Below are 280,345 nucleotides of genomic sequence, written 5' to 3'. Positions count from 1 at the left end.
CTTCTGGAGTATCCCCAGGGGAGTCAGTCCTCGTCTCGAATGCGGGCATGCACTTGCGCTTTCCTCCAGAGCGGTAGCAGCAGTGTCACGCAATCCGCCGCGTGGATCAAAGGATCTATGGTTTTCCCTCGAGTCTTTCCCACGAGGCTTTCCCACGAGGCTTTCCCACGAGGATTTCCCACAGGGCTGTCCCACGTGCACACGTGGTGGGAGTCGATCCTCGGCTTGAACGTCAAGGCAGTGCAGGGAAAACAGGTTCCTCTGGAATGGACTGACTCATCTGGGGGACTCTTGGAATGGTGGCACGACCCTGGAGTTCCTCTCGCCTTTCCTGTGGAGAGCGCCTCCTCTTGAGATGCGACGGGAACGCCGGGAATTCTTTCCCTACGAAACAGGGAAAGGATCCCTCATCTCGAGCTAGGAGGCGGAAACGGGGCTCCCCTGGATGTGTGCGGGACCCCACGTGCTTCCTTTCGAGTGGAGACGGGTATGTCGGGGAACTTCTTGAGTTGCAGCAAGGGTGTGAAGGACCCTTTGGAAGTTCCAGTGGTTAGACGTGATTAGCCTCGAGAAACCTCTGCGGAAATGTGCCTCATCTCGCCTGGAGGGCAAAACCTCCTGGATTTTCTCGAGATGCGGCAGGTGCTCTCGACTTACGACGGGGACCTCAGGGACCCGCTCTGGTGGCCTCAGGAAAGGCCAGTCCCCATGCGAGTTCCTCGGGGGCCTCTCGGGATTCCTCTCCCGTCGATGCCGGGGCCTAAGACCTTGTGTGGAGTCGGGGCCGGAACCTGAGGATTGCTCTCCAGTGCTGACATGGACCTTGGGGTACTTCTGGAGTCTCCCCAGGGGAGTCAGTCCTCGTCTCGAATGCGGGCATGCACTTGCGCTTTCCTCCAGAGCGGTAGCAGCAGTGTCACGCAGTCCGCCGCGTGGATCAAAGGATCTATGGTTTTCCCTCGAGTCTTTCCCACGAGGTTTTCCCACCAGGCTTTCCCACAGGGCTGTCCCACGTGCACACGTGGTGGGAGTCGATCCTCAGCTTGAACGTCAAGGCAGTGCAGGGAAAAGAGGTTCCTCTGGAATGGACTGACTCATCTCGGGGACTCTTGGAATGGTGGCACGACCCTGGAGTTCCTCTCGCCTTTCCTGTGGAGAGCGCCTCCTCTTGAGATGCGACGGGAACGCCAGGAATTCTTTCCCTAGGAAACAGGGAAAGGATCCCTCATCTCGAGCTAGGAGGCGGAAACGGGGCTCCCCTGGATGTGTGCGGGACCCTCGTGCTTCCTCTCGAGTGGAGACGGGTATGTCGGGGAACTTCTTGAGTTGCAGCAAGGGTGAGAAGGACCCTTTGGATGTTCCAGTGGTTAGACGTGATTAGCCTCGAGAAGCCTCAGCGGAAATGGGCCTCATTTCGCCTGGAGGGCAAAACCTCCTGGATTTTCTCGAGTTGCGGCAGGTGCTCTCGACTTACGACGGGGACCTCAGGGACCCGCTCTGGTGGCCTCAGGAAAGGCCAGTCCCCATGCGAGTTCCACAGGGGCCTCTCGGGATTCCTCTCCCGTCGATGCCGGGGCCTAAGACCTTGTGTGGAGTCGGGGCCTGAACCTGAGGATTCCTCTCCAGTGCTGACATGGATCTTGGGGTACTTCTGGAGTCTCCCCAGGGGAGTCAGTCCTCGTCTCGAATGCGGGCATGCACTTGTGCTTTCCTACAGGGCGGTAGCAGCAGTGTCACGCAGTCCGCCGCGTGGATCAAAGGATCTATGGTTTTCCCTCGAGTCTTTCCCACGAGGCTTTCCCACGAGGCTTTCCCACAGGGCTGTCCCACGTGCCCACGTGGTGGGTGTCGATCCTCGGCTTGAACGTCAAGGCAGTGCAGGGAAAACAGGTTCCTCTGGAATGGACTGACACATCTGGGGGACACTTGGAATGGTGGCACGACCCTGGAGTTCCTCTCGCCTTTCCTGTGGAGAGCGCCTCTTCTTGAGATGCAACGGGAACGCCGGGAATTCTTTCCCTACGAAACAGGGAAAGGATCCCTCATCTCGAGCTAGCAGGCGGAAACGGGGCTCCCCTGGATGTGTGCGGGACCCCACGTGCTTCCTCTCGTGTGGAGACGGGTATGTCGGGGAACTTCTTGAGTTGCAGCAAGGGTGTGAAGGACCCTTTGGAAGTTCCAGTGGTTAGAAGTGATTAGCCTCGAGAAGCCTCAGCGGAAATGGGACTCAACTCGCCTGGAGGGCAAAACCTCGTGGAATTTCTCGAGTTGCGGCAGGTGCTCTCGACTTACGACGGGGACCTCAGGGACCTGCTTTGGTGGCCTCAGGAAAGGCCAGTCCCCATGGGAGTTCCTCGGGGGCCTCTCGGGATTCCTCTCCCGTCGATGCCGGGGCCTAAGACCTTGTGTGGAGTCGGGGCCGGAACCTGAGGATTCCTCTCCAGTGCTGACATGGATCTTGGGGTACTTCTGGAGTCTCCCCAGGGGAGTAAGTCCTCGTGTCGAATGCGGGCATGCACTTGCGCTTTCCTCCAGAGCGGTAGCAGCAGTGTCACGCAGTCCGCCGCGTGGATCAAAGGATCTATGGTTTTCCCTCGAGTCTTTCCCACGAGGCTTTCCCACGAGGCTTTTCCCACAGGGCTGTCCCACGTGCACACGTGGTGGGAGTCGATCCTCGGCTTGAACTCAAGGCAGTGCAGGGAAAACAGGTTCCTCTGGAATGGACTGACACATCTGGGGGTCTCTTGGAATGGTGGCACGACCCTGGAGTTCCTCTCGCCTTTCCTGTGGAGAGCGCCTCCTCTTGAGATGCGACGGGAACGCCAGGAATTCTTTCCCTACGAAACAGGGAAAGGATCCCTCATCTCGAGCTAGGAGGCGGAAACGGGGCTCCCCTGGATGTGTGCGGGACCCCACGTGCTTCCTCTCGAGTGGAGACGGGTATGTCGGGGAACTTCTTGAGTTGCAGCAAGGGTGTGAAGGACCCTTTGGAAGTTCCAGTGGTTAGAAGTGATTAGCCTCGAGAAGCCTCAGCGGAAATGGGCCTCATCTCGCCTGGAGGGCAAAACCTCCTGGATTTTCTCGAGTTTCGGCAGGTGCTCTCGACTTACGACGGGGACCTCAGGGACCCGCTCTGGTGGCCTCAGGAAAGGCCAGTCCCCATGCGAGTTCCTCGGGGGCCTCTCGGGATTCCTCTCCCGTCGATGCCGGGGCCTAAGACCTTGTGTGGAGTCGGGGCCGGAACCTGAGGATTCCTCTCCAGTGCTGACATGAATCTTGGGGTACTTCTGGAGTCTCCCCAGGGGAGTCAGTCCTCGTCTCGAATGCGGGCATGCACTTGCGCTTTCCTCCAGAGCGGTAGCAGCAGTGTCACGCAGTCCGCCGCGTGGATCAAAGGATCTATGTTTTTCCCTCGAGTCTTTCCCACGAGGCTTTCCCACGAGGCTTTCCCACAGGGCTGTCCCACGTGCACACGTGGTGGGAGTCGATCCTCGGCTTGAACGTCAAGGCAGTGCAGGGAAAACAGGTTCCTCTGGAATGGACTGACACATCTGGGGGACTCTTGGAATGGTGGCACGACCCTTGAGTTCCTCTCGCCTTTCCTGTGGAGAGCGCCTCCTCTTGAGATGCGACGGGAACGCCGGGAATTCTTTCCCTACGAAACAGGGAAAGGATCCCTCATCTCGAGCTAGGAGGCGGAAACGGGGCTCCCCTGGATGTGTGCGGGACCCCACGTGATTCCTCTCGAGTGGAGACGGGTATGTTGGGGAACTTCTTGAGTTGCAGCAAGGGTGTGAAGGACCCTTTGGAAGTTCCAGTGGTTAGACGTGATTAGCCTCGAGAAGCCTCAGCGGAAATGTTCCTCATCTCGCCTGGAGGGCAAAACCTCCTGGATTTTCTCGAGTTGCGGCAGGTGCTCTCGACTTACGACGGGGACCTCAGGGACCCGCTCTGGTGGCCTCAGGAAAGGCCAGTCCCCATGCGACTTCCTCGGGGGCCTCTCGGGATACCTCTCCCGTCGATGCCGGGGCCTAAGACCTTGTGTGGAGTCGGGGCCGGAACCTGAGGATTCCTCTCCAGTGCTGACATGGATCTTGAGGTACTTCTGGAGTTTCCCCAGGGGAGTCAGTCCTCGTCTCGAATGCCGGCATGCACTTGCGCTTTCCTCCAGAGCGGTAGCAGCAGTGTCACGCTATCCGCCGCGTGGATCAAAGGATCTATGGTTTTCCCTCGAGTCTTTCCCACGAGGCTTTCCCACGAGGCTTTCCCACAGGGCTGTCCCACGTGCACACGTGGTGGGAGTCGATCCTCGGCTTGAACGTCAAGCAGTGCAGGGAAAACAGCTTCCTCTGTAATGGACTGACACATCTGGGGGTCTCTTGGAATGGTGGCACGACCCTTGAGTTCCTCTCGCCTTTCTTGTGGAGAGCGCCTCCTCTTGAGATGCGACGGGAACGCCGGGAATTCTTTCCCTACGAAACAGGGAAAGGATCCCTCATCTTGAGCTAGGAGGCGGAAACGGGGCTCCCCTGGATGTGTGCGGGACCCCACGTGCTTCCTCTCGAGTGGAGACGGGTATGTCGGGGAACTTCTTGAGTTGCAGCAAGGGTGTGAAGGACCCTTTGGATGTTCCAGTGGTTAGACGTGATTAGCCTCGAGAAGCCTCAGCGGAAATGGGCCTCATCTCGCCTGGAGGGCAAAACCTCCTGTATTTTCTCGAGTTGCGGAAGGTGCTCTCGACTTACGACGGGGACCTCAGGGACCCGCTCTGGTGGCCTCAGTAAAGGCCAGTCCCCATGCGAGTTCCTGAGGCCTCTCGGGATTCCTCTCCCGTCGATGCCGGGGCCTAAGACCTTGTGTGGAGTCGGGGCCGGAACCTGAGGATTCCGCTCCAGTGCTGACATGGATCTTGGGGTACTTCTGGAGTATCCCCAGGGGAGTCAGTCCTCGTCTCGAATGCGGGCATGCACTTGCGCTTTCCTCCAGAGCGGTAGCAGCAGTGTCACGCAATCCGCCGCGTGGATCAAAGGATCTATGGTTTTCCCTCGAGTCTTTCCCACGAGGCTTTCCCACGAGGCTTTCCCACGAGGATTTCCCACAGGGCTGTCCCACGTGCACACGTGGTGGGAGTCGATCCTCGGCTTGAACGTCAAGGCAGTGCAGGGAAAACAGGTTCCTCTGGAATGGACTGACTCATCTGGGGGACTCTTGGAATGGTGGCACGACCCTGGAGTTCCTCTCGCCTTCCCTGTGGAGAGCGCCTCCTCTTGAGATGCGACGGGAACGCCGGGAATTCTTTCCCTACGAAACAGGGAAAGGATCCCTCATCTCGAGCTAGGAGGCGGAAACGGGGCTCCCCTGGATGTGTGCGGGACCCCACGTGCTTCCTTTCGAGTGGAGACGGGTATGTCGGGGAACTTCTTGAGTTGCAGCAAGGGTGTGAAGGACCCTTTGGAAGTTCCAGTGGTTAGACGTGATTAGCCTCGAGAAACCTCTGCGGAAATGTGCCTCATCTCGCCTGGAGGGCAAAACCTCCTGGATTTTCTCGAGATGCGGCAGGTGCTCTCGACTTACGACGGGGACCTCAGGGACCCGCTCTGGTGGCCTCAGGAAAGGCCAGTCCCCATGCGAGTTCCTCGGGGGCCTCTCGGGATTCCTCTCCCGTCGATGCCGGGGCCTAAGACCTTGTGTGGAGTCGGGGCCGGAACCTGAGGATTCCTCTCCAGTGCTGACATGGATCTTGGGGTACTTCTGGAGTCTCCCCAGGGGAGTCAGTCCTCGTGTCGAATGCGGGCATGCACTTGCGCTTTCCTCCAGAGCGGTAGCAGCAGTGTCACGCAGTCCGCCGCGTGGATCAAAGGATCTATTGTTTTCCCTCGAGTCTTTCCCACGAGGCTTTCCCACGAGGCTTTTCCCACAGGGCTGTCCCACGTGCACACGTGGTGGGAGTCGATCCTCGGCTTGAACTCAAGGCAGTGCAGGGAAAACAGGTTCCTCTGGAATGGACTGACACATCTGGGGGTCTCTTGGAATGGTGGCACGACCCTGGAGTTCCTCTCGCCTTTCCTGTGGAGAGCACCTCCTCTTGAGATGCGACGGGAACGCCAGGAATTCTTTCCCTAAGAAACAGGGAAAGGATCCCTCATCTCGACCTAGGAGGCGGAAACGGGGCTCCCCTGGATGTGTGCCGGTCCCTCGTGCTTCCTCTCGAGTGGAGACGGGTATGTCGCGGAACTGCTTGAGTTGCAGCAAGGGTGTGAAGGACCCTTTGGAAGTTCCAGTGGTTAGACGTGATTAGCCTCGAGAAGCCTCAGCGAAAATGGGCCTCATCTCGCCTGGAGGGCAAAACCTCCTGGATTTTCTCGAGTTGCGGCAGGTGCTCTCGACTTACGACGGGGACCTCAGGGACCCGCTCTGGTGGCGTCAGGAAAGGCCAGTCCCCATGCGAGTTCCTCGGGGGCCTCTCGGGATTCCTCTCCCATCGATGCCGGGGCCTAAGACCTTGTGTGGAGTCGGGGCCGGAACCTGAGGATTCCTCTCCAGTGCTGACATGGATCTTGGGGTACTTCTGGAGTCTCCCGAGGGGACTCAGACCTCGTCTCGAATGCGGGCATGCACTTTCGCTTTCCTCCAGAGTGGTAGCAGCAGTGTCACGCAGTCCTCCGCGTGGATCAAAGGATCTAGGTTTTCCCTCGAGTCTTTCCCACGAGGCTTTCCCACAGGGCTGTCCCACGTGCACACGTGGTGGGAGTCAATCCTCGGCTTGAACGTCAAGGCAGTGCAGGGAAAACAGGTTCCTCTGGAATGGACTGACACATCTGGGGGACTCTTGGAATGGTGGCACGACCCTTGAGTTCCTCTCGCCTTTCCTGTGGAGAGCGCCTCCTCTTGAGATGCGACGGGAACGCCGGGAATTCTTTCCCTACGAAACAGGGAAAGGATCCCTCATCTCGAGCTAGGAGGCGGAAACGGGGCTCCCCTGGATGTGTGCGGGACCCCACGTGCTTCCTCTCGAGTGGAGACGGGTATGTCGGGGAACTTCTTGAGTTGCAGCAAGGGTGTGAAGGACCCTTTGGAAGTTCCAGTGGTTAGACGTGATTAGCCTCGAGAAGCCTCAGCGGAAATGGGCCTCATCTCGCCTGGAGGGCAAAACCTCCTGGATTTTCTCGAGTTGCGGCAGGTGCTCTCGACTTACGACGGGGACCTCAGGGACCCGCTCTGGTGGCCTCAGGAAAGGCCAGTCCCCATGCGAGTTCCTCGGGGGCCTCTCGGGATTCCTCTCCCGTCGATGCCGGGGCCTAAGACCTTGTGTGGAGTCGGGGCCGGAACCTGAGGATTCCTCTCCAGTGCTGACATGGATCTTGGGGTACTTCTGGAGTCTCCCTAGGGGAGTCAGTCCTCGTCTCGAATGCGGGCATGCACTTGCGCTTTCCCCCAGGGCGGTAGCAGCAGTGTCACGCAATCCGCCGCGTGGATCAAAGGATCTATGGTTTTCCCTCGAGTCTTTCCCACGAGGCTTTCCCACGAGGCTTTCCCACTGGGCTGTCCCACGTGCACACGTGGTGGGAGTCGATCCTCGGCTTGAACTCAAGGCAGTGCAGGGAAAACATGTTCCTCTGGAATGGACAGACACATCTGGGGGACTCTTGGAATGGAGGCACGACCCTGGAGTTCCTCTCGCCTTTCCTGTGGAGAGCGCCTCCTCTTGAGATGCGACGGGAACGCCGGGAATTCTTTCCCTACGAAGCAGGGAAAGGATCCCTCATCTCGAGCTAGGAGGCGGAAACGGGGCTCCCCTGGATGTGTGCGGGACCCCACGTGCTTCCTCTCGAGTGGAGACGGGTATGTCGGGGAACTTCTTGAGTTGCAGCAAGGGTGTGAAGGACCCTTTGGAAGTTCCAGTGGTTAGAAGTGATTAGCCTCGAGAAGCCTCAGCGGAAATGGGCCTCATCTCGCCTGGAGGGCAAAACCTCCTGGATTTTCTCGAGTTTCGGCAGGTGCTCTCGACTTACGACGGGGACCTCAGGGACCCGCTCTGGTGGCCTCAGGAAAGGCCAGTCCCCATGCGAGTTCCTCGGGGGCCTCTCGGGATTCCTCTCCCGTCGATGCCGGGGCCTAAGACCTTGTGTGGAGTCGGGGCCGGAACCTGAGGATTCCTCTCCAGTGCTGACATGAATCTTGGGGTACTTCTGGAGTCTCCCCAGGGGAGTCAGTCCTCGTCTCGAATGCGGGCATGCACTTGCGCTTTCCTCCAGAGCGGTAGCAGCAGTGTCACGCAGTCCGCCGCGTGGATCAAAGGATCTATGTTTTTCCCTCGAGTCTTTCCCACGAGGCTTTCCCACGAGGCTTTCCCACAGGGCTGTCCCACGTGCACACGTGGTGGGAGTCGATCCTCGGCTTGAACGTCAAGGCAGTGCAGGGAAAACAGGTTCCTCTGGAATGGACTGACACATCTGGGGGACTCTTGGAATGGTGGCACGACCCTTGAGTTCCTCTCGCCTTTCCTGTGGAGAGCGCCTCCTCTTGAGATGCGACGGGAACGCCGGGAATTCTTTCCCTACGAAACAGGGAAAGGATCCCTCATCTCGAGCTAGGAGGCGGAAACGGGGCTCCCCTGGATGTGTGCGGGACCCCACGTGATTCCTCTCGAGTGGAGACGGGTATGTTGGGGAACTTCTTGAGTTGCAGCAAGGGTGTGAAGGACCCTTTGGAAGTTCCAGTGGTTAGACGTGATTAGCCTCGAGAAGCCTCAGCGGAAATGTTCCTCATCTCGCCTGGAGGGCAAAACCTCCTGGATTTTCTCGAGTTGCGGCAGGTGCTCTCGACTTACGACGGGGACCTCAGGGACCCGCTCTGGTGGCCTCAGGAAAGGCCAGTCCCCATGCGACTTCCTCGGGGGCCTCTCGGGATTCCTCTCCCGTCGATGCCGGGGCCTAAGACCTTGTGTGGAGTCGGGGCCGGAACCTGAGGATTCCTCTCCAGTGCTGACATGGATCTTGAGGTACTTCTGGAGTTTCCCCAGGGGAGTCAGTCCTCGTCTCGAATGCCGGCATGCACTTGCGCTTTCCTCCAGAGCGGTAGCAGCAGTGTCACGCTATCCGCCGCGTGGATCAAAGGATCTATGGTTTTCCCTCGAGTCTTTCCCACGAGGCTTTCCCACGAGGCTTTCCCACAGGGCTGTCCCACGTGCACACGTGGTGGGAGTCGATCCTCGGCTTGAACGTCAAGCAGTGCAGGGAAAACAGCTTCCTCTGTAATGGACTGACACATCTGGGGGTCTCTTGGAATGGTGGCACGACCCTTGAGTTCCTCTCGCCTTTCTTGTGGAGAGCGCCTCCTCTTGAGATGCGACGGGAACGCCGGGAATTCTTTCCCTACGAAACAGGGAAAGGATCCCTCATCTTGAGCTCGGAGGCGGAAACGGGGCTCCCCTGGATGTGTGCGGGACCCCACGTGCTTCCTCTCGAGTGGAGACGGGTATGTCGGGGAACTTCTTGAGTTGCAGCAAGGGTGTGAAGGACCCTTTGGATGTTCCAGTGGTTAGACGTGATTAGCCTCGAGAAGCCTCAGCGGAAATGGGCCTCATCTCGCCTGGAGGGCAAAACCTCCTGTATTTTCTCGAGTTGCGGAAGGTGCTCTCGACTTACGACGGGGACCTCAGGGACCCGCTCTGGTGGCCTCAGTAAAGGCCAGTCCCCATGCGAGTTCCTGAGGCCTCTCGGGATTCCTCTCCCGTCGATGCCGGGGCCTAAGACCTTGTGTGGAGTCGGGGCCGGAACCTGAGGATTCCGCTCCAGTGCTGACATGGATCTTGGGGTACTTCTGGAGTATCCCCAGGGGAGTCAGTCCTCGTCTCGAATGCGGGCATGCACTTGCGCTTTCCTCCAGAGCGGTAGCAGCAGTGTCACGCAATCCGCCGCGTGGATCAAAGGATCTATGGTTTTCCCTCGAGTCTTTCCCACGAGGCTTTCCCACGAGGCTTTCCCACGAGGATTTCCCACAGGGCTGTCCCACGTGCACACGTGGTGGGAGTCGATCCTCGGCTTGAACGTCAAGGCAGTGCAGGGAAAACAGGTTCCTCTGGAATGGACTGACTCATCTGGGGGACTCTTGGAATGGTGGCACGACCCTGGAGTTCCTCTCGCCTTTCCTGTGGAGAGCGCCTCCTCTTGAGATGCGACGGGAACGCCGGGAATTCTTTCCCTACGAAACAGGGAAAGGATCCCTCATCTCGAGCTAGGAGGCGGAAACGGGGCTCCCCTGGATGTGTGCGGGACCCCACGTGCTTCCTTTCGAGTGGAGACGGGTATGTCGGGGAACTTCTTGAGTTGCAGCAAGGGTGTGAAGGACCCTTTGGAAGTTCCAGTGGTTAGACGTGATTAGCCTCGAGAAACCTCTGCGGAAATGTGCCTCATCTCGCCTGGAGGGCAAAACCTCCTGGATTTTCTCGAGATGCGGCAGGTGCTCTCGACTTACGACGGGGACCTCAGGGACCCGCTCTGGTGGCCTCAGGAAAGGCCAGTCCCCATGCGAGTTCCTCGGGGGCCTCTCGGGATTCCTCTCCCGTCGATGCCGGGGCCTAAGACCTTGTGTGGAGTCGGGGCCGGAACCTGAGGATTGCTCTCCAGTGCTGACATGGACCTTGGGGTACTTCTGGAGTCTCCCCAGGGGAGTCAGTCCTCGTCTCGAATGCGGGCATGCACTTGCGCTTTCCTCCAGAGCGGTAGCAGCAGTGTCACGCAGTCCGCCGCGTGGATCAAAGGATCTATGGTTTTCCCTCGAGTCTTTCCCACGAGGTTTTCCCACCAGGCTTTCCCACAGGGCTGTCCCACGTGCACACGTGGTGGGAGTCGATCCTCAGCTTGAACGTCAAGGCAGTGCAGGGAAAAGAGGTTCCTCTGGAATGGACTGACTCATCTCGGGGACTCTTGGAATGGTGGCACGACCCTGGAGTTCCTCTCGCCTTTCCTGTGGAGAGCGCCTCCTCTTGAGATGCGACGGGAACGCCAGGAATTCTTTCCCTAGGAAACAGGGAAAGGATCCCTCATCTCGAGCTAGGAGGCGGAAACGGGGCTCCCCTGGATGTGTGCGGGACCCTCGTGCTTCCTCTCGAGTGGAGACGGGTATGTCGGGGAACTTCTTGAGTTGCAGCAAGGGTGAGAAGGACCCTTTGGATGTTCCAGTGGTTAGACGTGATTAGCCTCGAGAAGCCTCAGCGGAAATGGGCCTCATTTCGCCTGGAGGGCAAAACCTCCTGGATTTTCTCGAGTTGCGGCAGGTGCTCTCGACTTACGACGGGGACCTCAGGGACCCGCTCTGGTGGCCTCAGGAAAGGCCAGTCCCCATGCGAGTTCCACAGGGGCCTCTCGGGATTCCTCTCCCGTCGATGCCGGGGCCTAAGACCTTGTGTGGAGTCGGGGCCTGAACCTGAGGATTCCTCTCCAGTGCTGACATGGATCTTGGGGTACTTCTGGAGTCTCCCCAGGGGAGTCAGTCCTCGTCTCGAATGCGGGCATGCACTTGTGCTTTCCTACAGGGCGGTAGCAGCAGTGTCACGCAGTCCGCCGCGTGGATCAAAGGATCTATGGTTTTCCCTCGAGTCTTTCCCACGAGGCTTTCCCACGAGGCTTTCCCACAGGGCTGTCCCACGTGCCCACGTGGTGGGTGTCGATCCTCGGCTTGAACGTCAAGGCAGTGCAGGGAAAACAGGTTCCTCTGGAATGGACTGACACATCTGGGGGACACTTGGAATGGTGGCACGACCCTGGAGTTCCTCTCGCCTTTCCTGTGGAGAGCGCCTCTTCTTGAGATGCAACGGGAACGCCGGGAATTCTTTCCCTACGAAACAGGGAAAGGATCCCTCATCTCGAGCTAGCAGGCGGAAACGGGGCTCCCCTGGATGTGTGCGGGACCCCACGTGCTTCCTCTCGTGTGGAGACGGGTATGTCGGGGAACTTCTTGAGTTGCAGCAAGGGTGTGAAGGACCCTTTGGAAGTTCCAGTGGTTAGAAGTGATTAGCCTCGAGAAGCCTCAGCGGAAATGGGACTCAACTCGCCTGGAGGGCAAAACCTCGTGGAATTTCTCGAGTTGCGGCAGGTGCTCTCGACTTACGACGGGGACCTCAGGGACCTGCTTTGGTGGCCTCAGGAAAGGCCAGTCCCCATGGGAGTTCCTCGGGGGCCTCTCGGGATTCCTCTCCCGTCGATGCCGGGGCCTAAGACCTTGTGTGGAGTCGGGGCCGGAACCTGAGGATTCCTCTCCAGTGCTGACATGGATCTTGGGGTACTTCTGGAGTCTCCCCAGGGGAGTAAGTCCTCGTGTCGAATGCGGGCATGCACTTGCGCTTTCCTCCAGAGCGGTAGCAGCAGTGTCACGCAGTCCGCCGCGTGGATCAAAGGATCTATGGTTTTCCCTCGAGTCTTTCCCACGAGGCTTTCCCACGAGGCTTTTCCCACAGGGCTGTCCCACGTGCACACGTGGTGGGAGTCGATCCTCGGCTTGAACTCAAGGCAGTGCAGGGAAAACAGGTTCCTCTGGAATGGACTGACACATCTGGGGGTCTCTTGGAATGGTGGCACGACCCTGGAGTTCCTCTCGCCTTTCCTGTGGAGAGCGCCTCCTCTTGAGATGCGACGGGAACGCCAGGAATTCTTTCCCTACGAAACAGGGAAAGGATCCCTCATCTCGAGCTAGGAGGCGGAAACGGGGCTCCCCTGGATGTGTGCGGGACCCCACGTGCTTCCTCTCGAGTGGAGACGGGTATGTCGGGGAACTTCTTGAGTTGCAGCAAGGGTGTGAAGGACCCTTTGGAAGTTCCAGTGGTTAGAAGTGATTAGCCTCGAGAAGCCTCAGCGGAAATGGGCCTCATCTCGCCTGGAGGGCAAAACCTCCTGGATTTTCTCGAGTTTCGGCAGGTGCTCTCGACTTACGACGGGGACCTCAGGGACCCGCTCTGGTGGCCTCAGGAAAGGCCAGTCCCCATGCGAGTTCCTCGGGGGCCTCTCGGGATTCCTCTCCCGTCGATGCCGGGGCCTAAGACCTTGTGTGGAGTCGGGGCCGGAACCTGAGGATTCCTCTCCAGTGCTGACATGAATCTTGGGGTACTTCTGGAGTCTCCCCAGGGGAGTCAGTCCTCGTCTCGAATGCGGGCATGCACTTGCGCTTTCCTCCAGAGCGGTAGCAGCAGTGTCACGCAGTCCGCCGCGTGGATCAAAGGATCTATGTTTTTCCCTCGAGTCTTTCCCACGAGGCTTTCCCACGAGGCTTTCCCACAGGGCTGTCCCACGTGCACACGTGGTGGGAGTCGATCCTCGGCTTGAACGTCAAGGCAGTGCAGGGAAAACAGGTTCCTCTGGAATGGACTGACACATCTGGGGGACTCTTGGAATGGTGGCACGACCCTTGAGTTCCTCTCGCCTTTCCTGTGGAGAGCGCCTCCTCTTGAGATGCGACGGGAACGCCGGGAATTCTTTCCCTACGAAACAGGGAAAGGATCCCTCATCTCGAGCTAGGAGGCGGAAACGGGGCTCCCCTGGATGTGTGCGGGACCCCACGTGATTCCTCTCGAGTGGAGACGGGTATGTTGGGGAACTTCTTGAGTTGCAGCAAGGGTGTGAAGGACCCTTTGGAAGTTCCAGTGGTTAGACGTGATTAGCCTCGAGAAGCCTCAGCGGAAATGTTCCTCATCTCGCCTGGAGGGCAAAACCTCCTGGATTTTCTCGAGTTGCGGCAGGTGCTCTCGACTTACGACGGGGACCTCAGGGACCCGCTCTGGTGGCCTCAGGAAAGGCCAGTCCCCATGCGACTTCCTCGGGGGCCTCTCGGGATACCTCTCCCGTCGATGCCGGGGCCTAAGACCTTGTGTGGAGTCGGGGCCGGAACCTGAGGATTCCTCTCCAGTGCTGACATGGATCTTGAGGTACTTCTGGAGTTTCCCCAGGGGAGTCAGTCCTCGTCTCGAATGCCGGCATGCACTTGCGCTTTCCTCCAGAGCGGTAGCAGCAGTGTCACGCTATCCGCCGCGTGGATCAAAGGATCTATGGTTTTCCCTCGAGTCTTTCCCACGAGGCTTTCCCACGAGGCTTTCCCACAGGGCTGTCCCACGTGCACACGTGGTGGGAGTCGATCCTCGGCTTGAACGTCAAGCAGTGCAGGGAAAACAGCTTCCTCTGTAATGGACTGACACATCTGGGGGTCTCTTGGAATGGTGGCACGACCCTTGAGTTCCTCTCGCCTTTCTTGTGGAGAGCGCCTCCTCTTGAGATGCGACGGGAACGCCGGGAATTCTTTCCCTACGAAACAGGGAAAGGATCCCTCATCTTGAGCTAGGAGGCGGAAACGGGGCTCCCCTGGATGTGTGCGGGACCCCACGTGCTTCCTCTCGAGTGGAGACGGGTATGTCGGGGAACTTCTTGAGTTGCAGCAAGGGTGTGAAGGACCCTTTGGATGTTCCAGTGGTTAGACGTGATTAGCCTCGAGAAGCCTCAGCGGAAATGGGCCTCATCTCGCCTGGAGGGCAAAACCTCCTGTATTTTCTCGAGTTGCGGAAGGTGCTCTCGACTTACGACGGGGACCTCAGGGACCCGCTCTGGTGGCCTCAGTAAAGGCCAGTCCCCATGCGAGTTCCTGAGGCCTCTCGGGATTCCTCTCCCGTCGATGCCGGGGCCTAAGACCTTGTGTGGAGTCGGGGCCGGAACCTGAGGATTCCGCTCCAGTGCTGACATGGATCTTGGGGTACTTCTGGAGTATCCCCAGGGGAGTCAGTCCTCGTCTCGAATGCGGGCATGCACTTGCGCTTTCCTCCAGAGCGGTAGCAGCAGTGTCACGCAATCCGCCGCGTGGATCAAAGGATCTATGGTTTTCCCTCGAGTCTTTCCCACGAGGCTTTCCCACGAGGCTTTCCCACGAGGATTTCCCACAGGGCTGTCCCACGTGCACACGTGGTGGGAGTCGATCCTCGGCTTGAACGTCAAGGCAGTGCAGGGAAAACAGGTTCCTCTGGAATGGACTGACTCATCTGGGGGACTCTTGGAATGGTGGCACGACCCTGGAGTTCCTCTCGCCTTTCCTGTGGAGAGCGCCTCCTCTTGAGATGCGACGGGAACGCCGGGAATTCTTTCCCTACGAAACAGGGAAAGGATCCCTCATCTCGAGCTAGGAGGCGGAAACGGGGCTCCCCTGGATGTGTGCGGGACCCCACGTGCTTCCTTTCGAGTGGAGACGGGTATGTCGGGGAACTTCTTGAGTTGCAGCAAGGGTGTGAAGGACCCTTTGGAAGTTCCAGTGGTTAGACGTGATTAGCCTCGAGAAACCTCTGCGGAAATGTGCCTCATCTCGCCTGGAGGGCAAAACCTCCTGGATTTTCTCGAGATGCGGCAGGTGCTCTCGACTTACGACGGGGACCTCAGGGACCCGCTCTGGTGGCCTCAGGAAAGGCCAGTCCCCATGCGAGTTCCTCGGGGGCCTCTCGGGATTCCTCTCCCGTCGATGCCGGGGCCTAAGACCTTGTGTGGAGTCGGGGCCGGAACCTGAGGATTGCTCTCCAGTGCTGACATGGACCTTGGGGTACTTCTGGAGTCTCCCCAGGGGAGTCAGTCCTCGTCTCGAATGCGGGCATGCACTTGCGCTTTCCTCCAGAGCGGTAGCAGCAGTGTCACGCAGTCCGCCGCGTGGATCAAAGGATCTATGGTTTTCCCTCGAGTCTTTCCCACGAGGTTTTCCCACCAGGCTTTCCCACAGGGCTGTCCCACGTGCACACGTGGTGGGAGTCGATCCTCAGCTTGAACGTCAAGGCAGTGCAGGGAAAAGAGGTTCCTCTGGAATGGACTGACTCATCTCGGGGACTCTTGGAATGGTGGCACGACCCTGGAGTTCCTCTCGCCTTTCCTGTGGAGAGCGCCTCCTCTTGAGATGCGACGGGAACGCCAGGAATTCTTTCCCTAGGAAACAGGGAAAGGATCCCTCATCTCGAGCTAGGAGGCGGAAACGGGGCTCCCCTGGATGTGTGCGGGACCCTCGTGCTTCCTCTCGAGTGGAGACGGGTATGTCGGGGAACTTCTTGAGTTGCAGCAAGGGTGAGAAGGACCCTTTGGATGTTCCAGTGGTTAGACGTGATTAGCCTCGAGAAGCCTCAGCGGAAATGGGCCTCATTTCGCCTGGAGGGCAAAACCTCCTGGATTTTCTCGAGTTGCGGCAGGTGCTCTCGACTTACGACGGGGACCTCAGGGACCCGCTCTGGTGGCCTCAGGAAAGGCCAGTCCCCATGCGAGTTCCACAGGGGCCTCTCGGGATTCCTCTCCCGTCGATGCCGGGGCCTAAGACCTTGTGTGGAGTCGGGGCCTGAACCTGAGGATTCCTCTCCAGTGCTGACATGGATCTTGGGGTACTTCTGGAGTCTCCCCAGGGGAGTCAGTCCTCGTCTCGAATGCGGGCATGCACTTGTGCTTTCCTACAGGGCGGTAGCAGCAGTGTCACGCAGTCCGCCGCGTGGATCAAAGGATCTATGGTTTTCCCTCGAGTCTTTCCCACGAGGCTTTCCCACGAGGCTTTCCCACAGGGCTGTCCCACGTGCCCACGTGGTGGGTGTCGATCCTCGGCTTGAACGTCAAGGCAGTGCAGGGAAAACAGGTTCCTCTGGAATGGACTGACACATCTGGGGGACACTTGGAATGGTGGCACGACCCTGGAGTTCCTCTCGCCTTTCCTGTGGAGAGCGCCTCTTCTTGAGATGCAACGGGAACGCCGGGAATTCTTTCCCTACGAAACAGGGAAAGGATCCCTCATCTCGAGCTAGCAGGCGGAAACGGGGCTCCCCTGGATGTGTGCGGGACCCCACGTGCTTCCTCTCGTGTGGAGACGGGTATGTCGGGGAACTTCTTGAGTTGCAGCAAGGGTGTGAAGGACCCTTTGGAAGTTCCAGTGGTTAGAAGTGATTAGCCTCGAGAAGCCTCAGCGGAAATGGGACTCAACTCGCCTGGAGGGCAAAACCTCGTGGAATTTCTCGAGTTGCGGCAGGTGCTCTCGACTTACGACGGGGACCTCAGGGACCTGCTTTGGTGGCCTCAGGAAAGGCCAGTCCCCATGGGAGTTCCTCGGGGGCCTCTCGGGATTCCTCTCCCGTCGATGCCGGGGCCTAAGACCTTGTGTGGAGTCGGGGCCGGAACCTGAGGATTCCTCTCCAGTGCTGACATGGATCTTGGGGTACTTCTGGAGTCTCCCCAGGGGAGTAAGTCCTCGTGTCGAATGCGGGCATGCACTTGCGCTTTCCTCCAGAGCGGTAGCAGCAGTGTCACGCAGTCCGCCGCGTGGATCAAAGGATCTATGGTTTTCCCTCGAGTCTTTCCCACGAGGCTTTCCCACGAGGCTTTTCCCACAGGGCTGTCCCACGTGCACACGTGGTGGGAGTCGATCCTCGGCTTGAACTCAAGGCAGTGCAGGGAAAACAGGTTCCTCTGGAATGGACTGACACATCTGGGGGTCTCTTGGAATGGTGGCACGACCCTGGAGTTCCTCTCGCCTTTCCTGTGGAGAGCGCCTCCTCTTGAGATGCGACGGGAACGCCAGGAATTCTTTCCCTACGAAACAGGGAAAGGATCCCTCATCTCGACCTAGGAGGCGGAAACGGGGCTCCCCTGGATGTGTGCGGGTCCCTCGTGCTTCCTCTCGAGTGGAGACGGGTATGTCGCGGAACTGCTTGAGTTGCAGCAAGGGTGTGAAGGACCCTTTGGAAATTCCAGTGGTTAGACGTGATTAGCCTCGAGAAGCCTCAGCGGAAATGGGCCTCATCTCGCCTGGAGGGCAAAACCTCCTGGATTTTCTCGAGTTGCGGCAGGTGCTCTCGACTTACGACGGGGACCTCAGGGACCCGCTCTGGTGGCGTCAGGAAAGGCCAGTCCCCATGCGAGTTCCTCGGGGGCCTCTCGGGATTCCTCTCCCATCGATGCCGGGGCCTAAGACCTTGTGTGGAGTCGGGGCCGGAACCTGAGGATTCCTCTCCAGTGCTGACATGGATCTTGGGGTACTTCTGGAGTCTCCCCAGGGGAGTCAGTCCTCGTCTCGAATGCGGGCATGCACTTGCGCTTTCCTCCAGATCGGTAGCAGCAGTGTCACGCAGTCCGCCGCGAGGATCAAAGGATTTATGGTTTTCCCTCGAGTCTTTCCCACGAGGCTTTCCAACGAGGCTTTCCCACAGGGCTGTCCCACGTGCACACGTGGTGGGAGTCGATCCTCGGCTTGAACGTCAAGGCAGTGCAGGGAAAACAGGTTCCACTGGAATGGACTGACACATCTGGGGGACTCTTGGAATGGTGGCACGACCCTTGAGTTCCTCTCGCCTTTCCTGTGGAGAGCGCCACCTCTTGAGATGCGACGGGAACGCCGGGAATTCTTTTCCTAGGAAACAGGGAAAGGATCCCTCATCTCGAGCTAGGAGGCGGAAACGGGGCTCCCCTGGATGTGTGCGGGACCCCACGTGCTTCCTCTCGAGTGGAGACGGGTATGTCGGGGAACTTCTTGAGTTGCAGCAAGGGTGTGAAGGACCCTTTGGAAGTTCCAGTGGTTAGACGTGATTAGCCTCGAGAAGCCTCAGCGGCAATGGGCCTCATCTCGCCTGGAGGGCAAAACCTCCTGGATTTTCTCGAGTTGCGGCAGGTGCTCTCGACTTACGACGGGGACCTCAGGGACCCGCTCTGGTGGCCTCAGGAAAGGCCAGTCCCCATGCGAGTTCCTCGGGGGCCTCTCGGGATTCCTCTCCTGTCGATGCCGGGGCCTAAGACCTTCTGTGGAGTCGGAGCCGGAATCTGAGGATTCCTCTCCAGTGCTGACATGGATCTTGGGGTACTTCTGGAGTATCCCCAGGGGAGTCAGTCCTCGTCTCGAATGCGGGCATGCACTTGCGCTTTCCTCCAGAGCGGTAGCAGCAGTGTCACGCAGTCCGCCGCGTGGATAAAAGGATCTATGGTTTTCCCTCGAGTCTTTCCCACGTGGCTTTCCCACGAGGCTTTCCCACAGGGCTGTCCCACGTGCACACGTGGTGGGAGTCGATCCTCGGCTTGAACGTCAAGGCAGTGCAGGGAAAACAGGTTCCTCTGGAATGGACAGACACATCTGGGGGACTCTTGGAATGGTGGCACGACCCTGCAGTTCCTCTCGCCTTTCCTGTGGAGAGCGCCTCCTCTTGAGATGCCACGGGAACGCCGGGAATTCTTTCCCTACAAAACAGGGAAAGGATCCCTCATCTCGAGCTAGGAGGCGGAAACGGGGCTCCCCTGGATGTGTGCGGGACCCTCGTGCTTCCTCTCGAGTGGAGACGGGTATGTCGCGGAACTGCTTCAGTTGCAGCAAGGGTGTGAAGGACCCTTTGGAAGTTCCAGTGGTTAGACGTGATTAGCCTCGAGAAGCCTCAGCGGAAATGGGCCTCATCTCGCCTGGAGGGCAAAACCTCCTGGATTTTCTCGAGTTGCGGCAGGTGCTCTCGACTTACAACGGGGACCTCAGGGACCCGCTCTGGTGGCCTCAGGAAAGGCCAGTCCCCATGCGAGTTCCTCGGGGGCCTCTCGGGATTCCTCTCCCGTCGATGCCGGGGCCTAAGACCTTGTGTGGAGTCGGGGCCGGAACCTGAGGATTCCTCTCCAGTGCTGACATGTATCTTGGGGTACTTCTGGAGTCTCCCCAGGGGAGTCAGTCCTCGTCTCGAATGCGGGCATGCACTTGCGCTTTCCTCCAGAGCGGTAGCAGCAGTGTCACGCAGTCCGGCGCGTGGATCAAAGGATCTATGGTTTTCCCTCGAGTCTTTCCCACGAGGCTTTCCCACGAGGCTTTCCCACAGGGCTGTCCCACGTGCACACGTGGTGGGAGTCGATCCTCGGCTTGAACGTCAAGGCAGTGCAGGGAAAACAGGTTCCTCTGGAATGGACTGACACATCTGGGGGACTCTTGGAATGGTGGCACGACCCTGGAGTTCCTCTCGCCTTTCCTGTGGAGAGCGCCTCCTCTTGAGATGCGACGGGAACGCCGCGAATTCTTTCCCTACGAAACAGGGAAAGGATCCCTCATCTCGAACTAGGAGGCGGAAACGGGGCTCCCCTGGATGTGTGCGGGACCCCACGTGCTTCCTCTCGAGTGGAGACGGGTATGTCGGGGAACGTCTTGAGTTGCAGCAAGGGTGTGAAGGACCCTGTGGAAGTTCCAGTGGTTAGACGTGATTAGCCTCGAGAAGCCTCAGCGGAAATGGGCCTCATCTCGCCTGGAGGGCAAAACCTCCTGGATTTTCTCGAGATGCGGCAGGTGCTCTCGACTTACGACGGGGACCTCAGGGACCCGCTCTGGTGGCCTCAGGAAAGGCCAGTCCCCATGCGAGTTCCTCGGGGCCCTCTCGGGATTCCTCTCCCGTCGATGCCGGGGCCTAAGACCTTGTGTGGAGTCGGGGCCGGAACCTGAGGATTCCTCTCCAGTGCTGACATGGATCTTGGGGTACTTCTGGAGTCTCCCCAGGGGAGTCAGTCCTCGTCTCGAATGCGGGCATGCACTTGCGCTTTCCTCCAGAGCGGTAGCAGCAGTGTCACGCAGTCCGCCGCGTGGATCAAAGGATCTATGGTTTTCCCTCGAGTCTTTTCCACGAGGCTTTCCCACGAGGCTTTCCCACAGGGCTGTCCCACGTGCACACGTGGTGGGAGTCGATTCTCGGCTTGAACGTCAAGGCAGTGCAGGGAAAACAGGTTCCTCTGGAATGGACTGACACATCTGGGGGACTCTTGGAATGGTGGCACGACCCTGGAGTTCCTCTCGCCTTTCCTGTGGAGAGCGCCTCCTCTTGAGATGCGACGGGAACGCCGGGAATTCTTTCCCTACGAAACAGGGAAAGGATCCCTCATCTCGAGCTAGGAGGCGGAAACGGGGCTCCCCTGGATGTGTGCGGGACCCACGTGCTTCCTCTCGAGTGGAGACGGGTATGTCGGGGAACTTCTTGAGTTGCAGCAAGGGTGTGAAGGACCCTTTGGAAGTTCCAGTGGTTAGATGTGATTGGCCTCGAGAAGCCTCAGCGGAAATGGGCCTCATCTCGCCTGGAGGGCAAAACCTCCTGGATTTTCTCGAGTTGCGGCAGGTGCTCTCGACTTACGACGGGGACCTCAGGGACCCGCTCTGGTGGCCTCAGAAAAGGCCAGTCCCCATGCGAGTTCCTCGGGGGCCTCTCGGGATTCCTCTCCCGTCGATGCCGGGGCCTAAGACCTTGTGTGGAGTCGGGGCCGGAACCTGAGGATTCCTCTCCAGTGCTGACATGGATCTTGCGGTACTTCTGGAGTCTCCCCAGGGGAGTCAGTCCTCGTCTCGAAGGCGGGCATGCACTTGCGCTTTCCTCCAGAGCGGTAGCAGCAGTGTCACGCAGTCTGCCGCGTGGATCAAAGGATCTATGGTTTTCCCTCGAGTCTTTCCCACGAGGCTTTCCCACGAGGCTTTCCCACAGGGCTGTCCCACGTGCACACGTGGTGGGAGTCGATCCTCGGCTTGAACGTCAAGGCAGTGCAGGGAAAACAGGTTCCTCTGGAATGGACTGACACATCTGGGGGACTCTTGGAATGGTGGCACGACCCTGGAGTTCCTCTCGCCTTTCCTGTGGAGAGCGCCTCCTCTTGAGATGCGACGGGAACGCCGGGAATTCTTTCCCTACGAAACAGGGAAAGGATCCCTCATCTCAAGCTAGGAGGCGGAAACGGGGCTCCCCTGGATGTGTGCGGGACCCCACGTGCTTCCTTTCGAGTGGAGACGGGTATGTCGGGGACCTTCTTGAGTTGCAGCAAGGGTGTGAAGGACCCTTTGGAAGTTCCAGTGGTTAGATGTGATTAGCCTCGAGAAGCCTCAGCGGAAATGGGCCTCATCTCGCCTGGAGGGCAAAACCGGATGGATTTTCTCGAGTTGCGGCAGGTGCTCTCGACTTACGACGAGGACCTCAGGGACCCGCTCTGGTGGCCTCAGGAAAGGCCAGTCCCCATGCGAGTTCCTCGGGGGCCTCTCGGGATTCCTCTCCCGTCGATGCCGGGGCCTAAGACCTTGTGTGGAGTCGGGGCCGGAACCTGAGGATTCCTCTCCAGTGCTGACATGGATCTTGGGGTACTTCTGGAGTCTCCCCAGGGGAGTCAGTCCTCGTCTCGAATGCAGGCATGCACTTGCGCTTTCCTCCAGAGCGGTAGCAGCAGTGTCACGCAGTCCGCCGCGTGGATCAAAGGATCTATGGTTTTCCCTCGAGTCTTTCCCACGAGGCTATCCCACGAGGCTTTCCCACAGGGCTGTCCCACGTGCACACGTGGTGGGAGTCGATCCTCGGCTTGAACGTCAAGGCAGTGCAGGGAAAACAGGTTCCTCTGGAATGGACTGACACATCTGGGGGACTCTTGGAATGGTGTCACGACCCTGGAGTTCCTCTCGCCTTTCCTGTGGAGAGCGCCTCCCCTTGAGATGCGACGGGAACGCCGGGAATTCTTTCCCTACGAAACAGGGAAAGGATCTCTCATCTCGAGCTAGGAGGCGGAAACGGGGCTCCCCTGGATGTGGGCGGGACCCCACGTGCTTCCTCTCGAGTGTAGACGGGTATGTCGGGGAACATCTTGAGTTGCAGCAAGGGTGTGAAGGACCCTTTGGAAGTTCCAGTGGTTAGATGTGATTGGCCTCGAGAAGCCTCAGCGGAAATGGGCCTCATCTCGCCTGGAGGGCAAAACCGCCTGGATTTTCTCGAGTTGCGGCAGGTGCTCTCGACTTACGACGAGGACCTCAGGGACCCGCTCTGGTGGCCTCAGGAAAGGCCAGTCCCCATGCGAGTTCCTCTGTGGATTCCTCTCCCGTCGATGCCGGGGCCTAAGACCTTGTGTGGAGTCGGGGCCGGAACCTGAGGATTCCTCTCCAGTGCTGACATGGATCTTGGGGTACTTCTGGAGTCTCCCCAGGGGAGTCAGTCCTCGTCTCGAATGCGGGCATGCACTTGCGCTTTCCTCCAGAGCGGTAGCAGCAGTGTCACGCAGTCCGCCGCGTGGATCAAAGGATCTATGGTTTTCCCTCGAGTCTTTCCCACGAGGCTTTCCCACGAGGCTTTCCCACAGGGCTGTCCCACGTGCACACGTGGTGGGAGTCGATCCTCGGCTTGAACGTCAAGGCAGTGCAGGGAAAACAGGTTCCTCTGCAATGGACTGACACATCTGGGGGACTCTTGGAATGGTGTCACGACCCTGGAGTTCCTCTCGCCTTTCCTGTGGAGAGCGCCTCCTCTTGAGATGCGACGGGAACGCCGGGAATTCTTTCCCTACGAAACAGGGAAAGGATCCCTCATCTCGAGCTAGGAGGCGGAAACGGGGCTCCCCTGGATGTGTGCGGGACACCACGTGCTTCCTCTCGAGTGCAGACGGGTATGTCCGGGAACTTCTTGAGTTGCAGCAAGGGTGTGAAGGACCCTTTGGAAGTTCCAGTGGTTAGATGTGATTGGCCTCGAGAAGCCTCAGCGGAAATGGGCCTCATCTCGCCTGGAGGGCAAAACCTCCTGGATTTTCTCGAGTTGCGGCAGGTGCTCTCGACTTACGACGGGGACCTCAGGGACCCGCTCTGGTGGCCTCAGGAAAGGCCAGTCCCCATGCGAGTTCCTCGGGGGCCTCTCGGGATTCCTCTCCCGTCGATGCCGGGGCCTAAGACCTTGTGTGGAGTCGGGGCCGGAACCTGAGGATTCCTCTCCAGTGCTGACATGGATCTTGGGGTACTTCTGGAGTCTCCCCAGGGGAGTCAGTCCTCGTCTCGAATGCGGGCATGCACTTGCGCTTTCCTCCAGAGCGGTAGCAGCAGTGTCACGCATTCCGCCGCGTGGATCAAAGGATCTATGGTTTTCCCTCAACTCTTTCCCACGAGGCTTTCCCACGAGGCTTTCCCACAGGGCTGTCCCACGTGCACACGTGGTGGGAGTCGATCCTCGGCTTGAACGTCAAGGCAGTGCAGGGAAAACAGGTTCCTCTGCAATGCACTGACACATCTGGGGGACTCTTGGAATGGTGTCACGACCCTGGAGTTCCTCTCACCTTTCCTGTGGAGAGCGCCTCCCCTTGAGATGCGACGGGAACGCCGGGAATTCTTTCCCTACGAAACAGGGAAAGGATCCCTCATCTCGAGCTAGGAGGCGGAAACGGGGCTCCCCTCGATGTGTGCGGGACCCCACGTGCTTCCTCTCGAGTGGAGACGGGTATGTCGGGGAACTTCTTGAGTTGCAGCAAGGGTGTGAAGGACCCTTTGGAAGTTCCAGTGGTTAGATGTGATTGGCCTCGAGAAGCCTCAGCGGAAATGGACCTCATCTCGCCTGGAGGGCAAAACCGCCTGGATTTTCTCGAGTTGCGGCACTTGCTCTCGACTTACGACGAGGACCTCAGGGACCCGCTCTGGTGGCCTCAGGAAAGGCCAGTCCCCATGCGAGTTCCTCTGTGGATTCCTCTCCCGTCGATGCCGGGGCCTAAGACCTTGTGTGGAGTCGGGGCCGGAACCTGAGGATTCCTCTCCAGTGCTGACATGGATCTTGGGGTACTTCTGGAGTCTCCCCAGGGGAGTCAGTCCTCGTCTCGAATGCGGGCATGCACTTGCGCTTTCCTCCAGAGCGGTAGCAGCAGTGTCACGCAGTCCGCCGCGTGGATCAAAGGATCTATGGTTTTCCCTCGAGTCTTTCCCACGAGGCTTTCCCACGAGGCTTTCCCACAGGGCTGTCCCACGTGCACACGTGGTGGGAGTCGACCCTCGGCTTGAACGTCAAGGCAGTGCAGGGAAAACAGGTTCCTCTGGAATGGACTGACACATCTGGGGGACTCTTGGAATGGTGTCACGACCCTGGAGTTCCTCTCGCCTTTCCTGTGGAGAGCGCCTCCCCTTGAGATGCGACGGGAACGCCGGGAATTCTTTCCCTACGAAACAGGGAAAGGATCCCTCATCTCGAGCTAGGAGGCGGAAACGGGGCTCCCCTGGATGTGGGCGGGACCCCACGTGCTTCCTCTCGAGTGGAGACGGGTATGTCGGGGAACTTCTTGAGTTGCAGCAAGGGTGTGAAGGACCCTTTGGAAGTTCCAGTGGTTAGATGTGATTGGCCTCGAGAAGCCTCAGCGGAAATGGGCCTCATCTCGCCTGGAGGGCAAAACCGCCTGGATTTTCTCGAGTTGCGGCAGGTGCTCTCGACTTACGACGAGGACCTCAGGGACCCGCTCTGGTGGCCTCAGGAAAGGCCAGTCCCCATGCGAGTTCCTCTGTGGATTCCTCTCCCGTCGATGCCGGGGCCTAAGACCTTGTGTGGAGTCGGGGCCGGAACCTGAGGATTCCTCTCCAGTGCTGACATGGATCTTGGGGTACTTCTGGAGTCTCCCCAGGGGAGTCAGTCCTCGTCTCGAATGCGGGCATGCACTTGCGCTTTCCTCCAGAGCGGTAGCAGCAGTGTCACGCAGTCCGCCGCGTGGATCAAAGGATCTATGGTTTTCCCTCGAGTCTTTTCCACGAGGCTTTCCCACGAGGCTTTCCCACAGGGCTGTCCCACGTGCACACGTGGTGGGAGTCGATCCTCGGCTTGAACGTCAAGGCAGTGCAGGGAAAACAGGTTCCTCTGGAATGGACTGACACATCTGGGGGACTCTTGGAATGGTGTCACGACCCTGGAGTTCCTCTCGCCTTTCCTGTGGAGAGCGCCTCCTCTTGAGATGCGACGGGAACGCCGGGAATTCTTTCCCTACGAAACAGGGAAAGGATCCCTCATCTCGAGCTAGGAGGCGGAAACGGGGCTCCCCTGGATGTGTGCGGGACACCACGTGCTTCCTCTCGAGTGCAGACGGGTATGTCCGGGAACTTCTTGAGTTGCAACAAGGGTGTGAAGGACCCTTTGGAAGTTCCAGTGGTTAGATGTGATTGGCCTCGAGAAGCCTCAGCGGAAATGGGCCTCATCTCGCCTGGAGGGCAAAACCTCCTGGATTTTCTCGAGTTGCGGCAGGTGCTCTCGACTTACGACGGGGACCTCAGGGACCCGCTCTGGTGGCCTCAGGAAAGGCCAGTCCCCATGCGAGTTCCTCGGGGGCCTCTCGGGATTCCTCTCCCGTCGATGCCGGGGCCTAAGACCTTGTGTGGAGTCGGGGCCGGAACCTGAGGATTCCTCTCCAGTGCTGACATGGATCTTGGGGTACTTCTGGAGTCTCCCCAGGGGAGTCAGTCCTCGTCTCGAATGCGGGCATGCACTTGCGCTTTCCTCCAGAGCGGTAGCAGCAGTGTCACGCAGTCCGCCGCGAGGATCAAAGGATCTATGGTTTTCCCTCGAGTCTTTCCCACGAGGCTTTCCCACGAGGCTTTCCCACAGGGCTGTCCCACGTGCACACGTGGTGGGAGTCGATCCTCGGCTTGATCGTCAAGGCAGTGCAGGGAAAACAGGTTCCTCTGCAATGGACTGACACATCTGGGGGACTCTTGGAATGGTGTCACGACCCTGGAGTTCCTCTCGCCTTTCCTGTGGAGAGCGCCTCCCCTTGAGATGCGACGGGAACGCCGGGAATTCTTTCCCTACGAAACAGGGAAAGGATACCTCATCTCGAGCTAGGAGGCGGAAACGGGGCTCCCCTGGATGTGTGCGGGACCCCACGTGCTTCCTCTCGAGTGTAGACGGGTATGTCGGGGAACTTCTTGAGTTGCAGCAAGGGTGTGAAGGACCCTTTGGAAGTTCCAGTGGTTAGATGTGATTGGCCTCGAGAAGCCTCAGCGGAAATGGACCTCATCTCGCCTGGAGGGCAAAACCGCCTGGATTTTCTCGAGTTGCGGCAGGTGCTCTCGACTTACGACGGGGACCTCAGGGACCCGCTCTGGTGGCCTCAGGAAAGGCCAGTCCCCATGCGAGTTCCTCGGGGGCCTCTCGGGATTCCTCTCCCGTCGATGCCGGGACCTAAGACCTTGTGTGGAGTCGGGGCCGGAACCTGAGGATTCCTCTCCAGTGCTGACATGGATCTTGGGGTACTTCTGGAGTCTCCCCAGGGGAGTCAGTCCTCGTCTCGAATGCGGGCATGCACTTGCGCTTTCCTCCAGAGCGGTAGCAGCAGTGTCACGCAGTCCGCCGCGTGGATCAAAGGATCTATGGTTTTCCCTCGAGTCTTTCCCACGAGGCTTTCCCACGAGGCTTTCCCACAGGGCTGTCCCACGTGCACACGTGGTGGGAGTCGATCCTCGGCTTGAACGTCAAGGCAGTGCAGGGAAAACAGGTTCCTCTGCAATGGACTGACACATCTGGGGGACTCTTGGAATGGTGTCACGACCCTGGAGTTCCTCTCGCCTTTCCTGTGGAGAGCGCCTCCCCTTGAGATGCGACGGGAACGCCGGGAATTCTTTCCCTACGAAACAGGGAAAGGATCCCTCATCTCGAGCTAGGAGGCGGAAACGGGGCTCCCCTGGATGTGTGCGGGACCCCACGTGCTTCCTCTTGAGTGGAGACGGGTATGTCGGGGAACTTCTTGAGTTGCAGCAAGGGTGTGAAGGACCCTTTGGAAGTTCCAGTGGTTAGATGTGATTGGCCTCGAGAAGCCTCAGCGGAAATGGACCTCATCTCTCCTGGAGGGCAAAACCTCCTGGATTTTCTCGAGTTGCGGCAGGTGCTCTCGACTTACGACGGGGACCTCAGGGACCCGCTCTGGTGGCCTCAGGAAAGGCCAGTCCCCATGCGAGTTCCTCGGGGGCCTCTCGGGATTCCTCTCCCGTCGATGCCGGGGCCTAAGACCTTGTGTGGAGTCGGGGCCGGAACCTGAGGATTCCTCTCCAGTGCTGACATGGATCTTGCGGTACTTCTGGAGTCTCCCCAGGGGAGTCAGTCCTCGTCTCGAAGGCGGGCATGCACTTGCGCTTTCCTCCAGAGCGGTAGCAGCAGTGTCACGCAGTCTGCCGCGTGGATCAAAGGATCTATGGTTTTCCCTCGAGTCTTTCCCACGAGGCTTTCCCACGAGGCTTTCCCACAGGGCTGTCCCACGTGCACACGTGGTGGGAGTCGATCCTCGGCTTGAACGTCAAGGCAGTGCAGGGAAAACAGGTTCCTCTGGAATGGACTGACACATCTGGGGGACTCTTGGAATGGTGGCACGACCCTGGAGTTCCTCTCGCCTTTCCTGTGGAGAGCGCCTCCTCTTGAGATGCGACGGGAACGCCGGGAATTCTTTCCCTACGAAACAGGGAAAGGATCCCTCATCTCAAGCTAGGAGGCGGAAACGGGGCTCCCCTGGATGTGTGCGGGACCCCACGTGCTTCCTTTCGAGTGGAGACGGGTATGTCGGGGACCTTCTTGAGTTGCAGCAAGGGTGTGAAGGACCCTTTGGAAGTTCCAGTGGTTAGATGTGATTAGCCTCGAGAAGCCTCAGCGGAAATGGGCCTCATCTCGCCTGGAGGGCAAAACCTCCTGGATTTTCTCGAGTTGCGGCAGGTGCTCTCGACTTACGACGAGGACCTCAGGGACCCGCTCTGGTGGCCTCAGGAAAGGCCAGTCCCCATGCGAGTTCCTCTGTGGATTCCTCTCCCGTCGATGCCGGGGCCTAAGACCTTGTGTGGAGTCGGGGCCGGAACCTGAGGATTCCTCTCCAGTGCTGACATGGATCTTGGGGTACTTCTGGAGTCTCCCCAGGGGAGTCAGTCCTCGTCTCGAATGCGGGCATGCACTTGCGCTTTCCTCCAGAGCGGTAGCAGCAGTGTCACGCAGTCCGCCGCGTGGATCAAAGGATCTATGGTTTTCCCTCGAGTCTTTCCCACGAGGCTTTCCCACGAGGCTTTCCCACAGGGCTGTCCCACGTGCACACGTGGTGGGAGTCGATCCTCGGCTTGAACGTCAAGGCAGTGCAGGGAAAACAGGTTCCTCTGCAATGGACTGACACATCTGGGGGACTCTTGGAATGGTGTCAAGACCCTGGAGTTCCTCTCGCCTTTCCTGTGGAGAGCGCCTCCTCTTTAGATGCGACGGGAACGCCGGGAATTCTTTCCCTACGAAACAGGGAAAGGATCCCTCATCTCGAGCTAGGAGGCGGAAACGGGGCTCCCCTGGATGTGTGCGGGACACCACGTGCTTCCTCTCGAGTGCAGACGGGTATTTCCGGGAACTTCTTGAGTTGCAGCAAGGGTGTGAAGGACCCTTTGGAAGTTCCAGTGGTTAGATGTGATTGGCCTCGAGAAGCCTCAGCGGAAATGGGCCTCATCTCGCCTGGAGGGCAAAACCTCCTGGATTTTCTCGAGTTGCGGCAGGTGCTCTCGACTTACGACGGGGACCTCAGGGACCCGCTCTGGTGGCCTCAGGAAAGGCCAGTCCCCATGCGAGTTCCTCTGTGGATTCCTCTCCCGTCGATGCCGGGGCCTAAGACCTTGTGTGGAGTCGGGGCCGGAACCTGAGGATTCCTCTCCAGTGCTGACATGGATCTTGGGGTACTTCTGGAGTCTCCCCAGGGGAGTCAGTCCTCGTCTCGAATGCGGGCATGCACTTGCGCTTTCCTCCAGAGCGGTAGCAGCAGTGTCACGCAGTCCGCCGCGTGGATCAAAGGATCTATGGTTTTCCCTCGAGTCTTTTCCACGAGGCTTTCCCACGAGGCTTTCCCACAGGGCTGTCCCACGTGCACACGTGGTGGGAGTCGATCCTCGGCTTGAACGTCAAGGCAGTGCAGGGAAAACAGGTTCCTCTGGAATGGACTGACACATCTGGGGGACTCTTGGAATGGTGTCACGACCCTGGAGTTCCTCTCGCCTTTCCTGTGGAGAGCGCCTCCTCTTGAGATGCGACGGGAACGCCGGGAATTCTTTCCCTACGAAACAGGGAAAGGATCCCTCATCTCGAGCTAGGAGGCGGAAACGGGGCTCCCCTGGATGTGTGCGGGACACCACGTGCTTCCTCTCGAGTGCAGACGGGTATGTCCGGGAACTTCTTGAGTTGCAACAAGGGTGTGAAGGACCCTTTGGAAGTTCCAGTGGTTAGATGTGATTGGCCTCGAGAAGCCTCAGCGGAAATGGGCCTCATCTCGCCTGGAGGGCAAAACCTCCTGGATTTTCTCGAGTTGCGGCAGGTGCTCTCGACTTACGACGGGGACCTCAGGGACCCGCTCTGGTGGCCTCAGGAAAGGCCAGTCCCCATGCGAGTTCCTCGGGGGCCTCTCGGGATTCCTCTCCCGTCGATGCCGGGACCTAAGACCTTGTGTGGAGTCGGGGCCGGAACCTGAGGATTCCTCTCCAGTGCTGACATGGATCTTGGGGTACTTCTGGAGTCTCCCCAGGGGAGTCAGTCCTCGTCTCGAATGCGGGCATGCACTTGCGCTTTCCTCCAGAGCGGTAGCAGCAGTGTCACGCAGTCCGCCGCGTGGATCAAAGGATCTATGGTTTTCCCTCGAGGCTTTCCCACGAGGCTTTCCCACGAGGCTTTCCCACAGGGCTGTCCCACGTGCACACGTGGTGGGAGTCGATCCTCGGCTTGAACGTCAAGGCAGTGCAGGGAAAACAGGTTCCTCTGCAATGGACTGACACATCTGGGGGACTCTTGGAATGGTGTCACGACCCTGGAGTTCCTCTCGCCTTTCCTGTGGAGAGCGCCTCCCCTTGAGATGCGACGGGAACGCCGGGAATTCTTTCCCTACGAAACAGGGAAAGGATCCCTCATCTCGAGCTAGGAGGCGGAAACGGGGCTCCCCTGGATGTGTGCGGGACCCCACGTGCTTCCTCTTGAGTGGAGACGGGTATGTCGGGGAACTTCTTGAGTTGCAGCAAGGGTGTGAAGGACCCTTTGGAAGTTCCAGTGGTTAGATGTGATTGGCCTCGAGAAGCCTCAGCGGAAATGGACCTCATCTCTCCTGGAGGGCAAAACCTCCTGGATTTTCTCGAGTTGCGGCAGGTGCTCTCGACTTACGACGAGGACCTCAGGGACCCTCTCTGGTGGCCTCAGGAAAGGCCAGTCCCCATGCGAGTTCCTCTGTGGATTCCTCTCCCGTCGATGCCGGGGCCTAAGACCTTGTGTGGAGTCGGGGCCGGAACCTGAGGATTCCTCTCCAGTGCTGACATGGATCTTGGGGTACTTCTGGAGTCTCCCCAGGGGAGTCAGTCCTCGTCTCGAATGCGGGCATGCACTTGCGCTTTCCTCCAGAGCGGTAGCAGCAGTGTCACGCAGTCCGCCGCGTGGATCAAAGGATCTATGGTTTTCCCTCGAGTCTTTCCCACGAGGCTTTCCCACGAGGCTTTCCCACAGGGCTGTCCCACGTGCACACGTGGTGGGAGTCGATCCTCGGCTTGAACGTCAAGGCAGTGCAGGGAAAACAGGTTCCTCTGGAATGGACTGACACATCTGGGGGACTCTTGGAATGGTGTCACGACCCTGGAGTTCCTCTCGCCTTTCCTGTGGAGAGCGCCTCCCCTTGAGATGCGACGGGAACGCCGGGAATTCTTTCCCTACGAAACAGGGAAAGGATCCCTCATCTCGAGCTAGGAGGCGGAAACGGGGCTCCCCTGGATGTGGGCGGGACCCCACGTGCTTCCTCTCGAGTGTAGACGGGTATGTCGGGGAACTTCTTGAGTTGCAGCAAGGGTGTGAAGGACCCTTTGGAAGTTCCAGTGGTTAGATGTGATTGGCCTCGAGAAGCCTCAGCGGAAATGGGCCTCATCTCGCCTGGAGGGCAAAACCGCCTGGATTTTCTCGAGTTGCGGCAGGTGCTCTCGACTTACGACGAGGACCTCAGGGACCCGCTCTGGTGGCCTCAGGAAAGGCCAGTCCCCATGCGAGTTCCTCTGTGGATTCCTCTCCCGTCGATGCCGGGGCCTAAGACCTTGTGTGGAGTCGGGGCCGGAACCTGAGGATTCCTCTCCAGTGCTGACATGGATCTTGGGGTACTTCTGGAGTCTCCCCAGGGGAGTCAGTCCTCGTCTCGAACGCGGGCATGCACTTGCGCTTTCCTCCAGAGCGGTAGCAGCAGTGTCACGCAGTCCGCCGCGTGGATCAAAGGATCTATGGTTTTCCCTCGAGTCTTTTCCACGAGGCTTTCCCACGAGGCTTCCCACAGGGCTGTCCCACGTGCACACGTGGTGGGAGTCGATCCTCGGCTTGAACGTCAAGGCAGTGCAGGGAAAACAGATTCCTCTGGAATGGACTGACACATCTGGGGGACTCTTGGAATGGTGGCACGACCCTGGAGTTCCTCTCGCCTTTCCTTTGGAGAGCGCCTCCTCTTGAGATGCGACGGGAACGCGGGGAATTCTTTCCCTACGAAACAGGGAAAGGATCCCTCATCTCGAGCTAGGAGTCGGAAACGGAGCTCCCCTGGATGTGGGCGGGACACCACGTGCTTCCTCTCGAGTGGAGACGGGTATGTCGGGGAACTTCTTGAGTTGCAGCAAGGGTGTGAATGACCCTTTGGAAGTTCCAGTGGTTAGACGTGATTAGCCTCTAGAAGCCTCAGCGGAAATGGGCCTCATCTCGCCTGGAGGGCAAAACCTCCTGGATTTTCTCGAGTTGCGGCAGGTGCTCTCGACTTACGACGGGGACCTCAGGGACCCGCTCTGGTGGCCTCAGGAAAGGCCAGTCCCCATGCGAGTTCCTCGGGGGCCTCTCAGGATTCCTCTCCCGTCGATGCCGGGGCCTAAGACCTTGTGTGGAGTCGGGGCCGGAACCTGAGGATTCCTCTCCAGTGCTGACATGGATCTTGGGGTACTTCTGGAGTCTCCCCAGGGGAGTCAGTCCTCGTCTCGAATGCGGGCATGCACTTGCGCTTTCCTCCAGAGCGGTAGCAGCAGTGTCACGCAGTCCGCCGCGTGGATCAAAGGATCTATGGTTTTCCCTCGAGTCTTTCCCACGAGGCTTTCCCACGAGGCTTTCCCACAGGGCTGTCCCACGTGCACACGTGGTGGGAGTCGATCCTCGGCTTGAACGTCAAGGCAGTGCAGGGAAAACAGGTTCCTCTGGAATGGACTGACACATCTGGGGGACTCTTGGAATGGTGGCACGACCCTGGAGTTCCTCTCGCCTTTCCTGTGGAGAGCGCCTCCTCTTGAGATGCGACGGGAACGCCGGGAATTCTTTCCCTACGAAACAGGGAAAGGATCCCTCATCTCGAGCTAGGAGGCGAAACGGGGCTCCCCTGGATGTGTGCGGGACCCCACGTGCTTCCTCTCGAGTGGAGACGGGTATGTCGGGGAACTTCTTGAGTTGCAGCAAGGGTGTGAAGGACCCTTTGGAAGTTCCAGTGGTTAGATGTGATTGGCCTCGAGAAGCCTCAGCGGAAATGGGCCACATCTCGCCTGGAGGGCAAAACCTCCTGGATTTTCTCGAGTTGCGGCAGGTGCTCTCGACTTACGACGGGGACCTCAGGGACACGCTCTGGTGGCCTCAGGAAAGGCCAGTCCCCATGCGAGTTCCACAGGGTCCTCTCGGGATTCCTCTCCCGTCGATGCCGGGGCCTAAGACCTTGTGTGGATTCGGGGCCGGAACCTGAGGATTCCTCTCCAGTGCTGACATGGATCTTGGGGTACTTCTGGAGTCTCCCCAGGGGAGTCAGTCCTCGTCTCGAATGCGGGCATGCACTTGCGCTTTCCTCCAGAGCGGTAGCAGCAGTGTCACGCAGTCCGCCGCGTGGATCAAAGGATCTATGGTTTTCCCTCGAGTCTTTCCCACGAGGCTTTCCCACGAGGCTTTCCCACAGGGCTGTCCCACGTGCACACGTGGTGGGAGTCGATCCTCGGCTTGAACGTCAAGGCAGTGCAGGGAAAACAGGTTCCTCTGGAATGGACTGACACATCTGGGGGACTCTTGGAATGGTGTCACGACCCTGGAGTTCCTCTCGCCTTTCCTGTGGAGAGCGCCTCCTCTTGAGATGCGACGGGAACGCCGGGAATTCTTTCCCTATGAAACAGGGAAAGGATCCCTCATCTCGAGCTAGGAGGCGGAAACGGGGCTCCCCTGGATGTGTGCGGGACACCACGTGCTTCCTCTCGAGTGCAGACGGGTATGTCCGGGAACTTCTTGAGTTGCAGCAAGGGTGTGAAGGACCCTTTGGAAGTTCCAGTGGTTAGATGTGATTGGCCTCGAGAAGCCTCAGCGGAAATGGGCCTCATCTCGCCTGGAGGGCAAAACCTCCTGGATTTTCTCGAGTTGCGGCAGGTGCTCTCGACTTACGACGGGGACCTCAGGGACCCGCTCTGGTGGCCTCAGGAAAGGCCAGTCCCCATGCGAGTTCCTCGGGGGCCTCTCGGGATTCCTCTCCCGTCGATGCCGGGGCCTAAGACCTTGTGTGGAGTCGGGGCCGGAACCTGAGGATTCCTCTCCAGTGCTGACATGGATCTTGGGGGTACTTCTGGAGTCTCCCCAGGGGAGTCAGTCCTCGTCTCGAATGCGGGCATGCACTTGCGCTTTCCTCCAGAGCGGTAGCAGCAGTGTCACGCAGTCCGCCGCGTGGATCAAAGGATCTATGGTTTTCCCTCGAGTCTTTCCCACGAGGCTTTCCCACGAGGCTTTCCCACAGGGCTGTCCCACGTGCACACGTGGTGGGAGTCGATCCTCGGCTTGAACGTCAAGGCAGTGCAGGGAAAACAGGTTCCTCTGCAATGGACTGACACATCTGGGGGACTCTTGGAATGGTGTCACGACCCTGGAGTTCCTCTCGCCTTTCCTGTGGAGAGCGCCTCCCCTTGAGATGCGACGGGAACGCCGGGAATTCTTTCCCTACGAAACAGGGAAAGGATCCCTCATCTCGAGTTAGGAGGCGGAAACGGGGCTCCCCTGGATGTGTGCGGGACCCCACGTGCTTCCTCTCGAGTGTAGACGGGTATGTCGGGGAACTTCTTGAGTTGCAGCAAGGGTGTGAAGGACCCTTTGGAAGTTCCAGTGGTTAGATGTGATTGGCCTCGAGAAGCCTCAGCGGAAATGGACCTCATCTCGCCTGGAGGGCAAAACCGCCTGGATTTTCTCGAGTTGCGGCAGGTGCTCTCGACTTACGACGGGGACCTCAGGGACCCGCTCTGGTGGCCTCAGGAAAGGCCAGTCCCCATGCGAGTTCCTCGGGGGCCTCTCGGGATTCCTCTCCCATCGATGCCGGGGCCTAAGACCTTGTGTGGAGTCGGGGCCGGAACCTGAGGATTCCTCTCCAGTGCTGACATGGATCTTGGGGTACTTCTGGAGTCTCCCCAGGGGAGTCAGTCCTCGTCTCGAATGCGGGCATGCACTTGCGCTTTCCTCCAGAGCGGTAGCAGCAGTGTCACGCAGTCCGCCGCGTGGATCAAAGGATCTATGGTTTTCCCTCGAGTCTTTCCCACGAGGCTTTCCCACGAGGCTTTCCCACAGGGCTGTCCCACGTGCACACGTGGTGGGAGTCGATCCTCGGCTTGAACGTCAAGGCAGTGCAGGGAAAACAGGTTCCTCTGCAATGCACTGACACATCTGGGGGACTCTTGGACTGGTGGCACGACCCTGGAGTTCCTCTCGCCTTTCCTGTGGAGAGCGCCTCCCCTTGAGATGCGACGGGAACGCCGGGAATTCTTTCCCTACGAAACAGGGAAAGGATCCCTCATCTCGAGCTAGGAGGCGGAAACGGGGCTCCCCTCGATGTGTGCGGGACCCCACGTGCTTCCTCTCGAGTGGAGACGGGTATGTCGGGGAACTTCTTGAGTTGCAGCAAGGGTGTGAAGGACCCTTTGGAAGTTCCAGTGGTTAGATGTGATTGGCCTCGAGAAGCCTCAGCGGAAATGGGCCTCATCTCGCCTGGAGGGCAAAACCTCCTGGATTTTCTCGAGTTGCGGCAGGTGCTCTCGACTTACGACGGGGACCTCAGGGACCCGCTCTGGTGGCCTCAGGAAAGGCCAGTCCCCATGCGAGTTCCTCAGGGGCCTCTCGGGATTCCTCTCCCGTCGATGCCGGGGCCTAAGACCTTGTGTGGAGTCGGGGCCGGAACCTGAGGATTCCTCTCCAGTGCTGAGATGGATCTTGGGGTACTTCTGGAGTCTCCCCAGGGGAGTCAGTCCTCGTCTCGAATGCGGGCATGCACTTGCGCTTTCCTCCAGAGCGGTAGCAGCAGTGTCACGCAGTCCGCCGCGTGGATCAAAGGATCTATGGTTTTCCCTCGAGTCTTTCCCACGAGGCTTTCCCACGAGGCTTTCCCACAGGGCTGTCCCACGTGCACACGTGGTGGGAGTCGATCCTCGGCTTGAACGTCAAGGCAGTGCAGGGAAAACAGGTTCCTCTGGAATGGACTGACACATCTGGGGGACTCTTGGAATGGTGTCACGACCCTGGAGTTCCTCTCGCCTTTCCTGTGGAGAGCGCCTCCCCTTGAGATGCGACGGGAACGCCGGGAATTCTTTCCCTACGAAACAGGGAAAGGATCCCTCATCTCGAGCTAGGAGGCGGAAACGGGGCTCCCCTGGATGTGGGCGGGACCCCACGTGCTTCCTCTCGAGTGTAGACGGGTATGTCGGGGAACTTCTTGAGTTGCAGCAAGGGTGTGAAGGACCCTTTGGAAGTTCCAGTGGTTAGATGTGATTGGCCTCGAGAAGCCTCAGCGGAAATGGGCCTCATCTCGCCTGGAGGGCAAAACCGCCTGGATTTTCTCGAGTTGCGGCAGGTGCTCTCGACTTACGACGAGGACCTCAGGGACCCGCTCTGGTGGCCTCAGGAAAGGCCAGTCCCCATGCGAGTTCCTCTGTGGATTCCTCTCCCGTCGATGCCGGGGCCTAAGACCTTGTGTGGAGTCGGGGCCGGAACCTGAGGATTCCTCTCCAGTGCTGACATGGATCTTGGGGTACTTCTGGAGTCTCCCCAGGGGAGTCAGTCCTCGTCTCGAACGCGGGCATGCACTTGCGCTTTCCTCCAGAGCGGTAGCAGCAGTGTCACGCAGTCCGCCGCGTGGATCAAAGGATCTATGGTTTTCCCTCGAGTCTTTTCCACGAGGCTTTCCCACGAGGCTTCCCACAGGGCTGTCCCAAGTGCACACGTGGTGGGAGTCGATCCTCGGCTTGAACGTCAAAGCAGTGCAGGGAAAACAGATTCCTCTGGAATGGACTGACACATCTGGGGGACTCTTGGAATGGTGGCACGACCCTGGAGTTCCTCTCGCCTTTCCTTTGGAGAGCGCCTCGTCTTGAGATGCGACGGGAACGCGGGGAATTCTTTTCCTACGAAACAGGGAAAGGATCCCTCATCTCGAGCTAGGAGTCGGAAACGGAGCTCCCCTGGATGTGGGCAGGACACCACGTGCTTCCTCTCGAGTGGAGACGGGTATGTCGGGGAACTTCTTGAGTTGCAGCAAGGGTGTGAATGACCCTTTGGAAGTTCCAGTGGTTAGACGTGATTAGCCTCTAGAAGCCTCAGCGGAAATGGGCCCCATCTCGCCTGGAGGGCAAAACCTCCTGGATTTTCTCGAGTTGCGGCAGGTGCTCTCGACTTACGACGGGGACCTCAGGGACCCGCTCTGGTGGCCTCAGGAAAGGCCAGTCCCCATGCGAGTTCCTCGGGGGCCTCTCGGGATTCCTCTCCCGTCGATGCCGGGGCCTAAGACCTTGTGTGGAGTCGGGGCCGGAACCTGAGGATTCCTCTCCAGTGCTGACATGGATCTTGGGGTACTTCTGGAGTCTCCCCAGGGGAGTCAGTCCTCGTCTCGAATGCGGGCATGCACTTGCGCTTTCCTCCAGAGCGGTAGCAGCAGTGTCACGCAGTCCGCCGCGTGGATCAAAGGATCTATGGTTTTCCCTCGAGGCTTTCCCACGAGGCTTTCCCACGAGGCTTTCCCACAGGGCTGTCCCACGTGCACACGTGGTGGGAGTCGATCCTCGGCTTGATCGTCAAGGCAGTGCAGGGAAAACAGGTTCCTCTGCAATGGACTGACACATCTGGGGGACTCTTGGAATGGTGTCACGACCCTGGAGTTCCTCTCGCCTTTCCTGTGGAGAGCGCCTCCCCTTGAGATGCGACGGGAACGCCGGGAATTCTTTCCCTACGAAACAGGGAAAGGATCCCTCATCTCGAGTTAGGAGGCGGAAACGGGGCTCCCCTGGATGTGTGCGGGACCCCACGTGCTTCCTCTCGAGTGTAGACGGGTATGTCGGGGAACTTCTTGAGTTGCAGCAAGGGTGTGAAGGACCCTTTGGAAGTTCCAGTGGTTAGATGTGATTGGCCTCGAGAAGCCTCAGCGGAAATGGGCCTCATCTCGCCTGGAGGGCAAAACCGCCTGGATTTTCTCGAGTTGCGGCAGGTGCTCTCGACTTACGACGAGGACCTCAGGGACCCGCTCTGGTGGCCTCAGGAAAGGCCAGTCCCCATGCGAGTTCCTCTGTGGATTCCTCTCCCGTCGATGCCGGGGCCTAAGACCTTGTGTGGAGTCGGGGCCGGAACCTGAGGATTCCTCTCCAGTGCTGACATGGATCTTGGGGTACTTCTGGAGTCTCCCCAGGGGAGTCAGTCCTCGTCTCGAATGCGGGCATGCACTTGCGCTTTCCTCCAGAGCGGTAGCAGCAGTGTCACACAGTCCGCCGCGTGGATCAAAGGATCTATGGTTTTCCCTCGAGGCTTTCCCACGAGGCTTTCCCACGAGGCTTTCCCACAGGGCTGTCCCACGTGCACACGTGGTGGGAGTCGATCCTCGGCTTGAACGTCAAGGCAGTGCAGGGAAAACAGGTTCCTCTGGAATGGACTGACACATCTGGGGGACTCTTGGAATGGTGTCACGACCCTGGAGTTCCTCTCGCCTTTCCTGTGGAGAGCGCCTCCTCTTGAGATGCGACGGGAACGCCGGGAATTCTTTCCCTACGAAACAGGGAAAGGATCCCTCATCTCGAGCTAGGAGGCGGAAACGGGGCTCCCCTGGATGTGTGCGGGACCCCACGTGCTTCCTCTCGAGTGGAGACGGGTATGTCGGGGAACTTCTTGAGTTGCAGCAAGGGTGTGAAGGACCCTTTGGAAGTTCCAGTGGTTAGATGTGATTGGCCTCGAGAAGCCTCAGCGGAAATGGGCCTCATCTCGCCTGGAGGGCAAAACCTCCTGGATTTTCTCGAGTTGCGGCAGGTGCTCTCGACTTACGACGGGGACCTCAGGGACCCGCTCTGGTGGCCTCAGGAAAGGCCAGTCCCCATGCGAGTTCCTCGGGGGCCTCTCGGGATTCCTCTCCCGTCGATGCCGGGGCCTAAGACCTTGTGTGGAGTCGGGGCCGGAACCTGAGGATTCCTCTCCAGTGCTGACATGGATCTTGGGGGTACTTCTGGAGTCTCCCCAGGGGAGTCAGTCCTCGTCTCGAATGCGGGCATGCACTTGCGCTTTCCTCCAGAGCGGTAGCAGCAGTGTCACGCAGTCCGCCGCGTGGATCAAAGGATCTATGGTTTTCCCTCGAGTCTTTCCCACGAGGCTTTCCCACGAGGCTTTCCCACAGGGCTGTCCCACGTGCACACGTGGTGGGAGTCGATCCTCGGCTTGAACGTCAAGGCAGTGCAGGGAAAACAGGTTCCTCTGCAATGGACTGACACATCTGGGGGACTCTTGGAATGGTGTCACGACCCTGGAGTTCCTCTCGCCTTTCCTGTGGAGAGCGCCTCCCCTTGAGATGCGACGGGAACGCCGGGAATTCTTTCCCTACGAAACAGGGAAAGGATCCCTCATCTCGAGTTAGGAGGCGGAAACGGGGCTCCCCTGGATGTGTGCGGGACCCCACGTGCTTCCTCTCGAGTGTAGACGGGTATGTCGGGGAACTTCTTGAGTTGCAGCAAGGGTGTGAAGGACCCTTTGGAAGTTCCAGTGGTTAGATGTGATTGGCCTCGAGAAGCCTCAGCGGAAATGGACCTCATCTCGCCTGGAGGGCAAAACCGCCTGGATTTTCTCGAGTTGCGGCAGGTGCTCTCGACTTACGACGGGGACCTCAGGGACCCGCTCTGGTGGCCTCAGGAAAGGCCAGTCCCCATGCGAGTTCCTCGGGGGCCTCTCGGGATTCCTCTCCCATCGATGCCGGGGCCTAAGACCTTGTGTGGAGTCGGGGCCGGAACCTGAGGATTCCTCTCCAGTGCTGACATGGATCTTGGGGTACTTCTGGAGTCTCCCCAGGGGAGTCAGTCCTCGTCTCGAATGCGGGCATGAACTTGCGCTTTCCTCCAGAGCGGTAGCAGCAGTGTCACGCAGTCCGCCGCGTGGATCAAAGGATCTATGGTTTTCCCTCGAGTCTTTCCCACGAGGCTTTCCCACGAGGCTTTCCCACAGGGCTGTCCCACGTGCACACGTGGTGGGAGTCGATCCTCGGCTTGAACGTCAAGGCAGTGCAGGGAAAACAGGTTCCTCTGCAATGCACTGACACATCTGGGGGACTCTTGGAATGGTGTCACGACCCTGGAGTTCCTCTCGCCTTTCCTGTGGAGAGCGCCTCCCCTTGAGATGCGACGGGAACGCCGGGAATTCTTTCCCTACGAAACAGGGAAAGGATCCCTCATCTCGAGCTAGGAGGCGGAAACGGGGCTCCCCTCGATGTGTGCGGGACCCCACGTGCTTCCTCTCGAGTGGAGACGGGTATGTCGGGGAACTTCTTGAGTTGCAGCAAGGGTGTGAAGGACCCTTTGGAAGTTCCAGTGGTTAGATGTGATTGGCCTCGAGAAGCCTCAGCGGAAATGGGCCTCATCTCGCCTGGAGGGCAAAACCTCCTGGATTTTCTCGAGTTGCGGCAGGTGCTCTCGACTTACGACGGGGACCTCAGGGACCCGCTCTGGTGGCCTCAGGAAAGGCCAGTCCCCATGCGAGTTCCTCAGGGGCCTCTCGGGATTCCTCTCCCGTCGATGCTGGGGCCTAAGACCTTGTGTGGAGTCGGGGCCGGAACCTGAGGATTCCTCTCCAGTGCTGACATGGATCTTGGGGTACTTCTGGAGTCTCCCCAGGGGAGTCAGTCCTCGTCTCGAATGCGGGCATGCACTTGCGCTTTCCTCCAGAGCGGTAGCAGCAGTGTCACGCAGTCCGCCGCGTGGATCAAAGGATCTATGGTTTTCCCTCGAGTCTTTCCCACGAGGCTTTCCCACGAGGCTTTCCCACAGGGCTGTCCCACGTGCACACGTGGTGGGAGTCGATCCTCGGCTTGAACGTCAAGGCAGTGCAGGGAAAACAGGTTCCTCTGGAATGGACTGACACATCTGGGGGACTCTTGGAATGGTGTCACGACCCTGGAGTTCCTCTCGCCTTTCCTGTGGAGAGCGCCTCCCCTTGAGATGCGACGGGAACGCCGGGAATTCTTTCCCTACGAAACAGGGAAAGGATCCCTCATCTCGAGCTAGGAGGCGGAAACGGGGCTCCCCTGGATGTGTGCGGGACCCCACGTGCTTCCTCTTGAGTGGAGACGGGTATGTCGGGGAACTTCTTGAGTTGCAGCAAGGGTGTGAAGGACCCTTTGGAAGTTCCAGTGGTTAGATGTGATTGGCCTCGAGAAGCCTCAGCGGAAATGGACCTCATCTCTCCTGGAGGGCAAAACCTCCTGGATTTTCTCGAGTTGCGGCAGGTGCTCTCGACTTACGACGAGGACCTCAGGGACCCTCTCTGGTGGCCTCAGGAAAGGCCAGTCCCCATGCGAGTTCCTCTGTGGATTCCTCTCCCGTCGATGCCGGGGCCTAAGACCTTGTGTGGAGTCGGGGCCGGAACCTGAGGATTCCTCTCCAGTGCTGACATGGATCTTGGGGTACTTCTGGAGTCTCCCCAGGGGAGTCAGTCCTCGTCTCGAATGCGGGCATGCACTTGCGCTTTCCTCCAGAGCGGTAGCAGCAGTGTCACGCAGTCCGCCGCGTGGATCAAAGGATCTATGGTTTTCCCTCGAGTCTTTCCCACGAGGCTTTCCCACGAGGCTTTCCCACAGGGCTGTCCCACGTGCACACGTGGTGGGAGTCGATCCTCGGCTTGAACGTCAAGGCAGTGCAGGGAAAACAGGTTCCTCTGGAATGGACTGACACATCTGGGGGACTCTTGGAATGGTGTCACGACCCTGGAGTTCCTCTCGCCTTTCCTGTGGAGAGCGCCTCCCCTTGAGATGCGACGGGAACGCCGGGAATTCTTTCCCTACGAAACAGGGAAAGGATCCCTCATCTCGAGCTAGGAGGCGGAAACGGGGCTCCCCTGGATGTGGGCGGGACCCCACGTGCTTCCTCTCGAGTGTAGACGGGTATGTCGGGGAACTTCTTGAGTTGCAGCAAGGGTGTGAAGGACCCTTTGGAAGTTCCAGTGGTTAGATGTGATTGGCCTCGAGAAGCCTCAGCGGAAATGGGCCTCATCTCGCCTGGAGGGCAAAACCGCCTGGATTTTCTCGAGTTGCGGCAGGTGCTCTCGACTTACGACGAGGACCTCAGGGACCCGCTCTGGTGGCCTCAGGAAAGGCCAGTCCCCATGCGAGTTCCTCTGTGGATTCCTCTCCCGTCGATGCCGGGGCCTAAGACCTTGTGTGGAGTCGGGGCCGGAACCTGAGGATTCCTCTCCAGTGCTGACATGGATCTTGGGGTACTTCTGGAGTCTCCCCAGGGGAGTCAGTCCTCGTCTCGAACGCGGGCATGCACTTGCGCTTTCCTCCAGAGCGGTAGCAGCAGTGTCACGCAGTCCGCCGCGTGGATCAAAGGATCTATGGTTTTCCCTCGAGTCTTTTCCACGAGGCTTTCCCACGAGGCTTCCCACAGGGCTGTCCCACGTGCACACGTGGTGGGAGTCGATCCTCGGCTTGAACGTCAAGGCAGTGCAGGGAAAACAGATTCCTCTGGAATGGACTGACACATCTGGGGGACTCTTGGAATGGTGGCACGACCCTGGAGTTCCTCTCGCCTTTCCTTTGGAGAGCGCCTCCTCTTGAGATGCGACGGGAACGCGGGGAATTCTTTCCCTACGAAACAGGGAAAGGATCCCTCATCTCGAGCTAGGAGTCGGAAACGGAGCTCCCCTGGATGTGGGCGGGACACCACGTGCTTCCTCTCGAGTGGAGACGGGTATGTCGGGGAACTTCTTGAGTTGCAGCAAGGGTGTGAATGACCCTTTGGAAGTTCCAGTGGTTAGACGTGATTAGCCTCTAGAAGCCTCAGCGGAAATGGGCCTCATCTCGCCTGGAGGGCAAAACCTCCTGGATTTTCTCGAGTTGCGGCAGGTGCTCTCGACTTACGACGGGGACCTCAGGGACCCGCTCTGGTGGCCTCAGGAAAGGCCAGTCCCCATGCGAGTTCCTCGGGGGCCTCTCAGGATTCCTCTCCCGTCGATGCCGGGGCCTAAGACCTTGTGTGGAGTCGGGGCCGGAACCTGAGGATTCCTCTCCAGTGCTGACATGGATCTTGGGGTACTTCTGGAGTCTCCCCAGGGGAGTCAGTCCTCGTCTCGAATGCGGGCATGCACTTGCGCTTTCCTCCAGAGCGGTAGCAGCAGTGTCACGCAGTCCGCCGCGTGGATCAAAGGATCTATGGTTTTCCCTCGAGTCTTTCCCACGAGGCTTTCCCACGAGGCTTTCCCACAGGGCTGTCCCACGTGCACACGTGGTGGGAGTCGATCCTCGGCTTGAACGTCAAGGCAGTGCAGGGAAAACAGGTTCCTCTGGAATGGACTGACACATCTGGGGGACTCTTGGAATGGTGGCACGACCCTGGAGTTCCTCTCGCCTTTCCTGTGGAGAGCGCCTCCTCTTGAGATGCGACGGGAACGCCGGGAATTCTTTCCCTACGAAACAGGGAAAGGATCCCTCATCTCGAGCTAGGAGGCGAAACGGGGCTCCCCTGGATGTGTGCGGGACCCCACGTGCTTCCTCTCGAGTGGAGACGGGTATGTCGGGGAACTTCTTGAGTTGCAGCAAGGGTGTGAAGGACCCTTTGGAAGTTCCAGTGGTTAGATGTGATTGGCCTCGAGAAGCCTCAGCGGAAATGGGCCACATCTCGCCTGGAGGGCAAAACCTCCTGGATTTTCTCGAGTTGCGGCAGGTGCTCTCGACTTACGACGGGGACCTCAGGGACACGCTCTGGTGGCCTCAGGAAAGGCCAGTCCCCATGCGAGTTCCACAGGGTCCTCTCGGGATTCCTCTCCCGTCGATGCCGGGGCCTAAGACCTTGTGTGGATTCGGGGCCGGAACCTGAGGATTCCTCTCCAGTGCTGACATGGATCTTGGGGTACTTCTGGAGTCTCCCCAGGGGAGTCAGTCCTCGTCTCGAATGCGGGCATGCACTTGCGCTTTCCTCCAGAGCGGTAGCAGCAGTGTCACGCAGTCCGCCGCGTGGATCAAAGGATCTATGGTTTTCCCTCGAGTCTTTCCCACGAGGCTTTCCCACGAGGCTTTCCCACAGGGCTGTCCCACGTGCACACGTGGTGGGAGTCGATCCTCGGCTTGAACGTCAAGGCAGTGCAGGGAAAACAGGTTCCTCTGGAATGGACTGACACATCTGGGGGACTCTTGGAATGGTGTCACGACCCTGGAGTTCCTCTCGCCTTTCCTGTGGAGAGCGCCTCCTCTTGAGATGCGACGGGAACGCCGGGAATTCTTTCCCTATGAAACAGGGAAAGGATCCCTCATCTCGAGCTAGGAGGCGGAAACGGGGCTCCCCTGGATGTGTGCGGGACACCACGTGCTTCCTCTCGAGTGCAGACGGGTATGTCCGGGAACTTCTTGAGTTGCAGCAAGGGTGTGAAGGACCCTTTGGAAGTTCCAGTGGTTAGATGTGATTGGCCTCGAGAAGCCTCAGCGGAAATGGGCCTCATCTCGCCTGGAGGGCAAAACCTCCTGGATTTTCTCGAGTTGCGGCAGGTGCTCTCGACTTACGACGGGGACCTCAGGGACCCGCTCTGGTGGCCTCAGGAAAGGCCAGTCCCCATGCGAGTTCCTCGGGGGCCTCTCGGGATTCCTCTCCCGTCGATGCCGGGGCCTAAGACCTTGTGTGGAGTCGGGGCCGGAACCTGAGGATTCCTCTCCAGTGCTGACATGGATCTTGGGGGTACTTCTGGAGTCTCCCCAGGGGAGTCAGTCCTCGTCTCGAATGCGGGCATGCACTTGCGCTTTCCTCCAGAGCGGTAGCAGCAGTGTCACGCAGTCCGCCGCGTGGATCAAAGGATCTATGGTTTTCCCTCGAGTCTTTCCCACGAGGCTTTCCCACGAGGCTTTCCCACAGGGCTGTCCCACGTGCACACGTGGTGGGAGTCGATCCTCGGCTTGAACGTCAAGGCAGTGCAGGGAAAACAGGTTCCTCTGCAATGGACTGACACATCTGGGGGACTCTTGGAATGGTGTCACGACCCTGGAGTTCCTCTCGCCTTTCCTGTGGAGAGCGCCTCCCCTTGAGATGCGACGGGAACGCCGGGAATTCTTTCCCTACGAAACAGGGAAAGGATCCCTCATCTCGAGTTAGGAGGCGGAAACGGGGCTCCCCTGGATGTGTGCGGGACCCCACGTGCTTCCTCTCGAGTGTAGACGGGTATGTCGGGGAACTTCTTGAGTTGCAGCAAGGGTGTGAAGGACCCTTTGGAAGTTCCAGTGGTTAGATGTGATTGGCCTCGAGAAGCCTCAGCGGAAATGGACCTCATCTCGCCTGGAGGGCAAAACCGCCTGGATTTTCTCGAGTTGCGGCAGGTGCTCTCGACTTACGACGGGGACCTCAGGGACCCGCTCTGGTGGCCTCAGGAAAGGCCAGTCCCCATGCGAGTTCCTCGGGGGCCTCTCGGGATTCCTCTCCCATCGATGCCGGGGCCTAAGACCTTGTGTGGAGTCGGGGCCGGAACCTGAGGATTCCTCTCCAGTGCTGACATGGATCTTGGGGTACTTCTGGAGTCTCCCCAGGGGAGTCAGTCCTCGTCTCGAATGCGGGCATGCACTTGCGCTTTCCTCCAGAGCGGTAGCAGCAGTGTCACGCAGTCCGCCGCGTGGATCAAAGGATCTATGGTTTTCCCTCGAGTCTTTCCCACGAGGCTTTCCCACGAGGCTTTCCCACAGGGCTGTCCCACGTGCACACGTGGTGGGAGTCGATCCTCGGCTTGAACGTCAAGGCAGTGCAGGGAAAACAGGTTCCTCTGCAATGCACTGACACATCTGGGGGACTCTTGGAATGGTGTCACGACCCTGGAGTTCCTCTCGCCTTTCCTGTGGAGAGCGCCTCCCCTTGAGATGCGACGGGAACGCCGGGAATTCTTTCCCTACGAAACAGGGAAAGGATCCCTCATCTCGAGCTAGGAGGCGGAAACGGGGCTCCCCTCGATGTGTGCGGGACCCCACGTGCTTCCTCTCGAGTGGAGACGGGTATGTCGGGGAACTTCTTGAGTTGCAGCAAGGGTGTGAAGGACCCTTTGGAAGTTCCAGTGGTTAGATGTGATTGGCCTCGAGAAGCCTCAGCGGAAATGGGCCTCATCTCGCCTGGAGGGCAAAACCTCCTGGATTTTCTCGAGTTGCGGCAGGTGCTCTCGACTTACGACGGGGACCTCAGGGACCCGCTCTGGTGGCCTCAGGAAAGGCCAGTCCCCATGCGAGTTCCTCAGGGGCCTCTCGGGATTCCTCTCCCGTCGATGCCGGGGCCTAAGACCTTGTGTGGAGTCGGGGCCGGAACCTGAGGATTCCTCTCCAGTGCTGAGATGGATCTTGGGGTACTTCTGGAGTCTCCCCAGGGGAGTCAGTCCTCGTCTCGAATGCGGGCATGCACTTGCGCTTTCCTCCAGAGCGGTAGCAGCAGTGTCACGCAGTCCGCCGCGTGGATCAAAGGATCTATGGTTTTCCCTCGAGTCTTTCCCACGAGGCTTTCCCACGAGGCTTTCCCACAGGGCTGTCCCACGTGCACACGTGGTGGGAGTCGATCCTCGGCTTGAACGTCAAGGCAGTGCAGGGAAAACAGGTTCCTCTGGAATGGACTGACACATCTGGGGGACTCTTGGAATGGTGTCACGACCCTGGAGTTCCTCTCGCCTTTCCTGTGGAGAGCGCCTCCCCTTGAGATGCGACGGGAACGCCGGGAATTCTTTCCCTACGAAACAGGGAAAGGATCCCTCATCTCGAGCTAGGAGGCGGAAACGGGGCTCCCCTGGATGTGGGCGGGACCCCACGTGCTTCCTCTCGAGTGTAGACGGGTATGTCGGGGAACTTCTTGAGTTGCAGCAAGGGTGTGAAGGACCCTTTGGAAGTTCCAGTGGTTAGATGTGATTGGCCTCGAGAAGCCTCAGCGGAAATGGGCCTCATCTCGCCTGGAGGGCAAAACCGCCTGGATTTTCTCGAGTTGCGGCAGGTGCTCTCGACTTACGACGAGGACCTCAGGGACCCGCTCTGGTGGCCTCAGGAAAGGCCAGTCCCCATGCGAGTTCCTCTGTGGATTCCTCTCCCGTCGATGCCGGGGCCTAAGACCTTGTGTGGAGTCGGGGCCGGAACCTGAGGATTCCTCTCCAGTGCTGACATGGATCTTGGGGTACTTCTGGAGTCTCCCCAGGGGAGTCAGTCCTCGTCTCGAACGCGGGCATGCACTTGCGCTTTCCTCCAGAGCGGTAGCAGCAGTGTCACGCAGTCCGCCGCGTGGATCAAAGGATCTATGGTTTTCCCTCGAGTCTTTTCCACGAGGCTTTCCCACGAGGCTTCCCACAGGGCTGTCCCAAGTGCACACGTGGTGGGAGTCGATCCTCGGCTTGAACGTCAAAGCAGTGCAGGGAAAACAGATTCCTCTGGAATGGACTGACACATCTGGGGGACTCTTGGAATGGTGGCACGACCCTGGAGTTCCTCTCGCCTTTCCTTTGGAGAGCGCCTCGTCTTGAGATGCGACGGGAACGCGGGGAATTCTTTCCCTACGAAACAGGGAAAGGATCCCTCATCTCGAGCTAGGAGTCGGAAACGGAGCTCCCCTGGATGTGGGCGGGACACCACGTGCTTCCTCTCGAGTGGAGACGGGTATGTCGGGGAACTTCTTGAGTTGCAGCAAGGGTGTGAATGACCCTTTGGAAGTTCCAGTGGTTAGACGTGATTAGCCTCTAGAAGCCTCAGCGGAAATGGGCCCCATCTCGCCTGGAGGGCAAAACCTCCTGGATTTTCTCGAGTTGCGGCAGGTGCTCTCGACTTACGACGGGGACCTCAGGGACCCGCTCTGGTGGCCTCAGGAAAGGCCAGTCCCCATGCGAGTTCCTCGGGGGCCTCTCGGGATTCCTCTCCCGTCGATGCCGGGGCCTAAGACCTTGTGTGGAGTCGGGGCCGGAACCTGAGGATTCCTCTCCAGTGCTGACATGGATCTTGGGGTACTTCTGGAGTCTCCCCAGGGGAGTCAGTCCTCGTCTCGAATGCGGGCATGCACTTGCGCTTTCCTCCAGAGCGGTAGCAGCAGTGTCACGCAGTCCGCCGCGTGGATCAAAGGATCTATGGTTTTCCCTCGAGGCTTTCCCACGAGGCTTTCCCACGAGGCTTTCCCACAGGGCTGTCCCACGTGCACACGTGGTGGGAGTCGATCCTCGGCTTGATCGTCAAGGCAGTGCAGGGAAAACAGGTTCCTCTGCAATGGACTGACACATCTGGGGGACTCTTGGAATGGTGTCACGACCCTGGAGTTCCTCTCGCCTTTCCTGTGGAGAGCGCCTCCCCTTGAGATGCGACGGGAACGCCGGGAATTCTTTCCCTACGAAACAGGGAAAGGATCCCTCATCTCGAGTTAGGAGGCGGAAACGGGGCTCCCCTGGATGTGTGCGGGACCCCACGTGCTTCCTCTCGAGTGTAGACGGGTATGTCGGGGAACTTCTTGAGTTGCAGCAAGGGTGTGAAGGACCCTTTGGAAGTTCCAGTGGTTAGATGTGATTGGCCTCGAGAAGCCTCAGCGGAAATGGGCCTCATCTCGCCTGGAGGGCAAAACCGCCTGGATTTTCTCGAGTTGCGGCAGGTGCTCTCGACTTACGACGAGGACCTCAGGGACCCGCTCTGGTGGCCTCAGGAAAGGCCAGTCCCCATGCGAGTTCCTCTGTGGATTCCTCTCCCGTCGATGCCGGGGCCTAAGACCTTGTGTGGAGTCGGGGCCGGAACCTGAGGATTCCTCTCCAGTGCTGACATGGATCTTGGGGTACTTCTGGAGTCTCCCCAGGGGAGTCAGTCCTCGTCTCGAATGCGGGCATGCACTTGCGCTTTCCTCCAGAGCGGTAGCAGCAGTGTCACACAGTCCGCCGCGTGGATCAAAGGATCTATGGTTTTCCCTCGAGGCTTTCCCACGAGGCTTTCCCACGAGGCTTTCCCACAGGGCTGTCCCACGTGCACACGTGGTGGGAGTCGATCCTCGGCTTGAACGTCAAGGCAGTGCAGGGAAAACAGGTTCCTCTGGAATGGACTGACACATCTGGGGGACTCTTGGAATGGTGTCACGAACCTGGAGTTCCTCTCGCCTTTCCTGTGGAGAGCGCCTCCTCTTGAGATGCGACGGGAACGCCGGGAATTCTTTCCCTACGAAACAGGGAAAGGATCCCTCATCTCGAGCTAGGAGGCGGAAACGGGGCTCCCCTGGATGTGTGCGGGACCCCACGTGCTTCCTCTCGAGTGGAGACGGGTATGTCGGGGAACTTCTTGAGTTGCAGCAAGGGTGTGAAGGACCCTTTGGAAGTTCCAGTGGTTAGATGTGATTGGCCTCGAGAAGCCTCAGCGGAAATGGGCCTCATCTCGCCTGGAGGGCAAAACCTCCTGGATTTTCTCGAGTTGCGGCAGGTGCTCTCGACTTACGACGGGGACCTCAGGGACCCGCTCTGGTGGCCTCAGGAAAGGCCAGTCCCCATGCGAGTTCCTCGGGGGCCTCTCGGGATTCCTCTCCCGTCGATGCCGGGGCCTAAGACCTTGTGTGGAGTCGGGGCCGGAACCTGAGGATTCCTCTCCAGTGCTGACATGGATCTTGGGGGTACTTCTGGAGTCTCCCCAGGGGAGTCAGTCCTCGTCTCGAATGCGGGCATGCACTTGCGCTTTCCTCCAGAGCGGTAGCAGCAGTGTCACGCAGTCCGCCGCGTGGATCAAAGGATCTATGGTTTTCCCTCGAGTCTTTCCCACGAGGCTTTCCCACGAGGCTTTCCCACAGGGCTGTCCCACGTGCACACGTGGTGGGAGTCGATCCTCGGCTTGATCGTCAAGGCAGTGCAGGGAAAACAGGTTCCTCTGCAATGGACTGACACATCTGGGGGACTCTTGGAATGGTGTCACGACCCTGGAGTTCCTCTCGCCTTTCCTGTGGAGAGCGCCTCCCCTTGAGATGCGACGGGAACGCCGGGAATTCTTTCCCTACGAAACAGGGAAAGGATCCCTCATCTCGAGTTAGGAGGCGGAAACGGGGCTCCCCTGGATGTGTGCGGGACCCCACGTGCTTCCTCTCGAGTGTAGACGGGTATGTCGGGGAACTTCTTGAGTTGCAGCAAGGGTGTGAAGGACCCTTTGGAAGTTCCAGTGGTTAGATGTGATTGGCCTCGAGAAGCCTCAGCGGAAATGGACCTCATCTCGCCTGGAGGGCAAAACCGCCTGGATTTTCTCGAGTTGCGGCAGGTGCTCTCGACTTACGACGGGGACCTCAGGGACCCGCTCTGGTGGCCTCAGGAAAGGCCAGTCCCCATGCGAGTTCCTCGGGGGCCTCTCGGGATTCCTCTCCCATCGATGCCGGGGCCTAAGACCTTGTGTGGAGTCGGGGCCGGAACCTGAGGATTCCTCTCCAGTGCTGACATGGATCTTGGGGTAATTCTGGAGTCTCCCCAGGGGAGTCAGTCCTCGTCTCGAATGCGGGCATGAACTTGCGCTTTCCTCCAGAGCGGTAGCAGCAGTGTCACGCAGTCCGCCGCGTGGATCAAAGGATCTATGGTTTTCCCTCGAGTCTTTCCCACGAGGCTTTCCCACGAGGCTTTCCCACAGGGCTGTCCCACGTGCACACGTGGTGGGAGTCGATCCTCGGCTTGAACGTCAAGGCAGTGCAGGGAAAACAGGTTCCTCTGCAATGCACTGACACATCTGGGGGACTCTTGGAATGGTGTCACGACCCTGGAGTTCCTCTCGCCTTTCCTGTGGAGAGCGCCTCCCCTTGAGATGCGACGGGAACGCCGGGAATTCTTTCCCTACGAAACAGGGAAAGGATCCCTCATCTCGAGCTAGGAGGCGGAAACGGGGCTCCCCTCGATGTGTGCGGGACCCCACGTGCTTCCTCTCGAGTGGAGACGGGTATGTCGGGGAACTTCTTGAGTTGCAGCAAGGGTGTGAAGGACCCTTTGGAAGTTCCAGTGGTTAGATGTGATTGGCCTCGAGAAGCCTCAGCGGAAATGGGCCTCATCTCGCCTGGAGGGCAAAACCTCCTGGATTTTCTCGAGTTGCGGCAGGTGCTCTCGACTTACGACGGGGACCTCAGGGACCCGCTCTGGTGGCCTCAGGAAAGGCCAGTCCCCATGCGAGTTCCTCAGGGGCCTCTCGGGATTCCTCTCCCGTCGATGCCGGGGCCTAAGACCTTGTGTGGAGTCGGGGCCGGAACCTGAGGATTCCTCTCCAGTGCTGACATGGATCTTGGGGTACTTCTGGAGTCTCCCCAGGGGAGTCAGTCCTCGTCTCGAATGCGGGCATGCACTTGCGCTTTCCTCCAGAGCGGTAGCAGCAGTGTCACGCAGTCCGCCGCGTGGATCAAAGGATCTATGGTTTTCCCTCGAGTCTTTCCCACGAGGCTTTCCCACGAGGCTTTCCCACAGGGCTGTCCCACGTGCACACGTGGTGGGAGTCGATCCTCGGCTTGAACGTCAAGGCAGTGCAGGGAAAACAGGTTCCTCTGGAATGGACTGACACATCTGGGGGACTCTTGGAATGGTGTCACGACCCTGGAGTTCCTCTCGCCTTTCCTGTGGAGAGCGCCTCCCCTTGAGATGCGACGGGAACGCCGGGAATTCTTTCCCTACGAAACAGGGAAAGGATCCCTCATCTCGAGCTAGGAGGCGGAAACGGGGCTCCCCTGGATGTGGGCGGGACCCCACGTGCTTCCTCTCGAGTGTAGACGGGTATGTCGGGGAACTTCTTGAGTTGCAGCAAGGGTGTGAAGGACCCTTTGGAAGTTCCAGTGGTTAGATGTGATTGGCCTCGAGAAGCCTCAGCGGAAATGGGCCTCATCTCGCCTGGAGGGCAAAACCGCCTGGATTTTCTCGAGTTGCGGCAGGTGCTCTCGACTTACGACGAGGACCTCAGGGACCCGCTCTGGTGGCCTCAGGAAAGGCCAGTCCCCATGCGAGTTCCTCTGTGGATTCCTCTCCCGTCGATGCCGGGGCCTAAGACCTTGTGTGGAGTCGGGGCCGGAACCTGAGGATTCCTCTCCAGTGCTGACATGGATCTTGGGGTACTTCTGGAGTCTCCCCAGGGGAGTCAGTCCTCGTCTCGAACGCGGGCATGCACTTGCGCTTTCCTCCAGAGCGGTAGCAGCAGTGTCACGCAGTCCGCCGCGTGGATCAAAGGATCTATGGTTTTCCCTCGAGTCTTTTCCACGAGGCTTTCCCACGAGGCTTCCCACAGGGCTGTCCCAAGTGCACACGTGGTGGGAGTCGATCCTCGGCTTGAACGTCAAAGCAGTGCAGGGAAAAAAGTTTCCTCTGGAATGGACTGACACATCTGGGGGACTCTTGGAATGGTGGCACGACCCTGGAGTTCCTCTCGCCTTTCCTTTGGAGAGCGCCTCGTCTTGAGATGCGACGGGAACGCGGGGAATTCTTTCCCTACGAAACAGGGAAAGGATCCCTCATCTCGAGCTAGGAGTCGGAAACGGAGCTCCCCTGGATGTGGGCGGGACACCACGTGCTTCCTCTCGAGTGGAGACGGGTATGTCGGGGAACTTCTTGAGTTGCAGCAAGGGTGTGAATGACCCTTTGGAAGTTCCAGTGGTTAGACGTGATTAGCCTCTAGAAGCCTCAGCGGAAATGGGCCCCATCTCGCCTGGAGGGCAAAACCTCCTGGATTTTCTCGAGTTGCGGCAGGTGCTCTCGACTTACGACGGGGACCTCAGGGACCCGCTCTGGTGGCCTCAGGAAAGGCCAGTCCCCATGCGAGTTCCTCGGGGGCCTCTCGGGATTCCTCTCCCGTCGATGCCGGGGCCTAAGACCTTGTGTGGAGTCGGGGCCGGAACCTGAGGATTCCTCTCCAGTGCTGACATGGATCTTGGGGTACTTCTGGAGTCTCCCCAGGGGAGTCAGTCCTCGTCTCGAATGCGGGCATGCACTTGCGCTTTCCTCCAGAGCGGTAGCAGCAGTGTCACGCAGTCCGCCGCGTGGATCAAAGGATCTATGGTTTTCCCTCGAGTCTTTCCCACGAGGCTTTCCCACGAGGCTTTCCCACAGGGCTGTCCCACGTGCACACGTGGTGGGAGTCGATCCTCGGCTTGAACGTCAAGGCAGTGCAGGGAAAACAGGTTCCTCTGCAATGGACTGACACATCTGGGGGACTCTTGGAATGGTGTCACGACCCTGGAGTTCCTCTCGCCTTTCCTGTGGAGAGCGCCTCCCCTTGAGATGCGACGGGAACGCCGGGAATTCTTTCCCTACGAAACAGGGAAAGGATCCCTCATCTCGAGTTAGGAGGCGGAAACGGGGCTCCCCTGGATGTGTGCGGGACCCCACGTGCTTCCTCTCGAGTGTAGACGGGTATGTCGGGGAACTTCTTGAGTTGCAGCAAGGGTGTGAAGGACCCTTTGGAAGTTCCAGTGGTTAGATGTGATTGGCCTCGAGAAGCCTCAGCGGAAATGGGCCTCATCTCGCCTGGAGGGCAAAACCGCCTGGATTTTCTCGAGTTGCGGCAGGTGCTCTCGACTTACGACGAGGACCTCAGGGACCCGCTCTGGTGGCCTCAGGAAAGGCCAGTCCCCATGCGAGTTCCTCTGTGGATTCCTCTCCCGTCGATGCCGGGGCCTAAGACCTTGTGTGGAGTCGGGGCCGGAACCTGAGGATTCCTCTCCAGTGCTAACATGGATCTTGGGGTACTTCTGGAGTCTCCCCAGGGGAGTCAGTCCTCGTCTCGAATGCGGGCATGCACTTGCGCTTTCCTCCAGAGCGGTAGCAGCAGTGTCACGCAGTCCGCCGCGTGGATCAAAGGATCTATGGTTTTCCCTCGAGTCTTTTCCACGAGGCTTTCCCACTAGGCTTTCCCACAGGGCTGTCCCACGTGCACACGTGGTGGGAGTCGATCCTCGGCTTGAACGTCAAGGCAGTGCAGGGAAAACAGATTCCTCTGGAATGGACTGACACATCTGGGGGACTCTTGGAATGGTGGCACGACCCTGGAGTTCCTCTCGCCTTTCCTGTGGAGAGCGCCTCCTCTTGAGATGCGACGGGAACGCGGGGAATTCTTTCCCTACGAAACAGGGAAAGGATCCCTCATCTCGAGCTAGGAGTCGGAAACGGAGCTCCCTTGGATGTGGGCGGGACACCACGTGCTTCCTCTCGAGTGGAGACGGGTATGTCGGGGAGCTTCTTGAGTTGCAGCAAGGGTGTGAATGACCCTTTGGAAGTTCCAGTGGTTAGACGTGATTAGCCTCTAGAAGCCTCAGCGGAAATGGGCCTCATCTCGCCTGGAGGGCAAAACCTCCTGGATTTTCTCGAGTTGCGGCAGGTGCTCTCGACTTACGACGGGGACCTCAGGGACCCGCTCTGGTGGCCTCAGGAAAGGCCAGTCCCCATGCGAGTTCCTCGGGGGCCTCTCGGGATTCCTCTCCCGTCGATGCCGGGGCCTAAGACCTTGCGTGGATTCGGGGCCGGAACCTGAGGATTCCTCTCCAGTGCTGACATGGATCTTGGGGTACTTCTGGAGTCTCCCCAGGGGAGTCAGTCCTCGTCTCGAATGCGGGCATGCACTTGCGCTTTCCTCCAGAGCGGTAACAGCAGTGTCACGCAGTCCGCCGCGTGGATCAAAGGATCTATGGTTTTCCCTCGAGTCTTTCCCACGAGGCTTTCCCACGAGGCTTTCCCACAGGGCTGTCCCACGTGCACACGTGGTGGGAGTCGATCCTCGGCTTGAACGTCAAGGCAGTGCAGGGAAAAAAGGTTCCTCTGGAATGGACTGACACATCTGGGGGACTCTTGGAATGGTGGCACGACCCTGGAGTTCCTCTCGCCTTTCCTGTGGAGAGCGCCTCCTCTTGAGATGCGACGGGAACGCCGGGAATTCTTTCCCTACGAAACAGGGAAAGGATCCCTCATCTCGAGCTAGGAGGCGAAACGGGGCTCCCCTGGATGTGTGCGGGACCCCACGTGCTTCCTCTCGAGTGGAGACGGGTATGTCGGGGAACTTCTTGAGTTGCAGCAATGGTGTGAAGGACCCTTTGGAAGTTCCAGTGGTTAGATGTGATTGGCCTCGAGAAGCCTCAGCGGAAATGGGCCTCATCTCGCCTGGAGGGCAAAACCTCCTGGATTTTCTCGAGTTGCGGCAGGTGCTCTCGACTTACGACGGGGACCTCAGGGAACCGCTCTGGTGGCCTCAGGAAAGGCCAGTCCCCATGCGAGTTCCTCAGGGGCCTCTCGGGATTCCTCTCCCGTCGATGCCGGGGCCTAAGACCTTGTGTGGAGTCGGGGCCGGAACCTGAGGATTCCTCTCCAGTGCTGACATGGAACTTGGGGTACTTCTGGAGTCTCCCCAGGGGAGTCAGTCCTCGTCTCGAATGCGGGCATGCACTTGCGCTTTCCTCCAGAGCGGTAGCAGCAGTGTCACGCAGTCCCCCGCGTGGATTAAAGGATCTATGGTTTTCCCTCGAGTCTTTCCCACGAGGCTTTCCCACGAGGCTTTCCCACAGGGCTGTCCCACGTGCACACGTGGTGGGAGTCGATCCTCGGCTTGAACGTCAAGGCAGTGCAGGGAAAACAGGTTCCTCTGGAATGGACTGACACATCTGGGGGACTCTTGGAATGGTGTCACGACCCTGGAGTTCCTCTCGCCTTTCCTGTGGAGAGCGCCTCCTCTTGAGATGCGACGGGAACGCCGGGAATTCTTTCCCTACGAAACAGGGAAAGGATCCCTCATCTCGAGCTAGGAGGCGGAAACGGGGCTCCCCTGGATGTGTGCGGGACCCCACGTGCTTCCTCTCGAGTGGAGACGGGTATGTCGGGGAACTTCTTGAGTTGCAGCAATGGTGTGAAGGACCCTTTGGAAGTTCCAGTGGTTAGATGTGATTGGCCTCGAGAAGCCTCAGCGGAAATGGGCCTCATCTCGCCTGGAGGGCAAAACCTCCTGGATTTTCTCGAGTTGCGGCAGGTGCTCTCGACTTACGACGGGGACCTCAGGGAACCGCTCTGGTGGCCTCAGGAAAGGCCAGTCCCCATGCGAGTTCCTCGGGGGCCTCTCGGGATTCCTCTCCCGTCGATTCCGGGGCTTAAGTCCTTGTGTGGAGTCGGGGCCGGAACCTGAGGATTCCTCTCCAGTGCTGACATGGATCTTGGGGTACTTCTGGAGTCTCCCCAGGGAAGTCAGTCCTCGTCTCGAATGCGGGCATGCACTTGCGCTTTCCTCCAGAGCGGTAGCAGCAGTGTCACACAGTCCGCCACGTGGATCAAAGGATCTATGGTTTTCCCTCGAGGCTTTCCCACGAGGCTTTCCCACGAGGCTTTCCCACAGGGCTGTCCCACGTGCACACGTGGTGGGAGTCGATCCTCGGCTTGAACGTCAAGGCAGTGCAGGGAAAACAGGTTCCTCTGGAATGGACTGACACATCTGGGGGACTCTTGGAATGGTGTCACGACCCTGGAGTTCCTCTCGCCTTTCCTGTGGAGAGCGCCTCCTCTTGAGATGCGACGGGAACGCCGGGAATTCTTTCCCTACGAAACAGGGAAAGGATCCCTCATCTCGAGCTAGGAGGCGGAAACGGGGCTCCCCTGGATGTGTGCGGGACCCCACGTGCTTCCTCTCGAGTGGAGACGGGTATGTCGGGGAACTTCTTGAGTTGCAGCAATGGTGTGAAGGACCCTTTGGAAGTTCCAGTGGTTAGATGTGATTGGCCTCGAGAAGCCTCAGCGGAAATGGGCCTCATCTCGCCTGGAGGGCAAAACCTCCTGGATTTTCTCGAGTTGCGGCAGGTGCTCTCGACTTACGACGGGGACCTCAGGGACCCGCTCTGGTGGCCTCAGGAAAGGCCAGTCCCCATGCGAGTTCCTCAGGGGCCTCTCGGGATTCCTCTCCCGTCGATGCCGGGGCCTAAGACCTTGTGTGGAGTCGGGGCCGGAACCTGAGGATTCCTCTCCAGTGCTGACATGGATCTTGGGGTACTTCTGGAGTCTCCCCAGGGGAGTCAGTCCTCGTCTCGAATGCGGGCATGCACTTGCGCTTTCCTCCAGAGCGGTAGCAGCAGTGTCACACAGTCCGCCGCGTGGATCAAAGGATCTATGGTTTTCCCTCGAGTCTTTCCCACGAGGCTTTCCCACGAGGCTTTCCCACAGGGCTGTCCCACGTGCACACGTGGTGGGAGTCGATCCTCGGCTTGAACGTCAAGGCAGTGCAGGGAAAACAGGTTCCTCTGGAATGGACTGACACATCTGGGGGACTCTTGGAATGGTGTCACGACCCTGGAGTTCCTCTCGCCTTTCCTGTGGAGAGCGCCTCCTCTTGAGATGCGACGGGAACGCCGGGAATTCTTTCCCTACGAAACAGGGAAAGGATCCCTCATCTCGAGCTAGGAGGCGGAAACGGGGCTCCCCTGGATGTGTGCGGGACCCCACGTGCTTCCTCTCGAGTGGAGACGGGTATGTCGGGGAACTTCTTGAGTTGCAGCAAGGGTGTGAAGGACCCTTTGGAAGTTCCAGTGGTTAGATGTCTTTGGCCTCAAGAAGCCTCAGCGGAAATGGGCCTCATCTCGCCTGGAGGGCAAAACCTCCTGGATTTTCTCGAGTTACGGCAGGTGCTCTCGACTTACGACAGGGACCTCAGGGACCCGCTCTGGTGGCCTCAGGAAAGGCCAGTCCCCATGCGAGTTCCTCGGGGGCCTCTCGGGATTCCTCTCCCGTCGATGCCGGGGCCTAAGACCTTGTGTGGAGTCGGGGCCGGAACCTGAGGATTCCTCTCCAGTGCTGACATGGATCTTGGGGTACTTCTGGAGTCTCCCCAGGGGAGTCAGTCCTCGTCTCGAATGCGGGCATGCACTTGCGCTTTCCTCCAGAGCGGTAGCAGCAGTGTCACGCAGTCCGCCGCGTGGATCAAAGGATCTATGGTTTTCCCTCGAGTCTTTCCCACGAGGCTTTCCCGCGAGGCTTTCCCACAGGGCTGTCCCACGTGCACACGTGGTGGGAGTCGATCCTCGGCTTGAACGTCAAGGCAGTGCAGGGAAAACAGGTTCCTCTGGAATGGACTGACACATCTGGGGGACTCTTGGAATGGTGGCACGACCCTGGAGTTCCTCTCGCCTTTCCTGTGGAGAGCGCCTCCTCTTGAGATGCGACGGGAACGCCGGGAATTCTTTCCCTACGAAACAGGGAAAGGATCCCTCATCTCGAGCTAGGAGGCGGAAACGGGGCTCCCCTGGATGTGTGCGGGACCCACGTGCTTCCTCTCGAGTGGAGACGGGTATGTCGGGGAACTTCTTGAGTTGCAGCAAGGGTGTGAAGGACCCTTTGGAAGTTCCAGTGGTTAGATGTGATTGGCCTCGAGAAGCCTCAGCGGAAATGGGCCTCATCTCGCCTGGAGGGCAAAACCTCCTGGATTTTCTCGAGTTGCGGCAGATGCTCTCGACTTACGACGGGGACCTCAGGGACCCGCTCTGGTGGCCTCAGGAAAGGCCAGTCCCCATGCGAATTCCTCAGGGGCCTCTCGGGATTCCTCTCCCGTCGATGCCGGGGCCTAAGACCTTGTGTGGAGTCGGGGCCGGAACCTGAGGATTCCTCTCCAGTGCTGACATGGATCTTGGGGTACTTCTGGAGTCTCCCTAGGGGAGTCAGTCCTCGTCTCTAATGCGGGCATGCACTTGCGCTTTCCTCCAGAGCGGTAGCAGCAGTGTCACGCAGTCCGCCGCGTGGATCAAAGGATCTATGGTTTTCCCTCGAGTCTTTCCCACGAGGCTTTCCCACGAGGCTTTCCCACAGGGCTGTCCCACGTGCACACGTGGTGGGAGTCGATCCTCGGCTTGAACGTCAAGGCAGTGCAGGGAAAACAGGTTCCTCTGGAATGGACTGACACATCTGGGGGACTCTTGGAATGGTGTCACGACCCTGGAGTTCCTCTCGCCTTTCCTGTGGAGAGCGCCTCCTCTTGAGATGCGACGGGAACGCCGGGAATTCTTTCCCTACGAAACAGGGAAAGGATCCCTCATCTCGAGCTAGGAGGCGGAAACGGGGCTCCCCTGGATGTGTGCGGGACCCACGTGCTTCCTCTCGAGTGGAGACGGGTATGTCGGGGAACTTCTTGAGTTGCAGCAAGGGTGTGAAGGACCCTTTGGAAGTTCCAGTGGTTAGACGTGATTAGCCTCGAGAAGCCTCAGCGGAAATGGGCCTCATCTCGCCTGGAAGGCAAAACCTCCTGGATTTTCTCGAGTTGCGGCAGGTGCTCTCGACGTACGACGGGGACCTCAGGGACCCGCTCTAGTGGCCTCAGGAAAGGCCAGTCCCCATGCGAGTTCCTCGGGGGCCTCTCGGGATTCCTCTCCCGTCGATGCCGGGGCCTAAGACCTTGTGTGGAGTCGGGGCCGGAACCTGAGGATTCCTCTCCAGTGCTGACATGGATCTTGGGGTACTTCTGGAGTCTCCCCAGGGGAGTCAGTCCTCGTCTCGAATGCGGGCATGCACTTGCGCTTTCCTCCAGAGCGGTAGCAGCAGTGTCACGCAGTCCGCCGCGTGGATCAAAGGATCTATGGTTTTCCCTCGAGTCTTTACCACGAGGCTTTCCCACGAGGCTTTCCCACAGGGCTGTCCCACGTGCACACGTGGTGGGAGTCGATCCTCGGCTTGAACGTCAAGGCAGTGCAGGGAAAACAGGTTCCTCTGGAATGGACTGACACATCTGGGGGACTCTTGGAATGGTGTCAAGACACTGGAGTTCCTCTCGCCTTTCCTGTGGAGAGCGCCTCCTCTTGAGATGCGACGGGAACGCCGGGAATTCTTTCCCTACGAAACAGGGAAAGGATTCCTCATCTCGAGCTAGGAGGCGGAAACGGGGCTCCCCTGGATGTGTGCGGGACCCCACGTGCTTCCTCTCGAGTGGAGACGGGTATGTCGGGGAACTTCTTGAGTTGCAGCAATGGTGTGAAGGACCCTTTGGAAGTTCCAGTGGTTAGATGTGATTGGCCTCGAAAAGCCTCAGCGGAAATGGGCCTCATCTCGCCTGGAAGGCAAAACCTCCTGGATTTTCTCGAGTTGCAGCAGGTGCTCTCCACTTACGACGGGGACCTCAGGGACCCGCTCTGGTGGCCTCAGGAAAGGCCAGTCCCCATGCGAGTTCCTCGGGGGCCTCTCGGGATTCCTCTCCCGTCGATGCCGGGGCCTAAGACCTTGTGTGGAGTCGGGGCCGAAACCTGAGGATTCCTCTCCAGTGCTGACATGGATCTTGGAGTACTTCTGGAGTCTCCCCAGGGGAGTCAGTCCTCGTCTCGAATGCGGGCATGCACTTGCGCTTTCCTCCAGAGCGGTAGCAGCAGTGTCACGCAGTCCGCCGCGTGGATCAAAGGATCTATGGTTTTCCCTCGAGTCTTTCCCACGAGGCTTTCCCACGAGGCTTTCCCACAGGGCTGTCCCACGTGCACACGTGGTGGGAGTCGATCCTCGGCTTGAACGTCAAGGAAGTGGAGGGAAAACAGGTTCCTCTGGAATGGACTGACACATCTGGGGGACTCTTGGAATGGTGGCACGACCCTGGAGTTCCTCTCGCCTTTCCTGTGGAGAGCGCCTCCTCTTGAGATGCGACGGGAACGCCGGGAATTCTTTCCCTACGAAACAGGGAAAGGATCCCTCATCTCGAGCTAGGAGGCGGAAACGGGGCTCCCCTGGATGTGTGGGACCCCACGTGCTTCCTCTCGAGTGGAGACGGGTATGTCGGGGAACTTCTTGAGTTGCAGCAATGGTGTGAAGGACCCTTTGGAAGTTCCAGTGGTTAGATGTGATTGGCCTCGAGAAGCCTCAGCGGAAATGGGCCTCATCTCGCCTGGAGGGCAAAACCTCCTGGATTTTCTCGAGTTGCGGCAGGTGCTCTCGACTTACGACGGGGACCTCAGGGACCCGCTCTGGTGGCCTCAGGAAAGGCCAGTCCCCATGCGAGTTCCTCGGGGGCCTCTCGGGATTCCTCTCCCGTCGATGCCGGGGCCTAAGATCTTGTGTGGAGTCGGGGCCGGAACCTGAGGATTCCTCTCCAGTGCTGACATGGATCTTGGGGTACTTCTGGAGTCTCGCCAGGGGAGTCAGTCCTCGTCTCGAATGCGGGCATGCACTTGCGCTTTCCTCCAGAGCGGTAGCAGCAGTGTCACGCAGTCCGCCGCGTGGATCAAAGGATCTATGGTTTTCCCTCGAGTCTTTCCCACGAGGCTTTCCCACGAGGCTTTCCCACAGGGCTGTCCCACGTGCACACGTGGTGGGAGTCGATCCTCGGCTTGAACGTCAAGGCAGTGCAGGGAAAACAGGTTCCTCTGGAATGGACTGACACATCTGGGGGACTCTTGGAATGGTGGCACGACCCTGGAGTTCCTCTCGCCTTTCCTGTGGAGAGCGCCTCCTCTTGAGATGCGACGGGAACGCCGGGAATTCTTTCCCTACGAAACAGGGAAAGGATCCCTCATCTCGAGCTAGGAGGCGAAACGGGGCTCCCCTGGATGTGTGCGGGACACCACGTGCTTCCTCTCGAGTGGAGACGGGTATGTCGGGGAACTTCTTGAGTTGCAGCAAGGGTGTGAAGGACCCTTTGGAAGTTCCAGTGGTTAGTTGTGATTGGCCTCGAGAAGCCTCAGCGGAAATGGGCCTCATCTCGCCTGGAAGGCAAAACCTCCTGGATTTTCTCGAGTTGCGGCAGGTGCTCTCGACGTACGACGGGGACCTCAGGGACCCGCTCTAGTGGCCTCAGGAAAGGCCAGTCCCCATGCGAGTTCCTCGGGGGCCTCTCGGGATTCCTCTCCCGTCGATGCCGGGGCCTAAGACCTTGTGTGGAGTCGGGGCCGGAACCTGAGGATTCCTCTCCAGTGCTGACATGGATCTTGGGGTACTTCTGGAGTCTCCCCAGGGGAGTCAGTCCTCGTCTCGAATGCGGGCATGCACTTGCGCTTTCCTCCAGAGCGGTAGCAGCAGTGTCACGCAGTCCGCCGCGTGGATCAAAGGATCTATGGTTTTCCCTCGAGTCTTTCCCACGAGGCTTTCCCACGAGGCTTTCCCACAGGGCTGTCCCACGTGCACACGTGGTGGGAGTCGATCCTCGGCTTGAACGTCAAGGCAGTGCAGGGAAAACAGGTTCCTCTGGAATGGACTGACACATCTGGGGGACTCTTGGAATGGTGTCAAGACACTGGAGTTCCTCTCGCCTTTCCTGTGGAGAGCGCCTCCTCTTGAGATGCGACGGGAACGCCGGGAATTCTTTCCCTACGAAACAGGGAAAGGATTCCTCATCTCGAGCTAGGAGGCGGAAACGGGGCTCCCCTGGATGTGTGCGGGACCCCACGTGCTTCCTCTCGAGTGGAGACGGGTATGTCGGGGAACTTCTTGAGTTGCAGCAATGGTGTGAAGGACTCTTTGGAAGTTCCAGTGGTTAGATGTGATTGGCCTCGAAAAGCCTCAGCGGAAATGGGCCTCATCTCGCCTGGAAGGCAAAACCTCCTGGATTTTCTCGAGTTGCAGCAGGTGCTCTCCACTTACGACGGGGACCTCAGGGACCCGCTCTGGTGGCCTCAGGAAAGGCCAGTCCCCATGCGAGTTCCTCGGGGGCCTCTCGGGATTCCTCTCCCGTCGATGCCGGGGCCTAAGACCTTGTGTGGAGTCGGGGCCGAAACCTGAGGATTCCTCTCCAGTGCTGACATGGATCTTGGAGTACTTCTGGAGTCTCCCCAGGGGAGTCAGTCCTCGTCTCGAATGCGGGCATGCACTTGCGCTTTCCTCCAGAGCGGTAGCAGCAGTGTCACGCAGTCCGCCGCGTGGATCAAAGGATCTATGGTTTTCCCTCGAGTCTTTCCCACGAGGCTTTCCCACGAGGCTTTCCCACAGGGCTGTCCCACGTGCACACGTGGTGGGAGTCGATCCTCGGCTTGAACGTCAAGGAAGTGCAGGGAAAACAGGTTCCTCTGGAATGGACTGACACATCTGGGGGACTCTTGGAATGGTGGCACGACCCTGGAGTTCCTCTCGCCTTTCCTGTGGAGAGCGCCTCCTCTTGAGATGCGACGGGAACGCCGGGAATTCTTTCCCTACGAAACAGGGAAAGGATCCCTCATCTCGAGCTAGGAGGCGGAAACGGGGCTCCCCTGGATGTGTGGGACCCCACGTGCTTCCTCTCGAGTGGAGACGGGTATGTCGGGGAACTTCTTGAGTTGCAGCAATGGTGTGAAGGACCCTTTGGAAGTTCCAGTGGTTAGATGTGATTGGCCTCGAGAAGCCTCAGCGGAAATGGGCCTCATCTCGCCTGGAGGGCAAAACCTCCTGGATTTTCTCGAGTTGCGGCAGGTGCTCTCGACTTACGACGGGGACCTCAGGGACCCGCTCTGGTGGCCTCAGGAAAGGCCAGTCCCCATGCGAGTTCCTCGGGGGCCTCTCGGGATTCCTCTCCCGTCGATGCCGGGGCCTAAGATCTTGTGTGGAGTCGGGGCCGGAACCTGAGGATTCCTCTCCAGTGCTGACATGGATCTTGGGGTACTTCTGGAGTCTCGCCAGGGGAGTCAGTCCTCGTCTCGAATGCGGGCATGCACTTGCGCTTTCCTCCAGAGCGGTAGCAGCAGTGTCACGCAGTCCGCCGCGTGGATCAAAGGATCTATGGTTTTCCCTCGAGTCTTTCCCACGAGGCTTTCCCACGAGGCTTTCCCACAGGGCTGTCCCACGTGCACACGTGGTGGGAGTCGATCCTCGGCTTGAACGTCAAGGCAGTGCAGGGAAAACAGGTTCCTCTGGAATGGACTGACACATCTGGGGGACTCTTGGAATGGTGGCACGACCCTGGAGTTCCTCTCGCCTTTCCTGTGGAGAGCGCCTCCTCTTGAGATGCGACGGGAACGCCGGGAATTCTTTCCCTACGAAACAGGGAAAGGATCCCTCATCTCGAGCTAGGAGGCGAAACGGGGCTCCCCTGGATGTGTGCGGGACACCACGTGCTTCCTCTCGAGTGGAGACGGGTATGTCGGGGAACTTCTTGAGTTGCAGCAAGGGTGTGAAGGACCCTTTGGAAGTTCCAGTGGTTAGTTGTGATTGGCCTCGAGAAGCCTCAGCGGAAATGGGCCTCATCTCGCCTGGAAGGCAAAACCTCCTGGATTTTCTCGAGTTGCGGCAGGTGCTCTCGACGTACGACGGGGACCTCAGGGACCCGCTCTAGTGGCCTCAGGAAAGGCCAGTCCCCATGCGAGTTCCTCGGGGGCCTCTCGGGATTCCTCTCCCGTCGATGCCGGGGCCTAAGACCTTGTGTGGAGTCGGGGCCGGAACCTGAGGATTCCTCTCCAGTGCTGACATGGATCTTGGGGTACTTCTGGAGTCTCCCCAGGGGAGTCAGTCCTCGTCTCGAATGCGGGCATGCACTTGCGCTTTCCTCCAGAGCGGTAGCAGCAGTGTCACGCAGTCCGCCGCGTGGATCAAAGGATCTATGGTTTTCCCTCGAGTCTTTCCCACGAGGCTTTCCCACGAGGCTTTCCCACAGGGCTGTCCCACGTGCACACGTGGTGGGAGTCGATCCTCGGCTTGAACGTCAAGGCAGTGCAGGGAAAACAGGTTCCTCTGGAATGGACTGACACATCTGGGGGACTCTTGGAATGGTGTCAAGACACTGGAGTTCCTCTCGCCTTTCCTGTGGAGAGCGCCTCCTCTTGAGATGCGACGGGAACGCCGGGAATTCTTTCCCTACGAAACAGGGAAAGGATTCCTCATCTCGAGCTAGGAGGCGGAAACGGGGCTCCCCTGGATGTGTGCGGGACCCCACGTGCTTCCTCTCGAGTGGAGACGGGTATGTCGGGGAACTTCTTGAGTTGCAGCAATGGTGTGAAGGACCCTTTGGAAGTTCCAGTGGTTAGATGTGATTGGCCTCGAAAAGCCTCAGCGGAAATGGGCCTCATCTCGCCTGGAAGGCAAAACCTCCTGGATTTTCTCGAGTTGCAGCAGGTGCTCTCCACTTACGACGGGGACCTCAGGGACCCGCTCTGGAGGCCTCAGGAAAGGCCAGTCCCCATGCGAGTTCCTCGGGGGCCTCTCGGGATTCCTCTCCCGTCGATGCCGGGGCCTAAGACCTTGTGTGGAGTCGGGGCCGAAACCTGAGGATTCCTCTCCAGTACTGACATGGATCTTGGAGTACTTCTGGAGTCTCCCCAGGGGAGTCAGTCCTCGTCTCGAATGCGGGCATGCACTTGCGCTTTCCTCCAGAGCGGTAGCAGCAGTGTCACGCAGTCCGCCGCGTGGATCAAAGGATCTATGGTTTTCCCTCGAGTCTTTCCCACGAGGCTTTCCCACGAGGCTTTCCCACAGGGCTGTCCCACGTGCACAAGTGGTGGGAGTCGATCCTCGGCTTGAACGTCAAGGAAGTGCAGGGAAAACAGGTTCCTCTGGAATGGACTGACACATCTGGGGGACTCTTGGAATGGTGGCACGACCCTGGAGTTCCTCTCGCCTTTCCTGTGGAGAGCGCCTCCTCTTGAGATGCGACGGGAACGCCGGGAATTCTTTCCCTACGAAACAGGGAAAGGATCCCTCATCTCGAGCTAGGAGGCGGAAACGGGGCTCCCCTGGATGTGTGGGACCCCACGTGCTTCCTCTCGAGTGGAGACGGGTATGTCGGGGAACTTCTTGAGTTGCAGCAATGGTGTGAAGGACCCTTTGGAAGTTCCAGTGGTTAGATGTGATTGGCCTCGAGAAGCCTCAGCGGAAATGGGCCTCATCTCGCCTGGAGGGCAAAACCTCCTGGATTTTCTCGAGTTGCGGCAGGTGCTCTCGACTTACGACGGGGACCTCAGGGACCCGCTCTGGTGGCCTCAGGAAAGGCCAGTCCCCATGCGAGTTCCTCGGGGGCCTCTCGGGATTCCTCTCCCGTCGATGCCGGGGCCTAAGATCTTGTGTGGAGTCGGGGCCGGAACCTGAGGATTCCTCTCCAGTGCTGACATGGATCTTGGGGTACTTCTGGAGTCTCGCCAGGGGAGTCAGTCCTCGTCTCGAATGCGGGCATGCACTTGCGCTTTCCTCCAGAGCGGTAGCAGCAGTGTCACGCAGTCCGCCGCGTGGATCAAAGGATCTATGGTTTTCCCTCGAGTCTTTCCCACGAGGCTTTCCCACGAGGCTTTCCCACAGGGCTGTCCCACGTGCACACGTGGTGGGAGTCGATCCTCGGCTTGAACGTCAAGGCAGTGCAGGGAAAACAGGTTCCTCTGGAATGGACTGACACATCTGGGGGACTCTTGGAATGGTGGCACGACCCTGGAGTTCCTCTCGCCTTTCCTGTGGAGAGCGCCTCCTCTTGAGATGCGACGGGAACGCCGGGAATTCTTTCCCTACGAAACAGGGAAAGGATCCCTCATCTCGAGCTAGGAGGCGAAACGGGGCTCCCCTGGATGTGTGCGGGACACCACGTGCTTCCTCTCGAGTGGAGACGGGTATGTCGGGGAACTTCTTGAGTTGCAGCAAGGGTGTGAAGGACCCTTTGGAAGTTCCAGTGGTTAGTTGTGATTGGCCTCGAGAAGCCTCAGCGGAAATGGGCCTCATCTCGCCTGGAGGGCAAAACCTCCTGGATTTTCTCGAGTTGTGGCAGGTGCTCTCGACTTACGACGGGGACCTCAGGGAACCGCTCTTGTGGCCTCAGGAAAGGCCAGTCCCCATGCGAGTTCCTCGGGGGCCTCTCGGGATTCCTCTCCCGTCGATGCCAGGGCCTAAGTCCTTGTGTGGAGTCGGGGCCGGAACCTGAGGATTCCTCTCCAGTGCTGACATGGATCTTGGGGTACTTCTGGAGTCTCCCCAGGGGAGTCAGTCCTCGTCTCGAATGCGGGCATGCACTTGCGCTTTCCTCCAGAGCGATAGCAGCAGTGTCACGCAGTCTGCCGCGTGGATCAAAGGATCTATGGTTTTCCCTCGAGTCTTTCCCACGAGGCTTTCCCACGAGGCTTTCCCACAGGGCTGTCCCACGTGCACACGTGGTGGGAGTCGATCCTCGGCTTGAACGTCAAGGCAGTGCAGGGAAAACAGGTTCCTCTGGAATGGACTGACACATCTGGGGGACTCTTGGAATGGTGGCACGACCCTGGAGTTCCTCTCGCCTTTCGTGTGGAGAGCGCCTCCTCTTGAGATGCGACGGGAACGCCGGGAATTCTTTCCCTACGAAACAGGGAAAGGATCCCTCATCTCGAGCTAGGAGGCGGAAACGGGGCTCCCCTGGATGTGTGCGGGACCCCACGTGCTTCCTCTCGAGTGGAGACGGGTATGTCGGGGAACTTCTTGAGTTGCAGCAATGGTGTGAAAGACCCTTTGGAAGTTCCAGTGGTTAGATGTGATTGGCCTCGAGAAGCCTCACCGGAAATGGGCCTCATCTCGCCTGGAGGGCAAAACCTCCTGGATTTTCTCGAGTTGCGGCAGGTGCTCTCGACTTACGACGGGGACCTCAGGGACCCGCTCTGGTGGCCTCAGGAAAGGCCAGTCCCCATGCGAGTTCCTCGGGGGGCTCTCGGGATTCCTCTCCCGTCGATGCCGGGGCCTAAGACCTTGTGTGGAGTCGGGGCCGGAACCTGAGGATTACTCTCCAGTGCTGACATGGATCTTGGGGTACTTCTGGAGTCTCCCCAGGGGAGTCAGTCCTCATCTCGAATGCGGGCATGCACTTGCGCTTTCCTCCAGAGCGGTAGCAGCAGTGTCACGCAGTCCGCCGCGTGGATCAAAGGATCTATGGTTTTCCCTCGAGTCTTTTCCACGAGGCTTTCCCACGAGGCTTTCCCACAGGGCTGTCCCACGTGCACACGTGGTGGGAGTCGATCCTCGGCTTGAACGTCAAGGCAGTACAGGGAAAACAGGTTCCTCTGGAATGGACTGACACATCTGGGGGACTCTTGGAATGGTGTCACGACCCTGGAGTTCCTCTCGCCTTTCCTGTGGAGAGCGCCTCCTCTTGAGATGCGACGGGAACGCCGGGAATTCTTTCCCTACGAAACAGGGAAAGGATCCCTCATCTCGAGCTAGGAGGCGGAAACGGGGCTCCCCTGGATGTGTGCGGGACCCACGTGCTTCCTCTCGAGTGGAGACGGGTATGTCGGGGAACTTCTTGAGTTGCAGCAATGGTGTGAAGGACCCTTTGGAAGTTCCAGTGGTTAGATGTGATTGGACTCGTGAAGCCTCAGCGGAAATGGGCCTCATCTCGCCTGGAGGGCAAAACCTCATGGATTTTCTCGAGTTGTGGCAGGTGCTCTCGACTTACGACGGGGACCTCAGGGACCCGCTCTGGTGGCCTCAGGAAAGGCCTGTCCCCATGCGAGTTCCTCGGGGGCCTCTCGGGATTCCTCTCCCGTCGATGCCAGGGCCTAAGACCTTGTGTGGAGTCGGGGCCGGAACCTGAGGATTCCTCTCCAGTGCTGACATGGATCTTGAGGTACTTCTGGAGTCTCCCCAGGGGAGTCAGTCCTCGTCTCGAATGCGGGCATGCACTTGCGCTTTCCTCCAGAGCGGTAGCAGCAGTGTCACGCAGTCCGCCGCGTGGATCAAAGGATCTATGGTTTTCCCTCGAGTCTTTCCCACGAGGCTTTCCCACGAGGCTTTCCCACAGGGCTGTCCCACGTGCACACGTGGTGGGAGTCGATCCTCGGCTTGAACGTCAAGGCAGTGCAGGGAAAACAGGTTCCTCTGGAATGGACTGACACATCTGGGGGACTCTTGGAATGGTGGCACGACCCTGGAGTTCCTCTCGCCTTTCCTGTGGAGAGCGCCTCCTCTTGAGATGCGACGGGAACGCCGGGAATTCTTTCCCTACGAAACAGGGAAAGGATCCCTCATCTCGAGCTAGGAGTCGGAAACGGGGCTCCCCTGGATGTGTGCGGGACCCCACGTGCTTCCTCTCGAGTGGAGACGGGTATGTCGGGGAACTTCTTGAGTTGCAGCAAGGGTGTGAAGGACCCTTTGGAAGTTCCAGTGGTTAGATGTGATTGGCCTCGAGAAGCCTCAGCGGAAATGGGCCTCATCTCACCTGGAGGGAAAAACCTCCTGGATTTTCTCGAGTTGCGGCAGGTGCTCTCGACTTACGACGGGGACCTCAGGGAACCGCTCTGGTGGCCTCAGGAAAGGCCAGTCCCCATGCGAGTTCCTCGGGGGCCTCTCGGGATTCCTCTCCCGTCGATGCCGGGGCCTAAGACCTTGTGTGGAGTCGGGGCCGGAACCTGAGGATTCCTCTCCAGTGCTGACATGGATCTTGGGGTACTTCTGGAGTCTCCCCAGGGGAGTCAGTCCTCGTCTCGAATGCGGGCATGCACTTGCGCTTTCCTCCAGAGCGGTAGCAGCAGTGTCACGCAGTCCGCCGCGTGGATCAAAGGATCTATGGTTTTCCCTCGAGTCTTTCCCACGAGGCTTTCCCACGAGGCTTTCCCACAGGGCTGTTCCACGTGCACACGTGGTGGGAGTCGATCCTCGGCTTGAACGTCAAGGCAGTGCAGGGAAAACAGCTTCCTCTGGAATGGGCTGATACATCTGGGGGTCTCTTGGAATGGTGGCACGACCCTGGAGTTCCTCTCGCCTTTCCTGTGGAGAGCGCCTCCTCTTGAGATGCGACGGGAACGCCGGGAATACTTTCCCTACGAAACATGGAAAGGATCCCTCATCTCGAGCTAGGAGGCGAAACGGGGCTCCCCTGGTTGTGTGCGGGACACCACGTGCTTCCTCTCGAGTGGAGACGGGTATGTCGGGGAACTTCTTGAGTTGCAGCAATGGTGTGAAGGACCCTTTGGAAGTTCCAGTGGTTAGATGTGATTGGCCTCGAGAAGCCTCAGCGGAAATGGGCCTCATCTCGCCTGGAGGGCAAAACCTCCTGGATTTTCTCGAGTTGCGGCAGGTGCTCTTGACTTACGACGGGGACCTCAGGGACCCGCTCTGGTGGCCTCAGGAAAGGCCAGTCCCCATGCGAGTTCCTCGGGGGCCTCTCGGGATTCCTCTCCCGTCGATGCCGGGGCTAAGACCTTGTGTGGAGTTGGGGCCGGAACCTGAGGATTCCTCTTCAGTGCTGACGTGGATCTTGGGGTACTTCTGGAGTCTCCCCAGGGGAGTCAGTCCTCGTCTCGAATGCGGGCATGCACTTGCGCTTTCCTCCAGAGCGGTAGCAGCAGTGTCACGCAGTCCGCCGCGTGGATCAAAGGATCTATGGTTTTCCCTCGAGTCTTTCCCACGAGGCTTTCCCACGAGGCTTTCCACAGGGCTGTCCCACGTGCACACGTGGTGGGAGTCGATCCTCGGCTTGAACGTCAAGGCAGTGCAGGGAAAACAGGTCCCTCTGGAATGGACTGACACATCTGGGGAACTCTTGGAATGGTGTCACGACCCTGGAGTTCCTCTCGCCTTTCCTGTGGAGAGCGCCTCCTCTTGAGATGCGACTAGAACGCCGGGAATTAATTCCCTACGAAGCAGGGAAGGATCCCTCATCTCGAGCTAGGAGGCGGAAACGGGGCTCCCCTGGATGTGTGAGGGACCCCACGTGCTTCCTCTCGAGTGGAGACGGGTATGTCGGGGAACTTCTTGAGTTGCAGCAATGGTGTGAAGGACCCTTTGGAAGTTCCAGTGGTTAGATATGATTGGCCTCGAGAAGCCTCAGCGGAAATGGGCCTCATCTGGCCTGGAGGGCAAAACCTCCTGGATTTTCTCGAGTTGCCGCAGGTGCTCTCGACTTACGATGGGGACCTCAGGGAACCGCTCTGGTGGCCTCAGGAAAGGCCAGTCCCCATGCGAGTTCCTCGGGGGCCTCTCGGGATTCCTCTCCCGTCGATGCCGGGGCCTAAGACCCTGTGTGGAGTCGGGGCCGGAACCTGAGGCTTCCTCTCCAGTGCTGACATTGATCTTGGGGTACTTCTGGAGTCTCCCCAGGGGAGTCAGTCCTCGTCTCGAATGCGGGCATGCACTTCGCTTTCCTCCAGAGCGGTAGCAGCAGTGTCACGCAGTCCGCCGCGTGGATCAAAGGATCTATGGTTTTCCCTCGAGTCTTTCCCATGAGGCTTTCCCACGAGGCTTTCCCACAGGGCTGTCCCACGTGCACACGTGGTGGGAGTCGATCCTCGGCTTGAACGTCAAGGCAGTGCAGGGAAAACAGGTTCCTCTGGAATGGGCTGACACATCTGGGGGTCTCCTGGAATGGTGGCACGACCCTGGAGTTCCTCTCGCCTTTCCTGTGGAGAGCGCCTCCTCTTGAGATGCGACGGGAACGCCGGGAATTCTTTCCCTACGAAACAGGGAAAGGATCCCTCATCTCGAGCTAGGAGGCGGAAACGGGGCCCCCCTGGATGTGTGCGGGACACCACGTGCTTCCTCTCGAGTGGAGACGGGTATGTCGGGAAACTTCTTGAGTTGCAGCAAGGATGTGAAGGACCCTTTGGAAGTTCCAGTGGTTAGATGTGATTGGCCTCGAGAAGCCTCAGCGGAAATGGGCCTCATCTCGCCTGGAGGGCAAAAACTCCTGGATTTTCTCGAGTTGCGGCAGGTGCTCTCGACTTACGATGGGGACCTCAGGGACCCGCTCTGGTGGCCTCAGGAAAGGCCAGTCCCCATGTGAGTTCCTCGGGGCCCTCTCGGGATTCCTCTCCCGTCGATGCCGGGGCCTAAGACCTTGTGTGGAGTCGGGGCCGGAACCTGAGGATTCCTCTCCAGTGCTGACATGGATCTTGGGGTACTTCTGGAGTCTCCCCAGGGGAGTCAGTCCTCGTCTCGAATGCGGGCATGCACTTGCGCTTTCCTCCAGAGCGGTAGCAGCAGTGTCACGCAGTCCGCCGCGTGGATCAAAGGATCTATGGTTTTCCCTCGAGTCTTTCCCACGAGGCTTTCCCACGAGGCTTTCCCACAGGGCTGTCCCACGTGCACAAGTGGTGGGAGTCGATCCTCGGCTTGAACGTCAAGGAAGTGCAGGGAAAACAGGTTCCTCTGGAATGGACTGACACATCTGGGGGACTCTTGGAATGGTGGCACGACCCTGGAGTTCCTCTCGCCTTTCCTGTGGAGAGCGCCTCCTCTTGAGATGCGACGGGAACGCCGGGAATTCTTTCCCTACGAAACAGGGAAAGGATCCCTCATCTCGAGCTAGGAGGCGGAAACGGGGCTCCCCTGGATGTGTGGGACCCCACGTGCTTCCTCTCGAGTGGAGACGGGTATGTCGGGGAACTTCTTGAGTTGCAGCAATGGTGTGAAGGACCCTTTGGAAGTTCCAGTGGTTAGATGTGATTGGCCTCGAGAAGCCTCAGCGGAAATGGGCCTCATCTCGCCTGGAGGGCAAAACCTCCTGGATTTTCTCGAGTTGCGGCAGGTGCTCTCGACTTACGACGGGGACCTCAGGGACCCGCTCTGGTGGCCTCAGGAAAGGCCAGTCCCCATGCGAGTTCCTCGGGGGCCTCTCGGGATTCCTCTCCCGTCGATGCCGGGGCCTAAGATCTTGTGTGGAGTCGGGGCCGGAACCTGAGGATTCCTCTCCAGTGCTGACATGGATCTTGGGGTACTTCTGGAGTCTCGCCAGGGGAGTCAGTCCTCGTCTCGAATGCGGGCATGCACTTGCGCTTTCCTCCAGAGCGGTAGCAGCAGTGTCACGCAGTCCGCCGCGTGGATCAAAGGATCTATGGTTTTCCCTCGAGTCTTTCCCACGAGGCTTTCCCACGAGGCTTTCCCACAGGGCTGTCCCACGTGCACACGTGGTGGGAGTCGATCCTCGGCTTGAACGTCAAGGCAGTGCAGGGAAAACAGGTTCCTCTGGAATGGACTGACACATCTGGGGGACTCTTGGAATGGTGGCACGACCCTGGAGTTCCTCTCGCCTTTCCTGTGGAGAGCGCCTCCTCTTGAGATGCGACGGGAACGCCGGGAATTCTTTCCCTACGAAACAGGGAAAGGATCCCTCATCTCGAGCTAGGAGGCGAAACGGGGCTCCCCTGGATGTGTGCGGGACACCACGTGCTTCCTCTCGAGTGGAGACGGGTATGTCGGGGAACTTCTTGAGTTGCAGCAAGGGTGTGAAGGACCCTTTGGAAGTTCCAGTGGTTAGTTGTGATTGGCCTCGAGAAGCCTCAGCGGAAATGGGCCTCATCTCGCCTGGAGGGCAAAACCTCCTGGATTTTCTCGAGTTGTGGCAGGTGCTCTCGACTTACGACGGGGACCTCAGGGAACCGCTCTTGTGGCCTCAGGAAAGGCCAGTCCCCATGCGAGTTCCTCGGGGGCCTCTCGGGATTCCTCTCCCGTCGATGCCAGGGCCTAAGTCCTTGTGTGGAGTCGGGGCCGGAACCTGAGGATTCCTCTCCAGTGCTGACATGGATCTTGGGGTACTTCTGGAGTCTCCCCAGGGGAGTCAGTCCTCGTCTCGAATGCGGGCATGCACTTGCGCTTTCCTCCAGAGCGATAGCAGCAGTGTCACGCAGTCTGCCGCGTGGATCAAAGGATCTATGGTTTTCCCTCGAGTCTTTCCCACGAGGCTTTCCCACGAGGCTTTCCCACAGGGCTGTCCCACGTGCACACGTGGTGGGAGTCGATCCTCGGCTTGAACGTCAAGGCAGTGCAGGGAAAACAGGTTCCTCTGGAATGGACTGACACATCTGGGGGACTCTTGGAATGGTGGCACGACCCTGGAGTTCCTCTCGCCTTTCGTGTGGAGAGCGCCTCCTCTTGAGATGCGACGGGAACGCCGGGAATTCTTTCCCTACGAAACAGGGAAAGGATCCCTCATCTCGAGCTAGGAGGCGGAAACGGGGCTCCCCTGGATGTGTGCGGGACCCCACGTGCTTCCTCTCGAGTGGAGACGGGTATGTCGGGGAACTTCTTGAGTTGCAGCAATGGTGTGAAAGACCCTTTGGAAGTTCCAGTGGTTAGATGTGATTGGCCTCGAGAAGCCTCACCGGAAATGGGCCTCATCTCGCCTGGAGGGCAAAACCTCCTGGATTTTCTCGAGTTGCGGCAGGTGCTCTCGACTTACGACGGGGACCTCAGGGACCCGCTCTGGTGGCCTCAGGAAAGGCCAGTCCCCATGCGAGTTCCTCGGGGGCCTCTCGGGATTCCTCTCCCGTCGATGCCGGGGCCTAAGACCTTGTGTGGAGTCGGGGCCGGAACCTGAGGATTACTCTCCAGTGCTGACATGGATCTTGGTGTACTTCTGGAGTCTCCCCAGGGGAGTCAGTCCTCGTCTCGAATGCGGGCATGCACTTGCGCTTTCCTCCAGAGCGGTAGCAGCAGTGTCACGCAGTCCGCCGCGTGGATCAAAGGATCTATGGTTTTCCCTCGAGTCTTTTCCACGAGGCTTTCCCACGAGGCTTTCCCACAGGGCTGTCCCACGTGCACACGTGGTGGGAGTCGATCCTCGGCTTGAACGTCAAGGCAGTACAGGGAAAACAGGTTCCTCTGGAATGGACTGACACATCTGGGGGACTCTTGGAATGGTGTCACGACCCTGGAGTTCCTCTCGCCTTTCCTGTGGAGAGCGCCTCCTCTTGAGATGCGACGGGAACGCCGGGAATTCTTTCCCTACGAAACAGGGAAAGGATCCCTCATCTCGAGCTAGGAGGCGGAAACGGGGCTCCCCTGGATGTGTGCGGGACCCACGTGCTTCCTCTCGAGTGGAGACGGGTATGTCGGGGAACTTCTTGAGTTGCAGCAATGGTGTGAAGGACCCTTTGGAAGTTCCAGTGGTTAGATGTGATTGGACTCGTGAAGCCTCAGCGGAAATGGGCCTCATCTCGCCTGGAGGGCAAAACCTCATGGATTTTCTCGAGTTGTGGCAGGTGCTCTCGACTTACGACGGGGACCTCAGGGACCCGCTCTGGTGGCCTCAGGAAAGGCCTGTCCCCATGCAAGTTCCTCGGGGGCCTCTCGGGATTCCTCTCCCGTCGATGCCAGGGCCTAAGACCTTGTGTGGAGTCGGGGCCGGAACCTGAGGATTCCTCTCCAGTGCTGACATGGATCTTGAGGTACTTCTGGAGTCTCCCCAGGGGAGTCAGTCCTCGTCTCGAATGCGGGCATGCACTTGCGCTTTCCTCCAGAGCGGTAGCAGCAGTGTCACGCAGTCCGCCGCGTGGATCAAAGGATCTATGGTTTTCCCTCGAGTCTTTCCCACGAGGCTTTCCCACGAGGCTTTCCCACAGGGCTGTCCCACGTGCACACGTGGTGGGAGTCGATCCTCGGCTTGAACGTCAAGGCAGTGCAGGGAAAACAGGTTCCTCTGGAATGGACTGACACATCTGGGGGACTCTTGGAATGGTGGCACGACCCTGGAGTTCCTCTCGCCTTTCCTGTGGAGAGCGCCTCCTCTTGAGATGCGACGGGAACGCCGGGAATTCTTTCCCTACGAAACAGGGAAAGGATCCCTCATCTCGAGCTAGGAGTCGGAAACGGGGCTCCCCTGGATGTGTGCGGGACCCCACGTGCTTCCTCTCGAGTGGAGACGGGTATGTCGGGGAACTTCTTGAGTTGCAGCAAGGGTGTGAAGGACCCTTTGGAAGTTCCAGTGGTTAGATGTGATTGGCCTCGAGAAGCCTCAGCGGAAATGGGCCTCATCTCACCTGGAGGGAAAAACCTCCTGGATTTTCTCGAGTTGCGGCAGGTGCTCTCGACTTACGACGGGGACCTCAGGGAACCGCTCTGGTGGCCTCAGGAAAGGCCAGTCCCCATGCGAGTTCCTCGGGGGCCTCTCGGGATTCCTCTCCCGTCGATGCCGGGGCCTAAGACCTTGTGTGGAGTCGGGGCCGGAACCTGAGGATTCCTCTCCAGTGCTGACATGGATCTTGGGGTACTTCTGGAGTCTCCCCAGGGGAGTCAGTCCTCGTCTCGAATGCGGGCATGCACTTGCGCTTTCCTCCAGAGCGGTAGCAGCAGTGTCACGCAGTCCGCCGCGTGGATCAAAGGATCTATGGTTTTCCCTCGAGTCTTTCCCACGAGGCTTTCCCACGAGGCTTTCCCACAGGGCTGTTCCACGTGCACACGTGGTGGGAGTCGATCCTCGGCTTGAACGTCAAGGCAGTGCAGGGAAAACAGCTTCCTCTGGAGTGGGCTGATACATCTGGGGGTCTCTTGGAATGGTGGCACGACCCTGGAGTTCCTCTCGCCTTTCCTGTGGAGAGCGCCTCCTCTTGAGATGCGACGGGAACGCCGGGAATACTTTCCCTACGAAACATGGAAAGGATCCCTCATCTCGAGCTAGGAGGCGAAACGGGGCTCCCCTGGTTGTGTGCGGGACACCACGTGCTTCCTCTCGAGTGGAGACGGGTATGTCGGGGAACTTCTTGAGTTGCAGCAATGGTGTGAAGGACCCTTTGGAAGTTCCAGTGGTTAGATGTGATTGGCCTCGAGAAGCCTCAGCGGAAATGGGCCTCATCTCGCCTGGAGGGCAAAACCTCCTGGATTTTCTCGAGTTGCGGCAGGTGCTCTTGACTTACGACGGGGACCTCAGGGACCCGCTCTGGTGGCCTCAGGAAAGGCCAGTCCCCATGCGAGTTCCTCGGGGGCCTCTCGGGATTCCTCTCCCGTCGATGCCGGGGCTAAGACCTTGTGTGGAGTTGGGGCCGGAACCTGAGGATTCCTCTTCAGTGCTGACGTGGATCTTGGGGTACTTCTGGAGTCTCCCCAGGGGAGTCAGTCCTCGTCTCGAATGCGGGCATGCACTTGCGCTTTCCTCCAGAGCGGTAGCAGCAGTGTCACGCAGTCCGCCGCGTGGATCAAAGGATCTATGGTTTTCCCTCGAGTCTTTCCCACGAGGCTTTCCCACGAGGCTTTCCACAGGGCTGTCCCACGTGCACACGTGGTGGGAGTCGATCCTCGGCTTGAACGTCAAGGCAGTGCAGGGAAAACAGGTCCCTCTGGAATGGACTGACACATCTGGGGAACTCTTGGAATGGTGTCACGACCCTGGAGTTCCTCTCGCCTTTCCTGTGGAGAGCGCCTCCTCTTGAGATGCGACTAGAACGCCGGGAATTAATTCCCTACGAAGCAGGGAAGGATCCCTCATCTCGAGCTAGGAGGCGGAAACGGGGCTCCCCTGGATGTGTGAGGGACCCCACGTGCTTCCTCTCGAGTGGAGACGGGTATGTCGGGGAACTTCTTGAGTTGCAGCAATGGTGTGAAGGACCCTTTGGAAGTTCCAGTGGTTAGATATGATTGGCCTCGAGAAGCCTCAGCGGAAATGGGCCTCATCTGGCCTGGAGGGCAAAACCTCCTGGATTTTCTCGAGTTGCCGCAGGTGCTCTCGACTTACGATGGGGACCTCAGGGAACCGCTCTGGTGGCCTCAGGAAAGGCCAGTCCCCATGCGAGTTCCTCGGGGGCCTCTCGGGATTCCTCTCCCGTCGATGCCGGGGCCTAAGACCCTGTGTGGAGTCGGGGCCGGAACCTGAGGCTTCCTCTCCAGTGCTGACATTGATCTTGGGGTACTTCTGGAGTCTCCCCAGGGGAGTCAGTCCTCGTCTCGAATGCGGGCATGCACTTCGCTTTCCTCCAGAGCGGTAGCAGCAGTGTCACGCAGTCCGCCGCGTGGATCAAAGGATCTATGGTTTTCCCTCGAGTCTTTCCCATGAGGCTTTCCCACGAGGCTTTCCCACAGGGCTGTCCCACGTGCACACGTGGTGGGAGTCGATCCTCGGCTTGAACGTCAAGGCAGTGCAGGGAAAACAGGTTCCTCTGGAATGGGCTGACACATCTGGGGGTCTCCTGGAATGGTGGCACGACCCTGGAGTTCCTCTCGCCTTTCCTGTGGAGAGCGCCTCCTCTTGAGATGCGACGGGAACGCCGGGAATTCTTTCCCTACGAAACAGGGAAAGGATCCCTCATCTCGAGCTAGGAGGCGGAAACGGGGCCCCCCTGGATGTGTGCGGGACACCACGTGCTTCCTCTCGAGTGGAGACGGGTATGTCGGGAAACTTCTTGAGTTGCAGCAAGGATGTGAAGGACCCTTTGGAAGTTCCAGTGGTTAGATGTGATTGGCCTCGAGAAGCCTCAGCGGAAATGGGCCTCATCTCGCCTGGAGGGCAAAAACTCCTGGATTTTCTCGAGTTGCGGCAGGTGCTCTCGACTTACGATGGGGACCTCAGGGACCCGCTCTGGTGGCCTCAGGAAAGGCCAGTCCCCATGTGAGTTCCTCGGGGCCCTCTCGGGATTCCTCTCCCGTCGATGCCGGGGCCTAAGACCTTGTGTGGAGTCGGGGCCGGAACCTGAGGATTCCTCTCCAGTGCTGACATGGATCTTGGGGTACTTCTGGAGTCTCCCCAGGGGAGTCAGTCCTCGTCTCGAATGCGGGCATGCACTTGCGCTTTCCTCCAGAGCGGTAGCAGCAGTGTCACGCAGTCCGCCGCGTGGATCAAAGGATCTATGGTTTTCCCTCGAGTCTTTTCCACGAGGCTTTCCCACGAGGCTTTCCCACAGGGCTGTCCCACGTGCACACGTGGTGGGAGTCGATCCTCGGCTTGAACGTCAAGGCAGTACAGGGAAAACAGGTTCCTCTGGAATGGACTGACACATCTGGGGGACTCTTGGAATGGTGTCACGACCCTGGAGTTCCTCTCGCCTTTCCTGTGGAGAGCGCCTCCTCTTGAGATGCGATGGGAACGCCGGGAATTCTTTCCCTACGAAACAGGGAAAGGATCCCTCATCTCGAGCTAGGAGGCGGAAACGGGGCTCCCCTGGATGTGTGCGGGACCCACGTGCTTCCTCTCGAGTGGAGACGGGTATGTCGGGGAACTTCTTGAGTTGCAGCAATGGTGTGAAGGACCCTTTGGAAGTTCCAGTGGTTAGATGTGATTGGCCTCGTGAAGCCTCAGCGGAAATGGGCCTCATCTCGCCTGGAGGGCAAAACCTCATGGATTTTCTCGAGTTGTGGCAGGTGCTCTCGACTTACGACGGGGACCTCAGGGACCCGCTCTGGTGGCCTCAGGAAAGGCCAGTCCCCATGCGAGTTCCTCGGGGGCCTCTCGGGATTCCTCTCCCGTCGATGCCAGGGCCTAAGACCTTGTGTGGAGTCGGGGCCGGAACCTGAGGATTCCTCTCCAGTGCTGACATGGATCTTGAGGTACTTCTGGAGTCTCCCCAGGGGAGTCAGTCCTCGTCTCGAATGCGGGCATGCACTTGCGCTTTCCTCCAGAGCGGTAGCAGCAGTGTCACGCAGTCCGCCGCGTGGATCAAAGGATCTATGGTTTTCCCTCGAGTCTTTCCCACGAGGCTTTCCCACGAGGCTTTCCCACAGGGCTGTCCCACGTGCACACGTGGTGGGAGTCGATACTCGGCTTGAACGTCAAGGCAGTGCAGGGAAAACAGGTTCCTCTGGAATGGACTGACACATCTGGGGGACTCTTGGAATGGTGGCACGACCCTGGAGTTCCTCTCGCCTTTCCTGTGGAGAGCGCCTCCTCTTGAGATGCGACGGGAACGCCGGGAATTCTTTCCCTACGAAACAGGGAAAGGATCCCTCATCTCGAGCTAGGAGGCGGAAACGGGGCTCCCCTGGATGTGTGCGGGACCCCACGTGCTTCCTCTCGAGTGGAGACGGGTATGTCGGGGAACTTCTTGAGTTGCAGCAAGGGTGTGAAGGACCCTTTGGAAGTTCCAGTGGTTAGATGTGATTGGCCTCGAGAAGCCTCAGCGGAAATGGGCCTCATCTCGCCTGGAGGGCAAAACCTCCTGGATTTTCTCGAGTTGCCGCAGGTGCTCTCGACTTACGACGGGGACCTCAGGGAACCGCTCTGGTGGCCTCAGGAAAGGCCAGTCCCCATGCGAGTTCCTCGGGGGCCTCTCGGGATTCCTCTCCCGTCGATGCCGGGGCCTAAGACCTTGTGTGGAGTCGGGGCCGGAACCTGAGGATTCCTCTCCAGTGCTGACATGGATCTTGGGGTACTTCTGGAGTCTCCCCAGGGGAGTCAGTCCTCGTCTCGAATGCGGGCATGCACTTGCGCTTTCCTCCAGAGCGGTAGCAGCAGTGTCACGCAGTCCGCCGCGTGGATCAAAGGATCTATGGTTTTCCGTCGAGTCTTTCCCACGAGGCTTTCCCACGAGGCTTTCCCACAGGGCTGTTCCACGTGCACACGTGGTGGGAGTCGATCCTCGGCTTGAACGTCAAGGCAGTGCAGGGAAAACAGCTTCCTCTGGAATGGGCTGACACATCTGGGGGTCTCTTGGAATGGCACGACCCTGGAGTTCCTCTCGCCTTTCCTGTGGAGAGCGCCTCCTCTTGAGATGCGACGGGAACGCCGGGAATACTTTCCCTACGAAACAGGGAAAGGATCCCTCATCTCGAGCTAGGAGGCGAAACGGGGCTCCCCTGGTTGTGTGCGGGACACCACGTGCTTCCTCTCGAGTGGAGACGGGTATGTCGGGGAACTTCTTGAGTTGCAGCAATGGTGTGAAGGACCCTTTGGAAGTTCCAGTGGTTAGATGTGATTGGCCTCGAGAAGGCTCAGCGGAAATGGGCCTCATCTCGCCTGGAGGGCAAAACCTCCTGGATTTTCTCGAGTTGCGGCAGGTGCTCTCGACTTACGACGGGGACCTCAGGGAACCGCTCTGGTGGCCTCAGGAAAGGCCAGTCCCCATGCGAGTTCCTCTGGGGCGTCTCGGGATTCCTCTCCCGTCGATGCCGGGGCCTAAGACCTTGTGTGGAGTCGGGGCCGGAACCTGAGGATTCCTCTCCAGTGCTGACATGGATCTTGGGGTACTTCTGGAGTCTCCCCAGGGGAGTCAGTCCTCGTCTCGAATGTGGGCATGCACTTGCACTTTCCTCCAGAGCGGTAGCAGCAGTGTCACGCAGTCCGCCGCGTGGATCAAAGGATCTATGGTTTTCCCTCGAGTCTTTCCCACGAGGCTTTCCCACGAGTCTTTCCCACAGGGCTGTCCCACGTGCACACGTGGTGGGAGTCGATCCTCTGCTTGAACGTCAAGGCAGTGCAGGGAAAACAGTTTCCTCTGGAATGGACTGACACATCTGGGGGACTCTTGGAATGGTGGCACGACCCTGGAGTTCCTCTCCCCTTTCCTGTGGAGAGCGCCTCCTCTTGAGATGCGACGGGAACGCCGGGAATTCTTTCCCTACGAAACAGGGAAAGGATCCCTCATCTCGAGCTAGGAGGCGGAAAAGGGGCTCCCCTGGATGTGTGCGGGACACCACGTGCTTCCTCTCGAGTGGAGACGTGTATGTCGGGGAACTTCTTGAGTTGCAGAAAGGGTGTGAAGGACCCTTTGGAAGTTCCAGTGGTTTGATGTGATTGGCCTCGAGAAGCCTCAGCGGAAATGGGCCTCATCTCGCCTGGAGGGCAAAACCTCCTGGATTTTCTCGAGTTGCGGCAGGTGCTCTCGACTTACGACGGGGACCTCAGGGACCCGCTCTGGTGGCCTCAGGAAAGGCCAGTCCCCATGCGAGTTCCTCGGGGCCCTCTCGGGATTCCTCTCCCGTCGATGCCGGGGCCTAAGACCTTGTGTGGAGTCGGGGCCGGAACCTGAGGATTCCTCTCCAGTGCTGACATGGATCTTGGGGTACTTCTGGAGTCTCCCCAGGGGAGTCAGTCCTCGTCTCGAATGCGGGCATGCACTTGCGCTTTCCTCCAGAGCGGTAGCAGCAGTGTCACGCAGTCCGCCGCGTGGATCAAAGGATCTATGTTTTTCCCTCGAGTCTTTCCCACGAGGCTTTCCCACGATGGCTTTCCCACAGGGCTGTCCCACGTGCACACGTGGTGGGAGTCGATCCACGGCTTGAACGTCAAGGCAGTGCAGGGAAAACAGGTTCCTCTGGAATGGACTGACACATCTGGGGGACTCTTGGAATGGTGTCTCGACCCTGGAGTTCCTCTCGCCTTTCCTGTGGAGAGCGCCTACTCTTGAGATCCGACTGGAACGCCGGGAATTCTTTCCCTACGAAACAGGGAAGGATCCCTCATCTCGAGCTAGGAGGCGGAAACGGGGCTCCCCTGGATGTGTGAGGGACCCCACGTGCTTCCTCTCGAGTGGAGACGGGTATGTCGGGGAACTTCTTGAGTTGCAGCAATGGTGTGAAGGACCCTTTGGAAGTTCCAGTGGTTAGATGTGATTGGCCTCGAGAAGCCTCAGCGGAAATGGGCCTCATCTGGCCTGGAGGGCAAAACCTCCTGGATTTTCTCGAGTTGCCGCAGGTGCTCTCGACTTACGATGGGGACCTCAGGGAACCGCTCTGGTGGCCTCAGGAAAGGCCAGTCCCCATGCGAGTTCCTCGGGGGCCTCTCGGGATTCCTCTCCCGTCGATGCCGGGGCCTAAGACCCTGTGTGGAGTCGGGGCCGGAACCTGAGGATTCCTCTCCAGTGCTGACATTGATCTTGGGGTACTTCTGGAGTCTCCCCAGGGGAGTCAGTCCTCGTCTCGAATGCGGGCATGCACTTCGCTTTCCTCCAGAGCGGTAGCAGCAGTGTCACGCAGTCCGCCGCGTGGATCAAAGGATCTATGGTTTTCCCTCGAGTCTTTCCCATGAGGCTTTCCCACGAGGCTTTCCCACAGGGCTGTCCCACGTGCACACGTGGTGGGAGTCGATCCTCGGCTTGAACGTCAAGGCAGTGCAGGGAAAACAGGTTCCTCTGGAATGGGCTGACACATCTGGGGGTCTCCTGGAATGGTGGCACGACCCTGGAGTTCCTCTCGCCTTTCCTGTGGAGAGCGCCTCCTCTTGAGATGCGACGGGAACGCCGGGAATTCTTTCCCTACGAAACAGGGAAAGGATCCCTCATCTCGAGCTAGGAGGCGGAAACGGGGCCCCCCTGGATGTGTGCGGGACACCACGTGCTTCCTCTCGAGTGGAGACGGGTATGTCGGGAAACTTCTTGAGTTGCAGCAAGGATGTGAAGGACCCTTTGGAAGTTCCAGTGGTTAGATGTGATTGGCCTCGAGAAGCCTCAGCGGAAATGGGCCTCATCTCGCCTGGAGGGCAAAAACTCCTGGATTTTCTCGAGTTGCGGCAGGTGCTCTCGACTTACGATGGGGACCTCAGGGACCCGCTCTGGTGGCCTCAGGAAAGGCCAGTCCCCATGTGAGTTCCTCGGGGCCCTCTCGGGATTCCTCTCCCGTCGATGCCGGGGCCTAAGACCTTGTGTGGAGTCGGGGCCGGAACCTGAGGATTCCTCTCCAGTGCTGACATGGATCTTGGGGTACTTCTGGAGTCTCCCCAGGGGAGTCAGTCCTCGTCTCGAATGCGGGCATGCACTTGCGCTTTCCTCCAGAGCGGTAGCAGCAGTGTCACGCAGTCCGCCGCGTGGATCAAAGGATCTATGGTTTTCCCTCGAGTCTTTCCCACGAGGCTTTCCCACGAGGCTTTCCCAAAGGGCTGTCCCACGTGCACACGTGGTGGGAGTCGATCCTCGGCTTGAACGTCAAGGCAGTGCAGGGAAAACAGGTTCCTCTGGAATGGACTGACACATCTGGGGGACTCTTGGAATGGTGGCACGACCCTGGAGTTCCTCTCGCCTTTCCTGTGGAGAGCGCCTCCTCTTGAGATGCGACGGGAACGCCGGGAATTCTTTCCCTACGAAACAGGGAAAGGATCCCTCATCTCGAGCTAGGAGGCGGAAACGGGGCTCCCCTGGATGTGTGCGGGACCCCACGTGCTTCCTCTCGAGTGGAGACGGGTATGTCGGGGAACTTCTTGAGTTGCAGCAAGGGTGTGAAGGACCCTTTGGAAGTTCCAGTGGTTAGATGTGATTGGCCTCGAGAAGCCTCAGCGGAAATGGGCCTCATCTCGCCTGGAGGGCAAAACCTCCTGGATTTTCTCGAGTTGCGGCAGGTGCTCTCGACTTACGACGGGGACCTCAGGGAACCGCTCTGGTGGCCTCAGGAAAGGCCAGTCCCCATGCGAGTTCCTCGGGGGCCTCTCGGGATTCCTCTCCCGTCGATGCCGGGGCCTAAGACCTTGTGTGGAGTCGGGGCCGGAACCTGAGGATTCCTCTCCAGTGCTGACATGGATCTTGGGGTACTTCTGGAGTCTCCCCAGGGGAGTCAGTCCTCGTCTCGAATGCGGGCATGCACTTGCGCTTTCCTCCAGAGCGGTAGCAGCAGTGTCACGCAGTCCGCCGCGTGGATCAAAGGATCTATGGTTTTCCGTCGAGTCTTTCCCACGAGGCTTTCCCACGAGGCTTTCCCACAGGGCTGTTCCACGTGCACACGTGGTGGGAGTCGATCCTCGGCTTGAACGTCAAGGCAGTGCAGGGAAAACAGCTTCCTCTGGAATGGGCTGACACATCTGGGGGTCTCTTGGAATGGCACGACCCTGGAGTTCCTCTCGCCTTTCCTGTGGAGAGCGCCTCCTCTTGAGATGCGACGGGAACGCCGGGAATACTTTCCCTACGAAACAGGGAAAGGATCCCTCATCTCGAGCTAGGAGGCGAAACGGGGCTCCCCTGGTTGTGTGCGGGACACCACGTGCTTCCTCTCGAGTGGAGACGGGTATGTCGGGGAACTTCTTGAGTTGCAGCAATGGTGTGAAGGACCCTTTGGAAGTTCCAGTGGTTAGATGTGATTGGCCTCGAGAAGGCTCAGCGGAAATGGGCCTCATCTCGCCTGGAGGGCAAAACCTCCTGGATTTTCTCGAGTTGCGGCAGGTGCTCTCGACTTACGACGGGGACCTCAGGGAACCGCTCTGGTGGCCTCAGGAAAGGCCAGTCCCCATGCGAGTTCCTCTGGGGCGTCTCGGGATTCCTCTCCCGTCGATGCCGGGGCCTAAGACCTTGTGTGGAGTCGGGGCCGGAACCTGAGGATTCCTCTCCAGTGCTGACATGGATCTTGGGGTACTTCTGGAGTCTCCCCAGGGGAGTCAGTCCTCGTCTCGAATGTGGGCATGCACTTGCACTTTCCTCCAGAGCGGTAGCAGCAGTGTCACGCAGTCCGCCGCGTGGATCAAAGGATCTATGGTTTTCCCTCGAGTCTTTCCCACGAGGCTTTCCCACGAGTCTTTCCCACAGGGCTGTCCCACGTGCACACGTGGTGGGAGTCGATCCTCTGCTTGAACGTCAAGGCAGTGCAGGGAAAACAGTTTCCTCTGGAATGGACTGACACATCTGGGGGACTCTTGGAATGGTGGCACGACCCTGGAGTTCCTCTCGCCTTTCCTGTGGAGAGCGCCTCCTCTTGAGATGCGACGGGAACGCCGGGAATTCTTTCCCTACGAAACAGGGAAAGGATCCCTCATCTCGAGCTAGGAGGCGGAAAAGGGGCTCCCCTGGATGTGTGCGGGACACCACGTGCTTCCTCTCGAGTGGAGACGTGTATGTCGGGGAACTTCTTGAGTTGCAGAAAGGGTGTGAAGGACCCTTTGGAAGTTCCAGTGGTTTGATGTGATTGGCCTCGAGAAGCCTCAGCGGAAATGGGCCTCATCTCGCCTGGAGGGCAAAACCTCCTGGATTTTCTCGAGTTGCGGCAGGTGCTCTCGACTTACGACGGGGACCTCAGGGACCCGCTCTGGTGGCCTCAGGAAAGGCCAGTCCCCATGCGAGTTCCTCGGGGCCCTCTCGGGATTCCTCTCCCGTCGATGCCGGGGCCTAAGACCTTGTGTGGAGTCGGGGCCGGAACCTGAGGATTCCTCTCCAGTGCTGACATGGATCTTGGGGTACTTCTGGAGTCTCCCCAGGGGAGTCAGTCCTCGTCTCGAATGCGGGCATGCACTTGCGCTTTCCTCCAGAGCGGTAGCAGCAGTGTCACGCAGTCCGCCGCGTGGATCAAAGGATCTATGTTTTTCCCTCGAGTCTTTCCCACGAGGCTTTCCCACGATGGCTTTCCCACAGGGCTGTCCCACGTGCACACGTGGTGGGAGTCGATCCACGGCTTGAACGTCAAGGCAGTGCAGGGAAAACAGGTTCCTCTGGAATGGACTGACACATCTGGGGGACTCTTGGAATGGTGTCTCGACCCTGGAGTTCCTCTCGCCTTTCCTGTGGAGAGCGCCTACTCTTGAGATGCGACTGGAACGCCGGGAATTCTTTCCCTACGAAACAGGGAAGGATCCCTCATCTCGAGCTAGGAGGCGGAAACGGGGCTCCCCTGGATGTGTGAGGGACTCCACGTGCTTCCTCTCGAGTGGAGACGGGTATGTCGGGGAACTTCTTGAGTTGCAGCAATGGTGTGAAGGACCCTTTGGAAGTTCCAGTGGTTAGATGTGATTGGCCTCGAGAAGCCTCAGCGGAAATGGGCCTCATCTGGCCTGGAGGGCAAAACCTCCTGGATTTTCTCGAGTTGCCGCAGGTGCTCTCGACTTACGATGGGGACCTCAGGGAACCGCTCTGGTGGCCTCAGGAAAGGCCAGTCCCCATGCGAGTTCCTCGGGGGCCTCTCGGGATTCCTCTCCCGTCGATGCCGGGGCCTAAGACCTTGTGTGGAGTCGGGGCCGGAACCTGAGGATTCCTCTCCAGTGCTGACATTGATCTTGGGGTACTTCTGGAGTCTCCCCAGGGGAGTCAGTCCTCGTCTCGAATGCGGGCATGCACTTCGCTTTCCTCCAGAGCGGTAGCAGCAGTGTCACGCAGTCCGCCGCGTGGATCAAAGGATCTATGGTTTTCCCTCGAGTCTTTCCCACGAGGCTTTCCCACGAGGCTTTCCCAAAGGGCTGTCCCACGTGCACACGTGGTGGGAGTCGATCCTCGGCTTGAACGTCAAGGCAGTGCAGGGAAAACAGGTTCCTCTGGAATGGGCTGACACATCTGGGGGTCTCCTGGAATGGTGGCACGACCCTGGAGTTCCTCTCGCCTTTCCTGTGGAGAGCGCCTCCTCTTGAGATGCGACGGGAACGCCGGGAATTCTTTCCCTACGAAACAGGGAAAGGATCCCTCATCTCGAGCTAGGAGGCGGAAACGGGGCTCCCCTGGATGTGTGCGGGACACCACGTGCTTCCTCTCGAGTGGAGACGGGTATGTCGGGGAACTTCTTGAGTTGCAGAAAGGATGTGAAGGACCCTTTGGAAGTTCCAGTGGTTAGATGTGATTGGCCTCGAGAAGCCTCAGCGGAAATGGGCCTCATCTCGCCTGGAGGGCAAAACCTCCTGGATTTTCTCGAGTTGCGGCAGGTGCTCTCGACTTACGACGGGGACCTCAGGGACCCGCTCTGGTGGCCTCAGGAAATGCCCGTCCCCATGCGAGTTCCTCGGGGGCCTCTCGGGATTCCTCTCCCGTCGATGCCGGGGCCTAAGACCTTGTGTGGAGTCGGGGCCGGAACCTGAGGATTCCTCTCCAGTGCTGACATGGATCTTGGGGTACTTCTGGAGTCTCCCCAGGGGAGTCAGTCCTCGTCTCGAATGCGGGCATGCACTTGCGCTTTCCTCCAGAGCGGTAGCAGCAGTGTCACGCAGTCCGCCGCGTGGATCAAAGGATCTATGGTTTTCCCTCGAGTCTTTCCCACGAGCTTTCCCACGAGGCTTTCCCACAGGGCTGTCCCACGTGCACACGTGGTGGGAGTGGATCCTCGGCTTGAACGTCAAGGCAGTGCAGGGAAAACAGGTTCCTCTGGAATGGACTGACACATCTGGGGGACTCTTGGAATGGTGGCACGACCCTGGAGTTCCTCTCGCCTTTCCTGTGGAGAGCGCCTCCTCTTGAGATGCGACGGAAACGCCGGGAATTCTTTCCCTACGAAACAGGGAAAGGATCCCTCATCTCGAGCTAGGAGGCGGAAACGGGGCTCCCCTGGATGTGTGCGGGACCCCACGTGCTTCCTCTCGAGTGGAGACGGGTATGTCGGGGAACTTCTTGAGTTGCAGCAAGGGGGTGAAGCACCCTTTGGAAGTTCCAGTGGTTAGACGTGATTAGCCTCGAGAAGCCTCAGCGGAAATGGGCCTCATCTCGCCTGGAGGGCAAAACCTCCTGGATTTTCTCGAGTTGCGGCAGGTGCTCTCGACTTACGACGGGGACCTCAGGGACCCGCTCTGGTGGCCTCAGGAAAGGCCAGTCCCCATGCGAGTTCCTCGGGGGCCTCTCGGGATTCCTCTCCCGTCGATGCCGGGGCCTAAGACCTTGTGTGGAGTCGGGGCCGGAACCTGAGGATTCCTCTCCAGTGCTGACATGGATCTTGGAGTACTTCTGGAGTCTCTCCAGGGGAGTCAGTCCTCGTCTCGAATGGAGGCATGCACTTGCGCTTTCCTCCAGAGCGGTAGCAGCAGTGTCACGCAGTCCTCCGCGTGGATCAAAGGATCTATGGTTTTCCCTCGAGTCTTTCCCACGAGGCTTTCCCACGAGGCTTTCCCACAGGGCTGTCCCACGTGCACACGTGGTGGGAGTGGATCCTCGGCTTGAACGTCTAGGCAGTGCAGGGAAAACAGGTTCCTCTGGAATGGACTGACACATCTGGGGGACTCTTGGAATGGTGGCACGACCCTGGAGTTCCTCTCGCCTTCCCTGTGGAGAGCGCCTCCTCTTGAGATGCGACGGGAACGCCGGGAATTCTTTCCCTACGAAACAGGGAAAGGATCCCTCATCTCGAGCTAGGAGGCGGAAACGGGGCTCCCCTGGATGTGTGCGGGACCCCACGTGCTTCCTCTCGAGTGGAGACGGGTATGTCGCGGAACTGCTTGAGTTGCAGCAAGGGTGTGAAGGACCCTTTGGAAGTTCCAGTGGTTAGATGTGATTAGCCTCGAGAAGCCTCAGCGGAAATGGGCCTCATCTCGCCTGGAGGGCAAAACCTCCTGGATTTTCTCGAGTTGCGGCAGGTGCTCTCGACTTACGATGGGGACCTCAGGGACCCGCTCTGGTGGCCTCAGGAAAGGCCAGTCCCCATGCGAGTTCCTCGGGGGCCTCTGGGCATTCCTCTCCCGTCGATGCCGGGGCCGAAGACCTTGTGTGGAGTCGGGGCCGGAACCTGAGGATTCCTCTCCAGTGCTGACATGGATCTTGGGGTACATCTGGAGTCTCCCCAGGGGAGTCAGTCCTCGTCTCAAAAGCGGGCATGCACTTGCGCTTTCCTCTAGAGCGGTAGCAGCAGTGTCACGCAGTCCGCCGCGTGGATCAAAGGATCTATGGTTTTCCCTCGAGTCTTTCCCACGAGGCTTTCCCACGAGGCTTTCCCAAAGGGCTGTCCCACGTGCACAGGTGGTGGGAGTCGATCCTCGGCTTGAACGTCAGGCAGTGCAGGGAAAACATGTTCCTCTGGAATGGACTGACACATCTGGGGGTCTCTTGGAATGGTGCCACGACCCTGGAGTTCCTCTCGCCTTTCCTGTGGAGAGCGCCACCTCTTGAGATGCGACGGGAACGCCGGGAATTCTTTCCCTACGAAACAGGGAAAGGATCCCTCATCTCGAGCTAGGAGGCGGAAACGGGGCTCCCCTGGATGGGTGCGGGACCCCACGTGCTTCCTCTCGAGTGGAGACGGGTATATCGCGGAACTGCTTGAGTTGCAGCAATGGTGTGAAGGACCCTTTGGAAGTTCCAGCGGTTAGATGTGATTAGCCTCGAGAAGCCTCAGCGGAAATGGGCCTCATCTCGCCTGGAGGGCAAAACCTCCTGGATTTTCTCGAGTTGCGGCAGGTGCTCTCGACTTACGACGGGGACGTCAGGGACCCGCTCTGGTGGCCTCAGGAAAGGCCAGTCCCCATGCGAGTTCCTCGGGGGCCTCTCGGGATTCCTCTCCCGTCGATGCCGGGGCCTAAGACCTTGTGTGGAGTCGGGGCCGGAACCTGAGGATTCCTCTCCAGTGCTGACATGGATCTTGGGGTACTTCTGGAGTCTCCCCAGGGGAGTCAGTCCTCGTCTCGAATGCGGGCATGCACTTGCGCTTTCCTCCAGAGCGGTAGCAGCAGTGTCACGCAGTCCGCCGCGTGGATCAAAGGATCTATGCTTTTCCCTCGAGTCTTTCCCACGAGGCTTTCCCACGAGGCTTTCCCACAGGGCTGTCCCACGTGCACACGTGGTGGGAGTCAATCCTCGGCTTGAACGTCAAGGCAGTGCAGGGAAAACAGGTTCCTCTGAAATGGACTGACACATCTGGGGGACTCTTGGAATGGTGGCACGACCCTGGAGTTCCTCTCGCCTTTCCTGTGGAGAGCGCCTCCTCTTGAGATGCGACGGGAACGCCGGGAATTCTTTCCCTACGAAACAGGGAAAGGATCCCTCATCTCGAGCTAGGAGGCGGAAACGGGGCTCCCCTGGATGTGTGCGGGACCCCACGTGCTTCCTCTCGAGTGCAGACGGGTATGTCGGGGAACTTCTTGAGTTGCAGCAAGGGGGTGAAGCACCCTTTGGAAGTTCCAGTGGTTAGACGTGATTAGCCTCGAGAAGCCTCAGCGGAAATGGGCCTCATCTCGCCTGGAGGGCAAAACCTCCTGGATTTTCTCGAGTTGCGGCAGGTGCTCTCGACTTACGACGGGGACCTCAGGGACCCGCTCTGGTGGCCTCAGGAAAGGCCAGTCCCCATGCGAGTTCCTCGGGGGCCTCTCGGGATTCCTCTCCCGTCGATGCCGGGGCCTAAGACCTTGTGTGGAGTCGGGGCCGGAACCTGTGGATTCCTCTCCAGTGCTGACATGGATCTTGGGGTACTTCTGGAGTCTCCCCAGGGGAGTCAGTCCTCGTCTCGAATGCGGGCTTGCACTTGCGCTTTCCTCCAGAGCGGTAGCAGCAGTGTCACGCAGTCCGCCGCGTGGATCAAAGGATCTATGGTTTTCCCTCGAGTCTTTCCCACGAGGCTTTCCCACGAGGCTTTCCCACAGGGCTGTCCCACGTGCACACGTGGTGGGAGTCGATCCTCGGCTTGAACGTCAAGGCAGTGCAGGGAAAACAGGTTCCTCTGGAATGGACTGACACATCTGGGGGACTCTTGGATTGGTGGCACGACCCTGGAGTTCCTCTCGCCTTTCCTGTGGAGAGCGCCTCCTCTTGAGATGCGACGGGAACGCCGGGAATTCTTTCCCTACAAAACAGGGAAAGGATCCCTCATCTCGAGCTAGGAGGCGGAATCGGGGCTCCCCTGGATGTGTGCGGGACCCCACGTGCTTCCTCTCGAGTGGAGACGGGTATGTCGGGGAACTTCTTGAGTTGCAGCAAGGGTGTGAAGGACCCTTTGGAAGTTCCAGTGGTTAGACGTGATTAGCCTCGAGAAGCCTCAGCGGAAATGGGCCTCATCTCGCCTGGAGGGCAAAACCTCCTGGATTTTCTCGAGTTGCGGCAGGGGCTCTCGACTTACGACGGGGACCTCAGGGACCCGCTCTGGTGGCCTCAGGAAAGGCCAGTCCCCATGCGAGTTCCTCGGGGGCCTCTCGGGATTCCTCTCCCGTCGATGCCGGGGCCTAAGACCTTGTTTGGAGTCGGGGCCGGAACCTGAGGATTCCTCTCCAGTGCTGACATGGATCTTGGGGTACTTCTGGAGTCTCCCCAGGGGAGTCAGTCCTCGTCTCGAATGCGGGCATGCACTTGCGCTTTCCTCCAGAGCGGTAGCAGCAGTGTCACGCAGTCCGCCGCGTGGATCAAAGGATCTATGGTTTTCCCTCGAGTCTTTCCCACGAGGCTTTCCCACGAGGCTTTCCCACAGGGCTGTCCCACGTGCACACGTGGTGGGAGTCGATCCTCGGCTTGAACGTCAAGGCAGTGCAGGGAAAACAGGTTCCTCTGGAATGGACTGACACATCTGGGGGACTCTTGGAATGGTGGCACGACCCTGGAGTTCCTCTCGCCTTTCCTGTGGAGAGCGCCTCCTCTTGAGATGCGACGGGAACGCCGGGAATTCTTTCCCTACGAAACAGGGAAAGGATCCCTCATCTCGAGCTAGGAGGCGGAAACGGGGCTCCCCTGGATGTGTGCGGGACCCCACGTGCTTCCTCTCGAGTGGAGACGGGTATGTCGGGGAACTTCTTGAGTTGCAGCAAGGCTGTGAAGGACCCTTTGGAAGTTCCAGTGGTTAGACGTGATTAGCCTCGAGAAGCCTCTGCGGAAATGGGCCTCATCTCGCCTGGAGGGCAAAACCTCCTGGATTTTCTCGAGTTGCGGCAGGTGCTGTCGACTTACGACGGGGACGTCAGGGACCCGCTCTGGTGGCCTCAGGAAAGGCCAGTCCCCATGCGAGTTCCTCGGGGGCCTCTCGGGATTCCTCTCCCGTCGATGCCGGGGCCTAAGACCTTGTGTGGAGTCGGGGCCGGAACCTGAGGATTCCTCTCCAGTGCTGACATGGATCTTGGGGTACTTCTGGAGTCTCCCCAGGGGAGTCAGTCCTCGTCTCGAATGCGGGCATGCACTTGCGCTTTCCTCCAGAGCGGTAGCAGCAGTGTCACGCAGTCCGCCGCGTGGATCAAAGGATCTATGGTTTTCCCTCGAGTCTTTCCCACGAGGCTTTCCCACGAGGCTTTCCCACAGGGCTGTCCCACGTGCACACGTGGTGGGAGTCGATCCTCGGCTTGAACGTCAAGGCAGTGCAGGGAAAACAGGTTCCTCTGGAATGGACTGACACATCTGGGGGACTCTTGGAATGGTGGCACGACCCTGGAGTTCCTCTCGCCTTTCCTGTGGAGAGCGCCTCCTCTTGAGATGCGACGGGAACGCCGGGAATTCTTTCCCTACGAAACAGGGAAAGGATCCCTCATCTCGAGCTAGGAGGCGGAAACGGGGCTCCCCTGGATGTGTGCGGGACCCCACGTGCTTCCTCTCGAGTGGAGACGGGTATGTCGGGGAACTTCTTGAGTTGCAGCTAGGGTGTGAAGGACCCTTTGGAAGTTCCAGTGGTTAGACGTGATTAGCCTCGAGAAGCCTCTGCGGAAATGGGCCTCATCTCGCCTGGAGGGCAAAACCTCCTGGATTTTCTCGAGTTGCGGCAGGTGCTCTCGACTTACGACGGGGACGTCAGGGACCCGCTCTGGTGGCCTCAGGAAAGGCCAGTCCCCATGCGAGTTCCTCGGGGGCCTCTCGGGATTCCTCTCCCGTCGATGCCGGGGCCTAAGACCTTGTGTGGAGTCGGGGCCGGAACCTGAGGATTCCTCTCCAGTGCTGACATGGATCTTGGGGTACTTCTGGAGTCTCCCCAGGGGAGTCAGTCCTCGTCTCGAATGCGGGCATGCACTTGCGCTTTCCTCCAGAGCGGTAGCAGCAGTGTCACGCAGTCCGCCGCGTGGATCAAAGGATCTATGGTTTTCCCTCGAGTCTTTCCCACGAGGCTTTCCCACGAGGCTTTCCCACAGGGCTGTCCCACGTGCACACGTGGTGGGAGTCGATCCTCAGCTTGAACGTCAAGGGAGTGCAGGGAAAACAGGTTCCTCTGGAATGGACTGACACATCTGGGGGACTCTTGGAATGGTGGCACGACCCTGGAGTTCCTCTCGCCTTTCCTGTGGAGAGCGCCTCCTCTTCAGATGCGACGGGAACGCCGGGAATTCTTTCCCTACGAAACAGGGAAAGGATCCCTCATCTCGAGCTAGGAGGCGGAAACGGGGCTCACCTGGATGTGTGCGGGACCCCACGTGCTTCCTCTCGAGTGGAGACGGGTATGTCGGGGAACTTCTTGAGTTGCAGCAAGGGTGTGAAGGACCCTTTGGAAGTTCCAGTGGTTAGACGTGATTAGCCTCGAGAAGCCTCAGCGGAAATGGGCCTCATCTCGCCTGGAGGGCAAAACCTCCTGGATTTTCTCGAGTTGCGGCAGGTGCTCTCGACTTACGACGGGGACCTCAGGGACCCGCTCTGGTGGCCTCAGGAAATGCCAGTCCCCATGCGAGTTCCTCGGGGGCCTCTCGGGATTCCTCTCCCGTCGATGCCGGGGCCTAAGACCTTGTGTGGAGTCGGGGCCGGAACCTGAGGATTCCTCTCCAGTGCTGACATGGATCTTGGGGTACTTCTGGAGTCTCCCCAGGGGAGTCAGTCCTCGTCTCGAATGCGGGCATGCACTTGCGCTTTCCTCCAGAGCGGTAGCAGCAGTGTCACGCAGTCCGCCGCGTGGATCAAAGGATCTATGGTTTTCCCTCGAGTCTTTCCCACGAGGCTTTCCCACGAGGCTTTCCCACAGGGCTGTCCCACGTGCACACGTGGTGGGAGTGGATCCTCGGCTTGAACGTCAAGGCAGTGCAGGGAAAACAGGTTCCTCTGGAATGGACTGACACATCTGGGGGACTCTTGGAATGGTGGCACGACCCTGGAGTTCCTCTCGCCTTTCCTGTGGAGAGCGCCTCCTCTTGAGATGCGACGGGAACGCCGGGAATTCTTTCCCTACGAAACAGGGAAAGGATCCCTCATCTCGAGCTAGGAGGCGGAAACGGGGCTCCCCTGGATGTGTGCGGGACCCCACGTGCTTCCTCTCGAGTGGAGACGGGTATGTCGGGGAACTTCTTGAGTTGCAGCAAGGGTGTGAAGGACCCTTTGGAAGTTCCAGTGGTTAGACGTGATTAGCCTCGAGAAGCCTCAGCGGAAATGGGCCTCATCTCGCCTGGAGGGCAAAACCTCCTGGATTTTCTCGAGTTGCGGCAGGTGCTCTCGACTTACGACGGGGACCTCAGGGACCCGCTCTGGTGGCCTCAGGAAAGGCCAGTCCCCATGCGAGTTCCTCGGGGGCCTCTCGGGATTCCTCTCCCGTCGATGCCGGGGCCTAAGACCTTGTTTGGAGTCGGGGCCGGAACCTGAGGATTCCTCTCCAGTGCTGACATGGATCTTGGGGTACTTCTGGAGTCTCCCCAGGGGAGTCAGTCCTCGTCTCGAATGCGGGCATGCACTTGCGCTTTCCTCCAGAGCGGTAGCAGCAGTGTCACGCAGTCCGCCGCGTGGATCAAAGGATCTATGGTTTTCCCTCGAGTCTTTCCCACGAGGCTTTCCCACGAGGCTTTCCCACAGGGCTGTCCCACGTGCACACGTGGTGGGAGTCGATCCTCGGCTTGAACGTCAAGGCAGTGCAGGGAAAACAGGTTCCTCTGGAATGGACTGACACATCTGGGGGACTCTTGGAATGGTGGCACGACCCTGGAGTTCCTCTCGCCTTTCCTGTTGAGAGCGCCTCCTCTTGAGATGCGACGGGAACGCCGGGAATTCTTTCCCTACGAAACAGGGAAAGGATCCCTCATCTCGAGCTAGGAGGCGGAAACGGGGCTCCCCTGGATGTGTGCGGGACCCCACGTGCTTCCTCTCGAGTGGAGACGGGTATGTCGGGGAACTTCTTGAGTTGCAGCAAGGCTGTGAAGGACCCTTTGGAAGTTCCAGTGGTTAGACGTGATTAGCCTCGAGAAGCCTCTGCGGAAATGGGCCTCATCTCGCCTGGAGGGCAAAACCTCCTGGATTTTCTCGAGTTGCGGCAGGTGCTGTCGACTTACGACGGGGACCTCAGGGACCCGCTCTGGTGGCCTCAGGAAAGGCCAGTCCCCATGCGAGTTCCTCGGTGGCCTCTCGGGATTCCTCTCCCGTCGATGCCGGGGCCTAAGACCTTGTGTGGAGTCGGGGCCGGAACCTGAGGATTCCTCTCCAGTGCTGACATGGATCTTGGGGTACTTCTGGAGTCTCCCCAGGGGAGTCAGTCCTCGTCTCGAATGCGGGCATGCACTTGCGCTTTCCTCCAGAGCGGTAGCAGCAGTGTCACGCAGTCCGCCGCGTGGATCAAAGGATCTATGGTTTTCCCTCGAGTCTTTCCCACGAGGCTTTCCCACGAGGCTTTCCCACAGGGCTGTCCCACGTGCACACGTGGTGGGAGTCGATCCTCGGCTTGAACGTCAAGGCAGTGCAGGGAAAACAGGTTCCTCTGGAATGGACTGACACATCTGGGGGACTCTTGGAATGGTGGCACGACCCTGGAGTTCCTCTCGCCTTTCCTGTGGAGAGCGCCTCCTCTTGAGATGCGACGGGAACGCCGGGAATTCTTTCCCTACGAAACAGGGAAAGGATCCCTCATCTCGAGCTAGGAGGCGGAAACGGGGCTCCCCTGGATGTGTGCGGGACCCCACGTGCTTCCTCTCGAGTGGAGACGGGTATGTCGGGGAACTTCTTGAGTTGCAGCTAGGGTGTGAAGGACCCTTTGGAAGTTCCAGTGGTTAGACGTGATTAGCCTCGAGAAGCCTCTGCGGAAATGGGCCTCATCTCGCCTGGAGGGCAAAACCTCCTGGATTTTCTCGAGTTGCGGCAGGTGCTCTCGACTTACGACGGGGACGTCAGGGACCCGCTCTGGTGGCCTCAGGAAAGGCCAGTCCCCATGCGAGTTCCTCGGGGGCCTCTCGGGATTCCTCTCCCGTCGATGCCGGGGCCTAAGACCTTGTGTGGAGTCGGGGCCGGAACCTGAGGATTCCTCTCCAGTGCTGACATGGATCTTGGGGTACTTCTGGAGTCTCCCCAGGGGAGTCAGTCCTCGTCTCGAATGCGGGCATGCATTGCGCTTTCCTCCAGAGCGGTAGCAGCAGTGTCACGCAGTCCGCCGCGTGGATCAAAGGATCTATGGTTTTCCCTCGAGTCTTTCCCACGAGGCTTTCCCACGAGGCTTTCCCACAGGGCTGTCCCACGTGCACACGTGGTGGGAGTCGATCCTCGGCTTGAACGTCAAGGCAGTGCAGGGAAAACAGGTTCCTCTGGAATGGACTGACTCATCTGGGGGACTCTAGGAATGGTGGCACGAACCTGGAGTTCCTCTCGCCTTTCCTGTGGAGAGCGCCTCCTCTTGAGATGCGACGGGAACGCCGGGAATTCTTTCCCTACGAAACAGGGAAAGGATCCCTCATCTCGAGCTAGGAGGCGGAAACGGTGCTCCCCTGGATGTGTGCTGGACCCCACGTGCTTCCTCTCGAGTGGAGACGGGTATGTCGGGGAACTTCTTGAGTTGCAGCAATGGTGTGAAGGACCCTTTGGAAGTTCCAGTGGTTAGATGTGATTGGCCTCGAGAAGCCTCAGCGGAAATGGGCCTCATCTGGCCTGGAGGGCAAAACCTCCTGGATTTTCTCGAGTTGCGGCAGGTGCTCTCGACTTACGACGGGGACCTCAGGGAACCGCTCTGGTGGCCTCAGGAAAGGCCAGTCCCCATGCGAGTTCCTCGGGGGCGTCTCGGGATTCCTCTCCCGTCGATGCCGGGGCCTAAGACCTTGTGTGGAGTCGGGGTGGAACCTGAGGATTCCTCTCCAGTGCTGACATGGATCTTGGGGTACTTCTGGAGTCTCCCCAGGGGAGTCAGTCCTCGTCTCGAATGCGGGCATGCACTTGCGCTTTCCTCCAGAGCGGTAGCAGCAGTGTCACGCAGTCCGGCGCGTGGATCAAAGGATCTATGGTTTTCCCTCGTGTCTTTCCCACGAGGCTTTCCCACGAGGCTTTCCCACAGGGCTGTCCCACCTGCACACGTGGTGGGAGTCGATCCTCGGCTTGAACGTCAAGGCAGTGCAGGGAAAACAGGTTCCTCTGGAATGGACTGACACATCTGGGGGACTCTTGGAATGGTGGCACGACCCTGGAGTTCCTCTCGCCTTTCCTGTGGAGAGCGCCTCTTCTTGAGATGCGACGGGAACGCCGGGAATTCTTTCCCTACGAAACAGGGAAAGGATCCCTCATCTCGAGCTAGGAGGCGGAAACGGGGCTCCCCTGGATGTGTGCGGGACCCCACGTGCTTCCTCTCGAGTGGAGACGGGTATGTCGGGGAACTTCTTGAGTTGCAGCAAGGGTGTGAAGGACCCTTTGGAAGTTCCAGTGGTTAGACGTGATTGGCCTCGAGAAGCCTCAGCGGAAATGGGCCTCATCTCGCCTGGAGGGCAAAACCTCCTGGATTTTCTCGAGTTGCGGCAGGTGCTCTCAACTTACGACGGGGACCTCAGGGACCCGCTCTGGTGGCCTCAGGAAAGGCCAGTCCCCATGCGAGTTCCTCGGGGGCCACTCGGGATTCCTCTCCCGTCGATGCCGGGGCCTAAGACCTTGTGTGGAGTCGGGGCCGGAACCTGAGGATTCCTCTCCAGTGCTGACATGGATCTTGGGGTACTTCTGGAGTCTCCCCAGGGGAGTCAGTCCTCGTCTCGAATGCGGGCATGCACTTGCGCTTTCCTCCAGAGCGGTAGCAGCAGTGTCACGCAGTCCGCCGCGTGGATCAAAGGATCTATGGTTTTCCCTCGAGTCTTTCCCACGAGGCTTTCCCACGAGGCTTTCCCACAGGGCTGTCCTACGTGCACAAGTGGTGGGAGTCGATCCTCGGCTTGAACGTCAAGGCAGTGCAGGGAAAACAGGTTCCTCTGAAATGGACTGACATATCTGGGGGACTCTTGGAATGGTGGCACGTCCCTGGAGTTCCTCTCGCCTTTCCTGTGGAGAGCGCCTCCTCTTGAGATGCGACGGGAACGCCGGGAATTCTTTCCCTACGAAACAGGGAAAGGATCCCTCATCTCGAGCTAGGAGGCGGAAACGGGGCTCCCCTGGATGTGTGCGGGACCCCACGTGCTTCCTCTCGAGTGGAGACGGGTATGTCGGGGAACTTCTTGAGTTGCAGCAAGGCTGTGAAGGACCCTTTGGAAGTTCCAGTGGTTAGACGTGATTAGCCTCGAGAAGCCTCTGCGGAAATGGGCCTCATCTCGCCTGGAGGGCAAAACCTCCTGGATTTTCTCGAGTTGCGGCAGGTGCTGTCGACTTACGACGGGGACGTCAGGGACCCGCTCTGGTGGCCTCAGGAAAGGCCAGTCCCCATGCGAGTTCCTCGGGGGCCTCTCGGGATTCCTCTCCCGTCGATGCCGGGGCCTAAGACCTAGTGTGGAGTCGGGGCCGGAACCTGAGGATTCCTCTCCAGTGCTGACATGGATCTTGGGGTACTTCTGGAGTCTCCCCAGGGGAGTCAGTCCTCGTCTCGAATGCGGGCATGCACTTGCGCTTTCCTCCAGAGCGGTAGCAGCAGTGTCACGCAGTCCGCCGCGTGGATCAAAGGATCTATGGTTTTCCCTCGAGTCTTTCCCACGAGGCTTTCCCACGAGGCTTTCCCACAGGGCTGTCCCACGTGCACACGTGGTGGGAGTGGATCCTCGGCTTGAACGTCAAGGCAGTGCAGGGAAAACAGGTTCCTCTGGAATGGACTGACACATCTGGGGGACTCTTGGAATGGTGGCACGACCCTGGAGTTCCTCTCGCCTTTCCTGTGGAGAGCGCCTCCTCTTGAGATGCGACGGGAACGCCGGGAATTCTTTCCCTACGAAACAGGGAAAGGATCCCTCATCTCGAGCTAGGAGGCGGAAACGGGGCTCCCCTTGATGTGTGCGGGACCCCACGTGCTTCCTCTCGAGTGGAGACGGGTATGTAGGGGAACTTCTTGAGTTGCAGCAAGGGTGTGAAGGACCCTTTGGAAGTTCCAGTGGTTAGACGTGATTAGCCTCGCGAAGCCTCAGCGGAAATGGGCCTCATCTCGCCTGCAGGGCAAAACCTCCTGGATTTTCTCGAGTTGCGGCAGGTGCTCTCGACTTACGACGGGGACCTCAGGGACCCGCTCTGGTGGCCTCAGGAAAGGCCAGTCCCCATGCGAGTTCCTCGGGGGCCTCTCGGGATTCCTCTCCCGTCGATGCCGGGGCCTAAGACCTTGTGTGGAGTCGGGGCCCGAACCTGAGGATTCCTCTGCAATGCTGACATGGATCTTGGGGTACTTCTGGAGTCTCCCCAGGGGAGTCAGTCCTCGTCTCGAATGCGGGCATGCACTTGCGCTTTCCTCCAGAGCGGTAGCAGCAGTGTCACACAGTCCGCCGCGTGGATCAAAGGATCTATGGTTTTCCCTCGAGTCTTTCCCACGAGGCTTTCCCACGAGGCTTTCCCACAGGGCTGTCCCAAGTGCACACGTGGTGGGAGTGGATCCTCGGCTTGAACGTCAAGGCAGTGCAGGGAAAACAGGTTCCTCTGGAATGGACTGACACATCTGGGGGACTCTTGGAATGGTGGCACGACCCTGGAGTTCCTCTCGCCTTTCCTGTGGAGAGCGCCTCCTCTTGAGATGCGACGGGAACGCCGGGAATTCTTTCCCTACGAAACAGGAAAAGGATCCCTCATCTCGAGCTAGGAGGCGGAAACCGGGCTCCCCTGGATGTGTGCGGGACCCAACGTGATTCCTCTCGAGGGGAGACGGGTATGTCGGGGAACTTCTTGAGTTGCAGCAAGGGTGTGAAGGACCCTTTGGAAGTTCCAGTGGTTAGACGTGATTAGCCTCAAGAAGCCTCAGCGGAAATGGGCCTCATCTCGCCTGGAGGGCAAAACCTCCTGGATTTTCTCGAGTTGCGGCAGGTGCTCTCGACTTACGTCGTGGACCTCAGGGACCCGCTCTGGTGGCCTCAGGAAAGGCCAGTCCCCAGGCGAGTTCCTCGGGGGCCTCTCGGGATTCCTCTCCCGTCCATGCCGGGGCCTAAGACCTTGTGTGGAGTCGGGGCCGGAACCTGAGGATTCCTCTCCAGTGCTGACATGGATCTTGGGGTACTTCTGGAGTCTCCCCAGGGGAGTCAGTCCTCGTCTCGAATGTGGGCATGCACTTGCGCTTTCCTCCAGAGCGGTAGCAGCAGTGTCACGCATTCCGCCGCGTGGATCAAAGGATCTATGGTTTTCCCTCGAGTCTTTCCCACGAAGCTTTCCCACGAGGCTTTCCCACAGGGCTGTCCCACGTGCACACGTGGTGGGAGTGGATCCTCGTCTTGAACGTCAAGGCAGTGCAGGGAAAAAAGGTTCCTCTGGAATGGACTGACACATCTGGGGACTCTTGGAATGGTGGCACGACCCTGGAGTTCCTCTCGCCTTTCCTGTGGAGAGCGCCTCCTCTTGAGATGCGACGGGAACGCCGGGAATTCTTTCCCTACGAAACAGGGAAAGGATCCCTCATCTCGAGCTAAGAGGCGGAAACGGGGCTCCCCTGGATGTGTGCGGGACCCCACGTGCTTCCTCTCCAGTGGAGACGGGTATGTCGGGGAACTTCTTGAGTTGCAGCAAGGGTGTGAAGGACCCTTTGGAAGTTCCAGTGGTTAGACGTGATTAGCTTCGAGAAGCCTCATCGGAAATGGGCGTCATCTCGCCTGGAGGGCAAAACCTCCTGGATTTTCTCGAGTTGCGGCAGGTGCTCTCGACTTACGACGGGGACCTCAGGGACCCGCTCTGGTGGCCTCAGGAAAGGCCAGTCCCCATGCGAGTTCCTCGGGGGCCACTCGGGATTCCTCTCCCGTCGATGCGGGTCCTAAGACGTTGTGTGGAGTCGGGGCCGGAACCTGAGGATTCCTCTCCAGTGCTGACATGGATCTTGGGGTACTTCTGGAGTCTCCCCAGGGGAGTCAGTCCTCGTCTCGAATGCGGGCATGCACTTGCGCTTTCCTCCAGAGCGGTAGCAGCAGTGTCACGCAGTCCGCCGCGTGGATCAAAGGATCTATGGTTTTCCCTCGAGTCTTTCCCACGAGGCTTTCCCACGAGGCTTTCCCACAGGGCTGTCCCACGTGCACACGTGGTGGGAGTCGATCCTCGGCTTGAACGTCAAGGCAGTGCAGGGAAAAAAGGTTCCTCTGGAATGGACTGACACTTCTGGGGACTCTTGGAATGGTGGCACGACCCTGGAGTTCCTCTCGCCTTTCCTGAGGAGAGCGCCTCCTCTTGAGATGCGACGGGAACGCCGGGAATTCTTTCCCTACGAAACAGGGAAAGGATCCCTCATCTCGAGCTAGGAGGCGGAAACGGGGCTCCCCTGGATGTGTGCGGGACCCCACGTGCTTCCTCTCGAGTGGAGACGGGTATGTCGGGGAACTTCTTGAGTTGCAGCAAGGGGGTGAAGCACCCTTTGGAAGTTCCAGTGGTTAGACGTGATTAGCCTCGAGAAGCCTCAGCGGAAATGGGCCTCATCTCGCCTGGAGGGCAAAACCTCCTGGATTTTCTCGAGTTGCGGCAGGTGCTCTCGACTTACGACGGGGACCTCAGGGACCCGCTCTGGTGGCCTCAGGAAAGGCCATTCCCCATGTGAGTTCCTCGGGGGCCTCTCGGGATTCCTCTCCCGTCGATGCCGGGGCCTAAGACCTTGTGTGGAGACGGGGCCGGAACCTTAGGATTCCTCTCCAGTGCTGACATGGATCTTGGGGTACTTCTGGAGTCTCTCCAGGGGAGTCAGTCCTCGTCTCGAATGCGGGCATGCACTTGCGCTTTCCTCCAGAGCGGTAGCAGCAGTGTCACGCAGTCCGCCGCGTGGATCAAAGGATCTATGGTTTTCCCTCGAGTCTTTCCCACGAGGCTTTCCCACGAGGCTTTCCCACAGGGCTGTCCCACGTGCACACGTGGTGGGAGTCGATCCTCGGCTTGAACGTCAAGGCAGTGCAGGGAAAACAGGTTCCTCTGGAATGGACTGACACATCTGGGGGACTCTTGGATTGGTGGCACGACCCTGGAGTTCCTCTCGCCTTTCCTGTGGAGAGCGCCTCCTCTTGAGATGCGACGGGAACGCCGGGAATTCTTTCCCTACGAAACAGGGAAAGGATCCCTCATCTCGAGCTAGGAGGCGGAAACGGGGCTCCCCTTGATGTGTGCGGGACCCCACGTGCTTCCTCTCGAGTGCAGACGGGTATGTCGGGGAACTTCTTGAGTTGCAGCAAGGGTGTGAAGGACCCTTTGGAAGTTCCAGTGGTTAGACGTGATTAGCCTCGAGAAGCCTCAGCGGAAATGGGCCTCATCTCGCCTGGAGGGCAAAACCTCCTGGATTTTCTCGAGTTTCGGCAGGTGCTCTCGACTTACGACGGGGACCTCAGTGACCCGCTCCGATGGCCTCAGGAAAGGCCAGTCCCCATGCGAGTTCCTCGGGGGCCTCTCGGCATTCCTCTCCCGTCGATGCCGGGGCCTAAGACCTTGTGTGGAGTCGGGGCCGGAACCTGAGGATTCCTCTCCGTGCTGACATGGATCTTGGGGTACTTCTGGAGTCTCCCCAGGGAAGTCAGTCCTCGTCTCGAATGCGGGCATGCACTTGCGCTTTCCTCCAGAGCGGTAGCAGCAGTGTCACGCAGTCCGCCGCGTGGATCAAAGGATCTATGGTTTTCCCTCGAGTCTTTCCCACGAGGCTTTCCCACGAGGCTTTCCCACAGGGCTGTCCCACGTGCACACGTGGTGGGAGTGGATCCTCGGCTTGAACGTCAAGGCAGTGCAGGGAAAACAGGTTCCTCTGGAATGGACTGACACATCTGGGGACTCTTGGAATGGTGGCACGACCCTGGAGTTCCTCTCGCCTTTCCTGTGGAGAGCGCCTCCTCTTGAGATGCGACGGGAACGCCGGGAATTCTTTCCCTACGAAACAGGGAAAGGATCCCTCATCTCGAGCTAGGAGGCGGAAATGGGGCTCCCCTGGATGTGTGCGGGACCCCACGTGCTTCCTCTCGAGTGGAGACGGGTATGTCGGGGAACTTCTTGAGTTGCAGCAAGGGTGTGAAGGACCCTTTGGAAGTTCCAGTGGTTAGACGTGATTAGCCTCGAGAAGCCTCAGCGGAAATGGGCCTCATCTCGCCTGGAGGGCAAAACCTCCTGGATTTCCTCGAGTTGCGGCAGGTGTTCTCGACTTACGACGGGGACCTCAGGGACCCGCTCTGGTGGCCTCAGGAAAGGCCAGTCCCCATGCGAGTTCCTCGGGGGCCTCTCGGGATTCCTCTCCCGTCGATGCCGGGGCCTAAGACCTAGTGTGGAGTCGGGGCCGGAACCTGAGGATTCCTCTCCAGTGCTGACATGGATCTTGGGGAACTTCTGGAGTCTCCCCAGGGGAGTCAGTCCTCGTCTCGAATGCGGGCATGCACTTGCGCTTTCCTCCAGAGCGGTAGCAGCAGTGTCACGCAGTCCGCCGCGTGGATCAAAGGATCTATGGTTTTCCCTCGAGTCTTTCCCACGAAGCTTTCCCACGAGGCTTTCCCACAGGGCTGTCCCACGTGCACACGTGGTGGGAGTCGATCCTCGGCTTGAACGTCAAGGCAGTGCAGGGAAAAAAGGTTCCTCTGGAATGGACTGACACATCTGGGGACTCTTGGAATGGTGGCACGACCCTGGAGTTCCTCTCGCCTTTCCTGTGGAGAGCGCCTCCTCTTGAGATGCGACGGGAACGCCGGGAATTCTTTCCCTACGAAACAGGGAAAGGATCCCTCATCTCGAGCTAGGAGGCGGAAACGGGGCTCCCCTGGATGTGTGCGGGACCCCACGTGCTTCCTCTCGAGTGGAGACGGGTATGTCGGGGAACTTCTTGAGTTGCAGCAAGGGTGTGAAGGACCCTTTGGAAGTTCCAGTGGTTAGACGTGATTAGCCTCGAGAAGCCTCAGCGGAAATGGGCCTCATCTCGCCTGGAGGGCAAAACCTCCTGGATTTTCTCGAGTTGCGGCAGGTGCTCTCGACTTACGACGGGGACCTCAGGGACCCGCTCTGGTGGCCTCAGGAAAGGCCAGTCCCCATGCGAGTTCCTCGGGGGCCTCTCGGGATTCCTCTCCCGTCGATGCCGGGGCCTAAGACCTTGTGTGGAGTCGGGGCCGGAACCTGAGGATTCCTCTCCAGTGCTGACATGGATCTTGGGGTACTTCTGGAGTCTCCCCAGGGGAGTCAGTCCTCGTCTCGAATGCGGGCATGCACTTGCGCTTTCCTCCAGAGCGGTAGCAGCAGTGTCACGCAGTCCGCCGCGTGGATCAAAGGATCTATGGTTTTCCCTCGAGTCTTTCCCACGAGGCTTTCCCACGAGGCTTTCCCACAGGGCTGTCCCACGTGCACACGTGGTGGGAGTGGATCCTCGGCTTGAACGTCAAGGCAGTGCAGGGAAAACAGGTTCCTCTGGAATGGACTGACACATCTGGGGGACTCTTGGAATGGTGGCACGACCCTGGAGTTCCTCTCGCCTTTCCTGTGGAGAGCGCCTCCTCTTGAGATGCGACGGGAACGCCGGGAATTCTTTCCCTACGAAACAGGGAAAGGATCCCTCATCTCGAGCTAGGAGGCGGAAACGGGGCTCCCCTTGATGTGTGCGGGACCCCACGTGCTTCCTCTCGAGTGGAGACGGGTATGTAGGGGAACTTCTTGAGTTGCAGCAAGGGTGTGAAGGACCCTTTGGAAGTTTCAGTGGTTAGACGTGATTAGCCTCGAGAAGCCTCAGCGGAAATGGGCCTCATCTCTCCTGGAGGGCAAAACCTCCTGGATTTTCTCGAGTTGCGGCAGGTGCTCTCGACTTACGACGGGGACGTCAGGGACCCGCTCTGGTGGCCTCAGGAAAGGCCAGTCCCCATGCGAGTTCCTCGGGGGCCTCTCGGGATTCCTCTCCCGTCGATGCCGGGGCCTAAGACCTTGTGTGGAGTCGGGGCCGGAACCTGAGGATTCCTCTCCAGTGCTGACATGGATCTTGGGGTACTTCTGGAGTCTCCCCAGGGGAGTCTTTCCTCGTCTCGAATGCGGGCATGCACTTGCACTATCCTCCAGAGCGGTAGCAGCAGTGTCACGCAGTCCGCCGCGTGGATCAAAGGATCTATGGTTTTCCCTCGAGTCTTTCCCACGAGGCTTTCCCACGAGGCTTTCCCACAGGGCTGTCCCACGTGCACACGTGGTGGGAGTCGATCCTCGGCTTGAACGTCAAGGCAGTGCAGGGAAAACAGGTTCCTCTGAAATGGACTGACACATCTGGGGGACTCTTGGAATGGTGGCACGACCCTGGAGTTCCTCTCGCCTTTCCTGTGGAGAGCGCCTCCTCTTGAGATGCGACGGGAACGCCGGGAATTCTTTCCCTACGAAACAGGGAAAGGATCCCTCATCTCGAGCTAGGAGGCGGAAACGGGGCTCCCCTGGATGTGTGCGGGACCCCACGTGCTTCCTCTCGAGTGGAGACGGGTATGTCGGGGAACTTCTTGAGTTGCAGCAAGGGGGTGAAGCACCCTTTGGAAGTTCCAGTGGTTAGACGAGATTAGCCTCGAGAAGCCTCAGCGGAAATGGGCCTCATCTCGCCTGGAGGGCAAAACCTCCTGGATTTTCTCGAGTTGCGGCAGGTGCTCTCGACTTACGACGGGTACCTCAGGGACCCGCTCTGGTGGCCTCAGGAAAGGCCAGTCCCCATGCGAGTTCCTCGGGGGCCTCTCGGGATTCCTCTCCCGTCGATGCCGGGGCCTAAGACCTTGTGTGGAGTCGGGGCCCGAACCTGAGGATTCCTCTCCAGTGCTGACATAGATCTTGGGGAACTTCTGGAGTCTCCCCAGGGGAGTCAGTCCTCGTCTCGAATGCGGGCATGCACTTGCGCTTTCCTCCAGAGCGGTAGCAGCAGTGTCACGCAGTCCGCCGCGTGGATCAAAGGATCTATGGTTTTCCCTCGAGTCTTTCCCACGAGGCTTTCCCACGAGGCTTTCCCACAGGGCTGTCCCACGTGCACACGTGGTGGGAGTCGATCCTCGGCTTGAACGTCAAGGCAGTGCAGGGAAAACAGGTTCCTCTGGAATGGACTGACACATCTGGGGGACTCTTGGAATGGTGGCACGACCCTGGAGTTCCTCTCGCCTTTCCTGTGGAGAGCGCCTCCTCCTGAGATGCGACGGGAACGCCGGGAATTCTTTCCCTACGAAACAGGGAAAGGATCCCTCATCTCGAGCGAGGAGGCGGAAACGGGGCTCCCCTGGATGTGTGCGGGACCCCACGTGCTTCCTCTCGAGTGGAGACGGGTATGTCGGTGAACTTCTTGAGTTGCAGCTAGGGTGTGAAGGACCCTTTGGAAGTTCCAGTGGTTAGACGTGATTAGCCTCGAGAAGCCTCAGCGGAAATGGGCCTCATCTCGCCTGGAGGGCAAAACCTCCTGGATTTTCCTGAGTTGCGGCAGGTGCTCTCGACTTACGACGGGGACCTCAGGGACCCGCTCTGGTGGCCTCAGGAAAGGCCAGTCCCCATGCGAGTTCCTTGGGGGCCTCTCGGGATTCCTCTCCCGTCGATGCCGGGGCCTAAGACCTTGTGTGGAGTCGGGGCCGGAACCTGAGGATTCCTCTCCAGTGCTGACATGGATCTTGGGGTACTTCTGGAGTCTCCCCAGGGGAGTCAGTCCTCTTCTCGAATGCGGACATGCACTTGCGCTTTCCTCCAGAGCGGTAGCAGCAGTGTCACGCAGTCCGCCGCGTGGATCAAAGGATCTATGGTTTTCCCTCGAGTCTTTCCCACGAGGCTTTCCCACGAGGCTTTCCCACAGGGCTGTCCCACGTGCACACGTTGTGGGAGTCGATCCTCGGCTTGAACGTCAAGGCAGTGCAGGGAAAACAGGTTCCTCTGGAATGGACTGACACATCTGGGGGACTCTTGGAATGGTGGCACGACCCTGGAGTTCCTCTCGCCTTTCCTGTGGAGAGCGCCTCCTCTTGAGATGCGACGGGAACGCCGGGAATTCTTTCCCTACGAAACAGGGAAAGGATCCCTCATCTCGAGCTAGGAGGCGGAAACGGGGCTACCCTGGATGTGTGCGGAACCCCACGTGCTTCCTCTCGAGTGGAGACGGGTATGTCGGGGAACTTCTTGAGTTGCAGCAAGGGTGTGAAGGACCCTTTGGAAGTTCCAGTGGTTAGACGTGATTAGCCTCGAGTAGCCTCAGCGGAAATGGGCCTCATCTCGCCTGGAGGGCAAAACCTCCTGGATTTTCTCGAGTTGCGGCAGGTGCTCTCGACTTACGACGGGGACCTCAGGGACCCGCTCTGGTGGCCTCAGGAAAGGCCAGTCCCCATGCGAGTTCCTCGGGGGCCTCTCGGGATTCCTCTCCCGTCGATGCCGGGGCCTAAGACCTAGTGTGGAGTCGGGGCCGGAACCTGAGGATTCCTCTCCAGTGCTGACATGGATCTTGGGGAACTTCTGGAGTCTCCCCAGGGGAGTCAGTCCTCGTCTCGAATGCGGGCATGCACTTGCGCTTTCCTCCAGAGCGGTAGCAGCAGTGTCACGCAGTCCGCCGCGTGGGTCAAAGGATCTATGGTTTTCCCTCGCGTCTTTCCCACGAGGCTTTCCCACGAGGCTTTCCCACAGGGCTGTCCCACGTGCACACGTGGTGGGAGTCGATCCTCGGCTTGAACGTCAAGGCAGTGCAGGGAAAACAGGTTCCTCTGGAATGGACTGACACATCTGGGGGACTCTTGGAATGGTGGCACGACCCTGGAGTTCCTCTCGCCTTTCCTGTGGAGAGCGCCTCCTCTTGAGATGCGACGGGAACGCCGGGAATACTTTCCCTACGAAACAGGGAAAGGATCCCTCATCTCGAGCTAGGAGGCGGAAACGGGGCTCCCCTGGATGTGTGCGGAACCCCACGTGCTTCCTCTCGAGTGGAGACGGGTATGTAGGGGAACTTCTTGAGTTGCAGCAAGGGTGTGAAGGACCCTTTGGAAGTTCCAGTGGTTAGACGTGATTAGCCTCGAGAAGCCTCAGCGGAAATGGGCCTCATCTCGCCTGGAGGGCAAAACCTCCTGGATTTTCTCGAGTTGCGGCAGGTGCTCTCGACTTACGACGGGGACCTCTGGGACCCGCTCTGGTGGCCTCAGGAAAGGCCAGTCCCCATGTGAGTTCCTCGGGGGCCTCTCGGGATTCCTCTCCCGTCGATGCCGGGGCCTAAGACCTTGTGTGGAGTCGGGGCCTGAACCTGAGGATTCCTCTCCAGTGCTGACATGGATCTTGGGGTACTTCTGGAGTCTCTCCAGGGGAGTCAGTCCTCGTCTCGAATGCGGGCATGCACTTGCGCTTTCCTCCAGAGCGGTAGCAGCAGTGTCACGCAGTCCGCCGCGTGGATCAAAGGATCTATGGTTTTCCCTCGAGTCTTTCCCACGAGGCTTTCCCACGAGGCTTTCCCACAGGGCTGTCCCACGTGCACACGTGGTGGGAGTGGATCCTCGGCTTGAACGTCAAGGCAGTGCAGGGAAAACAGGTTCCTCTGGAATGGACTGACACATCTGGGGACTCTTGGAATGGTGGCACGACCCTGGAGTTCCTCTCGCCTTTCCTGTGGAGAGCGCCTCCTCTTGAGATGCGACGGGAACGCCGGGAATTCTTTCCCTACGAAACAGGGAAAGGATCCCTCATCTCGAGCTAGGAGGCGGAAACGGGGCTCCCCTGGATGTGTGCGGGACCCCACGTGCTTCCTCTCGAGTGGAGACGGGTATGTCGGGGAACTTCTTGAGTTGCAGCAAGGGTGTGAAGGACCCTTTGGAAGTTCCAGTGGTTAGACGAGATTAGCCTCGAGAAGCCTCAGCGGAAATGGGCCTCATCTCGCCTGGAGGGCAAAACCTCCTGGATTTTCTCGAGTTGCGGCAGGTGCTCTCGACTTACGACGGGTACCTCAGGGACCCGCTCTGGTGGCCTCAGGAAAGGCCAGTCCCCATGCGAGTTCCTCGGGGGCCTCTCGGGATTCCTCTCCCATCGATGCCGGGGCCTAAGACCTAGTGTGGAGTCGGGGCCGGAACCTGAGGATTCCTCTCCAGTGCTGACATGGATCTTGGGGAACTTCTGGAGTCTCCCCAGGAAAGTCAGTCCTCGTCTCGAATGCGGGCATGCACTTGCACTTTCCTCCAGAGCGGTAGCAGCAGTGTCACGCAGTCCGCCGCGTGGGTCAAAGGATCTATGGTTTTCCCTCGAGTCTTTCCCACGAGGCTTTCCCACGAGGCTTTCCCACAGGGCTGTCCCACGTGCACACGTGTTGGGAGTCGATCCTCGGCTTGAACGTCAAGGCAGTGCAGGGAAAACAGGTTCCTCTGGAATGGACTGACACATCTGGGGGACTCTTGGAATGGTGGCACGACCCTGGAGTTCCTCTCGCCTTTCCTGTGGAGAGCGCCTCCTCTTGAGATGCGACGGGAACGCCGGGAATTCTTTCCCTACCAAACAGGGAAAGGATCCCTCATCTCGAGCTAGGAGGCGGAAACGGGGCTCCCCTGGATGTGTGCGGGACCCCAAGTGCTTCCTCTCGAGTGGAGACGGGTATGTCGGGGAACATCTTGAGATGCAGCAAGGGTGTGAAGGACCCTTTGGAAGTTCCAGTGGTTAGACGTGATTAGCCTCGAGAAGCCTCAGCGGAAATGGGCCTCATCTCGCCTGGAGGGCAAAACCTCCTGGATTTTCTCGAGTTGCGGCAGGTGCTCTCGACTTACGACGGGGACCTCAGGGAACCGCTCTGGTGGCCTCAGGAAAGGCCAGTCCCCATGCGAGTTCCTCGGGGGCCTCTCGAGATTCCTCTCCCGTCGATGCCGGGGCCTAAGACATTGTGTGGAGTCGGGGCCGGAACCTGAGGATTCCTCTCCAGTGCTGACATGGATCTTGGGGTACTCCTGGAGTCTCCCCAGGGGAGTCAGTCCTCGTCTCGAATGCGGGCATGCACTTGCGCTTTCCTCTAGAGCGGTAGCAGCAGTGTCACGCAGTCCGCCGCGTGGATCAAAGGATCTATGGTTTTCCCTCGAGTCTTTCCCACGAGGCTTTCCCACGAGTCTTTCCCACAGGGCTGTCCCACGTGTACACGTGGTGGGAGTCGAACCTCGGCTTGAACGTCAAGGCAGTGCAGGGAAAACAGGTTCCTCTGGAATGGACTGACACATCTGGGGGACTCTTGGAATGGTGGCACGACCCTGGAGTTCCTCTCGCCTTTCCTGTGGAGAGCGCCTCCTCTTGAGATGCGACGGGAACGCCGGGAATTCTTTCCCTACGAAACAGGGAAAGGATCCCTCATCTCGAGCTAGGAGGCGGAAACGGGGCTCCCCTGGATGTGTGCGGGACCCCACGTGCTTCCTCTCGAGTGGAGACGGGTATGTCGGGGAACTTCTTGAGTTGCAGCAAGGGTGTGAAGGACCCTTTGGAAGTTCCAGTGGTTAGACGTGATTAGCCTCGAGAAGCCTCAGCGGAAATGGGCCTCATCTCGCCTGGAGGGCAAAAGTCCTGGATTTTCTCGAGTTGCGGCAGGTGCTCTCGACTTACGACGGGGACCTCAGGGACCCGCTCTGGTGGCCTCAGGAAAGGCCAGTCCCCATGCGAGTTCCTCGGGGGCCTCTCGGGATTCCTCTCCCTTCGATGCCGGGGCCTAAGACCTTGTGTGGAGTCGGGGCCGGAACCTGAGGATTCCTCTCCAGTGCTGACATGGATCTTGGGGTACTTCTGGAGTCTCCCCAGGGGAGTCAGTCCTCGTCTCGAATGCGGGCATGCACTTGCGCTTTCCTCCAGAGCGGTAGCAGCAGTGTCACGCAGTCCGCCGCGTGGATCAAAGGATCTATGGTTTTCCCTCGAGTCTTTCCCACGAGGCTTTCCCACGAGGCTTTCCCACAGGGCTGTCCCACGTGCACACGTGGTGGGAGTGGATCCTCGGCTTGAACGTCAAGGCAGTGCATGGAAAACAGGTTCCTCTGGAATGGACTGACACATCTGGGGGACTCTTGGAATGGTGGCACGACCCTGGAGTTCCTCTCGCCTTTCCTGTGGAGAGCGCCTCCTCTTGAGATGCGACGGGAACGCCGGGAATTCTTTCCCTACGAAAAAGGGAAAGGATCCCTCATCTCGAGCTAGGAGGCGGAAACGGGGCTCCCCTGGATGTGTGCGGAACCCCACGTGCTTCCTCTCGAGTGGAGACGGGTATGTCGGGGAACTTCTTGAGTTGCAGCAAGGGTGTGAAGGACCCTTTGGAAGTTCCAGTGGTTAGACGAGATTAGCCTCGAGAAGCCTCAGCGGAAATGGGCCTCATCTCGCCTGGAGGGCAAAACCTCCTGGATTTTCTCGAGTTGCGGCAGGTGCTCTCGACTTACGACGGGTACCTCAGGGACCCGCTCTGGTGGCCTCAGGAAAGGCCAGTCCCCATGCGAGTTCCTCGGGGGCCTCTCGGGATTCCTTTCCCATCGATGCCGGGGCCTAAGACCTAGTGTGGAGTCGGGGCCGGAACCTGAGGATTCCTCTCCAGTGCTGACATGGATCTTGGGGAACTTCTGGAGTCTCCCCAGGAAAGTCAGTCCTCGTCTCGAATGCGGGCATGCACTTGCACTTTCCTCCAGAGCGGTAGCAGCAGTGTCACGCAGTCCGCCGCGTGGGTCAAAGGATCTATGGTTTTCCCTCGAGTCTTTCCCACGAGGCTTTCCCACGAGGCTTTCCCACAGGGCTGTCCCACGTGCACACGTGTTGGGAGTCGATCCTCGGCTTGAACGTCAAGGCAGTGCAGGGAAAACAGGTTCCTCTGGAATGGACTGACACATCTGGGGGACTCTTGGAATGGTGGCACGACCCTGCAGTTCCTCTCGCCTTTCCTGTGGAGAGCGCCTCCTCTTGAGATGCGACGGGAACGCCGGGAATTCTTTCCCTACCAAACAGGGAAAGGATCCCTCATCTCGAGCTAGGAGGCGGAAACGGGGCTCCCCTGGATGTGTGCGGGACCCCAAGTGCTTCCTCTCGAGTGGAGACGGGTATGTCGGGGAACATCTTGAGATGCAGCAAGGGTGTGAAGGACCCTTTGGAAGTTCCAGTGGTTAGACGTGATTAGCCTCGAGAAGCCTCAGCGGAAATGGGCCTCATCTCGCCTGGAGGGCAAAACCTCCTGGATTTTCTCGAGTTGCGGCAGGTGCTCTCGACTTACGACGGGGACCTCAGGGAACCGCTCTGGTGGCCTCAGGAAAGGCCAGTCCCCATGCGAGTTCCTCGGGGGCCTCTCGAGATTCCTCTCCCGTCGATGCCGGGGCCTAAGACATTGTGTGGAGTCGGGGCCGGAACCTGAGGATTCCTCTCCAGTGCTGACATGGATCTTGGGGTACTCCTGGAGTCTCCCCAGGGGAGTCAGTCCTCGTCTCGAATGCAGGCATGCACTTGCGCTTTCCTCTAGAGCGGTAGCAGCAGTGTCACGCAGTCCGCCGCGTGGATCAAAGGATCTATGGTTTTCCCTCGAGTCTTTCCCACGAGGCTTTCCCACGAGTCTTTCTCACAGGGCTGTCCCACGTGTACACGTGGTGGGAGTCGAACCTCGGCTTGAACGTCAAGGCAGTGCAGGGAAAACAGGTTCCTCTGGAATGGACTGACACATCTGGGGGACTCTTGGAATGGTGGCACGACCCTGGAGTTCCTCTCGCCTTTCCTGTGGAGAGCGCCTCCTCTTGAGATGCGACGGGAACGCCGGGAATTCTTTCCCTACCAAACAGGGAAAGGATCCCTCATCTCGAGCTAGGAGGCGGAAACGGGGCTCCCCTGGATGTGTGCGGGACCCCACGTGCTTCCTCTCGAGTGGAGACGGGTATGTCTGGGAACTTCTTGAGTTGCAGCAAGGGTGTGAAGGACCCTTTGGAAGTTCCAGTGGTTAGACGTGATTAGCCTCGAGAAGCCTCAGCGGAAATGGGCCTCATCTCGCCTGGAGGGCAAAAGTCCTGGATTTTCTCGAGTTGCGGCAGGTGCTCTCGACTTACGACGGGGACCTCAGGGACCCGCTCTGGTGGCCTCAGGAAAGGCCAGTCCCCATGCGAGTTCCTCGGGGGCCTCTCGGGATTCCTCTCCCGTCGATGCCGGGGCCTAAGACCTTGTGTGGAGTCGGGGCCGGAACCTGAGGATTCCTCTCCAGTGCTGACATGGATCTTGGGGTACTTCTGGAGTCTCCCCAGGGGAGTCAGTCCTCGTCTCGAATGCGGGCATGCACTTGCGCTTTCCTCCAGAGCGGTAGCAGCAATGTCACGCAGTCCGCCGCGTGGATCAAAGGATCTATGGTTTTCCCTCGAGTCTTTCCCACGAGGCTTTCCCACGAGGCTTTCCCACAGGGCTGTCCCACGTGCACACGTGGTGGGAGTGGATCCTCGGCTTGAACGTCAAGGCAGTGCATGGAAAACAGGTTCCTCTGGAATGGACTGACACATCTGGGGGACTCTTGGAATGGTGGCACGACCCTGGAGTTCCTCTCGCCTTTCCTGTGGAGAGCGCCTCCTCTTGAGATGCGACGGGAACGCCGGGAATTCTTTCCCTACGAAAAAGGGAAAGGATCCCTCATCTCGAGCTAGGAGGCGGAAACGGGGCTCCCCTGGATGTGTGCGGAACCCCACGTGCTTCCTCTCGAGTGGAGACGGGTATGTCGGGGAACTTCTTGAGTTGCAGCAAGGGTGTGAAGGACCCTTTGGAAGTTCCCGTGGTTAGACGTGATTAGCCTCGAGAAGCCTCAGCGGAAATGGGCCTCATCTCGCCTGGAGGGCAAAACCTCCTGGATTTTCTCGAGTTGCGGCAGGTGCTCTCGACTTACGACGGGGACCTCAGGGACCCGCTCTGGTGGCCTCAGGAAAGGCCAGTCCCCATGCGAGTTCCTCGGGGGCCTCTCGGGATTCCTCTCCCGTCGATGCCGGGGCCTAAGACCTTGTGTGGAGTCGGGGCCGGAACCTGAGGATTCCTCTCCAGTGCTGACATGGATCTTGGGGTACTTCTGGAGTCTCCCCAGGGGAGTCAGTCCTCGTCTCGAATGCGGGCATGCACTTGCGCTTTCCTCCAGAGCGGTAGCAGCAGTGTCACGCAGTCCGCCGCGTGGATCAAAGGATCTATGGTTTTCCCTCGAGTCTTTCCCACGAGGCTTTCCCACGAGGCTTTCCCACAGGGCTGTCCCTCGTGCACACGTGGTGGGAGTCGATCCTCGGCTTGAACGTCAAGGCAGTGCAGGGAAAACAGGTTCCTCTGGAATGGACTGACACATCTGGGGGACTCTTGGAATGGTGGCACGACCCTGGAGTTCCTCTCGCCTTTCCTGTGGAGAGCGCCTCCTCTTGAGATGCGACGGGAACGCCGGGAATTCTTTCCCTACCAAACAGGGAAAGGATCCCTCATCTCGAGCTAGGAGGCGGAAACGGGGCTCCCCTGGATGTGTGCGGGACCCCACGTGCTTCCTCTCGAGTGGAGACGGGTATGTCGGGGAACTTCTTGAGTTGCAGCAAGGGTGTGAAGGACCCTTTGGAAGTTCTAGTGGTTAGACGTATTTAGCCTCGAGAAGCCTCAGCGGAAATGGGCCTCATCTCGCCTGGAGGGCAAAACCTCCTGGATTTTCTCGAGTTGCGGCAGGTGCTCTCGACTTACGACGGGGACCTCAGGGACCCGCTCTGGTGGCCTCAGGAAAGGCCAGTCCCCATGCGAGTTCCTTGGGGGCCTCTCGGGATTCCTCTCCCGTCGATGCCGGGGCCTAAGACCTTGTGTGGAGTCGGGGCCGGAACCTGAGGATTCCTCTCCAGTGCTGACATGGATCTTGGGGTACCTCTGGAGTCTCCCCAGGGGAGTCAGTCCTCGTCTCGAATGCGGGCTTGCACTTGCGCTTTCCTCCAGAGCGGTAGCAGCAGTGTCACACAGTCCGCCGCGTGGATCAAAGGATCTATGGTTTTCCCTCGAGTCTTTCCCACGAGGCTTTCCCACGAGGCTTTCCCACAGGGCTGTCCCACGTGCACACGTGGTGGGAGTCGATCCTCGGCTTGAACGTCAAGGCAGTGCAGGGAAAACAGGTTCCTCTGGAATGGACTGACACATCTGGGGGACTCTTGGAATGGTGGCACGACCCTGGAGTTCCTCTCGCCTTTCCTGTGGAGAGCGCCTCCTCTTGAGATGCGACGGGAACGCCGGGAATTCTTTCCCTACGAAACAGGGAAAGGATCCCTCATCTCGAGCTAGGAGGCGGAAACGGGGCTCCCCTGGATGTGTGCGGGACCCCACGTGCTTCCTCTCGAGTGGAGACGGGTATGTCGGGGAACTTCTTGAGTTGCAGCAAGGGTGTGAAGGACCCTTTGGAAGTTCCAGTGGTTAGACGTGATTAGCCTCGAGAAGCCTCAGCGGAAATGGGCCTCATCTCGCCTGGAGGGCAAAAGTCCTGGATTTTCTCGAGTTGCGGCAGGTGCTCTCGACTTACGACGGGGACCTCCGGGACCCGCTCTGGTGGCCTCAGGAAAGGCCAGTCCCCATGCGAGTTCCTCGGGGGCCTCTCGGGATTCCTCTCCCGTCGATGCCGGGGCCTAAGACCTTGTGTGGAGTCGGGGCCGGAACCTGAGGATTCCTCTCCAGTGCTGACATGGATCTTGGGGTACTTCTGGAGTCTCCCCAGGGGAGTCAGTCCTCGTCTCGAATGCGGGCATGCTCTTGCGCTTTCCTCCAGAGCGGTAGCAGCAGTGTCACGGAGTCCGCCGCGTGGATCAAAGGATCTATGGTTTTCCCTCGAGTCTTTCCCACGAGGCTTTCCCACGAGGCTTTCCCACAGGGCTGTCCCACGTGCACACGTGGTGGGAGTGGATCCTCGGCTTGAACGTCAAGGCAGTGCAGGGAAAACAGGTTCCTCTGGAATGGACTGACACATCTGGGGGACTCTTGGAATGGTGGCACGACCCTGGAGTTCCTCTCGCCTTTCCTGTGGAGAGCGCCTCCTCTTGAGATGCGACGGGAACGCCGGGAATTCTTTCCCTACGAAAAAGGGAAAGGATCCCTCATCTCGAGCTAGGAGGCGGAAACGGGGCTCCCCTGGATGTGTGCGGAACCCCACGTGCTTCCTCTCGAGTGGAGACGGGTATGTCGGGGAACTTCTTGAGTTGCAGCAAGGGTGTGAAGGACCCTTTGGAAGTTCCAGTGGTTAGACGTGATTAGCCTCGAGAAGCCTCAGCGGAAATGGGCCTCATCTCGCCTGGAGGGCAAAACCTCCTGGATTTTCTCGAGTTGCGGCAGGTGCTCTCGACTTACGACGGGGACCTCAGGGAACCGCTCTGGTGGCCTCAGGAAAGGCCAGTCCCCATGCGAGTTCCTCGGGGGCCTCTCGGGATTCCTCTCCCGTCGATGCCGGGGCCTAAGACCTTGTGTGGAGTCGGGGCCGGAACCTGAGGATTCCTCTCCAGTGCTGACATGGATCTTGGGGTACTTCTGGAGTCTCCCCAGGGGAGTCAGTCCTCGTCTCGAATGCGGGCATGCACTTGCGCTTTCCTCCAGAGCGGTAGCAGCAGTGTCACGCAGTCCGCCGCGTGGATCAAAGGATCTATGGTTTTCCCTCGAGTCTTTCCCACGAGGCTTTCCCACGAGGCTTTCCCACAGGGCTGTCCCACGTGCACACGTTGTGGGAGTCGATCCTCGGCTTGAACGTCAAGGCAGTGCAGGGAAAACAGGTTCCTCTGGAATGGACTGACACATCTGGGGGACTCTTGGAATGGTGGCACGACCCTGGAGTACCTCTCGCCTTTCCTGTGGAGAGCGCCTCCTCTTGAGATGCGACGGGAACGCCGGGAATTCTTTCCCTACGAAACAGGGAAATGATCCCTCATCTCGAGCTAGGAGGCGGAAACGGGGCTCCCCTGGATGTGTGCGGGACCCCACGTGCTTCCTCTCGAGTGGAGACGGGTATGTCGGGGAACTTCTTGATTTGCAGCAAGGGTGTGAAGGACCCTTTAGAAGTTCCAGTGGTTAGACGTGATTAGCCTCGAGAAGCCTCAGCGGAAATGGGCCTCATCTCGCCTGGAGGGCAAAACCTCCTGGATTTTCTCGAGTTGCGGCAGGTGCTCTCGACTTACGACGGGGACCTCAGGGACCCGCTCTGGTGGCCTCAGGAAAGGCCAGTCCCCATGCGAGTTCCTCGGGGGCCTCTCGGGATTCCTCTCCCGTCGATGCCGGGGCCTAAGGCCTTGAGTGGAGTCGGGGCCGGAACCTGAGGATTCCTCTCCAGTGCTGACATGGATCTTGGGGTAATTCTGGAGTCTCCCCAGGGGAGTCAGTCCTCGTCTCGAATGCGGGCATGCACTTGCGCTTTCCTCCAGAGCGGTAGCAGCAGTGTCCCGCAGTCCGCCGCGTGGATCAACGGATCTATGGTTTTCCCTCGAGTCTTTCCCACGAGGTTTTCCCACGAGGCTTTCCCACAGGGCTGTCCCAAGTGCACACGTGGTGGGAGTGGATCCTCGGCTTGAACGTCAAGGCAGTGCAGGGAAAACAGGTTCCTCTGGAATGGACTGACACATCTGGGGGACTCTTGGAATGGTGGCACGACCCTGGAGTTCCTCTCGCCTTTCCTGTGGAGAGCGCCTCCTCTTGAGATGCGACGGGAACGCCGGGAATTCTTTCCCTACGAAACAGGGAAAGGATCCCTCATCTCGAGCTAGGAGGCGGAAACGGGGCTCCCCTGGATGTGTGCGGGACCCCACGTGCTTCCTCTCGAGTGGAGACTGGAATGTCGGGGAACTTCTTGAGTTGCAGGAAGGGTGTGAAGGACCCTTTGGAAGTTCCAGTGGTTAGACGTGATTAGCCTCGAGAAGCCTCAGCGGAAATGGGCCTCATCTCGCCTGGAGGGCAAAACCTCCTGGATTTTCTCGAGTTGCGGCAGGTGCTCTCGACTTACGACGGGGACCTCAGGGACCCGCTCTGGTGGCCTCAGGAAAGGCCAGTCCCCATGCGAGTTCCTCGGGGGCCTCTCGGGATTCCTCTCCCGTCGATGCCGGGGCCTAAGACCTTGTGTGGAGTCGGGGCCGGAACCTGAGGATTCCTCTCCAGTGCTGACATGGATCTTGGGGTACTTCTGGAGTCTCCCCAGGGGAGTCAGTCCTCGTCTCGAATGCGGGCATGCACTTGCGCTTTCCTCCAGAGCGGTAGCAGCAGTGTCACGCAGTCCGCCGCGTGGATCAAAGGATCTATGGTTTTCCCTTGAGTCTTTCCCACGAGGCTTTCCCACGAGGCTTTCCCACAGGGCTGTCCCACGTGCACACGTGGTGGGAGTCGATCCTCGGCTTGAACGTCAAGGCAGTGCAGGGAAAACAGGTTCCTCTGGAATGGACTGACACATCTGGGGGACTCTTGGAATGGTGGCACGACCCTGGAGTTCCTCTCGCCTTTCCTGTGGAGAGCGCCTCCTCTTGAGATGCGACGGGAACGCCGGGAATTCTTTCCCTACCAAACAGGGAAAGGATCCCTCATCTCGAGCTAGGAGGCGGAAACGGGGCTCACCTGGATGTGTGCGGGACCCCACGTGCTTCCTCTTGAGTGGAGACGGGTATGTCGGGGAACTTCTTGAGATGCAGCAAGGGTGTGAAGGACCCTTTGGAAGTTCCAGTGGTTAGACGTGATTAGCCTCGAGAAGCCTCAGCGGAAATGGGCCTCATCTCGCCTGGAGGGCAAAACCTCTTGGATTTTCTTGAGTTGCGGCAGGTGCTCTCGACTTACGACGGGAACGTCAGGGACCCGCTCTGGTGGCCTCAGGAAAGGCCAGTCCCCATGCGAGTTCCTCGGGGGCCTCTCAGGATTCCTCTCCCGTCGATGCCGGGGCCTAAGACCTTGTGTGGGTCGGGGCCGGAACCTGAGGATTCCTCTCCAGTGCTGACATGGATCTTGGGGTACTTCTGGAGTCTCCCCAGGGGAGTCAGTCCTCGTCTCGAATGCGGGCATGCACTTGCGCTTTCCTCCAGAGCGGTAGCAGCAGTGTCACGCAGTCCGCCGCGTGGGTCAAAGGATCTATGGTTTTCCCTCGCGTCTTTCCCACGAGGCTTTCCCACGAGGCTTTCCCACAGGGCTGTCCCACGTGCACACGTGTTGGGAGTCGATCCTCGGCTTGAACGTCAAGGCAGTGCAGGGAAAACAGGTTCCTCTGGAATGGACTGACACATCTGGGGCACTCTTGGAATGGTGGCACGACCCTGGAGTTCCTCTCGCCTTTCCTGTGGAGAGCGCCTCCACTTGAGATGCGACGGGAACGCCGGGAATACTTTCCCTACGAAACAGGGAAAGGATCCCTCATCTCGAGCTAGGAGGCGGAAACGGGGCTCCCCTGGATGTGTGCGGAACCCCACGTGCTTCCTCTCGAGTGGAGACGGGTATGTCGGGGAACTTCTTGAGTTGCAACAAGGGTGTGAAGGACCCTTTGGAAGTTCCAGTGGTTAGACGTGATTAGCCTCGAGAAGCCTCAGCGGAAATGGGCCTCATCTCGCCTGGAGGGCAAAACCTCCTGGATTTTCTCGAGTTGCGGCAGGTGCTCTCGACTTACGACGGGGACCTCAGGGACCCGCTCTGGTGGCCTCAGGAAAGGCCAGTCCCCATGTGAGTTCCTCGGGGGCCTCTCGGGATTCCTCTCCCGTCGATGCCGGGGCCTAAGACCTTGTGTGGAGTCGGGGCCGGAACCTGAGGATTCCTCTCCAGTGCTGACATGGATCTTGGGGTACTTCTGGAGTCTCTCCAGGGGAGTCAGTCCTCGTCTCGAATGCGGGCATGCACTTGCGCTTTCCTCCAGAGCGGTAGCAGCAGTGTCACGCAGTCCGCCGCGTGGATCAAAGGATCTATGGTTTTCCCTCGAGTCTTTCCCACGAGGCTTTCCCACGAGGCTTTCCCACAGGGCTGTCCCACGTGCACACGTGGTGGGAGTGGATCCTCGGCTTGAACGTCAAGGCAGTGCAGGGAAAACAGGTTCCTCTGGAATGGACTGACACATCTGGGGACTCTTGGAATGGTGGCACGACCCTGGAGTTCCTCTCGCCTTTCCTGTGGAGAGCGCCTCCTCTTGAGATGCGACGGGAACGCCGGGAATTCTTTCCCTACGAAACAGGGAAAGGATCCCTCATCTCGAGCTAGGAGGCGGAAACGGGGCTCCCCTGGATGTGTGCGGGACCCCACGTGCTTCCTCTCGAGTGGAGACGGGTATGTCGGGGAACATCTTGAGATGCAGCAAGGGTGTGAAGGACCCTTTGGAAGTTCCAGTGGTTAGACGTGATTAGCCTCGAGAAGCCTCAGCGGAAATGGGCCTCATCTCGCCTGGAGGGCAAAACCTCCTGGATTTTCTCGAGTTGCGGCAGGTGCTCTCGACTTACGACGGGGACCTCAGGGAACCGCTCTGGTGGCCTCAGGAAAGGCCAGTCCCCATGCGAGTTCCTCGGGGGCCTCTCGGGATTCCTCTCCCGTCGATGCCGGGGCCTAAGACATTGTGTGGAGTCGGGGCCGGAACCTGAGGATTCCTCTCCAGTGCTGACATGGATCTTGGGGTACTCCTGAAGTCTCCCCAGGGGAGTCAGTCCTCGTCTCGAATGCGGGCATGCACTTGCGCTTTCCTCTAGAGCGGTAGCAGCAGTGTCACGCAGTCCGCCGCGTGGATCAAAGGATCTATGGTTTTCCCTCGAGTCTTTCCCACGAGGCTTTCCCACGAGGCTTTCCCACAGGGCTGTCCCACGTGTACACGTGGTGGGAGTCGAACCTCGGCTTGAACGTCAAGGCAGTGCAGGGAAAACAGGTTCCTCTGGAATGGACTGACACATCTGGGGGCTCGTGGAATGGTGGCACGACCCTGGAGTTCCTCTCGCCTTTCCTGTGGAGAGCGCCTCCTCTTGAGATGCGACGGGAACGCCGGGAATTCTTTCCCTACCAAACAGGGAAAGGATCCCTCATCTCGAGCTAGGAGGCGGAAACGGGGCTCCCCTGGATGTGTGCGGGACCCCACGTGCTTCCTCTCGAGTGGAGACGGGTATGTCGGGGAACTTCTTGAGTTGCAGCAAGGGTGTGAAGGACCCTTTGGAAGTTCTAGTGGTTAGACGTATTTAGCCTCGAGAAGCCTCAGCGGAAATGGGCCTCATCTCGCCTGGAGGGCAAAACCTCCTGGATTTTCTAGAGTTGCGGCAAGTGCTCTCGACTTACGACGGGGACCTCAGGGACCCGCTCTGGTGGCCTCAGGAAAGGCCAGTCCCCATGCGAGTTCCTTGGGGGCCTCTCGGGATTCCTCTCCCGTCGATGCCGGGGCCTAAGACCTTGTGTGGAGTCGGGGCCGGAACCTGAGGATTCCTCTCCAGTGCTGACATGGATCTTGGGGTACCTCTGGAGTCTCCCCAGGGGAGTCAGTCCTCGTCTCGAATGCGGGCATGCACTTGCGCTTTCCTCCAGAGCGGTAGCAGCAGTGTCACACAGTCCGCCGCGTGGATCAAAGGATCTATGGTTTTCCCTCGAGTCTTTCCCACGAGGCTTTCCCACGAGGCTTTCCCACAGGGCTGTCCCACGTGCACACGTGGTGGGAGTCGATCCTCGGCTTGAACGTCAAGGCAGTGCAGGGAAAACAGGTTCCTCTGGAATGGACTGACACATCTGGGGGACTCTTGGAATGGTGGCACGACCCTGGAGTTCCTCTCGCCTTTCCTGTGGAGAGCGCCTCCTCTTGAGATGCGACGGGAACGCCGGGAATTCTTTCCCTACGAAACAGGGAAAGGATCCCTCATCTCGAGCTAGGAGGCGGAAACGGGGCTCCCCTGGATGTGTGCGGGACCCCACGTGCTTCCTCTCGAGTGGAGACGGGTATGTCGGGGAACTTCTTGAGTTGCAGCAAGGGTGTGAAGGACCCTTTGGAAGTTCCAGTGGTTAGACGTGATTAGCCTCGAGAAGCCTCAGCGGAAATGGGCCTCATCTCGCCTGGAGGGCAAAAGTCCTGGATTTTCTCGAGTTGCGGCAGGTGCTCTCGACTTACGACGGGGACCTCAGGGACCCGCTCTGGTGGCCTCAGGAAAGGCCAGTCCCCATGCGAGTTCCTCGGGGGCCTCTCGGGATTCCTCTCCCGTCGATGCCGGGGCCTAAGACCTTGTGTGGAGTCGGGGCCGGAACCTGAGGATTCCTCTCCAGTGCTGACATGGATCTTGGGGTACTTCTGGAGTCTCCCCAGGGGAGTCAGTCCTCGTCTCGAATGCGGGCATGCACTTGCGCTTTCCTCCAGAGCGGTAGCAGCAGTGTCACGGAGTCCGCCGCGTGGATCAAAGGATCTATGGTTTTCCCTCGAGTCTTTCCCACGAGGCTTTCCCACGAGGCTTTCCCACAGGGCTGTCCCACGTGCACACGTGGTGGGAGTGGATCCTCGGCTTGAACGTCAAGGCAGTGCAGGGAAAACAGGTTCCTCTGGAATGGACTGACACATCTGGGGGACTCTTGGAATGGTGGCACGACCCTGGAGTTCCTCTCGCCTTTCCTGTGGAGAGCGCCTCCTCTTGAGATGCGACGGGAACGCCGGGAATTCTTTCCCTACGAAAAAGGGAAAGGATCCCTCATCTCGAGCTAGGAGGCGGAAACGGGGCTCCCCTGGATGTGTGCGGAACCCCACGTGCTTCCTCTCGAGTGGAGACGGGTATGTCGGGGAACTTCTTGAGTTGCAGCAAGGGTGTGAAGGACCCTTTGGAAGTTCCAGTGGTTAGACGTGATTAGCCTCGAGAAGCCTCAGCGGAAATGGGCCTCATCTCGCCTGGAGGGCAAAACCTCCTGGATTTTCTCGAGTTGCGGCAGGTGCTCTCGACTTACGACGGGGACCTCAGGGACCCGCTCTGGTGGCCTCAGGAAAGGCCAGTCCCCATGCGAGTTCCTCGGGGGCCTCTCGGGATTCCTCTCCCGTCGATGCCGGGGCCTAAGACCTTGTGTGGAGTCGGGGCCGGAACCTGAGGATTCCTCTCCAGTGCTGACATGGATCTTGGGGTACTTCTGGAGTCTCCCCAGGGGAGTCAGTCCTCGTCTCGAATGCGGGCATGCACTTGCGCTTTCCTCCAGAGCGGTAGCAGCAGTGTCACGCAGTCCGCCGCGTGGATCAAAGGATCTATGGTTTTCCCTCGAGTCTTTCCCACGAGGCTTTCCCACGAGGCTTTCCCACAGGGCTGTCCCACGTGCACACGTTGTGGGAGTCGATCCTCGGCTTGAACGTCAAGGCAGTGCAGGGAAAACAGGTTCCTCTGGAATGGACTGACACATCTGGGGGACTCTTGGAATGGTGGCACGACCCTGAAGTACCTCTCGCCTTTCCTGTGGAGAGCGCCTCCTCTTGAGATGCGACGGGAACGCCGGGAATTCTTTCCCTACGAAACAGGGAAAGGATCCCTCATCTCGAGCTAGGAGGCGGAAACGGGGCTCCCCTGGATGTGTGCGGGACCCCACGTGCTTCCTCTCGAGTGGAGACGGGTATGTCGGGGAACTTCTTGATTTGCAGCAAGGGTGTGAAGGACCCTTTAGAAGTTCCAGTGGTTAGACGTGATTAGCCTCGAGAAGCCTCAGCGGAAATGGGCCTCATCTCGCCTGGAGGGCAAAACCTCCTGGATTTTCTCGAGTTGCGGCAGGTGCTCTCGACTTACGACGGGGACCTCAGGGACCCGCTCTGGTGGCCTCAGGAAAGGCCAGTCCCCATGCGAGTTCCTCGGGGGCCTCTCGGGATTCCTCTCCCGTCGATGCCGGGGCCTAAGGCCTTGAGTGGAGTCGGGGCCAGAACCTGAGGATTCCTCTCCAGTGCTGACATGGATCTTGGGGTAATTCTGGAGTCTCCCCAGGGGAGTCAGTCCTCGTCTCGAATGCGGGCATGCACTTGAGCTTTCCTCCAGAGCGGTAGCAGCAGTGTCCCGCAGTCCGCCGCGTGGATCAAAGGATCTATGGTTTTCCCTCGAGTCTTTCCCACGAGGTTTTCCCACGAGGCTTTCCCACAGGGCTGTCCCAAGTGCACACGTGGTGGGAGTGGATCCTCGGCTTGAACGTCAAGGCAGTGCAGGGAAAACAGGTTCCTCTGGAATGGACTGACACATCTGGGGGACTCTTGGAATGGTGGCACGACCCTGGAGTTCCTCTCGCCTTTCCTGTGGAGAGCGCCTCCTCTTGAGATGCGACGGGAACGCCGGGAATTCTTTCCCTACGAAACAGGGAAAGGATCCCTCATCTCGAGCTAGGAGGCGGAAACGGGGCTCCCCTGGATGTGTGCGGGACCCCACGTGCTTCCTCTCGAGTGGAGACTGGTATGTCGGGGAACTTCTTGAGTTGCAGGAAGGGTGTGAAGGACCCTTTGGAAGTTCCAGTGGTTAGACGTGATTAGCCTCGAGAAGCCTCAGCGGAAATGGGCCTCATCTCGCCTGGAGGGCAAAACCTCCTGGATTTTCTCGAGTTGCGGCAGGTGCTCTCGACTTACGACGGGGACCTCAGGGACCCGCTCTGGTGGCCTCAGGAAAGGCCAGTCCCCATGCGAGTTCCTCGGGGGCCTCTCGGGATTCCTCTCCCGTCGATGCCGGGGCCTAAGACCTTGTGTGGAGTCGGGGCCGGAACCTGAGGATTCCTCTCCAGTGCTGACATGGATCTTGGGGTACTTCTGGAGTCTCCCCAGGGGAGTCAGTCCTCGTCTCGAATGCGGGCATGCACTTGCGCTTTCCTCCAGAGCGGTAGCAGCAGTGTCACGCAGTCCGCCGCGTGGATCAAAGGATCTATGGTTTTCCCTCGAGTCTTTCCCACGAGGCTTTCCCACGAGGCTTTCCCACAGGGCTGTCCCACGTGCACACGTGGTGGGAGTCGATCCTCGGCTTGAACGTCAAGGCAGTGCAGGGAAAACAGGTTCCTCTGGAATGGACTGACACATCTGGGGGACTCTTGGAATGGTGGCACGACCCTGGAGTTCCTCTCGCCTTTCCTGTGGAGAGCGCCTCCTCTTGAGATGCGACGGGAACGCCGGGAATTCTTTCCCTACCAAACAGGGAAAGGATCCCTCATCTCGAGCTAGGAGGCGGAAACGGGGCTCACCTGGATGTGTGCGGGACCCCACGTGCTTCCTCTTGAGTGGAGACGGGTATGTCGGGGAACTTCTTGAGATGCAGCAAGGGTGTGAAGGACCCTTTGGAAGTTCCAGTGGTTAGACGTGATTAGCCTCGAGAAGCCTCAGCGGAAATGGGCCTCATCTCGCCTGGAGGGCAAAACCTCTTGGATTTTCTTGAGTTGCGGCAGGTGCTCTCGACTTACGACGGGAACGTCAGGGACCCGCTCTGGTGGCCTCAGGAAAGGCCAGTCCCCATGCGAGTTCCTCGGGGGCCTCTCAGGATTCCTCTCCCGTCGATGCCGGGGCCTAAGACCTTGTGTGGGTCGGGGCCGGAACCTGAGGATTCCTCTCCAGTGCTGACATGGATCTTGGGGTACTTCTGGAGTCTCCCCAGGGGAGTCAGTCCTCGTCTCGAATGCGGGCATGCACTTGCGCTTTCCTCCAGAGCGGTAGCAGCAGTGTCACGCAGTCCGCCGCGTGGATCAAAGGATCTATGCTTTTCCCTCGAGTCTTTCCCACGAAGCTTTCCCACGAGGCTTTCCCACAGGGCTGTCCCACGTGCACACGTGGTGGGAGTCGATCCTCGGCTTGAACGTCAAGGCAGTGCAGGGAAAACAGGTTCCTCTGGAATGGACTGACACATCTGGGGGACTCTTGGAATGGTGGCACGACCCTGGAGTTCCTCTCTCCTTTCCTGTGGAGAGGGCCTCCACTTGAGATGCGACGGGAACGCCGGGAATTCTTTCCCTACGAAAGAGGGAAAGGATCCCTCATCTCGAGCTAGGAGGCGGAAACGGGGCTCCCCTGGATGTGTGCGGGACCCCACGTGCTTCCTCTGGAGTGGAGACGGGTATGTCGGGGAACTTCTTGAGTTGCAGCAAGGGTGTGAAGGACCCTTTGGAAGTTCCAGTGGTTAGACGTGATTAGCCTCGAGAAGCCTCAGCGGAAATGGGCCTCATCTCGCCTGGAGGGCAAAACCTCCTGGATTTTCTCGAGTTGCGGCAGGTGCTCTCGACTTACGACGGGGACCTCAGGGACCCGCTCTGGTGGCCTCAGGAAAGGCCAGTCCCATGCGAGTTCCTCGGGGGCCTCTCGGGATTCCTCTCCCGTGGATGCCGAGGCCTAAGACCTTGTGTGGAGTCGGGGCCGGAACCTGAGGATTCCTCTCCAGTGCTGACATGGATCTTGGGGTACTTCTGGAGTCTCCCCAGGGGAGTCAGTCCTCGTCTCGAATGCGGGCATGCACTTGCGCTTTCCTCCAGAGCGGTAGCAGCAGTGTCCCGCAGTCCGCCGCGTGGATCAAAGGATCTATGGTTTTCCCTCGAGTCTTTCCCACGAGGCTTTCCCACGAGGCTTTCCCACAGGGCTGTCCCACGTGCACACGTGGTGGGAGTCGATCCTCGGCTTGAACGTCAAGGCAGTGCAGGGAAAACAGGTTCCTCTGGAATGGACTGACACATCTGGGGGACTCTTGGAATGGTGGCACGACCCTGGAGTTCCTCTCGCCTTTCCTGTGGAGAGCGCCTCCTCTTGAGATGCGACGGGAACGCCGGGAATTCTTTCCCTACGAAACAGGGAAAGGATCCCTCATCTCGAGCTAGGAGGCGGAAACGGGGCTCCCTTGGATGTGTGCGGGACCCCACGTGCTTCCTCTTGAGTGGAGACGGGTATGTCTGGGAACTTCTTGAGTTGCAGCAAGGGTGTGAAGGACCCTTTGGAAGTTCCAGTGGTTAGACGTGATTAGCCTCGAGAAGCCTCAGCGGAAATGGGCCTCATCTCGCCTGGAGGGCAAAACCTCCTGGATTTTCTCGAGTTGCGGCAGGTGCTCTCGACTTACGACGGGGACCTCAGGGACCCGCTCTGGTGGCCTCAGGAAAGGCCAGTCCCCATGCGAGTTCCTCGGGGGCCTCTCGGGATTCCTCTCCCGTCGATGCCGGGGCCTAAGACCTTGTGTGGAGTCGGGGCCGGAACCTGAGGATTCCTCTCCAGTGCTGACATGGATCTTGGGGTACTTCTGGAGTCTCCCCAGGGGAGTCAGTCCTCGTCTCGAATGCGGGCATGCACTTGCGCTTTCCTCCAGAGCGGTAGCAGCAGTGTCACGCAGTCCGCCGCGTGGATCAAAGGATCTATGGTTTTCCCTCGAGTCTTTCCCACGAGGCTTTCCCACGAGGCTTTCCCACAGGGCTGTCCCACGTGCACACGTGGTGGGAGTCGATCCTCGGCTTGAACGTCAAGGCAGTGCAGGGAAAACAGGTTCCTCTGGAATGGACTGACACATCTGGGGGACTCTTGGAATGGTGGCACGACCCTGGAGTTCCTCTCGCCTTTCCTGTGGAGAGCGCCTCCTCTTGAGATGCGACGGGAACGCCGGGAATTCTTTCCCTACGAAACAGGGAAAGGATCCCTCATCTCGAGCTAGGAGGCGGAAACGGGTCTCCCCTGGATGTGTGCGGGACCCCACGTGCTTCCTCTCGAGTGGAGACGGGTAGGTCGGGGAACTTCTTGAGATGCAGCAAGGGTGTGAAGGACCCTTTGGAAGTTCCAGTGGTTAGACGTGATTAGCCTCGAGAAGCCTCAGCGGAAATGGGCCTCATCTCGCCTTCAGGTCAAAACCTCCTGGATTTTCTCGAGTTGCAGCAGGTGCTCTCGACTTACGACGGGGACCTCAGGGACCCGCTCTGGTGGCCTCAGGAAAGGCCAGTCCCCATGCGAGTTCCTCGGGGGCCTCTCGGGATTACTCTCCCGTCGATGCCGGGGCCTAAGACCTTGTGTGGAGTCGGGGCCGGAACCTGAGGATTCCTCTCCAGTGCTGACATGGATCTTGGGGTACTTCTGGAGTCTCCCCAGGGGAGTCAGTCCTCGTCTCGAATGCGGGCATGCACTTGCGCTTTCCTCCAGAGCGGTAGCAGCAGTGTCACGCAGTCCGCCGCGTGGATCAAAGGATCTATGCTTTTCCCTCGAGTCTTTCCCACGAAGCTTTCCCACGAGGCTTTCCCACAGGGCTGTCCCACGTGCACACGTGGTGGGAGTCGATCCTCGGCTTGAACGTCAAGGCAGTGCAGGGAAAACAGGTTCCTCTGGAATGGACTGACACATCTGGGGGACTCTTGGAATGGTGGCACGACCCTGGAGTTCCTCTCGCCTTTCCTGTGGAGAGGGCCTCCACTTGAGATGCGACGGGAACGCCGGGAATTCTTTCCCTACGAAAGAGGGAAAGGATCCCTCATCTCGAGCTAGGAGGCGGAAACGGGGCTCCCCTGGATGTGTGCGGGACCCCACGTGCTTCCTCTGGAGTGGAGACGGGTATGTCGGGGAACTTCTTGAGTTGCAGCAAGGGTGTGAAGGACCCTTTGGAAGTTCCAGTGGTTAGACGTGATTAGCCTCGAGAAGCCTCAGCGGAAATGGGCCTCATCTCGCCTTCAGGTCAAAACCTCCTGGATTTTCTCGAGTTGCAGCAGGTGCTCTCGACTTACGACGGGGACCTCAGGGACCCGCTCTGGTGGCCTCAGGAAAGGCCAGTCCCCATGCGAGTTCCTCGGGGGCCTCTCGGGATTACTCTCCCGTCGATGCCGGGGCCTAAGACCTTGTGTGGAGTCGGGGCCGGAACCTGAGGATTCCTCTCCAGTGCTGACATGGATCTTGGGGTACTTCTGGAGTCTCCCCAGGGGAGTCAGTCCTCGTCTCGAATGCGGGCATGCACTTGCGCTTTCCTCCAGAGCGGTAGCAGCAGTGTCACGGAGTCCGCCGCGTGGATCAAAGGATCTATGGTTTTCCCTCGAGTCTTTCCCACGAGGCTTTCCCACGAGGCTTTCCCACAGGGCTGTCCCACGTGCACACGTGGTGGGAGTGGATCCTCGGCTTGAACGTCAAGGCAGTGCAGGGAAAACAGGTTCCTCTGGAATGGACTGACACATCTGGGGGACTCTTGGAATGGTGGCACGACCCTGGAGTTCCTCTCGCCTTTCCTGTGGAGAGCACCTCCTCTTGAGATGCGACGGGAACGCCGGGAATTCTTTCCCTACGAAACAGGGAAAGGATCCCTCATCTCGAGCTAGGAGGCGGAAACGGGGCTCCCCTGGATGTGTGCGGGACCCCACGTGCTTCCTCTCGAGTGGAGACGGGTATGTCGGGGAACTTCTTGATTTGCAGCAAGGGTGTGAAGGACCCTTTAGAAGTTCCAGTGGTTAGACGTGATTAGCCTCGAGAAGCCTCAGCGGAAATGGGCCTCATCTCGCCTGGAGGGCAAAACCTCCTGGATTTTCTCGAGTTGCGGCAGGTGCTCTCGACTTACGACGGGGACCTCAGGGACCCGCTCTGGTGGCCTCAGGAAAGGCCAGACCCCATGCGAGTTCCTCGGGGGCCTCTCGGGATTCCTCTCCCGTCGATGCCGGGGCCTAAGGCCTTGAGTGGAGTCGGGGCCGGAACCTGAGGATTCCTCTCCAGTGCTGACATGGATCTTGGGGTAATTCTGGAGTCTCCCCAGGGGAGTCAGTCCTCGTCTCGAATGCGGGCATGCACTTGAGCTTTCCTCCAGAGCGGTAGCAGCAGTGTCCCGCAGTCCGCCGCGTGGATCAAAGGATCTATGGTTTTCCCTCGAGTCTTTCCCACGAGGTTTTCCCACGAGGCTTTCCCACAGGGCTGTCCCAAGTGCACACGTGGTGGGAGTGGATCCTCGGCTTGAACGTCAAGGCAGTGCAGGGAAAACAGGTTCCTCTGGAATGGACTGACACATCTGGGGGACTCTTGGAATGGTGGCACGACCCTGGAGTTCCTCTCGCCTTTCCTGTGGAGAGCGCCTCCTCTTGAGATGCGACGGGAACGCCGGGAATTCTTTCCCTACGAAACAGGGAAAGGATCCCTCATCTCGAGCTAGGAGGCGGAAACGAGGCTCCCCTGGATGTGTGCGGGACCCCACGTGCTTCCTCTCGAGTGGAGACTGGTATGTCGGGGAACTTCTTGAGTTGCAGGAAGGGTGTGAAGGACCCTTTGGAAGTTCCAGTGGTTAGACGTGATTAGCCTCGAGAAGCCTCAGCGGAAATGGGCCTCATCTCGCCTGGAGGGCAAAACCTCCTGGATTTTCTCGAGTTGCGGCAGGTGCTCTCGACTTACGACGGGGACCTCAGGGACCCGCTCTGGTGGCCTCAGGAAAGGCCAGTCCCCATGCGAGTTCCTCGGGGGCCTCTCGGGATTCCTCTCCCGTCGATGCCGGGGCCTAAGACCTTGTGTGGAGTCGGGGCCGGAACCTGAGGATTCCTCTCCAGTGCTGACATGGATCTTGGGGTACTTCTGGAGTCTCCCCAGGGGAGTCAGTCCTCGTCTCGAATGCGGGCATGCACTTGCGCTTTCCTCCAGAGCGGTAGCAGCAGTGTCACGCAGTCCGCCGCGTGGATCAAAGGATCTATGGTTTTCCCTCGAGTCTTTCCCACGAGGCTTTCCCACGAGGCTTTCCCACAGGGCTGTCCCACGTGCACACGTGGTGGGAGTCGATCCTCGGCTTGAACGTCAAGGCAGTGCAGGGAAAACAGGTTCCTCTGGAATGGACTGACACATCTGGGGGACTCTTGGAATGGTGGCACGACCCTGGAGTTCCTCTCGCCTTTCCTGTGGAGAGCGCCTCCTCTTGAGATGCGACGGGAACGCCGGGAATTCTTTCCCTACCAAACAGGGAAAGGATCCCTCATCTCGAGCTAGGAGGCGGAAACGGGGCTCACCTGGATGTGTGCGGGACCCCACGTGCTTCCTCTTGAGTGGAGACGGGTATGTCGGGGAACTTCTTGAGATGCAGCAAGGGTGTGAAGGACCCTTTGGAAGTTCCAGTGGTTAGACGTGATTAGCCTCGAGAAGCCTCAGCGGAAATGGGCCTCATCTCGCCTGGAGGGCAAAACCTCTTGGATTTTCTTGAGTTGCGGTAGGTGCTCTCGACTTACGACGGGAACGTCAGGGACCCGCTCTGGTGGCCTCAGGAAAGGCCAGTCCCCATGCGAGTTCCTCGGGGGCCTCTCAGGATTCCTCTCCCGTCGATGCCGGGGCCTAAGACCTTGTGTGGGTCGGGGCCGGAACCTGAGGATTCCTCTCCAGTGCTGACATGGATCTTGGGGTACTTCTGGAGTCTCCCCAGGGGAGTCAGTCCTCGTCTCGAATGCGGGCATGCACTTGCGCTTTCCTCCAGAGCGGTAGCAGCAGTGTCACGCAGTCCGCCGCGTGGATCAAAGGATCTATGCTTTTCCCTCGAGTCTTTCCCACGAAGCTTTCCCACGAGGCTTTCCCACAGGGCTGTCCCACGTGCACACGTGGTGGGAGTCGATCCTCGGCTTGAACGTCAAGGCAGTGCAGGGAAAACAGGTTCCTCTGGAATGGACTGACACATCTGGGGGACTCTTGGAATGGTGGCACGACCCTGGAGTTCCTCTCGCCTTTCCTGTGGAGAGGGCCTCCACTTGAGATGCGACGGGAACGCCGGGAATTCTTTCCCTACGAAAGAGGGAAAGGATCCCTCATCTCGAGCTAGGAGGCGGAAACGGGGCTCCCCTGGATGTGTGCGGGACCCCACGTGCTTCCTCTGGAGTGGAGACGGGTATGTCGGGGAACTTCTTGAGTTGCAGCAAGGGTGTGAAGGACCCTTTGGAAGTTCCAGTGGTTAGACGTGATTAGCCTCGAGAAGCCTCAGCGGAAATGGGCCTCATCTCGCCTGGAGGGCAAAACCTCCTGGATTTTCTCGAGTTGCGGCAGGTGCTCTCGACTTACGACGGGGACCTCAGGGACCCGCTCTGGTGGCCTCAGGAAAGGCCAGTCCCATGCGAGTTCCTCGGGGGCCTCTCGGGATTCCTCTCCCGTGGATGCCGTGGCCTAAGACCTTGTGTGGAGTCGGGGCCGGAACCTGAGGATTCCTCTCCAGTGCTGACATGGATCTTGGGGTACTTCTGGAGTCTCCCCAGGGGAGTCAGTCCTCGTCTCGAATGCGGGCATGCACTTGCGCTTTCCTCCAGAGCGGTAGCAGCAGTGTCACGCAGTCCGCCGCGTGGATCAAAGGATCTATGGTTTTCCCTCGAGTCTTTCCCACGAGGCTTTCCCACGAGGCTTTCCCACAGGGCTGTCCCACGTGCACACGTGGTGGGAGTCGATCCTCGGCTTGAACGTCAAGGCAGTGCAGGGAAAACAGGTTCCTCTGGAATGGACTGACACATCTGGGGGACTCTTGGAATGGTGGCACGACCCTGGAGTTCCTCTCGCCTTTCCTGTGGAGAGCGCCTCCTCTTGAGATGCGACGGGAACGCCGGGAATTCTTTCCCTTCGAAACAGGGAAAGGATCCCTCATCTCGAGCTAGGAGGCGGAAACGGGGCTCCCTTGGATGTGTGAGGGACCCCACGTGCTTCCTCTTGAGTGGAGACGGGTATGTCTGGGAACTTCTTGAGTTGCAGCAAGGGTGTGAAGGACCCTTTGGAAGTTCCAGTGGTTAGACGTGATTAGCCTCGAGAAGCCTCAGCGGAAATGGGCCTCATCTCGCCTGGAGGGCAAAACCTCCTGGATTTTCTCGAGTTGCGGCAGGTGCTCTCGACTTACGACGGGGACCTCAGGGACCCGCTCTGGTGGCCTCAGGAAAGGCCAGTCCCCATGCGAGTTCCTCGGGGGCCTCTCGGGATTCCTCTCCCGTCGATGCCGGGGCCTAAGACCTTGTGTGGAGTCGGGGCCGGAACCTGAGGATTCCTCTCCAGTGCTGACATGGATCTTGGGGTACTTCTGGAGTCTCCCCAGGGGAGTCAGTCCTCGTCTCGAATGCGGGCATGCACTTGCGCTTTCCTCCAGAGCGGTAGCAGCAGTGTCACGCAGTCCGCCGCGTGGATCAAAGGATCTATGGTTTTCCCTCGAGTCTTTCCCACGAGGCTTTCCCACGAGGCTTTCCCACAGGGCTGTCCCACGTGCACACGTGGTGGGAGTCGATCCTCGGCTTGAACGTCAAGGCAGTGCAGGGAAAACAGGTTCCTCTGGAATGGACTGACACATCTGGGGGACTCTTGGAATGGTGGCACGACCCTGGAGTTCCTCTCGCCTTTCCTGTGGAGAGCGCCTCCTCTTGAGATGCGACGGGAACGCCGGGAATTCTCTCCCTACGAAACAGGGAAAGGATCCCTCATCTCGAGCTAGGAGGCGGAAACGGGTCTCCCCTGGATGTGTGCGGGACCCCACGTGCTTCCTCTCGAGTGGAGACGGGTTGGTCGGGGAACTTCTTGAGATGCAGCAAGGGTGTGAAGGACCCTTTGGAAGTTCCAGTGGTTAGACGTGATTAGCCTCGAGAAGCCTCAGCGGAAATGGGCCTCATCTCGCCTTCAGGGCAAAACCTCCTGGATTTTCTCGAGTTGCGGCAGGTGCTCTCGACTTACGACGGGGACCTCAGGGACCCGCTCTGGTGGCCTCAGGAAAGGCCAGTCCCCATGCGAGTTCCTCGGGGGCCTCTCGGGATTACTCTCCCATCGATGATGGGGCCTAAGACCTTGTGTGGAGTCGGGGCCGGAACCTGAGGATTCCTCTCCAGTGCTGACATGGATCTTCGGGTAATTCTGGAGTCTCCCCAGGGGAGTCAGTCCTCGTCTCGAATGCGGGCATGCACTTGCGCTTTCTTCCAGAGCGGTAGCAGGAGTGTCACGCAGTCCGCCGCGTGGATCAAAGGATCTATGGTTTTCCCTCGAGTCTTTCCCACGAGGCTTTCCCACGAGGCTTTCCCACAGGGCTGTCCCACGTGCACACGTGGTGGGAGTCGATCCTCGGCTTAAACGTCAAGGCAGTGCAGGGAAAACAGGTTCCTCTGGAATGGACTGACACATCTGGGGGACTCTTGGAATGGTGGCACGACCCTGGAGTTCCTCTCGCCTTTCCTGTGGAGAGCGCCTCCTCTTGAGATGCGACGGGAACGCCGGGAATTCTTTCCCTACGAAACAGGGAAAGGATCCCTCATCTCGAGCTAGGAGGCGGAAACGGGGCTCCCCTGGATGTGTGCGGGACCCCACGTGCTTCCTCTCGAGTGGAGACGGGTATGTCGGGGAACTTCTTGAGTTGCAGCAAGGGTGTGAAGCACCCTTTGGAAGTTCCAGTGGTTAGACGTGATTAGCCTCGAGAAGCCTCAGCGGAAATGGGCCTCATCTCGCCTGGAGGGCAAAACCTCCTGGATTTTCTCGAGTTGCGGCAGGTGCTCTCGACCTACGACGGGGACCTCAGGGACCCGCTCTGGTGGCCTCAGGAAAGGCCAGTCCCCATGCGAGTTCCTCGGGGGCCTCTCGGGATTCCTCTCCCGTGGATGCCGTGGCCTAAGACCTTGTGTGGAGTCGGGGCCGGAACCTGAGGATTCCTCTCCAGTGCTGACATGGATCTTGGGGTACTTCTGGAGTCTCCCCAGGGGAGTCAGTCCTCGTCTCGAATGCGGGCATGCACTTGCGCTTTCCTCCAGAGCGGTAGCAGCAGTGTCACGCAGTCCGCCGCGTGGATCAAAGGATCTATGGTTTTCCCTCGAGTCTTTCCCACGAGGCTTTCCCACGAGGCTTTCCCACAGGGCTGTCCCACGTGCACACGTGGTGGGAGTCGATCCTCGGCTTGAATGTCAAGGCAGTGCAGGGAAAACAGGTTCCTCTGGAATGGACTGACACATCTGGGGGACTCTTGGAATGGTGGCACGACCCTGGAGTTCCTCTCGCCTTTCCTGTGGAGAGCGCCTCCTCTGGAGATGCGACGGGAACGCCGGGAATTCTTTCCCTACGAAACAGGGAAAGGATCCCTCATCTCGAGCTAGGAGGCGGAAACGGGTCTCCCTTGGATGTGTGCGGGACCCCACGTGCTTCCTCTCGAGTGGAGACGGGTATGTCGGGGAACTTCTTGAGTTGCAGCAAGGGTGTGAAGGACCCTTTGGAAGTTCCAGTGGTTAGACGTGATTAGCCTCGAGAAGCCTCAGCGGAAATGGGCCTCATCTCGCCTGGAGGGCAAAACCTCCTGGATTTTCTCGAGTTGCGGCAGGTGCTCTCGACTTACGACGGGGACCTCAGGGACCCGCTCTGGTGGCCTCAGGAAAGGCCCGTCCCCATGCGAGTTCCTCGGGGGCCTCTCGGGATTCCGCTCCCGTCGATGCCGGGGCCTAAGACCTTGTGTGGAGTCGGGGCCGGAACCTGAGGATTCCTCTCCAGTGCTGACATGGATCTTGGGGTACTTCTGGAGTCTCCCCAGGGGAGTCAGTCCTCGTCTCGAATGCGGGCATGCACTTGCGCTTTCCTCCAGACCGGTAGCAGCAGTGTCACGCAGTCCGCCGCGTGGATCAAAGGATCTATGGTTTTCCCTCGAGTCTTTCCCACGAGGCTTTCCCACAGGGCTGTCCCACGTGCACACGTGGTGGGAATGGATACTCGGCTTGAACGTCAAGGCAGTGCAGGGAAAACAGGTTCCTCTGGAATGGACTGACACATCTGGGGGACTCTTGGAATGGTGGCACGACCCTGGAGTTCCTCTCGCCTTTCCTGTGGAGAGCGCCTCCTCTTGAGATGCGACGGGAACGCCGGGAATTCTTTCCCTACGAAACAGGGAAAGGATCCCTCATCTCGAGCTAGGAGGCGGAAACGGGGCTCCCCTTGATGTGTGCGGGACCCCACGTGCTTCCTCTCGAGTGGAGACGGGTATGTCGGGGAACTTCTTGAGTTGCAGCAAGGGTGTGAAGGACCCTTTGGAAGTTCCAGTGGTTAGACGTGATTAGCCTCGAGAAGCCTCAGCGGAAATGGGCCTCATCTCGCCTGGAGGGCAAAACCTCCTGGATTTTCTCGAGTTGCGGCAGGTGCTCTCGACTTACGACGGGGACCTCAGGGACCCGCTCTGGTGGCCTCAGGAAAGGCCAGTCCCCATGCGAGTTCCTCGGGGGCCTCTCGGGATTACTCTCCCATCGATGCCGGGGCCTAAGGCCTTGTGTGGAGTCTAGGCCGGAACCTGAGGATTCCTCTCCAGTGCTGACATGGATCTTCGGGTAATTCTGGAGTCTCCCCAGGGGAGTCAGTCCTCGTCTCGAATGCGGGCATGCACTTGCGCTTTCCTCCAGAGCGGTAGCAGGAGTGTCACGCAGTCCGCCGCGTGGATCAAAGGATCTATGGTTTTCCCTCGAGTCTTTCCCACGAGGCTTTCCCACGAGGCTTTCCCTCAGGGCTGTCCCACATGCACACGTGGTGGGAGTGGATCCTCGGCTTGAACGTCAAGGCAGTGCAGGGAAAACAGGTTCCTCTGGAATGGACTGACACATCTGGGGGACTCTTGGAATGGTGGCACGACCCTGGAGTTCCTCTCGCCTTTCCTGTGGAGAGCGCCTCCTCTTGAGATGCGACGGGAACGCCGGGAATTCTTTCCCTACGAAACAGGGAAAGGATCCCTCATCTCGAGCTAGGAGGCGGAAACGGGGCTCCCCTGGATGTGTGCGGGACCCCACGTGCTTCCTCTCGAGTGGAGACGGGTATGTCGGGGAACTTCTTGAGTTGCAGCAAGGGTGTGAAAAACTCTTTGGAAGTTCCAGTGGTTAGACGTGATTAGGCTCGAGAAGCCTCAGCGGAAATGGGCCTCATCTCGCCTGGAGGGCAAAACCTCCTGGATTTTCTCGAGTTGCGGCAGGTGCTGTCGACTTACGACGGGGACCTCAGGGACCCGCTCTGGTGGCCTCAGGAAAGGCCAGTCCCCATGCGAGTTCCTCGGGGGCCTCTCGGGATTCCTCTCCCGTCGATGCCCGGGCCTAAGACCTTGTGTGGAGTCGGGGCCGGAACCTGAGGATTCCTCTCCAGTGCTGACATGGATCTTGTGGTACTTCTGGAGTCTCCCCAGGGGAGTCAGTCCTCGTCTCGAATGCGGGCATGCACTTGCGCTTTCCTCCAGAGCGGTAGCAGCAGTGTCACGCAGTCCGCCGCGTGGATCAAAGGATCTATGGTTTTCCCTCGAGTCTTTCCCACGAGGCTTTCCCACGAGGCTTTCCCACAGGGCTGTCCCACGTGCACACGTGGTGGGAGTCGATCCTCGGCTTGAACGTCAAGGCAGTGCAGGGAAAACAGGTTCCTCTGGAATGGACTGACACATCTGGGGGACTCTTGGAATGGTGGCACGACCCTGGAGTTCCTCTCGCCTTTCCTGTGGAGAGCGCCTCCTCTTGAGATGCGACGGGAACGCCGGGAATTCTTTCCCTACGAAACATGGAACGGATCCCTCATCTCGAGCTAGGAGGCGGAAACGGGGCTCCCCTGGATGTGTGCGGGACCCCACGTGCTTCCTCTCGAGTGCAGACGGGTATGTCGGGGAACTTCTTGAGTTGCAGCAAGGGTGTGAAGGACCCTTTGGAAGTTCCAGTGGTTAGACGTGATTAGCCTCGAGAAGCCTCAGCGGAAATGGGCCTCATCTCGCCTGGAGGGCAAAACCTCCTGGATTTTCTCGAGTTGCTGCAGGTGCTCTCGACTTACGACGGGGACCTCAGGGACCCGCTCTGGTGGCCTCAGGAAAGGCCAGTCCCCATGCGAGTTCCTCGGGGGCCTCTCGGGATTCCTCTCCCGTCGATGCCGGGGCCTAAGACCTTGTGTGGAGTCGGGGCCGGAACCTGAGGATTCCTCTCCAGTGCTGACATGGATCTTGGGGTACTTCTGGAGTCTCCCCAGTTGAGTCAGTCCTCGTCTCGAATGCGGGCATGCACTTGCGCTTTCCTCCAGAGCGGTAGCAGCAGTGTCACGCAGTCCGCCGCGTGGATCAAAGGATCTATGGTTTTCCCTCGAGTCTTTAACACGAGGCTTTCCCACGAGGCTTTCCCACAGGGCTGTCCCACGTGCACACGTGGTGGGAGTCGATCCTCGGCTTGAACGTCAAGGCAGTGCAGGGAAAACAGGTTCCTCTGGAATGGACTGACACATCTGGGGGACTCTTGGAATGGTGGCACGACCCTGGAGTTCCTCTCGCCTTTCCTGTGGAGAGCGTCTCCTCTTGAGATGCGACGGGAACGCCGGGAATTCTTTCCCTACGAAACAGGGAAAGGATCCCTCATCTCGAGCTAGGAGGCGGAAACGGGGCTCCCCTGGATGTGTGCGGGACCCCACGTGCTTCCTCTGGAGTGGAGACGGGTATGTCGGGGAACTTCTTGATTTGCAGCAAGGGTGTGAATGACCCTTTGGAAGTTCCAGTGGTTAGACGTGATTAGCCTCGAGAAGCCTCAGGGGAAATGGGCCTCATCTCGCCTGGAGGGCAAAACCTCCTGGATTTTCTCGAGTTGCGGCAGGTGCTCTCGACTTACGACAGGGACCTCAGGGACCCGCTCTGGTGGCCTCAGGAAAGGCCAGTCCCCATGCGAGTTCCTCGGGGGCCTCTCGGGATTCCTCTCCCGTCGATGCCGGGGCCTAAGACCTTGTGTGGAGTCGGGGCCGGAACCTGAGGATTCCTCTCCAGTGCTGACATGGATCTTGGGGTACTTCTTGAGTCTCCCCAGGGGAGTCAGTCCTCGTCTCGAATGCGGGCATGCACTTGCGCTTTCCTCCAAAGCGGTAGCAGCAGTGTCACGCAGTCCGCCGCGTGGATCAAAGGATCTATGGTTTTCCCTCGAGTCTTTCCCACGAGGCTTTCCCACGAGGCTTTCCCACAGGGCTGTCGCACGTGCACACGTGGTGGGAGTCGATCCTCGGCTTGAACGTCAAGGCAGTGCAGGGAAAACAGGTTCCTCTGGAATGGACTGACACATCTGGGGGACTCTTGGAATGGTGGCACGACCCTGGAGTTCCTCTCGCCTTTCCTGTGGAGAGCGCCTCCTCTTGAGATGCGACGGGAACGCCGGGAATTCTTTCCCTACGAAACAGGGAAAGGATCCCTCATCTCGAGCTAGGAGGCGGAAACGGGGCTCCCCTGGATGTGTGCGGGACCCCACGTGCTTCCTCTCGAGTGGAGACGGGTATGTCGGGGAACTTCTTGAGTTGCAGCAAGGGTGTGAAGGACCCTTTGGAAGTTCCAGTGGTTAGACGTGATTAGCCTCGAGAAGCCTCAGCGGAAATGGGCCTCATCTCGCCTGGAGGGCAAAACCTCCTGGATTTTCTCGAGTTGCGGCAGGTGCTCTCGACTTACGACGGGGACCTCAGGGACCCGCTCTGGTGGCCTCAGGAAAGGCCAGTCCCCATGCGAGTTCCTCGGAGGCCTCTCGGCATTCCTCTCCCGTCGATGCCGGGGCCTAAGATCTTGTGTGGAGTCGGGGCCGGAACCTGAGGATTCCTCTCCAGTGCTGACATGGATCTTGGGGTACTTCTGGAGTCTCCCCAGGGGAGTCAGTCCTCGACTCGAATGCGGGCATGCACTTGCACTTTCCTCCAGAGCGGTAGCAGCAGTGTCACGCAGTCCGCCGCGTGGATCAAAGGATCTATGGTTTTCCCTCGAGTCTTTCCCACGAGGCTTTCCCACGAGGCTTTCCCACAGGGCTGTCCCACGTGCACACGTGGTGGGAGTCGATCCTCGGCTTGAACGTCAAGGCAGTGCAGGGAAAACAGGTTCCTCTGGAATGGACTGACACATCTGGGGGACTCTTGGAATGTTGGCACGACCCTGGAGTTCCTCTCGCCTTTCCTGTGGAGAGCGCCTCCTCTTGAGATGCGACGGGAACGCCGGGAATTCTTTCCCTACGAAACAGGGAAAGGATCCCTCATCTCGAGCTAGGAGGCGGAAACGGGGCTCCCCTGGATGTGTGCGGGATACCACGTGCTTCCTCTCGAGTGGAGACGGGTATGTCGGGGAACTTCTTGAGTTGCAGCAAGGGTGTGAAGGACTCTTTGGAAGTTCCAGTGGTTAGACGTGATTAGCCTCGAGAAGCCTCAGCGGAAATGGGCCTCATCTCGCCTGGAGGGCAAAACCTCCTGGATTTTCTCGAGTTGGGGCAGGTGCTCTCGACTTACGACGGGGACCTCAGGGACCCGCTATGGTGGCCTCAGGAAAGGCCAGTCCCCATGCGAGTTCCACGGGGGCCTCTCGGCATTCCTCTCCCGTCGATACCGGGGCCTAAGACCTTGTGTGGAGTCGGGGCCGGAACCTGAGGATTCCTCTCCAGTGCTGACATGGATCTTGGGGTACTTCTGGAGTCTCCCCAGGGGAGTCAGTCCTCGTCTCGAATGCGGGCATGCACTTGCGCTTTCCTCCAGAGCGGTAGCAGCAGTGTCACGCAGTCCGCCGCGTGGATCAAAGGATCTATGGTTTTCCCTCGAGTCTTTCCCACGAGGCTTTCCCCCGAGGCTTTCCCACAGGGCTGTCCCACGTGCACACGTGGTGGGAGTCGATCCACGGCTTGAACGTCAAGGCAGTGCAGGGAAAACAGGTTCCCCTGGAATGGACTGACACATCTGGGGGACTCTTGGAATGGTGGCACGACCCTGGAGTTCCTCTCGCCTTTCCTGTGGAGAGCGCCTCCTCTTGAGATGCGACGGGAACGCCGGGAATTCTTTCCCTACGAAACAGGGAAAGGATCCCTCATCTCGAGCTAGGAGGCGGAAACGGGGCTCCCCTGGATGTGTGCGGGACCCCACGTGCTTCCTCTCGAGTGGAGACGGGTATGTCGGGGAACTTCTTGAGTTGCAGCAAGGGTGTGAAGCACCCTTTGGAAGTTCCAGTGGTTAGACGTGATTAGCCTCGAGAAGCCTCAGCGGAAATGGGCCTCATCTCGCCTGGAGGGCAAAACCTCCTGGATTTTCTCGAGTTGCGGCAGGTGCTCTCGACTTACGACGGGGACCTCAGGGACCCGCTCTGGTGGCCTCAGGAAAGGCCAGTCCCCATGCGAGTTCCTCGGAGGCCTCTCGGCATTCCTCTCCCGTCGATGCCGGGGCCTAAGACCTTGTGTGGAGTCGGGGCCGGAACCTGAGGATTCCTCTCCAGTGCTGACATGGATCTTGGGGTACTTCTGGAGTCTCCCCAGGGGAGTCAGTCCTCGACTCGAATGCGGGCATGCACTTGCACTTTCCTCCAGAGCGGTAGCAGCAGTGTCACGCAGTCCGCCGCGTGGATCAAAGGATCTATGGTTTTCCCTCGAGTCTTTCCCACGAGGCTTTCCCACGAGGCTTTCCCACAGGGCTGTCCCACGTGCACACGTGGTGGGAGTCGATCCTCGGCTTGAACGTCAAGGCAGTGCAGGGAAAACAGGTTCCTCTGGAATGGACTGACACATCTGGGGGACTCTTGGAATGTTGGCACGACCCTGGAGTTCCTCTCGCCTTTCCTGTGGAGAGCGCCTCCTCTTGAGATGTGACGGGAACGCCGGGAATTCTTTCCCTACGAAACAGGGAAAGGATCCCTCATCTCGAGCTAGGAGGCGGAAACGGGGCTCCCCTGGATGTGTGCGGGATACCACGTGCTTCCTCTCGAGTGGAGACGGGTATGTCGGGGAACTTCTTGAGTTGCAGCAAGGGTGTGAAGGACTCTTTGGAAGTTCCAGTGGTTAGACGTGATTAGCCTCGAGAAGCCTCAGCGGAAATGGGCCTCATCTCGCCTGGAGGGCAAAACCTCCTGGATTTTCTCGAGTTGCGGCAGGTGCTCTCGACTTACGACGGGGACCTCAGGGACCCGCTATGGTGGCCTCAGGAAAGGCCAGTCCCCATGCGAGTTCCACGGGGGCCTCTCGGCATTCCTCTCCCGTCGATGCCGGGGCCTAAGACCTTGTGTGGAGTCGGGGCCGGAACCTGAGGATTCCTCTCCAGTGCTGACATGGATCTTGGGGTAATTCTGGAGTCTCCCCAGGGGAGTCAGTCCTCGTCTCGAATGCGGGCATGCACTTGCGCTTTCCTCCAGAGCGGTAGCAGCAGTGTCACGCAGTCCGCCGCGTGGATCAAAGGATCTATGGTTTTCCCTCGAGTCTTTCCCACGAGGCTTTCCCCCGAGGCTTTCCCACAGGGATGTCCCACGTGCACACGTGGTGGGAGTCGATCCACGGCTTGAACGTCAAGGCAGTGCAGGGAAAACAGGTTCCCCTGGAATGGACTGACACATCTGGGGGACTCTTGGAATGGTGGCACGACCCTGGAGTTCCTCTCGCCTTTCCTGTGCAGAGCGCCTCCTCTTGAGATGCGACGGGAACGCCGGGAATTCTTTCCCTACGAAACAGGGAAAGGATCCCTCATCTCGAGCTAGGAGGCGGAAACGGGGCTCCCCTGGATGTGTGCGGGACCCCACGTGCTTCCTCTCGAGTGGAGACGGGTATGTCGGGGAATTTCTTGAGATGCAGCAAGGGTGTGAAGGACCCTTTGGAAGTTCCAGTGGTTAGACGTGATTAGCCTCGAGAAGCCTCAGCGGAAATGGGCCTCATCTCGCCTGGAGGGCAAAACCTCCTGGATCTTCTCGAGTTGCGGCAGGTGCTGTCGACTTACGACGGGGACCTCAGGGACCCGCTCTGGTGGCCTCAGGAAAGGCCAGTCCCCATGCGAGTTCCTCGGGGGCCTCTCGGGATTACTCTCCCATCGATGATGGGGCCTAAGACCTTGTGTGGAGTCGGGGCCGGAACCTGAGGATTCCTCTCCAGTGCTGACATGGATCTTCGGGTAATTCTGGAGTCTCCCCAGGGGAGTCAGTCCTCGTCTCGAATGCGGGCATGCACTTGCGCTTTCCTCCAGAGCGGTAGCAGGAGTGTCACGCAGTCCGCCGCGTGGATCAAAGGATCTATGGTTTTCCCTCGAGTCTTTCCCACGAGGCTTTCCCACGAGGCTTTCCCACAGGGCTGTCCCACGTGCACACGTGGTGGGAGTGGATCCTCAGCTTGAACGTCAAGGCAGTGCAGGGAAAACAGGTTCCTCTGGAATGGACTGACACATCTGGGGGACTCTTGGAATGGTGGCACGACCCTGGAGTTCCTCTCGCCTTTCCTGTGGAGAGCGCCTCCTCTGGAGATGCGACTGGAACGCCGGGAATTCTTTCCCTACGAAACAGGGAAAGGATCCCTCATCTCGAGCTAGGAGGCGGAAACGGGTCTCCCTTGGATGTGTGCGGGACCCCACGTGCTTCCTCTCGAGTGGAGACGGGTATGTCGGGGAACTTCTTGAGTTGCAGCAAGGGTGTGAAGGACCCTTTGGAAGTTCCAGTGGTTAGACGTGATTAGCCTCGAGAAGCCTCAGCGGAAATGGGCCTCATCTCGCCTGGAGGGCAAAACCTCCTGGATTTTCTCGAGTTGCGGCAGGTGCTCTCGACTTACGACGGGGACCTCAGGGACCCGCTCTGGTGGCCTCAGGAAAGGCCAGTCCCCATGCGAGTTCCTCAGGGGTCTCTCGGGATTCCTCTCCCGACGATGCCGGGGCCTAAGACCTTGTGTGGAGTCGGGGCCGGAACCTGAGGATTCCTCTCCAGTGCTGACATGGATCTTGGGGTACTTCTGGAGTCTCCCCAGGGGAGTCAGTCCTCGTCTCGAATGCGGGCATGCACTTGCGCTTTCCTCCAGAGCGGTAGCAGCAGTGTCACGCAGTCCGCCGCGTGGATCAAAGGATCTATGGTTTTCCCTCGAGTCTTTCCCACGAGGCTTTCCCACGAGGCTTTCCCACAGGGCTGTCCCACGTGCACACGTGGTGGGAGTGGATCCTCGGCTTGAACGTCAAAGCAGTGCAGGGAAAACAGGTTCCTCTGGAATGGACTGACACATCTGGGGGACTCTTGGAATGGTGGCACGACCCTGGAGTTCCTCTCGCCTTTCCTGTGGAGAGCGCCTCCTCTTGAGATGCGACAGGAACGCCGGGAATTCTTTCCCTACGAAACAGGGAAAGGATCCCTCATCTCGAGCTAGGAGGCGGAAACGGGGCTCCCCTGGATGTGTGCGGGACCCCACGTGCTTCCTCTCGAGTGGAGACGGGTATGTCGGGGAACTTCTTGAGTTGCAGCAAGGGTGTGAATTACCCTTTGGAAGTTCCAGTGGTTAGACGTGATTAGCCTCGAGAAGCCTCAGCGGAAATGGGCCTCATCTCGCCTGGAGGGCAAAACCTCCTGGATTTTCTCGAGTTGCGGCAGGTGCTCTCGACTTACGACGGGGACCTCAGGGACCCGCTCTGGTGGCCTCAGGAAAGGCCAGTCCCCATGCGAGTTCCTCGGGGGCCTCTCGGGATTCCTCTCCCGTCGATGCCGGGGCCTAAGACCTTGTGTGGAGTCGGGGCCGGAACCTGAGGATTCCTCTCCAGTGCTGACATGGATCTTGTGGTACTTCTGGAGTCTCCCCAGGGGAGTCAGTCCTCGTCTCGAATGCGGGCATGCACTTGCGCTTTCCTCCAGAGCGGTAACAGCAGTGTCACGCAGACCGCCGCGTGGATCACAGGATCTATGGTTTTCCCTCGAGTCTTTCCCACGAGGCTTTCCCACGAGGCTTTCCCACAGGGCTGTCCCACGTGCACACGTGGTGGGAGTCGATCCTCGGCTTGAACGTCAAGGCAGTGCAGGGAAAACAGGTTCCTCTGGAATGGACTGACACATCTGGGGGACTCTTGGAATGGTGGCACGACCCTGGAGTTCCTCTCGCCTTTCCTGTGGAGAGCGCCTCCTCTTGAGATGCGACGGGAACGCCGGGAATTCTTTCCCTACGAAACAGGGAAAGGATCCCTCATCTCGAGCTAGGAGGCGGAAACGGGGCTCCCCTGGATGTGTGCGGGATACCACGTGCTTCCTCTCGAGTGGAGACGGGTATGTCGGGGAACTTCTTGAGTTGCAGCAAGGGTGTGAAGGACCCTTTGGAAGTTCCAGTGGTTAGACGTGATTAGCCTCGAGAAGCCTCAGCGGAAATGGGCCTCATCTCGCCTGGAGGGCAAAACCTCCTGGATTTTCTCGAGTTGCGGCAGGTGCTCTCGACTTACGACGGGGACCTCAGGGACCCGCTCTGGTGGCCTCAGGAAAGGCCAGTCCCCATGCGAGTTCCTCGGGGGCCTCTCGGGATTCCTCTCCCGTCCATGCCGGGGCCTAAGACCTTGTGTGGAGTCGGGGCCGGAACCTGAGGATTCCTCTCCAGTGCTGACATGGATCTTGGGGTACTTCTGGAGTCTCCCCAGGGGAGTCAGTCCTCGTCTCGAATGCGGGCATGCACTTGCGCTTTCCTCCAGAGCGGTAGCAGCAGTGTCACCAAGTCCGCCGCGTGGATCAAAGGATCTATTGTTTTCCCTCGTGTCTTTCCCATGAGGTTTTCCCACGAGGCTTTCCCACAGGGCTGTCCCACGTGCACACGTGGTGGGAGTCGATCCTCGGCTTGAACGTCAAGGCAGTGCAGGGAAAACAGGTTCCTCTGGAATGGACTGACACATCGGGGGGACTCTTGGAATGGTGGCACGACCCTGGAGTTCCTCTCGCCTTTCCTGTGGAGAGCACATCCTCTTGAGATGCGACGGGAACACCGGGAATTCTTTCCCTACGAAACAGGGAAAGGATCCCTCATCTCGAGCTAGGAGGCGGAAACGGGGCTCCCCTGGATGTGTGCGGGACCCCACGTGCTTCCTCTCGAGTGGAGACGGGTATGTCGGGGAACTTCTTGAGTTGCAGTAAGGGTGTGAACGACCCATTGGAAGTTCCAGTGGTTAGAAGTGATTAGCCCCGAGAAGCCTCAGCGGAAATGGGCCTCATCTCGCCTGGAGAGCAAAACCTCCTGGATTTTCTCGAGTTGCGGCAGGTACTCTCGACTTACGACGGGGACCTCAGAGACCCGCTCTGATGGCCTCAGGAAAGGCCAGTCCCCATGCGAGTTCCTCGGGTCCTCTCGGGATTCCTCTCCCGTCGATGCTGGGGCCTAAGTCCTTGTGTGGAGTCGGGGCCGGAACCTGAGGATTCCTCTCCAGTGCTGACATGGATCTTGGGGTACTTCTGGAGTCTCCCCAGGGGAGTCAGTCCTCGTCTCGAATACGGTCATGCACTTGCGCTTTCCTCCAGAGCGGTAGCAGCAGTGTCACGCAGTCCACCGCGTGAATGAAAGGATCTATGGTTTTCCCTCGAGTCTTTCCCACGAGGTTTTCCCACGAGGCTTTCCCACAGGGCTGTCCCACGTGCACAAGTGGTGGGAGTGGATTCTCGGCTTGAACGTCAAGGCAGTGCAGGGAAAACAGGTTCCTCTGGAATGGACTGACACATCTGGGGGTCTTTTGGAATGGTGCCACTACCCTGGAGTTTCTCTCGCCTTTCCTGTGGAGAGCGCCTCCTCTTGAGATGCGACGGGAACGCCGGGAATTCTTTCCCTACAAAACAGGGAAAGGAAACCTCACCTCGAGCAAGGAGGCGGAAACGGGGCTCTCCTGGATGTGTGCGGGACCCCACGTGCTTCCTCTCGAGTGGAGACGGGTATGTCGGGGAACTTCTTGAGTTGCAGCAAGGGTGTGAAGGACCCTTTGGAAGTTCCAGTTGTTAGACGTGATTAGCCTCGAGAAGCCTCAGCGGAAATGGGCCTCATCTCGCCTGGAGGGCAAAACCTCCTGGATTTTCTCGAGTTACGGCAGGTGCTCTCGACTTAAGACGGGGACCTCAGGGACCCGCTCTGGTGGCCTCAGGAAAGGCCAGTCCCCATGCGAGTTCCTCGGGGGCCTCTCGGGATCCCTCTCCCGTCGATGCCAGGGCCTAAGACCTTGTGTGGAATTCGGGGCCGGAACCTGAGGATTCCTCTCGAGTGCTGACCTGGATCTTGGGGTACTTCAGGAGTCTCCCCAGGGGAGTCAGTCCTCGTCTCGAATGCGGGCATGCACTTGCGCTTTCCTCCAGAGCGGTAGCAGCAGTGTCACGCAGTCCGCCGCGTGGATCAAAGGATCTATGGTTTTCCCTCGAGTCTTTCCCACGAGGCTTTCCCACGAGGCTTTCCCACAGGGCTGTCCCACGTGCACACGTGGTGGGAGTCGATCCTCGGCTTGAACGTCAAGGCAGTGCAGGGAAAACAGGTTCCTCTGGAATGGACTGACACATCTGGGGGACTCTTGGAATGGTGGCACGACCCTGGAGTTCCTCTCGCCTTTCCTGTGGAGAGCGCCTCCTCTTGAGATGCGACGGGAACGCCGGGAATTCTTTCCCTACGAAACAGGGAAAGGATCCCTCATCTCGAGCTAGGAGGCGGAAACGGGGCTCCCCTGGATGTGTGCGGGATACCACGTGCTTCCTCTCGAGTGGAGACGGGTATGTCGGGGAACTTCTTGAGTTGCAGCAAGGGTGTGAAGGACCCTTTGGAAGTTCCAGTGGTTAGACGTGATTAGCCTCGAGAAGCCTCAGCGGAAATGGGCCTCATCTCGCCTGGAGGGCAAAACCTCCTGGATTTTCTCGAGTTGCGGCAGGTGCTCTCGACTTACGACGGGGACCTCAGGGACCCGCTATGGTGGCCTCAGGAAAGGCCAGTCCCCATGCGAGTTCCTCGGGGGCCTCTCGGCATTCCTCTCCCGTCGATGCCGGGGCCTAAGACCTTGTGTGGAGTCGGGGCCGGAACCTGAGGATTCCTCTCCAGTGCTGACATGGATCTTGGGGTACTTCTGGAGTCTCCCCAGGGGAGTCAGTCCTCGTCTCGAATGCGGGCATGCACTTGCGCTTTCCTCCAGAGCGGTAGCAGCAGTGTCACGCAGTCCGCCGCGTGGATGAAAGGATCTATGGTATTCCCTCGAGTCTTTCCCACGAGGCTTTCCCACGAGGCTTTCCCACAGGGCTGTCCCACGTGCACACGTGGTGGGAGTCGATCCACGGCTTGAACGTCAAGGCAGTGCAGGGAAAACAGGTTCCCCTGGAATGGACTGACACATCTGGGGGACTCTTGGAATGGTGGCACGACCCTGGAGTTCCTCTCGCCTTTCCTGTGGAGAGCGCCTCCTCTTGAGATGCGACGGGAACGCCGGGAATTCTTTCCCTACGAAACAGGGAAAGGATCCCTCATCTCGAGCTAGGAGGCGGAAACGGGGCTCCCCTGGATGTGTGCGGGACCCCACGTGCTTCCTCTCGAGTGGAGACGGGTATGTCGGGGAATTTCTTGAGATGCAGCAAGGGTGTGAAGGACCCTTTGGAAGTTCCAGTGGTTAGACGTGATTAGCCTCGAGAAGCCTCAGCGGAAATGGGCCTCATCTCGCCTGGAGGGCAAAACCTCCTGGATTTTCTCGAGTTGCGGCAGGTGCTCTCGACTTACGACGGGGACCTCAGGGACCCGCTCTGGTGGCCTCAGGAAAGGCCAGTCCCCATGCGAGTTCCTCGGGGGCCTCTCGGGATTCCTCTCCCGTCCATGCCGGGGCCTAAGACCTTGTGTGGAGTCGGGGCCGGAACCTGAGGATTCCTCTCCAGTGCTGACATGGATCTTGGGGTACTTCTGGAGTCTCCCCAGGGGAGTCAGTCCTCGTCTCGAATGCGGGCATGCACTTGCGCTTTCCTCCAGAGCGGTAGCAGCAGTGTCACAAAGTCCGCCGCGTGGATCAAAGGATCTATTGTTTTCCCTCGTGTCTTTCCCACGAGGTTTTCCCACGAGGCTTTCCCACAGGGCTGTCCCACGTGCACACGTGGTGGGAGTCGATCCTCGGCTTGAACGTCAAGGCAGTGCAGGGAAAACAGTTTCCTCTGGAATGGACTGACACATCGGGGGGACTCTTGGAATGGTGGCACGACCCTGGAGTTCCTCTCGCCTTTCCTGTGGAGAGCACATCCTCTTGAGATGCGACGGGAACACCGGGAATTCTTTCCCTACGAAACAGGGAAAGGATCCCTCATCTCGAGCTAGGAGGCGGAAACGGGGCTCCCCTGGATGTGTGCGGGACCCCACGTGCTTCCTCTCGAGTGGAGACGGGTATGTCGGGGAACTTCTTGAGTTGCAGTAAGGGTGTGAACGACCCATTGCAAGTTCCAGTGGTTAGAAGTGATTAGCCCCGAGAAGCCTCAGCGGAAATGGGCCTCATCTCGCCTGGAGAGCAAAACCTCCTGGATTTTCTCGAGTTGCGGCAGGTACTCTCGACTTACGACGGGGACCTCAGAGACCCGCTCTGATGGCCTCAGGAAAGGCCAGTCCCCATGCGAGTTCCTCGGGTCCTCTCGGGATTCCTCTCCCGTCGATGCTGGGGCCTAAGTCCTTGTGTGGAGTCGGGGCCGGAACCTGAGGATTCCTCTCCAGTGCTGACATGGATCTTGGGGTACTTCTGGAGTCTCCCCAGGGGAGTCAGTCCTCGTCTCGAATACGGTCATGCACTTGCGCTTTCCTCCAGAGCGGTAGCAGCAGTGTCACGCAGTCCACCGCGTGAATGAAAGGATCTATGGTTTTCCCTCGAGTCTTTCCCACGAGGTTTTCCCACGAGGCTTTCCCACAGGGCTGTCCCACGTGCACAAGTGGTGGGAGTGGATCCTCGGCTTGAACGTCAAGGCAGTGCAGGGAAAACAGGTTCCTCTGGAATGGACTGACACATCTGGGGGTCTTTTGGAATGGTGCCACTACCCTGGAGTTTCTCTCGCCTTTCCTGTGGAGAGCGCCTCCTCTTGAGATGCGACGGGAACGCCGGGAATTCTTTCCCTACAAAACAGGGAAAGGAAACCTCACCTCGAGCAAGGAGGCGGAAACGGGGCTCTCCTGGATGTGTGCGGGACCCCACGTGCTTCCTCTCGAGTGGAGACGGGTATGTCGGGGAACTTCTTGAGTTGCAGCAAGGGTGTGAAGGACCCTTTGGAAGTTCCAGTGGTTAGATGTGATTGGCCTCGAGAAGCCTCAGCGGAAATGGGCCTCATCTCGCCTGGAGGGCAAAACCTCCTGGATTTTCTCGAGTTTCGGCAGGTGCTCTCGACATACGACGGGGACCTCAGGGACCCGCTATGGTGGCCTCAGGAAAGGCCAGTCCCCATGCGAGTTCCTCGGGGGCCTCTCGGGATCCCTCTCCCGTCGATGCCAGGGCCTAAGACCTTGTGTGGAATTCGGGGCCGGAACCTGAGGATTCCTCTCGAGTGCTGACCTGGATCTTGGGGTACTTCAGGAGTCTCCCCAGGGGAGTCAGTCCTCGTCTCGAATGCGGGCATGCACTTGCGCTTTCCTCCAGAGCGGTAGCAGCAGTGTCACGCAGTCCGCCGCGTGGATCAAAGGATCTATGGTTTTCCCTCGAGTCTTTCCCACGAGGCTTTCCCACGAGGCTTTCCCACAGGGCTGTCCCACGTGCACACGTGGTGGGAGTCGATCCTCGGCTTGAACGTCAAGGCAGTGCAGGGAAAACAGGTTCCTCTGGAATGGACTGACACATCTGGGGGACTCTTGGAATGGTGGCACGACCCTGGAGTTCCTCTCGCCTTTCCTGTGGAGAGCGCCTCCTCTTGAGATGCGACGGGAACGCCGGGAACTCTTTCCCTACGAAACAGGGAAAGGATCCCTCATCTCGAGCTAGGAGGCGGAAACGGGGCTCCCCTGGATGTGTGCGGGACCCCACGTGCTTCCTCTCGAGTGGAGACGGGTATGTCGGGGAAATTCTTGAGTTGCAGCAAGGGTGTGAAGGACCCTTTGGAAGTTCCAGTGTTTAGACGTGATTAGCCTCGAGAAGCCTCAGCGGAAATGGGCCTCAGCTCGCCTGGAGGGCAAAACCTCCTGGATTTTCTCGAGTTGCGGCAGGTGCTCTCGACTTACGACGGGGACCGCAGGGACCCGCTCTGGTGGCCTCAGGAAAGGCCAGTCCCCATGCGAGTTCCACGGGGGCCTCTCGGGATTCCTCTCCCGTCGATGCCGGGGCCTAAGACCTTGTGTGGAGTCGGGGCCGGAACCTGAGGATTCCTCTCCAGTGCTGACATGGATCTTGGGGTACTTCTGGAGTCTCCCCAGGGGAGTCAGTCCTCGTCTCGAATGCGGGCATGCACTTGCGCTTTCCTCCAGAGCGGTAGCAGCAGTGTCACGCAGTCCGCCGCGTGGATCAAAGGATCTATGGTTTTCCCTCGAGTCTTTCCCACGAGTCTTTCCCACGAGGCTTTCCCACAGGGCTGTCCCACGTGCACACGTGGTGGGAGTCGATCCTCGGCTTGAACGTCAAGGCAGTGCAGGGAAAACAGGTTCCTCTGGAATGGACTGACACATCTGGGCGACTCTTGATATGGTGCCACGAGCCTGGAGTTCCTCTCGCCTTTCCTGTGGAGAGCGCCTACTCTTGAGATGCGACGGGAACGCCAGGAATTCTTTCCCTACAAAACAGGGAAAGGATCCCACATCTCGAGCTAGGAGGCGGAAACGGGGCTGCCCTGGATGTGTGCGGGACCCCACGTGCTTCCTCTCGAGTGGAGACGGGTATGTCGGGGAACTTCTTGAGTTGCAGCAAGGGTGTGAAGGACCCTTTGGAAGTTCCAGTGGTTAGACGTGATTAGCCTCGAGAAGCCTCAGCGGAAATGGGCCTCATCTCGCCTGGAGGGCAAAACCTCCTGGATTTTCTCGAGTTGCGGCAGGTGCTCTCGACTTACGACGGGGACCTCAGGGACCCGCTCTGGTGGCCTCAGGAAAGGCCAGTCCCCATGCGAGTTCCTCGGGGGCCTCTCGGGATTCCTCTCCCGTCGATACCGGGGCCTAAGACCTCGTGTGGAGTCGGGGCCGGAAACTGAGGATTCCTCTCCAGTGCTGACATGGATCTTGGGGTACTTCTGGAGTCTCCCCAGGGGAGTCAGTCCTCGTCTCGAATGCGGGCATGCACTTGCGCTTTCCTCCAGAGCCGTAGCAGCAGTGTCACGCATTCCTCCACGTGGATCAAAGGATCTATGGTTTTCCCTCGAGTCTTTCCCACGAGGCTTTCCCACAGGGCTGTCCCACGTGCACACGTGGTGGGAGTCTATCCTCGGCTTGAACGTCAAGGCAGTGCAGGGAAAACAGGTTCCTCTGGAATGGACTGACACATCTGGGGGACTCTTGGAATGGTGGCACGACCCTGGAGTTCCTCTCGCCTTTCCTGTGGAGACCGCCTCCTCTTGAGATGCGACGGTAACGCCGGGAATTCTTTCCCTACGAAACAGGGAAAGGATCCCTCATCTCGAGCTAGGAGGCGGAAACGGGGCTCCCCTGGATGTGTGTGGGACCCCACGTGCTTCCTCTTGAGTGGAGACGGGTATGTCGGGGAACTTCTTGAGTTGCAGCAAGGGTGTGAAGGACCCTTTGGAAGTTCCAGTGGTTAGATGTGATTGGCCTCGAGAAGCCTCAGCGGAAATGGGCCTCATCTCGCCTGGAGGGCAAAACCTCCTGGATTTTCTCGAGTTGCGGCAGGTGCTCTCGACGTACGACGGGGACCTCAGGGACCCGCTCTGGTGGCCTCAGGAAAGGCCAGTCCCCATGCGAGTTCCTCGGGGGCCTCTCGGGATTCCTCTCCTGTCGATGCCGGGGCCTAAGTCCTTGTGTGGAGTCGGGGCCCGAACCTGAGGATTCCCCTCCAGTGCTGACATGGATCTTGGGGTACTTCTGGAGTCTCCCCAGGGGAGTCAGTCCTCGTCTCGAATGCGGGCATGCACTTGCGCTTTCCTCCAGAGCGGTAGCAGCAGTGTCACGCAGTCCGCCGCGTGGATCAAAGGATCTATGGTTTTCCCTCGAGTCTTTCCCACGAGGCTTTCCCACGAGGCTTTCCCACAGGGCTGTCCCACGTGCACACGTGGTGGGAGTCGATTCTCGGCTTGAACGTCAAGGCAGTGCAGGGAAAACAGGTTCCTCTGGAATGGACTGACACATCTGGGGTACTCTTGGAATGGTGGCACGACCCTGGAGTTCCTCTCGCCTTTCCTGTGGAAAGCGCCTCCTCTTGAGATGCGACGGGAACGCCGGGAATTCTTTCCCTACGAAACAGAGAAATGATCCCTCATCTCGAGCTAGGAGGCGGAAACGGGGCTTCCCTGGATGTGTGCGGGACCCACGTGCTTCCTCTCGAGTGGAGACGGGTATGTCGGGGAACTTCTTGAGTTGCAGCAATGGTGTGAAGGACCCTTTGGAAGTTCCAGTGGTTAGATGTGATTAGCCTCGAGAAGCCTCAGCGGAAATGGGCCTCATCTCGCCTGGAGGGCAAAACCTCCTGGATTTTCTCGAGTTGCGGCAGGTGCTCTCGACTTACGACGGGGACCTCAGGGACCCGCTCTGGTGGCCTCAGGAAAGGCCAGTCCCCATGCGAGTTCCTCGGGGGCCTCTCGGGATTCCTCTCCCGTCGATGCCGGGGCCTAAGACCTTGTGTGGAGTCGGGGCCGGAACCTGAGGATTCCTCTCCAGTGCTGACATGGATCTTGGGGTACTTCTGGAGTCTCCCCAGGGGAGTCAGTCCTCGTCTCGAATGCGGGCATGCACTTGCGCTTTCCTCCAGAGCGGTAGCAGCAGTGTCACGCAGTCCACCCAATGGATCAAAGGATCTATGGTTTTCCCTCGAGTCGTTCCCACGAGGCTTTCCCACGAGGCTTTCCCACAGGGCTGTCCCACGTGCACACGTGGTGGGAGTCGATCCTCGGCTTGAACGTCAAGGCAGTGCAGGGAAAACAGGTTCCTCTGGAATGGACTGACACATCTGGGGGACTCTTGGAATGTTGGCACGACCCTGGAGTTCCTCTCGCCTTTCCTGTGGAGAGCGCCTCCTCTTGAGATGCGACGGGAACGCCGGGAATTCTTTCCCTACCAAACAGGGAAAGGATCCCTCATCTCGAGCTAGGAGGCGGAAACGGGGCTCCCCTGGATGTGTGCGGGACCCCACGTGCTTCCTCTCGAGTGGAGACGGGTATGTCGGGGAACTTCATGAGTTGCAGCAATGGTGCGAAGGACCCTTTGGAAGTTCCAGTGGTTAGATGTGATTGGCCTCGAGAAGCCTCAGTGGAAATGGGCCTCATCTCGCCTGGAGGGCAAAACCTCCTGGATTTTCTCGAGTTGCGGCAGGTGCTCTCGACTTACGACGGGGACCTCAGGGACCCGCTCTGGTGGCCTCAGGAAAGGCCAGTCCCCATGCGAGTTCCTCGGGGGCCTCTCGGGATTCCTCTCCCGTCGATGCCGGGGCCTAAGACCTTGTGTGGAGTCGGGGCCGGAACCTGAGGATTCCTCTCCAGTGCTGACATGGATCTTGGGGTACTTCTGGAGTCTCCCCAGGGGAGTCAGTCCTCGTCTCGAATGCGGGCATGCACTTGCGCTTTCCTCCAGAGCGGTAGCAGCAGTGTCACGCAGTCCGCCGCGTGGATCAAAGGATCTATGTTTTTCCCTCGAGTCTTTCCCACGAGGCTTTCCCACGAGGCTTTCCCACAGGGCTGTCCCACGTGCACACGTGGTGGGAGTCGATCCTCGGCTTGAACGTCAAGGCAGTGCAGGGAAAACAGGTTCCTCTGGAATGGACTGACACATCTGGGGGACTCTTGGAATGGTGGCACGACCCTGGAGTTCCTCTCGCCTTTCCTGTGGAGAGCGCCTCCTCTTGAGATGCGACGGGAACGCCGGGAATTCTTTCCCTACCAAACAGGGAAAGGATCCCTCATCTCGAGCTAGGAGGCGGAAACGGGGCTCACCTGGATGTGTGCGGGACCCCACGTGCTTCCTCTTGAGTGGAGACGGGTATGTCGGGGAACTTCTTGAGATGCAGCAAGGGTGTGAAGGACCCTTTGGAAGTTCCAGTGGTTAGACGTGATTAGCCTCGAGAAGCCTCAGCGGAAATGGGCCTCATCTCGCCTGGAGGGCAAAACCTCTTGGATTTTCTTGAGTTGCGGCAGGTGCTCTCGACTTACGACGGGAACGTCAGGGACCCGCTCTGGTGGCCTCAGGAAAGGCCAGTCCCCATGCGAGTTCCTCGGGGGCCTCTCAGGATTCCTCTCCCGTTGATGCCGGGGCCTAAGACCTTGTGTGGGTCGGGGCCGGAACCTGAGGATTCCTCTCCAGTGCTGACATGGATCTTGGGGTACTTCTGGAGTCTCCCCAGGGGAGTCAGTCCTCGTCTCGAATGCGGGCATGCACTTGCGCTTTCCTCCAGAGCGGTAGCAGCAGTGTCACGCAGTCCGCCGCGTGGATCAAAGGATCTATGCTTTTCCCTCGAGTCTTTCCCACGAAGCTTTCCCACGAGGCTTTCCCACAGGGCTGTCCCACGTGCACACGTGGTGGGAGTCGATCCTCGGCTTGAACGTCAAGGCAGTGCAGGGAAAACAGGTTCCTCTGGAATGGACTGACACATCTGGGGGACTCTTGGAATGGTGGCACGACCCTGGAGTTTCTCTCGCCTTACCTGTGGAGAGCGCCTCCTCTTGAGATGCGACGGGAACGCCGGGAATTCTTTCCCTACGAAACAGGTAAAGGATCCCTCATCTCGAGCTAGGAGGCGGAAACGGGGCTCCCTTGGATGTGTGCGGGACCCCACGTGCTTCCTCTTGAGTGGAGACGGGTATGTCTGGGAACTTCTTGAGTTGCAGCAAGGGTGTGAAGGACCCTTTGGAAGTTCCAGTGGTTAGACGTGATTAGCCTCGAGAAGCCTCAGCGGAAATGGGCCTCATCTCGCCTGGAGGGCAAAACCTCCTGGATTTTCTCGAGTTGCGGCAGGTGCTCTCGACTTACGACGGGGACCTCAGGGACCCGCTCTGGTGGCCTCAGGAAAGGCCAGTCCCCATGCGAGTTCCTCGGGGGCCTCTCGGGATTCCTCTCCCGTCGATGCCGGGGCCTAAGACCTTGTGCGGAGTCGGGGCCGGAACCTGAGGATTCCTCTCCAGTGCTGACATGGATCTTGGGGTACTTCTGGAGTCTCCCCAGGGGAGTCAGTCCTCGTCTCGAATGCGGGCATGCACTTGCGCTTTCCTCCAGAGCGGTAGCAGCAGTGTCACGCAGTCCGCCGCGTGGATCAAAGGATCTATGGTTTTCCCTCGAGTCTTTCCCACGAGGCTTTCCCACGAGGCTTTCCCACAGGGCTGTCCCACGTGCACACGTGGTGGGAGTCGATCCTCGGCTTGAACGTCAAGGCAGTGCAGGGAAAACAGGTTCCTCTGGAATGGACTGACACATCTGGGGGACTCTTGGAATGGTGGCACGACCCTGGAGTTCCTCTCGCCTTTCCTGTGGAGAGCGCCTCCTCTTGAGATGCGACGGGAACGCCGGGAATTCTTTCCCTACGAAACAGGGAAAGGATCCCTCATCTCGAGCTAGGAGGCGGAAACGGGTCTCCCCTGGATGTGTGCGGGACCCCACGTGCTTCCTCTCGAGTGGAGACGGGTAGGTCGGGGAACTTCTTGAGATGCAGCAAGGGTGTGAAGGACCCTTTGGAAGTTCCAGTGGTTAGACGTGATTAGCCTCGAGAAGCCTCAGCGGAAATGGGCCTCATCTCGCCTTCAGGTCAAAACCTCCTGGATTTTCTCGAGTTGCAGCAGGTGCTCTCGACTTACGACGGGGACCTCAGGGACCCGCTCTGGTGGCCTCAGGAAAGGCCAGTCCCCATGCGAGTTCCTCGGGGGCCTCTCGGGATTACTCTCCCGTCGATGCCGGGGCCTAAGACCTTGTGTGGAGTCGGGGCCGGAACCTGAGGATTCCTCTCCAGTGCTGACATGGATCTTGGGGTACTTCTGGAGTCTCCCCAGGGGAGTCAGTCCTCGTCTCGAATGCGGGCATGCACTTGCGCTTTCCTCCAGAGCGGTAGCAGCAGTGTCACGGAGTCCGCCGCGTGGATCAAAGGATCTATGGTTTTCCCTCGAGTCTTTCCCACGAGGCTTTCCCACGAGGCTTTCCCACAGGGCTGTCCCACGTGCACACGTGGTGGGAGTGGATCCTCGGCTTGAACGTCAAGGCAGTGCAGGGAAAACAGGTTCCTCTGGAATGGACTGACACATCTGGGGGACTCTTGGAATGGTGGCACGACCCTGGAGTTCCTCTCGCCTTTCCTGTGGAGAGCGCCTCCTCTTGAGATGCGACGGGAACGCCGGGAATTCTTTCTCTACGAAACAGGGAAAGGATCCCTCATCTCGAGCTAGGAGGCGGAAACGGGGCTCCCCTGGATGTGTGCGGGACCCCACGTGCTTCCTCTCGAGTGGAGACGGGTATGTCGGGGAACTTCTTGATTTGCAGCAAGGGTGTGAAGGACCCTTTAGAAGTTCCAGTGGTTAGACGTGATTAGCCTCGAGAAGCCTCAGCGGAAATGGGCCTCATCTCGCCTGGAGGGCAAAACCTCCTGGATTTTCTCGAGTTGCGGCAGGTGCTCTCGACTTACGACGGGGACGTCAGGGACCCGCTCTGGTGGCCTCAGGAAAGGCCAGTCCCCATGCGAGTTCCTCGGGGGCCTCTCGGGATTCCTCTCCCGTCGATGCCGGGGCCTAAGGCCTTGAGTGGAGTCGGGGCCGGAACCTGAGGATTCCTCTCCAGTGCTGACATGGATCTTGGGGTAATTCTGGAGTCTCCCCAGGGGAGTCAGTCCTCGTCTCGAATGCGGGCATGCACTTGAGCTTTCCTCCAGAGCGGTAGCAGCAGTGTCCCGCAGTCCGCCGCGTGGATCAAAGGATCTATGGTTTTCCCTCGAGTCTTTCCCACGAGGTTTTCCCACGAGGCTTTCCCACAGGGCTGTTCCAAGTGCACACGTGGTGGGAGTGGATCCTCGGCTTGAACGTCAAGGCAGTGCAGGGAAAACAGGTTCCTCTGGAATGGACTGACACATCTGGGGGACTCTTGGAATGGTGGCACGACCCTGGAGTTCCTCTCGCCTTTCCTGTGGAGAGCGCCTCCTCTTGAGATGCGACGGGAACGCCGGGAATTCTTTCCCTACGAAACAGGGAAAGGATCCCTCATCTCGAGCTAGGAGGCGGAAACGGGGCTCCCCTGGATGTGTGCGGGACCCCACGTGCTTCCTCTCGAGTGGAGACTGGTATGTCGGGGAACTTCTTGAGTTGCAGGAAGGGTGTGAAGGACCCTTTGGAAGTTCCAGTGGTTAGACGTGATTAGCCTCGAGAAGCCTCAGCGGAAATGGGCCTCATCTCGCCTGGAGGGCAAAACCTCCTGGATTTTCTCGAGTTGCGGCAGGTGCTCTCGACTTACGACGGGGACCTCAGGGACCCGCTCTGGTGGCCTCAGGAAAGGCCAGTCCCCATGCGAGTTCCTCGGGGGCCTCTCGGGATTCCTCTCCCGTCGATGCCGGGGCCTAAGACCTTGTGTGGAGTCGGGGCCGGAACCTGAGGATTCCTCTCCAGTGCTGACATGGATCTTGGGGTACTTCTGGAGTCTCCCCAGGGGAGTCAGTCCTCGTCTCGAATGCGGGCATGCACTTGCGCTTTCCTCCAGAGCGGTAGCAGCAGTGTCACGCAGTCCGCCGCGTGGATCAAAGGATCTATGGTTTTCCCTCGAGTCTTTCCCACGAGGCTTTCCCACGAGGCTTTCCCACAGGGCTGTCCCACGTGCACACGTGGTGGGAGTCGATCCTCGGCTTGAACGTCAAGGCAGTGCAGGGAAAACAGGTTCCTCTGGAATGGACTGACACATCTGGGGGACTCTTGGAATGGTGGCACGACCCTGGAGTTCCTCTCGCCTTTCCTGTGGAGAGCGCCTCCTCTTGAGATGCGACGGGAACGCCGGGAATTCTTTCCCTACGAAACAGGGAAAGGATCCCTCATCTCGAGCTAGGAGGCGGAAACGGGTCTCCCCTGGATGTGTGCGGGACCCCACGTGCTTCCTCTCGAGTGGAGACGGGTAGGTCGGGGAACTTCTTGAGATGCAGCAAGGGTGTGAAGGACCATTTGGAAGTTCCAGTGGTTAGACGTGATTAGCCTCGAGAAGCCTCAGCGGAAATGGGCCTCATCTCGCCTGGAGGGCAAAACCTCCTGGATTTTCTCGAGTTGCGGCAGGTGCTCTCGACTTACGACGGGGACCTCAGGGACCCGCTCTGGTGGCCTCAGGAAAGGCCAGTCCCCATGCGAGTTCCTCGGGGGCCTCTCGGGATTCCTCTCACGTCGATGCCGGGGCCTAAGGCCTTGAGTGGAGTCGGGGCCGGAACCTGAGGATTCCTCTCCAGTGCTGACATGGATCTTGGGGTACTTCTGGATTCTCCCCAGGGGAGTCAGTCCTCGTCTCGAATGCGGGCATGCACTTGAGCTTTCCTCCAGAGCGGTAGCAGCAGTGTCCCGCAGTCCGCCGCGTGGATCAAAGGATCTATGGTTTTCCCTCGAGTCTTTCCCACGAGGTTTTCCCACGAGGCTTTCCCACAGGGCTGTTCCAAGTGCACACGTGGTGGGAGTGGATCCTCGGCTTGAACGTCAAGGCAGTGCAGGGAAAACAGGTTCCTCTGGAATGGACTGACACATCTGGGGGACTCTTGGAATGGTGGCACGACCCTGGAGTTCCTCTCGCCTTTCCTGTGGAGAGCGCCTCCTCTTGAGATGCGACGGGAACGCCGGGAATTCTTTCCCTACGAAACAGGGAAAGGATCCCTCATCTGGAGCTAGGAGGCGGAAACGGGGCTCCCCTGGATGTGTGCGGGACCCCACGTGCTTCCTCTCGAGTGGAGACGGGTATGTCGGGGAACTTCTTGATTTGCAGCAAGGGTGTGAAGGACCCTTTAGAAGTTCCAGTGGTTAGACGTGATTAGCCTCGAGAAGCCTCAGCGGAAATGGGCCTCATCTCGCCTGGAGGGCAAAACCTCCTGGATTTTCTCGAGTTGCGGCAGGTGCTCTCGACTTACGACGGGGACCTCAGGGACCCGCTCTGGTGGCCTCAGGAAAGGCCAGTCCCCATGCGAGTTCCTCGGGGGCCTCTCGGGATTCCTCTCCCGTCGATGCCGGGGCCTAAGGCCTTGAGTGGAGTCGGGGCCGGAACCTGAGGATTCCTCTCCAGTGCTGACATGGATCTTGGGGTACTTCTGGAGTCTCCCCAGGGGAGTCAGTCCTCGTCTCGAATGCGGGCATGCACTTGAGCTTTCCTCCAGAGCGGTAGCAGCAGTGTCCCGCAGTCCGCCGCGTGGATCAAAGGATCTATGGTTTTCCCTCGAGTCTTTCCCACGAGGTTTTCCCACGAGGCTTTCCCACAGGGCTGTTCCAAGTGCACACGTGGTGGGAGTGGATCCTCGGCTTGAACGTCAAGGCAGTGCAGGGAAAACAGGTTCCTCTGGAATGGACTGACACATCTGGGGGACTCTTGGAATGGTGGCACGACCCTGGAGTTCCTCTCGCCTTTCCTGTGGAGAGCGCCTCCTCTTGAGATGCGACGGGAACGCCGGGAATTCTTTCCCTACGAAACAGGGAAAGGATCCCTCATCTCGAGCTAGGAGGCGGAAACGGGGCTCCCCTGGATGTGTGCGGGACCCCACGTGCTTCCTCTCGAGTGGAGACTGGTATGTCGGGGAACTTCTTGAGTTGCAGGAAGGGTGTGAAGGACCCTTTGGAAGTTCCAGTGGTTAGACGTGATTAGCCTCGAGAAGCCTCAGCGGAAATGGGCCTCATCTCGCCTGGAGGGCAAAACCTCCTGGATTTTCTCGAGTTGCGGCAGGTGCTCTCGACTTACGACGGGGACCTCAGGGACCCGCTCTGGTGGCCTCAGGAAAGGCCAGTCCCCATGCGAGTTCCTCGGGGGCCTCTCGGGATTCCTCTCCCGTCGATGCCGGGGCCTAAGACCTTGTGTGGAGTCGGGGCCGGAACCTGAGGATTCCTCTCCAGTGCTGACATGGATCTTGGGGTACTTCTGGAGTCTCCCCAGGGGAGTCAGTCCTCGTCTCGAATGCGGGCATGCACTTGCGCTTTCCTCCAGAGCGGTAGCAGCAGTGTCACGCAGTCCGCCGCGTGGATCAAAGGATCTATGGTTTTCCCTCGAGTCTTTCCCACGAGGCTTTCCCACGAGGCTTTCCCACAGGGCTGTCCCACGTGCACACGTGGTGGGAGTCGATCCTCGGCTTGAACGTCAAGGCAGTGCAGGGAAAACAGGTTCCTCTGGAATGGACTGACACATCTGGGGGACTCTTGGAATGGTGGCACGACCTGGAGTTCCTCTCGCCTTTCCTGTGGAGAGCGCCTCCTCTTGAGATGCGACGGGAACGCCGGGAATTCTTTCCCTACCAAACAGGGAAAGGATCCCTCATCTCGAGCTAGGAGGCGGAAACGGGGCTCACCTGGATGTGTGCGGGACCCCACGTGCTTCCTCTTGAGTGGAGACGGGTATGTCGGGGAACTTCTTGAGATGCAGCAAGGGTGTGAAGGACCCTTTGGAAGTTCCAGTGGTTAGACGAGATTAGCCTCGAGAAGCCTCAGCAGAAATGGGCCTCATCTCGCCTGGAGGGCAAAACCTCTTGGATTTTCTTGAGTTGCGGCAGGTGCTCTCGACTTACGACGGGAACGTCAGGGACCCGCTCTGGTGGCCTCAGGAAAGGCCAGTCCCCATGCGAGTTCCTCGGGGGCCTCTCAGGATTCCTCTCCCGTCGATGCCGGGGCCTAAGACCTTGTGTGGGTCGGGGCCGGAACCTGAGGATTCCTCTCCAGTGCTGACATGGATCTTGGGGTACTTCTGGAGTCTCCCCAGGGGAGTCAGTCCTCGTCTCGAATGCGGGCATGCACTTGCGCTTTCCTCCAGAGCGGTAGCAGCAGTGTCACGCAGTCCGCCGCGTGGATCAAAGGATCTATGCTTTTCCCTCGAGTCTTTCCCACGAAGCTTTCCCACGAGGCTTTCCCACAGGGCTGTCCCACGTGCACACGTGGTGGGAGTCGATCCTCGGCTTGAACGTCAAGGCAGTGCAGGGAAAACAGGTTCCTCTGGAATGGACTGACACATCTGGGGGACTCTTGGAATGGTGGCACGACCCTGGAGTTCCTCTCGCCTTTCCTGTGGAGAGGGCCTCCACTTGAGATGCGACGGGAACGCCGGGAATTCTTTCCCTACGAAAGAGGGAAAGGATCCCTCATCTCGAGCTAGGAGGCGGAAACGGGGCTCCCCTGGATGTGTGCGGGACCCCACGTGCTTCCTCTGGAGTGGAGACGGGTATGTCGGGGAACTTCTTGAGTTGCAGCAAGGGTGTGAAGGACCCTTTGGAAGTTCCAGTGGTTAGACGTGATTAGCCTCGAGAAGCCTCAGCGGAAATGGGCCTCATCTCGCCTGGAGGGCAAAACCTCCTGGATTTTCTCGAGTTGCGGCAGGTGCTCTCGACTTACGACGGGGACCTCAGGGACCCGCTCTGGTGGCCTCAGGAAAGGCCAGTCCCATGCGAGTTCCTCGGGGGCCTCTCGGGATTCCTCTCCCGTGGATGCCGTGGCCTAAGACCTTGTGTGGAGTCGGGGCCGGAACCTGAGGATTCCTCTCCAGTGCTGACATGGATCTTGGGGTACTTCTGGAGTCTCCCCAGGGGAGTCAGTCCTCGTCTCGAATGCGGGCATGCACTTGCGCTTTCCTCCAGAGCGGTAGCAGCAGTGTCACGCAGTCCGCCGCGTGGATCAAAGGATCTATGGTTTTCCCTCGAGTCTTTCCCACGAGGCTTTCCCACGAGGCTTTCCCACAGGGCTGTCCCACGTGCACACGTGGTGGGAGTCGATCCTCGGCTTGAACGTCAAGGCAGTGCAGGGAAAACAGGTTCCTCTGGAATGGACTGACACATCTGGGGGACTCTTGGAATGGTGGCACGACCCTGGAGTTCCTCTCGCCTTTCCTGTGGAGAGCGCCTCCTCTTGAGATGCGACGGGAACGCCGGGAATTCTTTCCCTTCGAAACAGGGAAAGGATCCCTCATCTCGAGCTAGGAGGCGGAAACGGGGCTCCCTTGGATGTGTGCGGGACCCCACGTGCTTCCTCTTGAGTGGAGACGGGTATGTCTGGGAACTTCTTGAGTTGCAGCAAGGGTGTGAAGGACCCTTTGGAAGTTCCAGTGGTTAGACGTGATTAGCCTCGAGAAGCCTCAGCGGAAATGGGCCTCATCTCGCCTGGAGGGCAAAACCTCCTGGATTTTCTCGAGTTGCGGCAGGTGCTCTCGACTTACGACGGGGACCTCAGGGACCCGCTCTGGTGGCCTCAGGAAAGGCCAGTCCCCATGCGAGTTCCTCGGGGGCCTCTCGGGATTCCTCTCCCGTCGATGCCGGGGCCTAAGACCTTGTGTGGAGTCGGGGCCGGAACCTGAGGATTCCTCTCCAGTGCTGACATGGATCTTGGGGTACTTCTGGAGTCTCCCCAGGGGAGTCAGTCCTCGTCTCGAATGCGGGCATGCACTTGCGCTTTCCTCCAGAGCGGTAGCAGCAGTGTCACGCAGTCCGCCGCGTGGATCAAAGGATCTATGGTTTTCCCTCGAGTCTTTCCCACGAGGCTTTCCCACGAGGCTTTCCCACAGGGCTGTCCCACGTGCACACGTGGTGGGAGTCGATCCTCGGCTTGAACGTCAAGGCAGTGCAGGGAAAACAGGTTCCTCTGGAATGGACTGACACATCTGGGGGACTCTTGGAATGGTGGCACGACCCTGGAGTTCCTCTCGCCTTTCCTGTGGAGAGCGCCTCCTCTTGAGATGCGACGGGAACGCCGGGAATTCTCTCCCTACGAAACAGGGAAAGGATCCCTCATCTCGAGCTAGGAGGCGGAAACGGGTCTCCCCTGGATGTGTGCGGGACCCCACGTGCTTCCTCTCGAGTGGAGACGGGTATGTCGGGGAACTTCTTGAGATGCAGCAAGGGTGTGAAGGACCCTTTGGAAGTTCCAGTGGTTAGACGTGATTAGCCTCGAGAAGCCTCAGCGGAAATGGGCCTCATCTCGCCTTCAGGGCAAAACCTCCTGGATTTTCTCGAGTTGCTGCAGGTGCTCTCGACTTACGACGGGGACCTCAGGGACCCGCTCTGGTGGCCTCAGGAAAGGCCAGTCCCCATGCGAGTTCCTCGGGGGCCTCTCGGGATTACTCTCCCATCGATGATGGGGCCTAAGACCTTGTGTGGAGTCGGGGCCGGAACCTGAGGATTCCTCTCCAGTGCTGACATGGATCTTCGGGTAATTCTGGAGTCTCCCCAGGGGAGTCAGTCCTCGTCTCGAATGCGGGCATTCACTTGCGCTTTCTTCCAGAGCGGTAGCAGGAGTGTCACGCAGTCCGCCGCGTGGATCAAAGGATCTATGGTTTTCCCTCGAGTCTTTCCCACGAGGCTTTCCCACGAGGCTTTCCCACAGGGCTGTCCCACGTGCACACGTGGTGGGAGTCGATCCTCGGCTTGAACGTCAAGGCAGTGCAGGGAAAACAGGTTCCTCTGGAATGGACTGACACATCTGGGGGACTCTTGGAATGGTGGCACGACCCTGGAGTTCCTCTCGCCTTTCCTGTGGAGAGCGCCTCCTCTTGAGATGCGACGGGAACGCCGGGAATTCTTTCCCTACGAAACAGGGAAAGGATCCCTCATCTCGAGCTAGGAGGCGGAAACGGGGCTCCCCTGGATGTGTGCGGGACCCCACGTGCTTCCTCTCGAGTGGAGACGGGTATGTCGGGGAACTTCTTGAGTTACAGCAAGGGTGTGAAGCACCCTTTGGAAGTTCCAGTGGTTAGACGTGATTAGCCTCGAGAAGCCTCAGCGGAAATGGGCCTCATCTCGCCTGGAGGGCAAAACCTCCTGGATTTTCTCGAGTTGCGGCAGGTGCTCTCGACCTACGACGGGGACCTCAGGGACCCGCTCTGGTGGCCTCAGGAAAGGCCAGTCCCCATGCGAGTTCCTCGGGGGCCTCTCGGGATTCCTCTCCCGTGGATGCCGTGGCCTAAGACCTTGTGTGGAGTCGGGGCCGGAACCTGAGGATTCCTCTCCAGTGCTGACATGGATCTTGGGGTACTTCTGGAGTCTCCCCAGGGGAGTCAGTCCTCGTCTCGAATGCGGGCATGCACTTGCGCTTTCCTCCAGAGCGGTAGCAGCAGTGTCACGCAGTCCGCCGCGTGGATCAAAGGATCTATGGTTTTCCCTCGAGTCTTTCCCACGAGGCTTTCCCACGAGGCTTTCCCACAGGGCTGTCCCACGTGCACACGTGGTGGGAGTCGATCCTCGGCTTGAATGTCAAGGCAGTGCAGGGAAAACAGGTTCCTCTGGAATGGACTGACACATCTGGGGGACTCTTGGAATGGTGGCACGACCCTGGAGTTCCTCTCGCCTTTCCTGTGGAGAGCGCCTCCTCTGGAGATGCGACGGGAACGCCGGGAATTCTTTCCCTACGAAACAGGGAAAGGATCCCTCATCTCGACCTAGGAGGCGGAAACGGGGCTCCCTTGGATGTGTGCGGGACCCCACGTGCTTCCTCTCCAGTGGAGACGGGTATGTCGGGGAACTTCTTGAGTTGCAGCAAGGGTGTGAAGGACCCTTTGGAAGTTCCAGTGGTTAGACGTGATTAGCCTCGAGAAGCCTCAGCGGAAATGGGCCTCATCTCGCCTGGAGGGCAAAACCTCCTGGATTTTCTCGAGTTGCGGCAGGTGCTCTCGACTTACGACGGGGACCTCAGGGACCCGCTCTGGTGGCCTCAGGAAAGGCCCGTCCCCATGCGAGTTCCTCGGGGGCCTCTCGGGATTCCGCTCCCGTCGATGCCGGGGCCTAAGACCTTGTGTGGAGTCGGGGCCGGAACCTGAGGATTCCTCTCCAGTGCTGACATGGATCTTGGGGTACTTCTGGAGTCTCCCCAGGGGAGTCAGTCCTCGTCTCGAATGCGGGCATGCACTTGCGCTTTCCTCCAGAGCGGTAGCAGCAGTGTCACGCAGTCCGCCGCGTGGATCAAAGGATCTATGGTTTTCCCTCGAGTCTTTCCCACGAGGCTTTCCCACGAGGCTTTCCCACAGGGCTGTCCCACGTGCACACGTGGTGGGAGTGGATACTCGGCTTGAACGTCAAGGCAGTGCAGGGAAAACAGGTTCCTCTGGAATGGACTGACACATCTGGGGGACTCTTGGAATGGTGGCACGACCCTGGAGTTCCTCTCGCCTTTCCTGTGGAGAGCGCCTCCTCTTGAGATGCGACGGGAACGCCGGGAATTCTTTCCCTACGAAACAGGGAAAGGATCCCTCATCTCGAGCTAGGAGGCTGAAACGGGGCTCCCCTTGATGTGTGCGGGACCCCACGTGCTTCCTCTCGAGTGGAGACGGGTATGTCGGGGAACTTCTTGAGTTGCAGCAAGGGTGTGAAGGACCCTTTGGAAGTTCCAGTGGTTAGACGTGATTAGCCTCGAGAAGCCTCAGCGGAAATGGGCCTCATCTCGCCTTCAGGGCAAAACCTCCTGGATTTTCTCGAGTTGCGGCAGGTGCTCTCGACTTACGACGGGGACCTCAGGGACCCGCTCTGGTGGCCTCAGGAAAGGCCAGTCCCCATGCGAGTTCCTCGGGGGCCTCTCGGGATTACTCTCCCATCGATGCCGGGGCCTAAGGCCTTGTGTGGAGTCGGGGCCGGAACCTGAGGATTCCTCTCCAGTGCTGACATGGATCTTCGGGTAATTCTGGAGTCTCCCCAGGGGAGTCAGTCCTCGTCTCGAATGCGGGCATGCACTTGCGCTTTCCTCCAGAGCGGTAGCAGGAGTGTCACGCAGTCCGCCGCGTGGATCAAAGGATCTATGGTTTTCCCTCGAGTCTTTCCCACGAGGCTTTCCCACGAGGCTTTCCCTCAGGGCTGTCCCACGTGCACACGTGGTGGGAGTGGATCCTCGGCTTGAACGTCAAGGCAGTGCAGGGAAAACAGGTTCCTCTGGAATGGACTGACACATCTGGGGGACTCTTGGAATGGTGGCACGACCCTGGAGTTCCTCTCGCCTTTCCTGTGGAGAGCGCCTCCTCTTGAGATGCGACGGGAACGCCGGGAATTCTTTCCCTACGAAACAGGGAAAGGATCCCTCATCTCGAGCTAGGAGGCGGAAACGGGGCTCCCCTGGATGTGTGCGGGACCCCACGTGCTTCCTCTCGAGTGGAGACGGGTATGTCGGGGAACTTCTTGAGTTGCAGCAAGGGTGTGAAGGACTCTTTGGAAGTTCCAGTGGTTAGACGTGATTAGGCTCGAGAAGCCTCAGCGGAAATGGGCCTCATCTCGCCTGGAGGGCAAAACCTCCTGGATTTTCTCGAGTTGCGGCAGGTGCTGTCGACTTACGACGGGGACCTCAGGGACCCGCTCTGGTGGCCTCAGGAAAGGCCAGTCCCCATGCGAGTTCCTCGGGGGCCTCTCGGGATTCCTCTCCCGTCGATGCCGGGGCCTAAGACCTTGTGTGGAGTCGGGGCCGGAACCTGAGGATTCCTCTCCAGTGCTGACATGGATCTTGTGGTACTTCTGGAGTCTCCCCAGGGGAGTCAGTCCTCGTCTCGAATGCGGGCATGCACTTGCGCTTTCCTCCAGAGCGGTAGCAGCAGTGTCACGCAGTCCGCCGCGTGGATCAAAGGATCTATGGTTTTCCCTCGAGTCTTTCCCACGAGGCTTTCCCACGAGGCTTTCCCACAGGGCTGTCCCACGTGCACACGTGGTGGGAGTCGATCCTCGGCTTGAACGTCAAGGCAGTGCAGGGAAAACAGGTTCCTCTGGAATGGACTGACACATCTGGGGGACTCTTGGAATGGTGGCACGACCCTGGAGTTCCTCTCGCCTTTCCTGTGGAGAGCGCCTCCTCTTGAGATGCGACGGGAACGCCGGGAATTCTTTCCCTACGAAACATGGAACGGATCCCTCATCTCGAGCTAGGAGGCGGAAACGGGGCTCCCCTGGATGTGTGCGGGACCCCACGGGCTTCCTCTCGAGTGGAGACGGGTATGTCGGGGAACTTCTTGAGTTGCAGCAAGGGTGTGAAGGACCCTTTGGAAGTTCCAGTGGTTAGACGTGATTAGCCTCGAGAAGCCTCAGCGGAAATGGGCCTCATCTCGCCTGGAGGGCAAAACCTCCTGGATTTTCTCGAGTTGCTGCAGGTGCTCTCGACTTACGACGGGGACCTCAGGGACCCGCTCTGGTGGCCTCAGGAAAGGCCAGTCCCCATGCGAGTTCCTCGGGGCCTCTCGGGATTCCTCTCCCGTCGATGCCGGGGCCTAAGACCTTGTGTGGAGTCGGGGCCGGAACCTGAGGATTCCTCTCCAGTGCTGACATGGATCTTGGGGTACTTCTGGAGTCTCCCCAGTTGAGTCAGTCCTCGTCTCGAATGCGGGCATGCACTTGCGCTTTCCTCCAGAGCGGTAGCAGCAGTGTCACGCAGTCCGCCGCGTGGATCAAAGGATCTATGGTTTTCCCTCGAGTCTTTAACACGAGGCTTTCCCACGAGGCTTTCCCACAGGGCTGTCCCACGTGCACACGTGGTGGGAGTCGATCCTCGGCTTGAACGTCAAGGCAGTGCAGGGAAAACAGGTTCCTCTGGAATGGACTGACACATCTGGGGGACTCTTGGAATGGTGGCACGACCCTGGAGTTCCTCTCGCCTTTCCTGTGGAGAGCGCCTCCTCTTGAGATGCGACGGGAACGCCGGGAATTCTTTCCCTACGAAACAGGGAAAGGATCCCTCATCTCGAGCTAGGAGGCGGAAACGGGGCTCCCCTGGATGTGTGCGGGACCCCACGTGCTTCCTCTGGAGTGGAGACGGGTATGTCGGGGAACTTCTTGATTTGCAGCAAGGGTGTGAAGGACCCTTTGGAAGTTCCAGTGGTTAGACGTGATTAGCCTCGAGAAGCCTCAGGGGAAATGGGCCTCATCTCGCCTGGAGGGCAAAACCTCCTGGATTTTCTCGAGTTGCGGCAGGTGCTCTCGACTTACGACAGGGACCTCAGGGACCCGCTCTGGTGGCCTCAGGAAAGGCCAGTCCCCATGCGAGTTCCTCGGGGGCCTCTCGGGATTCCTCTCCCGTCGATGCCGGGGCCTAAGACCTTGTGTGGAGTCGGGGCCGGAACCTGAGGATTCCTCTCCAGTGCTGACATGGATCTTGGGGTACTTCTTGAGTCTCCCCAGGGGAGTCAGTCCTCGTCTCGAATGCGGGCATGCACTTGCGCTTTCCTCCAGAGCGGTAGCAGCAGTGTCACGCAGTCCGCCGCGTGGATCAAAGGATCTATGGTTTTCCCTCGAGTCTTTCCCACGAGGCTTTCCCACGAGGCTTTCCCACAGGGCTGTCGCACGTGCACACGTGGTGGGAGTCGATCCTCGGCTTGAACGTCAAGGCAGTGCAGGAAAAACAGGTTCCTCTGGAATGGACTGACACATCTGGGGGACTCTTGGAATGGTGGCACGACCCTGGAGTTCCTCTCGCCTTTCCTGTGGAGAGCGCCTCCTCTTGAGATGCGACGGGAACGCCGGGAATTCTTTCCCTACGAAACAGGGAAAGGATCCCTCATCTCGAGCTAGGAGGCGGAAACGGAGCTCCCCTGGATGTGGGCGGGACCCCACGTGCTTCCTCTCGAGTGGAGACGGGTATGTCGGGGAATTTCTTGAGATGCAGCAAGGGTGTGAAGGACCCTTTGGAAGTTCCAGTGGTTAGACGTGATTAGGCTCGAGAAGCCTCAGCGGAAATGGGCCTCATCTCGCCTGGAGGGCAAAACCTCCTGGATTTTCTCGAGTTGCGGCAGGTGCTCTCGACTTACGACGGGGACCTCAGGGACCCGCTCTGGTGGCCTCAGGAAAGGCCAGTCCCCATGCGAGTTCCTCGGGGGCCTCTCGGGATTCCTCTCCCGTCGATGCCGGGGCCTAAGACCTTGTGTGGAGTCGGGGCCGGAACCTGAGGATTCCTCTCCAGTGCTGACATGGATCTTGGGGTACTTCTGGAGTCTCCCCAGGGGAGTCAGTCCTCGTCTCGAATGCGGGCATGCACTTGTGCTTTCCTCCAGAGCGGTAGCAGCAGTGTCACGCAGTCCGCCGCGTGGATCAAAGGATCTATGGTTTTCCCTCGAGTCTTTCCCACGAGGCTTTCCCACGAGGCTTTCCCACAGGGCTGTCCCACGTGCACACGTGGTGGGAGTGGATCCACGGCTTGAACGTCAAGGCAGGGCAGGGAAAACAGGTTCCTCTGCAATGGACTGACACATCTGGGGGACTCTTGGAATGGTGGCACGACCCTGGAGTTCCTCTCGCCTTTCCTGTGGAGAGCGCCTCCTCTTGAGATGCGACGGGAATGCCGGGAATTCTTTCCCTACGAAACAGGGAAAGGATCCCTCATCTCGAGCTAGGAGGCGGAAACGGGGCTCCCCTGGATGTGTGCGGGACCCCACGTGCTTCCTCTCGAGTGGAGACTGGTATGTCGGGGAACTTCTTGAGTTGCAGCAAGGGTGTGAAGGACCCTTTGGAAGTTCCAGTGGTTAGACGTGATTAGCCTCGAGAAGCCTCAGCGGAAATGGGCCTCATCTCGCCTGGAGGGCAAAACCTCCTGGATTTTCTCGAGTTGCGGCAGGTGCTCTCGACTTACGACGGGGACCTCAGGGACCCGCTCTGGTGGCCTCAGGAAAGGCCAGTCCCCATGCGAGTTCCTCGGGGGCCTCTCGGGATTACTCTCCCATCGATGATGGGGCCTAAGACCTTGTGTGGAGTCGGGGCCGGAACCTGAGGATTCCTCTCCAGTGCTGACATGGATCTTCGGGTAATTCTGGAGTCTCCCCAGGGGAGTCAGTCCTCGTCTCGAATGCGGGCATGCACTTGCGCTTTCTTCCAGAGCGGTAGCAGGAGTGTCACGCAGTCCGCCGCGTGGATCAAAGGATCTATGGTTTTCCCTCGAGTCTTTCCCACGAGGCTTTCCCACGAGGCTTTCCCACAGGGCTGTCCCACGTGCACACGTGGTGGGAGTCGATCCTCAGCTTGAACGTCAAGGCAGTGCAGGGAAAACAGGTTCCTCTGGAATGGACTGACACATCTGGGGGACTCTTGGAATGGTGGCACGACCCTGGAGGTCCTCTCGCCTTTCCTGTGGAGAGCGCCTCCTCTTGAGTTGCGACGGGAACGCCGGGAATTCTTTCCCTACGAAACAGGGAAAGGATCCCTCATCTCGAGCTAGGAGGCGGAAACGTGGCTCCCCTGGATGTGTGCGGGACCCCACGTGCTTCCTCTCGAGTGGAGACGGGTATGTCGGGGAACTTCTTGAGTTGCAGCAAGGGTGTGAAGCACCCTTTGGAAGTTCCAGTGGTTAGAGGTGATTAGCCTCGAGAAGCCTCAGCGGAAATGGGCCTCATCTCGCCTGGAGGGCAAAACCTCCTGGATTTTCTCGAGTTGCGGCAGGTGCTCTCGACTTACGACGGGGACCTCAGGCACCCGCTCTGGTGGCCTCAGGAAAGGCCAGTCCCCATGCGAGTTCCTCGGAGGCCTCTCGGCATTCCTCTCCCGTCGATGCCGGGGCCTAAGACCTTGTGTGGAGTCGGGGCCGGAACCTGAGGATTCCTCTCCAGTGCTGACATGGATCTTGGGGTACTTCTGGAGTCTCCCCAGGGGAGTCAGTCCTCGACTCGAATGCGGGCATGCACTTGCACTTTCCTCCAGAGCGGTAGCAGCAGTGTCACGCAGTCCGCCGCGTGGATCAAAGGATCTATGGTTTTCCCTCGAGTCTTTCCCACGAGGCTTTCCCACGAGGCTTTCCCACAGGGCTGTCCCACGTGCACACGTGGTGGGAGTCGATCCTCGGCTTGAACGTCAAGGCAGTGCAGGGAAAACAGGTTCCTCTGGAATGGACTGACACATCTGGGGGACTCTTGCTATGTTGGCACGACCCTGGAGTTCCTCTCGCCTTTCCTGTGGAGAGCGCCTCCTCTTGAGATGTGACGGGAACGCCGGGAATTCTTTCCCTACGAAACAGGGAAAGGATCCCTCATCTCGAGCTAGGAGGCGGAAACGGGGCTCCCCTGGATGTGTGCGGGATACCACGTGCTTCCTCTCGAGTGGAGACGGGTATGTCGGGGAACTTCTTGAGTTGCAGCAAGGGTGTGAAGGACTCTTTGGAAGTTCCAGTGGTTAGACGTGATTAGCCTCGAGAAGCCTCAGCGGAAATGGGCCTCATCTCGCCTGGAGGGCAAAACCTCCTGGATTTTCTCGAGTTGCGGCAGGTGCTCTCGACTTACGACGGGGACCTCAGGGACCCGCTATGGTGGCCTCAGGAAAGGCCAGTCCCCATGCGAGTTCCACGGGGGCCTCTCGGCATTCCTCTCCCGTCGATGCCGGGGCCTAAGACCTTGTGTGGAGTCGGGGCCGGAACCTGAGGATTCCTCTCCAGTGCTGACATGGATCTTGGGGTAATTCTGGAGTCTCCCCAGGGGAGTCAGTCCTCGTCTCGAATGCGGGCATGCACTTGCGCTTTCCTCCAGAGCGGTAGCAGCAGTGTCACGCAGTCCGCCGCGTGGATGAAAGGATCTATGGTTTTCCCTCGAGTCTTTCCCACGAGGCTTTCCCCCGAGGCTTTCCCACAGGGATGTCCCACGTGCACACGTGGTGGGAGTCGATCCACGGCTTGAACGTCAAGGCAGTGCAGGGAAAACAGGTTCCCCTGGAATGGACTGACACATCTGGGGGACTCTTGGAATGGTGGCACGACCCTGGAGTTCCTCTCGCCTTTCCTGTGGAGAGCGCCTCCTCTTGAGATGCGACGGGAACGCCGGGAATTCTTTCCCTACGAAACAGGGAAAGGATCCCTCATCTCGAGCTAGGAGGCGGAAACGGGGCTCCCCTGGATGTGTGCGGGACCCCACGTGCTTCCTCTCGAGTGGAGACGGGTATGTCGGGGAATTTCTTGAGATGCAGCAAGGGTGTGAAGGACCCTTTGGAAGTTCCAGTGGTTAGACGTGATTAGCCTCGAGAAGCCTCAGCGGAAATGGGCCTCATCTCGCCTGGAGGGCAAAACCTCCTGGATTTTCTCGAGTTGCGGCAGGTGCTCTCGACTTACGACGGGGACCTCAGGGACCCGCTCTGGTGGCCTCAGGAAAGGCCAGTCCCCATGCGAGTTCCTCGGGGGCCTCTCGGGATTCCTCTCCCGTCGATGCCGGGGCCTAAGACCTTGTGTGGAGTCGGGGCCGGAACCTGAGGATTCCTCTCCAGTGCTGACATGGATCTTGGGGTACTTCTGGAGTCTCCCCAGGGGAGTCAGTCCTCGTCTCGAATGCGGGCATGCACTTGTGCTTTCCTCCAGAGCGGTAGCAGGAGTGTCACGCAGTCCGCCGCGTGGATCAAAGGATCTATGGTTTTCCCTCGAGTCTTTCCCACGAGGCTTTCCCACGAGGCTTTCCCACAGGGCTGTCCCACGTGCACACGTGGTGGGAGTGGATCCTCAGCTTGAACGTCAAGGCAGTGCAGGGAAAACAGGTTCCTCTGGAATGGACTGACACATCTGGGGGACTCTTGGAATGGTGGCACGACCCTGGAGTTCCTCTCGCCTTTCCTGTGGAGAGCGCCTCCTCTGGAGATGCGACTGGAACGCCGGGAATTCTTTCCCTACGAAACAGGGAAAGGATCCCTCATCTCGAGCTAGGAGGCGGAAACGGGTCTCCCTTGGATGTGTGCGGGACCCCACGTGCTTCCTCTCGAGTGGAGACGGGTATGTCGGGGAACTTCTTGATTTGCAGCAAGGGTGTGAAGGACCCTTTGGAAGTTCCAGTGGTTAGACGTGATTAGCCTCGAGAAGCCTCAGCGGAAATGGGCCTCATCTCGCCTGGAGGGCAAAACCTCCTGGATTTTCTCGAGTTGCGGCAGGTGCTCTCGACTTACGACGGGGACCTCAGGGACCCGCTCTGGTGGCCTCAGGAAAGGCCAGTCCCCATGCGAGTTCCTCAGGGGCCTCTCGGGATTCCTCTCCCGACGATGCCGGGGCCTAAGACCTTGTGTGGAGTCGGGGCCGGAACCTGAGGATTCCTCTCCAGTGCTGACATGGATCTTGGGGTACTTCTGGAGTCTCCCCAGGGGAGTCAGTCCTCGTCTCGAATGCGGGCATGCACTTGCGCTTTCCTCCAGAGCGGTAGCAGCAGTGTCACGCAGACCGCCGCGTGGATCACAGGATCTATGGTTTTCCCTCGAGTCTTTCCCACGAGGCTTTCCCACGAGGCTTTCCCACAGGGCTGTCCCACGTGCACACGTGGTGGGAGTCGATCCTCGGCTTGAACGTCAAGGCAGTGCAGGGAAAACAGGTTCCTCTGGAATGGACTGACACATCTGGGGGACTCTTGGAATGGTGGCACGACCCTGGAGTTCCTCTCGCCTTTCCTGTGGAGAGCGCCTCCTCTTGAGATGCGACGGGAACGCCGGGAATTCTTTCCCTACGAAACAGGGAAAGGATCCCTCATCTCGAGCTAGGAGGCGGAAACGGGGCTCCCCTGGATGTGTGCGGGATACCACGTGCTTCCTCTCGAGTGGAGACGGGTATGTCGGGGAACTTCTTGAGTTGCAGCAAGGGTGTGAAGGACCCTTTGGAAGTTCCAGTGGTTAGACGTGATTAGCCTCGAGAAGCCTCAGCGGAAATGGGCCTCATCTCGCCTGGAGGGCAAAACCTCCTGGATTTTCTCGAGTTGCGGCAGGTGCTCTCGACTTACGACGGGGACCTCAGGGACCCGCTATGGTGGCCTCAGGAAAGGCCAGTCCCCATGCGAGTTCCTCGGGGGCCTCTCGGCATTTCTCTCCCGTCGATGCCGGGGCCTAAGACCTTGTGTGGAGTCGGGGCCGGAACCTGAGGATTCCTCTCCAGTGCTGACATGGATCTTGGGGTACTTCTGGAGTCTCCCCAGGGGAGTCAGTCCTCGTCTCGAATGCGGGCATGCACTTGCGCTTTCCTCCAGAGCGGTAGCAGCAGTGTCACGCAGTCCGCCGCGTGGATGAAAGGATCTATGGTATTCCCTCGAGTCTTTCCCACGAGGCTTTCCCACGAGGCTTTCCCACAGGGCTGTCCCACGTGCACACGTGGTGGGAGTCGATCCACGGCTTGAACGTCAAGGCAGTGCAGGGAAAACAGGTTCCCCTGGAATGGACTGACACATCTGGGGGACTCTTGGAATGGTGGCACGACCCTGGAGTTCCTCTCGCCTTTCCTGTGGAGAGCGCCTCCTCTTGAGATGCGACGGGAACGCCGGGAATTCTTTCCCTACGAAACAGGGAAAGGATCCCTCATCTCGAGCTAGGAGGCGGAAACGGGGCTCCCCTGGATGTGTGCGGGACCCCACGTGCTTCCTCTCGAGTGGAGACGGGTATGTCGGGGAATTTCTTGAGATGCAGCAAGGGTGTGAAGGACCCTTTGGAAGTTCCAGTGGTTAGACGTGATTAGCCTCGAGAAGCCTCAGCGGAAATGGGCCTCATCTCGCCTGGAGGGCAAAACCTCCTGGATTTTCTCGAGTTGCGGCAGGTGCTCTCGACTTACGACGGGGACCTCAGGGACCCGCTCTGGTGGCCTCAGGAAAGGCCAGTCCCCATGCGAGTTCCTCGGGGGCCTCTCGGGATTCCTCTCCCGTCGATGCCGGGGCCTAAGACCTTGTGTGGAGTCGGGGCCGGAACCTGAGGATTCCTCTCGAGTGCTGACCTGGATCTTGGGGTACTTCAGGAGTCTCCCCAGGGGAGTCAGTCCTCGTCTCGAATGCGGGCATGCACTTGCGCTTTCCTCCAGAGCGGTAGCAGCAGTGTCACGCAGTCCGCCGCGTGGATCAAAGGATCTATGGTTTTCCCTCGAGTCTTTCCCACGAGGCTTTCCCACGAGGCTTTCCCACAGGGCTGTCCCACGTGCACACGTGGTGGGAGTCGATCCTCGGCTTGAACGTCAAGGCAGTGCAGGGAAAACATGTCCTCTGGAATGGACTGACATATCTGGGGGACTCTTTGAATGGTGGCACGACGCTGGAGTCCTCTCGCCTTTCCTGTGGAGAGCGCCTCCTCTTGAGATGCGACGGGAACGCCGGGAATTCTTTCCCTACGAAACAGGGAAAGGATCCCTCATCTCGAGCTCGGAGTCGGAAACGGGGCTCCCCTGAATGTGTGCGGGACCCTCGTGCTTCCTCTCGAGTGGAGACGGGTATGTCGGGGAACTTCTTGAGTTGCAGCAAGGGTGTGAAGGACCCTTTGGAAGTTCCAGTGGTTAGACATGATTAGCCTCGAGAAGCCTCAGTGGAAATGGGCCTCATCTCGCCTGGAGGGCAAAACCTCCTGGATTTTCTCGAGTTGGGGCAGGTGCTCTCGACTTACGATGGGGACCTCAGGGACCCGCTCTGGTGGCCTCAGGAAAGGCCAGTCCCCATGCGAGTTCCTCGGGGGCCTCTCGGGATTCCTCTCCCGTCCATGCCGGGGCCTAAGACCTTGTGTGGAGTCGGGGCCGGAACCTGAGGATTCCTCTCCAGTGCTGACATGGATCTTGGGGTACTTCTGGAGTCTCCCCAGGGGAGTCAGTCCTCGTCTCGAATGCGGGCATGCACTTGCGCTTTCCTCCAGAGCGGTAGCAGCAGTGTCACCAAGTCCGCCGCGTGGATCAAAGGTTCTATTGTTTTCCCTCGTGTCTTTCCCACGAGGTTTTCCCACGAGGCTTTCCCACAGGGCTGTCCCACGTGCACACGTGGTGGGAGTCGATCCTCGGCTTGAACGTCAAGGCAGTGCAGGGAAAACAGGTTCCTCTGGAATGGACTGACACATCGGGGGGACTCTTGGAATGGTGGCACGACCCTGGAGTTCCTCTCGCCTTTCCTGTGGAGAGCACATCCTCTTGAGATGCGACGGGAACACCGGGAATTCTTTCCCTACGAAACAGGGAAAGGATCCCTCATCTCGAGCTAGGAGGCGGAAACGGGGCTCCCCTGGATGTGTGCGGGACCCCACGTGCTTCCTCTCGAGTGGAGACGGGTATGTCGGGGAACTTCTTGAGTTGCAGTAAGGGTGTGAACGACCCATTGGAAGTTCCAGTGGTTAGAAGTGATTAGCCCCGAGAAGCCTCAGCGGAAATGGGCCTCATCTCGCCTGGAGAGCAAAACCTCCTGGATTTTCTCGAGTTGCGGCAGGTACTCTCGACTTACGACGGGGACCTCAGAGACCCGCTCTGATGGCCTCAGGAAAGGCCAGTCCCCATGCGAGTTCCTCGGGTCCTCTCGGGATTCCTCTCCCGTCGATGCTGGGGCCTAAGTCCTTGTGTGGAGTCGGGGCCGGAACCTGAGGATTCCTCTCCAGTGCTGACATGGATCTTGGGGTACTTCTGGAGTCTCCCCAGGGGAGTCAGTCCTCGTCTCGAATACGGTCATGCACTTGCGCTTTCCTCCAGAGCGGTAGCAGCAGTGTCACGCAGTCCACCGCGTGAATGAAAGGATCTATGGTTTTCCCTCGAGTCTTTCCCACGAGGTTTTCCCACGAGGCTTTCCCACAGGGCTGTCCCACGTGCACACGTGGTGGGAATGGATCCTCGGCTTGAACGTCAAGGCAGTGCAGGGAAAACAGGTTCCTCTGGAATGGACTGACACATCTGGGGGTCTTTTGGAATGGTGCCACTACCCTGGAGTTTCTCTCGCCTTTCCTGTGGAGAGCGCCTCCTCTTGAGATGCGACGGGAACGCCGGGAATTCTTTCCCTACAAAACAGGGAAAGGAAACCTCACCTCGAGCAAGGAGGCGGAAACGGGGCTCTCCTGGATGTGTGCGGGACCCCACGTGCTTCCTCTCGAGTGGAGACGGGTATGTCGGGGAACTTCTTGAGTTGCAGCAAGGGTGTGAAGGACCCTTTGGAAGTTCCAGTTGTTAGACGTGATTAGCCTCGAGAAGCCTCAGCGGAAATGGGCCTCATCTCGCCTGGAGGGCAAAACCTCCTGGATTTTCTCGAGTTACGGCAGGTGCTCTCGACTTAAGACGGGGACCTCAGGGACCCGCTCTGGTGGCCTCAGGAAAGGCCAGTCCCCATGCGAATTCCTCGGGGGCCTCTCGGGATTCCTCTCCCGTCGATGCCGGGGCCTAAGACCTTGTGTGGAGTCGGGGCCGGAACCTGAGGATTCCTCTCCAGTGCTGACATGGATCTTGGGGTACTTCTGGAGTCTCCCCAGGGGAGTCAGTCCTCGTCTCGAATGCGGGCATGCACTTGCGCTTTCCTCCAGAGCGGTAGCAGCAGTGTGACGCAGTCCGCCGCGTGGATCAAAGGATCTATGGTTTTCCCTCGAGTCTTTCCCACGAGGCTTTCCCCCGAGGCTTTCCCACAGGGCTGTCCCACGGGCACAGGTGGTGGGAGTCGATCCTCGGCTTGAACGTCAAGGCAGTGCAGGGAAAACAGGTTCCTCTGGAATGGACTGACACATCTGGGCGTCTCTTGGAATGGTGGCACGACCCTGGAGTTCCTCTCGCCTCTCCTGTGGAGATCGCCTCCTCTTGAGATGCGACGGGAACGCCGGGAATTCTTTCCCTAAGAAACAGGGAAAGGATCCCTCATCTCGAGCTAGGAGGCGGAAACGGGGTTCCCCTGGATGTGTGCTGGACCCCACGTGCTTCCTCTCGAGTGGAGACGGGTATGTCGGGGAACTTCTTGAGTTGCAGCAAGGGTGTGAAGGACCCTTTGGAAGTTCCAGTGGTTAGATGTGATTGGCCTCGAGAAGCCTCAGCGGAAATGGGCCTCATCTCGCCTGGAGGGCAAAACCTCCTGGATTTTCTCGAGTTTCGGCAGGTGCTCTCGACATACGACGGGGACCTCAGGGACCCGCTATGGTGGCCTCAGGAAAGGCCAGTCCCCATGCGAGTTCCTCGGGGGCCTCTCGGGATCCCTCTCCCGTCGATGCCAGGGCCTAAGACCTTGTGTGGAATTCGGGGCCGGAACCTGAGGATTCCTCTCGAGTGCTGACCTGGATCTTGGGGTACTTCAGGAGTCTCCCCAGGGGAGTCAGTCCTCGTCTCGAATGCGGGCATGCACTTGCGCTTTCCTCCAGAGCGGTAGCAGCAGTGTCACGCAGTCCGCCGCGTGGATCAAAGGATCTATGGTTTTCCCTCGAGTCTTTCCCACGAGGCTTTCCCACGAGGCTTTCCCACATGGCTGTCCCACGTGCACACGTGGTGGGAGTCGATCCTCGGCTTGAACGTCAAGGCAGTGCAGGGAAAACAGGTTCCTCTGGAATGGACTGACACATCTGGGGGACTCTTGGAATGGTGGCACGACCCTGGAGTTCCTCTCGCCTTTCCTGTGGAGAGCGCCTCCTCTTGAGATGCGACGGGAACGCCGGGAATTCTTTCCCTACGAAACAGGGAAAGGATCCCTCATCTCGAGCTAGGAGGCGGAAACGGGGCTCCCCTGGATGTGTGCGGGACCCCACGTGCTTCCTCTCGAGTGGAGACGGGTATGTCGGGGAAACTCTTGAGTTGCAGCAAGGGTGTGAAGGACCCTTTGGAAGTTCCAGTGTTTAGACGTGATTAGCCTCGAGAAGCCTCAGCGGAAATGGGCCTCAGCTCGCCTGGAGGGCAAAACCTCCTGGATTTTCTCGAGTTGCGGCAGGTGCTCTCGACTTACGACGGGGACCGCAGGGACCCGCTCTGGTGGCCTCAGGAAAGGCCAGTCCCCATGCGAGTTCCACGGGGGCCTCTCGGGATTCCTCTCCCGTCGATGCCGGGGCCTAAGACCTTGTGTGGAGTCGGGGCCGGAACCTGAGGATTCCTCTCCAGTGCTGACATGGATCTTGGGGTACTTCTGGAGTCTCCCCAGGGGAGTCAGTCCTCGTCTCGAATGCGGGCATGCACTTGCGCTTTCCTCCAGAGCGGTAGCAGCAGTGTCACGCAGTCCGCCGCGTGGATCAAAGGATCTATGGTTTTCCCTCGAGTCTTTCCCACGAGTCTTTCCCACGAGGCTTTCCCACAGGGCTGTCCCACGTGCACACGTGGTGGGAGTCGATCCTCGGCTTGAACGTCAAGGCAGTGCAGGGAAAACAGGTTCCTCTGGAATGGACTGACACATCTGGGCGACTCTTGATATGGTGCCACGAGCCTGGAGTTCCTCTCGCCTTTCCTGTGGAGAGCGCCTACTCTTGAGATGCGACGGGAACGCCAGGAATTCTTTCCCTACAAAACAGGGAAAGGATCCCACATCTCGAGCTAGGAGGCGGAAACGGGGCTGCCCTGGATGTGTGCGGGACCCCACGTGCTTCCTCTCGAGTGGAGACGGGTATGTCGGGGAACTTCTTGAGTTGCAGCAAGGGTGTGAAGGACCCTTTGGAAGCTCCAGTGGTTAGACGTGATTAGCCTCGAGAAGCCTCAGCGGAAATGGGCCTCATCTCGCCTGGAGGGCAAAACCTCCTGGATTTTCTCGAGTTGCGGCAGGTGCTCTCGACTTACGACGGGGACCTCAGGGACCCGCTCTGGTGGCCTCAGGAAAGGCCAGTCCCCATGCGAGTTCCTCGGGGGCGCCTCGGGATTCCTCTCCCGTCGATGCCGGGGCCTAAGACCTTGTGTGGAGTCGGGGCCGGAACCTGAGGATTCCTCTCCAGTGCTGACATGGATCTTGGGGTACTTCTGGAGTCTCCCCAGGGGAGTTAGTCCTTGTCTCGAATGCGGGCATGCACTTGTGCTTTCCGCCAGAGCGGTAGCAGCAGTGTCACGCAGTCCGCCGCGTGGATCAAAGGATCTATGGTTTTCCCTCGAGTCTTTCCCACGAGGCTTTCCCACGAGGCTTTCCCACAGGGCTGTCCCACGTGCACACGTGGTGGGAGTCGATCCTCGGCTTGAACGTCAAGGCAGTGCAGGGAAAACAGGTTCCTCTGGAATGGACTGACACATCTGGGGGACTCTTGGAATGGTGGCATGACCCTGGAGTTCCTCTCGCCTTTCCTGTGGAGAGCGCCTCGTCTTGAGATGCGACGGGAACGCCGGGAATTCTTTCCCTACGAAACAGGGAAAGGATCCCTCATCTCGAGCTAGGAGGCGGAAACGGGGCTCCCCTGGATGTGTGCGGGACACCACGTGCTTCCTCTCGAGTGCAGAAGGGTATGTCGGGGAAGTACTTAAGTTGCAGCAAGGGTGTGAAGGACCCTTTGGAAGTTCCAGTGTTTAGATGTGATTGGCCTCGAGAAGCCTCAGCGGAAATGTGCCTCATCTCGCCTGGAGGGCAAAACCTCCTGGATTTTCTCGAGTTGCGGCAGGTGCTCTCGACTTACGACGGGGACCTCAGGGACCCGCTCTGGTGGCCTCAGGAAAGGCCAGTCCCCATGCGAGTTCCTCGGGGGCGCCTCGGGATTCCTCTCCCGTCGATGCCGGGGCCTAAGACCTTGTGTGGAGTCGGGGCCGGAACCTGAGGATTCCTCTCCAGTGCTGACATGGATCTTGGGGTACTTCTGGAGTCTCCCCAGGGGAGTCAGTCCTCGTCTCGATTGCGGGCATGCACTTGCGCTTTCCTCCAGAGCGGTAGCAGCAGTGTCACGCAGTCCGCCGCGTGGATCAAAGGATCTATGGTTTTCCCTCGAGTCTTTCCCACGAGGCTTTCCCACGAGGCTTTCCCACAGGGCTGTCCCACATGCACACGTGGTGGGAGTCGATCCTCGGCTTGAACGTCAAGGCAGTGCAGGGAAAACAGGTTCCTCTGGAATGGACTGACACATCTGGGCGACTCTTGGAATGGTGTCACGACCCTGGAGTTCCTCTCGCCTTTCCTGTGGAGAGCGCCTCCTGAGATGCGACTGGAACACCGGGAATTCTTTCCCTACGAAAAACGGAAGGATCCCTCATCTCGAGCTAGGAGGCGGAAACGGGGCTCCCCTGGATGTGTGAGGGACCCCACGTGCTTCCTCTCGAGTGGAGACGGGTATGTCGGGGAATTTCTTGAGTTGCAGCAATGGTGTGAAGGACCCTTTGGAAGTTCCAGTGGTTAGATGTGATTGGCCTCGAGAAGCCTCAGCGGAAATGGGCCTCATCTCGCCTGGAGGGCAAAACCTCCTGGATTTTCTCGAGTTGCGGCAGGTGCTCTCGACTTACGACGGGGACCTCAGGGACCCGCTCTGGTGGCCTCAGGAAAGGCCAGTCCCCATGCGAGTTCCTCGGGGGCATCTCGGGATTCCTCTCCCGTCGATGCCGGGGCCTAAGACCTTGTGTGGAGTCGGGGCCGGAACCTGAGGATTCCTCTCCAGTGCTGGCATGGATCTTGGGGTAATTCTGGAGTCTCCCCAGGGGAGTCAGTCCTTGTCTCGAATGCGGGCATGCACTTGCGCTTTCCTCCAGAGCGGTAGCAGCAGTGTCACGCAGTCCGCCGCGTGGATTAAAGGATGTATGGTTTTCCCTCGAGTCTTTCCCACGAGGCTTTCCCACGAGGCTTTCCCACAGGGCTGTCCCACGAGCACACGTGGTGGGAGTCGATCCTCGGCTTGAACATCAAGGCAGTTCAGGGAAAACAGGTTCCTCTGGAATGGACTGACACATCTGGGGGACTCTTGGAATGGTGGCACGACCCTTCAGTTCCTCTCGCCTTTCCTGTGGAGAGCGCCTCCTCTTGAGATGCGACGGGAACGCCGGGAATTCTTTCCCTACGAAACAGGGAAAGGATCCCTCATCTCAAGCTAGGAGGCGGAAACGGGGCTCCCCTGGATGTGTGCGGGACACCACGTGCTTCCTCTCGAGTGCAGACGGGTATGTCGGGGAACTTCTTGAGTTGCAGCAAGGGTGTGAAGGACCCTTTGGAAGTTCCAGTGGTTAGATGTGATTGGCCTCGAGAAGCCTCAGCGGAAATGGGCCTCATCTCGCCTGGAGGGCAAAACCTCCTGGATTTTCTCGAGTTGCGGCAGGTGCTCTCGACTTACGACGGGGACCTCAGGGACCCGCTCTGGTGGCCTCAGGAAAGGCCAGTCCCCATGCGAGTTCCTCGGGGGCCTCTCGGGATTCCTCTCCCGTCGATGCCGGGGCCTAAGACCTTGTGTGGAGTCGGGGCCGGAACCTGAGGATTCCTCTCCAGTGCTGACATGGATCTTGGGGTATTTCTGGAGTCTCCCCAGGGGAGTCAGTCCTCGTCTCGAATGCGGGCATGCACTTGCGCTTTCCTCCAGAGCGGTAGCAGCAGTGTCACGCAGTCCGCCGCGTGGATCAAAGGATCTATGTTTTTCCCTCGAGTCTTTCCCACGAGGCTTTCCCACGAGGCTTTCCCACAGGGCTGTCCCACGTGCACACGTGGTGGGAGTCGATCCTCGGCTTGAACGTCAAGGCAGTGCAGGGAAAACAGGTTCCTCTGGAATGGACTGACACATCTGGGGGACTATTGGAATGGTGGCACGACCCTGGAGTTCCTCTCGCCTTTCCTGTGGAGAGCGCCTCCTCTTGAGATGCGACGGGAACGCCGGGATTTCTTTCCCTACGAAACAGGGAAAGGATCCCTCATCTCGAGCTAGGAGGCGGAAACGGGGCTCCCCTGGATGTGTGCGGGACCCCACGTGCTTCCTCTCGAGTGGAGACGGGTATGTCGGGGAACTTCTTGAGTTGCAGCAAGGGTGTGAAGGACCCTTTGGAAGTTCCAGTGGTTAGATGTGATTGGCCTCGAGAAGCCTCAGCGGAAATGGGCCTCATCTCGCCTGGAGGGCAAAACCTCCTGGATTTTCTCGAGTTGCGGCAGGTGCTCTCGACTTACGACGGGGACCTCAGGGACCCGCTCTTGTGGCCTCAGGAAAGGCCAGTCCCCATGCGAGTTCCTCGGGGGCGTCTCGGGATTCCTCTCCGGTCGATGCCGGGGCCTAAGACCTTGTGTGGAGTCGGGGCCGGAACCTGAGGATACCTCTCCAGTGCTGACATGGATCTTGGGGTACTTCTGGAGTCTCCCCAGGGGAGTCAGTCCTCGTCTCGAATGCGGGCATGCACTTGCGCTTTCCTCCAGAGCGGTAGCAGCAGTGTCACGCAGTCCGCCGCGTGGATCAAAGGATCTATGGTTTTCCCTCGAGTCTTTCCCACGAGGCTTTCCCACGAGGCTTTCCCACAGGGCTGTCCCACGTGCACACGTCGTGGGAGTCGATCCTCGGCTTGAACGTCAAGGCAGTGCAGGGAAAACAGGTTCCTCTGGAATGGACTGACACATCTGGGGGACTCTTGGAATGTTGGCACGACCCTGGAGTTCCTCTCGCCTTTCCTGTGGAGAGCGCCTCCTCTTGAGATGCGACGGGAACGCCGGGAATTCTTTCCCTACCAAACAGGGAAAGGATCCCTCATCTCGAGCTAGGAGGCGGAAACGGGGCTCCCCTGGATGTGTGCGGGACCCCACGTGCTTCCTCTCGAGTGGAGACGGGTATGTCGGGGAACTTCATGAGTTGCAGCAATGGTGCGAAGGACCCTTTGGAAGTTCCAGTGGTTAGATGTGATTGGCCTCGAGAAGCCTCAGTGGAAATGGGCCTCATCTCGCCTGGAGGGCAAAACCTCCTGGATTTTCTCGAGTTGCGGCAGGTGCTCTCGACTTACGACGGGGACCTCAGGGACCCGCTCTGGTGGCCTCAGGAAAGGCCAGTCCCCATGCGAGTTCCTCGGGGGCCTCTCGGGATTCCTCTCCCGTCGATGCCGGGGCCTAAGACCTTGTGTGGAGTCGGGGCCGGAACCTGAGGATTCCTCTCCAGTGCTGACATGGATCTTGGGGTACTTCTGGAGTCTCCCCAGGGGAGTCAGTCCTCGTCTCGAATGCGGGCATGCACTTGCGCTTTCCTCCAGAGCGGTAGCAATAGTGTCACGCAGTCCGCCGCGTGGATCAAAGGATCTATGGTTTTCCCTCGAGTCTTTCCCACGAGGCTTTCCCACGAGGCTTTCCCACAGGGCTGTCCCACGTGCACACGTGGTGGGAGTCGATCCTCGGCTTGAACGTCAAGGCAGTGCAGGGAAAACAGGTTCCTCTTTAATGGACTGACACATCTGGGGGCCTCTTGGAATGGTGGCACGACCCTGGAGTTCCTCTCGCCTTTCCTGTGGAGAGCGCCTCCTCTTGAGATGCGACGGGAACGCCGGGAATACTTTCCCTACGAAATACGGAAAGGATCTCACATCTCGAGCTAGGAGGCGGAAACGGGGCTCCCCTGGATGTGTGCGGGACCCACGTACTTCCTCTCGAGTGGAGACGGGTATGTCGGGGAACTTCTTGAGTTGCAGCAAGGGTGTGAAGGACCCTTTGGAAGTTCCAGTGGTTAGACGGGATTAGCCTCCAGAAGCCTCAGCGGAAATGGGCCTCATCTCGCCTGGAGGGCAAAACAGCCTGGATTTTCTTGAGTTGCGGCAGGTGCTCTCGACTTACGACGGGGACCTCAGGGACCCGCTCTGGTGGCCTCAGGAAAGGCCAGTCACCATGCGAGTTCCTCGGGGGCCTCTCGGGATTCCTCTCCCGTCGATGCCGGGGCCTAAGACCTTGTTTGGAGTCGGGGCCGGAACCTGAGGATTCCTCTCCAGTGCTGACATGGATCTTGGGGTACTTCTGGAGTCTCCCCAGGGGAGTCAGTCCTTGTCTCGAATGCGGGCATGCACTTGTGCTTTCCGCCAGAGCGGTAGCAGCAGTGTCACGCAGTCCGCCGCGTGGATCAAAGGATCTATGGTTTTCCCTCGAGTCTTTCCCACGAGGCTTTCCCACGAGGCTTTCCCACAGGGCTGTCCCACGTGCACACGTGGTGGGAGTCGATCCTCGGCTTGAACGTCAAGGCAGTGCAGGGAAAACAGGTTCCTCTGGAATGGACTGACACATCTGGGGGACTCTTGGAATGGTGGCATGACCCTGGAGTTCCTCTCGCCTTTCCTGTGGAGAGCGCCTCGTCTTGAGATGCGACGGGAACGCCGGGAATTCTTTCCCTACGAAACAGGGAAAGGATCCCTCATCTCGAGCTAGGAGGTGGAAACGGGGCTCCCCTGGATGTGTGCGGGACACCACGTGCTTCCTCTCGAGTGCAGACGGGTATGTCGGGGAAGTTTTTACGTTGCAGCAAGGGTGTGAAGGACCCTTTGGAAGTTCCAGTGGTTAGATGTGATTGGCCTCGAGAAGCCTCAGCGGAAATGGGCCTCATCTCGCCTGGAGGGCAAAACCTCCTGGATTTTCTCGAGTTGCGGCAGGTGCTCTCGACTTACGACGGGGACCTCAGGGACCCGCTCTGGTGGCCTCAGGAAAGGCCAGTCCCCATGCGAGTTCCACGGGGGCGTCTCGGGATTCCTCTCCCGTCGATGCCGGGGCCTAAGACCTTGTGTGGAGTCGGGGCCGGAACCTGAGGATTCCTCTCCAGTGCTGACATGGATCTTGGGGTACTTCTGTAGTCTCCCCAGGGGAGTCAGTCCTCGTCTCGATTGCGGGCATGCACTTGCGCTTTCCTCCAGAGCGGTAGCAGCAGTGTCACGCAGTCCGCCGCGTGGATCAAAGGATCTAAGGTTTTCCCTCTAGTCTTTCCCACGAGGCTTTCCCACGAGGCTTTCCCACAGGGCTGTCCCACGTGCACACGTTGTGGGAGTCGATCCTCGGCTTGAACGTCAAGGCAGTGCAGGGAAAACAGGTTCCTCTGGAATGGACTGACACATCTGGGGGACTCTTGGAATGGTGGCACGACCCTGGAGTTCCTCTCGCCTTTCCTGTGGAGAGCGCCTCCTCTTGAGATGCGACGGGAACGCCGGGAATTCTTTCCCTACCAAACAGGGAAAGGATCCCTCATCTCGAGCTAGGAGGCAGAAACGGGGCTCCCCTGGATTTGTGCGGGACCCCACGTGCTTCCTCTCGAGTGGAGACGGGTATGTCGGTGAACTTCTTGAGTTGCAGCAATGGTGCGAAGGACCCTTTGGAAGTTCCAGTGGTTAGATGTGATTGGCCTCGAGAAGCCTCAGCAGAAATGGGCCTCATCTCGCCTGGAGGGCAAAACCTCCTGGATTTTCTCGAGTTGCAGCAGGTGCTCTCGACTTACGACGGGGACCTCAGGGACCCGCTCTGGTGGCCTCAGGAAAGGCCAGTCCCCATGCGAGTTCCTCGGGGGCCTCTCGGGATTCCTCTCCCGTCGATGCCGGGGCCTAAGACCTTGTGTGGAGTCGGGGCCGGAACCTGAGGATTCCTCTCCAGTGCTGACATGGATCTTGGGGTACTTCTGGAGTCTCCCCAGGGGAGTCAGTCCTCGTCTCGAATGCGGGCATGCACTTGCGCTTTCCTCCAGAGCGGTAGCAGCAGTGTCACGCATTCTGCCGCATGGATCAAAGGATCTATGGTTTTCCCTCGAGTCTTTCCCACGAGGCTTTCCCACGAGGCTTTCCCACAGGGCTGTCCCACGTGCACACGTGGTGGGAGTCGATCCTCTGCTTGAACGTCAAGGCAGTGCAGGGAAAACAGTTTCCTCTGGAATGGACTGACACATCTGGGGGACTCTTGGAATGGTGGCACGACGCTGGAGTTCCTCTCGCCTTTCCTGTGGAGAGCGCCTCCTCTTGAGATGCGACGGGAACGCCGGGAATTCTTTCCCTACGAAACAGGGAAAGGATCCCTCTTCTCGAGCTAGGAGGCGGAAATGGGGCTCCCCTGGATGTGTGCGGGACCCCACGTGCTTCCTCTCGAGTGGAGACTGGTATGTCGGGGACCTTCTTGAGTTGCAGCAAGGGTGTGAAGGACCCTTTGGAAGCTCCAGTGGTTAGATGTGATTAGCCTCGAGAAGCCTCAGCGGAAATGGGCCTCATCTCGCCTGGAGGGCAAAACCTCCTGGATTTTCTCGAGTTGCGGCAGGTGCTCTCGACTTACGACGGGGACCTCAGGGACCCGCTCTGGTGGCCTCAGGAAAGGCCAGTCCCCATGCGAGTTCCTCGGGGGCCTCTCGGGATTCCTCTCCCGTCGATGCCGGGGCCTAAGACCTTGTGTGGAGTCGGGGCCGGAACCTGAGGATTCCTCTCCAGTGCTGGCATGGATCTTGGGGTACTTCTGGAGTCTCCCCAGGGGAGTCAGTCCTTGTCTCGAATGCGGGCATGCACTTGCGCTTTCCTCCAGAGCGGTAGCAGCAGTGTCACGCAGTCCGCCGCGTGGATCAAAGGATGTATGGTTTTCCCTCGAGTCTTTCCCACGAGGCTTTCCCACGAGGCTTTCCCACAGGGCTGTCCCACGAGCACACGTGGTGGGAGTCGATCCTCGGCTTGAACATCAAGGCAGTTCAGGGAAAACAGGTTCCTCTGGAATGGACTGACACATCTGGGGGACTCTTGGAATGGTGGCACGACCCTTCAGTTCCTCTCGCCTTTCCTGTGGAGAGCGCCTCCTCTTGAGATGCGACGGGAACGCCGGGAATTCTTTCCCTACGAAACAGGGAAAGGATCCCTCATCTCAAGCTAGGAGGCGGAAACGGGGCTCCCCTGGATGTGTGCGGGACACCACGTGCTTCCTCTCGAGTGCAGACGGGTATGTCGGGGAACTTCTTGAGTTGCAGCAAGGGTGTGAAGGACCCTTTGGAAGTTCCAGTGGTTAGATGTGATTGGCCTCGAGAAGCCTCAGCGGAAATGGGCCTCATTTCGCCTGGAGGGCAAAACCTCCTGGATTTTCTCGAGTTGCGGCAGGTGCTCTCGACTTACGACGGGGACCTCAGGGACCCGCTCTGGTGGCCTCAGGAAAGGCCAGTCCCCATGCGAGTTCCTCGGGGGCCTCTCGGGATTCCTCTCCCGTCGATGCCGGGGCCTAAGACCTTGTGTGGAGTCGGGGCCGGAACCTGAGGATTCCTCTCCAGTGCTGACATGGATCTTGGGGTATTTCTGGAGTCTCCCCAGGGGAGTCAGTCCTCGTCTCGAATGCGGGCATGCACTTGCGCTTTCCTCCAGAGCGGTAGCAGCAGTGTCACGCAGTCCGCCGCGTGGATCAAAGGATCTATGTTTTTCCCTCGAGTTTTTCCCACGAGGCTTTCCCACGAGGCTTTCCCACAGGGCTGTCCCACGTGCACACGTGGTGGGAGTCGATCCTCGGCTTGAACGTCAAGGCAGTGCAGGGAAAACAGGTTCCTCTGGAATGGACTGACACATCTGGGGGACTATTGGAATGGTGGCACGACCCTGGAGTTCCTCTCGCCTTTCCTGTGGAGAGCGCCTCCTCTTGAGATGCGACGGGAACGCCGGGATTTCTTTCCCTACGAAACAGGGAAAGGATCCCTCATCTCGAGCTAGGAGGCGGAAACGGGGCTCCCCTGGATGTGTGCGGGACCCCACGTGCTTCCTCTCGAGTGGAGACGGGTATGTCGGGGAACTTCTTGAGTTGCAGCAAGGGTGTGAAGGACCCTTTGGAAGTTCCAGTGGTTAGATGTGATTGGCCTCGAGAAGCCTCAGCGGAAATGGGCCTCATCTCGCCTGGAGGGCAAAACCTCCTGGATTTTCTCGAGTTGCGGCAGGTGCTCTCGACTTACGACGGGGACCTCAGGGACCCGCTCTTGTGGCCTCAGGAAAGGCCAGTCCCCATGCGAGTTCCTCGGGGGCGTCTCGGGATTCCTCTCCGGTCGATGCCGGGGCCTAAGACCTTGTGTGGAGTCGGGGCCGGAACCTGAGGATACCTCTCCACTGCTGACATGGATCTTGGGGTACTTCTGGAGTCTCCCCAGGGGAGTCAGTCCTCGTCTCGAATGCGGGCATGCACTTGCGCTTTCCTCCAGAGCGGTAGCAGCAGTGTCACGCAGTCCGCCGCGTGGATCAAAGGATCTATGGTTTTCCCTCGAGTCTTTCCCACGAGGCTTTCCCACGAGGCTTTCCCACAGGGCTGTCCCACGTGCACACGTCGTGGGAGTCGATCCTCGGCTTGAACGTCAAGGCAGTGCAGGGAAAACAGGTTCCTCTGGAATGGACTGACACATCTGGGGGACTCTTGGAATGGTGGCATGACCCTGGAGTTCCTCTCGCCTTTCCTGTGGAGAGCGCCTCGTCTTGAGATGCGACGGAAACGCCGGGAATTCTTTCCCTACGAAACAGGGAAAGGATCCCTCATCTCGAGCTAGGAGGCGGAAACGGGGCTCCCCTGGATGTGTGCGGGACACCACGTGCTTCCTCTCGAGTGCAGAAGGGTATGTCGGGGAAGTACTTAAGTTGCAGCAAGGGTGTGAAGGACCCTTTGGAAGTTCCAGTGGTTAGATGTGATTGGCCTCGAGAAGCCTCAGCGGAAATGTGCCTCATCTCGCCTGGAGGGCAAAACCTCCTGGATTTTCTCGAGTTGCGGCAGGTGCTCTCGACTTACGACGGGGACCTCAGGGACCCGCTCTGGTGGCCTCAGGAAAGGCCAGTCCCCATGCGAGTTCCTCGGGGGCGCCTCGGGATTCCTCTCCCGTCGATGCCGGGGCCTAAGACCTTGTGTGGAGTCGGGGCCGGAACCTGAGGATTCCTCTCCAGTGCTGACATGGATCTTGGGGTACTTCTGGAGTCTCCCCAGGGGAGTCAGTCCTCGTCTCGATTGCGGGCATGCACTTGCGCTTTCCTCCAGAGCGGTAGCAGCAGTGTCACGCAGTCCGCCGCGTGGATCAAAGGATCTATGGTTTTCCCTCGAGTCTTTCCCACGAGGCTTTCCCACGAGGCTTTCCCACAGGGCTGTCCCACGTGCACACGTGGTGGGAGTCGATCCTCGGCTTGAACGTCAAGGCAGTGCAGGGAAAACAGGTTCCTCTGGAATGGACTGACACATCTGGGCGACTCTTGGAATGGTGTCACGACCCTGGAGTTCCTCTCGCCTTTCCTGTGGAGAGCGCCTCCTGAGATGCGACTGGAACGCCGGGAATTCTTTCCCTACGAAAAACGGAAGGATCCCTCATCTAGAGCTAGGAGGCGGAAACGGGGCTCCCCTGGATGTGTGAGGGACCCCACGTGCTTCCTCTCGAGTGGAGACGGGTATGTCGGGGAATTTCTTGAGTTGCAGCAATGGTGTGAAGGACCCTTTGGAATTTCCAGTGGTTAGATGTGATTGGCCTCGAGAAGCCTCAGCGGAAATGGGCCTCATCTCGCCTGGAGGGCAAAACCTCCTGGATTTTCTCGAGTTGCGGCAAGTGCTCTCGACTTACGACGGGGACTTCAGGGACCCGCTCTGGTGGCCTCAGGAAAGGCCAGTCCCCATGCGAGTTCCTCGGGGGCCTCTCTGGATTCCTCTCCCGTCGATGCCGGGGCCTAAGACCTTGTGTGGAGTCGTGGCCGGAACCTGAGGATTCCTCTCCAGTGCTGACATGGATCTTGGGGTATTTCAGGAGTCTCCCCAGGGGAGTCAGTCCTCGTCTCGAATGCGGGCATGCACTTGCGCTTTCCTCCAGAGCGGTAGCAGCAGTGTCACGCAGTCCGCCGCGTGGATCAAAGGATCTATGTTTTTCCCTCGAGTCTTTCCCACGAGGCTTTCCCACGAGGCTTTCCCACAGGGCTGTCCCACGTGCACACGTGGTGGGAGTCGATCCTCGGCTTGAACGTCAAGGCAGTGCAGGGAAAACAGGTTCCTCTGGAATGGACTGACACATCTGGGGGACTATTGGAATGGTGGCACGACCCTGGAGTTCCTCTCGCCTTTCCTGTGGAGAGCGCCTCCTCTTGAGATGCGACGGGAACGCCGGGATTTCTTTCCCTACGAAACAATGAAAGGATCCCTCATCTCGAGCTAGGAGGCGGAAACGGGGCTCCCCTGGATGTGTGCGGGACCCCACGTGCTTCCTCTCGAGTGGAGACGGGTATGTCGGGGAACTTCTTGAGTTGCAGCAAGGGTGTGAAGGACCCTTTGGAAGTTCCAGTGGTTAGATGTGATTGGCCTCGAGAAGCCTCAGCGGAAATGGGCCTCATCTCGCCTGGAGGGCAAAACCTCCTGGATTTTCTCGAGTTGCGGCAGGTGCTCTCGACTTACGACGGGGACCTCAGGGACCCGCTCTGGTGGCCTCAGGAAAGGCCAGTCCCCATGCGAGTTCCTCGGGGGCGTCTCGGGATTCCTCTCCGGTCGATGCCGGGGCCTAAGACCTTGTGTGGAGTCGGGGCCGGAACCTGAGGATTCCTCTCCACTGCTGACATGGATCTTGGGGTACTTCTGGAGTCTCCCCAGGGGAGTCAGTCCTCGTCTCGAATGCGGGCATGCACTTGCGCTTTCCTCCAGAGCGGTAGCAGCAGTGTCACGCAGTCCGCCGCGTGGATCAAAGGATCTATGGTTTTCCCTCGAGTCTTTCCCACGAGGCTTTCCCACGAGGCTTTCCCACAGGGCTGTCCCACGTGCACACGTCGTGGGAGTCGATCCTCGGCTTGAACGTCAAGGCAGTGCAGGGAAAACAGGTTCCTCTGGAATGGACTGACACATCTGGGGGACTCTTGGAATGGTGGCACGACCCTGGAGTTCCTCTCGCCTTTCCTGTGGAGAGCGCCTCCTCTTGAGATGCGACGGGAACGCCGGGAATTCTTTCCCTAAGAAACAGGGAAAGGATCCCTCATCTCGAGCTAGGAGGCGGAAACGGGGCTCCCCTGGATGTGTGCGGGACACCACATGCTTCCTCTCGAGTGGAGACGGGTATGTCGGGGAACTTCTTGAGTTGCAGCAAGGGTGTGAAGGACCCTTTGGAAGTTCCAGTGTTTAGACGTGATTGGCCTCGAGAAGCCTCAGCGGAAATGGGCCTCATCTCGCCTGGAGGGCAAAACCTCCTGGATTTTCTCGAGTTGCGGCAGGTGCTCTCGACTTACGACGGGGACCTCAGGGACCCTCTCTGGTGGCCTCAGGAAAGGCCAGTCCCCATGCGAGTTCCTCGGGGGCCTCTCGGGATTCCTCTCCCGTCGATGCTGGGGCCTAAGACCTTGTGTTTAGTCGGGGCCGGAACCTGAGGATTCCTCTCCAGTGCTGACATGGATCTTGGGGTACTTCTGGAGTCTCCCCAGGGGAGTCAGTCCTCGTCTCGAATGCGGGCATGCACTTGCGCTTTCCTCCAGAGCGGTAGCAGCAGTGTCACGCAGTCCGCCGCGTGGATAAAAGGTTCTATGGTTTTCCCTCGAGTCTTTCCCACGAGGCTTTCCCACGAGGCTTTCCCACAGGGCTGTCCCACGTGCACACGTGGTGGGAGTCGATCCTCGGCTTGAACGTCAAGGCAGTGCAGGGAAAACAGGTTCCTCTGGAATGGACTGACACATCTGGGGGACTCTTGGAATGGTGGCACGACCCTGGAGTTCCTCTCGCCTTTCCTGTTGAGAGCGCCTCCTCTTGAGATGCGACGGGAATGCCGGGAATTCTTTCCCTACGAAACAGGGAAAGGATCCCTCATCTCGAGCTAGGAGGCGGAAACGGGGCTCCCCTGGAGGTGTGCGGGACACCACATGCTTCCTCTCGATTGGAGACGGGTATGTCGGGGAACTTCTTGAGTTGCAGCAAGGGTGTGAAGGACCCTTTGGAAGTTCCAGTGGTTAGACGTGATTGGCCTCGAGAAGCCTCAGCGGAAATGGGCCTCATCTCGCCTGGAGGGCAAAACCTCCTGGATTTTCTCGAGTTGCGGCAGGTGCTCTCGGCTTACGCCGGGGACCTCAGGGACCCGCTCTGGTGGCCTCAGGAAAGGCCAGTCCCCATGCCAGTTCCTCGGGGGCGTCTCGGGATTCCTCTCCCGTCTATGCTGGGGACTAAGACCTTGTGTGGAGTCGGGGCCGGAACCTGAGGATTTCTCTCCAGTGCTGACATGGATCTTGGGGTACTTCTGGAGTCTCCCCAGGGGATTCAGTCCTCGACTCGAATGCGGGCATGCACTTGCGCTTTCCTCCAGACCGGTAGCAGCAGTGTCACGCAGTCCGCCGCGTGGATCAAAGGATCTATGGTTTTCCCTCGAGTCTTTCCCACGAGTCTTTCCCACGAGGCTTTCCCACAGGGCTGTCCCACGTGCACACGTGGTGGGAGTCGATCCTCGGCTTGAACATCAAGGCAGTGCAGGGAAAACAGGTTCCTCTGGAATGGACTGACATATCTGGGGGACTCCTGGAATGGTGGCACGAACCTGGAGTTCCTCTCGCCTTTCCTGTGGATAGCGCCTCCTCTTGAGATGCGACGGGAACGCCGGGAATTCTTTCCCTACGAAACAGGGAAAGGATCCCTCATCTCGAGCTAGGAGGCGGAAACGGGGCTCCCCTGGATGTGTGCGGGACCCCACGTGCTTCCTCTCGAGTGGAGACGGGTATGTCGGGGAACTTCTTGAGTTGCAGCAATGGTGTGAAGGACCCTTTGGAAGTTCCAGTGGTTAGATGTGATTGGCCTCGAGAAGCCTCAGCGGAAATGGGCCTCATCTCGCCTGGAGGGCAAAACCTCCTGGATTTTCTCGAGTTGCGGCAGGTGCTCTCGACTTACGACGGGGATCTCAGGGAACCGCTCTGGTGGCCTCAGGAAAGGCCACTCCCCATGCGAGTTCCTCGGGGGCGTCTCGGGATTCCTCTCCCTTCGATGCCGGGGCCTAAGACCTTGTTTGGAGCCGGGGCCGGAACCTGAGGATTCCTCTCCAGTGCTGACATGGATCTTGGGGTACTTCTGGAGTCTCCCCAGGGGAGTCAGTCCTCGTCTCGAATGCGGGCATGCACTTGCGCTTTCCTCCAGAGCGGTAGCAGCAGTGTCACGCAGTCCGCCGCGTGGATCAAAGGATCTATGGTTTTCCCTCGAGTCTTTCCCACGAGGCTTTCCCACGAGGCTTTCCCACAGGGCTGTCCCACGTGCACACGTGGTGGGACTCGATCCTCGGCTTGAACGTCAAGGCAGTGCAGGGAAAACAGGTTCCTCTGGAATGGACTGACACATCTGGGGGACTCTTGGAATGGTGGCACGACCCTGGAGTTCCTCTCGACTTTCCTGTGGAGAGCGCCTCCTCTTGAGATGCGACGGGAACGCCGGGAATTCTTTCCCTACGAAACAGGGAAAGGATCCCTCATCTCGAGCTAGGAGGCGGAAACGGGGCTCCCCTGGATATGTGCGGGACACCACGTGCTTCCTCTCGAGTGGAGACGGGTATGTCGGGGAACTTCTTGAGTTGCAGCAAGGGTGTGACGGACCCTTTGGAAGTTCCAGTGGTTAGATGTGATTGGCCTCGAGAAGCCTCAGCGGAAATGGGCCTCATCTCGCCTGGAGGGCAAAACCTCCTGGATTTTCTCGAGTTCCGGCAGGTGCTCTCGACTTACGACGGGGATCTCAGGGACCCGCTCTGGTGGCCTCAGGAAAGGCCAGTCCCCATGCGAGTTCCTCGGGGGCGTCTCGGGATTCCTCTCCCGTCGATGCCGGGGCCTAAGACCTTGTGTGGAGTCGGGGCCGGAACCTGAGGATTCCTCTCCAGTGCTGACATGGATCTTGGGGTACTTCTGGAGTCTCCCCAGGGGAGTCAGTCCTCGTCTCGAATGCGGGCATGCACTTGCGCTTTCCTTCAGAGCGGTAGCAGCAGTGTCACGCAGTCCGCCGTGTGGATCAAAGGATCTATGGTTTTCCCTCGAGTCTTTCACACGAGGCTTTCCCACGAGGCTTTCCCACAGGGCTGTCCCACGGGCACAGGTGGTGGGAGTCGATCCTCGGCTTGAACGTCAAGGCAATGCAGGGAAAACAGGTTTCTCTGTAATGGACTGACACATCTGGGCGTCTCTTGGAATGGTGGCACGACCCTGGAGTTCCTCTCGCCTCTCCTGTGGAGAGCGCCTCCTCTTGAGATGCGACGGGAACGCCGGGAATTCTTTCCCTACGAAACAGGGAAAGGATCCCTCATCTCGAGCTAGGAGGCGGAAACGGGGCTCCCCTGGATGTGTGCGGGACCCCACGTGCTTCCTCTCGAGTGGAGACGGGTATGTCAGGGAACTTCTTGAGTTGCAGCAAGGGTGTGAAGGACCCTTTGGAAGTTCCAGTGGTTAGATGTGATTGGCCTCGAGAAGCCTCAGCGGAAATGGGCCTCATCTCGCCTGGAGGGCAAAACCTCCTGGATTTTCTCGAGTTGCGGCAGGTGCTCTCGACTTACGACGGGGATCTCAGGGAACCGCTCTGGTGGCCTCAGGAAAGGCCAGTCCCCATGCGAGTTCCTCGGGGGCGTCTCGGGATTCCTCTCCCGTCGATGCCGGGGCCTAAGACCTTGTGTGGAGTCGGGGCCGGAACCTGAGGATTCCTCTCCAGTGCTGACCTGGATCTTGGGGTACTTCTGGAGTCTCCCCAGGGGAGTCAGTCCTCGTCTAGAATGCGGGCATGCACTTGCGCTTTCCTCCAGAGCGGTAGCAGCAGTGTCACGCAGTCCCCGCGTGGATCAAAGGATCTATGGTTTTCCCTCGAGTCTTTCCCACGAGGCTTTCCCACGAGGCTTTCCCACAGGGCTGTCCCACGTGCACACGTGGTGGGACTCGATCCTCGGCTTGAACGTCAAGGCAGTGCAGGGAAAACAGGTTCCTCTGGAATGGACTGACACATCTGGGGGACTCTTGGAATGGTGGCACGACCCTGGAGTTCCTCTCGACTTTCCTGTGGAGAGCGCCTCCTCTTGAGATGCGACGGGAACGCCGGGAATTCTTTCCCTACGAAACAGGGAAAGGATCCCTCATCTCGAGCTAGGAGGCGGAAACGGGGCTCCCCTGGGTGTGTGCGGGACCCCACGTGCTTCCTCTCGAGTGGAGACGGGTATGTCGGGGAACTTCTTGAGTTGCAGCAATGGTGTGAAGGACCCTTTGGAAGTTCGAGTGGTTAGATGTGATTGGCCTCGAGAAGCCTCAGCGGAAATGGGCCTCATCTCGCCTGGAGGGCAAAACCTCCTGGATTTTCTCGAGTTGCGGCAGGTGCTCTCGACTTACGACAGGGACCTCAGGGAACCGCTCTGGTGGCCTCAGGAAAGGCCAGTCCCCATGCGAGTTCCTCGGGGGCGTCTCGGGATTCCTCTCCCGTCGATGCCGGGGCCTAAGACCTTGTGTGGAGTCGGGGCCGGAACCTGAGGATTCCTCTCCAGTGCTGACATGGATCTTGGGGTACTTCTGGAGTCTCCCCAGGGGAGTCAGTCCTCGTCTCGAATGCGGGCATGCACTTGCGCTTTCCTCCAGAGCGGTAGCCGCAGTGTCACGCAGTCCGCCGCGTGGATCAAAGGATCTATGGTTTTCCCTCGAGTCTTTCCCACGAGGCTTTCCCACGAGGCTTTCCCACAGGGCTGTCCCACGTGCACACGTTGTGGGAGTCGATCCTCGGCTTGAACGTCAAGGCAGTGCAGGGAAAACAGGTTCCTCTGGAATGGACTGACACATCTGGGGGACTCTGGAATGGTGTCTCGACCCTGGAGTTCCTCTCGCCTTTCCTGTGGAGAGCGCCTCCTCTTGAGATGCGACGGGAACGCCGGGAATTCTTTCGCTACGAAACAGGGAAAGGATCCCTCATCTCGAGCTAGGAGGCGGAAACGGGGCTCCCCTGGATGTGTGCGGGACCCCACGTGCTTCCTCTCGAGTGGAGACGGGTATGTCGGGGAACTTCTTGAGTTGCAGCAATGGTGTGAAGGACCATTTGGAAGTTCCAGTGGTTAGATGTGATTGGCCTCGAGAAGCCTCAGCGGGAATGGGCCTCATTTCGCCTGGAGGGCAAAACCTCCTGGATTTTCTCGAGTTGCGGCATGTGCTCCCGACTTACGACGGGGACCTCAGGGACCCGCTCTGGTGGCCTCAGGAAAGGCCAGTCCCCATGCGAGTTCCTCGGGGGCGTCTCGGGATTCCTCTCCCGTCGATGCCGGGACCTAAGACCTTGTGTGGAGTCGGGGCCGGAACCTGAGGATTCCTCTCCAGTGCTGACATGGATCTTGGGGTACTTCTGGAGTCTCCCCAGGGGAGTCAGTGCTCGTCTCGAATGCGGGCATGCACTTGCGCTTTCCTCCAGAGCGGTAGCAGCAGTGTCACGCAGTCCGCCGCGTGGATCAAAGGATCTATGGTTTTCCCTCGAGTCTTTCCCACGAGGCTTTCCCACGAGGCTTTCCCACAGGGCTGTCCCACGTGCACACGTGGTGGGAGTCGATCCTCGGCTTGAACGTCAAGGCAGTGCAGGGAAAACAGGTTCCTCTGGAATGGACTGACACATCTGGGGGACTCTTGGAATGGTGGCACGACCCTGGAGTTCCTCTCGCCTTTCCTGTAGAGAGCGCCTCCTCTTGAGATGCGACGGGAATGCCGGGAATTCTTTCCCTAGGAAACAGGGAAAGGATCCCTCATCTCGAGCTAGGAGGCGGAAACGGGTCTCCCCTGGATGTGTGCGGGACACCACGTGCTTCCTCTCGAGTGGAGACGGGTATGTCGGGGAACTTCTTGAGTTGCAGCAAGGGTGTGAAGGACCCTTTGGAAGTTCCAGTGGTTAGATGTGATTGGCCTCGAGAAGCCTCAGCGGAAATGGGCCTCATCTCGCCTGGAGGGCAAAATCTCCTGGATTTTCTCGAGTTCCGGCAGGTGCTCTCGACTTACGACGGGGATCTCAGGGAACCGCTCTGGTGGCCTCAGGAAAGGCCAGTCCCCATGCGAGTTCCTCGGGGGCGTCTCGGGATTCCTCTCCCGTCGATGCCGGGGCCTAAGACCTTGTGTGGAGTCGGGGCCGGAACCTGAGGATTCCTCTCCAGTGCTGACATGGATCTTGGGGTATTTCTGGAGTCTCCCCAGGGGAGTCAGTCCTCGTCTCGAATGCGGGCATGCACTTGCGCTTTCCTCCAGAGCGGTAGCAGCAGTGTCACGCAGTCCGCCGCGTGGATCAAAGGATCTATGGTTTTCCCTCGAGTCTTTCCCACGAGGCTTTCCCAAGAGGCTTTCCCACAGGGCTGTCCCACGTGCACACGTGGTGGGAGTCGATCCTCGGCTGAACGTCAAGGCAGTGCAGGGAAAACAGGTTCCTCTGGAATGGACTGACACATCTGGGGGACTCTTGGAATGGTGTCTCGACCCTGGAGTTCCTCTCGCCTTTCCTGTGGAGAGCGCCTCCTCTTGAGATGCGACGGGAACGCCGGGAATTCTTTCCCTACGAAACAGGGAAAGGATCCCTCATCTCGAGCTAGGAGGCGGAAACGGGGCTCCCCTGGATGTGTGCGGGACCCCACGTGCTTCCTCTCGAGTTTAGACGGGTATGTCGGGGAACTTCTTGAGTTGCAGCAATGGTGTGAAGGACCCTTTGGAAGTTCCAGTGGTTAGATGTGATTGGCCTCGAGAAGCCTCAGCGGGAATGGGCCTCATTTCGCCTGGAGGGCAAAACCTCCTGGATTTTCTCGAGTTGCGGCAGATGCTCTCGACTTACGACGGGGACCTCAGGGACCCGCTCTGGTGGCCTCAGGAAAGGCCAGTCCCCATGCGAGTTCCTCGGGGGCGTCTCGGGATTCCTCTCCCGTCGATGCCGGGGCCTAAGACCTTGTGTGGAGTCGGGGCCGGAACCTGAGGATTCCTCTCCAGTGCTGACATGGATCTTGGGGTACTTCTGGAGTCTCCCCACGGGAGTCAGTCCTCGTCTCGAATGCGGGCATGCACTTGCGCTTTCCTCCAAAGCGGTAGCAGCAGTGTCACGCAGTCTGCCGCGTGGATCAAAGGATCTATGGTTTTCCCTCGAGTCTTTCCCACGAGGCTTTCCCACGAGGCTTTCCCACAGGGCTGTCCCACGTGCACACGTGGTGGGAGTCGATCCTCGGCTTGAACGTCAAGGCAGTGCAGGGAAAACAGGTTCCTCTGGAATGGACTGACACATCTGGGGGACTCTTGGAATGGTGGCACGACCCTGGAGTTCCTCTCGCCTTTCCTGTGGAGAGCGCCTCCTCTTGAGATGCGAGGGGAACGCCGGGAATTCTTTCCCTAGGAAACAGGGAAAGGATACCTCATCTCGAGCTAGGAGGCGGAAACGGGGCTCCCCTGGATGTGTGCGGGACACCACATGCTTCCTCTCGAGTGGAGACGGGTATGTCGGGGAACTTCTTGAGTTGCAGCAAGGGTGTGAAGGACCCTTTGGAAGTTCCAGTGGTTAGACGTGATTGGCCTCAAGAAGCCTCAGCGGAAATGGGCCTCATCTCGCCTGGAGGGCAAAACCTCCTGGATTTTCTCGAGTTGCGGCAGGTGCTCTCGACTTACGACGGGGACCTCAGGGACCCTCTCTGGTGGCCTCAGGAAAGGCCAGTCGCCATGCGAGTTCCTCGGGGGCCTCTCGGGATTCCTCTCCCGTCTATGCCGGGGCCTAAGACCTTGTGTGGAGTCGGGGCCGGAACCTGAGGATTCCTCTCCAGTGCTGACATGGATCTTGGGGTACTTCTGGAGTCTCCCCAGGAGAGTCAGTCCTCGTCTCGAATGCGGGCATGCACTTGCGCTTTCCTCCAGAGCGGTAGCAGCAATGTAACGCAGTCCGCCGCGTGGATCAAAGGATCTATGGATTTCCCTCGAGTCTTTCCCACGAGGCTTTCCCACGAGGCTTTCCCACAGGGCTGTCCCACGTGCACACGTGGTGGGAGTAGATCCTCGGCTTGAACGTCAAGGCACTGCAGGGAAAACAGGTTCTTCTGGAATGGACTGACACATCTGGGGGACTCTTGGAATGGTGGCACGACCCTGGAGTTCCTCTCGCCTTTCCTGTGGAGAGCGCCTCGTCTTGAGATGCGACGGGAACGCCGGGAATTCTTTCCCTAGGAAACAGGGAAAGGATCCCTCATCTCGAGCTAGGAGGCGGAAACGGGGCTCCCCTGGATGTGTGCGGGACCCCACGTGCTTCCTCTCGAGTGGAGACGGGTATGTCGGGGAACTTCTTGAGTTGCAGCAATGGTGTGAAGGACCCTTTGGAAGTTCGAGTGGTTAGATGTGATTGGCCTCGAGAAGCCTCAGCGGAAATGGGCCTCATCTCGCCTGGAGGGCAAAACCTCCTGGATTTTCTCGAGTTGCGGCAGGTGCTCTCGACTTACGACGGGGACCTCAGGGACCCGCTCTGGTGGCCTCAGAAAAGGCCAGTCCCCATGCGAGTTCCTCGGGGGCGTCTCGGGATTCCTCTCCCGTCGATGCCGGGGCCTAAGACCTTGTGTGGAGTCGGGGCCGGAACCTGAGGATTCCTCTCCAGTGCTGACATGGATTTTGGGGTATTTCTGGAGTCTCCCCAGGGGAGTCAGTCCTCGTCTCGAATGCGGGCATGCACTTGCGCTTTCCTCCAGAGCGGTAGCAGCAGTGTCACCCAGTCCGCCGCATGGATCAAAGGATCTATGGTTTTCCCTCGAGTCTTTCCCACGAGGCTTTCCCACGAGGCTTTCCCACAGGGCTGTCCCACGTGCACACGGTGTGGGAGTCGATCCTCGGCTTGAACGTCAAGGCAGTGCAGGGAAAACTGGTTCCTCTGGAATGGACTGACACATCTGGGGGACTCTTGGAATCGTGTCACGACCCTGGAGTTCCTCTCGCCTTTCCTGTGGAGAGCGCCTCCTCTTGAGATGCGACGGGAACGCCGGGAATTCTTTCCTTACGAAACAGGGAAAGGATCCCTCATCTCGAGCTAGGAGGCGGAAACGGGGCTCCCCTGGATGTGTGCGGGACCCCACGTGCTTCCTCTCGAGTTTAGACGGGTATGTCGGGGAACTTGTTGAGTTGCAGTAATGGTGTGAAGGACCCTTTGGAAGTTCCAGTGGTTAGATATGATTGGCCTCGAGAAGCCTCAGCGGAAATGGGCCTCATCTCGCCTGGAGGGCAAAACCTCCTGGATTTTCTCGAGTTGTGGCAGGTGCTCTCGACTTACGACGGGGATCTCAGGGACCCGCTCTGGTGGCCTCAGGAAAGGCCAGTCCCCATGCGAGTTCCTCGGGGGCGTCTCGGGATTCCTCTCCCGTCGATGCCGGGGCCTAAGACCTTGTGTGGAGTCGGGGCCGGAACCTGAGGATTCCTCTCCAGTGCTGACCTGGATCTTGGGGAACTTCTGGAGTCTCCCCAGGGGAGTCAGTCCTCGTCTCGAATGCGGGCATGCACTTGCGCTTTCCTCCAGAGCGGTAGCCGCAGTGTCACGCAGTCCGCCGCGTGGGTCAAAGGATCTATGGTTTTCCCTCGAGTCTTTCCCACGAGGCTTTCCCACGAGGCTTTCCCACAGGGCTGTCCCACGTGCACACGTGGTGGGAGTCGATCCTCGGCTTGAACGTCAAGGCAGTGCAGGGAAAACAGGTTCCTCTGGAATGGACTGACACATCTGGGGGACTCTTGGAATGGTGGCACGACCATGGAGTTCCTCTCGCCTTTCCTGTGGAGAGCGCCTCCTCTTGAGATGCGACGGGAACGCTGGGAATTCTTTCCCTACGAAACAGGGAAAGGATACCTCATCTCGAGCTAGGAGGCGGAAACGGGGCTCCCCTGGATGTATGCGGGACACCACATGCTTCCTCTCGAGTGGAGACGGGTATGTCGGGGAACTTCTTGAGTTGCAGCAAGGGTGTGAAGGACCATTTGGATGTTCCAGTGGTTAGACGTGATTGGGCTCTAGAAGCCTCAGCGGAAATGGGCCTCATCTCCCCTGGAGGGCAAAACCTCCTGGATTTTCTCGAGTTGCGGCAGGTGCTCTCGACTTACGACGGGGACCTCAGGGACCCTCTCGGGTGGCCTCAGGAAAGGCCAGTCCCCATGCGAGTTTTCGGGGGCGTCTCGGGATTCCTCTCCCGTCGATGCCGGGGCCTAAGACCTTGTGTGGAGTCGGGGCCGGAACCTGAGGATTCCTCTCCAGTGCTGACATGGATCTTGGGGTACTTATGGAGTCTCCCCAGGGGAGTCAGTCCTCGTCTCGAATGCGGCCATGCACTTGCGCTTTCCTCCAGAGCGGTAGCAGCAGTGTCACGCAGTCCGCCGCGTGGATCAAAGGATCTATGGTTTTCCCTCGAGTCTTTCCCACGAGGCTTTCCCACGAGGCTTTCCCACAGGGCTGTCCCACGTGCACACGAGGTGGGAGTCGATCCTCGGCTTGAACGTCAAGGCAGTGCAGGGAAAACAGGTTCCTATGGAATGGACTGACACATCTGGGGGACTCTTGGAATGGTGTCACGACCCTGGAGTTCCTCTCGCCTTTCCTGTGGAGAGCGCATCCTCTTGAGATGCGACGGGAACGCCGGGAATTCTTTCCCTACGAAACAGGGAAAGGATCCCTCATCTCGAGCTAGGAGGCGGAAACGGGGCTCCCCTGGATGTGTGCGGGACCCCACGTGCTTCCTCTCGAGTGGAGACGGGTATGTCGGGGAACTTCTTGAGTTGCAGCAAGGGTGTGAAGGACCCTTTGGAAGTTCCAGTGGTTAGATGTGATTGGCCTCGAGAAGCCTCAGCGGAAATGGGCCTCATCTCGCCTGGAGGGCAAAACCTCCTGGATTTTCTCGAGTTGCGGCAGGTGCTCTCGACTTACGACGGGGATCTCAGAAAACCGCTCTGGTGGCCTCAGGAAAGGCCAGTCCCCATGCGAGTTCCTCGGGGGCGTCTCGGGATTCCTCTCCCGTCGATGCCGGGGCCTAAGACCTTGTGTGGAGTCGGGGCCAGAACCTGAGGATTCCTCTCCAGTGCTGACATGGATCTTGGGGTACTTCTGGAGTCTCCCCAGGGGAGTCAGTCCTCGTCTCGAAAGCGGGCATGCACTTGCGCTTTCCTCCAGAGCGGTAGCAGCAGTGTCACGCAGTCCGCCGCGTGGATCAAAGGATCTATGGTTTTCCCTCGAGTCTTTCCCACGAGGCTTTCCCACAGGGCTGTCCCACGTGCACACGTGGTGGGAGTCGATCCTCGGCTTGAACGTCCAGGCAGTGCAGGGAAAACAGGTTCCTCTGGAATGGACTGACACATCTGGGGGACTCTTGGAATGGTGTCACGACCCTGGAGTTCCTCTCGCCTTTCCTGTGGAGAGCGCTCCTCTTGAGATGCGACAGGAACGCCGGGAATTCTTTCCCTACGAAACAGGGAAAGGATCCCTCATCTCGAGCTAGGAGGCGGAAACGGGGCTCCCCTGGATGTGTGCGGGACCCCACGTGCTTCCTCTCGAGTGGAGACGGGTATGTCGGGGAACTTCTTGAGTTGCAGCAAGGGTGTGAAGGACCCTTTGGAAGTTCCAGTGGTTAGATGTGATTGGCCTCGAGAAGCCTCAGCGGAAATGGGCCTCATCTCGCCTGGAGGGCAAAACCTCCTGGATTTTCTCGAGTTGCGGCAGGTGCTCTCGACTTACGACGGGGACCTCAGGGACCCGCTCTGGTGGCCTCAGGAAAGTCCAGTCCCCATGCGAGTTCCTCGGGGGCCTCTCGGGATTCCTCTCCCGTCGATGCCGGGGCCTAAGACCTTGTGTGGAGTCGGGGCCGGAACCTGAGGATTCCTCTCCAGTGCTGACATGGATCTTGGGGTACTTCTGGAGTCTCCCCAGGGGAGTCAGTCCTCGTCTCGAATGCGGGCATGCACTTGCGCTTTCCTCCAGAGCGGTAGCAGCAGTGTCACGCAGTCCGCCGCGTGGATCAAAGGATCTATGGTTTTCCCTCGAGTCTTTCCCACGAGGCTTTCCCACGAGGCTTTCCCACAGGGCTGTCCCACGTGCACACGTGGTGGGAGTCGATCCTCGGCTTGAACGTCAAGGCAGTGCAGGGAAAACAGGTTCCTCTGGAATGGACTGACACATCTGGGGGACTCTTGGAATGGTGGCACGACCCTGGAGTTCCTCTCGCCTTTCCTGTGGAGAGCGCCTCCTCTTGAGATGCGACGGGAACGCCGGGAATTCTTTCCCTACGAAACATGGAACGGATCCCTCATCTCGAGCTAGGAGGCGGAAACGGGGCTCCCCTGGATGTGTGCGGGACACCACATGCTTCCTCTCGAGTGGAGACGTGTATGTCGGGGAACTTCTTGAGTTGCAGCAAGGGTGTGAAGGACCCTTTGGAAGTTCCAGTGGTTAGACGTGATTGGCCTCGAGAAGCCTCAGCGGAAATGGGCCTCATCTCGCCTGGAGGGCAAAACCTCCTGGATTTTCTCGAGTTGCGGCAGGTGCTCTCGACTTACGACGGGGACCTCAGGGACCCGCTCTGGTGGCCTCAGGAAAGGCCAGTCCCCATGCGAGTTCCTCGGGGGTGTCTCGGGATTCCTCTCCCGTCTATGCCGGGGCCTAAGACCTTGTGTGGAGTCGGGGCCGGAACCTGAGGATTCCTCTCCAGTGCTCACATGGATCTTGGGGTACTTCTGGAGTCTCCCCAGGGGAGTCAGTCCTCGTCTCGAATGCGGGCATGCACTTGCGCTTTCCTCCAGAGCGGTAGCAGCAGTGTCACGCAGTCCGCCGCGTGGATCAAAGGATCTATGGTTTTCCCTCGAGTCTTTCCCACGAGGCTTTCCCACGAGGCTTTCCCACAGGGCTGTCCCACGTGCACACGTGGTGGGAGTGGATCCTCGGCTTGAACGTCAAGGCAGTGCAGGGAAAACAGGTTCCTCTGGAATGGACTGACACATCTGGGGGACTCTTGGAATGGTGTCTCGACCCTGGAGTTCCTCTCGCCTTTCCTGTGGAGAGCGCCTCCTCTTGATATGCGACGGGAACGCCGGGAAGTCTTTCCCTGCGAAACAGGGAAAGGATCCCTCATCTCGAGCTAGGAGGCGGAAACGGGGCTCCCCTGGATGTGTGCGGGACCCCACGTGCTTCCTCTCGAGTGGAGACGGGTATGTCGTGGAACTTCTTAAGTTGCAGCAAGGGTGTGAAGGACCCTTTGGAAGTTCCAGTTGTTAGACGTGATTAGCCTCGAGAGGCCTCAGCGGAAATGGGCCTCATCTCGCCTGGAGGGCAAAACCTCCTGGATTTTCTCGAGTTGCGGCAGGTGCTCTCGACTTACGACGGGGACCTCAGGGACCCGCTCTGGTGGCCTCAGGAAAGGCCAGTCCCCATGCGAGTTCCTCGGGGGCCTCTCGGGATTCCTCTCCCGTCGATGCCGGGGCCTAAGACCTTGTGTGGAGTCGGGGCCGGAACCTGAGGATTCCTCTCCAGTGCTGACATGGATCTTGGGGTACTTCTGGAGTCTCCCCAGGGGAGTCAGTCCTCGTCTCGAATGCGGGCATGCACTTGCGCTTTCCTCCAGAGCGGTAGCAGCAGTGTCACGCAGTCCGCCGCGTGGATCAAAGGATCTATGGTTTTCCCTCGAGTCTTTCCCACGAGGCTTTCCCAGGAGGCTTTCCCACAGGGCTGTCCCACGTGCACACGTGGTGGGAGTCGATCCTCGGCTTGAACGTCAAGGCAGTGCAGGGAAAACAGGTTCCTCTGGAATGGACTGACACATCTGGGGGACTCTTGGAATGGTGGCACGACCCTGGAGTTCCTCTCGCCTTTCCTGTGGAGAGCGCCTCCTCTTGAGATGCGACGGGAACGCCGGGAATTCTTTCCCTACGAAACATGGAACGGATCCCTCATCTCGAGCTAGGAGGCGGAAACGGGGCTCCCCTGGATGTGTGCGGGACCCCACGTGCTTCCTCTCGAGTGGAGACGGGTATGTCGGGGAACTTCTTGAGTTGCAGCAAGGGTGTGAAGGACCCTTTGGAAGTTCCAGTGGTTAGACGTGATTAGCCTCGAGAAGCCTCAGCGGAAATGGGCCTCATCTCGCCTGGAGGGCAAAACCTCCTGGATTTTCTCGAGTTGCGGCAGGTGCTCTCGACTTACGACGGGGACCTCAGGGACCCGCTCTGGTGGCCTCAGAAAAGGCCAGTCCCCATGCGAGTTCCTCGGGGGCCTCTCGGGATTCCTCTCCCGTCGATGCCGGGGCCTAAGACCTTGTGTGGAGTCGGGGCCGGAACCTGAGGATTCCTCTCCAGTGCTGACATGGATCTTGGGGTACTTATGGAGTCTCCCCAGGGGAGTCAGTCCTCGTCTCGAATGCGGCCATGCACTTGCGCTTTCCTCCAGAGCGGTAGCAGCAGTGTCACGCAGTCCGCCGCGTGGATCAAAGGATCTATGGTTTTCCCTCGAGTCTTTCCCACGAGGCTTTCCCACGAGGCTTTCCCACAGGGCTGTCCCACGTGCACACGTGGTGGGAGTCGATCCTCGGCTTGAACGTCAAGGCAGTGAAGGGAAAACTGGTTCCTCTGGAATGGACTGACACATCTGGGGGACTGTTGGAATGGTGACACGACCCTGGAGTTCCTCTCGTCTTTCCTGTGGAGAGCGCCTCCTCTTGAGATGCGACGGGAACGCCGGGAATTCTTTCCCTACGAAACATGGAACGGATCCCTCATCTCGAGCTAGGAGGCGGAAACGGGGCTCCCCTGGATGTGTGCGGGACCCCACGTGCTTCCTCTCGAGTGGAGACGGGTATGTCGGGGAACTTCTTGAGTTGCAGCAAGGGTGTGAAGGACCCTTTGGAAGTTCCAGTGGTTAGACGTGATTAGCCTCGAGAAGCCTCAGCGGAAATGGGCCTCATCTCGCCTGGAGGGCAAAACCTCCTGGATTTTCTCGAGTTGCGGCAGGTGCTCTCGACTTACGACGGGGACCTCAGGGACCCGCTCTGGTGGCCTCAGGAAAGGCCAGTCCCCATGCGAGTTCCGCGGGGGCCTCTCGGGATTCCTCTCCCGTCGATGCCGGGGCCTAAGACCTTGTGTGGAGTCGGGGCCGGAACCTGAGGATTCCTCTCCAGTGCTGACATGGATCTTGGGGTACTTCTGGAGTCTCCCCAGGGGAGTCAGTCCTCGTCTCGAATGCGGACATGCACTTGCGCTTTCCTCCAGAGCGGTAGCAGCAGTGTCACGCAGTCCGCCGCGTGGATCAAAGGATCTATGGTTTTCCCTCGAGTCTTTCCCACGAGGCTTTCCCACGAGGCTTTCCCACAGGGCTGTCCCACGTGCACACGTGGTGGGAGTCGATCCTCGGCTTGAATGTCAAGGCAGTGCAGGGAAAACAGGTTCCTCTGGAATGGACTGACACATCTGGGGGACTCTTGGAATGGTGGCACGACCCTGGAGTTCCTCTCGCCTTTCCTGTGGAGAGCGCCTCCTCTTGAGATGCGACGGGAACGCCGGGAATTCTTTCCCTACGAAACAGGGAAAGGATCCCTCATCTCGAGCTAGGAGGCGGAAACGGGGCTCCCCTGGATGTGTGCGGGACCCCACGTGCTTCCTCTCGAGTGGAGACGGGTATGTCGGGGAACTTCTTGAGTTGCAGCAAGGGTGTGAAGGACCCTTTGGAAGTTCCAGTGGTTAGACGTGATTAGCCTCGAGAAGCCTCAGCGGAAATGGGCCTCATCTCGCCTGGAGGGCAAAACCTCCTGGATTTTCTCGAGTTGCGGCAGGTGCTCTCGACTTACGACGGGGACCTCAGGGACCCGCTCTGGTGGCCTCAGGAAAGGCCAGTCCCCATGCGAGTTCCTCGGAGGCCTCTCGGCATTCCTCTCCCGTCGATGCCGGGGCCTAAGACCTTGTGTGGAGTCGGGGCCGGAACCTGAGGATTCCTCTCCAGTGCTGACATGGATCTTGGGGTACTTCTGGAGTCTCCCCAGGGGAGTCAGTCCTCATCTCGAATGCGGGCATGCACTTGCGCTTTCCTCCAGAGCGGTAGCAGCAGTGTCACGCAGTCCGCCGCGTGGATCAAAGGATCTATGGTTTTCCCTCGAGTCTTTCCCATGAGGCTTTCCCACGAGGCTTTCCCACAGGGCTGTCCCACGTGCACACGTGGTGGGAGTCGATCCTCGGCTTGAACGTCAAGGCAGTGCAGGGAAAACAGGTTCCTCTGGAATGGACTGACACATCTGGGGGACTCTTGGAATGGTGGCACGACCCTGGAGTTCCTCTCGCCTTTCCTGTGGAGAGCGCCTCCTCTTGAGATGCGACAGGAATGCCGGGAATTCTTTCCCTACGAAACAGGGAAAGGATCCCTCATCTCGAGCTAGGAGGCGGAAACGGGGCTCCCTTGGATGTGTGCGGGACCCCACGTGCTTCCTCTCGAGTGGAGACGGGTATGTCTGGGAACTTCTTGAGTTGCAGCAAGGGTGTGAAGGACCCTTTGGAAGTTCCAGTGGTTAGACGTGATTAGCCTCGAGAAGCCTCAGCGGAAATGGGCCTCATCTCGCCTTGGAGGGCAAAACCTCCTGGATTTTCTCGAGTTGCGGCAGGTGCTCTCGACTTACGACGGGGACCTCAGGGACCCGCTCTGGTGGCCTCAGGAAAGGCCCGTCCCCATGCGAGTTCCTCGGGGGCCTCTCGGGATTCCTCTCCCGTCGATGCCGGGGCCTAAGACCTTGTGTGGAGTCGGGGCCGGAACCTGAGGATTCCTCTCCAGTGCTGACATGGATCTTGGGGTACTTCTGGAGTCTCCCCAGGGGAGTCAGTCCTCGTCTCGAATGCGGGCATGCACTTGCGCTTTCCTCCAGAGCGGTAGCAGCAATGTAACGCAGTCCGCCGCGTGGATCAAAGGATCTATGGATTTCCCTCGATTCTTTCCCACGAGGCTTTCCCACGAGGCTTTCCCACAGGGCTGTCCCACGTGCACACGTGGTGGGAGTAGATCCTCGGCTTGAACGTCAAGGCAGTGCAGGGAAAACAGGTTCCTCTGGAATGGACTGACACATCTGGGGGACTCTTGGAATCGTGTCACGACCCTGGAGTTCCTCTCGCCTTTCCTGTGGAGAGCGCCTCCTCTTGAGATGCGACGGGAACGCCGGGAATTCTTTCCTTACGAAACAGGGAAAGGATCCCTCATCTCGAGCTAGGAGGCGGAAACGGGGCTCCCCTGGATGTGTGCGGGACCCCACGTGCTTCCTCTCGAGTTTAGACGGGTATGTCGGGGAACTTGTTGAGTTGCAGTAATGGTGTGAAGGACCCTTTGGAAGTTCCAGTGGTTAGATATGATTGGCCTCGAGAAGCCTCAGCGGAAATGGGCCTCATCTCGCCTGGAGGGCAAAACCTCCTGGATTTTCTCGAGTTGTGGCAGGTGCTCTCGACTTACGACGGGGATCTCAGGGACCCGCTCTGGTGGCCTCAGGAAAGGCCAGTCCCCATGCGAGTTCCTCGGGGGCGTCTCGGGATTCCTCTCCCGTCGATGCCGGGGCCTAAGACCTTGTGTGGAGTCGGGGCCGGAACCTGAGGATTCCTCTCCAGTGCTGACCTGGATCTTGGGGAACTTCTGGAGTCTCCCCAGGGGAGTCAGTCCTCGTCTCGAATGCGGGCATGCACTTGCGCTTTCCTCCAGAGCGGTAGCCGCAGTGTCACGCAGTCCGCCGCGTGGGTCAAAGGATCTATGGTTTTCCCTCGAGTCTTTCCCACGAGGCTTTCCCACGAGGCTTTCCCACAGGGCTGTCCCACGTGCACACGTGGTGGGAGTCGATCCTCGGCTTGAACGTCAAGGCAGTGCAGGGAAAACAGGTTCCTCTGGAATTGACTGACACATCTGGGGGACTCTTGGAATGGTGGCACGACCCTGGAGTTCCTCTCGCCTTTCCTGTGGATAGCGCCTCCTCTTGAGATGCGACGGGAACGCTGGGAATTCTTTCCCTACGAAACAGGGAAAGGATACCTCATCTCGAGCTAGGAGGCGGAAACGGGGCTCCCCTGGATGTATGCGGGACACCACATGCTTCCTCTCGAGTGGAGACGGGTATGTCGGGGAACTTCTTGAGTTGCAGCAAGGGTGTGAAGGACCATTTGGATGTTCCAGTGGTTAGACGTGATTGGCCTCTAGAAGCCTCAGCGGAAATGGGCCTCATCTCCCCTGGAGGGCAAAACCTCCTGGATTTTCTCGAGTTGCGGCAGGTGCTCTCGACTTACGACGGGGACCTCAGGGACCCTCTCGGGTGGCCTCAGGAAAGGCCAGTCCCCATGCGAGTTTTCGGGGGCGTCTCGGGATTCCTCTCCTGTCGATGCCGGGGCCTAAGACCTTGTGTGGAGTCGGGGCCGGAACCTGAGGCTTCCTCTCCAGTGCTGACATGGATCTTGGGGTACTTATGGAGTCTCCCCAGGGGAGTCAGTCCTCGTCTCGAATGCGGCCATGCACTTGCGCTTTCCTCCAGAGCGGTAGCAGCAGTGTCACGCAGTCCGCCGCGTGGATCAAAGGATCTATGGTTTTCCCTCGAGTCTTTCCCACGAGGCTTTCCCACGAGGCTTTCCCACAGGTCTGTCCCACGTGCACACGAGGTGGGAGTCGATCCTCGGCTTGAACGTCAAGGCAGTGCAGGGAAAACAGGTTCCTATGGAATGGACTGACACATCTGGGGGACTCTTGGAATGGTGTCACGACCCTGGAGTTCCTCTCGCCTTTCCTGTGGAGAGCGCATCCTCTTGAGATGCGACGGGAACGCCGGGAATTCTTTCCCTACGAAACAGGGAAAGGATCCCTCATCTCGAGCTAGGAGGCGGAAACGGGGCTCCCCTGGATGTGTGCGGGACCCCACGTGCTTCCTCTCGAGTGGAGACGGGTATGTCGGGGAACTTCTTGAGTTGCAGCAAGGGTGTGAAGGACCCTTTGGAAGTTCCAGTGGTTAGATGTGATTGGCCTCGAGAAGCCTCAGCGGAAATGGGCCTCATCTCGCCTGGAGGGCAAAACCTCCTGGATTTTCTCGAGTTGCGGCAGGTGCTCTCGACTTACGACGGGGATCTCAGAGAACCGCTCTGGTGGCCTCAGGAAAGGCCAGTCCCCATGCGAGTTCCTCGGGGGCGTCTCGGGATTCCTCTCCCGTCGATGCCGGGGCCTAAGACCTTGTGTGGAGTCGGGGCCAGAACCTGAGGATTCCTCTCCAGTGCTGACATGGATCTTGGGGTACTTCTGGAGTCTCCCCAGGGGAGTCAGTCCTCGTCTCGAAAGCGGGCATGCACTTGCGCTTTCCTCCAGAGCGGTAGCAGCAGTGTCACGCAGTCCGCCGCGTGGATCAAAGGATCTATGGTTTTCCCTCGAGTCTTTCCCACGAGGCTTTCCCACAGGGCTGTCCCACGTGCACACGTGGTGGGAGTCGATCCTCGGCTTGAACGTCCAGGCAGTGCAGGGAAAACAGGTTCCTCTGGAATGGACTGACACATCTGGGGGACTCTTGGAATGGTGTCACGACCCTGCAGTTCCTCTCGCCTTTCCTGTGGAGAGCGCTCCTCTTGAGATGCGACGGGAACGCCGGGAATTCTTTCCCTACGAAACAGGAAAAGGATCCCTCATCTCGAGCTAGGAGGCGGAAACGGGGCTCCCCTGGATGTGTGCGGGACCCCACGTGCTTCCTCTCGAGTGGAGACGGGTATGTCGGGGAACTTCTTGAGTTGCAGCAAGGGTGTGAAGGACCCTTTGGAAGTTCCAGTGGTTAGATGTGATTGGCCTCGAGAAGCCTCAGCGGAAATGGGCCTCATCTCGCCTGGAGGGCAAAACCTCCTGGATTTTCTCGAGTTGCGGCAGGTGCTCTCGACTTACGACGGGGACCTCAGGGACCCGCTCTGGTGGCCTCAGGAAAGTTCAGTCCCCATTCGAGTTCCTCGGGGGCCTCTCGGGATTCCTCTCCCGTCGATGCCGGGGCCTAAGACCATGTGTGGAGTCGGGGCCGGAACCTGAGGATTCCTCTCCAGTGCTGACATGGATCTTGGGGTACTTCTGGAGTCTCCCCAGGGGAGTCAGTCCTCGTCTCGAATGCGGGCATGCACTTGCGCTTTCCTCCAGAGCGGTAGCAGCAGTGTCACGCAGTCCGCCGCGTGGATCAAAGGATCTATGGTTTTCCCTCGAGTCTTTCCCACGAGGCTTTCCCACGAGGCTTTCCCACAGGGCTGTCCCACGTGCACACGTGGTGGGAGTCGATCCTCGGCTTGAACGTCAAGGCAGTGCAGGGAAAACAGGTTCCTCTGGAATGGACTGACACATCTGGGGGACTCTTGGAATGGTGGCACGACCCTGGAGTTCCTCTCGCCTTTCCTGTGGAGAGCGCCTCCTCTTGAGATGCGACGGGAACGCCGGGAATTCTTTCCCTACGAAACAGGGAAAGGATCCCTCATCTCGAGCTAGGAGGCGGAAATGGGGCTCCCCTGGATGTGTGCGGGACACCACGTGCTTCCTCTCGAGTGCAGACGGGTATGTCGGGGAACTTCTTGAGTTGCAGCAAGGGTGTGAAGGACCCTTTGGAAGTTCCAGTGGTTAGATGTGATTGGCCTCGAGAAGCCTCAGCGGAAATGGGCCTCATCTCGCCTGGAGGGCAAAACCTCCTGGATTTTCTCGAGTTGCGGCAGGTGCTCTCGACTTACGACGGGGACCTCAGGGACCCGCTCTGGTGGCCTCAGGAAAGGCCAGACCCCATGCGAGTTCCTCGGGGGCGTCTCGGGATTCCTCTCCCGTCGATGCCGGGGCCTAAGACCTTGTGTGGAGTCGGGGCCGGAACCTGAGGAGTCCTCTCCAGTGCTGACATGGATCTTGGGGTACTTCTGGAGTCTCCCCAGGGGAGTCAGTCCTCGTCTCGAATGCGGGCATGCACTTGCGCTTTCCTCCAGAGCGGTAGCAGCAGTGTCACGCAGTCCGCCGCGTGGATCAAAGGATCTATGGTTTTCCCTCGAGTCTTTCCCACGAGGCTTTCCCACGAGGCTTTCCCACAGGGCTGTCCCACGTGCACACGTGGTGGGAGTCGATCCTCGGCTTGAACGTCAAGGCAGTGCAGGGAAAACAGGTTCCTCTGGAATGGACTGACACATCTGGGGGACTCTTGGAATGGTGGCACGACCCTGGAGTTCCTCTCGCCTTTCCTGTGGAGAGCGCCTCCTCTTGAGATGCGAGGGGAACGCCGGGAATTCTTTCCCTACGAAACAGGGAAAGGATCCCTCATCTCGAGCTAGGAGGCGGAAACGGGGCTCCCCTGGATGTGTGCGGGACACCACATGCTTCCTCTCGAGTGGAGACGTGTATGTCGGGGAACTTCTTGAGTTGCAGCAAGGGTGTGAAGGACCCTTTGGAAGTTCCAGTGGTTAGACGTGATTGGCCTCGAGAAGCCTCAGCGGAAATGGGCCTCATCTCGCCTGGAGGGCAAAACCTCCTGGATTTTCTCGAGTTGCGGCAGGTGCTCTCGACTTACGACGGGGACCTCAGGGACCCGCTCTGGTGGCCTCAGGAAAGGCCAGTCCCCATGCGAGTTCCTCGGGGGTGTCTCGGGATTCCTCTCCCGTCTATGCCGGGGCCTAAGACCTTGTGTGGAGTCGGGGCCGGAACCTGAGGATTCCTCTCCAGTGCTCACATGGATCTTGGGGTACTTCTGGAGTCTCCCCAGGGGAGTCAGTCCTCGTCTCGAATGCGGGCATGCACTTGCGCTTTCCTCCAGAGCGGTAGCAGCAGTGTCACGCAGTCCGCCGCGTGGATCAAAGGATCTATGGTTTTCCCTCGAGTCTTTCCCACGAGGCTTTCCCACGAGGCTTTCCCACAGGGCTGTCCCACGTTCACACGTGGTGGGACTCGATCCTCGGCTTGAACGTCAAGGCAGTGCAGGGAAAACAGGTTCCTCTGGAATGGACTGACACATCTGGGGCACTCTTGGAATGGTGGCACGACCCTGGAGTTCCTCTCGCCTCTCCTGTGGAGAGCGCCTCCTCTTGAGATGCGACGGGAACGCCGGGAATTCTTTCCCTTTGAAACAGGGAAAGGATCCCTCATCTCGAGCTAGGAGGCGGAAACGGGGCTCCCCTGGATGTGTGCGGGACCCCACGTGCTTCCTCTCGAGTGGAGATGGGTATGTCGGGGAAGTTCTTGAGTTGCAGCAAGGGCGTGAAGGACCCTTTGGAAGTTCCAGTGGATAGACGTGATTAGCCTCGAGAAGCCTCAGCGGAAATGGGCCTCATCTCGCCTGGAGGGCAAAACCTCCTGGATTTTCTCGAGTTGCGGCAGGTGCTCTCGACTTACGACGTGGACCTCAGGGATCCGCTCTGGTGGCCTCAGGAAATGCCAGTCCCCATGCGAGTTCCTCGGGGGCCTCTCGGGATTCCTCTCCCGTCTATGCCGGGGCCTAAGACCTTGTGTGGAGTCGGGGCCGGAACCTGAGGATTCCTCTCCAGTGCTGAGATGGATCTTGGGGTACTTCTGTAGTCTCCCCAGGGGAGTCAGTCCTCGTCTCGAATGCGGGCATGCACTTGCGCTTTCCTCCAGAGCGGTAGCAGCATTGTCACGCAGTCCGCCGCGTGGATCAAAGAATCTATGGTTTTCCCTCGAGTCTTTCCCACGAGGCTTTCCCACGAGGCTTTCCCACAGGGCTGTCCCACGTGCACACGTGGTGGGAGTGGATCCTCGGCTTGAACGTCAAGGCAGTGCAGGGAAAACAGGTTCCTCTGGAATGGACTGACACATCTGGGGGACTCTTGGAATGGTGTCTCAACCCTGGAGTTCCTCTCGCCTTTCCTGTGGAGAGCGCCTCCTCTTGATATGCGACGGGAACGCCGGGAATTCTTTCCCTGCGAAACAGGGAAAGGATCCCTCATCTCGAGCTAGGAGGCGGAAACGGGGCTCCCCTGGATGTGTGCGGGACCCCACGTGCTTCCTCTCGAGTGGAGACGGGTATGTCGTGGAACTTCTTAAGTTGCAGCAAGGGTGTGAAGGACCCTTTGGAAGTTCCAGTTGTTAGACGTGATTAGCCTCGAGAGGCCTCAGCGGAAATGGGCCTCATCTCGCCTGGAGGGCAAAACCTCCTGGATTTTCTCGAGTTGCGGCAGGTGCTCTCGACTTACGACGGGGACCTCAGGGACCCGCTCTGGTGGCCTCAGGAAAGGCCAGTCCCCATGCGAGTTCCTCGGGGGCCTCTCGGGATTCCTCTCCCGTCGATGCCGGGGCCTAAGACCTTGTGTGGAGTCGGGGCCGGAACCTGAGGATTCCTCTCCAGTGCTGACATGGATCTTGGGGTACTTCTGGAGTCTCCCCAGGGGAGTCAGTCCTCGTCTCGAATGCGGGCATGCACTTGCGCTTTCCTCCAGAGCGGTAGCAGCAGTGTCACGCAGTCCGCCGCGTGGATCAAAGGATCTATGGTTTTCCCTCGAGTCTTTCCCACGAGGCTTTCCCACGAGGCTTTCCCACAGGGCTGTCCCACGTGCACACGTGGTGGGAGTCGATCCTCGGCTTGAACGTCAAGGCAGTGCAGGGAAAACAGGTTCCTCTGGAATGGACTGACACATCTGGGGGACTCTTGGAATGGTGGCACGACCCTGGAGTTCCTCTCGCCTTTCCTGTGGAGAGCGCCTCCTCTTGAGATGCGACGGGAACGCCGGGAATTCTTTCCCTACGAAACATGGAACGGATCCCTCATCTCGAGCTAGGAGGCGGAAACGGGGCTCCCCTGGATGTGTGCGGGACCCCACGTGCTTCCTCTCGAGTGGAGACGGGTATGTCGGGGAACTTCTTGAGTTGCAGCAAGGGTGTGAAGGACCCTTTGGAAGTTCCAGTGGTTAGACGTGATTAGCCTCGAGAAGCCTCAGCGGAAATGGGCCTCATCTCGCCTGGAGGACAAAACCTCCTGGATTTTCTCGAGTTGCGGCAGGTGCTCTCGACTTACGACGGGGACCTCAGGGACCCGCTCTGGTGGCCTCAGAAAAGGCCAGTCCCCATGCGAGTTCCTCGGGGGCCTCTCGGGATTCCTCTCCCGTCGATGCCGGGGCCTAAGACCTTGTGTGGAGTCGGGGCCGGAACCTGAGGATTCCTCTCCAGTGCAGACATGGATCTTGGGGTACTTCTGGAGTCTCCCCAGGGGAGTCAGTCCTCGTCTCGAATGCGGCCATGCACTTGCGCTTTCCTCCAGAGCGGTAGCAGCAGTGTCACGCAGTCCGCCGCGTGGATCAAAGGATCTATGGTTTTCCCTCGAGTCTTTCCCACGAGGCTTTCCCACGAGGCTTTCCCACAGGGCTGTCCCACGTGCACACGTGGTGGGAGTCGATCCTCGGCTTGAACGTCAAGGCAGTGAAGGGAAAACTGGTTCCTCTGGAATGGACTGACACATCTGGGGGACTGTTGGAATGGTGACACGACCCTGGAGTTCCTCTCGTCTTTCCTGTGGAGAGCGCCTCCTCTTGAGATGCGACGGGAACGCCGGGAATTCTTTCCCTACGAAACATGGAACGGATCCCTCATCTCGAGCTAGGAGGCGGAAACGGGGCTCCCCTGGATGTGTGCGGGACCCCACGTGCTTCCTCTCGAGTGGAGACGGGTATGTCGGGGAACTTCTTGAGTTGCAGCAAGGGTGTGAAGGACCCTTTGGAAGTTCCAGTGGTTAGACGTGATTAGCCTCGAGAAGCCTCAGCGGAAATGGGCCTCATCTCGCCTGGAGGGCAAAACCTCCTGGATTTTCTCGAGTTGCGGCAGGTGCTCTCGACTTACGACGGGGACCTCAGGGACCCGCTCTGGTGGCCTCAGGAAAGGCCAGTCCCCATGCGAGTTCCTCGGGGGCCTCTCGGGATTCCTCTCCCGTCGATGCCGGGGCCTAAGACCTTGTGTGGAGTCGGGGCCGGAACCTGAGGATTCCTCTCCAGTGCTGACATGGATCTTGGGGTACTTCTGGAGTCTCCCCAGGGGAGTCAGTCCTCGTCTCGAATGCGGGCATGCACTTGCGCTTTCCTCCAGAGCGGTAGCAGCAGTGTCACGCAGTCCGCCGCGTGGATCAAAGGATCTATGGTTTTCCCTCGAGTCTTTCCCACGAGGCTTTCCCAGGAGGCTTTCCCACAGGGCTGTCCCACGTGCACACGTGGTGGGAGTCGATCCTCGGCTTGAACGTCAAGGCAGTGCAGGGAAAACAGGTTCCTCTGGAATGGACTGACACATCTGGGGGACTCTTGGAATGGTGGCACGACCCTGGAGTTCCTCTCGCCTTTCCTGTGGAGAGCGCCTCCTCTTGAGATGCGACGGGAACGCCGGGAATTCTTTCCCTACGAAACATGGAACGGATCCCTCATCTCGAGCTAGGAGGCGGAAACGGGGCTCCCCTGGATGTGTGCGGGACCCCACGTGCTTCCTCTCGAGTGGAGACGGGTATGTCGGGGAACTTCTTGAGTTGCAGCAAGGGTGTGAAGGACCCTTTGGAAGTTCCAGTGGTTAGACGTGATTAGCCTCGAGAAGCCTCAGCGGAAATGGGCCTCATCTCGCCTGGAGGGCAAAACCTCCTGGATTTTCTCGAGTTGCGGCAGGTGCTCTCGACTTACGACGGGGACCTCAGGGACCCGCTCTGGTGGCCTCAGAAAAGGCCAGTCCCCATGCGAGTTCCTCGGGGGCCTCTCGGGATTCCTCTCCCGTCGATGCCGGGGCCTAAGACCTTGTGTGGAGTCGGGGCCGGAACCTGAGGATTCCTCTCCAGTGCTGACATGGATCTTGGGGTACTTCTGGAGTCTCCCCAGGGGAGTCAGTCCTCGTCTCGAATGCGGGCATGCACTTGCGCTTTCCTCCAGAGCGGTAGCAGCAGTGTCACGCAGTCCGCCGCGTGGATCAAAGGATCTATGGTTTTCCCTCGAGTCTTTCCCACGAGGCTTTCCCACGAGGCTTTCCCACAGGGCTGTCCCACGTGCACACGTGGTGGGAGTCGATCCTTGGCTTGAACGTCAAGGCAGTGAAGGGAAAACTGGTTCCTCTGGAATGGACTGACACATCTGGGGGACTGTTGGAATGGTGACACGACCCTGGAGTTCCTCTCGTCTTTCCTGTGGAGAGCGCCTCCTCTTGAGATGCGACAGGAACGCCGGGAATTCTTTCCCTACGAAACAGGGAAAGGATCCCTCATCTCGAGCTAGGAGGCGGAAACGGGGCTCCCCTGGATGTGTGCGGGACCCCACGTGCTTCCTCTCGAGTGGAGACGGGTATGTCTGGGAACTTCTTGAGTTGCAGCAAGGGTGTGAAGGACCCTTTGGAAGTTCCAGTGGTTAGACGTGATTAGCCTCGAGAAGCCTCAGCGGAAATGGGCCTCATCTCGCCTTGGAGGGCAAAACCTCCTGGATTTTCTCGAGTTGCGGCAGGTGCTCTCGACTTACGACGGGGACCTCAGGGACCCGCTCTGGTGGCCTCAGGAAAGGCCCGTCCCCATGCGAGTTCCTCGGGGGCCTCTCGGGATTCCTCTCCCGTCGATGCCGGGGCCTAAGACCTTGTGTGGAGTCGGGGCCGGAACCTGAGGATTCCTCTCCAGTGCTGACATGGATCTTGGGGTACTTCTGGAGTCTCCCCAGGGGAGTCAGTCCTCGTCTCGAATGCGGGCATGCACTTGCGCTTTCCTCCAGAGCGGAAGCAGCAGTGTCACGCAGTCCGCCGCGTGGATCAAAGGATCTATGGTTTTCCCTCGAGTCTTTCCCACGAGGCTTTCCCACGAGGCTTTCCCACAGGGCTGTCCCACGTGCACACGTGGTGGGAGTCGATCCTCGGCTTGAACGTCAAGGCAGTGCAGGGAAAACAGGTTCCTCTGGAATGGACTGACACATCTGGGGGACTCTTGGAATGGTGGCACGACCCTGGAGTTCCTCTCGCCTTTCCTGTGGAGAGCGCCTCCTCTTGAGATGCGACGGGAACGCCGGGAATTCTTTCCCTACGAAACATGGAACGGATCCCTCATCTCGAGCTAGGAGGCGGAAACGGGGCTCCCCTGGATGTGTGCGGGACCCCACGTGCTTCCTCTCGAGTGGAGACGGGTATGTCGGGGAACTTCTTGAGTTGCAGCAAGGGTGTGAAGGACCCTTTGGAAGTTCCAGTGGTTAGACGTGATTAGCCTCGAGAAGCCTCAGCGGAAATGGGCCTCATCTCGCCTGGAGGACAAAACCTCCTGGATTTTCTCGAGTTGCGGCAGGTGCTCTCGACTTACGACGGGGACCTCAGGGACCCGCTCTGGTGGCCTCAGAAAAGGCCAGTCCCCATGCGAGTTCCTCGGGGGCCTCTCGGGATTCCTCTCCCGTCGATGCCGGGGCCTAAGACCTTGTGTGGAGTCGGGGCCGGAACCTGAGGATTCCTCTCCAGTGCAGACATGGATCTTGGGGTACTTCTGGAGTCTCCCCAGGGGAGTCAGTCCTCGTCTCGAATGCGGGCATGCACTTGCGCTTTCCTCCAGAGCGGTAGCAGCAGTGTCACGCAGTCCGCCGCGTGGATCAAAGGATCTATGGTTTTCCCTCGAGTCTTTCCCACGAGGCTTTCCCACGAGGCTTTCCCACAGGGCTGTCCCACGTGCACACGTGGTGGGAGTCGATCCTCGGCTTGAACGTCAAGGCAGTGAAGGGAAAACTGGTTCCTCTGGAATGGACTGACACATCTGGGGGACTGTTGGAATGGTGACACGACCCTGGAGTTCCTCTCGTCTTTCCTGTGGAGAGCGCCTCCTCTTGAGATGCGACGGGAACGCCGGGAATTCTTTCCCTACGAAACATGGAACGGATCCCTCATCTCGAGCTAGGAGGCGGAAACGGGGCTCCCCTGGATGTGTGCGGGACCCCACGTGCTTCCTCTCGAGTGGAGACGGGTATGTCGGGGAACTTCTTGAGTTGCAGCAAGGGTGTGAAGGACCCTTTGGAAGTTCCAGTGGTTAGACGTGATTAGCCTCGAGAAGCCTCAGCGGAAATGGGCCTCATCTCGCCTGGAGGGCAAAACCTCCTGGATTTTCTCGAGTTGCGGCAGGTGCTCTCGACTTACGACGGGGACCTCAGGGACCCGCTCTGGTGGCCTCAGGAAAGGCCAGTCCCCATGCGAGTTCCTCGGGGGCCTCTCGGGATTCCTCTCCCGTCGATGCCGGGGCCTAAGACCTTGTGTGGAGTCGGGGCCGGAACCTGAGGATTCCTCTCCAGTGCTGACATGGATCTTGGGGTACTTCTGGAGTCTCCCCAGGGGAGTCAGTCCTCGTCTCGAATGCGGGCATGCACTTGCGCTTTCCTCCAGAGCGGTAGCAGCAGTGTCACGCAGTCCGCCGCGTGGATCAAAGGATCTATGGTTTTCCCTCGAGTCTTTCCCACGAGGCTTTCCCAGGAGGCTTTCCCACAGGGCTGTCCCACGTGCACACGTGGTGGGAGTCGATCCTCGGCTTGAACGTCAAGGCAGTGCAGGGAAAACAGGTTCCTCTGGAATGGACTGACACATCTGGGGGACTCTTGGAATGGTGGCACGACCCTGGAGTTCCTCTCGCCTTTCCTGTGGAGAGCGCCTCCTCTTGAGATGCGACGGGAACGCCGGGAATTCTTTCCCTACGAAACATGGAACGGATCCCTCATCTCGAGCTAGGAGGCGGAAACGGGGCTCCCCTGGATGTGTGCGGGACCCCACGTGCTTCCTCTCGAGTGGAGACGGGTATGTCGGGGAACTTCTTGAGTTGCAGCAAGGGTGTGAAGGACCCTTTGGAAGTTCCAGTGGTTAGACGTGATTAGCCTCGAGAAGCCTCAGCGGAAATGGGCCTCATCTCGCCTGGAGGGCAAAACCTCCTGGATTTTCTCGAGTTGCGGCAGGTGCTCTCGACTTACGACGGGGACCTCAGGGACCCGCTCTGGTGGCCTCAGAAAAGGCCAGTCCCCATGCGAGTTCCTCGGGGGCCTCTCGGGATTCCTCTCCCGTCGATGCCGGGGCCTAAGACCTTGTGTGGAGTCGGGGCCGGAACCTGAGGATTCCTCTCCAGTGCTGACATGGATCTTGGGGTACTTCTGGAGTCTCCCCAGGGGAGTCAGTCCTCGTCTCGAATGCGGGCATGCACTTGCGCTTTCCTCCAGAGCGGTAGCAGCAGTGTCACGCAGTCCGCCGCGTGGATCAAAGGATCTATGGTTTTCCCTCGAGTCTTTCCCACGAGGCTTTCCCACGAGGCTTTCCCACAGGGCTGTCCCACGTGCACACGTGGTGGGAGTCGATCCTTGGCTTGAACGTCAAGGCAGTGAAGGGAAAACTGGTTCCTCTGGAATGGACTGACACATCTGGGGGACTGTTGGAATGGTGACACGACCCTGGAGTTCCTCTCGTCTTTCCTGTGGAGAGCGCCTCCTCTTGAGATGCGACAGGAACGCCGGGAATTCTTTCCCTACGAAACAGGGAAAGGATCCCTCATCTCGAGCTAGGAGGCGGAAACGGGGCTCCCCTGGATGTGTGCGGGACCCCACGTGCTTCCTCTCGAGTGGAGACGGGTATGTCTGGGAACTTCTTGAGTTGCAGCAAGGGTGTGAAGGACCCTTTGGAAGTTCCAGTGGTTAGACGTGATTAGCCTCGAGAAGCCTCAGCGGAAATGGGCCTCATCTCGCCTTGGAGGGCAAAACCTCCTGGATTTTCTCGAGTTGCGGCAGGTGCTCTCGACTTACGACGGGGACCTCAGGGACCCGCTCTGGTGGCCTCAGGAAAGGCCCGTCCCCATGCGAGTTCCTCGGGGGCCTCTCGGGATTCCTCTCCCGTCGATGCCGGGGCCTAAGACCTTGTGTGGAGTCGGGGCCGGAACCTGAGGATTCCTCTCCAGTGCTGACATGGATCTTGGGGTACTTCTGGAGTCTCCCCAGGGGAGTCAGTCCTCGTCTCGAATGCGGGCATGCACTTGCGCTTTCCTCCAGAGCGGTAGCAGCAATGTAACGCAGTCCGCCGCGTGGATCAAAGGATCTATGGATTTCCCTCGAGTCTTTCCCACGAGGCTTTCCCACGAGGCTTTCCCACAGGGCTGTCCCACGTGCACACGTGGTGGGAGTCGATCCTCGGCTTGAACGTCAAGGCAGTGCAGGGAAAACAGGTTCTTCTGGAATGGACTGACACATCTGGGGGACTCTTGGAATGGTGGCACGACCCTGGAGTTCCTCTCGCCTTTCCTGTGGAGAGCGCCTCGTCTTGAGATGCGACGGGAACGCCGGGAATTCTTTCCCTAGGAAACAGGGAAAGGATCCCTCATCTCGAGCTAGGAGGCGGAAACGGGGCTCCCCTGGATGTGTGCGGGACCCCACGTGCTTCCTCTCGAGTGGAGACGGGTATGTCGGGGAACTTCTTGAGTTGCAGCAATGGTGTGAAGGACCCTTTGGAAGTTCGAGTGGTTAGATGTGATTGGCCTCGAGAAGCCTAAGCGGAAATGGGCCTCATCTCGCCTGGAGGGCAAAACCTCCTGGATTTTCTCGAGTTGCGGCAGGTGCTCTCGACTTACGACGGGGACCTCAGGGACCCGCTCTGGTGGCCTCAGGAAAGGCCAGTCCCCATGCGAGTTCCTCGGGGGCGTCTCGGGATTCCTCTCCCGTCGATGCCGGGGCCTAAGACCTTGTGTGGAGTCGGGGCCGGAACCTGAGGATTCCTCTCCAGTGCTGACATGGATCTTGGGGTACTTCTGGAGTCTCCCCAGGGGAGTCAGTCCTCGTCTCGAATGCGGGCATGCACTTGCGCTTTCCTCCAGAGCGGTAGCAGCAGTGTCACCCAGTCCGCCGCATGGATCAAAGGATCTATGGTTTTCCCTCGAGTCTTTCCCACGAGGCTTTCCCACGAGGCTTTCCCACAGGGCTGTCCCACGTGCACACGGTGTGGGAGTCGATCCTCGGCTTGAACGTCAAGGCAGTGCAGGGAAAACAGGTTCCTCTGGAATGGACTGACACATCTGGGGGACTCTTGGAATCGTGTCACGACCCTGGAGTTCCTCTCGCCTTTCCTGTGGAGAGCGCCTCCTCTTGAGATGCGACGGGAACGCCGGGAATTCTTTCCTTACGAAACAGGGAAAGGATCCCTCATCTCGAGCTAGGAGGCGGAAACGGGGCTCCCCTGGATGTGTGCGGGACCCCACGTGCTTCCTCTCGAGTTTAGACGGGTATGTCGGGGAACTTGTTGAGTTGCAGTAATGGTGTGAAGGACCCTTTGGAAGTTCCAGTGGTTAGATATGATTGGCCTCGAGAAGCCTCAGCGGAAATGGGCCTCATCTCGCCTGGAGGGCAAAACCTCCTGGATTTTCTCGAGTTGTGGCAGGTGCTCTCGACTTACGACGGGGATCTCAGGGACCCGCTCTGGTGGCCTCAGGAAAGGCCAGTCCCCATGCGAGTTCCTCGGGGGCGTCTCGGGATTCCTCTCCCGTCGATGCCGGGGCCTAAGACCTTGTGTGGAGTCGGGGCCGGAACCTGAGGATTCCTCTCCAGTGCTGACCTGGATCTTGGGGAACTTCTGGAGTCTCCCCAGGGGAGTCAGTCCTCGTCTCGAATGCGGGCATGCACTTGCGCTTTCCTCCAGAGCGGTAGCCGCAGTGTCACGCAGTCCGCCGCGTGGGTCAAAGGATCTATGGTTTTCCCTCGAGTCTTTCCCACGAGGCTTTCCCACGAGGCTTTCCCACAGGGCTGTCCCACGTGCACACGTGGTGGGAGTCGATCCTCGGCTTGAACGTCAAGGCAGTGCAGGGAAAAAAGGTTCCTCTGGAATTGACTGACACATCTGGGGGACTCTTGGAATGGTGGCACGACCCTGGAGTTCCTCTCGCCTTTCCTGTGGATAGCGCCTCCTCTTGAGATGCGACGGGAACGCTGGGAATTCTTTCCCTACGAAACAGGGAAAGGATACCTCATCTCGAGCTAGGAGGCGGAAACGGGGCTCCCCTGGATGTATGCGGGACACCACATGCTTCCTCTCGAGTGGAGACGGGTATGTCGGGGAACTTCTTGAGTTGCAGCAAGGGTGTGAAGGACCATTTGGATGTTCCAGTGGTTAGACGTGATTGGCCTCTAGAAGCCTCAGCGGAAATGGGCCTCATCTCCCCTGGAGGGCAAAACCTCCTGGATTTTCTCGAGTTGCGGCAGGTGCTCTCGACTTACGACGGGGACCTCAGGGACCCTCTCGGGTGGCCTCAGGAAAGGCCAGTCCCCATGCGAGTTTTCGGGGGCGTCTCGGGATTCCTCTCCCGTCGATGCCGGGGCCTAAGACCTTGTGTGGAGTCGGGGCCGGAACCTGAGGCTTCCTCTCCAGTGCTGACATGGATCTTGGGGTACTTATGGAGTCTCCCCAGGGGAGTCAGTCCTCGTCTCGAATGCGGCCATGCACTTGCGCTTTCCTCCAGAGCGGTAGCAGCAGTGTCACGCAGTCCGCCGCGTGGATCAAAGGATCTATGGTTTTCCCTCGAGTCTTTCCCACGAGGCTTTCCCACGAGGCTTTCCCACAGGGCTGTCCCACGTGCACACGAGGTGGGAGTCGATCCTCGGCTTGAACGTCAAGGCAGTGCAGGGAAAACAGGTTCCTATGGAATGGACTGACACATCTGGGGGACTCTTGGAATGGTGTCACGACCCTGGAGTTCCTCTCGCCTTTCCTGTGGAGAGCGCATCCTCTTGAGATGCGACGGGAACGCCGGGAATTCTTTCCCTACGAAACAGGGAAAGGATCCCTCATCTTGAGCTAGGAGGCGGAAACGGGGCTCCCCTGGATGTGTGCGGGACCCCACGTGCTTCCTCTCGAGTGGAGACGGGTATGTCGGGGAACTTCTTGAGTTGCAGCAAGGGTGTGAAGGACCCTTTGGAAGTTCCAGTGGTTAGATGTGATTGGCCTCGAGAAGCCTCAGCGGAAATGGGCCTCATCTCGCCTGGAGGGCAAAACCTCCTGGATTTTCTCGAGTTGCGGCAGGTGCTCTCGACTTACGACGGGGATCTCAGAGAACCGCTCTGGTGGCCTCAGGAAAGGCCAGTCCCCATGCGAGTTCCTCGGGGGCGTCTCGGGATTCCTCTCCCGTCGATGCCGGGGCCTAAGACCTTGTGTGGAGTCGGGGCCAGAACCTGAGGATTCCTCTCCAGTGCTGACATGGATCTTGGGGTACTTCTGGAGTCTCCCCAGGGGAGTCAGTCCTCGTCTCGAAAGCGGGCATGCACTTGCGCTTTCCTCCAGAGCGGTAGCAGCAGTGTCACGCAGTCCGCCGCGTGGATCAAAGGATCTATGGTTTTCCCTCGAGTCTTTCCCACGAGGCTTTCCCACAGGGCTGTCCCACGTGCACACGTGGTGGGAGTCGATCCTCGGCTTGAACGTCCAGGCAGTGCAGGGAAAACAGGTTCCTCTGGAATGGACTGACACATCTGGGGGACTCTTGGAATGGTGTCACGACCCTGCAGTTCCTCTCGCCTTTCCTGTGGAGAGCGCTCCTCTTGAGATGCGACGGGAACGCCGGGAATTCTTTCCCTACGAAACAGGGAAAGGATCCCTCATCTCGAGCTAGGAGGCGGAAACGGGGCTCCCCTGGATGTGTGCGGGACCCCACGTGCTTCCTCTCGAGTGGAGACGGGTATGTCGGGGAACTTCTTGAGTTGCAGCAAGGGTGTGAAGGACCCTTTGGAAGTTCCAGTGGTTAGATGTGATTGGCCTCGAGAAGCCTCAGCGGAAATGGGCCTCATCTCGCCTGGAGGGCAAAACCTCCTGGATTTTCTCGAGTTGCGGCAGGTGCTCTCGACTTACGACGGGGACCTCAGGGACCCGCTCTGGTGGCCTCAGGAAAGTCCAGTCCCCATTCGAGTTCCTCGGGGGCCTCTCGGGATTCCTCTCCCGTCGATGCCGGGGCCTAAGACCTTGTGTGGAGTCGGGGCCGGAACCTGAGGATTCCTCTCCAGTGCTGACATGGATCTTGGGGTACTTCTGGAGTCTCCCCAGGGGAGTCAGTCCTCGTCTCGAATGCGGGCATGCACTTGCGCTTTCCTCCAGAGCGGTAGCAGCAGTGTCACGCAGTCCGCCGCGTGGATCAAAGGATCTATGGTTTTCCCTCGAGTCTCTCCCACGAGGCTTTCCCACGAGGCTTTCCCACAGGGCTGTCCCACGTGCACACGTGGTGGGAGTCGATCCTCGGCTTGAACGTCAAGGCAGTGCAGGGAAAACAGGTTCCTCTGGAATGGACTGACACATCTGGGGGACTCTTGGAATGGTGGCACGACCCTGGAGTTCCTCTCGCCTTTCCTGTGGAGAGCGCCTCCTCTTGAGATGCGACGGGAACGCCGGGAATTCTTTCCCTACCAAACAGGGAAAGGATCCCTCATCTCGAGCTAGGAGGCGGAAATGGGGCTCCCCTGGATGTGTGCGGGACACCACGTGCTTCCTCTCGAGTGCAGACGGGTATGTCGGGGAACTTCTTGAGTTGCAGCAAGGGTGTGAAGGACCCTTTGGAAGTTCCAGTGGTTAGATGTGATTGGCCTCGAGAAGCCTCAGCGGAAATGGGCCTCATCTCGCCTGGAGGGCAAAACCTCCTGGATTTTCTCGAGTTGCGGCAGGTGCTCTCGACTTACGACGGGGACCTCAGGGACCCGCTCTGGTGGCCTCAGGAAAGTCCAGTCCCCATTCGAGTTCCTCGGGGGCCTCTCGGGATTCCTCTCCCGTCGATGCCGGGGCCTAAGACCTTGTGTGGAGTCGGGGCCGGAACCTGAGGATTCCTCTCCAGTGCTGACATGGATCTTGGGGTACTTCTGGAGTCTCCCCAGGGGAGTCAGTCCTCGTCTCGAATGCGGGCATGCACTTGCGCTTTCCTCCAGAGCGGTAGCAGCAGTGTCACGCAGTCCGCCGCGTGGATCAAAGGATCTATGGTTTTCCCTCGAGTCTTTCCCAGGAGGCTTTCCCACGAGGCTTTCCCACAGGGCTGTCCCACGTGCACACGTGGTGGGAGTCGATCCTCGGCTTGAACGTCAAGGCAGTGCAGGGAAAACAGGTTCCTCTGGAATGGACTGACACATCTGGGGGACTCTTGGAATGGTGGCACGACCCTGGAGTTCCTCTCGCCTTTCCTGTGGAGAGCGCCTCCTCTTGAGATGCGACGGGAACGCCGGGAATTCTTTCCCTACGAAACAGGGAAAGGATCCCTCATCTCGAGCTAGGAGGCGGAAATGGGGCTCCCCTGGATGTGTGCGGGACACCACGTGCTTCCTCTCGAGTGCAGACGGGTATGTCGGGGAACTTCTTGAGTTGCAGCAAGGGTGTGAAGGACCCTTTGGAAGTTCCAGTGGTTAGATGTGATTGGCCTCGAGAAGCCTCAGCGGAAATGGGCCTCATCTCGCCTGGAGGGCAAAACCTCCTGGATTTTCTCGAGTTGCGGCAGGTGCTCTCGACTTATGACGGGGACCTCAGGGACCCGCTCTGGTGGCCTCAGGAAAGGCCAGACCCCATGCGAGTTCCTCGGGGGCGTCTCGGGATTCCTCTCCCGTCGATGCCGGGGCCTAAGACCTTGTGTGGAGTCGGGGCCGGAACCTGAGGATTCCTCTCCAGTGCTGACATGGATCTTGGGGTACTTCTGGAGTCTCCCCAGGGGAGTCAGTCCTCGTCTCGAATGCGGGCATGCACTTGCGCTTTCCTCCAGAGCGGTAGCAGCAGTGTCACGCAGTCCGCCGCGTGGATCAAAGGATCTATGGTTTTCCCTCGAGTCTTTCCCACGAGGCTTTCCCACGAGGCTTTCCCACAGGGCTGTCCCACGTGCACACGTGGTGGGAGTCGATCCTCGGCTTGAACGTCAAGGCAGTGCAGGGAAAACAGGTTCCTCTGGAATGGACTGACACATCTGGGGGACTCTTGGAATGGTGGCACGACCCTGGAGTTCCTCTCGCCTTTCCTGTGGAGAGCGCCTCCTCTTGAGATGCGAGGGGAACGCCGGGAATTCTTTCCCTACGAAACAGGGAAAGGATCCCTCATCTCGAGCTAGGAGGCGGAAACGGGGCTCCCCTGGATGTGTGCGGGACACCACATGCTTCCTCTCGAGTGGAGACGTGTATGTCGGGGAACTTCTTGAGTTGCAGCAAGGGTGTGAAGGACCCTTTGGAAGTTCCAGTGGTTAGACGTGATTGGCCTCGAGAAGCCTCAGCGGAAATGGGCCTCATCTCGCCTGGAGGGCAAAACCTCCTGGATTTTCTCGAGTTGCGGCAGGTGCTCTCGACTTACGACGGGGACCTCAGGGACCCGCTCTGGTGGCCTCAGGAAAGGCCAGTCCCCATGCGAGTTCCTCGGGGGTGTCTCGGGATTCCTCTCCCGTCTATGCCGGGGCCTAAGACCTTGTGTGGAGTCGGGGCCGGAACCTGAGGATTCCTCTCCAGTGCTCACATGGATCTTGGGGTACTTCTGGAGTCTCCCCAGGGGAGTCAGTCCTCGTCTCGAATGCGGGCATGCACTTGCGCTTTCCTCCAGAGCGGTAGCAGCAGTGTCACGCAGTCCGCCGCGTGGATCAAAGGATCTATGGTTTTCCCTCGAGTCTTTCCCACGAGGCTTTCCCACGAGGCTTTCCCACAGGGCTGTCCCACGTTCACACGTGGTGGGACTCGATCCTCGGCTTGAACGTCAAGGCAGTGCAGGGAAAACAGGTTCCTCTGGAATGGACTGACACATCTGGGGCACTCTTGGAATGGTGGCACGACCCTGGAGTTCCTCTCGCCTCTCCTGTGGAGAGCGCCTCCTCTTGAGATGCGACGGGAACGCCGGGAATTCTTTCCCTACGAAACAGGGAAAGGATCCCTCATCTCGAGCTAGGAGGCGGAAACGGGGCTCCCCTGGATGTGTGCGGGACACCACGTGCTTCCTCTCGAGTGGAGATGGGTATGTCGGGGAACTTCTTGAGTTGCAGCAAGGGCGTGAAGGACCCTTTGGAAGTTCCAGTGGATAGACGTGATTAGCCTCGAGAAGCCTCAGCGGAAATGGGCCTCATCTCGCCTGGAGGGCAAAACCTCCTGGATTTTCTCGAGTTGCGGCAGGTGCTCTCGACTTACGACGGGGACCTCAGGGATCCGCTCTGGTGGCCTCAGGAAATGCCAGTCCCCATGCGAGTTCCTCGGGGGCCTCTCGGGATTCCTCTCCCGTCGATGCCGGGGCCTAAGACCTTGTGTGGAGTCGGGGCCGGAACCTGAGGATTCCTCTCCAGTGCTGACATGGATCTTGGGGTACTTCTGGAGTCTCCCCAGGGGAGTCAGTCCTCGTCTCGAATGCGGGCATGCACTTGCGCTTTCCTCCAGAGCGGTAGCAGCAGTGTCACGCAGTCCGCCGCGTGGATCAAAGGATCTATGGTTTTCCCTCGAGTCTTTCCCACGAGGCTTTCCCACGAGGCTTTCCCACAGGGCTGTCCCACGTGCACACGTGGTGGGAGTGGATCCTCGGCTTGAACGTCAAGGCAGTGCAGGGAAAACAGGTTCCTCTGGAATGGACTGACACATCTGGGGGACTCTTGGAATGGTGTCTCGACCCTGGAGTTCCTCTCGCCTTTCCTGTGGAGAGCGCCTCCTCTTGATATGCGACGGGAACGCCGGGAATTCTTTCCCTGCGAAACAGGGAAAGGATCCCTCATCTCGAGCTAGGAGGCGGAAACGGGGCTCCCCTGGATGTGTGCGGGACCCCACGTGCTTCCTCTCGAGTGGAGACGGGTATGTCGTGGAACTTCTTAAGTTGCAGCAAGGGTGTGAAGGACCCTTTGGAAGTTCCAGTTGTTAGACGTGATTAGCCTCGAGAGGCCTCAGCGGAAATGGGCCTCATCTCGCCTGGAGGGCAAAACCTCCTGGATTTTCTCGAGTTGCGGCAGGTGCTCTCGACTTACGACGGGGACCTCAGGGACCCGCTCTGGTGGCCTCAGGAAAGGCCAGTCCCCATGCGAGTTCCTCGGGGGCCTCTCGGGATTCCTCTCCCGTCGATGCCGGGGCCTAAGACCTTGTGTGGAGTCGGGGCCGGAACCTGAGGATTCCTCTCCAGTGCTGACATGGATCTTGGGGTACTTCTGGAGTCTCCCCAGGGGAGTCAGTCCTCGTCTCGAATGCGGGCATGCACTTGCGCTTTCCTCCAGAGCGGTAGCAGCAGTGTCACGCAGTCCGCCGCGTGGATCAAAGGATCTATGGTTTTCCCTCGAGTCTTTCCCACGAGGCTTTCCCACGAGGCTTTCCCACAGGGCTGTCCCACGTGCACACGTGGTGGGAGTCGATCCTCGGCTTGAACGTCAAGGCAGTGCAGGGAAAACAGGTTCCTCTGGAATGGACTGACACATCTGGGGGACTCTTGGAATGGTGGCACGACCCTGGAGTTCCTCTCGCCTTTCCTGTGGAGAGCGCCTCCTCTTGAGATGCGACGGGAACGCCGGGAATTCTTTCCCTACGAAACATGGAACGGATCCCTCATCTCGAGCTAGGAGGCGGAAACGGGGCTCCCCTGGATGTGTGCGGGACCCCACGTGCTTCCTCTCGAGTGGAGACGGGTATGTCGGGGAACTTCTTGAGTTGCAGCAAGGGTGTGAAGGACCCTTTGGAAGTTCCAGTGGTTAGACGTGATTAGCCTCGAGAAGCCTCAGCGGAAATGGGCCTCATCTCGCCTGGAGGACAAAACCTCCTGGATTTTCTCGAGTTGCGGCAGGTGCTCTCGACTTACGACGGGGACCTCAGGGACCCGCTCTGGTGGCCTCAGAAAAGGCCAGTCCCCATGCGAGTTCCTCGGGGGCCTCTCGGGATTCCTCTCCCGTCGATGCCGGGGCCTAAGACCTTGTGTGGAGTCGGGGCCGGAACCTGAGGATTCCTCTCCAGTGCTGACATGGATCTTGGGGTACTTCTGGAGTCTCCCCAGGGGAGTCAGTCCTCGTCTCGAATGCGGGCATGCACTTGCGCTTTCCTCCAGAGCGGTAGCAGCAGTGTCACGCAGTCCGCCGCGTGGATCAAAGGATCTATGGTTTTCCCTCGAGTCTTTCCCACGAGGCTTTCCCACGAGGCTTTCCCACAGGGCTGTCCCACGTGCACACGTGGTGGGAGTCGATCCTCGGCTTGAACGTCAAGGCAGTGAAGGGAAAACTGGTTCCTCTGGAATGGACTGACACATCTGGGGGACTGTTGGAATGGTGACACGACCCTGGAGTTCCTCTCGTCTTTCCTGTGGAGAGCGCCTCCTCTTGAGATGCGACGGGAACGCCGGGAATTCTTTCCCTACGAAACAGGGAAAGGATCCCTCATCTCGAGCTAGGAGGCGGAAACGGGGCTCCCCTGGATGTGTGCGGGACCCCACGTGCTTCCTCTCGAGTGGAGACGGGTATGTCGGGGAACTTCTTGAGTTGCAGCAAGGGTGTGAAGGACCCTTTGGAAGTTCCAGTGGTTAGACGTGATTAGCCTCGAGAAGCCTCAGCGGAAATGGGCCTCATCTCGCCTGGAGGGCAAAACCTCCTGGATTTTCTCGAGTTGCGGCAGGTGCTCTCGACTTACGACGGGGACCTCAGGGACCCGCTCTGGTGGCCTCAGGAAAGGCCAGTCCCCATGCGAGTTCCGCGGGGGCCTCTCGGGATTCCTCTCCCGTCGATGCCGGGGCCTAAGACCTTGTGTGGAGTCGGGGCCGGAACCTGAGGATTCCTCTCCAGTGCTGACATGGATCTTGGGGTACTTCTGGAGTCTCCCCAGGGGAGTCAGTCCTCGTCTCGAATGCGGACATGCACTTGCGCTTTCCTCCAGAGCGGTAGCAGCAGTGTCACGCAGTCCGCCGCGTGGATCAAAGGATCTATGGTTTTCCCTCGAGTCTTTCCCACGAGGCTTTCCCACGAGGCTTTCCCACAGGGCTGTCCCACGTGCACACGTGGTGGGAGTCGATCCTCGGCTTGAATGTCAAGGCAGTGCAGGGAAAACAGGTTCCTCTGGAATGGACTGACACATCTGGGGGACTCTTGGAATGGTGGCACGACCCTGGAGTTCCTCTCGCCTTTCCTGTGGAGAGCGCCTCCTCTTGAGATGCGACGGGAACGCCGGGAATTCTTTCCCTACGAAACAGGGAAAGGATCCCTCATCTCGAGCTAGGAGGCGGAAACGGGGCTCCCCTGGATGTGTGCGGGACTCCACGTGCTTCCTCTCGAGTGGAGACGGGTATGTCGGGGAACTTCTTGAGTTGCAGCAAGGGTGTGAAGGACCCTTTGGAAGTTCCAGTGGTTAGACGTGATTAGCCTCGAGAAGCCTCAGCGGAAATGGGCCTCATCTCGCCTGGAGGGCAAAACCTCCTGGATTTTCTCGAGTTGCGGCAGGTGCTCTCGACTTACGACGGGGACCTCAGGGACCCGCTCTGGTGGCCTCAGGAAAGGCCAGTCCCCATGCGAGTTCCTCGGAGGCCTCTCGGCATTCCTCTCCCGTCGATGCCGGGGCCTAAGACCTTGTGTGGAGTCGGGGCCGGAACCTGAGGATTCCTCTCCAGTGCTGACATGGATCTTGGGGTACTTCTGGAGTCTCCCCAGGGGAGTCAGTCCTCATCTCGAATGCGGGCATGCACTTGCGCTTTCCTCCAGAGCGGTAGCAGCAGTGTCACGCAGTCCGCCGCGTGGATCAAAGGATCTATGGTTTTCCCTCGAGTCTTTCCCACGAGGCTTTCCCACGAGGCTTTCCCACAGGGCTGTCCCACGTGCACACGTGGTGGGAGTCGATCCTCGGCTTGAACGTCAAGGCAGTGCAGGGAAAACAGGTTCCTCTGGAATGGACTGACACATCTGGGGGACTCTTGGAATGGTGGCACGACCCTGGAGTTCCTCTCGCCTTTCCTGTGGAGAGCGCCTCCTCTTGAGATGCGACAGGAACGCCGGGAATTCTTTCCCTACGAAACAGGTAAAGGATCCCTCATCTCGAGCTAGGAGGCGGAAACGGGGCTCCCTTGGATGTGTGCGGGACCCCACGTGCTTCCTCTCGAGTGGAGACGGGTATGTCGGGGAACTTCTTGAGTTGCAGCAAGGGTGTGAAGGACCCTTTGGAAGTTCCAGTGGTTAGACGTGATTAGCCTCGAGAAGCCTCAGCGGAAATGGGCCTCATCTCGCCTGGAGGGCAAAACCTCCTGGATTTTCTCGAGTTGCGGCAGGTGCTCTCGACTTACGACGGGGACCTCAGGGACCCGCTCTGGTGGCCTCAGGAAAGGCCCGTCCCCATGCGAGTTCCTCGGGGGCCTCTCGGGATTCCTCTCCCGTCGATGCCGGGGCCTAAGACCTTGTGTGGAGTCGGGGCCGGAACCTGAGGATTCCTCTCCAGTGCTGACATGGATCTTGGGGTACTTCTGGAGTCTCCCCAGGGGAGTCAGTCCTCGTCTCGAATGCGGGCATGCACTTGCGCTTTCCTCCAGAGCGGTAGCAGCAGTGTCACGCAGTCCGCCGCGTGGATCAAAGGATCTATGGTTTTCCCTCGAGTCTTTCCCACGAGGCTTTCCCACGAGGCTTTCCCACAGGGCTGTCCCACGTGCACACGTGGTGGGAGTCGATCCTCGGCTTGAACGTCAAGGCAGTGCAGGGAAAACAGGTTCCTCTGGAATGGACTGACACATCTGGGGGACTCTTGGAATGGTGGCACGACCCTGGAGTTCCTCTCGCCTTTCCTGTGGAGAGCGCCTCCTCTTGAGATGCGACGGGAACGCCGGGAATTCTTTCCCTACGAAACAGGGAAAGGATCCCTCATCTCGAGCTAGGAGGCGGAAACGGGGCTCCCCTGGATGTGTGCGGGACCCCACGTGCTTCCTCTCGAGTGGAGACGGGTATGTCGGGGAACTTCTTGAGTTGCAGCAAGGGTGTGAAGGACCCTTTGGAAGTTCCAGTGGTTAGACGTGATTAGCCTCGAGAAGCCTCAGCGGAAATGGGCCTCATCTCGCCTGGAGGGCAAAACCTCCTGGATTTCTCGAGTTGCGGCAGGTGCTCTCGACTTATGACGGGGACCTCAGGGACCCGCTCTGGTGGCCTCAGGAAAGGCCAGTCCCCATGCGAGTTCCTCGGGGGCGTCTCGGGATTCCTCTCCCGTCGATGCCGAGGCCTAAGACCTTGTGTGGAGTCGGGGCCGGAACCTGAGGATTCCTCTCCAGTGCTGACATGGATCTTGGGGTACTTCTGGAGTCTCCCCAGGGGAGTCAGTCCTCGTCTCGAATGCGGGCATGCACTTGCGCTTTCCTCCAGAGCGGTAGCAGCAGTGTCACGCAGACCGCCGCGTGGATCAAAGGATCTATGGTTTTCCCTCGAGTCTTTCCCACGAGGCTTTCCCACGAGGCTTTCCCACAGGGCTGTCCCACGTGCACACGTGGTGGGAGTCGATCCTCGGCTTGAACGTCAAGGCAGTGCAGGGAAAACAGGTTCCTCTGGAATGGACTGACACATCTGGGGGACTCTTGGAATGGTGGCACGACCCTGGAGTTCCTCTCGCCTTTCCTGTGGAGAGCGCCTCCTCTTGAGATGCGACGGGAACGCCGGGAATTCTTTCCCTACGAAACAGGGAAAGGATCCCTCATCTCGAGCTAGGAGGCGGATACGGGGCTCCCCTGGATGTGTGCGGGACCCCACGTGCTTCCTCTCGAGTGGAGACGGGTATGTCGGGGAACTTCTTGAGATGCAGCAAGGGTGTGAAGGACCCTTTGGAAGTTCCAGTGGTTAGACGTGATTAGCCTCGAGAAGCCTCAGCGGAAATGGGCCTCATCTCGCCTGGAGGGCAAAACCTCCTGGATTTTCTCGAGTTGCGGCAGGTGCTCTCGACTTACGACGGGGACCTCAGGGACCCGCTCTGGTGGCCTCAGGAAAGGCCAGTCCCCATGCGAGTTCCTCGGGGGCCTCTCGGGATTACTCTCCCATCGATGCCGGGGCCTAAGGCCTTGTGTGGAGTCGGGGCCGGAACCTGAGGATTCCTCTCCAGTGCTGACATGGATCTTCGGGTAATTCTGGAGTCTCCCCAGGGGAGTCAGTCCTCGTCTCGAATGCGGGCATGCACTTGCGCTTTCCTCCAGAGCGGTAGCAGCAGTGTCACGCAGTCCGCCGCGTGGATCAAAGGATCTATGGTTTTCCCTCGAGTCTTTCCCACGAGGCTTTCCCACGAGGCTTTCCCACAGGGCTGTCCCACGTGCACACGTGGTGGGAGTGGATCCTCGGCTTGAACGTCAAGGCAGTGCAGGGAAAACAGGTTCCTCTGGAATGGACTGACACATCTGGGGGACTCTTGGAATGGTGGCAGGACCCTGGAGTTCCTCTCGCCTTTCCTGTGGAGAGCGCCTCCTCTTGAGATGCGACGGGAATGCCGGGAATTCTTTCCCTACGAAACAGGGAAAGGATCCCTCATCTCGAGCTAGGAGGCGGAAACGGGGCTCCCCTTGATGTGTGCGGGACCCCACGTGCTTCCTCTCGAGTGGAGACGGGTATGTCGGGGAACTTCTTGAGTTGCAGCAAGGGTGTGAAGGACTCTTTGGAAGTTCCAGTGGTTAGACGTGATTAGCCTCGAGAAGCCTCAGCGGAAATGGGCCTCATCTCGCCTGGAGGGCAAAACCTCCTGGATTTTCTCGAGTTGCGGCAGGTGCTGTCGACTTACGACGGGGACCTCAGGGACCCGCTCTGGTGGCCTCAGGAAAGGCCAGTCCCCATGCGAGTTCCTCGGGGGCCTCTCGGGATTCCTCTCCCGTCGATGCCGGGGCCTAAGACCTTGTGTGGAGTCGGGGCCGGAACCTGAGGATTCCTCTCCAGTGCTGACATGGATCTTGGGGTACTTCTGGAGTCTCCCCAGGGGAGTCAGTCCTCGTCTCGAATGCGGGCATGCACTTGCGCTTTCCTCCAGAGCGGTAGCAGCAGTGTCACGCAGTCCGCCGCGTGGATCAAAGGATCTATGGTTTTCCCTCGAGTCTTTCCCACGAGGCTTTCCCACGAGGCTTTCCCACAGGGCTGTCCCACGTGCACACGTGGTGGGAGTCGATCCTCGGCTTGAATGTCAAGGCAGTGCAGGGAAAACAGGTTCCTCTGGAATGGACTGACACATCTGGGGGACTCTTGGAATGGTGGCACGACCCTGGAGTTCCTCTCGCCTTTCCTGTGGAGAGCGCCTCCTCTTGAGATGCGACGGGAACGCCGGGAATTCTTTCCCTACGAAACAGGGAAAGAATCCCTCATCTCGAGCTAGGAGGCGGAAACGGGGCTCCCCTGGATGTGTGCGGGACCCCATGTGCTTCCTCTCGAGTGGAGACGGGTATGTCGGGGAACTTCTTGAGTTGCAGCAAGGGTGTGAAGGACCCTTTGGAAGTTCCAGTGGTTAGACGTGATTAGCCTCGAGAAGCCTCAGCGGAAATGGGCCTCATCTCGCCTGGAGGGCAAAACCTCCTGGATTTTCTCGAGTTGCGGCAGGTGCTCTCAACTTACGACGGGGACCTCAGGGACCCGCTCTGGTGGCCTCAGGAAAGGCCAGTCCCCATGCGAGTTCCTCGGAGGCCTCTCGGCATTGCTCTCCCGTCGATGCCGGGGCCTAAGACCTTGTGTGGAGTCGGGGCCGGAACCTGAGGATTCCTCTCCAGTGCTGACATGGATCTTGGGGTACTTCTGGAGTCTCCCCAGGGGAGTCAGTCCTCGTCTCGAATGCGGGCATGCACTTGCACTTTCCTCCAGAGCGGTAGCAGCAGTGTCACGCAGTCCGCTCGTGGATTAAAGGATCTATGGTTTTCCCTCGAGTCTTTCCCACGAGGCTTTCCCACGAGGCTTTCCCACAGGGCTGTCCCACGTGCACACGTGGTGGGAGTCGATCCTCGGCTTGAACGTCAAGGCAGTGCAGGGAAAACAGGTTCCTCTGGAATGGACTGACACATCTGGGGGACTCTTGGAATGGTGGCACGACCCTGGAGTTCCTCTCGCCTTTCCTGTGGAGAGCGCCTCCTCTTGAGATGCGACGGGAACGCCGGGAATTCTTTCCCTACGAAACAGGGAAAGGATCCCTCATCTCGAGCTAGGAGGCGGAAACGGGGCTCCCCTGGATGTGTGCGGGATACCACGTGCTTCCTCTCGAGTGGAGACGGGTATGTCGGGGAACTTCTTGAGTTGCAGCAAGGGTGTGAAGGACCCTTTGGAAGTTCCAGTGGTTAGACGTGATTAGCCTCGAGAAGCCTCAGCGGAAATGGGCCTCATCTCGCCTGGAGGGCAAAACCTCCTGGATTTTCTCGAGTTGCGGCAGGTGCTCTCGACTTACGACGGGGACCTCAGGGACCCGCTATGTTGGCCTCAGGAAAGGCCAGTCCCCTTGCGAGTTCCTCGGGGGCCTCTCGGGATTCCTCTCCCGTCGATGCCGGGGCCTAAGACCTTGTGTGGAGTCGGGGCCGGAACCTGAGGATTCCTCTCCAGTGCTGACATGGATCTTGGGGTACTTCTGGAGTCTCCCCAGGGGAGTCAGTCCTCGTCTCGAATGCGGGCATGCACTTGCGCTTTCCTCCAGAGCGGTAGCAGCAGTGTCACGCAGTCCGCCGCGTGGATGAAAGGATCTATGGTTTTCCCTCGAGTCTTTCCGACGAGGCTTTCCCACGAGGCTTTCCCACAGGGCTGTCCCACGTGCACACGTGGTGGGAGTCGATCCACGGCTTGAACGTCAAGGCAGTGCAGGGAAAACAGGTTCCCCTGGAATGGACTGACATATCTGGGGGACTCTTGGAATGGTGGCACGACCCTGGAGTTCCTCTCGCCTTTCCTGTGGAGAGCGCCTCCTCTTGAGATGCGACGGGAACGCCGGGAATTCTTTCCCTACGAAACAGGGAAAGGATCCCTCATCTCGAGCTAGGAGGCGGAAACGGGGCTCCCCTGGATGTGTGCGGGACCCCACGTGCTTCCTCTCGAGTGGAGACGGGTATGTCGGGGAATTTCTTGAGATGCAGCAAGGGTGTGAAGGACCCTTTGGAAGTTCCAGTGGTTAGACGTGATTAGCCTCGAGAAGCCTCAGCGGAAATGGGCCTCATCTCGCCTGGAGGGCAAAACCTCCTGGATTTTCTCGAGTTGCGGCAGGTGCTCTCGACTTACGACGGGGACCTCAGGGACCCGCTCTGGTGGCCTCAGGAAAGGCCAGTCCCCATGCGAGTTCCTCGGGGGCCTCTCGGGATTCCTCTCCCGTCGATGCCGGGGCCTAAGACCTTGTGTGGAGTCGGGGCCGGAACCTGAGGATTCCTCTCCAGTGCTGACATGGATCTTGGGGTACTTCTGGAGTCTCCCCAGGGGAGTCAGTCCTCGTCTCGAATGCGGGCATGCACTTGTGCTTTCCTCCAGAGCGGTAGCAGCAGTGTCACGCAGTCCGCCGCGTGGATCAAAGGATCTATGGTTTTCCCTCGAGTCTTTCCCACGAGGCTTCCCACGAGGCTTTCCCACAGGGCTGTCCCACGTGCACACGTGGTGGGAGTCGATCCTCGGCTTGAACGTCAAGGCAGTGCAGGGAAAACATGTCCTCTGGAATGGACAGACATATCTGGGGGACTCTTTGAATGGTGGCACGACGCTGGAGTCCTCTCGCCTTTCCTGTGGAGAGCGCCTCCTCTTGAGATGCGACGGGAACGCCGGGAATTCTTTCCCTACGAAACAGGGAAAGGATCCCTCATCTCGAGCTAGGAGGCAGAAACGGGGCTCCCCTGGATGTGTGCGGGACCCTCGTGCTTCCTCTCGAGTGGAGACGGGTATGTCGGGGAACTTCTTGAGTTGCAGCAAGGGTGTGAAGGACCCTTTGGAAGTTCCAGTGGTTAGACATGATTAGCCTCGAGAAGCCTCAGCGGAAATGGGCCTCATCTCGCCTGGAGGGCAAAACCTCCTGGATTTTCTCGAGTTGGGGCAGGTGCTCTCGACTTACGATGGGGACCTCAGGGACCCGCTCTGTTGGCCTCAGGAAAGGCCAGTCCCCATGCGAGTTCCTCGGGGGCCTCTCGGGATTCCTCTCCCGTCCATGCCGGGGCCTAAGACCTTGTGTGGAGTCGGGGCCGGAACCTGAGGATTCCTCTCCAGTGCTGACATGGATCTTGGGGTACTTCTGGAGTCTCCCCAGGGGAGTCAGTCCTCGTCTCGAATGCGGGCATGCACTTGCGCTTTCCTCCAGAGCGGTAGCAGCAGTGTCACCAAGTCCGCCGCGTGGATCAAAGGATCTATTGTTTTCCCTCGTGTCTTTCCCACGAGGTTTTCCCACGAGGCTTTCCCACAGGGCTGTCCCACGTGCACACGTGGTGGGAGTCGATCCTCGGCTTGAACGTCAAGGCAGTGCAGGGAAAACAGGTTCCTCTGGAATGGACTGACACATCGGGGGGACTCTTGGAATGGTGGCACGACCCTGGAGTTCCTCTCGCCTTTCCTGTGGAAAGCGCCTCCTCTTGAGATGCGACGGGAACACCGGGAATTCTTTCCCTACGAAACAGGGAAAGGATCCCTCATCTCGAGCTAGGAGGCGGAAACGGGGCTCCCCTGGATGTGTGCGGGACCCCACGTGCTTCCTCTCGAGTGGAGACGGGTATGTCGGGGAACTTCTTGAGTTGCAGCAAGGGTGTGAAGGACCCTTTGGAAGTTCCAGTTGTTAGACGTGATTAGCCTCGAGAAGCCTCAGCGGAAATGGGCCTCATCTCGCCTGGAGGGCAAAACCTCCTGGATTTTCTCGAGTTACGGCAGGTGGTCTCGACTTAAGACGGGGACCTCAGGGACCCGCTCTGGTGGCCTCAGGAAAGGCCAGTCCCCATGCGAATTCCTCGGGGGCCTCTCGGGATTCCTCTCCCGTCGATGCCGGGGCCTAAGACCTTGTGTGGAGTCGGGGCCGGAACCTGAGGATTCCTCTCCAGTGCTGACATGGATCTTGGGGTACTTCTGGAGTCTCCCCAGGGGAGTCAGTCCTCGTCTCGAATGCGGGCATGCACTTGCGCTTTCCTCCAGAGCGGTAGCAGCAGTGTGACACAGTCCGCCGCGTGCATCAAAGGATCTATTGTTTTCCCTCGAGTCTTTCCCACGAGGCTTTCCCCCGAGGCTTTCCCACAGGGCTGTCCCACGTGCACACGTGGTGGGAGTCGATCCTCGGCTTGAACGTCAAGGCAGTGCAGGGAAAACAGGTTCCTCTGGAATGGACTGACACATCTGGGCGTCTCTTGGAATGGTGGCACGACCCTGGAGTTCCTCTCGCCTCTCCTGTGGAGATCGCCTCCTCTTGAGATGCGACGGGAACGCCGGGAATTCTTTCCCTAAGAAACAGGGAAAGGATCCCTCATCTCGAGCTAGGAGGCGGAAACGGGGTTCCCCTGGATGTGTGCTGGACCCCACGTGCTTCCTCTCGAGTGGAGACGGGTATGTCGTGGAACTTCTTGAGTTGCAGCAAGGGTGTGAAGGACCCTTTGGAAGTTCCAGTGGTTAGATGTGATTGGCCTCGAGAAGCCTCAGCGGAAATGGGCCTCATCTCGCCTGGAGGGCAAAACCTCCTGGATTTTCTCGAGTTTTGGCAGGTGCTCTCGACTTACGACGGGGACCTCAGGGACCCGCTATGGTGGCCTCAGGAAAGGCCAGTCCCCATGCGAGTTCCTCGGGGGCCTCTCGGCATTCCTCTCCCGTCGATGCCGGGGCCTAAGACCTTGTGTGGAGTCGGGGCCGGAACCTGAGGATTCCTCTCCAGTGCTGACATGGATCTTGGGGTACTTCAGGAGTCTCCCCAGGGGAGTCAGTCCTCGTCTCGATTGCGGGCATGCACTTGCGCTTTCCTCCAGAGCGGTAGCAGCAGTGTCACGCAGTCCGCCGCGTGGATCAAAGGATCTATGGTTTTCCCTCGAGTCTTTCCCACGAGGCTTTCCCACGAGGCTTTCCCACAGGGCTGTCCCACGTGCACACGTGGTGGGAGTCGATCCTCGGCTTGAACGTCAAGGCAGTGCAGGGAAAACAGGTTCCTCTGGAATGGACTGACACATCTGGGGGACTCTTGGAATGGTGGCACGACCCTGGAGTTCCTCTCGCCTTTCCTGTGGAGAGCGCCTCCTCTTGAGATGCGACGGGAACGCCGGGAATTCTTTCCCTACGAAACAGGGAAAGGATCCCTCATCTCGAGCTAGGAGGCGGAAACGGGGCTCCCCTGGATGTGTGCGGGACCCCACGTGCTTCCTCTCGAGTGGAGACGGGTATGTCGGGGAACTTCTTGAGTTGCAGCAAGGGTGTGAAGGACCCTTTGGAAGTTCCAGTGGTTAGATGTGATTAGCCTCGAGAAGCCTCAGCGGAAATGGGCCTCATCTCGCCTGGAGGGCAAAACCTCCTGGATTTTCTCGAGTTGCGGCAGGTGCTCTCGACTTACGACGGGGACCTCAGGGACCCGCTCTGGTGGCCTCAGGAAAGGCCAGTCCCCATGCGAGTTCCTCGGGGGCCTCTCGGGATTCCTCTCCCGTCGATGTCGAGGCCTAAGACCTTGTGTGGAGTCGGGGCCGGAACCTGAGGATTCCTCTCCAGTGCTGACATGGATCTTGGGGTACTTCTGGAGTCTCCCCAGGGGAGTCAGTCCTCGTCTCGAATGCGGGCATGCACTTGGCTTTCCTCCAGAGGGGTAGCAGAAGTGTCACGCAGACCGCCACGTGGATCAAAGGATCTATGGTTTTCCCTCGAGTCTTTCCCACGAGTCTTTCCCACGAGGCTTTCCCACAGGGCTGTCCCACGTGCACACGTGGTGGGAGTCGATCCTCGGCTTGAACGTCAAGACAGTGCAGGGAAAACAGGTTCCTCTGGAATGGACTGACACATCTTGGGGTCTCTTGGATTGGTGCCACGACCCTGGAGTTCCTCTCGCCTTTCCTGTGGAGAGCGCCACCTCTTGAGATGCGACGGGAACGCCGGGAATTCTTTCCCTACGAAACAGGGAAAGGATCCCTCATCTCGAGCTATGAGGCGGAAACGGGGCTCCGCTGGATGTGTGCGGGACTCCACGTGCTTCCTCTCGAGTGTAGACGGGTATGTCGCGGAACTGCTTGAGTTGCAGGAAGGGTGTGAAGGACCCTTTGGAAGTTCCAGTGGTTAGATGTGATTAGGCTCGAGAAGCCTCAGCGGAAATGGGCCTCATCTCGCCTGGAGGGCAAAACCTCCTGGATTTTCTCGAGTTGCGGCAGGTGCTCTCGACTTACGATGGGGACCTCAGGGACCCGCTCTGGTGGCCTCAGGAAAGGCCAGTCCCCATGCGAGTTCCTCGGGGGCCTCTCGGGATCCCTCTCCCGTCGATGCCAGGGCCTAAGACGTTGTGTGGAATTCGGGGCCGGAACCTGAGGATTCCTCTCGAGTGCTGACCTGGATCTTGGGGTACTTCAGGAGTCTCCCCAGGGGAGTCAGTCCTCGTCTCGAATGCGGGCATGCACTTGCGCTTTCCTCCAGAGCGGTAGCAGCAGTGTCACGCAGTCCGCCGCGTGGATCAAAGGATCTATGGTTTTCCCTCGAGTCTTTCCCACGAGGCTTTCCCACGAGGCTTTCCCACAGGGCTGTCCCACGTGCACACGTGGTGGGAGTCGATTCTCGGCTTGAACGTCAAGGCAGTGCAGGGAAAACAGGTTCCTCTGGAATGGACTGACACATCTGGGGTACTCTTGGAATGGTGGCTCGACCCTGGAGTTCCTCTCGCCTTTCCTGTGGAAAGCGCCTCCTCTTGAGATGCGACGGGAACGCCGGGAATTCTTTCCCTACGAAACAGAGAAATGATCCCTCATCTCGAGCTAGGAGGCGGAAACGGGGCTTCCCTGGATGTGTGCGGCACCCCACGTGCTTCCTCTCGAGTGGAGACGGGTATGTCGGGGAACTTCTTGAGTTGCAGCAATGGTGTGAAGGACCCTTTGGAAGTTCCAGTGGTAAGATGTGATTAGCCTCGAGAAGCCTCAGCGGAAATGGGCCTCATCTCGCCTGGAGGGCAAAACCTCCTGGATTTTCTCGAGTTGCGGCAGGTGCTCTCGACTTACGACGGGGACCTCAGGGACCCGCTCTGGTGGCCTCAGGAAAGGCCAGTCCCCATGCGAGTTCCTCGGGGGCCTCTCGGGATTCCTCTCCCGTCGATGCCGGGGCCTAAGACCTTGTGTGGAGTCGGGGCCGGAACCTGAGGATTCCTCTCCAGTGCTGACATGGATCTTGGGGTACTTCTGGAGTCTCCCCAGGGGAGTCAGTCCTCGTCTCGAATGCGGGCATGCACTTGCGCTTTCCTCCAGAGCGGTAGCAGCAGTGTCACGCAGTCCGCCCAATGGATCAAAGGATCTATGGTTTTCCCTCGAGTCTTTCCCACGAGGCTTTCCCACGAGGCTTTCCCACAGGGCTGTCCCACGTGCACACGTGGTGGGAGTCGATCCTCGGCTTGAACGTCAAGGCAGTGCAGGGAAAACAGGTTCCTCTGGAATGGACTGACACATCTGGGGGACTCTTGGAATGGTGGCACGACCCTGGAGTTCCTCTCGCCTTTCCTGTGGAGAGCGCCTCCTCTTGAGATGCGACGGGAACGCCGGGAATTCTTTCCCTACGAAACAGGGAAAGGATCCCTCATCTCGAGCTAGGAGGCGGAAACGGGGCTCCCCTGGATGTGTGCGGGACCCCACGTGCTTCCTCTCGAGTGGAGATGGGTATGTCGGGGAACTTCATGAGTTGCAGCAATGGTGTGAAGGACCCTTTGGAAGTTCCAGTGGTTAGATGTGATTGGCCTCGAGAAGCCTCAGTGGAAATGGGCCTCATCTCGCCTGGAGGGCAAAACCTCCTGGATTTTCTCGAGTTGCGGCAGGTGCTCTCGACTTACGACGGGGACCTCAGGGACCCGCTCTGGTGGCCTCAGGAAAGGACAGTCCCCATGCGAGTTCCTCGGGGTCCTCTCGGGATTCCACTCCCGTCGATGCCGGGGCCTAAGACCTTGTGTGGAGTCGGGGCCGGAACCTGAGGATTCCTCTCCAGTGCTGACATGGATCTTGGGGTACTTCTGGAGTCTCCCCAGGGGAGTCAGTCCTCGTCTCGAATGCGGGCATGCACTTGCGCTTTCCTCCAGAGCGGTAGCAATAGTGTCACGCAGTCCGCCGCGTGGATCAAAGGATCTATGGTTTTCCCTCGAGTCTTTCCCACGAGGCTTTCCCACGAGGCTTTCCCACAGGGCTGTCCCACGTGCACACGTGGTGGGAGTCGATCCTCGGCTTGAACGTCAAGGCAGTGCAGGGAAAACAGGTTCCTCTGGAATGGACTGACACATCTGGGGGACTCTTGGAATGGTGGCACGACCCTTCAGTTCCTCTCGCCTTTACTGTGGAGAGCGCCTCCTCTTGAGATGCGACGGGAACGCCGGGAATTCTTTCCCTACGAAATACGGAAAGGATCTCTCATCTCGAGCTAGGAGGCGGAAACGGGGCTCCCCTGGATGTGTGCGGGACCCACGTGCTTCCTCTCGAGTGGAGACGGGTATGTCGGGGAACTTCTTGAGTTGCAGCAAGGGTGTGAAGGACCCTTTGGAAGTTCCAGTGGTTAGACGGGATTAGCCTCCAGAAGCCTCAGCGGAAATGGGCCTCATCTCGCCTGGAGGGCAAAACAGCCTGGATTTTCTTGAGTTGCGGCAGGTGCTCTCGACTTACGACGGGGACCTCAGGGACCCGCTCTGGTGGCCTCAGGAAAGGCCAGTCCCCATGCGAGTTCCTCGGGGGCCTCTCGGGATTCCTCTCCCGTCGATGCCGGGGCCTAAGACCTTGTGTGGAGTCGGGGCCGGAACCTGAGGATTCCTCTCCAGTGCTGACATGGATCTTGGGGTATTTCTGGAGTCTCCCCAGGGGAGTCAGTCCTTGTCTCGAATGCGGGCATGCACTTGTGCTTTCCGCCAGAGCGGTAGCAGCAGTGTCACGCAGTCCGCCGCGTGGATCAAAGGATCTATGGTTTTCCCTCGAGTCTTTCCCACGAGGCTTTCCCACGAGGCTTTCCCACAGGGCTGTCCCACGTGCACACGTGGTGGGAGTCGATCCTCGGCTTGAACGTCAAGGCAGTGCAGGGAAAACAGGTTCCTCTGGAATGGACTGACACATCTGGGGGACTCTTGGAATGGTGGCATGACCCTGGAGTTCCTCTCGCCTTTCCTGTGGAGAGCGCCTCGTCTTGAGATGCGACGGGAACGCCGGGAATTCTTTCCCTACGAAACAGGGAAAGGATCCCTCATCTCGAGCTAGGAGGTGGAAACGGGGCTCCCCTGGATGTGTGCGGGACACCACGTGCTTCCTCTCGAGTGCAGACGGGTATGTCGGGGAAGTTCTTAAGTTGCAGCAAGGGTGTGAAGGACCCTTTGGAAGTTCCAGTGGTTAGATGTGATTGGCCTCGAGAAGCCACAGCGGAAATGGGCCTCATCTCGCCTGGAGTTCAAAACCTCCTGGATTTTCTCGAGTTGCGGCAGGTGCTCTCGACTTACGACGGGGACCTCAGGGACCCGCTCTGGTGGCCTCAGGAAAGGCCAGTCCCCATGCGAGTTCCACGGGGGCGTCTCGGGATTCCTCTCCCGTCGATGCCGGGGCCTAAGACCTTGTGTGGAGTCGGGGCCGGAACCTGAGGATTCCTCTCCAGTGCTGACATGGATCTTGGGGTACTTCTGGAGTCTCCCCAGGGGAGTCAGTCCTCGTCTCGATTGCGGGCATGCACTTGCGCTTTCCTCCAGAGCGGTAGCAGCAGTGTCACGCAGTCCGCCGCGTGGATCAAAGGATCTATGGTTTTCCCTCGAGTCTTTCCCACGAGGCTTTCCCACGAGGCTTTCCCACAGGGCTGTCCCACGTGCACACGTGGTGGGAGTCGATCCTCGGCTTGAACGTCAAGGCAGTGCAGGGAAAACAGGTTCCTCTGGAATGGACTGACACATCTGGGCGACTCTTGGAATGGTGTCACGACCCTGGAGTTCCTCTCGCCTTTCCTGTGGAGAGCGCCTCCTGAGATGCGACTGGAACGCCGGGAATTCTTTCCCTACGAAAAACGGAAGGATCCCTCATCTAGAGCTAGGAGGCGGAAACGGGGCTCCCCTGGATGTGTGAGGGACCCCACGTGCTTCCTCTCGAGTGGAGACGGGTATGTCGGGGAACTTCTTGAGTTGCAGCAATGGTGTGAAGGACCCTTTGGAAGTTCCAGTGATTAGATGTGATTGGCCTCGAGAAACCTCAGCGGAAATGGGCCTCATCTCGCCTGGAGGGCAAAACCTCCTGGATTTTCTCGAGTTGCGGCAGGTGCTCTCGACTTACGACGGGGACCTCAGGGACCCGCTCTGGTGGCCTCAGGAAAGGCCAGTCCCCATGCGAGTTCCTCGGGGGCCTCTCGGGATTCCTCTCCCGTCGATGCCGGGGCCTAAGACCTTGTGTGGAGTCGGGGCCGGAACCTGAGGATTCCTCTCCAGTGCTGGCATGGATCTTGGGGTAATTCTGGAGTCTCCCCAGGGGAGTCAGTCCTTGTCTCGAATGCGGGCATGCACTTGCGCTTTCCGCCAGAGCGGTAGCAGCAGTGTCACGCAGTCCGCCGCGTGGATCAAAGGATGTATGGCTTACCCTCGAGTCTTTCCCACGAGGCTTTCCCACGAGGCTTTCCCACAGGGCTGTCCCACGTGCACACGTGGTGGGAGTTGATCCTCGGCTTGAACATCAAGGCAGTTCAGGGAAAACAGGTTCCTCTGGAATGGACTGACACATCTGGGGGACTCATGGAATGGTGGCACGACCCTTCAGTTCCTCTCGCCTTTCCTGTGGAGAGCGCCTCCTCTTGAGATGCGACGGGAACGCCGGGAATTCTTTCCCTACGAAACAGGGAAAGGATCCCTCATCTCAAGCTAGGAGGCGGAAACGGGTCTCCCCTGGATGTGTGCGGGACACCACGTGCTTCCACTCGAGTGGAGACGGGTATGTCGGGGAACTTCTTGAGTTGCAGGAAGGGTGTGAAGGACCCTTTGGAAGTTCGAGTGGTTAGATGTGATTGGCCTCGAGAAGCCTCAGCGGAAATGGGCCTCATCTCGCCTGGAGGGCAAAACCTCCTGGATTTTCTCGAGTTGCGGCAGGTGCTCTCGACTTACGACGGGGACCTCAGGGACCCGCTCTGGTGGCCTCAGGAAAGGCCAGTCCCCATGCGAGTTCCTCGGGGGCCTCTCGGGATTCCTCTCCCGTCGATGCCGGGGCTTAAGACCTTGTGTGGAGTCGGGGCCGGAACCTGAGGATTCCTCTCCAGTGCTGACATGGATCTTGGGGTACTTCTGGAGTCTCCCCAGGGGAGTCACTCCTCATCTCGAATGCGGGCATGCACTTGCGCTTTCCTCCAGAGCGGTAGCAGCAGTGTCACGCAGTCCGCCCAATGGATCAAAGGATCTATGGTTTTCCCTCGAGTCTTTCCCACGAGGCTTTCCCACGAGGCTTTCCCACAGGGCTGTCCCACGTGCACACGTGGTGGGAGTCGATCCTCGGCTTGAACGTCAAGGCAGTGCAGGGAAAACAGGTTCCTCTGGAATGGACTGACACATCTGGGGGACTCTTGGAATGGTGGCACGACCCTGGAGTTCCTCTCGCCTTTCCTGTGGAGAGCGCCTCCTCTTGAGATGCGACGGGAACGCCGGGAATTCTTTCCCTACCAAACAGGGAAAGGATCCCTCATCTCGAGCTAGGAGGCAGAAACGGGGCTCCCCTGGATGTGTGCGGGACCCCACGTGCTTCCTCTCGAGTGGAGACGGGTATGTCGGTGAACTTCTTGAGTTGCAGCAATGGTGCGAAGGACCCTTTGGAAGTTCCAGTGGTTAGATGTGATTGGCCTCGAGAAGCCTCAGCGGAAATGGGCCTCATCTCGCCTGGAGGGCAAAACCTCCTGGATTTTCTCGAGTTGCGGCAGGTGCTCTCGACTTACGACGGGGACCTCAGGGACCCGCTCTGGTGGCCTCAGGAAAGGCCAGTCCCCATGCGAGTTCCTCGGGGGCCTCTCGGGATTCCTCTCCCGTCGATGCCGGGGCCTAAGACCTTGTGTGGAGTCGGGGCCGGAACCTGAGGATTCCTCTCCAGTGCTGACATGGATCTTGGGGTACTTCTGGAGTCTCCCCAGGGGAGTCATTCCTCGTCTCGAATGCGGGCATGCACTTGCGCTTTCCTCCAGAGCGGTAGCAGCAGTGTCACGCAGTCCGCCGCATGGATCAAAGGATCTATGGTTTTCCCTCGAGTCTTAACCCACGAGGCTTTCCCACGAGGCTTTCCCACAGGGCTGTCCCACGTGCACACGTGGTGGGAGTCGATCCTCTGCTTGAACGTCAAGGCAGTGCAGGGAAAACAGGTTCCTCTGGAATGGACTGACACATCTGGGGGACTCTTGGAATGGTGGCACGACCCTGGAGTTCCTCTCGCCTTTCCTGTGGAGAGCGCCTCCTCTTGAGATGCGACGGGAACGCCGGGAATTCTTTCCCTACGAAACAGGGAAAGGATCCCTCTTCTCGAGCTAGGAGGCGGAAATGGGGCTCCCCTGGATGTGTGCGGGACCCCACGTGCTTCCTCTCGAGTGGAGACGGGTATGTCGGGGACCTTCTTGAGTTGCAGCAAGGGTGTGAAGGACCCTTTGGAAGCTCCAGTGGTTAGATGTGATTAGCCTCGAGAAGCCTCAGCGGAAATGGGCCTCATCTCGCCTGGAGGGCAAAACCTCCTGGATTTTCTCGAGTTGCGGCAGGTGCTCTCGACTTACGACGGGGACCTCAGGGACCCTCTCTGGTGGCCTCAGGAAAGGCCAGTCCCCATGCGAGTTCCTCGGGGGCCTCTCGGGATTCCTCTCCCGTCGATGCCGGGGCCTAAGACCTTGTGTGGAGTCGGGGCCGGAACCTGAGGATTCCTCTCCAGTGCTGACATGGATCTTGGGGTACTTCTGGCGTCTCCCCAGGGGAGTCAGTCCTTGTCTCGAATGCGGGCATGCACTTGCGCTTTCCTCCAGAGCGGTAGCAATAGTGTCACGCAGTCCGCCGCGTGGATCAAAGGATCTATGTTTTTCCCTCGAGTCTTTCCCACGAGGCTTTCCCACGAGGCTTTCCCACAGGGCTGTCCCACGTGCACACGTGGTGGGAGTCGATCCTCGGCTTGAACGTCAAGGCAGTGCAGGGAAAACAGGTTCCTCTGGAATGGACTGACACATCTGGGGGCCTCTTGGAATGGTGGCACGACCCTACAGTTCCTCTCGCCTTTCCTGTGGAGAGCGCCTCCTCTTGAGATGCGACGGGAACGCCGGGAATTCTTTCCCTACGAAACAGGGAAAGGATCCCTCATCTCGAGCTAGGAGGCGGAAACGGGTCTCCCCTGGATGTGTGCGGGACCCACGTGCTTCCTCTCGAGTGGAGACGAATATGTCGGGGAACTTCTTGAGTTGCAGCAAGGGTGTGAAGGACCCTTTGGAAGTTCCAGTGGTTAGACGGGATTAGCCTCGAGAAGCCTCAGCGGAAATGGGCCTCATCTCGCCTGGAGGGCAAAACAGCCTGGATTTTCTTGAGTTGCGGCAGGTGCTCTCGACTTACGACGGGGACCTCAGGGACCCGCTCTGGTGGCCTCAGGAAAGGCCAGTCCCCATGCGAGTTCCTCGGGGGCCTCTGGGGATTCCTCTCCCGTCGATGCCGGGGCCTAAGACCTTGTGTGGAGTCGGGGCCGGAACCTGAGGATTCCTCTCCAGTGCTGACATGGATCTTGGGGTACTTCTGGAGTCTCCCCAGGGGAGTCAGTCCTTGTCTCGAATGCGGGCATGCACTTGTGCTTTCCGCCAGAGTGGTAGCAGCAGTGTCACGCAGTCCGCCGCGTGGATCAAAGGATCTATGGTTTTCCCTCGAGTCTTTCCCACGAGGCTTTCCCACGAGGCTTTCCCACAGGGCTGTCCCACGTGCACACGTGGTGGGAGTCGATCCTCGGCTTGAACGTCAAGGCAGTGCAGGGAAAACAGGTTCCTCTGGAATGGACTGACACATCTGGGGGACTCTTGGAATGGTGGCATGACCCTGGAGTTCCTCTCGCCTTTCCTGTGGAGAGCGCCTCGTCTTGAGATGCGACGGGAACGCCGGGAATTCTTTTCCTACGAAACAGGGAAAGGATCCCTCATCTCGAGCTAGGAGGCGGAAACGGGGCTCCCCTGGATGTGTGCGGGACACCACGTGCTTCCTCTCGAGTGCAGAAGGGTATGTCGGAGAAGTACTTAAGTTGCAGCAAGGGTGTGAAGGACCCTTTGGAAGTTCCAGTGGTTAGATGTGATTGGCCTCGAGAAGCCTCAGCGGAAATGTGCCTCATCTCGCCTGGAGGGCAAAACCTCCTGGATTTTCTCGAGTTGCGGCAGGTGCTCTCGACTTACGACGGGGACCTCAGGGACCCGCTCTGGTGGCCTCAGGAAAGGCCAGTCCCCATGAGAGTTCCTCGGGGGCGCCTCGGGATTCCTCTCCCGTCGATGCCGGGGCCTAAGACCTTGTGTGGAGTCGGGGCCGGAACCTGAGGATTCCTCTCCAGTGCTGACATGGATCTTGGGGTACTTCTGGAGTCTCCCCAGGGGAGTCAGTCCTCGTCTCGATTGCGGGCATGCACTTGCGCTTTCCTCCAGAGCGGTAGCAGCAGTGTCACGCAGTCCGCCGCGTGGATCAAAGGATCTATGGTTTTCCCTCGAGTCTTTCCCACGAGGCTTTCCCACGAGGCTTTCCCACAGGGCTGTCCCACGTGCACACGTGGTGGGAGTCGATCCTCGGCTTGAACGTCAAGGCAGTGCAGGGAAAACAGGTTCCTCTGGAATGGACTGACACATCTGGGCGACTCTTGGAATGGTGGCACGACCCTGGAGTTCCTCTCGCCTTTCCTGTGGAGAGCGCCTCCTGAGATGCGACTGGAACGCCGGGAATTCTTTCCCTACGAAAAACGGAAGGATCCCTCATCTCGAGCTAGGAGGCGGAAACGGGGCTCCCCTGGATGTGTGAGGGACCCCACGTGCTTCCTCTCGAGTGGAGACGGGTATGTCGAGGAATTTCTTGAGTTGCAGCAATGGAGTGAAGGACCCTTTGGAAGTTCCAGTGGTTAGATGTGATTGGCCTCGAGAAGCCTCAGCGGAAATGGGCCTCATCTCGCCTGGAGGGCAAAACCTCCTGGATTTTCTCGAGTTGCGGCAGGTGCTCTCGACTTACGACGGGGACCTCAGGGACCCGCTCTGGTGGCCTCAGGAAAGGCCAGTCCCCATGCGAGTTCCTCGGGGGCCTCTCGGGATTCCTCTCCCGTCGATGCCGGGGCCTAAGACCTTGTGTGGAGTCGGGGCCGGAACCTGAGGATTCCTCTCCAGTGCTGGCATGGATCTTGGGGTAATTCTGGAGTCTCCCCAGGGGAGTCAGTCCTTGTCTCGAATGCGGGCATGCACTTGCGCTTTCCTCCAGAGCGGTAGCAGCAGTGTCACGCAGTCCGCCGCGTGGATCAAAGGATGTATGGTTTTCCCTCGAGTCTTTCCCACGAGGCTTTCCCACGAGGCTTTCCCACAGGGCTGTCCCAGGAGCACACGTGGTGGGAGTCGATCCTCGGCTTGAACATCAAGGCAGTTCAGGGAAAACAGGTTCCTCTGGAATGGACTGACACATCTGGGGGACTCTTGGAATGGTGGCACGACCCTTCAGTTCCTCTCGCCTTTCCTGTGGAGAGCGCCTCCTCTTGAGATGCGACGAGAACGCCGGCAATTCTTTCCCTACGAAACAGGGAAAGGATCCCTCATCTCAAGCTAGGAGGCGGAAACGGGGCTCCCCTGGATGTGTGCGGGACACCACGTGCTTCCTCTCGAGTGCAGACGGGTATGTCGGGGAACTTCTTGATTTGCAGCAAGGGTGTGAAGGACCCTTTGGAAGTTCCAGTGGTTAGATGTGATTGGCCTCGAGAAGCCTCAGCGGAAATGGGCCTCATCTCGCCTGGAGGGCAAAACCTCCTGGATTTTCTCGAGTTGCGGCAGGTGCTCTCGACTTACGACGGGGACCTCAGGGACCCGCTCTGGTGGCCTCAGGAAAGGCCAGTCCCCATGCGAGTTCCTCGGGGGCCTCTCGGGATTCCTCTCCCGTCGATGCCGGGGCCTAAGACCTTGTGTGGATTCGGGGCTGCAACCTGAGGATTCCTCTCCAGTGCTGACATGGATCTTGGGGTATTTCTGGAGTCTCCCCAGGGGAGTCAGTCCTCGTCTCGAATGCGGGCATGCACTTGCGCTTTCCTCCAGAGCGGTAGCAGCAGTGTCACGCAGTCCGCCGCGTGGATCAAAGGATCTATGTTTTTCCCTCGAGTCTTTCCCACGAGGCTTTCCCACGAGGCTTTCCCACAGGGCTGTCCCACGTGCACACGTGGTGGGAGTCGATCCTCGGCTTGAACGTCAAGGCAGTGCAGGGAAAACAGGTTCCTCTGGAATGGACTGACACATCTGGGGGACTCTTGGAATGGTGGCACGACCCTGGAGTTCCTCTCGCCTTTCCTGTGGAGAGCGCCTCCTCTTGAGATGCGACGGGAACGCCGGGATTTCTTTCCCTACGAAACAGGGAAAGGATCCCTCATCTCGAGCTAGGAGGCGGAAACGGGGCTCCCCTGGATGTGTGCGGGACCCCACGTGCTTCCTCTCGAGTGGAGACGGGTATGTCGGGGAACTTCTTGAGTTGCAGCAATGGTGTGAAGGACCCTTTGGAAGTTCCAGTGGTTAGATGTGATTGGCCTCGAGAAGCCTCAGCGGAAATGGGCCTCATCTCGCCTGGAGGGCAAAACCTCCTGGATTTTCTCGAGTTGCGGCAGGTGCTCTCGACTTACGACGGGGACCTCAGGGACCCGCTCTGGTGGCCTCAGGAAAGGCCAGTCCCCATGCGAGTTCCTCGGGGGCGTCTCGGGATTCCTCTCCCGTCGATGCCGGGGCCTAAGTCCTTGTGTGGAGTCGGGGCCCGAACCTGAGGATTCCCCTCCAGTGCTGACATGGATCTTGGGGTACTTCTGGAGTCTCCCCAGGGGAGTCAGTCCTCGTCTCGAATGCGGGCATGCACTTGCGCTTTCCTCCAGAGCGGTAGCAGCAGTGTCACGCAGTCCCCGCATGGATCAAAGGATCTATGGTTTTCCCTCGAGTCTTTCCCACGAGGCTTTCCCACGAGGCTTTCCCACAGGGCTGTCCCACGTGCACACGTGGTGGGAGTCGATCCTCGGCTTGAACGTCAAGGCAGTGCAGGGAAAACAGGTTCCTCTGGAATGGACTGACACATCCGGGGTACTCTTGGAATGGTGGCTCGACCCTGGAGTTCCTCTCGCCTTTCCTGTGGAGAGCGCCTCCTCTTGAGATGCGTCGGGAACGCCGGGAATTCTTTCCCTACGAAACAGAGAAAGGATCCCTCATCACGAGCTTGGAGGCGGAAACGGGGCTCCCCTGGATGTGTGCGGGAACCCACGTGCTTCCTCTCGAGTGGAGACGGGTATGTCGGGGAACTTCTTGAGTTGCAGCAATGGTGTGAAGGACCCTTTGGAAGTTCCAGTGGTTAGATGTGATTGGCCTCGAGAAGCCTCAGCGGAAATGGGCCTCATCTCGCCTGGAGGGCAAAACCTCCTGGATTTTCTCGAGTTGCGGCAGGTGCTCTCGACTTACGATGGGGACCTCAGGGACCCGCTCTGGTGGCCTCAGGAAAGGCCAGTCCCCATGCGAGTTCCTCGGGGGCCTCTCGGGATTCCTCTCCCGTCGATGCCGGGGCCTAAGACCTTGTGTGGAGTCGGGGCCGGAACCTGAGGATTCCTCTCCAGTGCTGACATGGATCTTGGGGTACTTCTGGAGTCTCCCCAGGGGAGTCAGTCCCCGTCTCGAATGCGGGCATGCACTTGCGCTTTCCTCCAGAGCGGTAGCAGCAGTGTCACGCAGTCCGCCCAATGGATCAAAGGATCTATGGTTTTCCCTCGAGTCTTTCCCACGAGGCTTTCCCACGAGGCTTTCCAACAGGGCTGTCCCACGTGCACACGTGGTGGGAGTCGATCCTCGGCTTGAACGTCAAGGCAGTGCAGGGAAAACAGGTTCCTCTGGAATGGACTGACACATCTGGGGGACTCTTGGAATGGTGGCACGACCCTGGAGTTCCTCTCGCCTTTCCTGTGGAGAGCGCCTCCTCTTGAGATGCGACGGGAACGCCGGGAATTCTTTCCCTACGAAACAGGGAAAGGATCCCTCTTCTCGAGCTAGGAGGCGGAAATGGGGCTCCCCTGGATGTGTGCGGGACCCCACGTGCTTCCTCTCGAGTGGAGACGGGTATGTCGGGGAACTTCTTGAGTTGCAGCAAGGGTGTGAAGGACCCTTTGGAAGCTCCAGTGGTTAGATGTGATTAGCCTCGAGAAGCCTCAGCGGAAATGGGCCTCATCTCGCCTGGAGGGCAAAACCTCCTGGATTTTCTCGAGTTGCGGCAGGTGCTCTCGACTTACGACGGGGACTTCAGGGACCCGCTCTGGTGGCCTCAGGAAAGGCCAGTCCCCATGCGAGTTCCTCGGGGGCCTCTCGGGATTCCTCTCCCGTCGATGCCGGGGCCTAAGACCTTGTGTGGATTCGGGGCCGGAACCTGAGGATTCCTCTCCAGTGCTGACATGGATCTTGGGGTACTTCTGGAGTCTCCCCAGGGGAGTCAGTCCTTGTCTCGAATGCGGGCATGCACTTGCGCTTTCCTCCAGAGCGGTAGCAATAGTGTCACGCAGTCCGCCGCGTGGATCAAAGGATCTATGTTTTTCCCACGAGTCTTTCCCACGAGGCTTTCCCACGAGGCTTTCCCACAGGGCTGTCCCACGTGCACACGTGGTGGGAGTCGATCCTCGGCTTGAACGTCAAGGCAGTGCAGGGAAAACAGGTTCCTCTGGAATGGACTGACACATCTGGGGGACTCTTGGAATGGTGGCACGACCCTTCAGTTCCTCTCGCCTTTCCTGTGGAGAGCGCCTCCTCTTGAGATGCGACGGGAACGCCGGGAATTCTTTCCCTACGAAAAACGGAAGGATCCCTCATCTCGAGCTAGGAGGCGGAAACGGGGCTCCCCTGGATGTGTGAGGGACCCCACGTGCTTCCTCTCGAGTGGAGACGGGTATGTCGAGGAATTTCTTGAGTTGCAGCAATGGAGTGAAGGACCCTTTGGAAGTTCCAGTGGTTAGATGTGATTGGCCTCGAGAAGCCTCAGCGGAAATGGGCCTCATCTCGCCTGGAGGGCAAAACCTCCTGGATTTTCTCGAGTTGCGGCAGGTGCTCTCGACTTACGACGGGGACCTCAGGGACCCGCTCTGGTGGCCTCAGGAAAGGCCAGTCCCCATGCGAGTTCCTCGGGGGCCTCTCGGGATTCCTCTCCCGTCGATGCCGGGGCCTAAGACCTTGTGTGGAGTCGGGGCCGGAACCTGAGGATTCCTCTCCAGTGCTGGCATGGATCTTGGGGTAATTCTGGAGTCTCCCCAGGGGAGTCAGTCCTTGTCTCGAATGCGGGCATGCACTTGCGCTTTCCTCCAGAGCGGTAGCAGCAGTGTCACGCAGTCCGCCGCGTGGATCAAAGGATGTATGGTTTTCCCTCGAGTCTTTCCCACGAGGCTTTCCCACGAGGCTTTCCCACAGGGCTGTCCCAGGAGCACACGTGGTGGGAGTCGATCCTCGGCTTGAACATCAAGGCAGTTCAGGGAAAACAGGTTCCTCTGGAATGGACTGACACATCTGGGGGACTCTTGGAATGGTGGCACGACCCTTCAGTTCCTCTCGCCTTTCCTGTGGAGAGCGCCTCCTCTTGAGATGCGACGAGAACGCCGGCAATTCTTTCCCTACGAAACAGGGAAAGGATCCCTCATCTCAAGCTAGGAGGCGGAAACGGGGCTCCCCTGGATGTGTGCGGGACACCACGTGCTTCCTCTCGAGTGCAGACGGGTATGTCGGGGAACTTCTTGATTTGCAGCAAGGGTGTGAAGGACCCTTTGGAAGTTCCAGGGGTTAGATGTGATTGGCCTCGAGAAGCCTCAGCGGAAATGGGCCTCATCTCGCCTGGAGGGCAAAACCTCCTGGATTTTCTCGAGTTGCGGCAGGTGCTCTCGACTTACGACGGGGACCTCAGGGACCCGCTCTGGTGGCCTCAGGAAAGGCCAGTCCCCATGCGAGTTCCTCGGGGGCCTCTCGGGATTCCTCTCCCGTCGATGCCGGGGCCTAAGACCTTGTGTGGATTCGGGGCTGCAACCTGAGGATTCCTCTCCAGTGCTGACATGGATCTTGGGGTATTTCTGGAGTCTCCCCAGGGGAGTCAGTCCTCGTCTCGAATGCGGGCATGCACTTGCGCTTTCCTCCAGAGCGGTAGCAGCAGTGTCACGCAGTCCGCCGCGTGGATCAAAGGATCTATGTTTTTCCCTCGAGTCTTTCCCACGAGGCTTTCCCACGAGGCTTTCCCACAGGGCTGTCCCACGTGCACACGTGGTGGGAGTCGATCCTCGGCTTGAACGTCAAGGCAGTGCAGGGAAAACAGGTTCCTCTGGAATGGACTGACACATCTGGGGGACTCTTGGAATGGTGGCACGACCCTGGAGTTCCTCTCGCCTTTCCTGTGGAGAGCGCCTCCTCTTGAGATGCGACGGGAACGCCGGGATTTCTTTCCCTACGAAACAGGGAAAGGATCCCTCATCTCGAGCTAGGAGGCGGAAACGGGGCTCCCCTGGATGTGTGCGGGACCCCACGTGCTTCCTCTCGAGTGGAGACGGGTATGTCGGGGAACTTCTTGAGTTGCAGCAATGGTGTGAAGGACCCTTTGGAAGTTCCAGTGGTTAGATGTGATTGGCCTCGAGAAGCCTCAGCGGAAATGGGCCTCATCTCGCCTGGAGGGCAAAACCTCCTGGATTTTCTCGAGTTGCGGCAGGTGCTCTCGACTTACGACGGGGACCTCAGGGACCCGCTCTGGTGGCCTCAGGAAAGGCCAGTCCCCATGCGAGTTCCTCGGGGGCGTCTCGGGATTCCTCTCCCGTCGATGCCGGGGCCTAAGTCCTTGTGTGGAGTCGGGGCCCGAACCTGAGGATTCCCCTCCAGTGCTGACATGGATCTTGGGGTACTTCTGGAGTCTCCCCAGGGGAGTCAGTCCTCGTCTCGAATGCGGGCATGCACTTGCGCTTTCCTCCAGAGCGGTAGCAGCAGTGTCACGCAGTCCCCGCATGGATCAAAGGATCTATGGTTTTCCCTCGAGTCTTTCCCACGAGGCTTTCCCACGAGGCTTTCCCACAGGGCTGTCCCACGTGCACACGTGGTGGGAGTCGATCCTCGGCTTGAACGTCAAGGCAGTGCAGGGAAAACAGGTTCCTCTGGAATGGACTGACACATCCGGGGTACTCTTGGAATGGTGGCTCGACCCTGGAGTTCCTCTCGCCTTTCCTGTGGAGAGCGCCTCCTCTTGAGATGCGTCGGGAACGCCGGGAATTCTTTCCCTACGAAACAGAGAAAGGATCCCTCATCTCGAGCTTGGAGGCGGAAACGGGGCTCCCCTGGATGTGTGCGGGAACCCACGTGCTTCCTCTCGAGTGGAGACGGGTATGTCGGGGAACTTCTTGAGTTGCAGCAATGGTGTGAAGGACCCTTTGGAAGTTCCAGTGGTTAGATGTGATTGGCCTCGAGAAGCCTCAGCGGAAATGGGCCTCATCTCGCCTGGAGGGCAAAACCTCCTGGATTTTCTCGAGTTGCGGCAGGTGCTCTCGACTTACGATGGGGACCTCAGGGACCCGCTCTGGTGGCCTCAGGAAAGGCCAGTCCCCATGCGAGTTCCTCGGGGGCCTCTCGGGATTCCTCTCCCGTCGATGCCGGGGCCTAAGACCTTGTGTGGAGTCGGGGCCGGAACCTGAGGATTCCTCTCCAGTGCTGACATGGATCTTGGGGTACTTCTGGAGTCTCCCCAGGGGAGTCAGTCCCCGTCTCGAATGCGGGCATGCACTTGCGCTTTCCTCCAGAGCGGTAGCAGCAGTGTCACGCAGTCCGCCCAATGGATCAAAGGATCTATGGTTTTCCCTCGAGTCTTTCCCACGAGGCTTTCCCACGAGGCTTTCCAACAGGGCTGTCCCACGTGCACACGTGGTGGGAGTCGATCCTCGGCTTGAACGTCAAGGCAGTGCAGGGAAAACAGGTTCCTCTGGAATGGACTGACACATCTGGGGGACTCTTGGAATGGTGGCACGACCATGGAGTTCCTCTCGCCTTTCCTGTGGAGAGCGCCTCCTCTTGAGATGCGACGGGAACGCCGGGAATTCTTTCCCTACGAAACAGGGAAAGGATCCCTCTTCTCGAGCTAGGAGGCGGAAATGGGGCTCCCCTGGATGTGTGCGGGACCCCACGTGCTTCCTCTCGAGTGGAGACGGGTATGTCGGGGAACTTCTTGAGTTGCAGCAAGGGTGTGAAGGACCCTTTGGAAGCTCCAGTGGTTAGATGTGATTAGCCTCGAGAAGCCTCAGCGGAAATGGGCCTCATCTCGCCTGGAGGGCAAAACCTCCTGGATTTTCTCGAGTTGCGGCAGGTGCTCTCGACTTACGACGGGGACTTCAGGGACCCGCTCTGGTGGCCTCAGGAAAGGCCAGTCCCCATGCGAGTTCCTCGGGGGCCTCTCGGGATTCCTCTCCCGTCGATGCCGGGGCCTAAGACCTTGTGTGGATTCGGGGCCGGAACCTGAGGATTCCTCTCCAGTGCTGACATGGATCTTGGGGTACTTCTGGAGTCTCCCCAGGGGAGTCAGTCCTTGTCTCGAATGCGGGCATGCACTTGCGCTTTCCTCCAGAGCGGTAGCAATAGTGTCACGCAGTCCGCCGCGTGGATCAAAGGATCTATGTTTTTCCCACGAGTCTTTCCCACGAGGCTTTCCCACGAGGCTTTCCCACAGGGCTGTCCCACGTGCACACGTGGTGGGAGTCGATCCTCGGCTTGAACGTCAAGGCAGTGCAGGGAAAACAGGTTCCTCTGGAATGGACTGACACATCTGGGGGACTCTTGGAATGGTGGCACGACCCTTCAGTTCCTCTCGCCTTTCCTGTGGAGAGCGCCTCCTCTTGAGATGCGACGGGAACGCCGGGAATTCTTTCCCTACGAAACAGGGAAAGGATCCCTCATCTCGAGCTAGGAGGCGGAAACGGGGCTCCCCTGGATGTTTGCGGGACCCACGTGCTTCCTCTCGAGTGGAGACGAGTATGTCGGGGAACTTCTTGAGTTGCAGCAAGGGTGTGAAGGACCCTTTGGAAGTTCCAGTGGTTAGACGGGATTAGCCTCGAGAAGCCTCAGAGGAAATGGGCCTCATCTCGCCTGGAGGGCAAAACAGCCTGGATTTTCTTGAGTTGCGGCAGGTGCTCTCGACTTACGACGGGGACCTCAGGGACACGCTCTGGTGGCCTCAGGAAAGGCCAGTCCCCATGCGAGTTCCTCGGGGGCCTCTCGGGATTCCTCTCCCGTCGATGCCGGGGCCTAAGACCTTGTGTGGAGTCGGGGCCGGAACCTGAGGATTCCTCTCCAGTGCTGACATGGATCTTGGGGTACTTCTGGAGTCTCCCCAGGGGAGTCAGTCCTTGTCTCGAATGCGGGCATGCACTTGTGCTTTCCGCCAGAGCGGTAGCAGCAGTGTCACGCAGTCCGCCGCGTGGATCAAAGGATCTATGGTTTTCCCTCGAGTCTTTCCCACGAGGCTTTCCCACGAGGCTTTCCCACAGGGCTGTCCCACGTGCACACGTGGTGGGAGACGATCCTCGGCTTGAACGTCAAGGCAGTGCAGGGAAAACAGGTTCCTCTGGAATGGACTGACACATCTGGGGGACTCTTGGAATGGTGGCATGACCCTGGAGTTCCTCTCGCCTTTCCTGTGGAGAGCGCCTCGTCTTGAGATGCGACGGGAACGCCGGGAATTCTTTCCCTACGAAACAGGGAAAGGATCCCTCATCTCGAGCTAGGAGGCGGAAACGGGGCTCCCCTGGATGTGTGCGGGACACCACGTGCTTCCTCTCGAGTGCAGACGGGTATGTCGGGGAAGTTCTTAAGTTGCAGCAAGGGTGTGAAGGACCCTTTGAAAGTTCCAGTGGTTAGATGTGATTGGCCTCGAGAAGCCTCAGCGGAAATGGGCCTCATCTCGCCTGGAGGGCAAAACCTCCTGGATTTTCTCGAGTTGCGGCAGGTGCTCTCGACTTACGACGGGGACCTCAGGGACCCGCTCTGGTGGCCTCAGGAAAGGCCAGTCCCCATGCGAGTTCCTCGGGGGCCTCTCGGGATTCCTCTCCCGTCGATGCCGGGGCCTAAGACCTTGTGTGGAGTCGGGGCCGGAACCTGAGGATTCCTCTCCAGTGCTGACATGGATCTTGGGGTACTTCTGGAGTCTCCCCAGGGGAGTCAGTCCTCGTCTCGAATGCGGGCATGCACTTGCGCTTTCCTCCAGAGCGGTAGCAGCAATGTCACGCAGTCCGCCGCGTGGATCAAAATATCTATGGTTTTCCCTCGAGTCTTTCCCACGAGGCTTTCCCACGAGGCTTTCCCACAGGGCTGTCCCACGTGCACACGTGGTGGGAGTCGATCCTCGGCTTGAACGTCAAGGCAGTGCAGGGAAAACAGGTTCCTCTGGAAGGGACTGACACATCTGGGCGACTCTTGGAATGGTGTCACGACCCTGGAGTTCCTCTCGCCTTTCCTGTGGAGAGCGCCTCCTGAGATGCGACTGGAACGCCGGGAATTCTTTCCCTACGAAAAAGGGAAGGATCCCTCATCTCGAGCTAGGGGGCGGAAACGGGGCTCCCCTGGATGTGTGAGGGACCCCACGTGCTTCCTCTCGAGTGGAGACGGGTATGTCGGGGAACTTCTTGAGTTGCAGCAAGGGTGTGAAGGACCCTTTGGAAGTTCCAGTGGTTAGACGTGATTAGCCTCGAGAAGCCTCAGCGGAAATGGGCCTCATCTCGCCTGGAGGGCAAAAATCGCCTGGATTTTCTCGACATGCGGCAGGTGCTCTCGACTTACGACGGGGACCTCAGGGAACCGCTCTGGTGGCCTCAGGAAAGGCCAGTCCCCATGCGAGTTCCTCGGGGGCCTCTCGGGATTCCTCTCCCGTCGATGCCGGGGCCTAAGACCTTGTGTGGAGTCGGGGCCGGAACCTGAGGATTCCTCTCCAGTGCTGACATGGATCTTGGGGTACTTCTGGAGTCTCCCCAGGGGAGTCAGTCCTCGTCTCGAATGCGGGCATGCACTTGCGCTTTCCTCCAGCGTGGTAGCAGCAGTGTCACGCAGTCCGCCGCGTGGATCAAAGGATCTATGGTTTTCCCTCGAGTCTTTCCCACGAGGCTTTCCCACGAGGCTTTCCCACAGGGCTGTCCCACGTGCACACGTCGTGGGAGTCGATCCTCGGCTTGAACGTCAAGGCAGTGCAGGGAAAACAGGTTCCTCTGGAATGGACTGACACATCTGGGGGACTCTTGGAATGGTGGCACGACCCTGGAGTTCCTCTCGCCTTTCCTGTGGAGAGCGCCTCCTCTTGATATGCGACGGGAACCCCGGCAATTCTTTCCCTACGAAACAGAGAAAGGATCCCTCATCTCGAGGTAGGAGGCGGAAACGGGGCTCCCCTGGATGTGTGCGGGACCCAACGTGCTTCCTCTCGAGTGGAGACGGGTATGTCGGGGAACTTCTTGAGTTGCAGCAAGGGTGTGAAGGACCCTTTGGAAGTTCCAGTGGTTAGATGTGATTGGCCTCGAGAAGCCTCAGCGGAAATGGGCCTCATCTCGCCTGGAGGGCAAAACCTCCTGGATTTTCTCGAGTTGCGGCAGGTGCTCTCGACTTACGACGGGGACCTCAGGGACCCGCTCTGGTGGCCTCAGGAAAGGCCAGTCCCCATGCGAGTTCCTCGGGGACCTCTGGGGATTCCTCTCCCGTCGATGCCGGGGCCTAAGTCCTTGTGTGGAGTCGGGGTCGGAACCTGAGGATTCCTCTCCAGTGCTGACATGGATCTTGGGGTACTTCTGGAGTCTCCCCAGGGGAGTCAGTCTTCGTCTCGAATGCGGGCATGCACTTGCGCTTTCCTCCAGAGCGGTAGCAGCAGTGTCACGCAGTCCACCGCGTGGATCAAAGGATCTATGGTTTTCCCTCGAGTCTTTTCCCCGAGGCTTTCCCAGAGGCTTTCCCACAGGGCTGTCCCACGTGCACACGTGGTGGGAGTCGATCCTTGGCTTGAACGTCAAGGCAGTGCAGGGAAATCAGGTTCCTCTGGAATGGACTGACACATCTGGGGGACTCTTGGAATGGTGGCACGACCCTGGAGTTCCTCTCGCCTTTCCTGTGGAGAGCGCCTCCTCTTGAGATGCGACGGGAACGCCGGGAATTCTTTCCCTACGAAACAGGGAAAGGATCCCTCATTTCGAGCTAGGAGTCGGAAACGGAGCTCCCCTGGATGTGGGCGTGACACCACGTGCTTCCTCTCGAGTGGAGACGGGTATGTCGGGGAACTTCTTGAGTTGCAGCAAGGGTGTGAAGGACCCTTTGGAAGTTCCAGTGGTTTTACGTGATTAGCCTCGAGAAGCATCAGCGGAAATGGGCCTCATCTCGCCTGGAGGGCAAAACCGCCTGGATTTTCTCGAGTTGCGGCAGGTGCTCTCGACTTACGACGGGGACCTCAGGGACCCGCTCTGGTGGCCTCAGGAAAGACCAGTCCCCATGCGAGTTCCTCGGGGGCCTCTCGGGATTCCTCTCCCGTCGATGCCGGGGCCTAAGACCTAGTGTGGAGTCGGGGCCGGAACCTGAGGATTCCTCTCCAGTGCTGACATGGATCTTGGGGTACTTCTGGAGTCTCCCCAGGGGAGTCAGTCCTCGTCTCGAATGCGGGCATGCACTTGCGCTTTCCTCCAGAGCGGTAGCAGCAGTGTCACGCAGTCCGCCGCGTGGATCAAAGGATCTATGGTTTTCCCTCGAGTCTTTCCCACGAGGCTTTCCCACGAGGCTTTCCCACAGGGCTGTCCCACGTGCACACGTGGTGGGAGTCGATCCTCGGCTTGAACGTCAAGGCAGTGCAGGGAAAACAGGTTCCTCTGGAATGGACTGACACATCTGGGGGACTCTTGAAATGGTGGCATGACCCTGGAGTTCCTCTCGCCTTTCCTGTGGAGAGCGCCTCGTCTTGAGATGCGACGGGAACGCCGGGAATTCTTTCCCTACGAAACAGGGAAAGGATCCCTCATCTCGAGCTAGGAGGCGGAAACGGGGCTCCCCTGGATGTGTGAGGGACCCCACGTGCTTCCTCTCGAGTGGAGACGGGTATGTCGGGGAACTTCTTGAGTTGCAGCAAGGGTGTGAAGGACCCTTTGGAAGTTCCAGTGGTTAGACGTGATTAGCCTCGAGAAGCCTCAGCGGAAATGGGCCTCATCTCGCCTGGAGGGCAAAAATCGCCTGGATTTTCTCGACATGCGGCAGGTGCTCTCGACTTACGACGGGGACCTCAGGGAACCGCTCTGGTGGCCTCAGGAAAGGCCAGTCCCCATGCGAGTTCCTCGGGGGCCTCTCGGGATTCCTCTCCCGTCGATGCCGGGGCCTAAGACCTTGTGTGGAGTCGGGGCCGGAACCTGAGGATTCCTCTCCAGTGCTGACATGGATCTTGGGGTACTTCTGGAGTCTCCCCAGGGGAGTCAGTCCTCGTCTCGAATGCGGGCATGCACTTGCGCTTTCCTCCAGCGTGGTAGCAGCAGTGTCACGCAGTCCGCCGCGTGGATCAAAGGATCTATGGTTTTCCCTCGAGTCTTTCCCACGAGGCTTTCCCACGAGGCTTTCCCACAGGGCTGTCCCACGTGCACACGTCGTGGGAGTCGATCCTCGGCTTGAACGTCAAGGCAGTGCAGGGAAAACAGGTTCCTCTGGAATGGACTGACACATCTGGGGGACTCTTGGAATGGTGGCACGACCCTGGAGTTCCTCTCGCCTTTCCTGTGGAGAGCGCCTCCTCTTGAGATGCGACGGGAAGGCCGGGAATTCTTTCCCTACGAAACAGGGAAAGGATCCCTCATCTCGAGCTAGGAGGCGGAAACGGGGCTCCCCTGTAGGTGTGCGGGACCCCACGTGCTTCCTCTCGATTGGAGACGGGTATGTCGGGGAACTTCTTGAGTTGCAGCAAGGGTGTGAAGGACCCTTTGGAAGTTCCAGTGGTTAGACGTGATTGGCCTCGAGAAGCCTCAGCGGAAATGGGCCTCATCTCGCTTGGAGGGCAAAACCTCCTGGATTTTCTCGAGTTGCGGCAGGTGCTCTCGACTTACGACGGGGATCTCAGGGAACCGCTCTGGTGGCCTCAGGAAAGGCCAGTCCCCATGCGAGTTCCTCGGGGGCGTCTCGGGATTCCTCTCCCGTCGATGCCAGGGCCTAAGACCTTGTGTGGAGTCGGGGCCGGAACCTGAGGATTCCTCTCCAGTGCTGACCTGGATCTTGGGGTACTTCTGGAGTCTCCCCAGGGGAGTCAGTCCTCGTCTCGAATGCGGCCATGCACTTGCGCTTTCCTCCAGAGCGGTAGCAGCAGTGTCACGCAGTCCCCGCGTGGATCAAAGGATCTATGGTTTTCCCTCGAGTCTTTCCCACGAGGCTTTCCCACGAGGCTTTCCCACAGGGCTGTCCCACGTGCACACGTGGTGGGAGTCGATCCTCGGCTTGAACGTCAAGGCAGTGCAGGGAAAACAGGTTCCTCTGGAATGGACTGACACATCTGGGCGACTCTTGGAATGGTGGCACGACCCTGGAGTTCCTCTCGACTTTCCTGTGGAGAGCGCCTCCTCTTGAGATGCGACGGGAACGCCGGGAATTCTTTCCCTACGAAACAGGGAAAGGATCCCTCATCTCGAGCTAGGAGGCGGAAACGGGGCTCCCCTGGATGTGTGCGGGACACCACGTGCTTCCTCTCGAGTGGAGACGGGTATGTCGGGGAACTTCTTGAGTTGCAGCAAGGGTGTGAAGGACCCTTTGGAAGTTCCAGTGGTTAGATGTGATTGGCCTCGAGAAGCCTCAGCGGAAATGGGCCTCATCTCGCCTGGAGGGCAAAACCTCCTGGATTTTCTCGAGTTCCGGCAGGTGCTCTCGACTTACGACGGGGATCTCAGGGAACCGCTCTGGTGGCCTCAGGAAAGGCCAGTCCCCATGCGAGTTCCTCGGGGGCGTCTCGGGATTCGTCTCCCGTCGATGCCGGGGCCTAAGACCTTGTGTGGAGTCAGGGCCGGAACCTGAGGATTCCTCTCCAGTGCTGACATGGATCTTGGGGTACTTCTCGAGTCTCCCCAGGGGAGTCAGTCCTCGTCTCGAATGCGGGCATGCACTTGCGTTTTCCTCCAGAGCGGTAGCAGCAGTGTCACGCAGTCCGCCGTGTGGATCAAAGGATCTATGGTTTTCCCTCGAGTCTGTCCCACGAGGCTTTCCCACGAGGCTTTCCCACAGGGCTGTCCCACGTGCACACGTGGTGGGAGTCGATCCTCGGCTTGAACGTCAAGGCAGTGCAGGGAAAACAGGTTTCTCTGGAATGGACTGACACATCTGGGCGTCTCTTGGAATGGTGGCACGACCCTGGAGTTCCTCTCGCCTCTCCTGTGGAGAGCGCCTCCTCTTGAGATGCGACGGGAACGCCGGGAATTCTTTCCCTACGAAACAGGGAAAGGATCCCTCATCTCGAGCTAGGAGACGGAAACGGGGCTCCCCTGGATGTGTGCGGGACCCCACGTGCTTCCTCTCGAGTGGAGACGGGTATGTCGGGGAACTTCTTTAGTTGCAGCAAGGGTGTGAAGGACCCTTTGGAAGTTCCAGTGGTTAGACGTGATTAGCCTCGAGAAGCCTCAGCGGAAATGGGCCTCATCTCGCCTGGAGGGCAAAACCTCCTGGATTTTCTCGAGTTGCGGCAGGTGCTCTCGACTTACGACGGGGACCTCAGGGACCCGCTCTGGTGGCCTCAGGAAAGGCCAGTCCCCATGCGAGTTCCTCGGGGTCCTCTGGGGATTCCTCTCCCGTCGATGCCGGGGCCTAAGTCCTTGTGTGGAGTCGGGGTCGGAACTTGAGGATTCCTCTCCAGTGCTGACATGGATCTTGGGGTACTTCTGGAGTCTCCCCAGGGGAGTCAGTCTTCGTCTCGAATGCGGGCATGCACTTGCGCTTTCCTCTAGAGCGGTAGCAGCAGTGTCACGCAGTCCGCCGCGTTGATCAAAGGATCTATGGTTTTCCCTCGAGTCTTTTCCCCGAGGCTTTCCCAGAGGCTTTCCCACAGGGCTGTCCCAAGTGCACACGTGGTGGGAGTCGATCCTCGGCTTGAACGTCAAGGCAGTGCAGGGAAAACAGGTTCCTCTGGAATGGACTGACACATCTGGGGGACTCTTGGAATGGTGGCATGACCCTGGAGTTCCTCTCGCCTTTCCTGTCGAGAGCGCCTCGTCTTGAGATGCGACGGGAACGCCGGGAATTCTTTCCCTACGAAACAGGGAAAGGATCCCTCATCTCGAGCTAGGAGGCGGAAACGGGGCTCCCCTGGATGTGTGCGGGACACCACGTGCTTCCTCTCGAGTGCAGACGGGTATGTCGGGGAAGTTCTTGAGTTGCAGCAAGGGTGTGAAGGACCCTTTGGAAGTTCCAGTGGTTAGATGTGATTGGCCTCGAGAAGCCTCAGCGGAAATGGGCCTCATCTCGCCTGGAGGGCAAAACCTCCTGGATTTTCTCGAGTTGCGGCAGGTGCTCTCGACTTATGACGGGGAACTCAGGGACCCGCTCTGGTGGCCTCAGGAAAGGCCAGTCCCCATGCGAGTTCCTCGGGGGCCTCTGGGGATTCCTCTCCCGTCGATGCCGGGGCCTAAGTCCTTGTGTGGAGTCGGGGTCGGAACCTGAGGATTCCTCTCCAGTGCTGACATGAATCTTGGGGTACTTCTGGAGTTTCCCCAGGGGAGTCAGTCCCCGTCTCGAATGCGGGCATGCACTTGCGCTTTCCTCCAGAGCGGTAGCAGCTGTGTCACGCAGTCCGCCGCGTGGATCAAAGGATCTATGGTTTTCCCTCGAGTCTTTTCCACGAGGCTTTCCCACGAGGCTTTCCCACAGGGCTGTCCCACGTGCACACGTGGTGGGAGTGGATCCTTGGCTTGAACGTCAAGGCAGTGCAGGGAAAATGGTTCCTCTGGAATGGACTGACACATCTGGGGGACTCTTGGAATGGTGGCACGACCCTGGAGTTCCTCTCGCCTTTCCTGTGGAGAGCGCCTCGTCTTGAGATGCGACGGGAATGCCGGGAATTCTTTCCCTACGAAACAGGGAAAGGATCCCTCATCTCGAGCTAGGAGGCGGTAACGGGGCTCCCCTGGATGTGTGCGGGACCCACGTGCTTCCTCTCGAGTGGAGACGGGTATGTCGGGGAACTTCTTGAGTTGCAGCAAGGGTGTGAAGGACCCTTTGGAATTTCCAGTGGTTAGACGTGATTAGCCTCGAGAAGCCTCAGCGGAAATGGGCCTCATCTAGCCTGGAGTGCAAAACCGCCTGGATTTTCTCGAGTTGCGGCAGGTGCTCTCGACTTATGACGGGGAACTCAGGGACCCGCTCTGGTGGCCTCAGGAAAGGCCAGTCCCCATGCGAGTTCCTCGGGGGCCTCTCGGGATTACTCTCCCGACGATGCCGGGTCCTAAGACCTTGTGTGGAGTCGGGGCCGGAAACTGAGTATTCCTCTCCAGTGCTGACATGGATCTTGGGGTACTTCTGGAGTCTCCCCAGGGGAGTCAGTCCTTGTCTCGAATGCGGGCATGCACTTGCGCTTTCCTCCAGAGCGGTAGCAGCAGTGTCACGCAGTCCGCCGCGTGGATCAAAGGATCTATGGTTTTCCCTCGAGTCTTTCCCATGAGACTTTCCCACAGGGCTGTCCCACGTGCACACGTGGTGGGAGTCGATCCTCGGCTTGAACGTCAAGGCAGTGCAGGGAAAACAGGTTCCTCTGGAATGGACTGACACATCTGGGGGACTGTTGGAATGGTGACACGACCCTGGAGTTCCTCTCGCCTTTCCTGTGGAGAGCGCCTCCTCTTGAGATGCGACGGGAACGCCGGGAATTCTTTCCCTACGAAACAGGGAAAGGATCCCTCATCTCGAGCTAGGAGGCGGAAACGGGGCTCCCCTGGATGTGTGCGGGACCCCACGTGCTTCCTCTCGAGTGGAGACGGGTATGTCGGGGAAGTTCTTGAGTTGCAGCAAGGGTGTGAAGGACCCTTTGTAGTTCCAGTGGTTAGACGTGATTAGCCTCGAGAAGCCTCAGCGGAAATGGGCCTCATCTCGCCTGGAGGGCAAAACCTCCTGGATTTTCTCGAGTTGCGGCAGGTGCTCTCGACTTACGACGGGGACCTCAGGGACCCGCTCTGGTGGCCTCAGGAAAGGCCAGTCCCCATGCGAGTTCCTCGGGGGCCTCTCGGGATTCCTCTCCCGTCGATGCCGGGGCCTAAGACCTTGTGTGAAGTCGGGGCCGGAACCTGAGTATTCCTCTCCAGTGCTGACATGGATCTTGGGGTACTTCTGGAGTCTCCCCAGGGGAGTCAGTCCTCGTCTCGAATGCGGGCATGCACTTGCGCTTTCCTCCAGAGCGGTAGCAGCAGTGTCACGCAGTCCGCCCAATGGATCAAAGGATCTATGTTTTTCCCTCGAGTCTTTCCCACGAGGCTTTCCCACGAGGCTTACCCTCAGGGCTGTCCCACGTGCACACGTGGTGGGACTCGATCCTCGGCTTGAACGTCAAGGCAGTGCAGGGAAAACAGGTTCCTCTGGAATGGACTGACACATCTGGGGGACTCTTGGAATGGTGGCACGACCCTGGAGTTCCTCTCGCCTTTCCTGTGGAGAGCGCCTCCTCTTGAAATGCGACGGGATCGCCGGGAATTCTTTCCCTACGAAACAGGGAAAGGATCCCTCATCTCGAGCTAGGAGGCGGAAACGGGGCTCCCCTGGAGGTGTGCGGGACCCCACGTGCTTCCTCTCGATTGGAGACGGGTATGTCGGGGAACTTCTTGAGTTGCAGCAAGGGTGTGAAGGACCCTTTGGAAGTTCCAGTGGTTAGACGTGATTGGCCTCGAGAAGCCTCAGCGGAAATGGGCCTCATCTCGCTTGGAGGGCAAAACCTCCTGGATTTTCTCGAGTTGCGGCAGGTGCTCTCGACTTACGACGGGGACCTCAGGGACCCTCTCTGGTGGCCTCAGGAAAGGCCAGTCCCCATGCGAGTTCCTCGGGGGCCTCTCGGGATTCCTCTCCCGTCTATGCCGGGGCCTAAGACCTTGTGTGGAGTCGGGGCCGGAACCTGAGGATTCCTCTCCAGTGCTGACATGGATCTTGGGGTATTTCTGGAGTCTCCCCAGGGGAGTCAGTCCTCGTCTCGAATGCGGGCATGCACTTGCGCTTTCCTCCAGAGCGGTAGCAGCAGTGTCACGCAGTCCGCCGCGTGGATCAAAGGATCTATGGTTTTCCCTCGAGTCTTTCCCACGAGGCTTTCCCACGAGGCTTTCCCACAGGGCTGTCCCACGTGCACACGTGGTGGGAGTCGATCCTCGGCTTGAACGTCAAGGCAGTGCAGGGAAAACAGGTTCCTCTGGAATGGACTGACACATCTGGGGGACTCTTGGAATGGTGGCACGACCCTGGAGTTCCTCTCGCCTTTCCTGTGGAGAGCGCCTCCTCTTGAGATGCGACGGGAATGCCGGGAATTCTTTCCCTACGAAACAGGGAAAGGATCCCTCATCTCGAGCTAGGAGGCGGAAACGGGGCTCCCCTGGATGTGTGCGGGACACCACATGCTTCCTCTCGAGTGGAGACGGGTATGTCGGGGAACTTCTTGAGTTGCAGCAAGGGTGTGAAGGACCCTTTGGAAGTTCCAGTGGTTAGACGTGATTGGCCTCGAGAAGCCTCAGCGGAAATGGGCCTCATCTCGCCTGGAGGGCAAAACCTCCTGGATTTTCTCGAGTTGCGGCAGGTGCTCTCGACTTACGACGGGGACCTCAGGGACCCGCTCTGGTGGCCTCAGGAAAGGCCAGTCCCCATGCGAGTTCCTCGGGGGCCTCTCGGGATTCCTCTCCCGTCGATCCCGGGTCCTAAGACCTTGTGTGGAGTCGGGGCCGGAACCTGAGGATTCCTCTCCAGTGCTGACATGGATATTGGGGTACTTCTGGAGTCTCCCCAGGGGAGTCAGTCCTCGTCTCGAATGCGGGCATGCACTTGTGCTTTCCTCCAGAGCGGTAGCAGCAGTGTCACGCAGTCCGCCGCGTGGATCACAGGATCTATGGTTTTCCCTCGAGTCTTTCCCACGAGGCTTTCCCACGAGGCTTTCCCACAGGGCTGTCCCACGTGCACACGTGGTGGGAGTCGATCCTCGGCTTGAACGTCAAGGCAGTGCAGGGAAAACAGGTTCCTCTGGAATGGACTGACACATCTGGGGGACTCTTGGAATGGTGGCACGACCCTGGAGTTCCTCTCGCCTTTCCTGTGGAGAGCGCCTCCTCTTGAGATGCGACGGGAACGCCGGGAATTCTTTCCCTACGAAACAGGGAAAGGATCCCTCATCTCGAGCTAGGAGGCGGGAACGGGGCTCCCCTGGATGTGTGCGGGACCCCACGTGCTTCCTCTCGAGTGGAGACGTGTATGTCGGGGAACTTCTTGAGTTGCAGCACAGGTGTGAATGACCCTTTGGAAGTTCCAGTGGTTAGACGTGATTAGCCTCGAGAAACCTCAGCGGAAATGGGCCTCATCTCGTCTGGAGGGCGAAACCTCCTGGATTTTCTCGAGTTGCGGCAGGTGCTCTCGACTTACGACGGGGACCTCAGGGACCCGCTCTGGTGGCCTCAGGAAAGGCCAGTCCCCATGCGAGTTCCTCAGGGGCCTATCGGGATTCCTCTCCCGTCGATGCCGGGGCCTAAGACCTTGTGTGGAGTCGGGGCCGGAACCTGAGGATTCCTCTCCAGTGCTGACATGGATCTTGGGGTACTTCTGGAGTCTCCCCAGGGGAGTCAGTCCTCGTCTCGAATGCGGGCATGCACTTGCGCTTTCCTCCAGAGCGGTAGCAGCAGTGTCACGCAGTCCGCCGCGTGGATCAAAGGATCTATGGTTTTCCCTCCAGTCTTTCCCACGAGGCTTTCCCACGAGGCTTTCCCACAGGGCTGTCCCACGTGCACACGTGGTGGGAGTCGATCCTCGGCTTGAACGTCAAGGCAGTGCAGGGAAAACAGGTTCCTCTGGAATGGACTGACACAACTGGGGGACTCTTGGAATGGTGGCATGTCCCTGGAGTTCCTCTCGCCTTTCCTGTGGAGAGCGCCTCCTCTTGAGATGCGACGGGAACGCCGGGAATTCTTTCCCTACGAAACAGGGAAAGGATCCCTCATCTCGAGCTAGGAGGCGGAAACGGGGCTCCCCTGGATGTGTGCGGGACCCCACGTGCTTCCTCTTGAGTGGAGACGGGTATGTCGGGGAACTTCTTGAGTTGCATCAATGGTGTGAATGACCCTTTGGAATTTCCAGCGGTTAGAGTGATTGGCCTCGAGAAGCCTCAGCAGAAATGGGCCTCATCTCGCCTGGAGGGCAAAACCTCCTGAATTTTCTCGAGTTGGGGCAGCTGCTCTCGACTTACGACGGGGACGTCAGGGAACCGCTCTGTTGGCCTCAGGAAAAGCCAGTCCCCATGCGGGTTCCTCGGGGGCGTCTCGGGATTCCTCTCCCGTCGATGCCGGGGCCTAAGACCTTGTGTGGAGTCGGGGCCGGAACCTGAGGATTCCTCTCCAGTGCTGACATGGATCTTGGGGTACTTCTGGAGTCTCCCCAGGGGAGTCAGTTCTCGTCTCGAATGCGGGCATGCATTGCGATTTCCTCCAGAGCGGTAGCAGCAGTGTCACGCAGTCTGCCGCGTGGATCAAAGGATCTATGGTTTTCCCTCGAGTCTTTCCCACGAGGCTTTCCCACAGGGCTGTCCCACGTGCACACGTGGTGGGAGTCGATCCTCGGCTTGAATGTCAAGGCAGTGCAGGGAAAACAGGTTCCTCTGGAATGGACTGACACATCTGGGGGACTCTTGGAATGGTGGCACGACCCTGGAGTTCCTCTCGCCTTTCCTGTGGAGAGCGCCTCCTCTTGAGATGCGACGGGAACGCCGGGAATTCTTTCCCTACGAAACAGGGAAAGGATCCCTCATGTCGAGCTAGTAGGCGGAAACGGGGCTCCCCTGGATGTGTGCGGGACCCACGTGCTTCCTCTCCAGTGCAGACGGGTATGTCGGGGAACTTCTTGAGTTGCAGCAAGGGTGTGAAGGACCCTTTGGAAGTTCCAGTGGTTAGATGTGATTAGCCTCGAGAAGCGTCTTTGGAAATGGGCCTCATCTCGCCTGGAGGGCAAAACCTCCTGGATTTTCTCGAGTTGCGGCAGGTGCTCTCGACTTACGACGGGGACCTCAGGGACCCGCTCTGGTGGCCTCAGGAAAGGCCAGTCCCCATGCGAGTTCCTCGGGGGCCTCTCGGAATTCCTCTCCCGTCGATGCCGGGGCCTAAGACCTTGTGTGGAGTCGGGGCCGGAACCTGAGGATTCCTCTCCAGTGCTGACATGGATCTTGGGGTACTTCTGGAGTCTCGCCAGGGGAGTCAGTCCTCGTCTCGAATGCGGGCATGCACTTGCGCTTTCCTCCAGAGCGGTAGCAGCAGTGTCACGCAGTCCGCCGCGTGGATCAAAGGATCTATGGTTTTCCCTCGAGTCTTTCCCACGAGGCTTTCCCACGAGGCTTTCCCACAGGGCTGTCCCACGAGCACACGTGGTGGGAGTCGATCCTGGGCTTGAACGTCAAGGCAGTGCAGGGAAAACAGGTTCCTCTGGAATGGACTGACACATCTGGGGGACTCTTGGAATGGTGGCACGACCCTGGAGTTCCTCTCGCCTTTCCTGTGGAGAGCGCCTCCTCTTGAGATGCGACGGGAAGGCCGGGAATTCTTTCCCTACGAAACAGGGAAAGGATCCCTCATCTCGAGCTAGGAGGCGGAAACGGGGCTCCCTTGGATGTGTGCGGGACACCACGTGCTTCCTCTCGAGTGGAGACGGGTATGTCGCGGAACTGCTTGAGTTGCAGCAAGGGTATGAAGGACCCTTTGGAAGTTCCAGTGGTTAGATGTGATGAGCCTCGAGAAGCCTCAGCGGAAATGGGCCTCAACTCGCCTGGAGGGCAAAACCTCCTAGATTTTCTCGAGTTGTGGCAGGTGCTCTCGACTTACGACGGGGACCTCAGGGACCCGCTCTCGTGGCCTCAGGAAAGGCCAGTCCCCATGCGAGTTCCTCGGGGGCCTCTCGGGATTCCTCTCCCGTCGATGCCGGGGCCTAAGACCTTGTGTGGAGTCGGGGCTGAAACCTGAGGATTCCTCTCCAGTGCTGACATGGATCTTGGGGTACTTCTGGAGTCTCCCAAGGGGAGTCGTCCTCGTCTCGAATGCGGGCATGCACTTGCGCTTTCCTCTAGAGCGTTAGCAGCAGTGTCACGCAGTCCGCCGCGTGGATCAAAGGATCTATGGTTTTCCCTCGAGTCTGTCCCACGAGGCTTTCCCACGAAGCTTTCCCACAGGGCTCTCCCACGAGCACACGTGGTGGGAGTCGATCCTCGGCTTGAACGTCAAGGCAGTGCAGGGAAAACAGGTTCCTCTGGAATGGACTGACACCTCTGGGGGACTCTTGGAATGGTGGCATGACCCTGGAGTTCCTCTCGCCTTTCCTGTGGAGAGCGCCTCCTCTTGAGATGCGACGGGAACGCCGGGAATTCTTTCCCTACGAAACAGGGAAAGGATCCCTCATCTCGAGCGAGGAGTCGGAAACGGGGCTCCCCTGGATGTGTGCGGGACCCCACGTGCTTCCTCTCGAGTGGAGACGGGTATGTCGGGGAACTTCTTGAGTTGCAGCAAGGGTGTGAAGGACCGTTTGGAAATTCCAGTGGTTAGATGTGATTGGCCTCGAGAAGCCTCATCAGAAATGGGCCTCATCTCACCTGGAGGGCAAAACCTCCTGGATTTTCTCGAGTTGTGGCAGGTGCTCTCGACTTACGACGGGGACCTCAGGGACCCGCTCTGGTGGCCTCAGAAAAGGCCAGTCCCCATGCGAGTTCCTCGGGGGCCTCTCGGGATTCTTCTCCAGTCAATGCCAGGGCCTAATTCCTTGTGTGGAGTCGGGGCCGGAACCTGAGGATTCCTCTCCAGTGCTGACATGGATCTTGGGGTACTTCTGGAGTCTCCCCAGGGGAGTCAGTCCTCGTCTCGAATGCGGGCATGCACTTGCGCTTTCCTCCAGAGCGGTAGCAGCAGTGTCACGCAGTCCGCCACGTGGATCAAAGGATCTATGGTTTTCCCTCGAGTCTTTCCCACGAGGCTTTCCCACGAGGCTTTCCCACAGGGCTGTCCCACGTGCACACGTGGTGGGAGTCGATCCTCGGCTTGAACGTCAAGGCAGTGCAGGGAAAACAGGTTCCTCTTGAATGGACTGACACATCTGGGGTACTCTTGGAATGGTGGCACGACCCTGGAGTTCCTCTCGTCTTTCCTGTGGAGAGCGCCTCCTCTTGAGATGCGACGGGAACGCCGGGAATTCTTTCCCTACGAAACAGGGAAAGGATCCCTCATCTCGAGCTAGGAGGCGGAAACGGGGCTCACCTGGATGTGTGCGGGACCCACGTGCTTCCTCTCTAGTGGAGACGGGTATGTCGGGGAACTTCTGGAGTTGCAGCAAGGGTGTGAAGGACACTTTGGAAGTTCCAGCGGTTAGATGTGATTAGCCTCGAGAAGCCTCTTTGGAAATGGGCCTCATCTCGCCTGGAGGGCAAAACCTCCTGGATTTTCTCGAGTTGCGGCAGGTGCTCTCGACTTACGACGGGGACCTCAGGGACCCGCTCTGGTGGCCTCAGGAAAGGCCAGTCCCCTTGCGAGTTCCTCGGGGGCCTCTCGGGATTCCTCTCCCGTCGATGCCGGGGCCTAAGACCTTGTGTGGAGTCGGAGCCGGAACCTGAGGATTCCTCTCCAGTGCTGACATGGATCTTGGGGTACTTCTGGAGTCTCCCAAGGGGAGTCGTCCTCGTCTCGAATGCCGGCATGCACTTGCGCTTTCCTCCAGAGCGGTAGCAGCAGTGTCACGCAGTCCGCCGCGTGGATCAAAGGATCTATGGTTTACCCTCGAGTCTTTCCCACGAGGCTTTCCCACGAGGCTTTCCCACAGGGCTGTCCCACGAGCATACGTGGTGGGAGTCGATCCTGGGCTTGAACGTCAAGGCAGTGCAGGGAAAACAGGTTCCTCTGGAATGGACTGACACATCTGGGGGACTCGTGGAATGGTGGCACGACCCTGGAGTTCCTCTCGCCTTTCCTATGGAGAGCGCCTCCTCTTGAGATGCGACGGGAACGCCGGGAATTCTTTCCCTACGAAACAGGGAAAGGATCCCTCATCTCGAGCTAGGAGTCGGAAACGGGGCTCCCCTGGATGTGTCCGGGACCCCACGTGCTTCCTCTCGAGTGGGGACGGGTATGTCGGGGAACTTCTTGAGTTGCAGCAAGGGTGTGAAGGACCGTTTGGAAGTTCCAGTGGTTAGATGTGATTGGCCTCGAGAAGCCTCAGCGGAAATGGGCCTCATCTCCCCTAGAGGGCGAAACCTCCTGGATTTTCTCGAGTTGCGGCAGGTGCTCTCGACTTACGACGGGGACCTCAGGGACCCGCTCTGGTGGCCTCAGGAAAGGCCAGTCCCCATGCGAGTTCCTCGGGGGCCTCTCGGGATTCCTCTCCCGTCAATGCCAGGGCCTAAGACCTTGTGTGGAGTCGGGGCCGGAACCTGAGGATTCCTCTCCAGTGCTGACATGGATCTTGGGGTAATTCTGGAGTCTCCCCAGGGGAGTCAGTCCTCGTCTCGAATGCGGGCATGCACTTGCGCTTTACTCCAGAGCGGTAGCAGCAGTGTCACGCAGTCCGCCACGTGGATCAAAGGATCTATGGTTTTCCCTCGAGTCTTTCCCACGAGGCTTTCCCACGAGGCTTTCCCACAGGGCTGTCCCACGTGCACACGTGGTGGGAGTTGATCCTCGGCTTGAACGTCAAGGCAGTGAAGGGAAAACAGGTTCCTCTGGAATGGACTGACACATCTGGGCGTCTCTTGGAATGGTGGCACGACCCTGGAGTTCCTATCGCCTTTCCTGTGGAGAGCGCCTCCTCTTGAGATGCGACGGGAACGACGGGAATTCTTTCCCTACGAAACAGGGAAAGGATCCCTCATCTCGAGCTAGGAGGCGGAAACGGGGCTCCCCTGGATGTGTGCGGGACACCACGTGCTTCCTCTCGACTGGAGACGAGTATGTCGGGTAACTTCTTGAGTTGCAGCAAGGGTGTGAAGGACCCTTTGGAAGTTCCAGTGGTTAGATGTGATTGACCTCGAGAAGCCTCAGCGGAAATGGGCCTCACCTCGCCTGGAGGGCAAAACCTCCTGGATTTTCTCGAGTTGCGGCAGGTGCTCTCGACTTACGACGGGGACCTCAGGGACCAGCTCTGGTGGCCTCAGGAAAGGCAAGTCCCCATGCGAGTTCCTCGGGGGCCGCTCGGGATTCCTCTCCCGTCAATGCCAGGGCCTAAGACCTTGTGTTGAGTCGGGGCCGGAACCTGAGGATTCCTCTCCAGTGCTGACATGGATCTTGGGGTACTTCTGGAGTCTCCCCAGGGGAGTCAGTCCTCGTCTCGAATGCGGGCATGCACTTGAGCTTTCCTCCAGAGCGGTAAGAGCAGTGTCACGCAGTCCGCCGCGTGGATCAAAGGATCTATTGTTTTCCCTCGAGTCTTTCCCACGAGGCTTTCCCAAGAGGCTTTCCCACAGGGCTGTCCCACGTGCACAAGTGGTGGGAGTCGATCCTCGGCTTGAACGTCAAGGCAGTGCAGGGAAAACAGGTTCCTCTGGAATGGACTGACACATCTGCGGGACTCTTGGACTGGTGTCACGACCCTGGAGTTCTTCTCGCCTTTCCTATGGAGAGCGCCTCCTCTTGAGATGCGACGGGAACGCCGGAATTCTTTCCCTAAGAAACAGGGAAAGGATCCATCATCTCGAGCTAGGAGGCGGAAACGAGGCTCCCCTGGATGTGTGCGGGACCCCACGTGCTTCCTCTCGAGTGGAGACGGGTATGTCGGGGACCTTCTTGAGTTGCAGCAAGGGTGTGAAGGACCGTTTGGAAGTTCCAGTGGTTAGATGTGATTGGCCTCGAGAAGCCTCAGCGGAAATGGGCCTCATCTAGCCTGGAGGTGAAAACTTCCTGGATTTTCTCGAGTTGCGGCAGGTGCTCTCGACTTACGACGGGGACCTCAGGGACCCGCTCTGGTGGCCTCAGGAAAGGCCAGTCCCCATGCGAGTTCCTCGGGGGCCTCTCGGGATTCCTCTCCCGTCGATCCCGGGGCCTAAGACCTTGTGTGGAGTCGGGGCCGGAGCCTGAGGATTCCTCTCCAGTGCTGACATGGATATTGGGGTACTTCTGGAGTCTCCCCAGGGGAGTCAGTCCTCGTCTCGAATGCGGGCATGCACTTGTGCTTTCCTCCAGAGCGGTAGCAGCAGTGTCACGCAGTCCGCCGCGTGGATCAAAGGATCTATGGTTTTCCCTCGAGTCTTTCCCACGAGGCTTTCCCACGAGGCTTTCCCACAGGGCTGTCCCACGTGCACACGTGGTGGGAGTCGATCCTCGGCTTGAACGTCAAGGCAGTGCAGGGAAAACAGGTTCCTCTGGAATGGACTGACACATCTGGGGGACTCTTGGAATGGTGGCACGACCCTGGAGTTCCTCTCGCCTTTCCTGTGGAGAGCGCCTCCTCTTGAGATGCGACGGGAACGCCGGGAATTCTTTCCCTACGAAACAGGGAAAGGATCCCTCATCTCGAGCTAGGAGGCGGGAACGGGGCTCCCCTGGATGTGTGCGGGACCCCACGTGCTTCCTCTCGAGTGGAGACGTGTATGTCGGGGAACTTCTTGAGTTGCAGCAATGGTGTGAATGACCCTTTGGAATTTCCAGCGGTTAGAGTGATTGTACTCGAGAAGCCTCAGCAGAAATGGGCCTCATCTCGCCTGGAGGGCAAAACCTCCTGAATTTTCTCGAGTTGGGGCAGCTGCTCTCGACTTACGACGGGGACGTCAGGGAACCGCTCTGTTGGCCTCAGGAAAAGCCAGTCCCCATGCGGGTTCCTCGGGGGCGTCTCGGGATTCCTCTCCCGTCGATGCCGGGGCCTAAGACCTTGTGTGGAGTCGGGGCCGGAACCTGAGGATTCCTCTCCAGTGCTGACATGGATCTTGGGGTACTTCTGGAGTCTCCCCAGGGGAGTCAGTTCTCGTCTCGAATGCGGGCATGCACTTGTGCTTTCCTCCAGAGCGGTAGCAGCAGTGTCACGCAGTCCGCCGCGTGGATCAAAGGATCTATGGTTTTCCCTCGAGTCTTTCCCACGAGGCTTTCCCACAGGGCTGTCCCACGAGCACACGTGGTGGGAGTCGATCCTCGGCTTGAACGTCAAGGCAGTGCAGGGAAAACAGGTTCCTCTGGAATGGACTGACACATCTGGGGGACTCTTGGAATGGTGGCACGACCCTGGAGTTCCTCTCGCCTTTCCTGTGGAGAGCGCCTCCTCTTGAGATGCGACGGGAAGGCCGGGAATTCTTTCCCTACGAAACAGGGAAAGGATCCCTCATCTCGAGCTAGGAGGCAGAAACGGGGCTCCCTTGGATGTGTGCGGGACACCACGTGCTTCCTCTCGAGTGGAGACGGGTATGTCGCGGAACTGCTTGAGTTGCAGCAAGGGTATGAAGGACCCTTTGGAAGTTCCAGTGGTTAGATGTGATGAGCCTCGAGAAGCCTCAGCGGAAATGGGCCTCAACTCGCCTGGAGGGCAAAACCTCCTAGATTTTCTCGAGTTGTGGCAGGTGCTCTCGACTTACGACGGGGACCTCAGGGACCCGCTCTCGTGGCCTCAGGAAAGGCCAGTCCCCATGCGAGTTCCTCGGGGGCCTCTCGGGATTCCTCTCCCGTCGATGCCGGGGCCTAAGACCTTGTGTGGAGTCGGGGCTAAAACCTGAGGATTCCTCTCCAGTGCTGACATGGATCTTGGGGTACTTCTGGAGTCTCCCAAGGGGAGTCGTCCTCGTCTCGAATGCGGGCATGCACTTGCGCTTTCCTCCAGAGCGTTAGCAGCAGTGTCACGCAGTCCGCCGCGTGGATCAAAGGATCTATGGTTTTCCCTCGAGTCTTTCCCACGAGGCTTTCCCACGAAGCTTTCCCACAGGGCTCTCCCACGAGCACACGTGGTGGGAGTCGATCCTCGGCTTGAACGTCAAGGCAGTGCAGGGAAAACAGGTTCCTCTGGAATGGACTGACACCTCTGGGGGACTCTTGGAATGGTGGCATGACCCTGGAGTTCCTCTCGCCTTTCCTGTGGAGAGCGCCTCCTCTTGAGATGCGACGGGAACGCCGGGAATTCTTTCCCTACGAAACAGGGAAAGGATCCCTCATCTCGAGCGAGGAGTCGGAAACGGGGCTCCCCTGGATGTGTGCGGGACCCCACGTGCTTCCTCTCGAGTGGAGACGGGTATGTCGGGGAACTTCTTGAGTTGCAGCAAGGGTGTGAAGGACCGTTTGGAAATTCCAGTGGTTAGATGTGATTGGCCTCGAGAAGCCTCATCAGAAATGGGCCTCATCTCACCTGGAGGGCAAAACCTCCTGGATTTTCTCGAGTTGTGGCAGGTGCTCTCGACTTACGACGGGGACCTCAGGGACCCGCTCTGGTGGCCTCAGAAAAGGCCAGTCCCCATGCGAGTTCCTCGGGAGCCTCTCGGGATACTTCTCCAGTCAATGCCAGGGCCTAATTCCTTGTGTGGAGTCGGGGCCGGAACCTGAGGATTCCTCTCCAGTGCTGACATGGATCTTGGGGTACTTCTGGAGTCTCCCCAGGGGTGTCAGTCCTCGTCTCGAATGCGGGCATGCACTTGCGCTTTCCTCCAGAGCGGTAGCAGCAGTGTCACGCAGTCCGCCGCGTGGATCAAAG

This window comes from Ovis canadensis, chromosome 9 (assembly GCF_042477335.2).
Source record: "Ovis canadensis isolate MfBH-ARS-UI-01 breed Bighorn chromosome 9, ARS-UI_OviCan_v2, whole genome shotgun sequence".
Taxonomy (NCBI): Eukaryota; Metazoa; Chordata; class Mammalia; order Artiodactyla; family Bovidae; genus Ovis; species Ovis canadensis.
Note: the sequence above shows the minus strand (reverse complement) of the source record.